This window comes from Scyliorhinus torazame, chromosome 19, assembly GCF_047496885.1.
Source record: "Scyliorhinus torazame isolate Kashiwa2021f chromosome 19, sScyTor2.1, whole genome shotgun sequence".
NCBI lineage: Eukaryota > Metazoa > Chordata > Chondrichthyes > Carcharhiniformes > Scyliorhinidae > Scyliorhinus > Scyliorhinus torazame.
Window position 1 is genome coordinate 12534020 of NC_092725.1, and position 288358 is coordinate 12822377.

Below are 288358 nucleotides of genomic sequence, written 5' to 3' on the forward strand. Positions count from 1 at the left end.
AGCTGATCATATTACTGAAGTGATGTCAGAGGTTGGGGGAGGGGGGGGGAGCTGAGCTCACTTCTGCTTTTTGAGTTTCAGTTTGAGAGAGCAGCTTGGGTGTGTCTGTGTGTTTTGCTGAGAGCAGCTGACATGTGCCTGGCTGGTTTGCTGAGAGCTGCTTGAAAGGAGAAAGCCAGTTTGAGGAGAAAACTGGGAGTATCTGTGTGTTTTGCAAAGAGTTGCAGGAAGAAAAACACAGAGCTAGTCTGTGGATGTCTGCAAATCCAAAGACTACAAGTATATTGAATGTAACCTCATGTCTGTTGTTAAAGGTGAAGTCTTCTGGATGTTTAAAGGAACATTTTGAGGGATTATTTAGTGTTGTATTATTTTTGGGGGTTATCTTTGAAGTAAGGGGTGTTAAGAGATCCAATGTTTATTTAAAAGGTTAATTTGAGTTCATGGAATAAACATTGTTTTGTTTAAAAACCCACGTGTCCATAATTGTAATCCCACACCTGGGGAACAAGCCGTGTGCTTCAAAAGCAGCAATCCATAAAAGGGGGAGGTTGGTTGAACTCCATGATACATTTTGGGGTTATGAAAACACCTCGCCCATAACACTCTCCAGTTCTGACCCTCACCCTTGCGGGTTCGCTAAGGAAAATCCCGCTTTTGCTCATGTTGAGTTTGTAGTCCGAGAAGGCGCCAAACTCTTTCAGGAGCGCGATGATTCCTCCCGCGCTGCTTTGTGGCTCCGAGATGTGGAGGAGCCGGTCATCTGCGTAGAGCGAGATTCTGTGCTCTCTGTCCCTTCTCCGGATCCCCTTCCAGTTCTTTGCTGTTCTGAGCGCAATCGCTAACGGCTCTATGTCTAACGCGAACAGCAGTGGGGACAGCGGGCATCCCTGCCTGGTGGCCCTGTGCAGCTGGGAGTACTGGGAGCTGGTGGTGTTTGTCCGTATCCTCGCCATGGGGGGTGTTATTCAGGAGCTTCACCCAGGCGGTGAATCCTGTTCCGAGCCCGAACCGCCCCAGTACCTCGATGAGGTACTTCGCCTCAACTCTGTCCAAGGCCACCTGATCACCTGAGATGTTCTCTCCCCGGATGGGGTCATGATCACGTTCAGCAGGCGCCTGATGTTCGAATTGAGCTGAAACCTAATTAACTCCACAGGGACTCCCCTTAATCCAAACAACATTCCATTAGGCCAAGTTTTTTTCACGATGGTTTAATTGCGCCCTTGGCTCTCGAAATGTAATTGAAATGAAATGAAAATGAAAATTACTTATTGTCACAAGTAGGCTTCAAGTGAAAAGCCCTTAGTCGCCACATTGCCTTTCAAACTAGGATTGCTTGAAAAACATGACGACAGCAGTCAAACACACACAAACCCAGGCTTTGAACTCTTACTGTACCAAATGCCTACAGTACAATACACCTGAAATCCCTACAGTCGTCGCAGGTCCCCTGTTTTTAACTTTGATCGTCCCCACACCTTAGAAATCAATTTTGCTTCCTGAAACCTATTGAATCCTTCAACCATTGTGTTTTTGTCAATCAGATCAACCACAAATTTCTTGATGCAAGGGAACCCCAGCTCCGTCTGTGCGATCTCTCCGCGTTATTTAGCGCATTGAGCCCCGTGAATGCTCCGGGGGAATCAACACAGTTCGTCGTGTGAGGATGAAGTCTCATCCCTGGACACCGGTGTCCGGGGCAGGGCACAGTCACGCCAGACGGGGCAGGCAGAACCTCAAATTACCCACAGTTGTAACCTCGAAAGATTGCCGGGCATGGTCCCGAGGGGAGGGGAGCGTCAGCGATGGGGACAGATTGGAGAAATTGGGGACTGTTGTTTTTGGGGAAGAGAAGGTCAGGAGGAGGATTGAGCAGAGGTGCGCAAAGTCACGAGGGGGTCTGGGACAGAGAGAAATCGATTGGCTGGAGGGTCCGTATTGAGAGGGGGACACAAACATGAGACAATGGGGGAAAGAGGCGATGGGGACAAGGGAGAAAGCTTTTCACATGGTGACTGGTCACGATCCGGAACAAGGGTGCCCGAGAAGGTGAGGTGGATGAAGGTTCAGTCAAGGCTCTCACAGAGAGAATTGGATTGTTGTTTGAGAAGGGAGATTGTGCAGGGTTACGGAGAGGAGGGATGGCGCTTGGGGCTGGTGTGTCGACTTGACAGAGGGCATGGCCAGACACGATATAACTGCCCCTCAGTTCAAATGCTCTGCTCTCTGAGCTCAATTGAAGGGGTTGCTTCCTAAGGAGCATCGCCAAAGAGGAGAGAGAGAGAGACAGACGGAAAGACGGAATGTTAAATCGCGTATTGTCACAAGTAGGCTTCAAATGAAGTTGCTGTGAAAAGCCCCCAGTCGGCACATTCCGCCGCCTGTTCGGGGAGGCTGGTACGGGAATTGAACTTGTCTTGTTCTGCATTACAAGCCAGCTGTTTAGCCCACTGTGCTAGGAGAGAGAGAGAGAAAGAGAGAGAGAGTGAGTGATTGACAGAAAGAGAGTGAGAGAAAGAGACAGAGAGAGAGTGTGTGACAGAGAGAGACAGACAGAGAGAGAGAGTGGGAGAGAGAAAGAGAGGCAGACAGAGAGACTGATAGAGAGAGAGAGAGAGACAGAGAGACAGACAGCGAGAGAGAGTGAGAACGAGAGAGGCAGACAGAGAAAAAGAGACTGAGAGAGAACGAGAACGAGAGAGAGAGAGAGAGAAGGGAAAGAAAGGTCTACAGTAAGCGAGAGAGATACAGAGAAAGAGAGACAGAGACAGAGAGAGAGAGAGAGTGAGACAAAGAGAGAAAGAGAGAGCGACACGGAAACAGAATCAGGGGATGCCAGAAAGGCCCAAATTGGAGGAGTGCAGAGATCTCAGAGGGTTGGAAGAGGATACAGAGATAGGGAGGGTTGTAGGGGCTGGAGGAGGATACAGAGATAGGGAGGGTTGTAGGGGCTGGAGGAGGATACAGAGATAGGGAGGGTTGTAGGGGCTGGAGGAGGTTACAGAGATAGGGATGATTATAAGGGCTGGAGGAGGTTACAGAGAGAGGGAGGGTTTTGGGGCTGGAGGAGGTTACAGAGATAGGGATGATTATAAGGGCTGGAGGAGGTTACAGAGAGAGGGAGGGTTTTGGGGCTGGAGGAGATTACAGAGATAGCGAGGGTTGTAGAGACTGGAGGAGGCTACAGAGATAGGGAGGGTTGTAGAGGCTGGAGAAGGTTACAGAGATAGGGAGGGCTGTAGGGACTGGAGGAGGCTACAGAGATAGGGAGGGTTGTAGAGGCTGGAGGAGGTTACAAAGAGAGGGAGGGTTGTAGGGGCTGGAGGAGGCTACAGAGATAGGGAGGGTTGTAGAGGCTGGAGGAGGTTACAAAGATAGGGAGGGTTGTAGGGGCTGGAGGAGGCTACAGAGATAGGGAGGGTTGTAGAGGCTGGAGGAGGTGACAGAGATAGGGAGGGGTGTAGGGGCTGGATGAGGTTACAGAGATAGGGAGGGTTGTAGAGGCTGGAGGAGGTTACAGAGATAGGGAGGGTTGGAGGATGTGGGAGGCGGTTATGGATAGCAAAGAGGAGTGGTGGGGGGAGGTTGGGAAAGTTCCTCCCATGCCGAGTGACAATGCCCCCCCTGCCCAATAACTCTCCCTGTGCCCAGGACCACCATGGCCCCCGCCCCCCCCCCTCCCCTCCCTGCTCTGACTGTCTCACAATGTCACAACCGCAGGGGCGTCATAATGAAACCCAGGGTGACAAAACTTCTCAGTGAGGGGGGGGGGAGAGAGGCCGATTAGAAGGGGGGGAGGGGTGAGGATCTGGAGCAAGAACGCAAATTTGTCAAAGAATAGACAGCGAATATTCCAGGAACGGATAAAAGAGGTTAGGATAAAGCCTTCACTCATTTTGATACACTGTCCTTTCCCCCTCTGGGACAATGTCACAGTGTGTTAGATACACTGTCCTTTCCCCCACTGGGACAGGGTGTCACAGTGTGTTAGATACACTGTCCTTTCCCCCTCTGGGACAATGTCACAGTGTGTTAGATACACTGTCCTTTCCCCCTCTGGGACCGGGTGTCACAGTGTGTTAGATACACTGTCCTTTCCCCCTCTGGGACCGGGTGTCACAGTGTGTTAGATACACTGTCCTTTCCCCCTCTGGGACAGTGTCACAGTGTGTTTGACACACTGTCCTTTCCCCCTCTGGGACAGTGTCACAGTGTGTTAGATACACTGTCCTTTCCCCCCGTGGGACTGGGTGTCACAGTGTGTTAGATACACTGTCCTTTCCCCCTCTGGGACAGTGTCACAGTGTGTTAGATACACTGTCCTTTCCCCCTCTGGGACAGTGTCACAGTGTGTTAGATACACTGTCCTTTCCCCCTCTGGGACAGTGTCACAGTGTGTTAGATACACTGTCCTTTCCCCCTCTGGGACCGGGTGTCACAGTGTGTTAGATACACTGTCCTTTCCCCCTCTGGGACAGTGTCACAGTGTGTTAGATACACTGTCCTTTCCCCCCGTGGGACTGGGTGTCACAGTGTGTTAGATACGCTGTCCTTTCCCCCTCTGGGACCGGGTGTCACAGTGTGTTAGATACACTGTCCTTTCCCTCTCTGGGACAGTGTCACAGTGTGTTAGATACACTGTCCTTTCTCCCTCTGGGACCGGGTGTCACAGTGTGTTAGATACACTGTCCTTTCCCCCTCTGGGACCGGGTGTCACAGTGTGTTACATACACTGTCCTTTCCCCCTCTGGGACAGTGTCACAGTGTGTTAGATACACTGTCCTTTCCTCCTCTGGGACAGTGTCACAGTGTGTTAGATACACTGTCCTTTCCCCCTTTGGGACAGTGTTACAGTGTGTTAGATACACTGTCCTTTCCCCCTCTGGGACCAGGTGTCACAGTGTGTTAGATACACTGTCCTTTCCCCCTCTGGGACCGGGTGTCACAGTGTGTTAGATACACTGTCCTTTCCCCCTCTGGGACAGTGTCACAGTGTGTTAGATACACTGTCCTTTCCCCCTCTAGGACTGTTCTATCCACACCTGGGACAGGGCGTTCCCTCAAGTACTGACCCTCTGACAGGGCAGCATTCCCTCAGTACTGACCCTCTGACAGTGCGGTTCACTCTTAGTACTGACCCTCCGACAGTGCGGCACTCCCTCAGTACTGACACTCCGACAGAGAAGTAGTCCCTCAGTACTGACCCTCTGACAGTGCAGCGCTCGCTCAGCACTGACCATCTGACAGTGTGCGGCACTCCCTCAGTACTGACCCTCTGACAATGCGGTGCTCCCTCAGTACTGACCCTCTGACAGTGCCGCACTCCCTCAGTACTGACCATCTGACAGTGCAGCACTCCCTCAGTACTGACACTCTGACAGTGCGGCACTCCCTCAGTACTGACCCTCTGACAGTGTGGCACTCCCTCAGTATTGACCCTCTGACAGTGCAGCACTCCCTCAGCACTGACCCTCTGACAGTGCGGTGCTCCCTCAGTACTGACCCTCTGACAGTGCGGCTCTCCCTCAGTACTGACCCTCTGACAGTGCAGCACTCCCTCAGTACTGACCCTCTGTCAGTGCGGTACTCCCTCAGTACTGACCCTCTGACAGTGCAGCACTCCCTCAGTACTGACCCTCTGACAGTGCGGCACTCCCTCAATACTGACCCTCTGACAGTGCAGCACTCCCTCAGTACTGACCCTCTGACAGTGCGGCGCTCCCTCAGTACTGACCCTCCGACAGTGCGGCACTCCCTCAGTACTGACCCTCTGACAGTGCGGCGCTCCCTCAGTACTGACCCTCTGACAGTGCGGCACTCCCTCAGTACTGACCCTCCGACAGTGCGGCACTCCCTCAGTACTGACCCTCTGACAGTGCAGCACTCCCTCAGTACTGACCCTCTGACAGTGCAGCACTCCCTCAGTACTGACCCTCCGACAGTGCGGCACTCCCTCAGTACTGACCCTCTGACAGTGCGGCACTCCCTCAATACTGACCCCCTGACAGTGCGGCACTCCTTCAGTACTGACCCTCTGACAGTGCAGCACTCCCTCAGTACTGACCCTCTGACAGTGCAGCACTCCCTCAGTACTGACCCTCTGACAGTGCGGCACTCCCTCAGTACTGACCCTCCGACATTATGTCGCTCTGGTATCTACTTCTCAGACGGGGGAGGAAGCGATCTTTTCCGCAGTGGGCGTCGCACTTTTATGCATTGCTTTTGCCCCAAAGTCATCCCTCAGGCCTGGGAGCCGTAACCAAACAAGGGCCTCTCTCTCACATTTGAAATATTTGAAACTGTATGTCCCCAGAAAGTGTGACGTGTTTTTAATTCTAATTGTTCTGCTTCCCTCTGTACACGCCTCAGATGTTTAAACGCATGGTTTCCGATTTCCCAGACTACAACCTCCGCCGACACCGGTCTCCAGCCGCCACGTCACGTTATGTCACACGTGACAGACTCACTGGCACGGCCTAACCCGGGAGCAGATCTCAGAGAATCGGTACAGATCGCCGGGCCCACGGACCCCCAGAGACCCGAGCTCCGGCTGGGAAACGGCGAGGAAGCCGCCAGACCCCGGTCCGATCCCCCGGCTGGGGCGACACTTCAGGCAAAGGCGCCATCCTTCGACGGATCTGCAACTGAACACACCCTGCGAATCCCAAATGAGCAGGCAGTGGCCCGGCCTCAGGGGTCCATGTGCAAGGTAACCCCTCTCTTATTGCCACTCAGCGCAGGTCAATGATTTCTACTCTCAGACTGCAGAATGCAGCAACAGGTCAATGTTCACAATCCATGCACAGACAGAGGCCTGCATTCTCACTCAGTGCTGAGGGAGTGCCGCACTGTCAGAGGGTCAGTACTGAGGGAGCGCCGCACTGTCAGAGGGTCAGTACTGAGGGAGCGCCGCACTGTCAGAGGGTCAGTACTGTGGGAGTGCTGCACTGTCAGAGGGTCAGTACTGAGGGAGCGCCGCACTGTCAGAGGGTCAGTACTGTGGGAGTGCTGCACTGTCAGAGGGTCAGTACTGAGGGAGTGCTGGACTGTCAGAGGGTCAGTACTGAGGGAGTGCTGCACTGTCAGAGGGTCAGTACTGAGGGAGTGCTGCACTGTCAGAGGGTCAGTACTGAGGGAGTGCTGCACTGTCAGAGGGTCAGTAGTGAGGGAGTGCCGCACTGTCAGAGGGTCAGTACTGAGGGAGCGCCGCACTGCCAGAGGGTCAGTACTGAGGGAGAGCCGCACTGTCAGAGGGTCAGTACTGAGGGAGTGCTGGACTGTCAGAGGGTCAGTACTGAGGGAGTGCCGCACTGTCAGAGGGTCAGTACTGAGGGAGTGCCGCACTGTCAGAGGGTCAGTACTGACTGAGCGCTGCCCTGTCAGAGGGACAGTACTGAGGGAGTGCCACACTGTCAGAGGGTCAGTACTGAGGGAGAGCCGCAATGTCAGAGGGTCAGTACTGAGGGAGTGCTACACTGTCAGAGGGTCAGTACTGAGGGACTGCTGCACTGTCAGAGGGTCAGTACTGAGGGAGTGCCGCACTGTCAGAGGGTCAGTACTGACTGAGCGCCGCCCTGTCAGAGGGTCAGTACTGAGGGAGTGCCACACTGTCAGAGGGTCAGTACTGAGGGAGTGCCGCACTGTCAGAGGGTCAGTACTGAGGGAATGCCGCACTGTGAGAGGATCAGTACTGCTGGAGTGCTGCACTGTCAGAGGGTCAGTACTGAGGGAATGCCGCACTGTCAGAGGATCAGTACTGAGGGAGTGCTGCACTGTCAGAGGGTCAGTACTGAGGGAGTGCCGCACTGTCAGAGGGTCAGTACTGAGGGAGTGCTGCACTGTCAGAGGGTCAGTACTGAGGGAGTGCCGCACTGTCAGAGGGTCAGTACTGACTGAGCGCCGCCCTGTCAGAGGGTCAGTACTGAGGGAGTGCCACACTGTCAGAGGGTCAGTACTGAGGGAGTGCCGCACTGTCAGAGGGTCAGTACTGAGGGAATGCCGCACTGTCAGAGGATCAGTACTGAGGGAGTGCTGCACTGTCAGAGGGTCAGTACTGAGGGAGTGCTGCACTATCAGAGGGTCAGTACGGAGGGAGTTTCGCATTGTCAGAGGGTCAGTACTGAGGGAGTGCTGCACTGTCAGAGGGTCAGTACTGAGGGAGTGCTGCACTGTCAGACGGTCAGTACTGAGGGAGTGCCGCACTGTCAGAGGGTCAGTACTGAGGGAGTGCTGCACTGTCAGAGGGTCAGTACTGAGGGAGAGCCGCAATGTCAGAGGGTCAGTACTGAGGGAGTGCTACACTGTCAGAGGGTCAGTACTGAGGGAGTGCCGCACTGTCAGAGGGTCAGTACTGAGGGAGTGCCGCACTGTCAGAGGGTCAGTACTGACTGAGCGCCGCCCTGTCAGAGGGTCAGTACTGAGGGAGTGCCACACTGTCAGAGGGTCAGTACTGAGGGAGTGCCGCACTGTCAGAGGGTCAGTACTGAGGGAATGCCGCACTGTGAGAGGATCAGTACTGCTCGAGTGCTGCACTGTCAGATGGTCAGTACTGAGGGAGTGCTGCACTATCAGAGGGTCAGTACGGAGGGAGTTTCGCATTGTCAGAGGGTCAGTACTGAGGGAGTGCTGCACTGTCAGAGGGTCAGTACTGAGGGAGTGCTGCACTTTCAGACGGTCAGTACTGAGGGAGTGCCGCACTGTCAGAGGGTCAGTACTGAGGGAGTGCTGCACTGTCAGAGGGTCAGTACTGAGGGAGTGCCGCACTGTCAGAGGGTCAGTACTGAGGGAGTGTCGCACTGTCAGAGGGTCAGTACTGACTGAGCGCTGCCCTGTCAGAGGGACAGTACTGAGGGAGTGCCACACTGTCAGAGGATCAGTACTGAGGGAGTGCTGGACTGTCAGAGTGTCAGTACTGAGGGAGTGCCGCACTGTCAGAGGGTCAGTACTGAGGGAGTGCCGCACTGTCAGAGGGTCAGTACTGACTGAGCGCTGCCCTGTCAGAGGGACAGTACTGAGGGAGTGCCACACTGTCAGAGGGTCAGTACTGAGGGAGAGCCGCAATGTCAGAGAGTCAGTACTGAGGGAGTGCTACACTGTCAGAGGGTCAGTACTGAGGGTGTGCCGCACTGTCAGAGGGTCAGTACTGAGGGAGTGCCGCACTGTCAGAGGGTCAGTACTGACTGAGCGCCGCCCTGTCAGAGGGTCAGTACTGAGGGAGTGCCACACTGTCAGAGGGTCAGTACTGAGGGAGTGCCGCACTGTCAGAGGGTCAGTACTGAGGGAATGCCGCACTGTGAGAGGATCAGTACTGCTGGAGTGCTGCACTGTCAGAGGATCAGTACTGAGGGAGTGCTGCACTGTCAGAGGGTCAGTACTGAGGGAGTGCCGCACTGTCAGAGGGTCAGTACTGAGGGAGTGCTGCACTGTCAGAGGGTCAGTACTGAGGGAGTGCCGCACTGTCAGAGGGTCAGTACTGACTGAGCGCCGCCCTGTCAGAGGGTCAGTACTGAGGGAGTGCCACACTGTCAGAGGGTCAGTACTGAGGGAGTGCCGCACTGTCAGAGGGTCAGTACTGAGGGAATGCCGCACTGTCAGAGGATCAGTACTGACGGAGTGCTGCACTGTCAGAGGGTCAGTACTGAGGGAGTGCCACACTGTCAGAGGGTCAGTACTGAGGGAGTGCCGCACTGTCAGAGGGTCAGTACTGAGGGAATGCCGCACTGTCAGAGGATCAGTACTGAGGGAGTGCTGCACTGTCAGAGGGTCAGTACTGAGGGAGTGCTGCACTATCAGAGGGTCAGTACGGAGGGAGTTTCGCATTGTCAGAGGGTCAGTACTGAGGGAGTGCTGCACTGTCAGACGGTCAGTACTGAGGGAGTGCCGCACTGTCAGAGGGTCAGTACTGAGGGAGTGCTGCACTGTCAGAGGGTCAGTACTGAGGGAGAGCCGCAATGTCAGAGGGTCAGTACTGAGGGAGTGCTACACTGTCAGAGGGTCAGTACTGAGGGAGTGCCGCACTGTCAGAGGGTCAGTACTGAGGGAGTGCCGCACTGTCAGAGGGTCAGTACTGACTGAGCGCCGCCCTGTCAGAGGGTCAGTACTGAGGGAGTGCCACACTGTCAGAGGGTCAGTACTGAGGGAGTGCCGCACTGTCAGAGGGTCAGTACTGAGGGAATGCCGCACTGTGAGAGGATCAGTACTGCTGGAGTGCTGCACTGTCAGAGGGTCAGTACTGAGGGAGTGCTGCACTATCAGAGGGTCAGTACGGAGGGAGTTTCGCATTGTCAGAGGGTCAGTACTGAGGGAGTGCTGCACTGTCAGAGGGTCAGTACTGAGGGAGTGCTGCACTTTCAGACGGTCAGTACTGAGGGAGTGCCGCACTGTCAGAGGGTCAGTACTGAGGGAGTGCTGCACTGTCAGAGGGTCAGTACTGAGGGAGTGCCGCACTGTCAGAGGGTCAGTACTGAGGGAGTGTCGCACTGTCAGAGGGTCAGTACTGACTGAGCGCTGCCCTGTCAGAGGGACAGTACTGAGGGAGTGCCACACTGTCAGAGGATCAGTACTGAGGGAGTGCTGGACTGTCAGAGTGTCAGTACTGAGGGAGTGCCGCACTGTCAGAGGGTCAGTACTGAGGGAGTGCCGCACTGTCAGAGGGTCAGTACTGACTGAGCGCTGCCCTGTCAGAGGGACAGTACTGAGGGAGTGCCACACTGTCAGAGGGTCAGTACTGAGGGAGAGCCGCAATGTCAGAGGGTCAGTACTGAGGGAGTGCTACACTGTCAGAGGGTCAGTACTGAGGGAGTGCCGCACTGTCAGAGGGTCAGTACTGAGGGAGTGCCGCACTGTCAGAGGGTCAGTACTGACTGAGCGCCGCCCTGTCAGAGGGTCAGTACTGAGGGAGTGCCACACTGTCAGAGGGTCAGTACTGAGGGAGTGCCGCACTGTCAGAGGGTCAGTACTGAGGGAATGCCGCACTGTGAGAGGATCAGTACTGCTGGAGTGCTGCACTGTCAGAGGATCAGTACTGAGGGAGTGCTGCACTGTCAGAGGGTCAGTACTGAGGGAGTGCCGCACTGTCAGAGGGTCAGTACTGAGGGAGTGCTGCACTGTCAGAGGGTCAGTACTGAGGGAGTGCCGCACTGTCAGAGGGTCAGTACTGACTGAGCGCCGCCCTGTCAGAGGGTCAGTACTGAGGGAGTGCCACACTGTCAGAGGGTCAGTACTGAGGGAGTGCCGCACTGTCAGAGGGTCAGTACTGAGGGAATGCCGCACTGTCAGAGGATCAGTACTGAGGGAGTGCTGCACTGTCAGAGGGTCAGTACTGAGGGAGTGCTGCACTATCAGAGGGTCAGTACGGAGGGAGTTTCGCATTGTCAGAGGGTCAGTACTGAGGGAGTGCTGCACTGTCAGAGGGTCAGTACTGAGGGAGTGCTGCACTGTCAGACGGTCAGTACTGAGGGAGTGCCGCACTGTCAGAGGGTCAGTACTGAGGGAGTGCTGCACTGTCAGAGGGTCAGTACTGAGGGAGAGCCGCAATGTCAGAGGGTCAGTACTGAGGGAGTGCTACACTGTCAGAGGGTCAGTACTGAGGGAGTGCCGCACTGTCAGAGGGTCAGTACTGAGGGAGTGCCGCACTGTCAGAGGGTCAGTACTGACTGAGCGCCGCCCTGTCAGAGGGTCAGTATTGAGGGAGTGCCACACTGTCAGAGGGTCAGTACTGAAGGAGTGCCGCACTGTCAGAGGGTCAGTACTGAGGGAATGCCGCACTGTCAGAGCATCAGTACTGAGGGAGTGCTGCACTGTCAGAGGGTCAGTACTGAGGGAGTGCTGCACTATCAGATGGTCAGTACGGAGGGAGTTTCGCACTGTCAGAGGGTCAGTACTGAGGGAGTGCTACACTGTGAGAGGGTCAGTACTGAGGGAGTGCCGCAATGTCAGAGGGTCAGTACTGAGGGAGTGCTACACTGTCAGAGGGTCAGTACTGAGGGAGTGCCGCACTGTCAGAGGGTCAGTACTGAGGGAGTGCCGCACTGTCAGAGGGTCAGTACTGACTGAGCGCCGCCCTGTCAGAGGGTCAGTACTGAGGGAGTGCCACACTGTCAGAGGGTCAGTACTGAGGGAGTGCCGCACTGTCAGAGGGTCAGTACTGAGGGAATGCCGCACTGTGAGAGGATCAGTACTGCTGGAGTGCTGCACTGTCAGAGGATCAGTACTGAGGGAGTGCTGCACTGTCAGAGGGTCAGTACTGAGGGAGTGCCGCACTGTCAGAGGGTCAGTACTGAGGGAGTGCTGCACTGTCAGAGGGTCAGTACTGAGGGAGTGCCGCACTGTCAGAGGGTCAGTACTGACTGAGCGCCGCCCTGTCAGAGGGTCAGTACTGAGGGAGTGCCACACTGTCAGAGGGTCAGTACTGAGGGAGTGCCGCACTGTCAGAGGGTCAGTACTGAGGGAATGCCGCACTGTCAGAGGATCAGTACTGAGGGAGTGCTGCACTGTCAGAGGGTCAGTACTGAGGGAGTGCTGCACTATCAGAGGGTCAGTACGGAGGGAGTTTCGCATTGTCAGAGGGTCAGTACTGAGGGAGTGCTGCACTGTCAGAGGGTCAGTACTGAGGGAGTGCTGCACTGTCAGACGGTCAGTACTGAGGGAGTGCCGCACTGTCAGAGGGTCAGTACTGAGGGAGTGCTGCACTGTCAGAGGGTCAGTACTGAGGGAGAGCCGCAATGTCAGAGGGTCAGTACTGAGGGAGTGCTACACTGTCAGAGGGTCAGTACTGAGGGAGTGCCGCACTGTCAGAGGGTCAGTACTGAGGGAGTGCCGCACTGTCAGAGGGTCAGTACTGACTGAGCGCCGCCCTGTCAGAGGGTCAGTACTGAGGGAGTGCCACACTGTCAGAGGGTCAGTACTGAGGGAGTGCCGCACTGTCAGAGGGTCAGTACTGAGGGAATGCCGCACTGTGAGAGGGTCAGTACTGAGGGAGTGCCGCACTGTCAGAGGGTCAGTACTGAGGGAATGCCGCACTGTGAGAGGATCAGTACGGCTGGAGTGCTGCACTGTCAGAGGGTCAGTACTGAGGGAGTGTCGCACTGCCAGAGGGTCAGTACTGACTGAGCGCTGCCCTGTCAGAGGGACAGTACTGAGGGAGTGCCACACTGTCAGAGGATCAGTACTGAGGGAGTGCCGTACTGTCAGAGGGTCAGTACTGAGGGAATGCCGCACTGTCAGAGGATCAGTACTGAGGGAGTGCTGCACTGTCAGAGGGTCAGTACTGAGGGAGTGCCGCACTGTCAGAGGGTCAGTACTGAGGGAGTGCTGCACTGTCCGAGGGTCAGTACTGAGGGAGTGCCGCACTGTCAGAGGGTCAGTACTGACTGAGCGCCGCCCTGTCAGAGGGTCAGTACTGAGGGAGTGCCACACTGTCAGAGGGTCAGTACTGAAGGAGTGCCGCACTGTCAGAGGGTCAGTACTGAGGGAATGCCGCACTGTCAGAGCATCAGTACTGAGGGAGTGCTGCACTGTCAGAGGGTCAGTACTGAGGGAGTGCTGCACTGTCAGAGGGTCAGTACTGAGGGAGTGCCGCAATGTCAGAGGGTCAGTACTGAGGGAGTGCTACACTGTCAGAGGGTCAGTACTGAGGGAGTGCCGCAATGTCAGAGGGTCAGTACTGAGGGAGTGCTACACTGTCAGAGGGTCAGTACTGAGGGAGTGCCGCACTGTCAGAGGGTCAGTACTGACTGAGCGCCGCCCTGTCAGAGGGTCAGTACTGAGGGAGTGCCACACTGTCAGAGGGTCAGTACTGAGGGAGTGCCGCACTGTCAGAGGGTCAGTACTGAGGGAATGCCGCACTGTCAGAGGATCAGTACTGCTGGAGTGCTGCACTGTCAGAGGGTCAGTACTGAGGGAGTGCTGCACTATCAGAGGGTCAGTACGGAGGGAGTTTCGCATCGTCAGAGGGTCAGTACTGAGGGAGTGCTGCACTGTCAGAGGGTCAGTACTGAGGGAGTGCTGCACTGTCAGACGGTCAGTACTGAGGGAGTGCCGCACTGTCAGAGGGTCAGTACTGAGGGAGTGCTGCACTGTCAGAGGGTCAGGACTGAGGGAGAGCCGCAATGTCAGAGGGTCAGTACTGAGGGAGTGCTACACTGTCAGAGGGTCAGTACTGAGGGAGTGCCGCACTGTCAGAGGGTCAGTACTGAGGGAGTGCCGCACTGTCAGAGGGTCAGTACTGACTGAGCGCTGCCCTGTCAGAGGGTCAGTACTGAGGGAGTGCCACACTGTCAGAGGGTCAGTACTGAGGGAGCGCCGCACTGTCGGAGGGTCAGTACTGAGGGAGTGCTGCACTGTCAGACGGTCAGTACTGAGGGAGTGCCGCACTGTCAGAGGGTCAGTACTGAGGCAGTGCTGCACTGTCAGAGGGTCAGTACTGAGGGAGAGCCGCAATGTCAGAGGGTCAGTACTGAGGGAGTGCTACACTGTCAGAGGGTCAGTACTGAGGGAGTGCCGCACTGTCAGAGGGTCAGTACTGAGGGAGTGCCGCACTGTCAGAGGGTCAGTACTGACTGAGCGCCGCCCTGTCAGAGGGTCAGTACTGAGGGAGTGCCACACTGTCAGAGGGTCAGTACTGAGGGAGTGCCGCACTGTCAGAGGGTCAGTACTGAGGGAATGCCGCACTGTGAGAGGATCAGTACTGCTGGAGTGCTGCACTGTCAGAGGGTCAGTACTGAGGGAGTGCTGCACTATCAGAGGGTCAGTACGGAGGGAGTTTCGCATTGTCAGAGGGTCAGTACTGAGGGAGTGCTGCACTGTCAGAGGGTCAGTACTGAGGGAGTGCTGCACTTTCAGACGGTCAGTACTGAGGGAGTGCCGCACTGTCAGAGGGTCAGTACTGAGGGAGTGCTGCACTGTCAGAGGGTCAGTACTGAGGGAGAGCCGCAATGTCAGAGGGTCAGTACTGAGGGAGTGCTACACTGTCAGAGGGTCAGTACTGAGGGAGTGCCGCACTGTCAGAGGGTCAGTACTGAGGGAGTGCCGCACTGTCAGAGGGTCAGTACTGAGGGAGTGCCGCACCGTCAGAGGGTCAGTACTGAGGGAGTGCCGCACTGCCAGAGGGTCAGTACTGAGGGAGAGCCGCACTGTCAGAGGGTCAGTACTGAGGGAGTGCTGGACTGTCAGAGGGTCAGTACTGAGGGAGTGCCGCACTGTCAGAGGGTCAGTACTGAGGGAGTGTCGCACTGTCAGAGGGTCAGTACTGACTGAGCGCTGCCCTGTCAGAGGGACAGTACTGAGGGAGTGCCACACTGTCAGAGGATCAGTACTGAGGGAGTGCCGTACTGTCAGAGGGTCAGTACTGAGGGAATGCCGCACTGTCAGAGGATCAGTACTGAGGGAGTGCTGCACTGTCAGAGGGTCAGTACTGAGGGAGTGCCGCACTGTCAGAGGGTCAGTACTGAGGGAGTGCTGCACTGTCCGAGGGTCAGTACTGAGGGAGTGCCGCACTGTCAGAGGGTCAGTACTGACTGAGCGCCGCCCTGTCAGAGGGTCAGTATTGAGGGAGTGCCACACTGTCAGAGGGTCAGTACTGAAGGAGTGCCGCACTGTCAGAGGGTCAGTACTGAGGGAATGCCGCACTGTCAGAGCATCAGTACTGAGGGAGTGCTGCACTGTCAGAGGGTCAGTACTGAGGGAGTGCTGCACTATCAGATGGTCAGTACGGAGGGAGTTTCGCACTGTCAGAGGGTCAGTACTGAGGGAGTGCTACACTGTGAGAGGGTCAGTACTGAGGGAGTGCCGCAATGTCAGAGGGTCAGTACTGAGGGAGTGCTACACTGTCAGAGGGTCAGTACTGAGGGAGTGCCGCACTGTCAGAGGGTCAGTACTGACTGAGCGCCGCCCTGTCAGAGGGTCAGTACTGAGGGAGTGCCACACTGTCAGAGGGTCAGTACTGAGGGAGTGCCGCACTGTCAGAGGGTCAGTACTGAGGGAATGCCGCACTGTCAGAGGATCAGTACTGCTGGAGTGCTGCACTGTCAGAGGGTCAGTACTGAGGGAGTGCTGCACTATCAGAGGGTCAGTACGGAGGGAGTTTCGCATTGTCAGAGGGTCAGTACTGAGGGAGTGCTGCACTGTCAGAGGGTCAGTACTGAGGGAGTGCTGCACTGTCAGACGGTCAGTACTGAGGGAGTGCCGCACTGTCAGAGGGTCAGTACTGAGGGAGTGCTGCACTGTCAGAGGGTCAGGACTGAGGGAGAGCCGCAATGTCAGAGGGTCAGTACTGAGGGAGTGCTACACTGTCAGAGGGTCAGTACTGAGGGAGTGCCGCACTGTCAGAGGGTCAGTACTGAGGGAGTGCCGCACTGTCAGAGGGTCAGTACTGACTGAGCGCTGCCCTGTCAGAGGGTCAGTACTGAGGGAGTGCCACACTGTCAGAGGGTCAGTACTGAGGGAGCGCCGCACTGTCGGAGGGTCAGTACTGAGGGAGTGCTGCACTGTCAGAGGGTCAGTACGGAGGGAGTTTCGCATTGTCAGAGGGTCAGTACTGAGGGAGCGCCGCACTGTCAGAGGGTCAGTACTGAGGGAGTGCTGCACTGTCAGAGGGTCAGTACGGAGGGAGTGTCGCATTGTCAGAGGGTCAGTACTGAGGGAGTGCTGCACTGTCAGAGGGTCAGTACTGAGGGTGTGCTGCACTGTCAGACGGTCAGTACTGAGGGAGTGCCGCACTGTCAGAGGGTCAGTACTGAGGGAGTGCTGCACTGTCAGAGGGTCAGTACTGAGGGAGAGCCGCACTGTCAGAGGGTCAGTACTGAGGGAGTGCTGCACTGTCAGAGGGTCAGTACTGAGGGAGTGCCGCACTGTCAGAGGGTCAGTACTGAGGGAGTGCCGCACTGTCAGAGGTTCAGTACTGACTGAGCGCTGCCCTGTCAGACGGTCAGTACTGAGGGAGTGCAACACTGTCAGAGGGTCAGTACTGAGGAAGTGCCGCACTGTCAGAGGGTCAGTACTGAGGGCGTGCTGCACTGTCAGAGGGTCAGTACTGAGGGAGTGCAACACTGTCAGAGGGTCAGTACTGAGGGAGTGCCGCGCTGTCAGAGGGTCAGTACTGAGGGAGTGCTGCACTGTCAGAGGGTCAGTACTGAGGGAGTGCCGCACTGTCAGAGGGTCAGTACTGAGGGAATGCCGCACTGTCAGAGGATCAGTACTTTGGGAGTGCTGCACTGTCAGAGGGTCAGTACTGAGGGAGTGCTGCACTGTCAGAGGGTCAGTACTGAGGGAGTGCCACACTGTCAGAGGGTCAGTACTGAGGGAGTGCCGCACTGTCAGAGGGTCAGTACTGAGTGAATGCCGCACTGTCAGAGGATCAGTACTGAGGGAGTGCTGCACTGTCAGAGGGTCAGTACTGAGGGAGTGCTGCACTATCAGAGGGTCAGTACTGAGGGAGTTTCGCATTGTCAGAGGGTCAGTACTGAGGGAGTGCCGCACTGTCAGAGGGTCAGTACTGAGGGAGTGCTGCACTGTCAGAGGGTCAGTACTGAGGGAGTGCTGCACTGTCAGAGGGTCAGTACTGAGGGAGTGCTGCACTATCAGAGGGTCAGTACTGAGGGAGTTTCGCATTGTCAGAGGGTCAGTACTGAGGGAGTGCCGCACTGTCAGAGGGTCAGTACTGAGGGAGTGCTGCACTGTCAGAGGGTCAGTACTGAGGGAGTGCTGCACTATCAGAGGGTCAGTATGGAGGGAGTTTCGCATTGTCAGTGGGTAGGTACTGAGGGAGTGCTGTACTGTCAGAGGGTCAGTAATGAGGGAGTGCCGTACTGACAGAGGGTCAGTACTGAGGGAGTTAAGCACTATCAGAGGGTCAGTACGGAGGGAGTTTCGCATTGTCAGAGAGTCAGTACTGAGGGCGTGCTGCACTGTCAGAGGGTCAGTACTGAGGGAGTGCTGCACTGTCAGAGGGTCAGTACTGAGGGAGCGCCGCACTGTCAGAGGGTCAGTACTGAGGGAGCGCCGCACTGTCAGAGGGTCAGTACTGAGGGAGTGCCGCACTGTCAGAGGGTCAGTACTGAGGGAGCGCCAAACTGTCAGAGGGTCAGTACTGAGGGAGTGCCGCACTGTCAGAGGGTCAGTACTGAGGGAGTGCTGCACTGTCAGAGGGTCAGTAGTGAGGGAGTGCCGCACTGTCAGAGGGTCAGTACTGAGGGAGTGCTGCACTGTCAGAGGGTCAGTACTGAGGGAGAGCCGCACTGTCAGAGGGTCAGTACTGAGGGAGTGCTGCACTGTCAGAGGGTCAGTACTGAGGGAGTGCCGCACTGTCAGAGGGTCAGTACTGAGGGAGTGCCGCACTGTCAGAGGGTCAGTACTGACTGAGCGCTGCCCTGTCAGAGGGTCAGTACTGAGGGAGTGCCGCACTGTCAGAGGGTCAGAACTGAGGGAGTGCTGCACTGTCAGGGGGTCAGTACTGAGGGAGTGCCGCACTGTCAGAGGGTCAGTACTGACTGAGCGCCGCCCTGTCAGAGGGTCAGTACTGAGGGAGTGCCACAATGTCAGAGGGTCAGTACTGAGGGAGTGCCGCACTGTCAGAGGGTCAGTACTGAGGGAATGCCGCACTGTCAGAGGATCAGTACTGAGGGAGTGCTGCACTGTCAGAGGGTCAGTACTGAGAGAGTGCTGCACTAACAGAGGGTCAGTACGGAGGGAGTTTCGGATTGTCAGAGGGTCAGTACTGAGGGAGTGCTGCACTATCAGAGGGTCAGTATGGAGGGAGTTTCGCATTGTCAGAGGGTAGGTACTGAGGGAGTGCTGCACTGACAGAGGGTCAGTACTGAGGGAGTGCCGCACTGACAGAGGGTCAGTACTGAGGGAGTGCTGCACTGTCAGAAGGTCAGTACTGAGGGAGTTACGCACTATCAGAGGGTCAGTACGGAGGGAGTTTCGAATTGTCAGAGGGTCAGTACTGAGGGCGTGCTGCACTGTCAGAGGGTCAGTACTGAGCGAGTGCTGCACTGTCAGAGGGTCAGTACTGAGGGAGCGCCGCACTGTCAGAGGGTCAGCACTGAGGGAGCGCCGCACTGTCAGAGGGTCAGTACTGAGGGAGTGCCGCACTGTCAGAGGGTCAGTACTGAGGGAGCGCCGCACTGTCAGAGGGTCAGTACTGAGGGACTGCCGCACTGTCAGAGGGTCAGTACTGAGGGAGTGCTGCACTGTCAGAGGGTCAGTAGTGAGGGAGTGCTGCACTGTCAGAGGGTCAGTACTGAGGGAGTGCCGCACTGTCAGAGGGTCAGTACTGAGGGAGTGCCGCACTGTCAGAGGGTCAGTACTGAGGGAGCGCCGCACTGTCAGAGGGTCAGTACTGAGGGAGTGCCGCACTGTCAGAGGGTCAGTACTGAGGGAGTGCTGCACTGTCAGAGGGTCAGTACTGAGGGATTGCTGCACTGTCAGAGGTTCAGTACTGAGGGAGTGCCGCACTGTCAGAGGGTCAGTACTGAGGGAGTGCTGCACTGTCAGAGGGTCAGTACTGAGGGAGTGCCGCACTGTCAGAGGGTCAGTACTAACTGAGCGCCGCCCTGTCAGAGGGTCAGTACTGAGGGAGTGCCGCACTGTCAGAGGGTCAGTACTGAGGGAGTGCCGCACTGTCAGAGGGTCAGTACTGGGGGAATGCCGCACTGTCAGAGGATCAGTACTGAGGGAGTGCTGCACTGTCAGAGGGTCAGTACTGAGGGAGTGCTGCACTATCAGAGGGTCAGTACGGAGGGAGTTTTGCATTGTCACAGGGTCAGTACTGAGGGAGTGCTGCACTATCAGAGGGTCAGTATGGAGGGAGTTTCGCATTGTCAGAGGGTAGGTACTGAGGGAGTGCTGCACTGTCAGAGGGTCAGTACTGAGGGAGTGCCGCACTGACAGAGGGTCAGTACTGAGGGAGTTACACACTATCAGAGGGTCAGTACGGAGGGAGTTTCGAATTGTCAGAGGGTCAGTACTGAGGGCGTGCTGCACTGTCAGAGGGTCAGTACTGAGGGCGTGCTGCACTGTCAGAGGGTCAGTACTGAGGGAGTGCCGCACTGTCAGAGGGTCAGTACTGAGGGAGCGCCGCACTGTCAGAGGGTCAGTACTGAGGGAGTGCCGCACTGTCAGAGGGTCAGTACTGAGGGAGTGCTGCACTGTCAGAGGTTCAGTACTGAGGGAGTGCCGCACTGTCAGAGGGTCAGTACTGAGGGAGTGCTGCACTGTCAGAGGGTCTTTACTGAGGGAGTGCTGCACTGTCAGAGGGTCAGTACTGAGGGAGTGCTGCACTGTCAGAGAGTCAGTACTGAGTGAGTTCTGCACTTTCAGAGGGTCAGTACTGAGTGAGCGTCGCACTGTCAGAGGGTCAGTACTGAGGGAGTGCCGCACTGTCAGAGGGTCTGTACTGAGGGAGTGCCGCACTGTCACAGGGTCAGTACTGAGGGAGCGCCGCACTGTCAGAGGGTCAGTACTGAGGGAGTGCTGCCCTGTCAGAGGGTCAGTACTGAGGGAGTGCTGCACTGTCAGAGGGTCAGTACTGAGGGAGTGCTGCACTGTCAGAGGGTCAGTACTGAGGGAGTGCCGCACTGTCAGAGGGTCAGTACTGACTGAGCGCCGCCCTGTCAGAGGGTCAGTACTGAGGGAATGCCGCACTGTGAGAGGATCAGTACTGCTGGAGTGCTGCACTGTCAGAGGGTCAGTACTGAGGGAGTGCTGCACTTTCAGACGGTCAGTACTGAGGGAGTGCCGCACTGTCAGAGGGTCAGTACTGAGGGAGTGCTGCACTGTCAGAGGGTCAGTACTGAGGGAGTGCCGCACTGTCAGAGGGTCAGTACTGAGGGAGTGTCGCACTGTCAGAGGGTCAGTACTGACTGAGCGCTGCCCTGTCAGAGGGACAGTACTGAGGGAGTGCCACACTGTCAGAGGATCAGTACTGAGGGAGTGCTGGACTGTCAGAGTGTCAGTACTGAGGGAGTGCCGCACTGTCAGAGGGTCAGTACTGAGGGAGTGCCGCACTGTCAGAGGGTCAGTACTGACTGAGCGCTGCCTGGTCAGAGGGACAGTACTGAGGGAGTGCCACACTGTCAGAGGGTCAGTACTGAGGGAGAGCCGCAATGTCAGAGGGTCAGTACTGAGGGAGTGCTACACTGTCAGAGGGTCAGTACTGAGGGAGTGCCGCACTGTCAGAGGGTCAGTACTGAGGGAGTGCCGCACTGTCAGAGGGTCAGTACTGACTGAGCGCCGCCCTGTCAGAGGGTCAGTACTGAGGGAGTGCCACACTGTCAGAGGGTCAGTACTGAGGGAGTGCCGCACTGTCAGAGGGTCAGTACTGAGGGAATGCCGCACTGTGAGAGGATCAGTACTGCTGGAGTGCTGCACTGTCAGAGGATCAGTACTGAGGGAGTGCTGCACTGTCAGAGGGTCAGTACTGAGGGAGTGCCGCACTGTCAGAGGGTCAGTACTGAGGGAGTGCTGCACTGTCAGAGGGTCAGTACTGAGGGAGTGCCGCACTGTCAGAGGGTCAGTACTGACTGAGCGCCGCCCTGTCAGAGGGTCAGTACTGAGGGAGTGCCACACTGTCAGAGGGTCAGTACTGAGGGAGTGCCGCACTGTCAGAGGGTCAGTACTGAGGGAATGCCGCACTGTCAGAGGATCAGTACTGACGGAGTGCTGCACTGTCAGAGGGTCAGTACTGAGGGAGTGCCACACTGTCAGAGGGTCAGTACTGAGGGAGTGCCGCACTGTCAGAGGGTCAGTACTGAGGGAATGCCGCACTGTCAGAGGATCAGTACTGAGGGAGTGCTGCACTGTCAGAGGGTCAGTACTGAGGGAGTGCTGCACTATCAGAGGGTCAGTACGGAGGGAGTTTCGCATTGTCAGAGGGTCAGTACTGAGGGAGTGCTGCACTGTCAGACGGTCAGTACTGAGGGAGTGCCGCACTGTCAGAGGGTCAGTACTGAGGGAGTGCTGCACTGTCAGAGGGTCAGTACTGAGGGAGAGCCGCAATGTCAGAGGGTCAGTACTGAGGGAGTGCTACACTGTCAGAGGGTCAGTACTGAGGGAGTGCCGCACTGTCAGAGGGTCAGTACTGGGGGAGTGCCGCACTGTCAGAGGGTCAGTACTGACTGAGCGCCGCCCTGTCAGAGGGTCAGTACTGAGGGAGTGCCACACTGTCAGAGGGTCAGTACTGAGGGAGTGCCGCACTGTCAGAGGGTCAGTACTGAGGGAATGCCGCACTGTGAGAGGATCAGTACTGCTGGAGTGCTGCACTGTCAGAGGGTCAGTACTGAGGGAGTGCTGCACTATCAGAGGGTCAGTACGGAGGGAGTTTCGCATTGTCAGAGGGTCAGTACTGAGGGAGTGCTGCACTGTCAGAGGGTCAGTACTGAGGGAGTGCTGCACTTTCAGACGGTCAGTACTGAGGGAGTGCCGCACTGTCAGAGGGTCAGTACTGAGGGAGTGCTGCACTGTCAGAGGGTCAGTACTGAGGGAGTGCCGCACTGTCAGAGGGTCAGTACTGAGGGAGTGTCGCACTGTCAGAGGGTCAGTACTGACTGAGCGCTGCCCTGTCAGAGGGACAGTACTGAGGGAGTGCCACACTGTCAGAGGATCAGTACTGAGGGAGTGCTGGACTGTCAGAGTGTCAGTACTGAGGGAGTGCCGCACTGTCAGAGGGTCAGTACTGAGGGAGTGCCGCACTGTCAGAGGGTCAGTACTGACTGAGCGCTGCCCTGTCAGAGGGACAGTACTGAGGGAGTGCCACACTGTCAGAGGGTCAGTACTGAGGGAGAGCCGCAATGTCAGAGGGTCAGTACTGAGGGAGTGCTACACTGTCAGAGGGTCAGTACTGAGGGAGTGCCGCACTGTCAGAGCGTCAGTACTGAGGGAGTGCCGCACTGTCAGAGGGTCAGTACTGACTGAGCGCCGCCCTGTCAGAGGGTCAGTACTGAGGGAGTGCCACACTGTCAGAGGGTCAGTACTGAGGGAGTGCCGCACTGTCAGAGGGTCTGTACTGAGGGAATGCCGCACTGTGAGAGGATCAGTACTGCTGGAGTGCTGCACTGTCAGAGGATCAGTACTGAGGGAGTGCTGCACTGTCAGAGGGTCAGTACTGAGGGAGTGCCGCACTGTCAGAGGGTCAGTACTGAGGGAGTGCTGCACTGTCAGAGGGTCAGTACTGAGGGAGTGCCGCACTGTCAGAGGGTCAGTACTGACTGAGCGCCGCCCTGTCAGAGGGTCAGTACTGAGGGAGTGCCACACTGTCAGAGGGTCAGTACTGAGGGAGTGCCGCACTGTCAGAGGGTCAGTACTGAGGGAATGCCGCACTGTCAGAGGATCAGTACTGAGGGAGTGCTGCACTGTCAGAGCGTCAGTACTGAGGGAGTGCTGCACTATCAGAGGGTCAGTACGGAGGGAGTTTCGCATTGTCAGAGGGTCAGTACTGAGGGAGTGCTGCACTGTCAGAGGGTCAGTACTGAGGGAGTGCTGCACTGTCAGACGGTCAGTACTGAGGGAGTGCCGCACTGTCAGAGGGTCAGTACTGAGGGAGTGCTGCACTGTCAGAGGGTCAGTACTGAGGGAGAGCCGCAATGTCAGAGGGTCAGTACTGAGGGAGTGCTACACTGTCAGAGGGTCAGTACTGAGGGAGTGCCGCACTGTCAGAGGGTCAGTACTGAGGGAGTGCCGCACTGTCAGAGGGTCAGTACTGACTGAGCGCCGCCCTGTCAGAGGGTCAGTACTGAGGGAGTGCCACACTGTCAGAGGGTCAGTACTGAGGGAGTGCCGCACTGTCAGAGGGTCAGTACTGAGGGAATGCCGCACTGTGAGAGGATCAGTACGGCTGGAGTGCTGCACTGTCAGAGGGTCAGTACTGAGGGAGTGTCGCACTGTCAGAGGGTCAGTACTGACTGAGCGCTGCCCTGTCAGAGGGACAGTACTGAGGGAGTGCCACACTGTCAGAGGATCAGTACTGAGGGAGTGCCGTACTGTCAGAGGGTCAGTACTGAGGGAATGCCGCACTGTCAGAGGATCAGTACTGAGGGAGTGCTGCACTGTCAGAGGGTCAGTACTGAGGGAGTGCCGCACTGTCAGAGGGTCAGTACTGAGGGAGTGCTGCACTGTCCGAGGGTCAGTACTGAGGGAGTGCCGCACTGTCAGAGGGTCAGTACTGACTGAGCGCCGCCCTGTCAGAGGGTCAGTACTGAGGGAGTGCCACACTGTCAGAGGGTCAGTACTGAAGGAGTGCCGCACTGTCAGAGGGTCAGTACTGAGGGAATGCCGCACTGTCAGAGCATCAGTACTGAGGGAGTGCTGCACTGTCAGAGGGTCAGTACTGAGGGAGTGCTGCACTGTCAGAGGGTCAGTACTGAGGGAGTGCCGCAATGTCAGAGGGTCAGTACTGAGGGAGTGCTACACTGTCAGAGGGTCAGTACTGAGGGAGTGCCGCAATGTCAGAGGGTCAGTACTGAGGGAGTGCTACACTGTCAGAGGGTCAGTACTGAGGGAGTGCCGCACTGTCAGAGGGTCAGTACTGACTGAGCGCCGCCCTGTCAGAGGGTCAGTACTGAGGGAGTGCCACACTGTCAGAGGGTCAGTACTGAGGGAGTGCCGCACTGTCAGAGGGTCAGTACTGAGGGAATGCCGCACTGTCAGAGGATCAGTACTGCTGGAGTGCTGCACTGTCAGAGGGTCAGTACTGAGGGAGTGCTGCACTATCAGAGGGTCAGTACGGAGGGAGTTTCGCATCGTCAGAGGGTCAGTACTGAGGGAGTGCTGCACTGTCAGAGGGTCAGTACTGAGGGAGTGCTGCACTGTCAGACGGTCAGTACTGAGGGAGTGCCGCACTGTCAGAGGGTCAGTACTGAGGGAGTGCTGCACTGTCAGAGGGTCAGGACTGAGGGAGAGCCGCAATGTCAGAGGGTCAGTACTGAGGGAGTGCTACACTGTCAGAGGGTCAGTACTGAGGGAGTGCCGCACTGTCAGAGGGTCAGTACTGAGGGAGTGCCGCACTGTCAGAGGGTCAGTACTGACTGAGCGCTGCCCTGTCAGAGGGTCAGTACTGAGGGAGTGCCACACTGTCAGAGGGTCAGTACTGAGGGAGCGCCGCACTGTCGGAGGGTCAGTACTGAGGGAGTGCTGCACTGTCAGACGGTCAGTACTGAGGGAGTGCCGCACTGTCAGAGGGTCAGTACTGAGGGAGTGCTGCACTGTCAGAGGGTCAGTACTGAGGGAGAGCCGCAATGTCAGAGGGTCAGTACTGAGGGAGTGCTACACTGTCAGAGGGTCAGTACTGAGGGAGTGCCGCACTGTCAGAGGGTCAGTACTGAGGGAGTGCCGCACTGTCAGAGGGTCAGTACTGACTGAGCGCCGCCCTGTCAGAGGGTCAGTACTGAGGGAGTGCCACACTGTCAGAGGGTCAGTACTGAGGGAGTGCCGCACTGTCAGAGGGTCAGTACTGAGGGAATGCCGCACTGTGAGAGGATCAGTACTGCTGGAGTGCTGCACTGTCAGAGGGTCAGTACTGAGGGAGTGCTGCACTATCAGAGGGTCAGTACGGAGGGAGTTTCGCATTGTCAGAGGGTCAGTACTGAGGGAGTGCTGCACTGTCAGAGGGTCAGTACTGAGGGAGTGCTGCACTTTCAGACGGTCAGTACTGAGGGAGTGCCGCACTGTCAGAGGGTCAGTACTGAGGGAGTGCTGCACTGTCAGAGGGTCAGTACTGAGGGAGAGCCGCAATGTCAGAGGGTCAGTACTGAGGGAGTGCTACACTGTCAGAGGGTCAGTACTGAGGGAGTGCCGCACTGTCAGAGGGTCAGTACTGAGGGAGTGCCGCACTGTCAGAGGGTCAGTACTGAGGGAGTGCCGCACCGTCAGAGGGTCAGTACTGAGGGAGTGCCGCACTGCCAGAGGGTCAGTACTGAGGGAGAGCCGCACTGTCAGAGGGTCAGTACTGAGGGAGTGCTGGACTGTCAGAGGGTCAGTACTGAGGGAGTGCCGCACTGTCAGAGGGTCAGTACTGAGGGAGTGTCGCACTGTCAGAGGGTCAGTACTGACTGAGCGCTGCCCTGTCAGAGGGACAGTACTGAGGGAGTGCCACACTGTCAGAGGATCAGTACTGAGGGAGTGCCGTACTGTCAGAGGGTCAGTACTGAGGGAATGCCGCACTGTCAGAGGATCAGTACTGAGGGAGTGCTGCACTGTCAGAGGGTCAGTACTGAGGGAGTGCCGCACTGTCAGAGGGTCAGTACTGAGGGAGTGCTGCACTGTCCGAGGGTCAGTACTGAGGGAGTGCCGCACTGTCAGAGGGTCAGTACTGACTGAGCGCCGCCCTGTCAGAGGGTCAGTATTGAGGGAGTGCCACACTGTCAGAGGGTCAGTACTGAAGGAGTGCCGCACTGTCAGAGGGTCAGTACTGAGGGAATGCCGCACTGTCAGAGCATCAGTACTGAGGGAGTGCTGCACTGTCAGAGGGTCAGTACTGAGGGAGTGCTGCACTATCAGATGGTCAGTACGGAGGGAGTTTCGCACTGTCAGAGGGTCAGTACTGAGGGAGTGCTACACTGTGAGAGGGTCAGTACTGAGGGAGTGCCGCAATGTCAGAGGGTCAGTACTGAGGGAGTGCTACACTGTCAGAGGGTCAGTACTGAGGGAGTGCCGCACTGTCAGAGGGTCAGTACTGACTGAGCGCCGCCCTGTCAGAGGGTCAGTACTGAGGGAGTGCCACACTGTCAGAGGGTCAGTACTGAGGGAGTGCCGCACTGTCAGAGGGTCAGTACTGAGGGAATGCCGCACTGTCAGAGGATCAGTACTGCTGGAGTGCTGCACTGTCAGAGGGTCAGTACTGAGGGAGTGCTGCACTATCAGAGGGTCAGTACGGAGGGAGTTTCGCATTGTCAGAGGGTCAGTACTGAGGGAGTGCTGCACTGTCAGAGGGTCAGTACTGAGGGAGTGCTGCACTGTCAGACGGTCAGTACTGAGGGAGTGCTGCACTATCAGAGGGTCAGTATGGAGGGAGTTTCGCATTGTCAGTGGGTAGGTACTGAGGGAGTGCTGTACTGTCAGAGGGTCAGTACTGAGGGAGTGCCGCACTGTCAGAGGGTCAGTTCTGAGTGAATGCCGCACTGTCAGAGGATCAGTACTGAGGGAGTGCTGCACTGTCAGAGGGTCAGTACTGAGGGAGTTTCGCATTGTCAGAGGGTCAGTACTGAGGGTGTGCTGCACTATCAGAGGGTCAGTATGGAGGGAGTTTCGCATTGTCAGTGGGTAGGTACTGAGGGAGTGCTGTACTGTCAGAGGGTCAGTACTGAGGGAGTGCCGTACTGACAGAGAGTCAGTACTGAGGGAGTTAAGCACTATCAGAGGGTCAGTACGGAGGGAGTTTCGCATTGTCAGAGAGTCAGTACTGAGGGCGTGCTGCACTGTCAGAGGGTCAGTACTGAGGGAGTGCTGCACTGTCAGAGGGTCAGTACTGAGGGAGCGCCGCACTGTCAGAGGGTCAGTACTGAGGGAGTGCCGCACTGTCAGAGGGTCAGTACTGAGGGAGCGCCAAACTGTCAGAGGGTCAGTACTGAGGGAGTGCCGCACTGTCAGAGGGTCAGTACTGAGGGAGTGCTGCACTTTCAGAGGGTCAGTAGTGAGGGAGTGCCGCACTGTCAGAGGGTCAGTACTGAGGGAGTGCTGCACTGTCAGAGGGTCAGTACTGAGGGAGAGCCGCACTGTCAGAGGGTCAGTACTGAGGGAGTGCTGCACTGTCAGAGGGTCAGTACTGAGGGAGTGCCGCACTGTCAGAGGGTCAGTACTGAGGGAGTGCCGCACTGTCAGAGGGTCAGTACTGACTGAGCGCTGCCCTGTCAGAGGGTCAGTACTGAGGGAGTGCCGCACTGTCAGAGGGTCAGAACTGAGGGAGTGCTGCACTGTCAGGGGGTCAGTACTGAGGGAGTGCCGCACTGTCAGAGGGTCAGTACTGACTGAGCGCCGCCCTGTCAGAGGGTCAGTACTGAGGGAGTGCCACAATGTCAGAGGGTCAGTACTGAGGGAGTGCCGCACTGTCAGAGGGTCAGTACTGAGGGAATGCCGCACTGTCAGAGGATCAGTACTGAGGGAGTGCTGCACTGTCAGAGGGTCAGTACTGAGAGAGTGCTGCACTAACAGAGGGTCAGTACGGAGGGAGTTTCGGATTGTCAGAGGGTCAGTACTGAGGGAGTGCTGCACTATCAGAGGGTCAGTATGGAGGGAGTTTCGCATTGTCAGAGGGTAGGTACTGAGGGAGTGCTGCACTGACAGAGGGTCAGTACTGAGGGAGTGCCGCACTGACAGAGGGTCAGTACTGAGGGAGTGCTGCACTGTCAGAAGGTCAGTACTGAGGGAGTTACGCACTATCAGAGGGTCAGTACGGAGGGAGTTTCGAATTGTCAGAGGGTCAGTACTGAGGGCGTGCTGCACTGTCAGAGGGTCAGTACTGAGCGAGTGCTGCACTGTCAGAGGGTCAGTACTGAGGGAGCGCCGCACTGTCAGAGGGTCAGCACTGAGGGAGCGCCGCACTGTCAGAGGGTCAGTACTGAGGGAGTGCCGCACTGTCAGAGGGTCAGTACTGAGGGAGCGCCGCACTGTCAGAGGGTCAGTACTGAGGGACTGCCGCACTGTCAGAGGGTCAGTACTGAGGGAGTGCTGCACTGTCAGAGGGTCAGTAGTGAGGGAGTGCTGCACTGTCAGAGGGTCAGTACTGAGGGAGTGCCGCACTGTCAGAGGGTCAGTACTGAGGGAGTGCCGCACTGTCAGAGGGTCAGTACTGAGGGAGCGCCGCACTGTCAGAGGGTCAGTACTGAGGGAGTGCCGCACTGTCAGAGGGTCAGTACTGAGGGAGTGCTGCACTGTCAGAGGGTCAGTACTGAGGGATTGCTGCACTGTCAGAGGTTCAGTACTGAGGGAGTGCCGCACTGTCAGAGGGTCAGTACTGAGGGAGTGCTGCACTGTCAGAGGGTCAGTACTGAGGGAGTGCCGCACTGTCAGAGGGTCAGTACTGACTGAGCGCCGCCCTGTCAGAGGGTCAGTACTGAGGGAGTGCCGCACTGTCAGAGGGTCAGTACTGAGGGAGTGCCGCACTGTCAGAGGGTCAGTACTGGGGGAATGCCGCACTGTCAGAGGATCAGTACTGAGGGAGTGCTGCACTGTCAGAGGGTCAGTACTGAGGGAGTGCTGCACTATCAGAGGGTCAGTACGGAGGGAGTTTTGCATTGTCACAGGGTCAGTACTGAGGGAGTGCTGCACTATCAGAGGGTCAGTATGGAGGGAGTTTCGCATTGTCAGAGGGTAGGTACTGAGGGAGTGCTGCACTGTCAGAGGGTCAGTACTGAGGGAGTGCCGCACTGACAGAGGGTCAGTACTGAGGGAGTTACACACTATCAGAGGGTCAGTACGGAGGGAGTTTCGAATTGTCAGAGGGTCAGTACTGAGGGCGTGCTGTACTGTCAGAGGGTCAGTACTGAGGGCGTGCTGCACTGTCAGAGGGTCAGTACTGAGGGAGTGCCGCACTGTCAGAGGGTCAGTACTGAGGGAGCGCCGCACTGTCAGAGGGTCAGTACTGAGGGAGTGCCGCACTGTCAGAGGGTCAGTACTGAGGGAGTGCTGCACTGTCAGAGGTTCAGTACTGAGGGAGTGCCGCACTGTCAGAGGGTCAGTACTGAGGGAGTGCTGCACTGTCAGAGGGTCTTTACTGAGGGAGTGCTGCACTGTCAGAGGGTCAGTACTGAGGGAGTGCTGCACTGTCAGAGAGTCAGTACTGAGTGAGTTCTGCACTTTCAGAGGGTCAGTACTGAGTGAGCGTCGCACTGTCAGAGGGTCAGTACTGAGGGAGTGCCGCACTGTCAGAGGGTCTGTACTGAGGGAGTGCCGCACTGTCACAGGGTCAGTACTGAGGGAGCGCCGCACTGTCAGAGGGTCAGTACTGAGGGAGTGCTGCCCTGTCAGAGGGTCAGTACTGAGGGAGTGCTGCACTGTCAGAGGGTCAGTACTGAGGGAGTGCTGCACTGTCAGAGGGTCAGTACTGAGGGAGTGCCGCACTGTCAGAGGGTCAGTACTGACTGAGCGCCGCCCTGTCAGAGGGTCAGTAATGAGGGAGTGCCACACTGTCAGAGGGTCAGTACTGAGGGAGTGCCGCACTGTCAGAGGGTCAGTACTGAGGGAATGCCGCACTGTCAGAGGATCAGTACTGAGGGAGTGCTGCACTGTCAGAGGGTCAGTACTGAGGGAGTGCTGCACTATCAGAGGGTCAGTACGGAGGGAGTTTCGCATTGTCAGAGGGTCAGTACTGAGGGAGTGCTGCACTGTCAGAGGGTCAGTACTGAGGGAGTGCTGCACTGTCAGGCGGTCAGTACTGAGGGAGTGCCGCACTGTCAGAGGGTCAGTACTGAGGGAGTGCTGCACTGTCAGAGGGTCAGTACTGAGGGAGAGCCGCAATGTCAGAGGGTCAGTACTGAGGGAGTGCTACACTGTCAGAGGGTCAGTACTGAGGGAGTGCCGCACTGTCAGAGGGTCAGTACTGAGGGAGTGCCGCACTGTCAGAGGGTCAGTACTGACTGAGCGCCGCCCTGTCAGAGGGTCAGTACTGAGGGAGTGCCACACTGTCAGAGGGTCAGTACTGAGGGAGTGCCGCACTGTCAGAGGGTCAATACTGAGGGAATGCCGCACTGTGAGAGGATCAGTACTGCTGGAGTGCTGCACTGTCAGAGGGTCAGTACTGAGGGAGTGCTGCACTATCAGAGGGTCAGTACGGAGGGAGTTTCGCATTGTCAGAGGGTCAGTACTGAGGGAGTGCTGCACTGTCAGAGGGTCAGTACTGAGGGAGTGCTGCACTGTCAGAGGGTCAGTACTGAGGGAGAGCCGCAATGTCAGAGGGTCAGTACTGAGGGAGTGCCGCACTGTCAGAGGGTCAGTACTGAGGGAGTGTCGCACTGTCAGAGGGTCAGTACTGACTGAGCGCTGCCCTGTCAGAGCGACAGTACTGAGGGAGTGCCACACTGTCAGAGGATCAGTACTGAGGGAGTGCCGTACTGTCAGAGGGTCAGTACTGAGGGAATGCCGCACTGTCAGAGGATCAGTACTGAGGGAGTGCTGCACTGTCAGAGGGTCAGTACTGAGGGAGTGCCGCACTGTCAGAGGGTCAGTACTGAGGGAGTGCTGCACTGTCCGAGGGTCAGTACTGAGGGAGTGCCGCACTGCCAGAGGGTCAGTACTGACTGAGCGCCGCCCTGTCAGAGGGTCAGTACTGAGGGAGTGCCACACTGTCAGAGGGTCAGTACTGAAGGAGTGCCGCACTGTCAGAGGGTCAGTACTGAGGGAATGCCGCACTGTCAGAGGATCAGTACTGAGGGGGTGCTGCACTGTCAGAGGGTCAGTACTGAGGGAGTGCTGCACTATCAGATGGTCAGTACGGAGGGAGTTTCGCACTGTCAGAGGGTCAGTACTGAGGGAGTGCTACACTGTCAGAGGGTCAGTACTGAGGGAGTGCAGCAATGTCAGAGGGTCAGTACTGAGGGAGTGCTACACTGTCAGAGGGTCAGTACTGAGGGAGTGCCGCACTGTCAGAGGGTCAGTACTGACTGAGCGCCGCCCTGTCAGAGGGTCAGTACTGAGGGAGTGCCACACTCTCAGAGGGTCAGTACTGAGGGAGTGCCGCACTGTCAGAGGATCAGTACTGCTGGAGTGCTGCACTGTCAGAGGGTCAGTACTGAGGGAGTGCTGCACTATCAGAGGGTCAGTACGGAGGGAGTTTCGCATTGTCAGAGGGTCAGTACTGAGGGAGTGCTGCACTGTCAGAGGGTCAGTACTGAGGGAGTGTCGCATTGTCAGAGGGTCAGTACTGACTGAGCGCTGCCCTGTCAGAGGGACAGTACTGAGGGAATGCCGCACTGTCAGAGGATCAGTACTGAGGGAGTGCTGCACTGTCAGAGGGTCAGTACTGAGGGAGTGCCGCACTGTCAGAGGGTCAGTACTGAGGGAGTGCTGCACTGTCCGAGGGTCAGTACTGAGGGAGTGCCGCACTGTCAGAGGGTCAGTACTGACTGAGCGCCGCCCTGTCAGAGGGTCAGTACTGAGGGAGTGCCACACTGTCAGAGGGTCAGTACTGAGGGAATGCCGCACTGTCAGAGCATCAGTACTGAGGGAGTGCTGCACTGTCAGAGGGTCAGTACTGAGGGAGTGCTGCACTATCAGATGGTCAGTACGGAGGGTGTTTCGCACTGTCAGAGGGTCAGTACTGAGGGAGTGCTACACTGTCAGAGGGTCAGTACTGAGGGAGTGCCGCAATGTCAGAGGGTCAGTACTGAGGGAGTGCTACACTGTCAGAGGGTCAGTACTGAGGGAGTGCCGCACTGTCAGAGGGTCAGTACTGACTGAGCGCCGCCCTGTCAGAGGGTCAGTACTGAGGGAGTGCCACACTGTCAGAGGGTCAGTACTGAGGGAGTGCCGCACTGTCAGAGGGTCAGTACTGAGGGAATGCCGCACTGTCAGAGGATCAGTACTGCTGGAGTGCTGCACTGTCAGAGGGTCAGTACTGAGGGAATGCCGCACTGTCAGAGGATCAGTACTGAGGGAGTGCTGCACTGTCAGAGGGTCAGTACTGAGGGAGTGCCGCACTGTCAGAGGGTCAGTACTGAGGGAGTGCTGCACTGTCCGAGGGTCAGTACTGAGGGAGTGCCGCACTGTCAGAGGGTCAGTACTGACTGAGCGCCGCCCTGTCAGAGGGTCAGTACTGAGGGAGTGCCACACTGTCAGAGGGTCAGTACTGAGGGAATGCCGCACTGTCAGAGCATCAGTACTGAGGGAGTGCTGCACTGTCAGAGGGTCAGTACTGAGGGAGTGCTGCACTATCAGATGGTCAGTACGGAGGGTGTTTCGCACTGTCAGAGGGTCAGTACTGAGGGAGTGCTACACTGTCAGAGGGTCAGTACTGAGGGAGTGCCGCAATGTCAGAGGGTCAGTACTGAGGGAGTGCTACACTGTCAGAGGGTCAGTACTGAGGGAGTGCCGCACTGTCAGAGGGTCAGTACTGACTGAGCGCCGCCCTGTCAGAGGGTCAGTACTGAGGGAGTGCCACACTGTCAGAGGGTCAGTACTGAGGGAGTGCCGCACTGTCAGAGGGTCAGTACTGAGGGAATGCCGCACTGTCAGAGGATCAGTACTGCTGGAGTGCTGCACTGTCAGAGGGTCAGTACTGAGGGAGTGCTGCACTATCAGAGGGTCAGTACGGAGGGAGTTTCGCATTGTCAGAGGGTCAGTACTGAGGGAGTGCTGCACTGTCAGATGGTCAGTACTGAGGGAGTGCTGCACTGTCAGACGGTCAGTACTGAGGGAGTGCCGCACTGTCAGAGGGTCAGTACTGAGGGAGTGCTGCACTGTCAGAGGGTCAGGGCTGAGGGAGAGCCGCAATGTCAGAGGGTCAGTACTGAGGGAGTGCTACACTGTCAGAGGGTCAGTACTGAGGGAGTGCCGCACTGTCAGAGGGTCAGTACTGAGGGAGTGCCGCACTGTCAGAGGGTCAGTACTGACTGAGCGCTGCCCTGTCAGAGGGTCAGTACTGAGGGAGTGCCACACTGTCAGAGGGTCAGTACTGAGGGAGCGCCGCACTGTCGGAGGGTCAGTACTGAGGGAGTGCTGCACTGTCAGAGGGTCAGTACGGAGGGAGTTTCGCATTGTCAGATGGTCAGTACTGAGGGAGCGCCGCACTGTCAGAGGGTCAGTACTGAGGGAGTGCTGCACTGTCAGAGGGTCAGTACGGAGGGAGTGTCGCATTGTCAGAGGGTCAGTACTGAGGGAGTGCTGCACTGTCAGAGGGTCAGTACTGAGGGTGTGCTGCACTGTCAGACGGTCAGTACTGAGGGAGTGCCGCACTGTCAGAGGGTCAGTACTGAGGGAGTGCTGCACTGTCAGAGGGTCAGTACTGAGGGAGAGCCGCACTGTCAGAGGGTCAGTACTGAGGGAGTGCTGCACTATCAGAGGGTCAGTACTGAGGGAGTGCCGCACTGTCAGAGGGTCAGTACTGAGGGAGTGCCGCACTGTCAGAGGTTCAGTACTGACTGAGCGCTGCCCTGTCAGACGGTCAGTACTGAGCGAGTGCAACACTGTCAGAGGGTCAGTACTGAGGGAGTGCCGCACTGTCAGAGGGTCAGTACTGAGGGCGTGCTGCACTGTCAGAGGGTCAGTACTGAGGGAGTGCCGCACTGTCAGAGGGTCAGTACTGAGGGAGTGCTGCACTGTCAGAGGGTCAGTACTGAGGGAGTGCCGCAATGTCAGAGGGTCAGTGCTGAGGGAGTGCTACACTGTCAGAGTGTCAGTACTGAGGGAGTGCCGCACTGTCAGAGGGTCAGTACTGACTGAGCGCCGCCCTGTCAGAGGGTCAGTACTGAGGGAGTGCCACACTGTCAGAGGGTCAGTACTGAGGGAGTGCCGCACTGTCAGAGGGTCAGTACTGAGGGAATGCCGCACTGTCAGAGGATCAGTACTGCTGGAGTGCTGCACTGTCAGAGGGTCAGTACTGAGGGAGTGCTGCACTATCAGAGGGTCAGTACGGAGGGAGTTTCGCATTGTCAGAGGGTCAGTACTGAGGGAGTGCTGCACTGTCAGAGGGTCAGGACTGAGGGAGTGCTGCACTGTCAGACGGTCAGTACTGAGGGAGTGCCGCACTGTCAGAGGGTCAGTACTGAGGGAGTGCTGCACTGTCAGAGGGTCAGGACTGAGGGAGAGCCGCAATGTCAGAGGGTCAGTACTGAGGGAGTGCTACACTGTCAGAGGGTCAGTACTGAGGGAGTGCCGCACTGTCAGAGGGTCAGTACTGAGGGAGTGCCGCACTGTCAGAGGGTCAGTACTGACTGAGCGCTGCCCTGTCAGAGGGTCAGTACTGAGGGAGTGCCACACTGTCAGAGGGTCAGTACTGAGGGAGCGCCGCACTGTCGGAGGGTCAGTACTGAGGGAGTGCTGCACTGTCAGAGGGTCAGTACGGAGGGAGTTTCGCATTGTCAGAGGGTCAGTACTGAGGGAGCGCCGCACTGTCAGAGGGTCAGTACTGAGGGAGTGCTGCACTGTCAGAGGGTCAGTACGGAGGGAGTGTCGCATTGTCAGAGGGTCAGTACTGAGGGAGTGCTGCACTGTCAGACGGTCAGTACTGAGGGAGTGCCGCACTGTCAGAGGGTCAGTACTGAGGGAGTGCTGCACTGTCAGAGGGTCAGTACTGAGGGAGAGCCGCACTGTCAGAGGGTCAGTACTGAGGGAGTGCTGCACTGTCAGAGGGTCAGTACTGAGGGAGTGCCGCACTGTCAGAGGGTCAGTACTGAGGGAGTGCCGCACTGTCAGAGGTTCAGTACTGACTGAGCGCTGCCCTGTCAGACGGTCAGTACTGAGGGAGTGCAACACTGTCAGAGGGTCAGTACTGAGGAAGTGCCGCACTGTCAGAGGGTCAGTACTGAGGGCGTGCTGCACTGTCAGAGGGTCAGTACTGAGGGAGTGCCGCACTGTCAGAGGGTCAGTACTGAGGGAGTGCTGCACTGTCAGAGGGTCAGTACTGAGGGAGTGCCGCACTGTCAGAGGGTCAGTACTGAGGGAGCGCCGCACTGTCAGAGGGTCAGTACTGAGGGAGAGCCGCACTGTCAGAGGGTCAGTACTGAGGGAGTGCTGCACTGTCAGAGGGTCAGTACTGAGGGAGTGCCGCACTGTCAGAGGGTCAGTACTGAGGGAGTGCCGCACTGTCAGAGGGTCAGTACTGAGGGAGTGCTGCACTGTCAGAGGGTCAGTACTGAGGGAGTGCCGCACTGTCAGAGGGTCAGTACTGAGGGAGCGCCGCACTGTCAGAGGGTCAGTACTGAGGGAGTGCCACACTGTCAGAGGGTCAGTACTGAGGGAGTGCCGCACTGTCAGAGGGTCAGTACTGAGTGAATGCCGCAGTGTCAGAGGATCAGTACTGAGGGAGTGCTGCACTGTCAGAGGGTCAGTACTGAGGGAGTGCTGTACTGTCAGAGGGTCAGTACTGAGGGAGTGCCGTACTGACAGAGGGTCAGTACTGAGGGAGTTAAGCACTATCAGAGGGTCAGTACGGAGGGAGTTTCGCATTGTCAGAGAGTCAGTACTGAGGGCGTGCTGCACTGTCAGAGGGTCAGTACTGAGGGAGTGCTGCACTGTCAGAGGGTCAGTACTGAGGGAGCGCCGCACTGTCAGAGGGTCAGTACTGAGGGAGCGCCGCACTGTCAGAGGGTCAGTACTGAGGGAGTGCCGCACTGTCAGAGGGTCAGTACTGAGGGAGCGCCAAACTGTCAGAGGGTCAGTACTGAGGGAGTGCCGCACTGTCAGAGGGTCAGTACTGAGGGAGTGCTGCACTGTCAGAGGGTCAGTAGTGAGGGAGTGCCGCACTGTCAGAGGGTCAGTACTGAGGGAGTGCTGCACTGTCAGAGGGTCAGTACTGAGGGAGAGCCGCACTGTCAGAGGGTCAGTACTGAGGGAGTGCTGCACTGTCAGAGGGTCAGTACTGAGGGAGTGCCGCACTGTCAGAGGGTCAGTACTGAGGGAGTGCCGCACTGTCAGAGGGTCAGTACTGACTGAGCGCTGCCCTGTCAGAGGGTCAGTACTGAGGGAGTGCCGCACTGTCAGAGGGTCAGAACTGAGGGAGTGCTGCACTGTCAGGGGGTCAGTACTGAGGGAGTGCCGCACTGTCAGAGGGTCAGTACTGACTGAGCGCCGCCCTGTCAGAGGGTCAGTACTGAGGGAGTGCCACAATGTCAGAGGGTCAGTACTGAGGGAGTGCCGCACTGTCAGAGGGTCAGTACTGAGGGAATGCCGCACTGTCAGAGGATCAGTACTGAGGGAGTGCTGCACTGTCAGAGGGTCAGTACTGAGAGAGTGCTGCACTAACAGAGGGTCAGTACGGAGGGAGTTTCGGATTGTCAGAGGGTCAGTACTGAGGGAGTGCTGCACTATCAGAGGGTCATTATGGAGGGAGTTTCGCATTGTCAGAGGGTAGGTACTGAGGGAGTGCTGCACTGACAGAGGGTCAGTACTGAGGGAGTGCCGCACTGACAGAGGGTCAGTACTGAGGGAGTGCTGCACTGTCAGAAGGTCAGTACTGAGGGAGTTACGCACTATCAGAGGGTCAGTGCGGAGGGAGTTTCGAATTGTCAGAGGGTCAGTACTGAGGGCGTGCTGCACTGTCAGAGGGTCAGTACTGAGCGAGTGCTGCACTGTCAGAGGGTCAGTACTGAGGGAGCGCCGCACTGTCAGAGGGTCAGCACTGAGGGAGCGCCGCACTGTCAGAGGGTCAGTACTGAGCGAGTGCCGCACTGTCAGAGGTTCAGTACTGACGGAGCGCCGCACTGTCAGAGGGTCAGTACTGAGGGAGTGCCGCACTGTCAGAGGGTCAGTACTGAGGGAGTGCTGCACTGTCAGAGGGTCAGTAGTGAGGGAGTGCTGCACTGTCAGAGGGTCAGTACTGAGGGAGTGCTGCACTGTCAGAGGGTCAGTAGTGAGGGAGTGCTGCACTGTCAGAGGGTCAGTACCGACGGAGTGCCGCACTGTCAGAGGGTCAGTACTGAGGGAGTGCTGCACTGTCAGAGGGTCAGTACTGAGGGATTGCTGCACTGTCAGAGGGTCAGTACTGAGGGAGTGCCGCACTGTCAGAGGGTCAGTACTGAGGGAGTGCCGCACTGTCAGAGGGTCAGTACTGAGGGAGTGCCGCACTGTCAGAGGGTCAGTACTGAGGGAGTGCTGCACTGTCAGAGGGTCAGTACTGAGGGAGTGCCGCACTGTCAGAGGGTCAGTACTGAGGGAGTGCCACACTGTCAGAGGGTCAGTACTGAAGGAGTGCTGCACTGTCAGAGGGTCAGTACTGAGGGAGTGCCGCACTGTCAGAGGGTCAGTACTGGGGGAATGCCGCACTGTCAGAGGATCAGTACTGAGGGAGTGCTGCACTGTCAGAGGGTCAGTACTGAGGGTGTGCTGCACTATCAGAGGGTCAGTACGGAGGGAGTTTTGCATTGTCACAGGGTCAGTACTGAGGGAGTGCTGCACTGTCAGAGGGTCAGTACTGAGGGAGTGCTGCACTGTCAGAGGGTCAGTACTGAGGGAGTGCTGCACTATCAGAGGGTCAGTATGGAGGGAGTTTCGCATTGTCAGAGGGTAGGTACTGAGGGAGTGCTGCACTGTCAGAGGGTCAGTACTGAGGGAGTGCCGCACTGACAGAGGGTCAGTACTGAGGGAGTTTCGAATTGTCAGAGGGTCAGTACTGAGGGCGTGCTGCACTGTCAGAGGGTCAGTACTGAGGGCGTGCTGCACTGTCAGAGGGTCAGTACTGAGGGAGTGCCGCACTGTCAGAGGGTCAGTACTGAGGGAGCGCCGCACTGTCAGAGGGTCAGTACTGAGGGAGTGCCGCACTGTCAGAGGGTCAGTACTGAGGGAGTGCTGCACTGTCAGAGGGTCAGTAGTGAGGGAGTGCTGCACTGTCAGAGGGTCAGTACCGACGGAGTGCCGCACTGTCAGAGGGTCAGTACTGAGGTAGCGTCGCACTGTCAGAGGGTCAGTACTGAGGGAGTGCCGCACTGTCAGAGGGTCAGTACTGAGGGAGTGCTGCACTGTCAGAGGGTCAGTACTGAGGTAGCGTCGCACTGTCAGAGGGTCAGTACTGAGGGAGCACCGCACTGTCGGAGGGTCAGTACTGAGGGAGTGCTGCACTGTCAGAGGGTCAGTACTGAGGCAGTGCCGCATTGTCAGAGGGTCTTTACTGAGGGAGTGCTGCACTGTCAGAGGGTCATTACTGAGGGAGTGCTGCACTGTCAGAGAGTCAGTACTGAGTGAGTTCTGCACTTTCAGAGGGTCAGTACTGAGTGAGCGTCGCACTGTCAGAGGGTCAGTACTGAGGGAGTGCCGCACTGTCAGAGGGTCTGTACTGAGGGAGTGCCGCACTGTCACAGGGTCAGTACTGAGGGAGCGCCGCACTGTCAGAGGGTCAGTACTGAGGGAGTGCTGCCCTGTCAGAGGGTCAGTACTGAGGGAGTGCTGCACTGTCAGAGGGTCAGTACTGAGGGAGTGCTGCACTGTCAGAGGGTCAGTACTGAGGGAGTGCCGCACTGTCAGAGGGTCAGTACTGACTGAGCGCCGCCCTGTCAGAGGGTCAGTACTGAGGGAGTGCCACACTGTCAGAGGGTCAGTACTGAGGGAGTGCCGCACTGTCAGAGGGTCAGTACTGAGGGAATGCCGCACTGTCAGAGGATCAGTACTGAGGGAGTGCTGCACTGTCAGAGGGTCAGTACTGAGGGAGTGCTGCACTATCAGAGGGTCAGTACGGAGGGAGTTTCGCATTGTCAGAGGGTCAGTACTGAGGGAGTGCTGCACTGTCAGAGGGTCAGTACTGAGGGAGTGCTGCACTGTCAGACGGTCAGTACTGAGGGAGTGCCGCACTGTCAGAGGGTCAGTACTGAGGGAGTGCTGCACTGTCAGAGGGTCAGTACTGAGGGAGAGCCGCAATGTCAGAGGGTCAGTACTGAGGGAGTGCTACACTGTCAGAGGGTCAGTACTGAGGGAGTGCCGCACTGTCAGAGGGTCAGTACTGAGGGAGTGCCGCACTGTCAGAGGGTCAGTACTGACTGAGCGCCGCCCTGTCAGAGGGTCAGTACTGAGGGAGTGCCACACTGTCAGAGGGTCAGTACTGAGGGAGTGCCGCACTGTCAGAGGGTCAGTACTGAGGGAATGCCGCACTGTGAGAGGATCAGTACTGCTGGAGTGCTGCACTGTCAGAGGGTCAGTACTGAGGGAGTGCTGCACTATCAGAGGGTCAGTACGGAGGGAGTTTCGCATTGTCAGAGGGTCAGTACTGAGGGAGTGCTGCACTGTCAGAGGGTCAGTACTGAGGGAGTGCTGCACTTTCAGACGGTCAGTACTGAGGGAGTGCCGCACTGTCAGAGGGTCAGTACTGAGGGAGTGCTGCACTGTCAGAGGGTCAGTACTGAGGGAGAGCCGCAATGTCAGAGGGTCAGTACTGAGGGAGTGCCGCACTGTCAGAGGGTCAGTACTGAGGGAGTGTCGCACTGTCAGAGGGTCAGTACTGACTGAGCGCTGCCCTGTCAGAGGGACAGTACTGAGGGAGTGCCACACTGTCAGAGGATCAGTACTGAGGGAGTGCCGTACTGTCAGAGGGTCAGTACTGAGGGAATGCCGCACTGTCAGAGGATCAGTACTGAGGGAGTGCTGCACTGTCAGAGGGTCAGTACTGAGGGAGTGCCGCACTGTCAGAGGGTCACTACTGAGGGAGTGCTGCACTGTCCGAGGGTCAGTACTGAGGGAGTGCCGCACTGTCAGAGGGTCAGTACTGACTGAGCGCCGCCCTGTCAGAGGGTCAGTACTGAGGGAGTGCCACACTGTCAGAGGGTCAGTACTGAAGGAGTGCCGCACTGTCAGAGGGTCAGTACTGAGGGAATGCCGCACTGTCAGAGGATCAGTACTGAGGGAGTGCTGCACTGTCAGAGGGTCAGTACTGAGGGAGTGCTGCACTATCAGATGGTCAGTACGGAGGGAGTTTCGCACTGTCAGAGGGTCAGTACTGAGGGAGTGCTACACTGTCAGAGGGTCAGTACTGAGGGAGTGCCGCAATGTCAGAGGGTCAGTACTGAGGGAGTGCTACACTGTCAGAGGGTCAGTACTGAGGGAGTGCCGCACTGTCAGAGGGTCAGTACTGACTGAGCGCCGCCCTGTCAGAGGGTCAGTACTGAGGGAGTGCCACACTCTCAGAGGGTCAGTACTGAGGGAGTGCCGCACTGTCAGAGGATCAGTACTGCTGGAGTACTGCACTGTCAGAGGGTCAGTACTGAGGGAGTGCCGCACTGTCAGAGGGTCAGTACTGAGGGAATGCCGCACTGTCAGAGGATCAGTACTGAGAGAGTGCTGCACTAACAGAGGGTCAGTACGGAGGGAGTTTCGGATTGTCAGAGGGTCAGTACTGAGGGAGTGCTGCACTATCAGAGGGTCATTATGGAGGGAGTTTCGCATTGTCAGAGGGTAGGTACTGAGGGAGTGCTGCACTGACAGAGGGTCAGTACTGAGGGAGTGCCGCACTGACAGAGGGTCAGTACTGAGGGAGTGCTGCACTGTCAGAAGGTCAGTACTGAGGGAGTTACGCACTATCAGAGGGTCAGTGCGGAGGGAGTTTCGAATTGTCAGAGGGTCAGTACTGAGGGCGTGCTGCACTGTCAGAGGGTCAGTACTGAGCGAGTGCTGCACTGTCAGAGGGTCAGTACTGAGGGAGCGCCGCACTGTCAGAGGGTCAGCACTGAGGGAGCGCCGCACTGTCAGAGGGTCAGTACTGAGCGAGTGCCGCACTGTCAGAGGTTCAGTACTGACGGAGCGCCGCACTGTCAGAGGGTCAGTACTGAGGGAGTGCCGCACTGTCAGAGGGTCAGTACTGAGGGAGTGCTGCACTGTCAGAGGGTCAGTAGTGAGGGAGTGCTGCACTGTCAGAGGGTCAGTACTGAGGGAGTGCTGCACTGTCAGAGGGTCAGTAGTGAGGGAGTGCTGCACTGTCAGAGGGTCAGTACCGACGGAGTGCCGCACTGTCAGAGGGTCAGTACTGAGGGAGTGCTGCACTGTCAGAGGGTCAGTACTGAGGGATTGCTGCACTGTCAGAGGGTCAGTACTGAGGGAGTGCCGCACTGTCAGAGGGTCAGTACTGAGGGAGTGCCGCACTGTCAGAGGGTCAGTACTGAGGGAGTGCCGCACTGTCAGAGGGTCAGTACTGAGGGAGTGCTGCACTGTCAGAGGGTCAGTACTGAGGGAGTGCCGCACTGTCAGAGGGTCAGTACTGAGGGAGTGCCACACTGTCAGAGGGTCAGTACTGAAGGAGTGCTGCACTGTCAGAGGGTCAGTACTGAGGGAGTGCCGCACTGTCAGAGGGTCAGTACTGGGGGAATGCCGCACTGTCAGAGGGTCAGTACTGAGGGCGTGCTGCACTGTCAGAGGGTCAGTACTGAGGGAGTGCCGCACTGTCAGAGGGTCAGTACTGAGGGAGTGCTGCACTGTCAGAGGGTCAGTACTGAGGGAGTGCCGCAATGTCAGAGGGTCAGTGCTGAGGGAGTGCTACACTGTCAGAGTGTCAGTACTGAGGGAGTGCCGCACTGTCAGAGGGTCAGTACTGACTGAGCGCCGCCCTGTCAGAGGGTCAGTACTGAGGGAGTGCCACACTGTCAGAGGGTCAGTACTGAGGGAGTGCCGCACTGTCAGAGGGTCAGTACTGAGGGAATGCCGCACTGTCAGAGGATCAGTACTGCTGGAGTGCTGCACTGTCAGAGGGTCAGTACTGAGGGAGTGCTGCACTATCAGAGGGTCAGTACGGAGGGAGTTTCGCATTGTCAGAGGGTCAGTACTGAGGGAGTGCTGCACTGTCAGAGGGTCAGGACTGAGGGAGTGCTGCACTGTCAGACGGTCAGTACTGAGGGAGTGCCGCACTGTCAGAGGGTCAGTACTGAGGGAGTGCTGCACTGTCAGAGGGTCAGGACTGAGGGAGAGCCGCAATGTCAGAGGGTCAGTACTGAGGGAGTGCTACACTGTCAGAGGGTCAGTACTGAGGGAGTGCCGCACTGTCAGAGGGTCAGTACTGAGGGAGTGCCGCACTGTCAGAGGGTCAGTACTGACTGAGCGCTGCCCTGTCAGAGGGTCAGTACTGAGGGAGTGCCACACTGTCAGAGGGTCAGTACTGAGGGAGCGCCGCACTGTCGGAGGGTCAGTACTGAGGGAGTGCTGCACTGTCAGAGGGTCAGTACGGAGGGAGTTTCGCATTGTCAGAGGGTCAGTACTGAGGGAGCGCCGCACTGTCAGAGGGTCAGTACTGAGGGAGTGCTGCACTGTCAGAGGGTCAGTACGGAGGGAGTGTCGCATTGTCAGAGGGTCAGTACTGAGGGAGTGCTGCACTGTCAGACGGTCAGTACTGAGGGAGTGCCGCACTGTCAGAGGGTCAGTACTGAGGGAGTGCTGCACTGTCAGAGGGTCAGTACTGAGGGAGAGCCGCACTGTCAGAGGGTCAGTACTGAGGGAGTGCTGCACTGTCAGAGGGTCAGTACTGAGGGAGTGCCGCACTGTCAGAGGGTCAGTACTGAGGGAGTGCCGCACTGTCAGAGGTTCAGTACTGACTGAGCGCTGCCCTGTCAGACGGTCAGTACTGAGGGAGTGCAACACTGTCAGAGGGTCAGTACTGAGGAAGTGCCGCACTGTCAGAGGGTCAGTACTGAGGGCGTGCTGCACTGTCAGAGGGTCAGTACTGAGGGAGTGCCGCACTGTCAGAGGGTCAGTACTGAGGGAGTGCTGCACTGTCAGAGGGTCAGTACTGAGGGAGTGCCGCACTGTCAGAGGGTCAGTACTGAGGGAGCGCCGCACTGTCAGAGGGTCAGTACTGAGGGAGAGCCGCACTGTCAGAGGGTCAGTACTGAGGGAGTGCTGCACTGTCAGAGGGTCAGTACTGAGGGAGTGCCGCACTGTCAGAGGGTCAGTACTGAGGGAGTGCCGCACTGTCAGAGGGTCAGTACTGAGGGAGTGCTGCACTGTCAGAGGGTCAGTACTGAGGGAGTGCCGCACTGTCAGAGGGTCAGTACTGAGGGAGCGCCGCACTGTCAGAGGGTCAGTACTGAGGGAGTGCCACACTGTCAGAGGGTCAGTACTGAGGGAGTGCCGCACTGTCAGAGGGTCAGTACTGAGTGAATGCCGCAGTGTCAGAGGATCAGTACTGAGGGAGTGCTGCACTGTCAGAGGGTCAGTACTGAGGGAGTGCTGTACTGTCAGAGGGTCAGTACTGAGGGAGTGCCGTACTGACAGAGGGTCAGTACTGAGGGAGTTAAGCACTATCAGAGGGTCAGTACGGAGGGAGTTTCGCATTGTCAGAGAGTCAGTACTGAGGGCGTGCTGCACTGTCAGAGGGTCAGTACTGAGGGAGTGCTGCACTGTCAGAGGGTCAGTACTGAGGGAGCGCCGCACTGTCAGAGGGTCAGTACTGAGGGAGCGCCGCACTGTCAGAGGGTCAGTACTGAGGGAGTGCCGCACTGTCAGAGGGTCAGTACTGAGGGAGCGCCAAACTGTCAGAGGGTCAGTACTGAGGGAGTGCCGCACTGTCAGAGGGTCAGTACTGAGGGAGTGCTGCACTGTCAGAGGGTCAGTAGTGAGGGAGTGCCGCACTGTCAGAGGGTCAGTACTGAGGGAGTGCTGCACTGTCAGAGGGTCAGTACTGAGGGAGAGCCGCACTGTCAGAGGGTCAGTACTGAGGGAGTGCTGCACTGTCAGAGGGTCAGTACTGAGGGAGTGCCGCACTGTCAGAGGGTCAGTACTGAGGGAGTGCCGCACTGTCAGAGGGTCAGTACTGACTGAGCGCTGCCCTGTCAGAGGGTCAGTACTGAGGGAGTGCCGCACTGTCAGAGGGTCAGAACTGAGGGAGTGCTGCACTGTCAGGGGGTCAGTACTGAGGGAGTGCCGCACTGTCAGAGGGTCAGTACTGACTGAGCGCCGCCCTGTCAGAGGGTCAGTACTGAGGGAGTGCCACAATGTCAGAGGGTCAGTACTGAGGGAGTGCCGCACTGTCAGAGGGTCAGTACTGAGGGAATGCCGCACTGTCAGAGGATCAGTACTGAGGGAGTGCTGCACTGTCAGAGGGTCAGTACTGAGAGAGTGCTGCACTAACAGAGGGTCAGTACGGAGGGAGTTTCGGATTGTCAGAGGGTCAGTACTGAGGGAGTGCTGCACTATCAGAGGGTCATTATGGAGGGAGTTTCGCATTGTCAGAGGGTAGGTACTGAGGGAGTGCTGCACTGACAGAGGGTCAGTACTGAGGGAGTGCCGCACTGACAGAGGGTCAGTACTGAGGGAGTGCTGCACTGTCAGAAGGTCAGTACTGAGGGAGTTACGCACTATCAGAGGGTCAGTGCGGAGGGAGTTTCGAATTGTCAGAGGGTCAGTACTGAGGGCGTGCTGCACTGTCAGAGGGTCAGTACTGAGCGAGTGCTGCACTGTCAGAGGGTCAGTACTGAGGGAGCGCCGCACTGTCAGAGGGTCAGCACTGAGGGAGCGCCGCACTGTCAGAGGGTCAGTACTGAGCGAGTGCCGCACTGTCAGAGGTTCAGTACTGACGGAGCGCCGCACTGTCAGAGGGTCAGTACTGAGGGAGTGCCGCACTGTCAGAGGGTCAGTACTGAGGGAGTGCTGCACTGTCAGAGGGTCAGTAGTGAGGGAGTGCTGCACTGTCAGAGGGTCAGTACTGAGGGAGTGCTGCACTGTCAGAGGGTCAGTAGTGAGGGAGTGCTGCACTGTCAGAGGGTCAGTACCGACGGAGTGCCGCACTGTCAGAGGGTCAGTACTGAGGGAGTGCTGCACTGTCAGAGGGTCAGTACTGAGGGATTGCTGCACTGTCAGAGGGTCAGTACTGAGGGAGTGCCGCACTGTCAGAGGGTCAGTACTGAGGGAGTGCCGCACTGTCAGAGGGTCAGTACTGAGGGAGTGCCGCACTGTCAGAGGGTCAGTACTGAGGGAGTGCTGCACTGTCAGAGGGTCAGTACTGAGGGAGTGCCGCACTGTCAGAGGGTCAGTACTGAGGGAGTGCCACACTGTCAGAGGGTCAGTACTGAAGGAGTGCTGCACTGTCAGAGGGTCAGTACTGAGGGAGTGCCGCACTGTCAGAGGGTCAGTACTGGGGGAATGCCGCACTGTCAGAGGATCAGTACTGAGGGAGTGCTGCACTGTCAGAGGGTCAGTACTGAGGGTGTGCTGCACTATCAGAGGGTCAGTACGGAGGGAGTTTTGCATTGTCACAGGGTCAGTACTGAGGGAGTGCTGCACTGTCAGAGGGTCAGTACTGAGGGAGTGCTGCACTGTCAGAGGGTCAGTACTGAGGGAGTGCTGCACTATCAGAGGGTCAGTATGGAGGGAGTTTCGCATTGTCAGAGGGTAGGTACTGAGGGAGTGCTGCACTGTCAGAGGGTCAGTACTGAGGGAGTGCCGCACTGACAGAGGGTCAGTACTGAGGGAGTTTCGAATTGTCAGAGGGTCAGTACTGAGGGCGTGCTGCACTGTCAGAGGGTCAGTACTGAGGGCGTGCTGCACTGTCAGAGGGTCAGTACTGAGGGAGTGCCGCACTGTCAGAGGGTCAGTACTGAGGGAGCGCCGCACTGTCAGAGGGTCAGTACTGAGGGAGTGCCGCACTGTCAGAGGGTCAGTACTGAGGGAGTGCTGCACTGTCAGAGGGTCAGTAGTGAGGGAGTGCTGCACTGTCAGAGGGTCAGTACCGACGGAGTGCCGCACTGTCAGAGGGTCAGTACTGAGGTAGCGTCGCACTGTCAGAGGGTCAGTACTGAGGGAGTGCCGCACTGTCAGAGGGTCAGTACTGAGGGAGTGCTGCACTGTCAGAGGGTCAGTACTGAGGTAGCGTCGCACTGTCAGAGGGTCAGTACTGAGGGAGCACCGCACTGTCGGAGGGTCAGTACTGAGGGAGTGCTGCACTGTCAGAGGGTCAGTACTGAGGCAGTGCCGCATTGTCAGAGGGTCTTTACTGAGGGAGTGCTGCACTGTCAGAGGGTCATTACTGAGGGAGTGCTGCACTGTCAGAGAGTCAGTACTGAGTGAGTTCTGCACTTTCAGAGGGTCAGTACTGAGTGAGCGTCGCACTGTCAGAGGGTCAGTACTGAGGGAGTGCCGCACTGTCAGAGGGTCTGTACTGAGGGAGTGCCGCACTGTCACAGGGTCAGTACTGAGGGAGCGCCGCACTGTCAGAGGGTCAGTACTGAGGGAGTGCTGCCCTGTCAGAGGGTCAGTACTGAGGGAGTGCTGCACTGTCAGAGGGTCAGTACTGAGGGAGTGCTGCACTGTCAGAGGGTCAGTACTGAGGGAGTGCCGCACTGTCAGAGGGTCAGTACTGACTGAGCGCCGCCCTGTCAGAGGGTCAGTACTGAGGGAGTGCCACACTGTCAGAGGGTCAGTACTGAGGGAGTGCCGCACTGTCAGAGGGTCAGTACTGAGGGAATGCCGCACTGTCAGAGGATCAGTACTGAGGGAGTGCTGCACTGTCAGAGGGTCAGTACTGAGGGAGTGCTGCACTATCAGAGGGTCAGTACGGAGGGAGTTTCGCATTGTCAGAGGGTCAGTACTGAGGGAGTGCTGCACTGTCAGAGGGTCAGTACTGAGGGAGTGCTGCACTGTCAGACGGTCAGTACTGAGGGAGTGCCGCACTGTCAGAGGGTCAGTACTGAGGGAGTGCTGCACTGTCAGAGGGTCAGTACTGAGGGAGAGCCGCAATGTCAGAGGGTCAGTACTGAGGGAGTGCTACACTGTCAGAGGGTCAGTACTGAGGGAGTGCCGCACTGTCAGAGGGTCAGTACTGAGGGAGTGCCGCACTGTCAGAGGGTCAGTACTGACTGAGCGCCGCCCTGTCAGAGGGTCAGTACTGAGGGAGTGCCACACTGTCAGAGGGTCAGTACTGAGGGAGTGCCGCACTGTCAGAGGGTCAGTACTGAGGGAATGCCGCACTGTGAGAGGATCAGTACTGCTGGAGTGCTGCACTGTCAGAGGGTCAGTACTGAGGGAGTGCTGCACTATCAGAGGGTCAGTACGGAGGGAGTTTCGCATTGTCAGAGGGTCAGTACTGAGGGAGTGCTGCACTGTCAGAGGGTCAGTACTGAGGGAGTGCTGCACTTTCAGACGGTCAGTACTGAGGGAGTGCCGCACTGTCAGAGGGTCAGTACTGAGGGAGTGCTGCACTGTCAGAGGGTCAGTACTGAGGGAGAGCCGCAATGTCAGAGGGTCAGTACTGAGGGAGTGCCGCACTGTCAGAGGGTCAGTACTGAGGGAGTGTCGCACTGTCAGAGGGTCAGTACTGACTGAGCGCTGCCCTGTCAGAGGGACAGTACTGAGGGAGTGCCACACTGTCAGAGGATCAGTACTGAGGGAGTGCCGTACTGTCAGAGGGTCAGTACTGAGGGAATGCCGCACTGTCAGAGGATCAGTACTGAGGGAGTGCTGCACTGTCAGAGGGTCAGTACTGAGGGAGTGCCGCACTGTCAGAGGGTCACTACTGAGGGAGTGCTGCACTGTCCGAGGGTCAGTACTGAGGGAGTGCCGCACTGTCAGAGGGTCAGTACTGACTGAGCGCCGCCCTGTCAGAGGGTCAGTACTGAGGGAGTGCCACACTGTCAGAGGGTCAGTACTGAAGGAGTGCCGCACTGTCAGAGGGTCAGTACTGAGGGAATGCCGCACTGTCAGAGGATCAGTACTGAGGGAGTGCTGCACTGTCAGAGGGTCAGTACTGAGGGAGTGCTGCACTATCAGATGGTCAGTACGGAGGGAGTTTCGCACTGTCAGAGGGTCAGTACTGAGGGAGTGCTACACTGTCAGAGGGTCAGTACTGAGGGAGTGCCGCAATGTCAGAGGGTCAGTACTGAGGGAGTGCTACACTGTCAGAGGGTCAGTACTGAGGGAGTGCCGCACTGTCAGAGGGTCAGTACTGACTGAGCGCCGCCCTGTCAGAGGGTCAGTACTGAGGGAGTGCCACACTCTCAGAGGGTCAGTACTGAGGGAGTGCCGCACTGTCAGAGGATCAGTACTGCTGGAGTACTGCACTGTCAGAGGGTCAGTACTGAGGGAGTGCCGCACTGTCAGAGGGTCAGTACTGAGGGAATGCCGCACTGTCAGAGGATCAGTACTGAGAGAGTGCTGCACTAACAGAGGGTCAGTACGGAGGGAGTTTCGGATTGTCAGAGGGTCAGTACTGAGGGAGTGCTGCACTATCAGAGGGTCATTATGGAGGGAGTTTCGCATTGTCAGAGGGTAGGTACTGAGGGAGTGCTGCACTGACAGAGGGTCAGTACTGAGGGAGTGCCGCACTGACAGAGGGTCAGTACTGAGGGAGTGCTGCACTGTCAGAAGGTCAGTACTGAGGGAGTTACGCACTATCAGAGGGTCAGTGCGGAGGGAGTTTCGAATTGTCAGAGGGTCAGTACTGAGGGCGTGCTGCACTGTCAGAGGGTCAGTACTGAGCGAGTGCTGCACTGTCAGAGGGTCAGTACTGAGGGAGCGCCGCACTGTCAGAGGGTCAGCACTGAGGGAGCGCCGCACTGTCAGAGGGTCAGTACTGAGCGAGTGCCGCACTGTCAGAGGTTCAGTACTGACGGAGCGCCGCACTGTCAGAGGGTCAGTACTGAGGGAGTGCCGCACTGTCAGAGGGTCAGTACTGAGGGAGTGCTGCACTGTCAGAGGGTCAGTAGTGAGGGAGTGCTGCACTGTCAGAGGGTCAGTACTGAGGGAGTGCTGCACTGTCAGAGGGTCAGTAGTGAGGGAGTGCTGCACTGTCAGAGGGTCAGTACCGACGGAGTGCCGCACTGTCAGAGGGTCAGTACTGAGGGAGTGCTGCACTGTCAGAGGGTCAGTACTGAGGGATTGCTGCACTGTCAGAGGGTCAGTACTGAGGGAGTGCCGCACTGTCAGAGGGTCAGTACTGAGGGAGTGCCGCACTGTCAGAGGGTCAGTACTGAGGGAGTGCCGCACTGTCAGAGGGTCAGTACTGAGGGAGTGCTGCACTGTCAGAGGGTCAGTACTGAGGGAGTGCCGCACTGTCAGAGGGTCAGTACTGAGGGAGTGCCACACTGTCAGAGGGTCAGTACTGAAGGAGTGCTGCACTGTCAGAGGGTCAGTACTGAGGGAGTGCCGCACTGTCAGAGGGTCAGTACTGGGGGAATGCCGCACTGTCAGAGGATCAGTACTGAGGGAGTGCTGCACTGTCAGAGGGTCAGTACTGAGGGTGTGCTGCACTATCAGAGGGTCAGTACGGAGGGAGTTTTGCATTGTCACAGGGTCAGTACTGAGGGAGTGCTGCACTGTCAGAGGGTCAGTACTGAGGGAGTGCTGCACTGTCAGAGGGTCAGTACTGAGGGAGTGCTGCACTATCAGAGGGTCAGTATGGAGGGAGTTTCGCATTGTCAGAGGGTAGGTACTGAGGGAGTGCTGCACTGTCAGAGGGTCAGTACTGAGGGAGTGCCGCACTGACAGAGGGTCAGTACTGAGGGAGTTTCGAATTGTCAGAGGGTCAGTACTGAGGGCGTGCTGCACTGTCAGAGGGTCAGTACTGAGGGCGTGCTGCACTGTCAGAGGGTCAGTACTGAGGGAGTGCCGCACTGTCAGAGGGTCAGTACTGAGGGAGCGCCGCACTGTCAGAGGGTCAGTACTGAGGGAGTGCCGCACTGTCAGAGGGTCAGTACTGAGGGAGTGCTGCACTGTCAGAGGGTCAGTAGTGAGGGAGTGCTGCACTGTCAGAGGGTCAGTACCGACGGAGTGCCGCACTGTCAGAGGGTCAGTACTGAGGTAGCGTCGCACTGTCAGAGGGTCAGTACTGAGGGAGTGCCGCACTGTCAGAGGGTCAGTACTGAGGGAGTGCTGCACTGTCAGAGGGTCAGTACTGAGGTAGCGTCGCACTGTCAGAGGGTCAGTACTGAGGGAGCACCGCACTGTCGGAGGGTCAGTACTGAGGGAGTGCTGCACTGTCAGAGGGTCAGTACTGAGGCAGTGCCGCATTGTCAGAGGGTCTTTACTGAGGGAGTGCTGCACTGTCAGAGGGTCATTACTGAGGGAGTGCTGCACTGTCAGAGAGTCAGTACTGAGTGAGTTCTGCACTTTCAGAGGGTCAGTACTGAGTGAGCGTCGCACTGTCAGAGGGTCAGTACTGAGGGAGTGCCGCACTGTCAGAGGGTCTGTACTGAGGGAGTGCCGCACTGTCACAGGGTCAGTACTGAGGGAGCGCCGCACTGTCAGAGGGTCAGTACTGAGGGAGTGCTGCCCTGTCAGAGGGTCAGTACTGAGGGAGTGCTGCACTGTCAGAGGGTCAGTACTGAGGGAGTGCTGCACTGTCAGAGGGTCAGTACTGAGGGAGTGCCGCACTGTCAGAGGGTCAGTACTGACTGAGCGCCGCCCTGTCAGAGGGTCAGTACTGAGGGAGTGCCACACTGTCAGAGGGTCAGTACTGAGGGAGTGCCGCACTGTCAGAGGGTCAGTACTGAGGGAATGCCGCACTGTCAGAGGATCAGTACTGAGGGAGTGCTGCACTGTCAGAGGGTCAGTACTGAGGGAGTGCTGCACTATCAGAGGGTCAGTACGGAGGGAGTTTCGCATTGTCAGAGGGTCAGTACTGAGGGAGTGCTGCACTGTCAGAGGGTCAGTACTGAGGGAGTGCTGCACTGTCAGACGGTCAGTACTGAGGGAGTGCCGCACTGTCAGAGGGTCAGTACTGAGGGAGTGCTGCACTGTCAGAGGGTCAGTACTGAGGGAGAGCCGCAATGTCAGAGGGTCAGTACTGAGGGAGTGCTACACTGTCAGAGGGTCAGTACTGAGGGAGTGCCGCACTGTCAGAGGGTCAGTACTGAGGGAGTGCCGCACTGTCAGAGGGTCAGTACTGACTGAGCGCCGCCCTGTCAGAGGGTCAGTACTGAGGGAGTGCCACACTGTCAGAGGGTCAGTACTGAGGGAGTGCCGCACTGTCAGAGGGTCAGTACTGAGGGAATGCCGCACTGTGAGAGGATCAGTACTGCTGGAGTGCTGCACTGTCAGAGGGTCAGTACTGAGGGAGTGCTGCACTATCAGAGGGTCAGTACGGAGGGAGTTTCGCATTGTCAGAGGGTCAGTACTGAGGGAGTGCTGCACTGTCAGAGGGTCAGTACTGAGGGAGTGCTGCACTTTCAGACGGTCAGTACTGAGGGAGTGCCGCACTGTCAGAGGGTCAGTACTGAGGGAGTGCTGCACTGTCAGAGGGTCAGTACTGAGGGAGAGCCGCAATGTCAGAGGGTCAGTACTGAGGGAGTGCCGCACTGTCAGAGGGTCAGTACTGAGGGAGTGTCGCACTGTCAGAGGGTCAGTACTGACTGAGCGCTGCCCTGTCAGAGGGACAGTACTGAGGGAGTGCCACACTGTCAGAGGATCAGTACTGAGGGAGTGCCGTACTGTCAGAGGGTCAGTACTGAGGGAATGCCGCACTGTCAGAGGATCAGTACTGAGGGAGTGCTGCACTGTCAGAGGGTCAGTACTGAGGGAGTGCCGCACTGTCAGAGGGTCACTACTGAGGGAGTGCTGCACTGTCCGAGGGTCAGTACTGAGGGAGTGCCGCACTGTCAGAGGGTCAGTACTGACTGAGCGCCGCCCTGTCAGAGGGTCAGTACTGAGGGAGTGCCACACTGTCAGAGGGTCAGTACTGAAGGAGTGCCGCACTGTCAGAGGGTCAGTACTGAGGGAATGCCGCACTGTCAGAGGATCAGTACTGAGGGAGTGCTGCACTGTCAGAGGGTCAGTACTGAGGGAGTGCTGCACTATCAGATGGTCAGTACGGAGGGAGTTTCGCACTGTCAGAGGGTCAGTACTGAGGGAGTGCTACACTGTCAGAGGGTCAGTACTGAGGGAGTGCCGCAATGTCAGAGGGTCAGTACTGAGGGAGTGCTACACTGTCAGAGGGTCAGTACTGAGGGAGTGCCGCACTGTCAGAGGGTCAGTACTGACTGAGCGCCGCCCTGTCAGAGGGTCAGTACTGAGGGAGTGCCACACTCTCAGAGGGTCAGTACTGAGGGAGTGCCGCACTGTCAGAGGATCAGTACTGCTGGAGTACTGCACTGTCAGAGGGTCAGTACTGAGGGAGTGCTGCACTATCAGAGGGTCAGTACGGAGGGAGTTTCGCATTGTCAGAGGGTCAGTGCTGAGGGAGTGCTGCACTGTCAGAGGGTCAGTACTGAGGGAGTGTCGCACTGTCAGAGGGTCAGTACTGACTGAGCGCTGCCCTGTCAGAGGGACAGTACTGAGGGAGTGCCACACTGTCAGAGGATCAGTACTGAGGGAGTGCCGTACTGTCAGAGGGTCAGTACTGAGGGAATGCCGCACTGTCAGAGGATCAGTACTGAGGGAGTGCTGCACTGTCAGAGGGTCAGTACTGAGGGAGTGCCGCACTGTCAGAGGGTCAGTACTGAGGGAGTGCTGCACTGTCCGAGGGTCAGTACTGAGGGAGTGCCGCACTGTCAGAGGGTCAGTACTGACTGAGCGCCGCCCTGTCAGAGGGTCAGTACTGAGGGAGTGCCACACTGTCAGAGGGTCAGTACTGAAGGAGTGCCGCACTGTCAGAGGGTCAGTACTGAGGGAATGCCGCACTGTCAGAGCATCAGTACTGAGAGAGTGCTGCACTGTCAGAGGGTCAGTACTGAGGGAGTGCTGCACTATCAGATGGTCAGTACGGAGGGAGTTTCGCACTGTCAGAGGGTCAGTACTGAGGGAGTGCTACACTGTCAGAGGGTCAGTACTGAGGGAGTGCCGCAATGTCAGAGGGTCAGTACTGAGGGAGTGCTACACTGTCAGAGGGTCAGTACTGAGGGAGTGCCGCACTGTCAGAGGGTCAGTACTGACTGAGCGCCGCCCTGTCAGAGGGTCAGTACTGAGGGAGTGCCACACTGTCAGAGGGTCAGTACTGAGGGAGTGCCGCACTGTCAGAGGGTCAGTACTGAGGGAATGCCGCACTGTCAGAGGATCAGTACTGCTGGAGTGCTGCACTGTCAGAGGGTCAGTACTGAGGGAGTGCTGCACTATCAGAGGGTCAGTACGGAGGGAGTTTCGCATTGTCAGAGGGTCAGTACTGAGGGAGTGCTGCACTGTCAGATGGTCAGTACTGAGGGAGTGCTGCACTGTCAGACGGTCAGTACTGAGGGAGTGCCGCACTGTCAGAGGGTCAGTACTGAGGGAGTTCTGCACTGTCAGAGGGTCAGGACTGAGGGAGAGCCGCAATGTCAGAGGGTCAGTACTGAGGGAGTGCTACACTGTCAGAGGGTCAGTACTGAGGGAGTGCCGCACTGTCAGAGGGTCAGTACTGAGGGAGTGCCGCACTGTCAGAGGGTCAGTACTGACTGAGCGCTGCCCTGTCAGAGGGTCAGTACTGAGTGAGTGCCACACTGTCAGAGGGTCAGTACTGAGGGAGCGCCGCACTGTCGGAGGGTCAGTACTGAGGGAGTGCTGCACTGTCAGAGGGTCAGTACGGAGGGAGTTTCGCATTGTCAGAGGGTCAGTACTGAGGGAGCGCCGCACTGTCAGAGGGTCAGTACTGAGGGAGTGCTGCACTGTCAGAGGGTCAGTACGGAGGGAGTGTCGCATTGTCAGAGGGTCAGTACTGAGGGAGTGCTGCACTGTCAGAGGGTCAGTACTGAGGGTGTGCTGCACTGTCAGACGGTCAGTACTGAGGGAGTGCCGCACTGTCAGAGGGTCAGTACTGAGGGAGTGCTGCACTGTCAGAGGGTCAGTACTGAGGGAGAGCCGCACTGTCAGAGGGTCAGTACTGAGGGAGTGCTGCACTGTCAGAGGGTCAGTACTGAGGGAGTGCCGCACTGTCAGAGGGTCAGTACTGAGGGCGTGCTGCACTGTCAGAGGGTCAGTACTGAGGGAGTGCCGCACTGTCAGAGGGTCAGTACTGAGGGAGTGCTGCACTGTCAGAGGGTCAGTACTGAGGGAGTGCCGCACTGTCAGAGGGTCAGTACTGAGGGAATGCCGCACTGTCAGAGGATCAGTACTTTGGGAGTGCTGCACTGTCAGAGGGTCAGTACTGAGGGAGTGCTGCACTGTCAGAGGGTCAGTACTGAGGGAGTGCTGCACTGTCAGAGGGTCAGTACTGAGGGAGTGCCGCACTGTCAGAGGGTCAGTACTGACTGAGCGCCGCCTTGTCAGAGGGTCAGTACTGAGGGAGTGCCACACTGTCAGAGGGTCAGTACTGAGGGAGTGCCGCACTGTCAGAGGGTCAGTACTGAGTGAATGCCGCACTGTCAGAGGATCAGTACTGAGGGAGTGCTGCACTGTCAGAGGGTCAGTACTGAGGGAGTGCTGCACTATCAGAGGGTCAGTACTGAGGGAGTTTCGCATTGTTAGAGGGTCAGTACTGAGGGAGTGCTGCACTATCAGAGGGTCAGTATGGAGGGAGTTTCGCATTGTCAGTGGGTAGGTACTGAGGGAGTGCTGTACTGTCAGAGGGTCAGTACTGAGGGAGTGCCGTACTGACAGAGGGTCAGTACTGAGGGAGTTAAGCACTATCAGAGGGTCAGTACGGAGGGAGTTTCGCATTGTCAGAGAGTCAGTACTGAGGGCGTGCTGCACTGTCAGAGGGTCAGTACTGAGGGAGTGCTGCACTGTCAGAGGGTCAGTACTGAGGGAGCGCCGCACTGTCAGAGGGTCAGTACTGAGGGAGCGCCGCACTGTCAGAGGGTCAGTACTGAGGGAGTGCCGCACTGTCAGAGGGTCAGTACTGAGGGAGCGCCAAACTGTCAGAGGGTCAGTACTGAGGGAGTGCCGCACTGTCAGAGGGTCAGTACTGAGGGAGTGCTGCACTGTCAGAGGGTCAGTAGTGAGGGAGTGCCGCACTGTCAGAGGGTCAGTACTGAGGGAGTGCTGCACTGTCAGAGGGTCAGTACTGAGGGAGAGCCGCACTGTCAGAGGGTCAGTACTGAGGGAGTGCTGCACTGTCAGAGGGTCAGTACTGAGGGAGTGCTGCACTGTCAGGGGGTCAGTACTGAGGGAGTGCCGCACTGTCAGAGGGTCAGTACTGACTGAGCGCCGCCCTGTCAGAGGGTCAGTACTGAGGGAGTGCCGCACTGTCAGAGGGTCAGAACTGAGGGAGTGCTGCACTGTCAGGGGGTCAGTACTGAGGGAGTGCCGCACTGTCAGAGGGTCAGTACTGACTGAGCGCCGCCCTGTCAGAGGGTCAGTACTGAGGGAGTGCCACAATGTCAGAGGGTCAGTACTGAGGGAGTGCCGCACTGTCAGAGGGTCAGTACTGAGGGAATGCCGCACTGTCAGAGGATCAGTACTGAGGGAGTGCTGCACTGTCAGAGGGTCAGTACTGAGAGAGTGCTGCACTATCAGAGGGTCAGTACGGAGGGAGTTTCGGATTGTCAGAGGGTCAGTACTGAAGGAGTGCTGCACTATCAGAGGGTCAGTATGGAGGGAGTTTCGCATTGTCAGAGGGTAGGTACTGAGGGAGTGCTGCACTGACAGAGGGTCAGTACTGAGGGAGTGCCGCACTGACAGAGGGTCAGTACTGAGGGAGTGCTGCACTGTCAGAAGGTCAGTACTGAGGGAGTTACGCACTATCAGAGGGTCAGTACGGAGGGAGTTTCGAATTGTCAGAGGGTCAGTACTGAGGGATTGCTGCACTGTCAGAGGGTCAGTACTGAGCGAGTGCTGCACTGTCAGAGGGTCAGTACTGAGGGAGCGCCGCACTGTCAGAGGGTCAGCACTGAGGGAGCGCCGCACTGTCAGATGGTCAGTACTGAGGGAGCGCCGCACTGTCAGAGGGTCAGTACTGAGGGAGCGCCGCACTGTCAGAGGGTCAGTACTGAGGGAGTGCCGCACTGTCAGAGGGTCAGTACTGAGGGAGTGCTGCACTGTCAGAGGGTCAGTAGTGAGGGAGTGCTGCACTGTCAGAGGGTCAGTACTGAGGGAGTGCCGCACTGTCAGAGGGTCAGTACTGAGGGAGTGCCGCACTGTCAGAGGGTCAGTACTGAGGGAGTGCTGCACTGTCAGAGGGTCAGTACCGACGGAGTGCCGCACTGTCAGAGGGTCAGTACTGAGGGAGTGCTGCACTGTCAGAGGGTCAGTACTGAGGGAGTGCTGCACTGTCAGAGGGTCAGTACTGAGGGAGTGCTGCACTGTCAGAGGGTCAGTACTGAGGCAGTGCCGCACTGTCAGAGGGTCAGTACTGAGGGAGTGCCGCACTGTCAGAGGGTCAGTACTGAGGGATTGCTGCACTGTCAGAGGTTCAGTACTGAGGGAGTGCCGCATTGTCAGAGGGTCAGTACTGAGGGAGTGCTGCACTGTCAGAGGGTCAGTACTGAGGGAGTGCCGCACTGTCAGAGGGTCAGTACTGACTGAGCGCCGCCCTGTCAGAGGGTCAGTACTGAGGGAGTGCCGCACTGTCAGAGGGTCAGTACTGAGGGAGTGCCGCACTGTCAGAGGGTCAGTACTGGGGGAATGCCGCACTGTCAGAGGATCAGTACTGAGGGAGTGCTGCACTGTCAGAGGGTCAGTACTGAGGGAGTGCTGCACTATCAGAGGGTCAGTACGGAGGGAGTTTTGCATTGTCACAGGGTCAGTACTGAGGGAGTGCTGCACTATCAGAGGGTCAGTATGGAGGGAGTTTCGCATTGTCAGAGGGTAGGTACTGAGGGAGTGCTGCACTGTCAGAGGGTCAGTACTGAGGGAGTGCCGCACTGACAGAGGGTCAGTACTGAGGGAGTTACACACTATCAGAGGGTCAGTACGGAGGGAGTTTCGAATTGTCAGAGGGTCAGTACTGAGGGAGTGCTGCACTGTCAGAGGGTCAGTACTGAGGGAGTGCTGCACTGTCAGGGGGTCAGTACTGAGGGCGTGCTGCACTGTCAGAGGGCCAGTACTGAGGGAGTGCCGCACTGTCAGAGGGTCAGTACTGAGGGAGCGCCGCACTGTCAGAGGGTCAGTACTGAGGGAGTGCCGCACTGTCAGAGGGTCAGTACTGAGGGAGTGCTGCACTGTCAGAGGGTCAGTACTGAGGGAGTGCTGCACTGTCAGAGGGTCAGTACTGAGGGAGCGCTGCACTGTCAGAGGGTCAGTACTGAGGGAGTGCTGCACTGTCAGACTGTCAGTACTGAGGGAGTGCCGCACTGTCAGAGGGTCAGTAATGAGGGAGTGCTGCACTGTCAGAGGGTCAGTACTGAGGGAGAGCCGCAATGTCAGAGGGTCAGTACTGAGGGAGTGCTACACTGTCAGAGGGTCAGTACTGAGGGAGTGCCGCACTGTCAGAGGGTCAGTACTGACTGAGCGCCGCCCTGTCAGAGGGTCAGTACTGAGGGAGTGCCACACTGTCAGAGGGTCAGTACTGAGAGAGTGCCGCACTGTCAGAGGGTCAGTACTGAGGGAATGCCGCACTGCGAGAGGATCAGTACTGCTGGTGTGCTGCACTGTCAGAGGGTCAGTACTGAGGGAGTGCTGCACTATCAGATGGTCAGTACGGAGGGAGTTTCGCACTGTCAGAGGGTCAGTACTGAGGGAGTGCTACACTGTCAGAGGGTCAGTACTGAGGGAGTGCCGCAATGTCAGAGGGTCAGTACTGAGGGAGTGCCACACTGTCAGAGGGTCAGTACTGAGGGAGTGCCGCACTGTCAGAGGGTCAGTACTGACTGAGCGCCGCCCTGTCAGAGGGTCAGTACTGAGGGAGTGCCGCACTGTCAGAGGGTCAGTACTGAGGGAGTGCCGCACTGTCAGAGGGTCAGTACTGAGGGAATGCTGCACTGTCAGAGGATCAGTACTGCTGGAGTGCTGCACTGTCAGAGGGTCAGTACTGAGGGAGTGCTGCACTATCAGAGGGTCAGTACGGAGGGAGTTTCGCATTGTCAGAGGGTCAGTACTGAGGGAGTGCTGCACTGTCAGATGGTCAGTACTGAGGGAGTGCTGCACTGTCAGACGGTCAGTACTGAGGGAGTGCCGCACTGTCAGAGGGTCAGTACTGAGGGAGTGCTGCACTGTCAGAGGGTCAGGACTGAGGGAGAGCCGCAATGTCAGAGGGTCAGTACTGAGGGAGTGCTACACTGTCAGAGGGTCAGTACTGAGGGAGTGCCGCACTGTCAGAGGGTCAGTACTGAGGGAGTGCCGCACTGTCAGAGGGTCAGTACTGACTGAGCGCTGCCCTGTCAGAGGGTCAGTACTGAGGGAGTGCCACACTGTCAGAGGGTCAGTACTGAGGGAGCGCCGCACTGTCGGAGGGTCAGTACTGAGGGAGTGCTGCACTGTCAGAGGGTCAGTACGGAGGGAGTTTCGCATTGTCAGAGGGTCAGTACTGAGGGAGCGCCGCACTGTCAGAGGGTCAGTACTGAGGGAGTGCTGCACTGTCAGAGGGTCAGTACGGAGGGAGTGTCGCATTGTCAGAGGGTCAGTACTGAGGGAGTGCTGCACTGTCAGAGGGTCAGTACTGAGGGTGTGCTGCACTGTCAGACGGTCAGTACTGAGGGAGTGCCGCACTGTCAGAGGGTCAGTACTGAGGGAGTGCTGCACTGTCAGAGGGTCAGTACTGAGGGAGAGCCGCACTGTCAGAGGGTCAGTACTGAGGGAGTGCTGCACTGTCAGAGGGTCAGTACTGAGGGAGTGCCGCACTGTCAGAGGGTCAGTACTGAGGGAGTGCCGCACTGTCAGAGGTTCAGTACTGACTGAGCGCTGCCCTGTCAGACGGTCAGTACTGAGGGAGTGCAACACTGTCAGAGGGTCAGTACTGAGGGAGTGCCGCACTGTCAGAGGGTCAGTACTGAGGGCGTGCTGCACTGTCAGAGGGTCAGTACTGAGGGAGTGCCGCACTGTCAGAGGGTCAGTACTGAGGGAGTGCTGCACTGTCAGAGGGTCAGTACTGAGGGAGTGCCGCACTGTCAGAGGGTCAGTACTGAGGGAATGCCGCACTGTCAGAGGATCAGTACTTTGGGAGTGCTGCACTGTCAGAGGGTCAGTACTGAGGGAGTGCTGCACTGTCAGAGGGTCAGTACTGAGGGAGTGCTGCACTGTCAGAGGGTCAGTACTGAGGGAGTGCCGCACTGTCAGAGGGTCAGTACTGACTGAGCGCCGCCTTGTCAGAGGGTCAGTACTGAGGGAGTGCCACACTGTCAGAGGGTCAGTACTGAGGGAGTGCCGCACTGTCAGAGGGTCAGTACTGAGTGAATGCCGCACTGTCAGAGGATCAGTACTGAGGGAGTGCTGCACTGTCAGAGGGTCAGTACTGAGGGAGTGCTGCACTATCAGAGGGTCAGTACTGAGGGAGTTTCGCATTGTCAGAGGGTCAGTACTGAGGGAGTGCTGCACTATCAGAGGGTCAGTATGGAGGGAGTTTCGCATTGTCAGTGGGTAGGTACTGAGGGAGTGCTGTACTGTCAGAGGGTCAGTACTGAGGGAGTGCCGTACTGACAGAGGGTCAGTACTGAGGGAGTTAAGCACTATCAGAGGGTCAGTACGGAGGGAGTTTCGCATTGTCAGAGAGTCAGTACTGAGGGCGTGCTGCACTGTCAGAGGGTCAGTACTGAGGGAGTGCTGCACTGTCAGAGGGTCAGTACTGAGGGAGCGCCGCACTGTCAGAGGGTCAGTACTGAGGGAGCGCCGCACTGTCAGAGGGTCAGTACTGAGGGAGTGCCGCACTGTCAGAGGGTCAGTACTGAGGGAGCGCCAAACTGTCAGAGGGTCAGTACTGAGGGAGTGCCGCACTGTCAGAGGGTCAGTACTGAGGGAGTGCTGCACTGTCAGAGGGTCAGTAGTGAGGGAGTGCCGCACTGTCAGAGGGTCAGTACTGAGGGAGTGCTGCACTGTCAGAGGGTCAGTACTGAGGGAGAGCCGCACTGTCAGAGGGTCAGTACTGAGGGAGTGCTGCACTGTCAGAGGGTCAGTACTGAGGGAGTGCCGCACTGTCAGAGGGTCAGTACTGAGGGAGTGCCGCACTGTCAGAGGGTCAGTACTGACTGAGCGCTGCCCTGTCAGAGGGTCAGTACTGAGGGAGTGCCGCACTGTCAGAGGGTCAGAACTGAGGGAGTGCTGCACTGTCAGGGGGTCAGTACTGAGGGAGTGCCGCACTGTCAGAGGGTCAGTACTGACTGAGCGCCGCCCTGTCAGAGGGTCAGTACTGAGGGAGTGCCACAATGTCAGAGGGTCAGTACTGAGGGAGTGCCGCACTGTCAGAGGGTCAGTACTGAGGGAATGCCGCACTGTCAGAGGATCAGTACTGAGGGAGTGCTGCACTGTCAGAGGGTCAGTACTGAGAGAGTGCTGCACTATCAGAGGGTCAGTACGGAGGGAGTTTCGGATTGTCAGAGGGTCAGTACTGAAGGAGTGCTGCACTATCAGAGGGTCAGTATGGAGGGAGTTTCGCATTGTCAGAGGGTAGGTACTGAGGGAGTGCTGCACTGACAGAGGGTCAGTACTGAGGGAGTGCCGCACTGACAGAGGGTCAGTACTGAGGGAGTGCTGCACTGTCAGAGGGTCAGTACTGAGGGAGAGCCGCAATGTCAGAGGGTCAGTACTGAGGGAGTGCTACACTGTCAGAGGGTCAGTACTGAGGGAGTGCCGCACTGTCAGAGGGTCAGTACTGAGGGAGTGCCGCACTGTCAGAGGGTCAGTACTGACTGAGCGCCGCCCTGTCAGAGGGTCAGTACTGAGGGAGTGCCACACTGTCAGAGGGTCAGTACTGAGAGAGTGCCGCACTGTCAGAGGGTCAGTACTGAGGGAATGCCGCACTGTGAGAGGATCAGTACTGCTGGTGTGCTGCACTGTCAGAGGGTCAGTACTGAGGGAGTGCTGCACTATCAGATGGTCAGTACGGAGGGAGTTTCGCACTGTCAGAGGGTCAGTACTGAGGGAGTGCTACACTGTCAGAGGGTCAGTACTGAGGGAGTGCCGCAATGTCAGAGGGTCAGTACTGAGGGAGTGCCACACTGTCAGAGGGTCAGTACTGAGGGAATGCCGCACTGTCAGAGGGTCAGTACTGACTGAGCGCCGCCCTGTCAGAGGGTCAGTACTGAGGGAGTGCCACACTGTCAGAGGGTCAGTACTGAGGGAGTGCCGCACTGTCAGAGGGTCAGTACTGAGGGAATGCCGCACTGTCAGAGGATCAGTACTGCTGGAGTGCTGCACTGTCAGAGGGTCAGTACTGAGGGAGTGCTGCACTATCAGAGGGTCAGTACAGAGGGAGTTTCGCATTGTCAGAGGGTCAGTACTGAGGGAGTGCTGCACTGTCAGATGGTCAGTACTGAGGGAGTGCTGCACTGTCAGACGGTCAGTACTGAGGGAGTGCCGCACTGTCAGAGGGTCAGTACTGAGGGAGTGCTGCACTGTCAGAGGGTCAGGACTGAGGGAGAGCCGCAATGTCAGAGGGTCAGTACTGAGGGAGTGCTACACTGTCAGAGGGTCAGTACTGAGGGAGTGCCGCACTGTCAGAGGGTCAGTACTGAGGGAGTGCCGCACTGTCAGAGGGTCAGTACTGACTGAGCGCTGCCCTGTCAGAGGGTCGGTACTGAGGGAGTGCCACACTGTCAGAGGGTCAGTACTGAGGGAGCGCCGCACTGTCGGAGGGTCAGTACTGAGGGAGTGCTGCACTGTCAGAGGGTCAGTACGGAGGGAGTTTCGCATTGTCAGAGGGTCAGTACTGAGGGAGCGCCGCACTGTCAGAGGGTCAGTACTGAGGGAGTGCTGCACTGTCAGAGGGTCAGTACGGAGGGAGTGTCGCATTGTCAGAGGGTCAGTACTGAGGGAGTGCTGCACTGTCAGAGTGTCAGTACTGAGGGTGTGCTGCACTGTCAGACGGTCAGTACTGAGGGAGTGCCGCACTGTCAGAGGGTCAGTACTGAGGGAGTGCTGCACTGTCAGAGGGTCAGTACTGAGGGAGAGCCGCACTGTCAGAGGGTCAGTACTGAGGGAGTGCTGCACTGTCAGAGGGTCAGTACTGAGGGAGTGCCGCACTGTCAGAGGGTCAGTACTGAGGGAGTGCCGCACTGTCAGAGGTTCAGTACTGACTGAGCGCTGCCCTGTCAGACGGTCAGTACTGAGGGAGTGCAACACTGTCAGAGGGTCAGTACTGAGGGAGTGCCGCACTGTCAGAGGGTCAGTACTGAGTGCGTGCTGCACTGTCAGAGGGTCAGTACTGAGGGAGTGCCGCACTGTCAGAGGGTCAGTACTGAGGGAGTGCTGCACTGTCAGAGGGTCAGTACTGAGGGAGTGCCGCACTGTCAGAGGGTCAGTACTGAGGGAATGCCGCACTGTCAGAGGATCAGTACTTTGGGAGTGCTGCACTGTCAGAGGGTCAGTACTGAGGGAGTGCTGCACTGTCAGAGGGTCAGTACTGAGGGAGTGCTGCACTGTCAGAGGGTCAGTACTGAGGGAGTGCCGCACTGTCAGAGGGTCAGTACTGAGTGAATGCCGCACTGTCAGAGGATCAGTACTGAGGGAGTGCTGCACTGTCAGAGGGTCAGTACTGAGGGAGTGCTGCACTATCAGAGGGTCAGTACTGAGGGAGTTTCGCATTGTCAGAGGGTCAGTACTGAGGGAGTGCTGCACTATCAGAGGGTCAGTATGGAGGGAGTTTCGCATTGTCAGTGGGTAGGTACTGAGGGAGTGCTGTACTGTCAGAGGGTCAGTACTGAGGGAGTGCCGTACTGACAGAGGGTCAGTACTGAGGGAGTTAAGCACTATCAGAGGGTCAGTACGGAGGGAGTTTCGCATTGTCAGAGAGTCAGTACTGAGGGCGTGCTGCACTGTCAGAGGGTCAGTACTGAGGGAGTGCTGCACTGTCAGAGGGTCAGTACTGAGGGAGCGCCGCACTGTCAGAGGGTCAGTACTGAGGGAGCGCCGCACTGTCAGAGGGTCAGTACTGAGGGAGTGCCGCACTGTCAGAGGGTCAGTACTGAGGGAGCGCCAAACTGTCAGAGGGTCAGTACTGAGGGAGTGCCGCACTGTCAGAGGGTCAGTACTGAGGGAGTGCTGCACTGTCAGAGGGTCAGTAGTGAGGGAGTGCCGCACTGTCAGAGGGTCAGTACTGAGGGAGTGCTGCACTGTCTGAGGGTCAGTACTGAGGGAGAGCCGCACTGTCAGAGGGTCAGTACTGAGGGAGTGCTGCACTGTCAGAGGGTCAGTACTGAGGGAGTGCCGCACTGTCAGAGGGTCAGTACTGAGGGAGTGCCGCACTGTCAGAGGGTCAGTACTGACTGAGCGCTGCCCTGTCAGAGGGTCAGTACTGAGGGAGTGCCGCACTGTCAGAGGCTCAGAACTGAGGGAGTGCTGCAGTGTCAGGGGGTCAGTACTGAGGGAGTGCCGCACTGTCAGAGCGTCAGTACTGACTGAGCGCCGCCCTGTCAGAGGGTCAGTACTGAGGGAGTGCCACAATGTCAGAGGGTCAGTACTGAGGGAGTGCCGCACTGTCAGAGGGTCAGTACTGAGGGAATGCCGCACTGTCAGAGGATCAGTACTGAGGGAGTGCTGCACTGTCAGAGGGTCAGTACTGAGAGAGTGCTGCACTATCAGAGGGTCAGTACGGAGGGAGTTTCGGATTGTCAGAGGGTCAGTACTGAAGGAGTGCTGCACTATCAGAGGGTCAGTATGGAGGGAGTTTTGCATTGTCAGAGGGTAGGTACTGAGGGAGTGCTGCACTGACAGAGGGTCAGTACTGAGGGAGTGCCGCACTGACAGAGGGTCAGTACTGAGGGAGTGCTGCACTGTCAGAAGGTCAGTACTGAGGGAGTTACGCACTATCAGAGGGTCAGTACGGAGGGAGTTTCGAATTGTCAGAGGGTCAGTACTGAGGGATTACTGCACTGTCAGAGGGTCAGTACTGAGCGAGTGCTGCACTGTCAGAGGGTCAGTACTGAGGGAGCGCCGCACTGTCAGAGGGTCAGCACTGAGGGAGCGCCGCACTGTCAGATGGTCAGTACTGAGGGAGCGCCGCACTGTCAGAGGGTCAGTACTGAGGGAGCGCCGCACTGTCAGAGGGTCAGTACTGAGGGAGTGCCGCACTGTCAGAGGGTCAGTACTGAGGGAGTGCTGCACTGTCAGAGGGTCAGTAGTGAGGGAGTGCTGCACTGTCAGAGGGTCAGTACTGAGGGAGTGCCGCACTGTCAGAGGGTCAGTACTGAGGGAGTGCCGCACTGTCAGAGGGTCAGTACTGAGGGAGTGCTGCACTGTCAGAGGGTCAGTACCGACGGAGTGCCGCACTGTCAGAGGGTCAGTACTGAGGGAGTGCTGCACTGTCAGAGGGTCAGTACTGAGGGAGTGCTGCACTGTCAGAGGGTCAGTACTGAGGGAGTGCTGCACTGTCAGAGGGTCAGTACTGAGGCAGTGCCGCACTGTCAGAGGGTCAGTACTGAGGGAGTGCCGCACTGTCAGAGGGTCAGTACTGAGGGATTGCTGCACTGTCAGAGGTTCAGTACTGAGGGAGTGCCGCACTGTCAGAGGGTCAGTACTGAGGGAGTGCTGCACTGTCAGAGGGTCAGTACTGAGGGAGTGCCGCACTGTCAGAGGGTCAGTACTGACTGAGCGCCGCCCTGTCAGAGGGTCAGTACTGAGGGAGTGCCGCACTGTCAGAGGGTCAGTACTGAGGGAGTGCCGCACTGTCAGAGGGTCAGTACTGGGGGAATGCCGCACTGTCAGAGGATCAGTACTGAGGGAGTGCTGCACTGTCAGAGGGTCAGTACTGAGGGAGTGCTGCACTATCAGAGGGTCAGTACGGAGGGAGTTTTGCATTGTCACAGGGTCAGTACTGAGGGAGTGCTGCACTATCAGAGGGTCAGTATGGAGGGAGTTTCGCATTGTCAGAGGGTAGGTACTGAGGGAGTGCTGCACTGTCAGAGGGTCAGTACTGAGGGAGTGCCGCACTGACAGAGGGTCAGTACTGAGGGAGTTACACACTATCAGAGGGTCAGTACGGAGGGAGTTTCGAATTGTCAGAGGGTCAGTACTGAGGGCGTGCTGCACTGTCAGAGGGTCAGTACTGAGGGCGTGCTGCACTGTCAGAGGGTCAGTACTGAGGGAGTGCCGCACTGTCAGAGGGTCAGTACTGAGGGAGCGCCGCACTGTCAGAGGGTCAGTACTGAGGGAGTGCCGCACTGTCAGAGGGTCAGTACTGAGGGAGTGCTGCACTGTCAGAGGGTCAGTACTGAGGGAGTGCTGCACTGTCAGAGGGTCAGTACTGAGGGAGCGCTGCACTGTCAGAGGGTCAGTACTGAGGGAGTGCTGCACTGTCAGACGGTCAGTACTGAGGGAGTGCCGCACTGTCAGAGGGTCAGTACTGAGGGAGTGCTGCACTGTCAGAGGGTCAGTACTGAGGGAGAGCCGCAATGTCAGAGGGTCAGTACTGAGGGAGTGCTACACTGTCAGAGGGTCAGTACTGAGGGAGTGCCGCACTGTCAGAGGGTCAGTACTGAGGGAGTGCCGCACTGTCAGAGGGTCAGTACTGACTGAGCGCCGCCCTGTCAGAGGGTCAGTACTGAGGGAGTGCCACACTGTCAGAGGGTCAGTACTGAGAGAGTGCCGCACTGTCCGAGGGTCAGTACTGAGGGAATGCCGCACTGTGAGAGGATCAGTACTGCTGGTGTGCTGCACTGTCAGAGGGTCAGTACTGAGGGAGTGCTGCACTATCAGAGGGTCAGTACGGAGGGAGTTTCGCATTGTCAGAGGGTCAGTACTGAGGGAGTGCTGCACTGTCAGAGGGTCAGTACTGAGGGAGTGCTGCACTTTCAGACGGTCAGTACTGAGGGAGTGCCGCACTGTCATAGGGTCAGTACTGAGGGAGTGCTGCACTGTCAGAGGGTCAGTACTGAGGGAGAGCCGCAATGTCAGAGGGTCAGTACTGAGGGAGTGCCGCACTGTCAGAGGGTCAGTACTGAGGGAGTGCTGCACTTTCAGACGGTCAGTACTGAGGGAGTGCCGCACTGTCAGAGGGTCAGTACTGAGGGAGTGCTGCACTGTCAGAGGGTCAGTACTGAGGGAGAGCCGCAATGTCAGAGGGTCAGTACTGAGGGAGTGCCGCACTGTCAGAGGGTCAGTACTGAGGGAGTGTCGCACTGTCAGAGGGTCAGTACTGACTGAGCGCTGCCCTGTCAGAGGGACAGTACTGAGGGAGTGCCACACTGTCAGAGGATCAGTACTGAGGGAGTGCCGTACTGTCAGAGGGTCAGTACTGAGGGAATGCCGCACTGTCAGAGGATCAGTACTGAGGGAGTGCTGCACTGTCAGAGGGTCAGTACTGAGGGAGTGCCGCACTGTCAGAGGGTCAGTACTGAGGGAGTGCTGCACTGTCCGAGGGTCAGTACTGAGGGAGTGCCGCACTGTCAGAGGGTCAGTACTGACTGAGCGCCGCCCTGTCAGAGGGTCAGTACTGAGGGAGTGCCACACTGTCAGAGGGTCAGTACTGAAGGAGTGCCGCACTGTCAGAGGGTCAGTACTGAGGGAATGCCGCACTGTCAGAGGATCAGTACTGAGGGAGTGCTGCACTGTCAGAGGGTCAGAACTGAGGGAGTGCGTCACTATCAGATGGTCAGTACGGAGGGAGTTTCGCACTGTCAGAGGGTCAGTACTGAGGGAGTGCTACACTGTCAGAGGGTCAGTACTGAGGGAGTGCCGCAATGTCAGAGGGTCAGTACTGAGGGAGTGCTACACTGTCAGAGGGTCAGTACTGAGGGAGTGCCGCACTGTCAGAGGGTCAGTACTGACTGAGCGCCGCCCTGTCAGAGGGTCAGTACTGAGGGAGTGCCACACTCTCAGAGGGTCAGTACTGAGGGAGTGCCGCACTGTCAGAGGATCAGTACTGCTGGAGTGCTGCACTGTCAGAGGGTCAGTACTGAGGGAGTGCTGCACTATCAGAGGGTCAGTACGGAGGGAGTTTCGCATTGTCAGAGGGTCAGTACTGAGGGAGTGCTGCACTGTCAGAGGGTCAGTACTGAGGGAGTGCTGCACTGTCAGACGGTCAGTACTGAGGGAGTGCCGCACTGTCAGAGGGCCAGTACTGAGGGAGTGCTGCACTGTCAGAGGGTCAGGACTGAGGGCGAGCCGCAATGTCAGAGGGTCAGTACTGAGGGAGTGCTACACTGTCAGAGGGTCCGTACTGAGGGAGTGCCGCACTGTCAGAGGGTCAGTACTGAGGGAGTGCCGCACTGTCAGAGGGTCAGTACTGACTGAGCGCTGCCCTGTCAGAGGGTCAGTACTGAGGGAGTGCCACACCATCAGAGGGTCAGTACTGAGGGAGCGCCGCACTGTCGGAGGGTCAGTACTGAGGGAGTGCTGCACTGTCAGAGGGTCAGTACGGAGGGAGTTTCGCATTGTCAGAGGGTCAGTACTGAGGGAGCGCCGCACTGTCAGAGGGTCAGTACTGAGGGAGTGCTGCACTGTCAGAGGGTCAGTACGGAGGGAGTGTCGCATTGTCAGAGGGTCAGTACTGAGGGAGTGCTGCACTGTCAGAGGGTCAGTACTGAGGGTGTGCTGCACTGTCAGACGGTCAGTATTGAGGGAGTGCCGCACTGTCAGAGGGTCAGTACTGAGGGAGTGCTGCACTGTCAGAGGGTCAGTACTGAGGGAGAGCCGCACTGTCAGAGGGTCAGTACTGAGGGAGTGCTGCACTGTCAGAGGGTCAGTACTGAGGGAGTGCCGCACTGTCCGAGGGTCAGTACTGAGGGAGTGCCGCACTGTCAGAGGTTCAGTACTGACTGAGCGCTGCCCTGTCAGACGGTCAGTACTGAGGGAGTGCAACACTGTCAGAGGGTCAGTACTGAGGGAGTGCCGCACTGTCAGAGGGTCAGTACTGAGGGCGTGCTGCACTGTCAGAGGGTCAGTACTGAGGGAGTGCCGCACTGTCAGAGGGTCAGTACTGAGGGAGTGCTGCACTGTCAGAGGGTCAGTACTGAGGGAGTGCCGCACTGTCAGAGGGTCAGTACTGAGGGAATGCCGCACTGTCAGAGGATCAGTACTGTGGGAGTGCTGCACTGTCAGAGGGTCAGTACTGAGGGAGTGCTGCACTGTCAGAGGGTCAGTACTGAGGGAGTGCTGCACTGTCAGAGGGTCAGTACTGAGGGAGTGCCACACTGTCAGATGGTCAGTACTGAAGGAGTGCCGCACTGTCAGAGGGTCAGTACTGAGGGAATGCCGCACTGTCAGAGGATCAGTACTGAGGGAGTGCTGCACTGTCAGAGGGTCAGTACTGAGGGAGTGCTGCACTATCAGATGGTCAGTACGGAGGGAGTTTCGCACTGTCAGAGGGTCAGTACTGAGGGAGTGCTACACTGTCAGAGGGTCAGTACTGAGGGAGTGCCGCAATGTCAGAGGGTCAGTACTGAGGGAGTGCTACACTGTCAGAGGGTCAGTACTGAGGGAGTGCCGCACTGTCAGAGGGTCAGTACTGACTGAGCGCCGCCCTGTCAGAGGGTCAGTACTGAGGGAGTGCCACACTCTCAGAGGGTCAGTACTGAGGGAGTGCCGCACTGTCAGAGGATCAGTACTGCTGGAGTGCTGCACTGTCAGAGGGTCAGTACTGAGGGAGTGCTGCACTATCAGAGGGTCAGTACGGAGGGAGTTTCGCATTGTCAGAGGGTCAGTACTGAGGGAGTGCTGCACTGTCAGAGGGTCAGTACTGAGGGAGTGCTGCACTGTCAGACGGTCAGTACTGAGGGAGTGCCGCACTGTCAGAGGGCCAGTACTGAGGGAGTGCTGCACTGTCAGAGGGTCAGGACTGAGGGAGAGCCGCAATGTCAGAGGGTCAGTACTGAGGGAGTGCTACACTGTCAGAGGGTCAGTACTGAGGGAGTGCCGCACTGTCAGAGGGTCAGTACTGAGGGAGTGCCGCACTGTCAGAGGGTCAGTACTGACTGAGCGCTGCCCTGTCAGAGGGTCAGTACTGAGGGAGTGCCACACCATCAGAGGGTCAGTACTGAGGGAGCGCCGCACTGTCGGAGGGTCAGTACTGAGGGAGTGCTGCACTGTCAGAGGGTCAGTACGGAGGGAGTTTTGCATTGTCAGAGGGTCAGTACTGAGGGAGCGCCGCACTGTCAGAGGGTCAGTACTGAGGGAGTGCTGCACTGTCAGAGGGTCAGTACGGAGGGAGTGTCGCATTGTCAGAGGGTCAGTACTGAGGGAGTGCTGCACTGTCAGAGGGTCAGTACTGAGGGTGTGCTGCACTGTCAGACGGTCAGTACTGAGGGAGTGCCGCACTGTCAGAGGGTCAGTACTGAGGGAGTGCTGCACTGTCAGAGGGTCAGTACTGAGGGAGAGCCGCACTGTCAGAGGGTCAGTACTGAGGGAGTGCTGCACTGTCAGAGGGTCAGTACTGAGGGAGTGCCGCACTGTCAGAGGGTCAGTACTGAGGGAGTGCCGCACTGTCAGAGGTTCAGTACTGACTGAGCGCTGCCCTGTCAGACGGTCAGTACTGAGGGAGTGCAACACTGTCAGAGGGTCAGTACTGAGGGAGTGCCGCACTGTCAGAGGGTCAGTACTGAGGGCGTGCTGCACTGTCAGAGGGTCAGTACTGAGGGAGTGCCGCACTGTCAGAGGGTCAGTACTGAGGGAGTGCTGCACTGTCAGAGGGTCAGTACTGAGGGAGTGCCGCACTGTCAGAGGGTCAGTACTGAGGGAATGCCGCACTGTCAGAGGATCAGTACTGTGGGAGTGCTGCACTGTCAGAGGGTCAGTACTGAGGGAGTGCTGCACTGTCAGAGGGTCAGTACTGAGGGAGTGCTGCACTGTCAGAGGGTCAGTACTGAGGGAGTGCCGCACTGTCAGAGGGTCAGTACTGACTGAGCGCCGCCTTGTCAGAGGGTCAGTAGTGAGGGAGTGCCACACTGTCAGAGGGTCAGTACTGTGGGAGTGCCGCACTGTCAGAGGGTCAGTACTGAGGGAGTGCCGCACTGTCAGAGGGTCAGTACTGAGTGAATGCCGCACTGTCAGAGGATCAGTACTGAGGGAGTGCTGCACTGTCAGAGGGTCAGTACTGAGGGAGTGCTGCACTATCAGAGGGTCAGTACTGAGGGAGTTTCGCATTGTCAGAGGGTCAGTACTGAGGGAGTGCTGCACTATCAGAGGGTCAGTATGGAGGGAGTTTTGCATTGTCAGTGGGTAGGTACTGAGGGAGTGCTGTACTGTCAGAGGGTCAGTACTGAGGGAGTGCCGTACTGACAGAGGGTCAGTACTGAGGGAGTGCCGCACTGTCAGAGGGTCAGTACTGAGGGAGTTAAGCACTATCAGACGGTCAGTACGGAGGGAGTTTCGCATTGTGAGAGAGTCAGTACTGAGGGCGTGCTGCACTGTCAGAGGGTCAGTACTGAGCGAGTGCTGCACTGTCAGAGGGTCAGTACTGAGGGAGCGCCGCACTGTCAGAGGGTCAGCACTGAGGGAGCGCCGCACTGTCAGAGGGTCAGTACTGAGGGAGTGCCGCACTGTCAGAGGGTCAGTACTGAGGGAGCGCCGCACTGTCAGAGGGTCAGTACTGAGGGAGTGCCGCACTGTCAGAGGGTCAGTACTGAGGGACTGCTGCACTGTCAGAGGGTCAGTAGTGAGGGAGCGCTGCACTGTCAGAGGGTCAGTACTGAGGGAGTGCTGCACTGTCAGAGGGTCAGTACTGAGGGAGTGCTGCACTGTCAGAGGGTCAGTACTGAGGGATTGCTGCACTGTCAGAGGTTCAGTACTGAGGGAGTGCCGCACTGTCAGAGGGTCATTACTGGGGGAGTGCTGCACTGTCAGAGGGTCAGTACTGAGGGAGTGCCGCACTGTCAGAGGGTCAGTACTGACTGAGCGCCGCCCTGTCAGAGGGTCAGTACTGAGGGAGTGCCGCACTGTCAGAGGGTCAGTACTGAGGGAGTGCCGCACTGTCAGAGGGTCAGTACTGACTGAGCGCCGCCCTGTCAGAGGGTCAGTACTGAGGGAGTGCCGCACTGTCAGAGGGTCAGTACTGAGGGAGTGCCGCACTGTCAGAGGATCAGTACTGAGGGAGTGCTGCACTATCAGAGGGTCAGTACGGAGGGAGTTTTGCATTGTCACAGGGTCAGTACTGAGGGAGTGCTGCACTATCAGAGGGTCAGTATGGAGGGAGTTTCGCATTGTCAGAGGGTAGGTACTGAGGGAGTGCTGCACTGTCAGAGGGTCAGTACTGAGGGAGTGCCGCACTGACAGAGGGTCAGTACTGAGGGAGTTACACACTATCAGAGGGTCAGTACGGAGGGAGTTTCGAATTGTCAGAGGGTCAGTACTGAGGGCGTGCTGCACTGTCAGAGGGTCAGTACTGAGGGCGTGCTGCACTGTCAGAGGGTCAGTACTGAGGGAGTGCCGCACTGTCAGAGGGTCAGTACTGAGGGAGCGCCGCACTGTCAGAGGGTCAGTACTGAGGGAGTGCCGCACTGTCAGAGGGTCAGTACTGAGGGAGTGCTGCACTGTCAGAGGGTCAGTAGTGAGGGAGTGCTGCACTGTCAGAGGGTCAGTACCGACGGAGTGCCGCACTGTCAGAGGGTCAGTACTGAGGGAGTGCCGCACTGTCAGAGGGTCAGTACTGAGGGAGTGCCGCATTGTCAGAGGGTCAGTACTGAGGGAGTGCCGCACTGTCAGAGGGTCAGTACTGAGGGAGTGCTGCACTGTCAGAGAGTCAGTACAGAGGGAGTGCTGCACTGTCAGAGGGTCAGTACTGAGGCAGTGCCGCATTGTCAGAGGGTCTTTACTGAGGGAGTGCTGCACTGTCAGAGGGTCAGTACTGAGGGAGTGCTGCACTGTCAGAGAGTCAGTACTGAGTGAGTTCTGCACTTTCAGAGGGTCAGTACTGAGTGAGCGTCGCACTGTCAGAGGGTCAGTACTGAGGGAGTGCCGCACTGTCAGAGGGTCTGTACTGAGGGAGTTCTGCACGGTCACAGGGTCAGTACTGAGGGAGCGCCGCACTGTCAGAGGGTCAGTACTGAGGGAATGCTGCCCTGTCAGAGGGTCAGTACTGAGGGAGTGCTGCACTGTCAGAGGGTCAGTACTGAGGGAGTGCTGCACTGTCAGAGGGTCAGTACTGAGGGAGTGCCGCACTGTCAGAGGGTCAGTACTGAGGGAGTGCCGCCCTGTCAGAGGGTCAGTACTGAGGGAGTGCCGCACTGTCAGAGGGTCAGTACTGAGGGAGTGCCGCACTGTCAGAGGGTCAGTACTGACTGAGCGCCGCCCTGTCAGAGGGTCAGTACTGAGGGAGTGCTACACTATCAGAGGGTCAGTACTGAGGGAGTGCCGCCCTGTCAGAGGGTCAGTACTGAGGGAGTGCCGCACTGTCAGAGGGTCAGTACTGAGGGAGTGCCGCACTGTCAGAGGGTCAGTACTGACTGAGCGCCGCCCTGTCAGAGGGTCAGTACTGAGGGAGTGCCACACTGTCAGAGGGTCAGTACTGAGGGAGTGCCGCACTGTCAGAGGGTCAGTACTGAGGGAATGCCGCACTGTCAGAGGATCAGTACTGAGGGAGTGCTGCACTGTCAGACCGTCAGTACTGAGGGAGTGCTGCACTGTCAGAGGGTCAGTACTGAGTGGGTGCTGCACTATCAGAGGGTCAGTACTGAGGGAGTGCCGCACTGTCAGAGGGTCAGTACTGAGGGAGTGCTGCACTGTCAGACGGTCAGTACTGAGGGAGTGCCGCACTGTCAGAGGGTCAGTACTGAGGGAGTGCTGCACTGTCAGAGGGTCAGTACTGAGGGAGAGCCGCAATGTCAGAGGGTCAGTACTGAGGGAGTGCTACACTGTCAGAGGGTCAGTACTGAGGGAGTGCCGCACTGTCAGAGGGTCAGTACTGAGGGAGTGCCGCACTGTCAGAGGGTCAGTACTGAGGGAGAGCCGCAATGTCAGAGGGTCAGTACTGAGGGAGTGCTACACTGTCAGAGGGTCAGTACTGAGGGAGTGCCGCACTGTCAGAGGGTCAGTACTGAGGGAGTGCCACACTGTCAGAGGGTCAGTACTGAGAGAGTGCCGCATTGTCAGAGGGTCAGTACTGAGGGAATGCCGCACTGTGAGAGGATCAGTACTGCTGGAGTGCTGCACTGTCAGAGGGTCAGTACTGAGGGAGTGCTGCTCTATCAGAGGGTCAGTACGGAGGGAGTTTCGCATTGTCAGAGGGTCAGTACTGAGGGAGTGCTGCACTGTCAGAGGGTCAGTACTGAGGGAGTGCTGCACTTTCAGACGGTCAGTACTGAGGGAGTGCCGCACTGTCAGAGGGTCAGTACTGAGGGAGTGCTGCACTGTCAGAGGGTCAGTACTGAGGGAGAGCCGCAATGTCAGAGGGTCAGTACTGAGGGAGTGCCGCACTGTCAGAGGGTCAGTACTGAGGGAGTGTCGCACTGTCAGAGGGTCAGTACTGACTGAGCGCTGCCCTGTCAGAGGGACAGTACTGAGGGAGTGCCACACTGTCAGAGGATCAGTACTGAGGGAGTGCCGTACTGTCAGAGGGTCAGTACTGAGGGAATGCCGCACTGTCAGAGGATCAGTACTGAGGGAGTGCTGCACTGTCAGAGGGTCAGTACTCAGGGAGTGCCGCACTGTCAGAGGGTCAGTACTGAGGGAGTGCTGCACTGTCCGAGGGTCAGTACTGAGGGAGTGCCGCACTGTCAGAGGGTCAGTACTGACTGAGCGCCGCCCTGTCAGAGGGTCAGTACTGAGGGAGTGCCACACTGTCAGAGGGTCAGTACTGAAGGAGTGCCGCACTGTCAGAGGGTCAGTACTGAGGGAATGCCGCACTGTCAGAGGATCAGTACTGAGGGAGTGCTGCACTGTCAGAGGGTCAGTACTGAGGGAGTGCTGCACTATCAGATGGTCAGTACGGAGGGAGTTTCGCACTGTCAGAGGGTCAGTACTGAGGGAGTGCTACACTGTCAGAGGGTCAGTACTGAGGGAGTGCCGCAATGTCAGAGGGTCAGTACTGAAGGAGTGCTACACTGTCAGAGGGTCAGTACTGAGGGAGTGCCGCACTGTCAGAGGGTCAGTACTGACTGAGCGCCGCCCTGTCAGAGGGTCAGTACTGAGGGAGTGCCACACTCTCAGAGGGTCAGTACTGAGGGAGTGCCGCACTGTCAGAGGATCAGTACTGCTGGAGTGCTGCACTGTCAGAGGGTCAGTACTGAGGGAGTGCTGCACTATCAGAGGGTCAGTACGGAGGGAGTTTCGCATTGTCAGTGGGTCAGTACTGAGGGAGTGCTGCACTGTCAGAGGGTCAGTACTGAGGGAGTGCTGCACTGTCAGACGGTCAGTACTGAGGGAGTGCCGCACTGTCAGAGGGCCAGTACTGAGGGAGTGCTGAACTGTCAGAGGGTCAGGACTGAGGGAGAGCCGCAATGTCAGAGGGTCAGTACTGAGGGAGTGCTACACTGTCAGAGGGTCAGAACTGAGGGAGTGCCGCACTGTCAGAGGGTCAGTACTGAGGGAGTGCCGCACTGTCAGAGGGTCAGTACTGACTGAGCGCTGCCCTGTCAGAGGGTCAGTACTGAGGGAGTGCCACACCATCAGAGGGTCAGTACTGAGGGAGCGCCGCACTGTCGGAGGGTCAGTACTGAGGGAGTGCTGCACTGTCAGAGGGTCAGTACGGAGGGAGTTTCGCATTGTCAGAGGGTCAGTACTGAGGGAGCGCCGCACTGTCAGAGGGTCAGTACTGAGGGAGTGCTGCACTGTCAGAGGGTCAGTACGGAGGGAGTGTCGCATTGTCAGAGGGTCAGTACTGAGGGAGTGCTGCACTGTCAGAGGGTCAGTACTGAGGGTGTGCTGCACTGTCAGAGGGTCAGTACTGAGGGAGAGCCGCACTGTCAGAGGGTCAGTACTGAGGGAGTGCTGCACTGTCAGAGGGTCAGTACTGAGGGAGTGCCGCACTGTCAGAGGGTCAGTACTGAGGGAGTGCCGCACTGTCAGAGGTTCAGTACTGACTGAGCGCTGCCCTGTCAGACGGTCAGTACTGAGGGAGTGCATCACTGTCAGAGGGTCAGTACTGAGGGAGTGCCGCACTGTCAGAGGGTCAGTACTGAGGGCGTGCTGCACTGTCAGAGGGTCAGTACTGAGGGAGTGCCGCACTGTCAGAGGGTCAGTACTGAGGGAGTGCTGCACTGTCAGAGGGTCAGTACTGAGGGAGTGCCGCACTGTCAGAGGGTCAGTACTGAGGGAATGCCGCACTGTCAGAGGATCAGTACTGTGGGAGTGCTGCACGGTCAGAGGGTCAGTGCTGAGGGAGCGCCGCACTGTCAGAGGATCAGTACTGTGGGAGTGCTGCACGGTCAGAGGGTCAGTACTGAGGGAATGCCGCACTGTCAGAGGATCAGTACTGTGGGAGTGCTGCACGGTCAGAGGGTCAGTACTGAGGGAGCGCCGCACTGTCAGAGGGTCAGTACTGAGGGAGTGCTGCACTGTCAGAGGGACAGTACTGAGGGAGTGCTGCACTGTCAGAGGGTCAGTACTGAGGGAGTGCCGCACTGTCAGAGGGTCAGTACTGACTGAGCGCCGCCTTGTCAGAGGGTCAGTACTGAGGGAGTGCCACACTGTCAGAGGGTCAGTACTGAGGGAGTGCCGCACTGTCAGAGGGTCAGTACTGAGTGAATGCCGCACTGTCAGAGGATCAGTACTGAGGGAGTGCTGCACTGTCAGAGGGTCAGTACTGAGGGAGTGCTGCACTATCAGAGGGTCAGTACTGAGGGAGTTTCGCATTGTCAGAGGGTCAGTACTGAGGGAGTGCTGCACTATCAGAGGGTCAGTATGGAGGGAGTTTTGCATTGTCAGTGGGTAGGTACTGAGGGAGTGCTGTACTGTCAGAGGGTCAGTACTGAGGGAGTGCCGTACTGACAGAGGGTCAGTACTGAGGGAGTTAAGCACTATCAGACGGTCAGTACGGAGGGAGTTTCGCATTGTGAGAGAGTCAGTACTGAGGGCGTGCTGCACTGTCAGAGGGTCAGTACTGAGGGAGTGCTGCACTGTCAGAGGGTCAGTACTGAGGGAGCGCCGCACTGTCAGAGGGTCAGTACTGAGGGAGCGCCGCACTGTCAGAGGGTCAGTACTGAGGGAGTGCCGCACTGTCAGAGGGTCAGTACTGAGGGAGCGCCAAACTGTCAGAGGGTCAGTACTGAGGGAGTGCCGCACTGTCAGAGGGTCAGTACTGAGGGAGTGCTGCACTGTCAGAGGGTCAGTAGTGAGGGAGTGCCGCACTGTCAGAGGGTCAGTACTGAGGGAGTGCTGCACTGTCAGAGGGTCAGTACTGAGGGAGAGCCGCACTGTCAGAGGGTCAGTACTGAGGGAGTGCTGCACTGTCAGAGGGTCAGTACTGAGGGAGTGCCGCACTGTCAGAGGGTCAGTACTGAGGGAGTGCCGCACTGTCAGAGGGTCAGTACTGACTGAGCGCTGCCCTGTCAGAGGGTCAGTACTGAGGGAGTGCCGCACTGTCAGAGGGTCAGAACTGAGGGAGTGCTGCACTGTCAGGGGGTCAGTACTGAGGGAGTGCCGCACTGTCAGAGGGTCAGTACTGACTGAGCGCCGCCCTGTCAGAGGGTCAGTACTGAGGGAGTGCCACAATGTCAGAGGGTCAGTACTGAGGGAGTGCCGCACTGTCAGAGGGTCAGTACTGAGGGAATGCCGCACTGTCAGAGGATCAGTACTGAGGGAGTGCTGCACTGTCAGAGGGTCAGTACTGAGAGAGTGCTGCACTATCAGAGGGTCAGTACGGAGGGAGTTTCGGATTGTCAGAGGGTCAGTACTGAGGGAGTGCTGCACTATCAGAGGGTCAGTATGGAGGGAGTTTCGCATTGTCAGAGGGTAGGTACTGAGGGAGTGCTGCACTGACAGAGGGTCAGTACTGAGGGAGTGCCGCACTGACAGAGGGTCAGTACTGAGGGAGTGCTGCACTGTCAGAAGGTCAGTACTGAGGGAGTTACGCACTATCAGAGGGTCAGTACGGAGGGAGTTTCGAATTGTCAGAGGGTCAGTACTGAGGGCGTGCTGCACTGTCAGAGGGTCAGTACTGAGCGAGTGCTGCACTGTCAGAGGGTCAGTACTGAGGGAGCGCCGCACTGTCAGAGGGTCAGTACTGAGGGAGTGCCGCACTGTCAGAGGGTCAGTACTGAGGGAGTGCTGCACTGTCAGAGGGTCAGTAGTGAGGGAGTGCTGCACTATCAGAGGGTCAGTACTGAGGGAGTGCTGCACTGTCAGAGGGTCAGCACTGAGGGAGCGCCGCACTGTCAGAGGGTCAGTACTGAGGGAGTGCCGCACTGTCAGAGGGTCAGTACTGAGGGAGTGCTGCACTGTCAGAGGGTCAGTAGTGAGGGAGTGCTGCACTATCAGAGGGTCAGTACCGACGGAGTGCCGCACTGTCAGAGGGTCAGTACTGAGGGAGTGCTGCACTGTCAGAGGGTCAGCACTGAGGGAGAGCCGCACTGTCAGAGGGTCAGTACTGAGGGAGAGCCGCACTGTCAGAGGGTCAGTACTGAGGGAGTGCCGCACTGTCAGAGGGTCAGTACTGAGGGAGTGCCGCGCTGTCAGAGGGTCAGTACTGAGGGAGTGCCGCACTGTCAGAGGGTCAGTACTGAGGGAGTGCCGCACTGTCAGAGGGTCAGTACTGAGGGATTGCTGCACTGTCAGAGGTTCAGTACTGAGGGAGTGCCGCACTGTCAGAGGGTTAGTACTGAGGGAGTGCTGCACTGTCAGAGGGTCAGTACTGAGGGAGTGCCGCACTGTCAGAGGGTCAGTACTGAGGGAGTGCCGCACTGTCAGAGGGTCAGTACTGAGGGAGTGCCGCACTGTCAGAGGGTCAGTACTGAGGGATTGCTGCACTGTCAGAGTTTCAGTACTGAGGGAGTGCCGCACTGTCAGAGGGTCAGTACTGAGGGAGTGCTGCACTGTCAGAGGGTCAGTACTGAGGGAGTGCCGCACTGTCAGAGGGTCAGTACTGACTGAGCGCCGCCCTGTCAGAGGGTCAGTACTGAGGGAGTGCCGCACTGTCAGAGGGTCAGTACTGAGGGAGTGCCGCACTGTCAGAGGGTCAGTACTGGGGGAATGCCGCACTGTCAGAGGATCAGTACTGAGGGAGTGCTGCACTGTCAGAGGGTCAGTACTGAGGGAGTGCTGCACTATCAGAGGGTCAGTACGGAGGGAGTTTTGCATTGTCACAGGGTCAGTACTGAGGGAGTGCCGCACTATCAGAGGGTCAGTACTGAGGGAGTGCTGCACTATCAGAGGGTCAGTATGGAGGGAGTTTCGCATTGTCAGAGGGTAGGTACTGAGGGAGTGCTGCACTGTCAGAGGGTCAGTACTGAGGGAGTGCCGCACTGACAGAGGGTCAGTACTGAGGGAGTTACGCACTATCAGAGGGTCAGTACGGAGGGAGTTTCGAATTGTCAGAGGGTCAGTAGTGAGGGCGTGCTGCACTGTCAGAGGGTCAGTACTGAGGGCGTGCTGCACTGTCAGAGGGTCAGTACTGAGGGAGTGCCGCACTGTCAGAGGGTCAGTACTGAGGGAGCGCCGCACTGTCAGAGGGTCAGTACTGAGGGAGTGCCGCACTGTCAGAGGGTCAGTACTGAGGGAGTGCTGCACTGTCAGAGGGTCAGTAGTGAGGGAGTGCTGCACTGTCAGAGGGTCAGTACCGACGGAGTGCCGCACTGTCAGAGGGTCAGTACTGAGGTAGCGTCGCACTGTCAGAGGGTCAGTACTGAGGGAGTGCTGCACTGTCAGAGAGTCAGTACTGAGGCAGTGCCGCATTGTCAGAGGGTCTTTACTGAGGGAGTGCTGCACTGTCAGAGGGTCAGTACTGAGTGAGTGCTGCACTTTCAGAGGGTCAGTACTGAGTGAGCGTCGCACTGTCAGAGGGTCAGTACTGAGGGAGTGCTGCACTGTCAGAGGGTCTGTACTGAGGGAGTGCCGCACTGTCAGAGGGTCTGTACTGAGTGAGTGCTGCACTTTCAGAGGGTCAGTACTGAGTGAGCGTCGCACTGTCAGAGGGTCAGTACTGAGGGAGTGCTGCACTGTCAGAGGGTCAGTACTGAGGGAGTGCCGCACTGTCAGAGGGTCTGTACTGAGGGAGTGCCGCACTGTCAGAGGGTCAGTACTGAGGGAGCGCCGCACTGTCAGAGGGTCAGTACTGAGGGAGTGCTGCCCTGTCAGAGGGTCAGTACTGAGGGAGTGCTGCACTGTCAGAGGGTCAGTACAGACGGAGTACCGCTCTGTCAGAGGGTCAGTACTGAGGGAGTGCTGCACTGTCAGAGGGTCAGTACAGACGGAGTACCGCTCTGTCACAGGGTCAATACTGAGGGAGTTCTGCACTGTTACCTCTGCACTGTCCAGGACAGGTACAGCCGGGGTTAGATACAGAGTAAAGCTCCCTTTACACTGTCTCCATCAAACACTCCAAGGACAGGTACAGACGGGGTTTGATACAGAGTAAAGCTCCCTCTACACTGTCCCCATCAAACACTCCCAGGATTGGTACAGCACGGGATTAGATACATAGTAAAGCTCCCTCTACACTGTCCCCATCAAACACTCCCAGGACAGGTACAGCACGGGGTTAGATACAGAGTAAAGCTCCCTCTACACTTCCCCATCAAACACTCCCAGAACAGGTACAGCACGGGGATAGATACAGCGTAAAGCTCCCTCTACACTGTCCCCATCAAACAGTCCCAGGACAGGTACAGCACGGAATTAGATACAGAGTAAAGCTCCCTCTGTCTCCATCAAACACTCCCAGGACAGGTACAGCATGGGGTGAGATACAGAGTAAAGCTTCCTCTAAACTGTTTCCATCAAACACTCCCAGGACAGGTTCAGCACGGGGTTAGATACAGAGTAAAGCTCCCTCTACACTGACCCCATCAAACACTCCCAGGACAGGTACAGCACATGGTTAGATACAGAGTAAAGCTCCCTTTACACTGTCTCCATCAAACACTCCCTGACAGGTACAGCACGGGGTTAGATACAGAGTAAAGCTCCCTCTAAACTGTCCCCATCAAACACTCCCAGGACAGGTACAGCACGGGGTTAGATACAGAGTAAAGCTCCCTCTACACTGTCCCCATCAAACACTCCCAGGACATGTACAGCACAGGGTTAGATACAGAGTAAAACTCCCTCTACACTGTCCCCATCAAACACTCCCAGGACAGGTAAAGCACGTGGTTAGATACAGAGTAAAGCTCCCTCTACACTGTCCCCATCAAACAGTCCCAGGACAGGTACAGCACGGGGTTAGATACAGAGTAAAGCTCCCTCTACACTGTCCCCATCAAACACTCCCAGGACAGGTACAGCACGGGGTTAGAGCGCGTGTTGCAGGCTGCCGTTCATTCTCTGACTGTCTTTCTCTTTTGCAGATAAGATGAGACAGGGGGACAGGAAGCCGGACTCGAGTAGGCCGCCGTGCAGTCGAAAGTCCTGCTTCCCCCTCACGCGTTCCTTTGTGAAGCTGCTGTGTTGCAACAACTGCCCTCCGGTAAGTCAGTCATTGCCTCGAGGCTCCTACGGGGCTGGGTTGTCTGAGGTGCCACGCCTCTGCTGGCCTGGGTCGGCGCAAGCCCCACACTAGACACAGGAAAGGCTCAGGCTTCATTTGCGGCCTAACCCCAGGTTTGTCTTTTGGTACCGGTTTGAGATCAGGCCTTCGATTGAAACTGCCTCCTCCAGGCAGCCCAGTCGCTAACTCGAACCGCTCGCCATGTGAAAAAGAGTTTTCCGCTCGTCGCTTAGGCTTCCATTTTAAAAATCATTTAAATCTGCGCCTCCGCCCCCCCCCCCCCCCCCCCCCCCCCTCACTCTCTTTCTCTCGGTTCCGATCCTCTTTCGAGCGGGTATTAATTTTCCTGATTGACTCTGCCCATCCCCATCACGATATTGAAGTTCTCGATCAAGCCTCCTCTCCCCTTCTCCTCTCCAGACGACCATAAGACACAGGAGCAGAATTAGGCCACTCGGCCCATCGAGTCTGTCCCGCCATTCAATCATGGCTGATATTTTTCTCAGCCCCATTCTCCTGCCTTCTCCCCATAACCCCCTATCCCCTTATTGATCAAGAACCTATCTATTTCTGTCTGAAAGACACTCAGTGAATTGGGCTCCACAGCCTTCTGCGGCAAAGAGTTCCACAGATTCACCGCCCTCTGGCTGAAGAAATTCCTCCTCATCTCTGTTTTAAAGGATCGTCCCTTTAGTCTGAGATGGTGTCCTCTGCTTCTAGTTTTTCCTACAAGTGGAAACATCCTCTCCACGTCCACTCTATCCAGGCCTCGCAGTGTCCTGTAAGTTTCAATGAGATCCCCCCTCATCCTTCTAAACTCCAACGAGTACAGACCCAGAGTCCTCAACCGTTCCTCATACGACAAGCTCTTCGTTCCGGGGATCATCCTTGTGCACCTCCTCTGGGCCCTTTCCAAGGCCAGCACATCCTTCCTTAGATACGGGGCCCAAAACTGCTCGCAATACTCCAAATGGGGTCTGACCAGAGCCTTATACAGCCTCAGAAGTCCATCCCTGCTCTTGTATTCCAGCCCTCTCGACGTGAATGCTAACATTGCATTTGCCTTCTTAACTGCCGACTGAACCTACACGTTAACCTTAAGAGAATTGTGAGCAAGGACTCCCAAGTCCCTTTGTGCTTCTGTGCTCCGAGGGGAACAGTCCTCAACCTCTCCGATCGAACCTCACAAATGACATTTTTCATCCCTGTAGCCATTCCTGAGATCCTCTTCTGCGATCTCTCTCCAATGTGTTCAGACCCTTCCTCTGGTGTGATGCCCAGAACGGAACACACTATTCCAGCTGATGTCTGACGTTACCCTTCAAGAGGTGGTGGGTGAGCTGCCTTCTTGAATCCTTGAGGTGTATGTACACCCACTGTGCTGTTAGGTAGGGAGTTCCAGGATGTTGCCCCAGCAACAGTGAAGGAGCGGCCGATATATTTCCCAGTCAGGGTGGTGAGTGACTTGGAGGGGAACCTCCAGGTGGGGGGGGGGGGGGGTTCGCAGGTATCTGCTGCTCTTGTCCTTCTGGATGGTAGTGGTTGTGGGTTCGGAAGGTGATGTCTGAGGAACCTCGGTGAGTTACTGCCGCGCATCTTGTAGATGGTACACACGGCTGCCGCTGGGCGTCAGTGGTGGAGGGTTTGAATGTTTGTGGAAGGGGGAGCAATCAAGCGGGAGCTGCTCTGTCCCGGATGGTGTCGAGCTTCTCAAGTGTTGTTGGGAGCCGCACTCATCCAGGCAAGTGGAGAGGGTCCCATCGCACTCCTGACTTGTGTCCTTGTAGATGGTGGACAGGCTTTGGGGGGGGGGGGGGGGAGTCAGGAGGTGGGTTTCTCTCCGCAGGATTCCCAGCCTCTGACCTGCTCTGGGAGCCACAGTGTTTATGTGGCTCGTCCAATTCAGTTTCAGCATTGATCCACATCCACCACCAATCTGCCCACCATCTGTCTTGAAGACTCTGAACGGACCAATCAACCAATCCCACACTGCTTTCTCCCCGTGATCCTGTAGATGACACCACGTTGGGTGGGAGGGTGAGCTGTGAGGAGGATGCAGAGATGCTTCAGTGTGATTTGGACAAGTTGAGCGAGTGGGTGAATTAATGGCGGATGCAGTGTAATGTGGGTAAATGCGAGGTCCACTTTGGTCACAAAAACGAGAAGGTAGACTCACAGACCGCATGGTTCGGTTGGAGCAGCAATTGGATGCACTTAGGAGCATGCAGGTGGCGGAAAGCGTCATAGATCGCAGTTCTGTAAATGTGGCCACACCCAAGGTGCAGGCAGAGAAATGGGTGACCACCAGAAAGGGCAGGCAGTCAGTGCAGGAATCCCCTGTGGTTGTCCCCCTCTCGAACAGGTATACCCCTTTGGATACTGTCGGGGGGGATAGCCTATCAGGGGAAAACAGCAGCAGCCAGAGCAGTGGCACCACGGCTGGCTCTGACGTTCAGAAGGGAGGGTCAAAGCGCAGAAGAGTAATAGTAATAGGGGACTCTATAGTCAGGGGCACAGATAGGCGCTTCTGTGGACGTGAAAGAGACTCCAGGATGGTATGTTGCCTCCCTGGTGCCAGGGTCCAGGATGTCTCCGAACGGGTAGAGGGCATCCTGAAGGGGGAGGGCAAACAGGCAGAGGTCATTGTACATATTGGTACTAACGACATAGGCAGGAAGGGGCATGAGGTCCTGCAGCAGGAGTTCAGGGAGCTAGGCAGAAAGTTAAAAGACAGGACCTCTAGGGTTGTAATCTCGGGATTACTCCCTGTGCCACGTGCCAGTGAGGCTAGAAATAGGAAGATAGAGCAGACAAATACGTGGCTAAACAGCTGGTGTAGGAGGGAGGGTTTCGGTTATCTGGACCACTGGGAGCTCTTCCGGGGCAGGTGTGACCTATATAAGAAGGACGGGTTGCATCTAAACTGGAGAGGCATAAATATCCTGGCCGCGAGGTTTGCTAGTGTCACACGGGAGGGTTTAAACTAGTATGGCAGGGGGGTGGGCACGGGAGCAATAGGTCAGAAGGTGAGAGCATTGAGGGAGAACTAGGGAATAGGGACAGTGTGGCTCTGAGGCAGAGCAGACAGGGAAAAGTTGCTGAACACAGCGGGTCTGGTGGCCTGAAGTGCATATGTTTTAATGCAAGAAGTATTACGGGTAAGGCAGATGAACTTAGAGCTTGGATTAGTACTTGGAACTATGATGTTGTTGCCATTACAGAGACCTGGTTGAGGGAAGGGCAGGATTGGCAGCTAAACGTTCCAGGATTTAGATGTTTCAGGTGGGATAGAGGGGGATGTAAAAGGGATGGCGGAGTTGCGCTACTGGTTAGGGAGAATATCACAGCTGTACTACGGGAGGACACCTCAGAGGGCAGTGAGGCTATATGGGTAGAGATCAGGAATAAGAAGGATGCAGTCACAATGTTGGGGGTATACTACAGGCCTCCCAACAGCCAGCGGGTGATAGAGGAGCAGATAGGTAGACAGATTTTGGAAAAGAGTAAAAACAACAGGGTTGTGGTGATGGGAGACTTCAACTTCCCCAATATTGACTGGGACTCACTTAGTGCCAGGGGCTTAGACGGAGCAGAGTTTGTAAGGAGCATCCAGGAGGGCTTCTTCAAACAATATGTAGACAGTCCAACTAGGGAAGGGATGGTACTGGGCCTGGTATTGGGGAATGAGCCCGGCCAGGTGGTAGAAGTTTCAGTAGGGGAGCATTTCGGGAACAGTGACCACAATTCAGTAAGTTTTAAAGTGCTGGTGGACAAGGAAAAGAGTGGTCCTAGGGTGAATGTGCTAAATTGGAGGAAGGCTAATTATAACAATATGAGGCGGGAACTGAAGAACCTAGATTGGGGGTGGATGTTTGAGGGCAAATCAACATCTGACATGTGGGAGGCTTTCAAGTGTGAGTTGAAAGGAATTCAGGACCCACATGTTCCTGTGAGGAAGAAGGATAAATACAGCAATTTTCAGGAACCTTGGATAACGAGAGATATTGTATGCCTCGTCAAAAAGAAAAAGGAGGCATTTGTCAGGGCTAAAAGGCTGGGAACAGACGAAGCCTGTGTGGAATATAAGGAAAGTAGGAAGGAACTTAAGCAAGGAGTCAGGAGGGCAAGAAGGGGTCACGAAAAGTCATTGGCAAATAGGGTTAAGGAAAATCCCAATGCTTTTTACACGTACAGAAAAAGCAAGAGGGTAGCCAGGGAAAGGGTTGGCCCACTGAAGGATAGGCAAGGGAGTCTATGTGTGGAGCCAGAGGAAATGGGCGAGGTACTAAATGAATACTTTGCATCAGTATTCACCAAAGAGAAGAAATTGGTAGATGTTGAGTCTGGAGAAGGGTGTGTAGATAGCCTGGGTCACATTGAGATCCAAAAAGACGAGGTGTTGGGCGTCTTTAAAAATATTAAGGTAGATAAGTCCCCAGGGCCTGATGGGATCTACCCCAGAATACTGAAGGAGGCTGGAGAGGAAATTGCTGAGGCCTTGACAGAAATCTTTGGATCCTCACTGTCTTCAGGTGATGTCCCGGAGGACTGGAGAATAGCCAATGTTGTTCCTCTGTTTAAGAAGGGTAGCAAGGATAATCCCGAGAACTACAGGCCGGTGAGCCTTACTTCAGTGGTAGGGAAATTACTGGAGAGAATTCTTCGAGACAGGATCTACTCCCATTTGGAAGCAAATGGACGTATTAGTGAGAGGCAGCATGGTTTTGTGAAGGGGAGGTCGTGTCTCACTAACTTGATAGAGTTTTTCGAGGAGGTCACAAAGATGATTGATGCAGGTAGGGCAGTGGATGTTGTCTATATGGACTTCAGTAAGGCCTTTGACAAGGTCCCTCATGGTAGACTAGTACAAAAGGTGAAGTCACAAGGGATCAGGGGTGAGCTGGCAAGGTGGATACAGAACTGGCTAGGTCATAGAAGGCAGAGAGTAGCAATGGGAGGATGCTTTTCTAATTGGAGGGCTGTGACCAGTGGTGTTCCACAGGGATCAGTGCTGGGGCCTTTGCTGTTTGTAGTGTATATAAATGATTTGGAGGAAAATGTAACTGGTCTGATTAGTGAGTTTGCAGATGACGCAAAGGTTGGTGGAATTGCGGATAGCGATGAGGACTGTCAGAGGATACAGCAGGATTTAGATTGTTTGGAGACGTGGGCAGAGAGATGGCAGATGGAGTTTAATCCGGACAAATGTGAGGTAATGCATTTTGGAAGGTCTAATGCAGGTAGGGAATATACAGTGAATGGTAGAACCCTCAAGAGTATTGAAAGTCAGAGAGATCTAGGAGTACAGGTCCACAGGACACTGAAAGGGGCAACACAGGTGGAGAAAGTAGTCAAGAAGGCATACGGCATGCTTGCCTTCATTGGCTGGGGCATTGAGTATAAGAATTGGCAAGTCATGTTGCAGCTGTGTAGAACCTTAGTTAGGCCACACTTGGAGTATAGTGTTCAATTCTGGTCGCCACACTACCAGAAGGATGTGGAGGTTTTAGAGAGGGTGCAGAAGAGATTTACCAGAATGTTGCCTGGTATGGAGGGCATTAGCTATGAGGAGCGGTTGAACAAACTCGGTTTGTTCTCACTGGGATGACGGAGGTTGAGGGGCGACCTGATAGAGGTCTACAAAATTATGAGGGGCATAGACAGAGTGGATAGTCAGAAGCTTTTCCCCAGGGTAGAGGGGTCAATTACTAGGGGGCATAGGTTTAAGGTGAGAGGGGCAAGGTTTAGAGTAGATGTACGAGGCAAGTTTTTTACGCAGAGGGTAGTGGGTGCCTGGAACTCGCTACCGGAGGAGGTAGTGGAAGCAGGGACGATAGTGACATTTAAAGGGCATCTTGAGAAATACATGAATAGGATGGGAATAGAAGGATACGGACCCAGGAAGTGTAGAAGATTGTAGTTTAGTCGGGCAGCATGGTCGGCACGGGCTTGGAGGGCCGAAGGGCCTGTTCCTGTGCTGTACATTTCTTTGTTCTTTGCTCTTTGTTCTATTATCTGAATGGTTGTAAATTAGGAGAGGGGGACGTGCAATGAGACCTGGGTGTCCTTGTACATCGGTCACTGAAGGTAAGCGCGCAGGTACAGCAGGCAGCGAAAAAGGCAAATGGTGTGTTGGCCTTCATACCGCGAGGGTTCGAGTACAGGAGCAGGGATATCTTGCTGCAATTGTACAGGGTCTTGGAGAGGCCACACCTGGAGTATTGTGGGCAGTTTTGGTCTCCTTCTCTGAGGAAGGATGTTCTTGCTGTAGCTGGAGAGCAGAGACGGTTGACCAGATACAGAGTAAAGCTCCCTCTACACTGTCCTCATCAAACACTCCCAGGACAGGTACAGCACAGGGTTAGATACAGAGTAAAGCTCCCTCTACACTGTCCTCATCAAACACTCCCAGGACAGGTACAGCACGGGGTTAGATACAGAGTAAAGCTCTCTCTACACTGTCCCCATCAAACACTCCCAGGTCAGGTACAGCAAGGGGTTAGATACAGAGTAAAGCTCCCTCTACACTGTCCTCATCAAACACTCCCAGGACAGGTACAGCACGGGGTTAGATACAGAGTAAAGCTCCCTCTACACTGTCCCCATCAAACACTCCCAGGACAGGTACAGCACGGGGTTAGATACAGAGTAATGCTCCCTCTACACTGTCCACATCAAACACTCCCAGGATAGATACAGCACGGGGTTAGATACAGAGTAAAGTTCCCTCTACACTGTCCCTATCAAACACTCCCAGGACAGGTACAGCACGGTGTTAGATACAGAGTAAAGTTCCCTCTACACTGTCCCTATCAAACACTCCCAGGACAGGTACAGCACTGTGTTAGATACAGAGTAAAGCTCCCTCTACACTGTCCCCATCAAACACTCCCAGGACAGGTACAGCACGGGGTTAGATACAGTGTAAAGCTCCCTCTACACTGTCCCCATCAAACACTCCCAGGACAGGTACAGCACGGGGTTAGATACAGAGTAATGCTCCCTCTACACTGTCCACATCAAACACTCCCAGGACAGGTACAGCACGGGGTTAGATACAGAGTAAAGTTCCCTCTACACTGTCCCTATCAAACACTCCCAGGACAGGTACAGCACGGGGTTAGATACAGAGTAAAGCTCCCTCTACACTGTCCCCATCAAACACTCCCAGTACAGGTACAGCACGGGGTTAGATACAGAGTAAAGCTCCCTCTACACTGTCCCCACCAAACACTCCCAGGACAGGTACAGCACGGGGTTAGACATAGAGTAAAGCTCCCTCTACACTGTCCCCATCAAACACTCCCAGGACAGGCACAGCACGGGGTTAGATACAGAGAAAAGCTCCGTCTACACTGTCCCCATCAAACACTCCCAGGACAGGTATAGCACGGGGTTAGATACAGAGTAAAGCTCCCTCTACACTGTCCCCGTCAAACACTCCCAGGACAGGTACAGCACGGGGTTAGATACAGAGTAAAGCTCCCTCTACACTGTTCCCATCAAACACTCCCAGGACAGGTACAGCACGGGGTTAGATACAGAGTAAAGCTCCCTCTACACTGTCCCCATCAAACACTCCCAGGACAGGTACAGCACGGGGTTAGATACAGAGTAAAACTCCCTCTACACTGTCCCCATCAAACACTCCCAGGACAGGTAAAGCACGGCGTTAAATACAGAGTAAAACTCCCTCTACACTGTCCCCATCAAACACTCCCAGGACAGGTACAGCACGGGGTTAGATACAGAGTAAAGCTCCCACTACACTGTCCCCATCAAACACTCCCAGGACAGGTACAGCACGGGGTTAGATACAGAGTAAAGCTCCGTCTACACTGTCCCCATCAAACACTCACAGGACAGGTACAGCACGGCGTTATATACAGAGTAAAGCTCCCTCTACACTATCCCCATCAAACACTCCCAGGACAGGTACAGCACGGGGTTAGATACAGAGTAAAGCTCTCTTTACACTGTCCCCATCAAACACTCCCAGGACAGGTACAGCACGGGGTTAGATACAGAGTAAAGCTCCGTCTACACTGTCCCCATCAAACACTCCCAGGACAGGTACAGCACGGGGTTAGATACAGAGTAAAGCTCCCTCTACACTGTCCACATCAAACACTCCCAGGACAGGTACAGCACGGGGTTAGATACAGAGTAAAGCTCCCTCTACACTGTCCCCATCAAACACTCCAGGGCAGGTACAGCACGGGGTTAGATACAGAGTAAAGCTCCGTCTACACTGTCCCCATCAAATACTCTCAGGACAGGTACAGCACGGGGCTAGATACAGAGTAAAGCTCCCACTACACTGTCCCCATCAAACACTCCAGGGCAGGTACAGCACGGGGTTAGATAGAGAGTAAAGCTCCGTCTACACTGTCCCCATCAAACACTCCCAGGACAGGTACAGCACGGGTTAGATACAGAGTAAAGCTCCCTCTACACTGTCCCCATCAAACACTCCCAGGACAGGTACAGCACGGGGTTAGATACAGAGTAAAGCTCCCTCTACACTGTCCCCATCAAACACTCCCAGGAAAGGTACAGCACGGAGTTAAATACAGAGTAAAGCTCCCTCTACACTGTCCCCATCAAACACTCCCAGGACAGGTACAGCACGGGGCTAGATACAGAGTAAAGCTCCCACTACACTGTCCCCATCAAACACTCTCAGGACAGGTACAGCATGGGGTTAGATCCAGAGTAATGCTCCCTCTACACTGTCCCTATCAAACACTCCCAGGACAGGTTCAGCACGGGGATTGATACAGAGTAAAGCTCCCTCTACACTGCCATCAAACACTCCCAGGACAGGTTCAGGACGGGGTTAGATAAAGAGTAAAACTCCCTCTACACTGTCCCCATGAAATACACCCAGGACAGGTAGAGCACGGGGTTAGATACACAGTAAAGTTCCCTCTACACTGTCCCCATCAAACACTCCCAGGACAGGTGCAGCACGGGGTTAGATACAGAGTAAAGTTCCCTCTACACTGTCCCCATCAAACACTCCCAGGACAGGTACAGCACTGGGATAGATACAGAGTAAAGTTCCCTCTACACTGTCCCCATCAAACACTCCCAGGACAGGTACAGCACGGGGTTAGATACAGAGTAAAGCTCCCCCTACTCTGTCCCCATCAAACACTCCCAGGACAGGTACAGCACGGGGTTAGATACAGAGTAAAGCTCCCTCTACACTGTCCCCATCAAACACTCCCAGGACAGGTACAGCACGGGGTTAGATACAGAGTAAAGTTCCCTCTACACTGTCCGCATCAAACACTCCCAGGACAGGTGCAGCACGGGGTTAGATACAGAGTAAAGTTCCTTCTACACTGTCCCCATCAAACACTCCCAGGACAGGTACAGCACGGGGTTAGATACAGAGTAAAGTTCCCTCTACACTGTCCCCATCAAACACTCCCAGGACAGGTACAGCACGGGGTTAGATACAGAGTAAAGCTCCCTCTACACTGTCCCCATCAAACACTCCCAGGACAGGTACAGCACGGGGTTTGATACAGTGTAAAACTCCCTCTACACTGTGCCCATCAAACACTCCCAGGACAGGTACAGCACGGGGTTAGATCCAGAGTAAAGCTCCGTCTATACTGTCCCCATCAAACACTCCGAGGACAGGTACAGCACGGGGTTAGAGACAGAGTAAAGCTCCCTCTACGCTGTCCCCATCAAATACTCCCAGGACAGGTACAGCACGGGGTTAGATACAGAGTAAAGCTCCCTCTACACTGTCCCCATCAAACACTCCCAGGACAGGAACCGCACAGGGTTAGATACAGAGTAAAGCTCCCTCTGCACTGTCCCCATCAAACACTCCCAGGACATGTACAGCACGGTTAGATACAGAGTGATTCTCCCTCTACACTGTCCCCATCAAACACTCCCAGGACAGGTACAGCACGGGGTTAGATACAGAGTAAAGCTCCCTCTACACTGTCCCCATCAAACACTCCCAGGACAGGTACAGCACGGGTTTAGATACTGAGTAAAGCTCGCTCTACACTGTCCCCATCAAACAGTCCCTGGACAGGTACAGCACGGGGCTAGATACAGAGTAAAGCTCCCACTACACTGTCCCCATCAAGCACTCCCAGGACAGGTACAGCACGGGGTTAGATACAGAGTAAAGCTCCCTCTACACTGTCCCCATCAAACACTCCCAGGACAGGTACAGCACGGGGTTAGATAGAGAGTAAAGCTCCCGCTACACTGTCCCCATTAAACACTCCCAGGACAGGTACAGCACGGGGTTAGATCCAGAGTAAAGCTCCGTCTACCCTGTCCCCATCAAACAGTCCAAGGACAGGTACAGCACGGGGTTAGATAGAGAGTAAAGCTCCCGCTACACTGTCCCCATTAAACACTCCCAGGACAGGTACAGCACGGGGTTAGATCCAGAGTAAAGCTCCGTCTACCCTGTCCACATCAAACACTCCCAGGACAGGTACAGCACGGGGTTAGATACAGAGTAAAGCTCCCGCTACACTGTCCCCATCAAACACTCCAGGGCAGGTACAGCACGGGGTTAGATACAGAGTAAAGCTCCGTCTACACTGTCCCCATCAAACACTCCCAGGACAGGTACAGCACGGGGTTAGATACAGAGTAAAGCTCCCGCTACACTGTCCCCATTAAACACTCCCAGGACAGGTACAGCACGGGGTTAGATCCAGAGTAAAGCTCCGTCTACGCTGTCCCCATCAAACACTCCCAGGACAGGTACAGCATGGGGTTAGATACAGAGAAAAGCTCCCTCTACACTGTCCACATCAAACACTCCCAGGACAGGTACAGCACGGGGTTAGATACAGAGTAAAGCTCCCTCTACACTGTCCCCATCAAACACTCCCAGGGCAGGTACAGCACGGGTTAGATACAGAGTAAAGCTCCCTCTACACTGTCCCCATCAAACACTCCCAGGACAGGTACAGCACGGGGTTAGATACAGAGTAAAGCTCCCTCTACACTGTCCCCATCAAACACTCCCAGGAAAGGTACAGCACGGAGTTAAATACAGAGTAAAGCTCCCTCTACACTGTCCCCATCAAACACTCCCAGGACAGGTACAGCACGGGGCTAGATACAGAGTAAAGCTCCCACTACACTGTCCCCATCAAACACTCTCAGGACAGGTACAGCATGGGGTTAGATCCAGAGTAAAGCTCCCTCTACACTGTCCCCATCAAACACTCCCAGGACAGGCACAGCACGGGGTTAGATACAGAGAAAAGCTCCGTCTACACTGTCCCCATCAAACACTCCCAGGACAGGTATAGCACGGGGTTAGATACAGAGTAAAGCTCCCTCTACACTGTCCCCGTCAAACACTCCCAGGACAGGTACAGCACGGGGTTAGATACAGAGTAAAGCTCCCTCTACACTGTTCCCATCAAACACTCCCAGGACAGGTACAGCACGGGGTTAGATACAGAGTAAAGCTCCCTCTACACTGTCCCCATCAAACACTCCCAGGACAGGTACAGCACGGGGTTAGATACAGAGTAAAACTCCCTCTACACTGTCCCCATCAAACACTCCCAGGACAGGTAAAGCACGGCGTTAAATACAGAGTAAAACTCCCTCTACACTGTCCCCATCAAACACTCCCAGGACAGGTACAGCACGGGGTTAGATACAGAGTAAAGCTCCCACTACACTGTCCCCATCAAACACTCCCAGGACAGGTACAGCACGGGGTTAGATACAGAGTAAAGCTCCGTCTACACTGTCCCCATCAAACACTCACAGGACAGGTACAGCACGGCGTTATATACAGAGTAAAGCTCCCTCTACACTATCCCCATCAAACACTCCCAGGACAGGTACAGCACGGGGTTAGATACAGAGTAAAGCTCTCTCTACACTGTCCCCATCAAACACTCCCAGGACAGGTACAGCACGGGGTTAGATACAGAGTAAAGCTCCGTCTACACTGTCCCCATCAAACACTCCCAGGACAGGTACAGCACGGGGTTAGATACAGAATAAAGCTCCCTCTACACTGTCCCCATCAAACACTCCAGGGCAGGTACAGCACGGGGTTAGATACAGAGTAAAGCTCCGTCTACACTGTCCCCATCAAATACTCTCAGGACAGGTACAGCACGGGGCTAGATACAGAGTAAAGCTCCCACTACACTGTCCCCATCAAACACTCCAGGGCAGGTACAGCACGGGGTTAGATAGAGAGTAAAGCTCCGTCTACACTGTCCCCATCAAACACTCCCAGGACAGGTACAGCACGGGTTAGATACAGAGTAAAGCTCCCTCTACACTGTCCCCATCAAACACTCCCAGGACAGGTACAGCACGGGGTTAGATACAGAGTAAAGCTCCCTCTACACTGTCCCCATCAAACACTCCCAGGAAAGGTACAGCACGGAGTTAAATACAGAGTAAAGCTCCCTCTACACTGTCCCCATCAAACACTCCCAGGACAGGTACAGCACGGGGCTAGATACAGAGTAAAGCTCCCACTACACTGTCCCCATCAAACACTCTCAGGACAGGTACAGCATGGGGTTAGATCCAGAGTAATGCTCCCTCTACACTGTCCCTATCAAACACTCCCAGGACAGGTTCAGCACGGGGATTGATACAGAGTAAAGCTCCCTCTACACTGCCATCAAACACTCCCAGGACAGGTTCAGGACGGGGTTAGATAAAGAGTAAAACTCCCTCTACACTGTCCCCATGAAATACACCCAGGACAGGTAGAGCACGGGGTTAGATACACAGTAAAGTTCCCTCTACACTGTCCCCATCAAACACTCCCAGGACAGGTGCAGCACGGGGTTAGATACAGAGTAAAGTTCCCTCTACACTGTCCCCATCAAACACTCCCAGGACAGGTACAGCACTGGGATAGATACAGAGTAAAGTTCCCTCTACACTGTCCCCATCAAACACTCCCAGGACAGGTACAGCACGGGGTTAGATACAGAGTAAAGCTCCCCCTACTCTGTCCCCATCAAACACTCCCAGGACAGGTACAGCACGGGGTTAGATACAGAGTAAAGCTCCCTCTACACTGTCCCCATCAAACACTCCCAGGACAGGTACAGCACGGGGTTAGATACAGAGTAAAGTTCCCTCTACACTGTCCGCATCAAACACTCCCAGGACAGGTGCAGCACGGGGTTAGATACAGAGTAAAGTTCCTTCTACACTGTCCCCATCAAACACTCCCAGGACAGGTACAGCACGGGGTTAGATACAGAGTAAAGTTCCCTCTACACTGTCCCCATCAAACACTCCCAGGACAGGTACAGCACGGGGTTAGATACAGAGTAAAGCTCCCTCTACACTGTCCCCATCAAACACTCCCAGGACAGGTACAGCACGGGGTTTGATACAGTGTAAAACTCCCTCTACACTGTGCCCATCAAACACTCCCAGGACAGGTACAGCACGGGGTTAGATCCAGAGTAAAGCTCCGTCTATACTGTCCCCATCAAACACTCCGAGGACAGGTACAGCACGGGGTTAGAGACAGAGTAAAGCTCCCTCTACGCTGTCCCCATCAAACACTCCCAGGACAGGTACAGCACGGGGTTAGATACAGAGTAAAGCTCCCTCTACACTGTCCCCATCAAACACTCCCAGGACAGGAACCGCACAGGGTTAGATACAGAGTAAAGCTCCCTCTGCACTGTCCCCATCAAACACTCCCAGGACATGTACAGCACGGTTAGATACAGAGTGATTCTCCCTCTACACTGTCCCCATCAAACACTCCCAGGACAGGTACAGCACGGGGTTAGATACAGAGTAAAGCTCCCTCTACACTGTCCCCATCAAACACTCCCAGGACAGGTACAGCACGGGTTTAGATACTGAGTAAAGCTCGCTCTACACTGTCCCCATCAAACAGTCCCTGGACAGGTACAGCACGGGGCTAGATACAGAGTAAAGCTCCCACTACACTGTCCCCATCAAGCACTCCCAGGACAGGTACAGCACGGGGTTAGATACAGAGTAAAGCTCCCTCTACACTGTCCCCATCAAACACTCCCAGGACAGGTACAGCACGGGGTTAGATAGAGAGTAAAGCTCCCGCTACACTGTCCCCATTAAACACTCCCAGGACAGGTACAGCACGGGGTTAGATCCAGAGTAAAGCTCCGTCTACCCTGTCCCCATCAAACAGTCCAAGGACAGGTACAGCACGGGGTTAGATAGAGAGTAAAGCTCCCGCTACACTGTCCCCATTAAACACTCCCAGGACAGGTACAGCACGGGGTTAGATCCAGAGTAAAGCTCCGTCTACCCTGTCCACATCAAACACTCCCAGGACAGGTACAGCACGGGGTTAGATACAGAGTAAAGCTCCCGCTACACTGTCCACATCAAACACTCCAGGGCAGGTACAGCACGGGGTTAGATACAGAGTAAAGCTCCGTCTACACTGTCCCCATCAAACACTCCCAGGACAGGTACAGCACGGGGTTAGATACAGAGTAAAGCTCCCGCTACACTGTCCCCATTAAACACTCCCAGGACAGGTACAGCACGGGGTTAGATCCAGAGTAAAGCTCCGTCTACGCTGTCCCCATCAAACACTCCCAGGACAGGTACAGCATGGGGTTAGATACAGAGAAAAGCTCCCTCTACACTGTCCACATCAAACACTCCCAGGACAGGTACAGCACGGGGTTAGATACAGAGTAAAGCTCCCTCTACACTGTCCCCATCAAACACTCCCAGGGCAGGTACAGCACGGGTTAGATACAGAGTAAAGCTTCCTCTACACTGTCCCCATCAAACACTCCCAGGACAGGTACAGCACGGGGTTAGATACAGAGTAAAGCTCCCTCTACACTGTCCCCATCAAACACTCCCAGGAAAGGTACAGCACGGAGTTAAATACAGAGTAAAGCTCCCTCTACACTGTCCCCATCAAACACTCCCAGGACAGGTACAGCACGGGGCTAGATACAGAGTAAAGCTCCCACTACACTGTCCCCATCAAACACTCTCAGGACAGGTACAGCATGGGGTTAGATCCAGAGTAATGCTCCCTCTACACTGTCCCTATCAAACACTCCCAGGACAGGTTCAGCACGGGGATTGATACAGAGTAAAGCTCCCTCTACACTGCCATCAAACACTCCCAGGACAGGTTCAGGACGGGGTTAGATGAAGAGTAAAACTCCCTCTACACTGTCCCCATGAAATACACCCAGGACAGGTAGAGCACGGGGTTAGATACACAGTAAAGTTCCCTCTACACTGTCCCCATCAAACACTCCCAGGACAGGTGCAGCACGGGGTTAGATACAGAGTAAAGTTCCCTCTACACTGTCCCCATCAAACACTCCCAGGACAGGTACAGCACTGGGATAGATACAGAGTAAAGTTCCCTCTACACTGTCCCCATCAAACACTCCCAGGACAGGTACAGCACGGGGTTAGATACAGAGTAAAGCTCCCCCTACTCTGTCCCCATCAAACACTCCCAGGACAGGTACAGCACGGGGTTAGATACAGAGTAAAGCTCCCTCTACACTGTCCCCATCAAACACTCCCAGGACAGGTAGAGCACGGGGTTAGATACAGAGTAAAGTTCCCTCTACACTGTCCGCATCAAACACTCCCAGGACAGGTGCAGCACGGGGTTAGATACAGAGTAAAGTTCCTTCTACACTGTCCCCATCAAAAACTCCCAGGACAGGTACAGCACGGGGTTCGATACAGAGTAAAGTTCCCTCTACACTGTCCCCATCAAACACTCCCAGGACAGGTACAGCACGGGGCTAGATACAGAGTAAAGCTCCCTCTACACTGTCCCCATCAAACACTCCCAGGACAGGTTCAGCACGGGGTTTGATACAGTGTAAAACTCCCTCTACACTGTGCCCATCAAACACTCCCAGGACAGGTACAGCACGGGGTTAGATCCAGAGTAAAGCTCCGTCTATACTGTCCCCATCAAACACTCCGAGGACAGGTACAGCACGGGGTTAGAGACAGAGTAAAGCTCCCTCTACGCTGTCCCCATCAAACACTACCAGGACAGGTACAGCACGGGGTTAGATACAGAGTAAAGCTCCCCCTACACTGTCCCCATCAAACACTCCCAGGACAGGAACCGCACAGGGTTAGATACAGAGTAAAGCTCCCTCTGCACTGTCCCCATCAAACACTCCCAGGACATGTACAGCACGGTTAGATACAGAGTAATTCTCCCTCTACACTGTCCCCATCAAACACTCCCAGGACAGGTACAGCACGGGGTTAGATACAGAGTAAAGCTCCCTCTACACTGTCCCCATCAAACACTCCCAGGACAGGTACAGCACGGGTTTAGATACTGAGTAAAGCTCGCTCTACACTGTCCCCATCAAACAGTCCCTGGACAGGTACAGCACGGGGCTAGATACAGAGTAAAGCTCCCACTACACTGTCCCCATCAAGCACTCCCAGGACAGGTACAGCACGGGGTTAGATACAGAGTAAAGCTCCCTCTACACTGTCCCCATCAAACACTCCCAGGACAGGTACAGCACGGGGTTAGATAGAGAGTAAAGCTCCCGCTACACTGTCCCCATTAAACACTCACAGGACAGGTACAGCACGGGGTTAGATCCAGAGTAAAGCTCCGTCTACCCTGTCCCCATCAAACACTCCAAGGACAGGTACAGCATGGGGTTAGATACAGAGTAAAGCTCCCTCTACACTGTCCACATCAAACACTCCCAGGACAGGTACAGCACGGGGTTAGATACAGAGTAAAACTCCCGCTACACTGTCCCCATCAAACACTCCAGGGCAGGTACAGCACGGGATTAGATACAGAGTAAAGCTCCGTCTACACTGTCCCCATCAAACACTCCCAGGACAGGTACAGCACGGAGTTAGATACAGAGTAAAGCTCCCTCTACACTGTCCCCATCAAACACTCCCAGGACAGGTACAGCACGGGGTTAGATACAGAGTAAAGCTCCCGCTACACTGTCCCCATTAAACACTCCCAGGACAGGTACAGCACGGGGTTAGATCCAGAGTAAAGCTCCGTCTACGCTGTCCCCATCAAACACTCCCAGGACAGGTACAGCATGGGGTTAGATACAGAGAAAAGCTCCCTCTACACTGTCCACATCAACCACTCCCAGCACAGGTACAGCACGGGGTTAGATACAGAGTAAAGCTCCCTCTACACTGTCCCCATCAAACACTCCCAGGGCAGGTACAGCACGGGGTTAGATACAGAGTAAAGCTCCGTCTACACTGTCCCCATCAAACACTCCCAGGACAGGTACAGCACGGGGTTAGATACAGAGTAAAGCTCCCGCTACACTGTCCCCATTAAACACTCCCAGGACAGGTGCAGCACGGGGTTAGATCCAGAGTAAAGTTCCCTCTACACTGTCCCTATCAAACACTCCCAGGACAGGTACAGCACGGTGTTAGATACAGAGTAAAGTTCCCTCTACACTGTCACTATCAAACACTCCCAGGACAGGTACAGCACGGTGTTAGATACAGAGTAAAGCTCCCTCTACACTGTCCCCATCAAACACTCCCAGGACAGGTACAGCACGGGGTTAGATACAGAGTAAAGTTCCCTCTACACTGTCCCCATCAAACACTCCCAGGACAGGTGCAGCACGGGGTTAGATACAGAGTAAAGTTCCCTCTACACTGTGCCCATCAAACACTCCCAGGACAGGTACAGCACGGGGTTAGATACAGAGTAAAGTTCCCTCTACACTGTCCCCATCAAACACTCCCAGGACAGGTACAGCACGGGGTTAGAGACAGAGTAAAGCTCCCTCTACGCTGTCCCCATCAAACACTCCCAGGACAGGTACAGCACGGGGTTAGATACAGAGTAAAGCTCCCTCTACACTGTCCCCATCAAACACTCCCAGGACAGGAACCGCACAGGGTTAGATACAGAGTAAAGCTCCCTCTGCACTGTCCCCATCAAACACTCCCAGGACATGTACAGCACGGTTAGATACAGAGTAATTCTCCCTCTACACTGTCCCCATCAAACACTCCCAGGACAGGTACAGCACGGGGTTAGATACAGAGTAAAGCTCCCTCTACACTGTCCCCATCAAACACTCCCAGGACAGGTACAGCACGGGTTTAGATACTGAGTAAAGCTCGCTCTACACTGTCCCCATCAAACAGTCCCTGGACAGGTACAGCACGGGGCTAGATACAGAGTAAAGCTCCCACTACACTGTCCCTATCAAGCACTCCCAGGACAGGTACAGCACGGGGTTAGATACAGAGTAAAGCTCCCTCTACACTGTCCCCATCAAACACTCCCAGGACAGGTACAGCACGGGGTTAGATAGAGAGTAAAGCTCCCGCTACACTGTCCCCATTAAACATTCCCAGGACAGGTACAGCACGGGGTTAGATCCAGAGTAAAGCTCCGTCTACCCTGTCCCCATCAAACAGTCCAAGGACAGGTACAGCACGGGGTTAGATAGAGAGTAAAGCTCCCACTACACTGTCCCCATTAAACACTCCCAGGACAGGTACAGCACGGGGTTAGATCCAGAGTAAAGCTCCGTCTACCCTGTCCACATCAAACACTCCCAGGACAGGTACAGCACGGGGTTAGATACAGAGTAAAGCTCCCGCTACACTGTCCCCATCAAACACTCCAGGGCAGGTACAGCACGGGGTTAGATACAGAGTAAAGCTCCGTCTACACTGTCCCCATCAAACACTCCCAGGACAGGTACAGCACGGGGTTAGATACAGAGTAAAGCTCACGCTACACTGTCCCCATTAAACACTCCCAGGACAGGTACAGCACGGGGTTAGATCCAGAGTAAAGCTCCGTCTACGCTGTCCCCATCAAACACTCCCAGGACAGGTACAGCATGGTGTTAGATACAGAGAAAAGCTCCCTCTACACTGTCCACATCAAACACTCCCAGGACAGGTACAGCACGGGGTTAGATACAGACTAAAGCTCCCTCTACACTGTCCCCATCAAACACTCCCAGGGCAGGTACAGCACGGGGTTAGATACAGAGTAAAGCTCCCTCTACACTGTCCCCATCAAACACTCCCAGGACAGGTACAGCACAGGGTTAGATACAGAGTAAAGCTCCCGCTACACTGTCCCCATCAAACACTCCAGGGCAGGTACAGCACGGGGTTAGATACAGAGTAAAGCTCCGTCTACACTGTCCCCATCAAACACTCCCAGGACAGGTACAGCACGGGGTTAGATACAGAGTAAAGCTCCCGCTACACTGTCCCCATTAAACACTCCCAGGACAGGTACAGCACGGGGTTAGATCCAGAGTAAAGCTCCGTCTACGCTGTCCCCATCAAACACTCCCAGGACAGGTACAGCATGGGGTTAGATACAGAGAAAAGCCCCCTCTACACTGTCCACATCAAACACTCCCAGGACAGGTACAGCACGGGGTTAGATACAGAGTAAAGCTCCCTCTACACTGTCCCCATCAAACACTCCCAGGGCAGGTACAGCACGGGGTTAGATACAGAGTAAAGCTCCCTCTACACTGTCCCCATCAAACACTCCCAGGACAGGTACAGCACGGGGTTAGATACAGAGTAAAGTTCCCTCTACACTGTCCCCATCAAACACTCCCAGGACAGGTGCAGCACGGGGTTAGATACAGAGTAAAGTTCCCTCTACACTGTCCCCATCAAACACTCCCAGGACAGGTACAGCACGGGGTTAGATACAAAGTAAAGTTCCCTCTACACTGTCCCCATCAAACACTCCCAGGACAGGTACAGCACGGGGTTAGATCCAGAGAAAAGCTCCGTCTACACTGTCCCCATCAAACACTCCGAGGACAGGTACAGCACGGGGTTAGATACAGAGTAAAGCTCCCTCTACGCTGTCCCCATCAAACACTCCCAGGACAGGTACAGCACGGGGTTAGATACAGAGTAAAGCTCCCTCTACACTGTCCCCATCAAACACTCCCAGGACAGGAACAGCACAGGGTTAGATACAGAGTAAAGCTCCCTCTGCACTGTCCCCATCAAACACTCCCAGGACATGTACAGCACGGTTAGATACAGAGTAATTCTCCCTCTACAATGTCCCCATCAAACACTCCCAGGACAGGTACGGCACGGGGTTAGATACAGAGTAAAGCTCCCTCTACACTGTCCCCATCAAACACTCCCAGGACAGGTACAGCACGAGGTTAGTTACTGAGTAAAGCTCGCTCTACACTGTCCCCATCAAACAGTCCCAGGACAGGTACAGCACGGGGTTAGATACAGAGTAAAGCTCCCACTACACTGTCCCCATCAAGCACTCCCAGGACAGGTACAGCACGGGGTTAGATACAGAGTAAAGCTCCCTCTACACTGTCCCATTCAAACACTCCCAGGACAGGTACAGCACGGGGTTAGATAGAGAGTAAAGCTCCCGCTACACTGTCCCCATTAAACACTCCCAGGACAGGTACAGCACGGGGTTAGATCCAGAGTAAAGCTCCGTCTACGCTGTCCCCATCAAACACTCCCAGGACAGGTACAGCATGGGGTTAGATACAGAGAAAAGCTCCCTCTACACTGTCCACATCAAACACTCCCAGGACAGGTACAGCACGGGGTTAGATACAGAGTAAAGCTCCCTCTACACTGTCCCCATCAAACACTCCCAGGGCAGGTACAGCACGGGGTTAGATACAGAGTAAAGCTCCGTCTACACTGTCCCCATCAAACACTCCCAGGACAGGTACAGCACGGGGTTAGATACAGAGTAAAGCTCCCGCTACACTGTCCCCATTAAACACTCCCAGGACAGGTACAGCACAGGGTTAGATCCAGAGTAAAGTTCCCTCTACACTGTCCCTATCAAACACTCCCAGGACAGGTACAGCACGGTGTTAGATACAGAGTAAATTTCCCTCTACACTGTCCCTATCAAACACTCCCAGGACAGGTACAGCACGGTGTTAGATACAGAGTAAAGCTCCCTCTACACTGTCCCCATCAAACACTCCCAGGACAGGTACAGCACGGGGTTAGATACAGAGTAAAGTTCCCTCTACACTGTCCCCATCAAACACTCCCAGGACAGGTGCAGCACGGGGTTAGATACAGAGTAAAGTTCCCTCTACACTGTGCCCATCAAACACTCCCAGGACAGGTACAGCACGGGGTTTGATACAGAGTAAAGTTCCCTCTACACTGTCCCCATCAAACACTCCCAGGACAGGTACAGCACGGGGTTAGATACAGAGTAAAGCTCCCTCTACACTGTCCCCATCAAACACTCCCAGGACAGGTACAGCACGGTGTTTGATACAGTGTAAAACTCCCTCTACACTGTCCCCATCAAACACTCCCAGGACAGGTACAGCACGGGGTTAGATCCAGAGTAAAGCTCCGTCTACACTGTCCCCATCAAACACTCCCAGGACAGGTACAGCACGGGGTTAGATACAGAGTAAAGCTCCCTCTACACTGTCCCCATCAAACACTCCCAGGACAGGTACAGCACGGGGTTAGATACAGGGTAAAGCTCCCTCTACACTGTCCCCATCAAACACTCCCAGGAAAGGAACAGCACAGGGTTAGATACAGAGTAAAGCTCCCTCTGCACTGTCCCCATCAAACACTCCCAGGACATGTACAGCACGGTTAGATACAGAGTAATTCTCCCTCTACAATGTCCCCATCAAACACTCCCAGGACAGGTACGGCACGGGGTTAGATACAGAGTAAAGCTCCCTCTACACTGTCCCATTCAAACATTCCCAGGACAGGTACAGCACGGGGTTAGATAGAGAGTAAAGCTCCCGCTACACTGTCCCCATTAAACACTCACAGGACAGGTACAGCACGGGGTTAGATCCAGAGTAAAGCTCCGTCTACCCTGTCCCCATCAAACACTCCAAGGACAGGTACAGCATGGGGTTAGATACAGAGTAAAGCTCCCTCTACACTGTCCACATCAAACACTCCCAGGACAGGTACAGCACGGGGTTAGATACAGAGTAAAACTCCCGCTACACTGTCCCCATCAAACACTCCAGGGCAGGTACAGCACGGGATTAGATACAGAGTAAAGCTCCGTCTACACTGTCCCCATCAAACACTCCCAGGACAGGTACAGCACGGAGTTAGATACAGAGTAAAGCTCCCTCTACACTGTCCCCATCAAACACTCCCAGGACAGGTACAGCACGGGGTTAGATACAGAGTAAAGCTCCCGCTACACTGTCCCCATTAAACACTCCCAGGACAGGTACAGCACGGGGTTAGATCCAGAGTAAAGCTCCGTCTACGCTGTCCCCATCAAACACTCCCAGGACAGGTACAGCATGGGGTTAGATACAGAGAAAAGCTCCCTCTACACTGTCCACATCAACCACTCCCAGCACAGGTACAGCACGGGGTTAGATACAGAGTAAAGCTCCCTCTACACTGTCCCCATCAAACACTCCCAGGGCAGGTACAGCACGGGGTTAGATACAGAGTAAAGCTCCGTCTACACTGTCCCCATCAAACACTCGCAGGACAGGTACAGCACGGGGTTAGATACAGAGTAAAGCTCCCGCTACACTGTCCCCATTAAACACTCCCAGGACAGGTGCAGCACGGGGTTAGATCCAGAGTAAAGTTCCCTCTACACTGTCCCTATCAAACACTCCCAGGACAGGTACAGCACGGTGTTAGATACAGAGTAAAGTTCCCTCTACACTGTCACTATCAAACACTCCCAGGACAGGTACAGCACGGTGTTAGATACAGAGTAAAGCTCCCTCTACACTGTCCCCATCAAACAATCCCAGGACAGGTACAGCACGGGGTTAGATACAGAGTAAAGTTCCCTCTACACTGTCCCCATCAAACACTCCCAGGACAGGGGCAGCACGGGGTTAGATACAGAGTAAAGTTCCCTCTACACTGTGCCCATCAAACACTCCCAGGACAGGTACAGCACGGGGTTAGATACAGAGTAAAGTTCCCTCTACACTGTCCCCATCAAACACTCCCAGGACAGGTACAGCACGGGGTTAGATACAGAGTAAAGCTCCCTCTACACTGTCCCCATCAAACACTCCCAGGACAGGTACAGCACGGTGTTTGATACAGTGTAAAACTCCCTCTACACTGTCCCCATCAAACACTCCCAGTACAGGTACAGCACGGGGTTAGATCCAGAGTAAAGCTCCGTCTACACTGTCCCCATCAAACACTCCCAGGACAGGTACAGCACGGCGTTAGATACAGAGTAAAGCTCCCTCTACACTGTCCCCATCAAACACTCCCAGGACAGGTACAGCACGTGGATAGATACAGAGTAAAGCTCCCTCTACACTGTCCCCATCAAACACTCCCAGGACAGGAACAGCACGGGGTTAGATACAGAGTAAAGCTCCGTCTACACTGTCCCCATCAAACACTCCCAGGACAGGTACAGCACGGGGTTAGATACAGAGTAAAGCTCCGTCTACACTGTCCCCATCAAACACTCACAGGACAGGTACAGCACGGCGTTAGATACAGAGTAAAGCTCCCTCTACACTATCCCCATCAAACACTCCCAGGACAGGTACAGCACGGGGTTAGATACAGAGTAAAGCTCTCTCTACACTGTCCCCATCAAACACTCCCAGGACAGGTACAGCACGGGGTTAGATACAGAGTAAAGCTCCGTCTACACTGTCCCCATCAAACACTCCCAGGACAGGTACAGCACGGGGTTAGATACAGAGTAAAGCTCCCTCTACACTGTCCACATCAAACACTCCCAGGACAGGTACAGCACGGGGTTAGATATAGAGTAAAGCTCCCTCTACACTGTCCCCATCAAACACTCCAGGGCAGGTACAGCACGGGGTTAGATACAGAGTAAAGCTCCGTCTACACTGTCCCCATCAAATACTCTCAGGACAGGTACAGCACGGGGCTAGATACAGAGTAAAGCTCCCACTACACTGTCCCCATCAAACACTCCAGGGCAGGTACAGCACGGGGTTAGATAGAGAGTAAAGCTCCGTCTACACTGTCCCCATCAAACACTCCCAGGACAGGTACAGCACGGGTTAGATACAGAGTAAAGCTCCCTCTACACTGTCCCCATCAAACACTCCCAGGTACAGCACGGGGTTAGATACAGAGTAAAGCTCCCTCTACACTGTCCCCATCAAACACTCCCAGGAAAGGTACAGCACGGAGTTAAATACAGAGTAAAGCTCCCTCTACACTGTCCCCATCAAATACTCTCAGGACAGGTACAGCACGGGGCTAGATACAGAGTAAATCTCCCACTACACTGTCCCCATCAAACACTCCCAGGACAGGTACAGCAAGGGGTAAGATACAGAGTAAAACTCCCTCTACACTGTCACCTTCAAACACTCCTAGGGCAGGTACAGCACGGGGTTAGATACAGAGTAAAGCTCCCTCTACACTGTCCCTATCAAACACTCTCAGGACAGGTACAGCATGGGGTTAGATCCAGAGTAATGCTCCCTCTACACTGTCCCTATCAAACACTCCCAGGACAGGTTCAGCACGGGGATTGATACAGAGTAAAGCTCCCTCTACACTGCCATCAAACACTCCCAGGACAGGTTGAGGACGGGGTTAGATACAGAGTAAAACTCCCTCTACACTGTCCCCATGAAATACACCCAGGACAGGTAGAGCACGGGGTTAGATACAGAGTAAAGTTCCCTCTACACTGTCCCCATCAAACACTCCCAGGACAGGTGCAGCACGGGGTTAGATACAGAGTAAAGTTCCCTCTACACTGTCCCCATCAAACACTCCCAGGACAGGTACAGCACGGGGATAGATACAGAGTAAATTTCCCTCTACACTGTCCCCATCAAACACTCCCAGGACAGGTACAGCACGGGGTTAGATACAGAGTAAAGCTCCCCCTACTCTGTCCCCATCAAACACTCCCAGGACAGGTACAGCACGGGGTTAGATACAGAGTAAAGCTCCCTCTACACTGTCCCCATCAAACACTCCCAGGACAGGTACAGCACGGGGTTAGATACAGAGTAAAGTTCCCTCTACACTGTCCGCATCAAACACTCCCAGGACAGGTGCAGCACGGGGTTAGATACAGAGTAAAGTTCCTTCTACACTGTCCCCATCAAACACTCCCAGGACAGGTACAGCACGGGGTTAGATACAGAGTAAAGTTCCCTCTACACTGTCCCCATCAAACACTCCCAGGACAGGTACAGCACGGGGTTAGATACAGAGTAAAGCTCCCTCTACACTGTCCCCATCAAACACTCCCAGGACAGGTACAGCACGGGGTTTGATACAGTGTAAAACTCCCTCTACACTGTGCCCATCAAACACTCCCAGGACAGGTACAGCACGGGGTTAGATCCAGAGTAAAGCTCCGTCTATACTGTCCCCATCAAACACTCCGAGGACAGGTACAGCACGGGGTTAGAGACAGAGTAAAGCTCCCTCTACGCTGTCCCCATCAAACACTCCCAGGACAGGTACAGCACGGGGTTAGATACAGAGTAAAGCTCCCTCTACAGTGTCCCCATCAAACACTCCCAGGACAGGAACCGCACAGGGTTAGATACAGAGTAAAGCTCCCTCTGCACTGTCCCCATCAAACACTCCCAGGACATGTACAGCACGGTTAGATACAGAGTAATTCTCCCTCTACACTGTCCCCATCAAACACTCCCAGGACAGGTACAGCACGGGGTTAGATACAGAGTAAAGCTCCCTCTACACTGTCCCCATCAAACACTCCCAGGACAGGTACAGCACGGGTTTAGATACTGAGTAAAGCTCGCTCTACACTGTCCCCATCAAACAGTCCCTGGACAGGTACAGCACGGGGCTAGATACAGAGTAAAGCTCCCACTACACTATCCCCATCAAACACTCCCAGGACAGGTACAGCACGGGGTTAGATACAGAGTAAAGCTCTCTCTACACTGTCCCCATCAAACACTCCCAGGACAGGTACAGCACGGGGTTAGATACAGAGTAAAGCTCCGTCTACACTGTCCCCATCAAACACTCCCAGGACAGGTACAGCACGGGGTTAGATACAGAGTAAAGCTCCCTCTACACTGTCCACATCAAACACTCCCAGGACAGGTACAGCACGGGGTTAGATATAGAGTAAAGCTCCCTCTACACTGTCCCCATCAAACACTCCAGGGCAGGTACAGCACGGGGTTAGATACAGAGTAAAGCTCCGTCTACACTGTCCCCATCAAATACTCTCAGGACAGGTACAGCACGGGGCTAGATACAGAGTAAAGCTCCCACTACACTGTCCCCATCAAACACTCCAGGGCAGGTACAGCACGGGGTTAGATAGAGAGTAAAGCTCCGTCTACACTGTCCCCATCAAACACTCCCAGGACAGGTACAGCACGGGTTAGATACAGAGTAAAGCTCCCTCTACACTGTCCCCATCAAACACTCCCAGGACAGGTACAGCACGGGGTTAGATACAGAGTAAAGCTCCCTCTACACTGTCCCCATCAAACACTCCCAGGAAAGGTACAGCACGGAGTTAAATACAGAGTAAAGCTCCCTCTCCACTGTCCCCATCAAATACTCTCAGGACAGGTACAGCACGGGGCTAGATACAGAGTAAATCTCCCACTACACTGTCCCCATCAAACACTCCCAGGACAGGTACAGCAAGGGGTAAGATACAGAGTAAAACTCCCTCTACACTGTCACCTTCAAACACTCCTAGGGCAGGTACAGCACGGGGTTAGATACAGAGTAAAGCTCCCTCTACACTGTCCCTATCAAACACTCTCAGGACAGGTACAGCATGGGGTTAGATCCAGAGTAATGCTCCCTCTACACTGTCCCTATCAAACACTCCCAGGACAGGTTCAGCACGGGGATTGATACAGAGTAAAGCTCCCTCTACACTGCCATCAAACACTCCCAGGACAGGTTGAGGACGGGGTTAGATACAGAGTAAAACTCCCTCTACACTGTCCCCATCAAACACTCCCAGGACAGGTGCAGCACGGGGTTAGATACAGAGTAAAGTTCCCTCTACACTGTCCCCATCAAACACTCCCAGGACAGGTACAGCACGGGGATAGATACAGAGTAAAGTTCCCTCTACACTGTCCCCATCAAACACTCCCAGGACAGGTACAGAACGGGGTTAGATACAGAGTAAAGCTCCCCCTACTCTGTCCCCATCAAACACTCCCAGGACAGGTACAGCACGGGGTTAGATACAGAGTAAAGCTCCCTCTACACTGTCCCCATCAAACACTCCCAGGACAGGTGCAGCACGGGGTTAGATACAGAGTAAAGTTCCCTCTACACTGTCCCCATCAAACACTCCCAGGACAGGTACAGCATGGGGATAGATACAGAGTAAAGTTCCCTCTACACTGTCCCCATCAAACACTCCCAGGACAGGTACAGCACGGGGTTAGATACAGAGTAAAGCTCCCCCTACTCTGTCCCCATCAAACACTCCCAGGACAGGTACAGCACGGGGTTAGATACAGAGTAAAGCTCCCTCTACACTGTCCCCATTAAACACTCCCAGGACAGGTACAGCACGGGGTTAGATACAGAGTAAAGTTCCCTCTACACTGTCCGCATCAAACACTCCCAGGACAGGTGCAGCACGGGGTTAGATACAGAGTAAAGTTCCTTCTACACTGTCCCCATCAAACACTCCCAGGACAGGTACAGCACGGGGTTAGATACAGAGTAAAGTTCCCTCTACACTGTCCCCATCAAACACTCCCAGGACAGGTACAGCACGGGGTTAGATACAGAGTAAAGCTCCCTCTACACTGTCCCCATCAAACACTCCCAGGACAGGTACAGCACGGGGTTTGATACAGTGTAAAACTCCCTCTACACTGTGCCCATCAAACACTCCCAGGACAGGTACAGCACGGGGTTAGATCCAGAGTAAAGCTCCGTCTATACTGTCCCCATCAAACACTCCGAGGACAGGTACAGCACGGGGTTAGAGACAGAGTAAAGCTCCCTCTACGCTGTCCCCATCAAACACTCCCAGGACAGGTACAGCACGGGGTTAGATACAGAGTAAAGCTCCCTCTACAGTGTCCCCATCAAACACTCCCAGGACAGGAACCGCACAGGGTTAGATACAGAGTAAAGCTCCCTCTGCACTGTCCCCATCAAACACTCCCAGGACATGTACAGCACGGTTAGATACAGAGTAATTCTCCCTCTACACTGTCCCCATCAAACACTCCCAGGACAGGTACAGCACGGGGTTAGAGACAGAGTAAAGCTCCCTCTACGCTGTCCCCATCAAACAGTCCCTGGACAGGTACAGCACGGGGCTAGATACAGAGTAAAGCTCCCACTACACTGTCCCCATCAAGCACTCCCAGGACAGGTACAGCACGGGGTTAGATACAGAGTAAAGCTCCCTCTACACTGTCCCCATCAAACACTCCCAGGACAGGTACAGCACGGGGTTAGATAGAGAGTAAAGCTCCCGCTACACTGTCCCCATTAAACACTCCCAGGACAGGTACAGCACGGGGTTAGATCCAGAGTAAAGCTCCGTCTACCCTGTCCCCATCAAACAGTCCAAGGACAGGTACAGCACGGGGTTAGATAGAGAGTAAAGCTCCCGCTACACTGTCCCCATTAAACACTCCCAGGACAGGTACAGCACGGGGTTAGATCCAGAGTAAAGCTCCGTCTACCCTGTCCACATCAAACACTCCCAGGACAGGTACAGCACGGGGTTAGATACAGAGTAAAGCTCCCGCTACACTGTCCCCATCAAACACTCCAGGGCAGGTACAGCACGGGGTTAGATACAGAGTAAAGCTCCGTCTACACTGTCCCCATCAAACACTCCCAGGACAGGTACAGCACGGGGTTAGATACAGAGTAAAGCTCCCGCTACACTGTCCCCATTAAACACTCCCAGGACAGGTACAGCACGGGGTTAGATCCAGAGTAAAGCTCCGTCTACGCTGTCCCCACAAACACTCCCAGGACAGGTACAGCATGGGGTTAGATACAGAGAAAAGCTCCCTCTACACTGTCCACATCAAACACTCCCAGGACAGGTACAGCACGGGGTTAGATACAGAGTAAAGCTCCCTCTACACTGTCCCCATCAAACACTCCCAGGGCAGGTACAGCACGGGGTTAGATACAGACTAAAGCTCCCTCTACACTGTCCCCATCAAACACTCCCAGGACAGGTACAGCACGGGGTTAGATACAGAGTAAAGCTCCCGCTACACTGTCCCCATCAAACACTCCAGGGCAGGTACAGCACGGGGTTAGATACAGAGTAAAGCTCCCTCTACACTGTCCCCATCAAACACTCCCAGGACAGGTACAGCACGGGGTTAGATACAGAGTAAAGCTCCCTCTACACTGTCCCCATCAAACACTCCCAGGACAGGTACAGCACGGGGTTAGATACAGAGTAAAGCTCCCTCTACACTGTCCCCATCAAACACACCCAGGACAGGTACAGCACGGGGTTAGATACAGAGTACAGTTCCCTCTACACTGTCCCCATCAAACACTCCCAGGACAGGTGCAGCACGGGGTTAGATACAGAGTAAAGTTCCCTCTACACTGTCCCCATCAAACACTCCCAGGACAGGTACAGCACGGGGTTAGATACAAAGTAAAGTTCCCTCTACACTGTCCCCATCAAACACTCCCAGGACAGGTACAGCACGGGGTTAGATCCAGAGAAAAGCTCCGTCTACACTGTCCCCATCAAACACTCCGAGGACAGGTACAGCACGGGGTTAGATACAGAGTAAAGCTCCCTCTACGCTGTCCCCATCAAACACTCCCAGGACAGGTACAGCACGGGGTTAGATACAGAGTAAAGCTCCCTCTACACTGTCCCCATCAAACACTCCCACGACAGGAACAGCACAGGGTTAGATACAGAGTAAAGCTCCCTCTGCACTGTCCCCATCAAACACTCCCAGGACATGTACAGCACGGTTAGATACAGAGTAATTCTCCCTCTACAATGTCCCCATCAAACACTCCCAGGACAGGTACGGCACGGGGTTAGATACAGAGTAAAGCTCCCTCGACACTGTCCCCATCAAACACTCCCAGGACAGGTACAGCACGAGGTTAGTTACTGTGTAAAGCTCGCTCTACACTGTCCCCATCAAACAGTCCCAGGACAGGTACAGCACGGGGTTAGATACAGAGTAAAGCTCCCACTACACTGTCCCCATCAAGCACTCCCAGGACAGGTACAGCACGGGGTTAGATACAGAGTAAAGCTCCCTCTACACTGTCCCATTCAAACACTCCCAGGACAGGTACAGCACGGGGTTAGATAGAGAGTAAAGCTCCCGCTACACTGTCCCCATTAAACACTCCCAGGACAGGTACAGCACGGGGTTAGATCCAGAGTAAAGCTCCGTCTACGCTGTCCCCATCAAACACTCCCAGGACAGGTACAGCATGGGGTTAGATACAGAGAAAAGCTCCCTCTACACTGTCCACATCAAACACTCCCAGGACAGGTACAGCACGGGGTTAGATACAGAGTAAAGCTCCCTCTACACTGTCCCCATCAAACACTCCCAGGGCAGGTACAGCACGGGGTTAGATACAGAGTAAAGCTCCGTCTACACTATCCCCATCAAACACTCCCAGGACAGGTACAGCACGGGGTTAGATACAGAGTAAAGCTCCCGCTACACTGTCCCCATTAAACACTCCCAGGACAGGTACAGCACGGGGTTAGATCCAGAGTAAAGTTCCCTCTACACTGTCCCTATCAAACACTCCCAGGACAGGTACAGCACGGTTTTAGATACAGAGTAAATTTCCCTCTACACTGTCCCGATCAAACACTCCCAGGACAGGTACAGCACGGTGTTAGATACAGAGTAAAGCTCCCTCTACACTGTCCCCATCAAACACTCCCAGGAGATGTACAGCACGGGGTTAGATACAGAGTAAAGTTCCCTCTACACTGTCCCCATCAAACACTCCCAGGACAGGTGCAACACGGGGTTAGATACAGAGTAAAGTTCCCTCTACACTGTGCCCATCAAACACTCCCAGGACAGGTACAGCACGGGGTTAGATACAGAGTAAAGTTCCCTCTACACTGTCCCCATCAAACACTCCCAGGACAGGTACAGCACGGGGTTAGATACAGAGTAAAGCTCCCTCTACACTGTCCCCATCAAACACTCCCAGGACAGGTACAGCACGGTGTTAGATCCAGAGTAAAGCTCCGTCTACACTGTCCCCATCAAACACTCCCAGGACAGGTACAGCACGGGGTTAGATACAGAGTAAAGCTCCCTCTACACTGTCCCCATCAAACACTCCCAGGACAGGTACAGCACGGGGTTAGATACAGGGTAAAGCTCCCTCTACACTGTCCCCATCAAACACTCCCAGGACAGGAACAGCACAGGGTTAGATACAGAGCAAAGCTCCCTCTGCACTGTCCCCATCAAATACTCCCAGGACATGTACAGCACGGTTAGATACAGAGTAATTCTCCCTCTACAATGTCCCCATCAAACACTCCCAGGACAGGTACGGCACGGGGTTAGATACAGAGTAAAGCTCCGTCTACACTGTCCCATTCAAACATTCCCAGGACAGGTACAGCACGGGGTTAGATAGAGAGTAAAGCTCCCGCTACACTGTCCCCATTAAACACTCCCACGACAGGTACAGCACGGGGTTAGATCCAGAGTAAAGCTCCGTCTACCCTGTCCCCATCAAACACTCCAAGGACAGGTACAGCATGGGGTTAGATACAGAGTAAAGCTCCCTCTACACTGTCCACATCAAACACTCCCAGGACAGGTACAGCACGGGGTTAGATACAGAGTAAAACTCCCGCTACACTGTCCCCATCAAACACTCCAGGGCAGGTACAGCACGGGATTAGATACAGAGTAAAGCTCCGTCTACACTGTCCCCATCAAACACTCCCAGGACAGGTACAGCACGGAGTTAGATACAGAGTAAAGCTCCCTCTACACTTTCCCCATCAAACACTCCCAGGACAGGTACAGCACGGGGTTAGATACAGAGTAAAGCTCCCGCTACACTGTCCCCATTAAACACTCCCAGGACAGGTACAGCACGGGGTTAGATCCAGAGTAAAGCTCCGTCTACGCTGTCCCCATCAAACACTCCCAGGACAGGTACAGCATGGGGTTAGATACAGAGAAAAGCTCCCTCTACACTGTCCACATCAACCACTCCCAGCACAGGTACAGCACGGGGTTAGATACAGAGTAAAGCTCCCTCTACACTGTCCGCATCAAACACTCCCAGGGCAGGTACAGCACGGGGTTAGATACAGAGTAAAGCTCCGTCTACACTGTCCCCATCAAACACTCCCAGGACAGGTACAGCACGGGTTAGATACAGAGTAAAGCTCCCTCTACACTGTCCCCATCAAACACTCCCAGGACAGGTACAGCACGGGGTTAGATACAGAGTAAAGCTCCCTCTACACTGTCCCCATCAAACACTCCCAGGACAGGTACAGCACGGGGTTAGATACAGAGTAAAGCTCCCTCTACACTGTCCCCATCAAACACACCCAGGACAGGTACAGCACGGGGTTAGATACAGAGTACAGTTCCCTCTACACTGTCCCCATCAAACACTCCCAGGACAGGTGCAGCACGGGGTTAGATACAGAGTAAAGTTCCCTCTACACTGTCCCCATCAAACACTCCCAGGACAGGTACAGCACGGGGTTAGATACAAAGTAAAGTTCCCTCTACACTGTCCCCATCAAACACTCCCAGGACAGGTACAGCACGGGGTTAGATCCAGAGAAAAGCTCCGTCTACACTGTCCCCATCAAACACTCCGAGGACAGGTACAGCACGGGGTTAGATACAGAGTAAAGCTCCCTCTACGCTGTCCCCATCAAACACTCCCAGGACAGGTACAGCACGGGGTTAGATACAGAGTAAAGCTCCCTCTACACTGTCCCCATCAAACACTCCCACGACAGGAACAGCACAGGGTTAGATACAGAGTAAAGCTCCCTCTGCACTGTCCCCATCAAACACTCCCAGGACATGTACAGCACGGTTAGATACAGAGTAATTCTCCCTCTACAATGTCCCCATCAAACACTCCCAGGACAGGTACGGCACGGGGTTAGATACAGAGTAAAGCTCCCTCGACACTGTCCCCATCAAACACTCCCAGGACAGGTACAGCACGAGGTTAGTTACTGTGTAAAGCTCGCTCTACACTGTCCCCATCAAACAGTCCCAGGACAGGTACAGCACGGGGTTAGATACAGAGTAAAGCTCCCACTACACTGTCCCCATCAAGCACTCCCAGGACAGGTACAGCACGGGGTTAGATACAGAGTAAAGCTCCCTCTACACTGTCCCATTCAAACACTCCCAGGACAGGTACAGCACGGGGTTAGATAGAGAGTAAAGCTCCCGCTACACTGTCCCCATTAAACACTCCCAGGACAGGTACAGCACGGGGTTAGATCCAGAGTAAAGCTCCGTCTACGCTGTCCCCATCAAACACTCCCAGGACAGGTACAGCATGGGGTTAGATACAGAGAAAAGCTCCCTCTACACTGTCCACATCAAACACTCCCAGGACAGGTACAGCACGGGGTTAGATACAGAGTAAAGCTCCCTCTACACTGTCCCCATCAAACACTCCCAGGGCAGGTACAGCACGGGGTTAGATACAGAGTAAAGCTCCGTCTACACTGTCCCCATCAAACACTCCCAGGACAGGTACAGCACGGGGTTAGATACAGAGTAAAGCTCCCGCTACACTGTCCCCATTAAACACTCCCAGGACAGGTACAGCACGGGGTTAGATCCAGAGTAAAGTTCCCTCTACACTGTCCCTATCAAACACTCCCAGGACAGGTACAGCACGGTTTTAGATACAGAGTAAATTTCCCTCTACACTGTCCCGATCAAACACTCCCAGGACAGGTACAGCACGGTGTTAGATACAGAGTAAAGCTCCCTCTACACTGTCCCCATCAAACACTCCCAGGAGATGTACAGCACGGGGTTAGATACAGAGTAAAGTTCCCTCTACACTGTCCCCATCAAACACTCCCAGGACAGGTGCAGCACGGGGTTAGATACAGAGTAAAGTTCCCTCTACACTGTGCCCATCAAACACTCCCAGGACAGGTACAGCACGGGGTTAGATACAGAGTAAAGTTCCCTCTACACTGTCCCCATCAAACACTCCCAGGACAGGTACAGCACGGGGTTAGATACAGAGTAAAGCTCCCTCTACACTGTCCCCATCAAACACTCCCAGGACAGGTACAGCACGGTGTTAGATCCAGAGTAAAGCTCCGTCTACACTGTCCCCATCAAACACTCCCAGGACAGGTACAGCACGGGGTTAGATACAGAGTAAAGCTCCCTCTACACTGTCCCCATCAAACACTCCCAGGACAGGTACAGCACGGGGTTAGATACAGGGTAAAGCTCCCTCTACACTGTCCCCATCAAACACTCCCAGGACAGGAACAGCACAGGGTTAGATACAGAGCAAAGCTCCCTCTGCACTGTCCCCATCAAATACTCCCAGGACATGTACAGCACGGTTAGATACAGAGTAATTCTCCCTCTACAATGTCCCCATCAAACACTCCCAGGACAGGTACGGCACGGGGTTAGATACAGAGTAAAGCTCCGTCTACACTGTCCCATTCAAACATTCCCAGGACAGGTACAGCACGGGGTTAGATAGAGAGTAAAGCTCCCGCTACACTGTCCCCATTAAACACTCCCACGACAGGTACAGCACGGGGTTAGATCCAGAGTAAAGCTCCGTCTACCCTGTCCCCATCAAACACTCCAAGGACAGGTACAGCATGGGGTTAGATACAGAGTAAAGCTCCCTCTACACTGTCCACATCAAACACTCCCAGGACAGGTACAGCACGGGGTTAGATACAGAGTAAAACTCCCGCTACACTGTCCCCATCAAACACTCCAGGGCAGGTACAGCACGGGATTAGATACAGAGTAAAGCTCCGTCTACACTGTCCCCATCAAACACTCCCAGGACAGGTACAGCACGGAGTTAGATACAGAGTAAAGCTCCCTCTACACTTTCCCCATCAAACACTCCCAGGACAGGTACAGCACGGGGTTAGATACAGAGTAAAGCTCCCGCTACACTGTCCCCATTAAACACTCCCAGGACAGGTACAGCACGGGGTTAGATCCAGAGTAAAGCTCCGTCTACGCTGTCCCCATCAAACACTCCCAGGACAGGTACAGCATGGGGTTAGATACAGAGAAAAGCTCCCTCTACACTGTCCACATCAACCACTCCCAGCACAGGTACAGCACGGGGTTAGATACAGAGTAAAGCTCCCTCTACACTGTCCGCATCAAACACTCCCAGGGCAGGTACAGCACGGGGTTAGATACAGAGTAAAGCTCCGTCTACACTGTCCCCATCAAACACTCCCAGGACAGGTACAGCACGGGTTAGATACAGAGTAAAGCTCCCTCTACACTGTCCCCATCAAACACTCCCAGGACAGGTACAGCACGGGGTTAGATACAGAGTAAAGCTCCCTCTACACTGTCCCCATCAAACACTCCCAGGAAAGGTACAGCACGGAGTTAAATACAGAGTAAAGCTCCCTCTACACTGTCCCCATCAAATAATCTCAGGACAGGTACAGCACGGGGCTAGATACAGAGTAAAGCTCCCACTACACTGTCCCCATCAAACACTCCCAGGACAGGTACAGCAAGGGGTAAGATACAGAGTAAAACTCCCTCTACACTGTCACCTTCAAACACTCCTAGGGCAGGTACAGCACGGGGTTAGATACAGAGTAAAGCTCCCTCTACACTGTCCCTATCAAACACTCTCAGGACAGGTACAGCATGGGGTTAGATCCAGAGTAATGCTCCCTCTACACTGTCCCTATCAAACACTCCCAGGACAGGTTCAGCACGGGGATTGATACAGAGTAAAGCTCCCTCTACACTGCCATCAAACACTCCCAGGACAGGTTCAGGACGGGGTTAGATACAGAGTAAAACTCCCTCTACACTGTCCCCATGAAATACACCCAGGACAGGTAGCGCACGGGGTTAGATACAGAGTAAAGTTCCCTCTACACTGTCCCCATCAAACAGTCCCAGGACAGGTGCAGCACGGGGTTAGATACAGAGTAAAGTTCCCTCTACACTGTCCCCATCAAACACTCCCAGGACAGGTACAGCACGGGGATAGATACAGAGTAAAGTTCCCTCTACACTGTCCCCATCAAACACTCCCAGGACAGGTACAGCACGGGGTTAGATACAGAGTAAAGCTCCCCCTACTCTGTCCCCATCAAACACTCCCAGGACAGGAACAGCACGGGGTTAGATACAGAGTAAAGCTCCCTCTACACTGTCCCCATCAAACACTCCCAGGACAGGTACAGCACGGGGTTAGATACAGAGTAAAGTTCCCTCTACACTGTCCGCATCAAACACTCCCAGGACAGGTGCAGCACGGGGTTAGATACAGAGTAAAGTTCCCTCTACACTGTCCCCATCAAACACTCCCAGGACAGGTACAGCACGGGGTTAGATACAGAGTAAAGTTCCCTCTACACTGTCCCCATCAAACACTCCCAGGACAGGTACAGCACGGGGTTAGATACAGAGTAAAGCTCCCTCTACACTGTCCCCATCAAACACTCCCAGGACAGGTACAGCACGGGGTTTGATACAGTGTAAAACTCCCTCTACACTGTCCCCATCAAACACTCCCAGGACAGGTACAGCACGGGGTTAGATCCAGAGTAAAGCTCCGTCTATACTGTCCCCATCAAACACTCCGAGGACAGGTACAGCATGGGGTTAGAGACAGAGTAAAGCTCCCTCTACGCTGTCCCCATCAAACACTCCCAGGACAGGTACAGCACGGGGTTAGATACAGAGTAAAGCTCCCTCTACACTGTCCCCATCAAACACTCCCAGGACAGGAACAGCACAGGGTTAGATACAGAGTAAAGCTCCCTCTGCACTGTCCCCATCAAACATTCCCAGGACATGTACAGCACGGTTAGATACAGAGTAATTCTCCCTCTACACTGTCCCCATCAAACACTCCCAGGAAAGGTACAGCACGGGGTTAGATACAGAGTAAAGCTCCCTCTACACTGTCCCCATCAAACACTCCCAGGACAGGTACAGCACGGGTTTAGATACTGAGTAAAGCTCGCTCTACACTGTCCCCATCAAACAGTCCCTGGACAGGAACAGCACGGGGCTAGATACAGAGTAAAGCTCCCACTACACTGTCCCCATCAAGCACTCCCAGGACAGGTACAGCACGGGGTTAGATACAGAGTAAAGCTCCCTCTACACTGTCCCCATCAAACACTCCCAGGACAGGTACAGCACGGGGTTAGATAGAGAGTAAAGCTCCCGCTACACTGTCCCCATTAAACACTCCCAGGACAGGTACAGCACGGGGTTAGATCCAGAGTAAAGCTCCGTCTACCCTGTCCCCATCAAACAGTCCAAGGACAGGTACAGCACGGGGTTAGATAGAGAGTAAAGCTCCCGCTACACTGTCCCCATTAAACACTCCCAGGACAGGTACAGCACGGGGTTAGATCCAGAGTAAAGCTCCGTCTACCCTGTCTACATCAAACACTCCCAGGACAGGTACAGCACGGGGTTAGATACAGAGTAAAGCTCCCGCTACACTCTCCCCATCCAGGGCAGGTACAGCACGGGGTTAGATACAGAGTAAAGCTCCGTCTACACTGTCCCCATCAAACACTCCCAGGACAGGTACATCACGGGGTTAGATACAGAGTAAAGCTCCCGCTACACTGTCCCCATTAAACACTCCCAGGACAGGTACAGCACGGGGTTAGATCCAGAGTAAAGCTCCGTCTACGCTGTCCCCATCAAACACTCCCAGGACAGGTACAGCATGGGGTTAGATACAGAGAAAAGCTCCCTCTACACTGTCCACATCAAACACTCCCAGGACAGGTACAGCACGGGGTTAGATTCAGAGTAAAGCTCCCTCTACACTGTCCCCATCAAACACTCCCAGGACAGGTACAGCACGGGTTTAGATACTGAGTAAAGCTCGCTCTACACTGTCCCCATCAAACAGTCCCTGGACAGGTACAGCATGGGGCTAGATACAGAGTAAAGCTCCCACTACACTGTCCCCATCAAGCACTCCCAGGACAGGTACAGCACTGGGTTAGATACAGAGTAAAGCTCCCTCTACACTGTCCCCATCAAACACTCCCAGGACAGGTACAGCACGGGGTTAGATAGAGAGTAAAGCTCCCGCTACACTGTCCCCATTAAACACTCCCAGGACAGGTACAGCACGGGGTTAGATCCAGAGTAAAGCTCCGTCTACCCTGTCCCCATCAAACAGTCCAAGGACAGGTACAGCACGGGGTTAGATAGAGAGTAAAGCTCCCGCTACACTGTCCCCATTAAACACTCCCAGGACAGGTACAGCACGGGGTTAGATCCAGAGTAAAGCTCCGTCTACCCTGTCTACATCAAACACTCCCAGGACAGGTACAGCACGGGGTTAGATACAGAGTAAAGCTCCCGCTACACTGTCCCCATCCAGGGAAGGTACAGCACGGGGTTAGATACAGAGTAAAGCTCCGTCTACACTGTCCCCATCAAACACTCCCAGGACAGGTACAGCACGGGGTTAGATACAGAGTAAAGCTCCCGCTACACTGTCCCCATTAAACACTCCCAGGACATGTACAGCACGGGGTTAGATCCAGAGTAAAGCTCCGTCTACGCTGTCCCCATCAAACACTCCCAGGACAGGTACAGCATGGGGTTAGATACAGAGAAAAGCTCCCTCTACACTGTCCACATCAAACACTCCCAGGACAGGTACAGCACGGGGTTAGATACAGAGTAAAGCTCCCTCTACACTGTCCCCATCAAACACTCCCAGGGCAGGTACAGCACGGGGTTAGATACAGAGTAAAGCTCCCTCTACACTGTCCCCATCAAACACTCCCAGGACAGGTACAGCACGGGTTAGATACAGAGTAAAGTTTCCTCTACACTGTCCCCATCAAACACTCCCAGGACAGGTGCAGCACGGGGTTAGATACAGAGTAAAGTTCCCTCTACACTGTCCCCATCAAACACTCCCAGGACAGGTACAGCATGGGGTTAGATACAAAGTAAAGTTCCCTCTACACTGTCCGCATCAAACACTCCCAGGACAGGTACAGCACGGGGTTAGATCCAGAGAAAAGCTCCGTCTACACTGTCCCCATCAAACACTCCCAGGACAGGAACAGCACAGGGTTAGATACAGAGTAAAGCTCCCTCTGCACTGTCCCCATCAAACACTCCCAGGACATGTACAGCACGGTTAGATACAGAGTAATTCTCCCTCTACACTGTCCCCATCAAACACTCCCAGGAAAGGTACAGCACGGGGTTAGATACAGAGTAAAGCTCCCTCTACACTGTCCCCATCAAACACTCCCAGGACAGGTACAGCACGGGTTTAGATACTGAGTAAAGCTCGCTCTACACTGTCCCCATCAAACAGTCCCTGGACAGGTACAGCACGGGGCTAGATACAGAGTAAAGCTCCCACTACACTGTCCCCATCAAGCACTCCCAGGACAGGTACAGCACGGGGTTAGATACAGAGTAAAGCTCCCTCTACACTGTCCCCATCAAACACTCCCAGGACAGGTACAGCACGGGGTTAGATAGAGAGTAAAGCTCCCGCTACACTGTCCCCATTAAACACTCCAAGGACAGGTACAGCACGGGGTTAGATCCAGAGTAAAGCTCCGTCTACCCTGTCCCCATCAAACAGTCCAAGGACAGGTACAGCACGGGGTTAGATAGAGAGTAAAGCTCCCGCTACACTGTCCCCATTAAACACTCCCAGGACAGGTACAGCACGGGGTTAGATCCAGAGTAAAAATCCGTCTACCCTGTCTACATCAAACACTCCCAGGACAGGTACAGCACGGGGTTAGATACAGAGTAAAGCTCCCGCTACACTGTCCCCATCCAGGGCAGGTACAGCACGGGGTTAGATACAGAGTAAAGCTCCGTCTACACTGTCCCCATCAAACACTCCCAGGACAGGTACAGCACGGGGTTAGATACAGAGTAAAGCTCCCGCTACACTGTCCCCATTAAACACTCCCAGGACAGGTACAGCACGGGGTTAGATCCAGAGTAAAGCTCCGTCTACGCTGTCCCCATCAAACACTCCCAGGACAGGTACAGCATGGGGTTAGATACAGAGAAAAGCTCCCTCTACACTGTCCACATCAAACACTCCCAGGACAGGTACAGCACGGGGTTAGATACAGAGTAAAGCTCCCTCTACACTGTCCCCATCAAACACTCCCAGGGCAGGTACAGCACGGGGTTAGATACAGAGTAAAGTTCCCTCTACACTGTCCCCATCAAACACTCCCAGGACAGGTACAGCACGGGGTTAGATACAAATTAAAGTTCCCTCTACACTGTCCCCATCAAACACTCCCAGGACAGGTACAGCACGGGGTTAGATCCAGAGAAAAGCTCAGTCTACACTGTCCCCATCAAACACTCCGAGGACAGGTACAGCACGGGGTTAGATACAGAGTAAAGCTCCCTCTACGCTGTCCCCATCAAACACTCCCAGGACAGGTACAGCACGGGGTTAGATACAGAGTAAAGCTCCCTCTACACTGTCCCCATCAAACACTCCCAGGACAGGAACAGCACAGGGTTAGATACAGAGTAAAGCTCCCTCTGCACTGTCCCCATCAAACACTCTCAGGACATGTACAGCACGGTTAGGTACAGAGTAATTCTCCCTCTACAATGTCCCCATCAAACACTCCCAGGACAGGTACAGCACGGGGTTAGATACAGAGTAAAGCTCCCGCTACACTGTCCCCATTAAACACTCCCAGGACAGGTACAGCACGGGGTTAGATCCAGAGTAAAGCTCCGTCTACGCTGTCCCCATCAAACACTCCCAGGACAGGTACAGCATGGGGTTAGATACAGAGAAAAGCTCCCTCTACACTGTCCACATCAAACACTCCCAGGACAAGTACAGCACGGGGTTAGATACAGAGTAAAGCTCCCTCTACACTGTCCCCATCAAACACTCCCAGGGCAGGTACAGCACGGGGTTAGATACAGAGTAAAGCTCCGTCTACACTGTCCCCATCAAACACTCCCAGGACAGGTACAGCACCGGGTTAGATACAGAGTAAAGCTCCCGCTACACTGTCCCCATTAAACACTCCCAGGACAGGTACAGCACGGGGTTAGATCCAGAGAAAAGTTCCCTCTACACTGTCCCTATCAAACACTCCCAGGACAGGTACAGCACGGTGTTAGATACAGAGTAGATTTCCCTCTACACTGTCCCTATCAAACACTCCCAGGACAGGTACAGCACGGTGTTAGATACAGAGTAAAGCTCCCTCTACACTGTCCCCATCAAACACTCCCAGGACAGGTACAGCACGGGGTTAGATACAGAGTAAAGTTCCCTCTACACTGTCCCCATCAAACACTCCCAGGACAGGTGCAGCACGGGGTTAGATACAGAGTAAAGTTCCCTCTACACTGTGCCCATCAAACACTCCCAGGACAGGTACAGCACGGGGTTAGATACAGAGTAAAGTTCCCTCTACACTGTCCCCATCAAACACTCCCAGGACAGGTACAGCACGGGGTTAGATACAGAGTAAAGCTCCCTCTACACTGTCCCCATCAAACACTCCCAGGACAGGTACAGCACGGTGTTTGATATAGTGTAAAACTCCCTCTACACTGTCCCCATCAAACACTCCCAGGACAGGTACAGCACGGGGTTAGATCCAGAGTAAAGCTCCGTCTACACTGTCCCCATCAAACACTCCCAGGACAGGTACAGCACGGGGTTAGATACAGAGTAAAGCTCCCTCTACACTGTCCCCATCAAACACTCCCAGGACAGGTACAGCACGGGGTTAGATTCAGAGTAAAGCTCCCTCTACACTGTCCCCATCAAACACTCCCAGGACAGGAACAGCACAGGGTTAGATACAGAGTAAAGCTCCCTCTGCACTGTCCCCATCAAGCACTCCCAGGACATGTACAGCACGGTTAGATACAGAGTAATTCTCCCTCTACAATGTCCCCATCAAACACTCCCAGGACAGGTACGGCACGGGGTTAGATACAGAGTAAAGCTCCCTCTACACTGTCCCATTCAAACATTCCCAGGACAGGTACAGCACGGGGTTAGATAGAGAGTAAAGCTCCCGCTACACTGTCCCCATTAAACACTCCCAGGACAGGTACAGCACGGGGTTAGATCCAGAGTAAAGCTCCGTCTACCCTGTCCCCATCAAACACTCCAAGGACAGGTACAGCATGGTGTTAGATACAGAGTAAAGCTCCCTCTACACTGTCCTCATCAAACACTCCCAGGACAGGTACAGCACGGGGTTAGATACAGAGTAAAACTCCCGCTACACTGTCCCCATCAAACACTCCAGGGCAGGTACAGCACGGGATTAGATACAGAGTAAAGCTCCGTCTACACTGTCCCCATCAAACACTCCCAGGACAGGTACAGCACGGAGTTAGATACAGAGTAAAGCTCCCACTACACTGTCCCCATCAAACACTCCCTGGACAGGTACAGCACGGGGTTAGATACAGAGTAAAGCTCCCGCTACACTGTCCCCATTAAACACTCCCAGGACAGGTACAGCACGGGGTTGGATCCAGAGTAAAGCTCCGTCTACGCTGTCCCCATCAAACACTCCCAGGACAGGTACAGCATGGGGTTAGATACAGAGAAAAGCTCCCTCTACACTGTCCACATCAACCACTCCCAGGACAGGTACAGCACGGGGTTAGATACAGAGTAAAGCTCCCTCTACACTGTCCCCATCAAACACTCCCAGGGCAGGTACAGCACGGGGTTAGATACAGAGTAAAGCTCCGTCTACACTGTCCCCATCAAACACTCCCAGGACAGGTACAGCACGGGGTTAGATACAGAGTAAAGCTCCCGCTACACTGTCCCCATTAAACACTCCCAGGACAGGTGCAGCACGGGGTTAGATCCAGAGTAAAGTTCCCTCTACACTGTCCCTATCAAACACTCCCAGGACAGGTACAGCACGGTGTTAGATACAGAGTAAAGTTCCCTCTACACTGTCCCTATCAAACACTCCCAGGACAGGTACAGCACGGTGTTAGATACAGAGTAAAGCTCCCTCTACACTGTCCCCATCAAACACTCCCAGGACAGGTACAGCACGGGGTTAGATACAGAGTAAAGTTCCCTCTACACTGTCCCCATCAAACACTCCGAGGACAGGTGCAGCACGGGGTTAGATACAGAGTAAAGTTCCCTCTACACTGTGCCCATCAAACACTCCCAGGACAGGTACAGCACGGGGTTAGATACAGAGTAAAGTTCCCTCTACACTGTCCCCATCAAACACTCCCAGGACAGGTACAGCACGGGGTTAGATACAGAGTAAAGCTCCCTCTACACTGTCCCCATCAAACACTCCCAGGACAGGTACAGCACGGTGTTTGATACAGTGTAAAACTCCCTCTACACTGTCCCCATCAAACACTCCCAGGACAGGTACAGCACGGGGTTAGATCGAGAGTAAAGCTCCGTCTACACTGTCCCCATCAAACACTCCCAGGACAGGTACAGCACGGGGTTAGATACAGAGTAAAGCTCCCTCTACACTGTCCCCATCAAACACTCCCAGGACAGGTACAGCACGGGGATAGATACAGAGTAAAGCTCCTTCTACACTGTCCCCATCAAACACTCCCAGGACAGGAACAGCACGGGGTTAGATACAGAGTAAAGCTCCCTCTGCACTGTCCCCATCAAACACTCCCAGGACATGTACAGCACGGTTAGATACAGAGTAATTCTCCCTCTACACTGTCCCCATCAAACACTCCCAGGACAGGTACAGCACGGGGTTAGATACAGAGTAAAGCTCCCTCTACACTGTCCCCATCAAACACTCCCAGGACAGGTACAGCACGGGGTTAGATACTGAGTAAAGCTCGCTCTACACTGTCCCCATCAAACAGTCCCAGGACAGGTACAGCACGGGGTTAGATACAGAGTAAAGCTCCCACTACACTGTCCCCATCAAGCACTCCCAGGACAGGTACAGCACGGGGTTAGATACAGAGTAAAGCTCCCTCTACACTGTCCCCATCAAACACTAACCAGGACAGATACAGCACGGGGTTAGATAGAGATTAAAGCTCCCGCTACACTGTCCCCATTAAACAATCCCAGGACAGGTACAGCACGGGGTTAGATACAGAGTAAAGCTCCGTCTACCCTGTCCCCATCAAACACTCCAAGGACAGGTACAGCATGGGGTTAGATACAGAGTAAAGCTCCCTCTACACTGTCCACATCAAACACTCCCAGGACAGGTACAGCACGGGGTTAGATACAGAGTAAAGCTCCCGCTACACTGTCCCCATCAAACACTCCAGGGCAGGTACAGCACGGGGTTAGATACAGAGTAAAGCTCCGTCTACACTGTCCGCATCAAACACTCCCAGTGAAGGTACAGCACGGAGTTAGATACAGAGTAAAGCTCCCTCTACACTGTCCCCATCAAACACTCCCAGGACAGGTACAGCATGGGGTTAGATACAGAGAAAAGCTCCCTCTACACTGTCCACATAAAACATTCCCATGACAGGTACAGCACGGGGATAGATACAGAGTAAAGCTCCCTCTACACTGTCCCCATCAAACACTCCCAGGGCAGGTACAGCACGGGGTTAGATACAGAGTAAAGCTCCCTCTACACTGTCCACATCAAACACTCCCAGGACAGGTACAGCACGGGGTTAGATACAGAGTAAAGCTCCCGCTACACTGTCCCCATCAAACACTCCAGGGCAGGTACAGCACGGGGTTAGATACAGAGTAAAGCTCCGTCTACACTGTCCGCATCAAACACTCCCAGTGAAGGTACAGCACGGAGTTAGATACAGAGTAAAGCTCCCGCTACACTGTCCCCATTAAACACTCCCAGGACAGGTACAGCACGGGGTTAGATCCAGAGTAAAGTTCCCTCTACACTGTCCCTATCAAACACTCCCAGGACAGGTACAGCACGGTGTTAGATACAGAGTAAAGTTCCCTCTACACTGTCCCCATCAAACACTCCCAGGACAGGTACAGCACGGGGTTAGATACTGAGTAAAGCTCGCTCTACACTGTCCCCATCAAACAGTCCCAGTACAGGTACAGCACGGGGTTAGATACAGAGTAAAGCTCCCACTACACTGTCCCCATCAAGCACTCCCAGGACAGGTACAGCACGGGGTTAGATACAGAGTAAAGCTCCCTCTACACTGTCCCCATCAAACACTCCCAGGACAGATACAGCACGGGGTTAGATAGAGAGTAAAGCTCCCGCTACACTGTCCCCATTAAACAATCCCAGGACAGGTACAGCACGGGGTTAGATACAGAGTAAAGCTCCGTCTACCCTGTCCCCATCAAACACTCCAAGGACAGGTACAGCATGGGGTTAGATACAGAGTAAAGCTCCCTCTACACTGTCCACATCAAACACTCCCAGGACAGGTACAGCACGGGGTTAGATACAGAGTAAAGCTCCCGCTACACTGTCCCCATCAAACACTCCAGGGCAGGTACAGCACGGGGTTAGATACAGAGTAAAGCTCCGTCTACACTGTCCGCATCAAACACTCCCAGTGAAGGTACAGCACGGAGTTAGATACAGAGTAAAGCTCCCTCTACACTGTCCCCATCAAACACTCCCAGGACAGGTACAGCATGGGGTTAGATACAGAGAAAAGCTCCCTCAACACTGTCCACATCAAACACTCCCAGGACAGGTACAGCACGGGGATAGATACAGAGTAAAGCTCCCTCTACACTGTCCCCATCAAACACTCCCAGGGCAGGTACAGCACGGGGTTAGATACAGAGTAAAGCTCCGTCTACACTGTCCCCATCAAACACTCCCAGGACAGGTACAGCACGGGGTTAGATACAGAGTAAAGCTCCCGCTACACTGTCCCCATTAAACACTCCCAGGACAGGTACAGCACGGGGTTAGATCCAGAGTAAAGTTCCCTCTCCACTGTCCCTATCAAACACTCCCAGGACAGGTACAGCACGGTGTTAGATACAGAGTAAAGTTCCCTCTACACTGTCCCTATCAAACACTCCCAGGACAGGTACAGCACGGTGTTAGATACAGAGTAAAGCTCCCTCTACACTGTCCCCATCAAACACTCCCAGGAAAGGTACAGCACGGGGTTAGATACAGTGTAAAGCTCCCTCTACACTGTCCCCATCAAACACTCCCAGGACAGGTACAGCACGGGGTTAGATACAGAGTAATGCTCCCTCTACACTGTCCACATCAAACACTCCCAGGACAGGTACAGCATGGGGTTAGATACAGAGTATAGTTCCCTCTACACTGTCCCTATCAAACACTCCCAGGACAGGTACAGCACGGGGTTAGATACAAAGTAAAGCTCCCTCTACACTGTCCCTATCAAACACTCTCAGGACAGGTACAGCATGGGGTTAGATCCAGAGTAATGCTCCCTCTACACTGTCCCTATCAAACACTCCCAGGACAGGTTCAGCACGGGGTTAGATACTTAGTAAAACTCACACTACACTGTCCCCATGAAATACACCCAGGACAGGTCGAGCACGGGGTTAGATACTGAGTAAAGCTCGCTCTACACTGTCCCCATCAAACAGTCCCAGGACAGGTACAGCACGGGGTTAGATACAGAGTAAAGCTCCCACAACACTGTCCCCATCAAGCACTCCCAGGACAGGTACAGCACGGGGTTAGATACAGAGTAAAGCTCCCTCTACACTGTCCCCATCAAACACTCCCAGGACAGGTACAGCACGGGGTTAGACAGAGAGTAAAGCTCCGTCTACCCTGTCCCCATCAAACACTCCAAGGACAGGTACAGCATGGGGTTAGATACAGAGTAAAGCTCCCTCTACACTGTCCCCATCAAACACTCCCAGGACAGGTACAGCACGGGGTTAGATACAGAGTAAAGCTCCCTCTACACTGTCCCCATCAAACACTCCAGGGCAGGTACAGCACGGGGTTAGATACAGAGTAAAGCTCCGTCTACACTGTCCCCATCAAACACTCTCAGGACAGGTACAGCACGGAGTTAGATACAGAGTAAAGCTCCCTCTACACTGTCCCCATCTAACACTCCCAGGACAGGTACAGCACGGGGTTAGATACAGAGTAAAGTTCCCTCTACACTGTCCCCATCAAACACTCCCAGGACAGGTACAGCACGGGGTTAGATACAGAGTAAAGTTCCCTCTACACTGTCCCCATCAAACACTCCCAGGACAGGTACAGCACGGGGTTAGATACAGAGTAAAGCTCCCTCTACTCTGTCCCCATCAAACACTCCCAGGACAGGTACAGCACGGGGTTAGATACAGAGTAAAGCTCCCTCTACACTATCCCCATCAAACACTCCCAGGACAGGTACAGCACGGGGTTAGATACAGAGTAAAGTTCCCTCTACACTGTCCCCATCAAACACTCCCAGGACAGGTACAGCACGGGGTTAGATACAGAGTAAAGTTCCCTCTACACTGTCCCCATCAAACACTCCCAGGACAGGTACAGCACGGGGTTAGATACAGAGTAAAGCTCGCTCTACACTGTCCCCATCAAACACTCCCAGGACAGGTACAGCACGGGGTTTGATGCAGTGTTAAACTCCCTCTACAGTGTCCCCATCAAACACTCCCAGGACAGGTACAGCACGGGGTTAGATCCAGAGTAAAGCTCCGTCTACGCTGTCCCCATCAAACACTCCCAGGACAGGTACAGCACGGGGTTAGATACAGTGTAAAGCTCCCTCTACACTGTCCCCATCAAACACTCCCAGGACAGGTACTGCACGGGGTTAGATACAGAGCAAAGCTCCCTCTACACTGTCCCCATCAAACACTCCCAGGACAGGAACAGCACTGGGTTAGATACAGAGTAAAGCTCCCTCTGCACTGTCCCCATCAAACATCCCAGGACATGTACAGCACGGTTAGATACAGAGTAACTCTCCCTCTACACTGTCCCCATCAAACACTCCCAGGACAGGTACAGCACGGGGTTAGATACAGAGTAAAGCTCCCTCTACACTGTCCCCATCAAACACTCCCAGGACAGGTACAGCACGGGGTAAGATACTGAGTAAAGCTCGCTCTACACTGTCCCCATCAAACAGTCCCAGGACAGGTACAGCACGGGGTTAGATACAGAGTAAAACTCCCACAACACTGTCCCCATCAAGCACTCCCAGGACAGGTACAGCACGGGGTTAGATACAGAGTAAAGCTCCGTCTACACTGTCCCCATCAAACAATCCCAGGACAGGTACAGCACGGAGTTAGATACAGAATAAACCTCCCTCTACACTGTCCCCATCTAACACTCCCAGGACAGGTACAGCACGGGGTTAGATACAGAGTAAAGCTCCCGCTACACTGTCCCCATTAAACACTCCCAGGACAGGTACAGCACGGGGTTAGATCCACAGAAAAGCTCCCTCTACACTGTCCACATCAAACACTCCCAGGACAGGTACAGCACGGGGTTAGATACAGAGTAAAGCTCCCTCTACACTGTCCCCATCAAACACTCCCAGGGCAGGTACAGCACGGGGTTAGATACAGAGTAAAGCTTCGTCTACACTGTCCCCATCAACCACTCCCAGGACAGATACAGCACGGGGTTAGATACAGAGTAAAGCTCCCGCTACACTGTCCCCATTAAACACTCCCAGGACAGGTACAGCACGGGGTTAGATCCAGAGTAAAGCTCCGTCTACGCTGTCCCCATCAAACACTCCCAGGACAGGTACAGCATGGGGTTAGATACAGAGTAAAGCTCCCTCTACACTGTCCACATCAAACACTCCCAGGACAGGTACAGCACGGGGTTAGATACAGAGGAAACCTCCCTCTACACTGTCCCCATCAAACACTCTGGGGCAGGTACAGCACGGGGTTAGATACAGAGTTAAGCTCCGTCTACACTGTCCCCATCAAACACTCCCAGGACAGGTACATCACGGGGTTAGATACAGAGTAAAGCTCCCTCTACACTGTCCCCATCAAACAGTCCCAGGACAGGTACAGCACGGGGTTAGATACAGAGTAAAGCTCCAGCTACACTGTCCCCATTAAACACTCCCAGGACAGGTACAGCACGGGGTTAGATCCAATGTAAAGCTCCGTCTGCGCTGTCCCCATCAAACACTCCCAGGACAGGTACAGCACGGGGTTAGATACAGAGTAAAGCTCCCTCTACACTGTCCCCATCAAACACTCCAGGGCAGGAACAGCACGGGGTTAGATACAGAGTAAAGCTCCGTCTACACTGTCCCCATCAAACACTCCCAGGACAGGTACAGCACGGGTTAGATACAGAGTAAAGCTCCCTCTCCACTGTCCCCATCAAACACTCCCAGGACAGGTACAGCACGGGTTTAGATACAGAGTAAAGCTCCCACTACACTGTCCCCATCAAACACTCCCAGGACAGGTACAGCAGTGGGTTAGATACAGAGTAAAGCTCCCTCTACACTGTCACCTTCAAACACTCCTAGGACAGGTACAGCACCGGGTTAGATACAGAGTAAAGTTCCCTCTACACTGTCCCTATCAAACACTCTCAGGACAGGTACAGAATGGGGTTAGATCCAGAGTAATGCTCCCTCTACACTGTCCCTATCAAACACTCCCAGGACAGGTTCAGCACGGGGATTGATACAGAGTAAAGCTCCCTCTACACTGCCATCAAACACTCCCAGGACAGGTTCAGCACGGGGTTAGATAGAGAGTAAAAATCCCTCTACACTGTCCCCATGAAATACACCCTGGACAGGTGCAGCACGGGGTTAGATACAGAGTAAAGTTCCCTCTACTGTCCCATCAAACACTCCCAGGACAGGTGCTTGCACGGGGTTAGATACAGAGTAAAGCTCCCTCCACACTGTACCCATTAAACACTCCCAGGACAGGTACAGCACGGGGTTAGATACAGAGTAAAGCTCCCTCTACAATGTCCCCATCAAACACTCCCAGGACAGGTTCAACACGGGGTTTGATACAGAGAAAAGCTCCCTCAGCACTGTCCCCATCAAACACTCCCAGGCCAGGTCGAGCACGGGGTTCGATACAGTGTAAAACTCCCTCTACACTGTCCCCATAAATACACCCAGGACAGGTACAGCACGGGGTTAGATGCAGAGTAAAGCTCCCTCTACACTGTCCCCATTAAACACTCCCAGGACAGGTACAGCACGGGGTTAGATACAGAGTAAAGCTCCCTCTACACTGTCCCCATCAAACACTCCCAGGACAGGTACAGCACGGGGTTTGATACAGTGTAAAACTCCCTCTACACTGTCCCCATCAAACACTCCCAGGACAGGTACAGCACGGGGTTAGATCCAGAGTAAAGCTCCGTCTACGCTGTCCCCATCAAACACTCCCAGGACAGGTACAGCACGGGGTTAGATACAGAGTAAAGTTCCCTCTACACTGTCCCCATCAAACACTCCCAGGACAGGTACAGCACGGGGTTAGATACAGAGTAGAGCTCCCTCTACTCTGTCCCCATCAAACACTCCCAGGACAGGTACAGCACGGGGTTAGATACAGAGTAAAGCTCCCTCTACACTGTCCCCATCAAACACTCCCAGGACAGGTACAGCACGGGGTTAGATACAGAGTAAAGCTCCCTCTACACTGTCCCCATCAAACACTCCAGGGCAGGAACAGCACGGGGTTAGATACAGAGTAAAGCTCCGTCTACACTGTCCCCATCAAACGCTCCCAGGACAGGTACAGCACGGGTCAGATACAGAGTAAAGCTCCCTCTCCACTGTCCCCATCAAACACTCCCAGGACAGGTACAGCACGGGGTTAGATACAGAGTAAAGCTCCCACTACACTGTCCCCATCAAACACTCCCAGGACAGGTACAGCACTGGGTTAGATACAGAGTAAAGCTCCCTCTACACTGTCACCTTCAAACACTCCTAGGACAGGTACAGCACCGGGTTAGATACAGAGTAAAGTTCCCTCTACACTGTCCCTATCAAACACTCTCAGGACAGGTACAGAATGGGGTTAGATCCAGAGTAATGCTCTCTCTACACTGTCCCTATCAAACACTCCCAGGACAGGTTCAGCACGGGGATTGATACAGAGTAAAGCTCCCTCTACACTGCCATCAAACACTCCCAGGACAGGTTCAGCACGGGGTTAGATAGAGAGTAAAACTCCCTCTACACTGTCCCCATGAAATACACCCAGGACAGGTGCAGCACGGGGTTAGATACAGAGTAAAGTTCCCTCTACTGTCCCATCAAACACTCCCAGGACAGGTGCTTGCACGGGGTTAGGTACAGAGTAAAGCTCCCTCCACACTGTACCCATTAAACACTCCCAGGACAGGTACAGCACGGGGTTAGATACAGAGTAAAGCTCCCTCTGCACTGTCCCCATCAAACACTCCCAGGACAGGTTCAACACGGGGTTTGATGCAGAGAAAAGCTCCCTCAGCACTGTCCCCATCAAACACTCCCAGGCCAGGTCCAGCACGGGGTTCGATACAGTGTAAAACTCCCTCTACACTGTCCCCATAAATACACCCAGGACAGTTACAGCACGGGGTTAGATGCAGGGTAAAGCTCCCTCTACACTGTCCCCATTAAACACTCCCAGGACAGGAACAGCACAGGGTTAGATACAGAGTAAAGCTCACTCTGCACTGTCCCCATCAAACACTCCCAGGACAGGTACAGCACGGGGTTAGATACAGAGTAAAGCTCCCTCTACACTGTCCCCATCAAACACTCCCAGGACAGGTACAGCACGGGGTTTGATACAGTGTAAAACTCCCGCTACACTGTCCCCATCAAACACTCCCAGGACAGGTACAGCACGGGGTTAGATCCAGAGTAAAGCTCCGTCTACGCTGTCCCCATCAAACACTCCCAGGACAGGTACAGCACGGGGTTAGATACAGAGTAAAGTTCCCTCTACACTGTCCCCATCAAACACTCCCAGGACAGGTACAGCACGGGGTTAGATACAGAGTAAAGCTCCCTCTACACTGTCCCCATCAAACACTCCCAGGACAGGTACAGCACGGGGTTAGATACAGAGTAAAGCTCCCTCTACTCTGTCCCCATCAAACACTCCCAGGACAGGTACAGCACGGGGTTAGATACAGAGTAAAGCTCCCTCTACACTGTCCCCATCAAACACTCCCAGGACAGGTACAGCACGGGGTTAGATACAGATTAAAGTTCCCTCTACACTGTCCCCATCAAACACTCCCAGGACAGGTGCAGCACGGGGTTAGATACAGAGTAAAGTTCCCTCTACACTGTCCCCATCAAACACTCCCAGGACAGGTACAGCATGGGGTTAGATACAGAGTAAAGTTCCCTCTACACTGTCCCCATCAAACACTCCCAGGACAGGTACAGCATGGGGTTAAATACAGAGTAAAGCTCCCTCTACACTGTCCCCATCAAACACACCCAGGACAGGTACAGCACGGGGTTTGATACAGTGTAAAACTCCCACTACACTGTCCCCATCAAACACTCCCAGGACAGGTACAGCACGGGCTTAGATCCAGAGTAAAGCTCCGTCTACGCTGTCCCCATCAAACACTCCCAGGACAGGTACAGCACGGGGTTAGATACAGAGTAAAGCTCCCTCTACACTGTCCCCATCAAACACTCCCAGGACAGGTACAGCACGGGGTTAGATACAGAGTAACGCTCCCTCTACACTGTCCCCATCAAACACTCCCAGGACAGGAACAGCACAGGGTTAGATACAGAGTAAAGCTCCCTCTGCACTGTCCCCATCAGACACTCCCACGACATGTACAGCACGGTTAGATACAGAGTAATTCTCCCTATACACTGTCCCCATCAAACACTCCCAGGACAGGTACAGCACGGGGTTAGATACAGAGTAAAGCTCCCTCTACACTGTCCCCATCAAACACTCCCAGGACAGGTACAGCACGGGGTTAGTTACTGAGTAAAGCTCGCTCTACACTGTCCCCATCAAACAGTCCCAGGACAGGTACAGCACGGTGTTAGATACAGAGTAAATCTCCCACAACACTGTCCCCATCAAGCACTCCCAGGACAGGTACAGCACGGGGTTAGATACAGAGTAAAGCTCCCTCTACACTGTACGCATCAAACACTCCCAGGACAGGTACAGCACGGGGTTAGATAGAGAGTAAAGCTCCCGCTACATTGTCCCCATTAAACACTCCCAGGACAGGTACAGCACGGGGTTAGATCCAGAGTAAAGCTCCGTCTACCCTGTCCCCATCAAACACTCCAAGGACAGGTACAGCATGGGGTTAGATACAGGGTAAAGCTCCCTCTACACTGTCCCCATCAAACACTCCCAGGACAGGTACAGCACGGGGTTAGATACAGAGTAAAGCTCCCTCTACACTGTCCCCATCAAACACTCCAGGGCAGGTACAGCACGGGGTTAGATACAGAGTAAAGCTCCGTCTACACTGTCCCCATCAAACACTCCCAGGACAGGTACAGCACGGAGTTAGATACAGAGTAAACCTCCCTCTACACTGTCCCCATCTAACACTCCCAGGACAGGTACAGCACGGGGTTAGATACAGAGTAAAGCTCCCGCTACACTGTCCCCATTAAACACTCCCAGGACAGGTACAGCACGGGGTTAGATCCAGAGAAAAGCTCCCTCTACACTGTCCACATCAAACACTCCCAGGACAGGTACAGCACGGGGTTAGATACAGAGTAAAGCTCCCTCTACACTGTCCCCATCAAACACTCCCAGGGCAGGTACAGCACGGGGTTAGATACAGAGTAAAGCTCCGTCTACAGTGTCCCCATCAAACACTCCCAGGACAGGTACAGCACGGGGTTAGATACAGAGTAAAGCTCCGTCTACACTGTCCCCATCAAACACTCCCAGGACAGGTACAGCACGGTGTTAGATACAGAGTAAAGCTCCCTCTACACTGTCCCCATCAAACACTCCCAGGACAGGTACAGCACGGGGTTAGATACAGAGTAAAGCTCCCGCTACACTGTGCCCATTAAACACTCCCAGGACTGGTACAGCACGGGGTTAGATCCAGAGTAAAGCTCCGTCTACGCTGTCCCCATCAAACACTCCCAGGACAGGTACAGCACGGGGTTAGATACAGAGTAAAGCTCCCTCTACACTGTCCCCATCAAACACTCCAGGGCAGGAACAGCACGGGGTTAGATACAGAGTAAAGCTCCATCTACACTGTCCCCATCAAACACTCCCAGGACAGGTACAGCACGGGTTAGATACAGAGTAAAGCTCCCTCTCCACTGTCCCCATCAAACACTCCCAGGACAGGTACAGCACGGGATTAGATACAGAGTAAAGCTCCCTCTACACTGTCCCCATCAAACACTCCCAGGACAGGTACAGCACGGGGCTAGATACAGAGTAAAGCTCCCTCTACACTGTCACCTTCAAACACTCCTCGGACAGGTACAGCACCGGGTTAGATACAGAGTAAAGTTCCCTCTACACTGTCCCTATCAAACACTCTCAGGACAGGTACAGCATGGGGTTAGATCCAGAGTAATGCTCCCTCTACACTGTCCCTATCAAACACTCCCAGGACAGGTTCAGCACGGGGATTGATACAGAGTAAAGCTCCCTCTACACTGCCATCAAACACTCCCAGAACAGGTTCAGCACGGGGTTAGATAGAGAGTAAAACTCCCTCTACACTGTCCCCATGAAATACACCCAGGACAGGTGCAGCACGGGGTTAGATACAGAGTAAAGTTCCCTCTACACTGTCCCATCAAACACTCCCAGGACAGGTGCTTGCACGGGGTTAGATACAGAGTAAAGCTCCCTCCACACTGTACCCATTAAACACTCCCAGGACAGGTACAGCACGGGGTTAGGTACAGAGTAAAGCTCCCTCTACACTGTCCCCATCAAACACTCCCAGGACAGGTTCAACACGGGGTTTGATACAGAGAAAAGCTCCCTCTGCACTGTCCCCATCAAACACTCCCAGGCCAGGTCCAGCACGGGGTTAGATACAGTGTAAAACTCCCTCTACACTGTCCCCATCAAATACACCCAGGACAGGTACAGCACGGGGTTAGATGCAGAGTAAAGCTCCCTCTACACTGTCCCCATCAAACACTCCCAGGACAGGAACAGCACAGGGTTAGATACAGAGTAAAGCTCACTCTGCACTGACCCCATCAAACACTCCCAGGACAGGTACAGCACGGTTAGATACAGAGTAAAGCTCCCTCTACACTGCCCCATCAAACACTCCCAGGACAGGTACAGCATGGGGTTAGATCCAGAGTAAAGCTCCCTCTACACTGTCCCCATCAAACACTCCCAGGACAGGTACAGCACTGGGTTAGATACAGAGTAAAGCTCCCTCTACACTGTCCCCATTAAACACTCCCAGGACAGGTACAGCACGGGGTTAGATACAGAGTAAAGCTCCCTCTACACTGTCCCCATCAAACACTCCAGGGCAGGAACAGCACGGGGTTAGATACAGAGTAAAGCTCCGTCTACACTGTCCCCATCAAACACTCCCAGGACAGGTACAGCACGGGTTAGATACAGAGTAAAGCTCCCTCTCCACTGTCCCCATCAAACACTCCCAGGACAGGTACAGCACGGGGTTAGATACAGAGTAAAGCTCCCTCTACACTGTCCCCATCAAACACTCGCAGGACAGGTACAGCACGGGGTTAGATACAGAGTAAAGCTCCCTCTACACTGTCCCCATCAAATACGCTCAGGACAGGTACAGCACGGGGCTAGATACAGAGTAAAGCTCCCTCTACACTGTCCCCATCAAACACTCCCAGGACAGGTACAGCACTGGGATAGATACAGAGTAAAGCTCCCTCTACACTGTCCCCATCAAACACTCCTCGGACAGGTACAGCACCGGGTTAGATACAGAGTAAAGTTCCCTCTACACTGTCCCTATCAAACACTCTCAGGACAGGTACAGCATGGGGTTAGATCCAGAGTAATGCTCCCACTACACTGTCCCTATCAAACACTCCCAGGACAGGTTCAGCACGGGGATTGATACAGAGTAAAGCTCCCTCTACACTGCCATCAAACACTCCCAGGACAGGTGCAGCACGGGGTTAGATACAGAGTAAAGTTCCCTCTACACTGTCCCCATCAAACACTCCCAGGACAGGTACAGCATGGGGTTAGATACAGAGTAAAGTTCCCTCTACACTGTCCCCATCAAACACTCCCAGGACAGGTACAGCACGGGGTTAGATAGCGAGTAAAGCTCCCGCTACACTGTCCCCATTAAACACTCCCAGGACAGGTACAGCACGGGGTTAGATCCAGAGTAAAGCTCCGTCTACCCTGTCCCCATCAAACACTCCAAGGATAGGTACAGCATGGGGTTAGATACAGGGTAAAGCTCCCTCTAGACTGTCCCCATCAAACACTCCCAGGACAGGTACAGCACGGGGTTAGATACAGAGTAAAGCTCCCTCTACACTGTCCCCATCAAACACTCCAGGGCAGGTACAGCACGGGGTTATATACAGAGTAAAGCTCCGTCTACACTGTCCCCATCAAACACTCCCAGGACAGGTACAGCACGGAGTTAGATACAGAGTAAACCTCCCTCTACACTGTCCCCATCTAACACTCCCAGGACAGGTACAGCACGGGGTTAGATACAGAGTAAAGCTCCCGCTACACTGTCCCCATTAAACACTCCCAGGACAGGTACAGCACGGGGTTAGATCCAGAGAAAAGCTCCCTCTACACTGTCCACATCAAACACTCCCAGGACAGGTACAGCAGGGGGTTAGATACAGAGTAAAGCTCCCTCTACACTGTCCCCATCAAACACTCCCAGGGCAGGTACAGCACGGGGTTAGATACAGAGTAAAGCTCCGTCTACACTGTCCCCATCAAACACTCCCAGGACAGGTACAGCACGGGGTTAGATACAGAGTAAAGCTCCGTCTACACTGTCCCCATCAAACACTCCCAGGAGAGGTACAGCACGGTGTTAGATACAGAGTAAAGCTCCCTCTACACTGTCCCCATCAAACACTCCCAGGACAGGTACAGCACGGGGTTAGATACAGAGTAAAGCTCCCGCTACACTGTGCCCATTAAACACTCCCAGGACTGGTACAGCACGGGGTTAGATCCAGAGTAAAGCTCCGTCTACGCTGTCCCCATCAAACACTCCCAGGACAGGTACAGCACGGGGTTAGATACAGAGTAAAGCTCCCTCTACACTGTCCCCATCAAACACTCCAGGGCAGGAACAGCACGGGGTTAGATACAGAGTAAAGCTCCATCTACACTGTCCCCATCAAACACTCCCAGGACAGGTACAGCACGGGTTAGATACAGAGTAAAGCTCCCTCTCCACTGTCCCCATCAAACACTCCCAGGACAGGTACAGCACGGGGTTAGATACAGAGTAAAGCTCCCTCTACACTGTCCCCATCAAACACTCCCAGGACAGGTACAGCACGGGGCTAGATACAGAGTAAAGCTCCCTCTACACTGTCACCTTCAAACACTCCTCGGACAGGTACAGCACCGGGTTAGATGCAGAGTAAAGTTCCCTCTACACTGTCCCTATCAAACACTCTCAGGACAGGTACAGCATGGGGTTAGATCCAGAGTAATGCTCCCTCTACACTGTCCCTATCAAACACTCCCAGGACAGGTTCAGCACGGGGATTGATACAGAGTAAAGCTCCCTCTACACTGCCATCAAACACTCCCAGAACAGGTTCAGCACGGGGTTAGATAGAGAGTAAAACTCCCTCTACACTGTCCCCATGAAATACACCCAGGACAGGTGCAGCACGGGGTTAGATACAGAGTAAAGTTCCCTCTACACTGTCCCATCAAACACTCCCAGGACAGGTGCTTGCACGGGGTTAGATACAGAGTAAAGCTCCCTCCACACTGTCCCCATCAAACACTCCCAGGACAGGTTCAACACGGGGTTTGATACAGAGAAAAGCTCCCTCTGCACTGTCCCCATCAAACACTCCCAGGCCAGGTCCAGCACGGGGTTAGATACAGTGTAAAACTCCCTCTACACTGTCCCCATCAAATACACCCAGGACAGGTACAGCACGGGGTTAGATGCAGAGTAAAGCTCCCTCTACACTGTCCCCATCAAACACTCCCAGGACAGGAACAGCACAGGGTTAGATACAGAGTAAAGCTCACTCTGCACTGACCCCATCAAACACTCCCAGGACAGGTACAGCATGGGGTTAGATCCAGAGTAAAGCTCCCTCTACACTGTCCCCATCAAACACTCCCAGGACAGGTACAGCACAGGGTTAGATACAGAGTAAAGCTCCCTCTACACTGTCCCCATTAAACACTCCCAGGGCAGGTACAGCACGGGGTTAGATACAGAGTAAAGCTCCCTCTACACTGTCCCCATCAAAGACTCCAGGGCAGGAACAGCACGGGGTTAGATACAGAGTAAAGCTCCGTCTACACTGTCCCCATCAAACACTCCCAGGACAGGTACAGCACGGGTTAGATACAGAGTAAAGCTCCCTCTCCACTGTCCCCATCAAACACTCCCAGGACAGGTACAGCACGGGGTTAGATACAGAGTAAAGCTCCCTCTACACTGTCCCCATCAAACACTCCCAGGACATGTACAGCACGGGGTTAGATACAGAGTAAAGCTCCCTCTACACTGTCCCCATCAAATACGCTCAGGACAGGTACAGCACGGGGCTAGATACAGAGTAAAGCTCCCTCTCCACTGTCACCTTCAAACACTCCTCGGACAGGTACAGCACCGGGTTAGATACAGAGTAAAGTTCCCTCTACACTGTCCCTATCAAACACTCTCAGGACAGGTACAGCATGGGGTTAGATCCAGAGTAATGCTCCCTCTACACTGTCCCTATCAAACACTCCCAGGACAGGTTCAGCACGGGGATTGATACAGAGTAAAGCTCCCTCTTCACTGCCATCAAACACTCCCAGGACAGGTTCAGCACGGGGTTAGATAGAGAGTAACACTCCCTCTACACTGTCCCCATGAAATACACCCAGGACAGGTGCAGCACGGGGTTAGATACAGAGTAAAGTTCCCTCTACACTGTCCCATCAAACACTCCCAGGACAGGTGCTTGCACGGGGTTAGATACAGAGTAAAGCTCCCTCCACACTGTACCCATTAAACACTCCCAGGACAGGTACAGCACGGGGTTAGATACAGAGTAAAGCTCCCTCTACACTGTCCCCATCAAACACTCCCAGGACAGGTACAGCACGGTTAGATACAGAGTAAAGCTCCCTCTACACTGCCCCATCAAACACTCCCAGGACAGGTACAGCATGGGGTTAGATACAGAGAAAAGCTCCCTCTACACTGTCCCCATCAAACACTCCCAGGACAGGTACAGCACGGGGTTAGATACAGAGTAAAGCTCCCTCTACACTGTCCCCATCAAACACTCCCATGATAGGTACAGCACGGGGTTCGATACAGAGTAAAGCTCCCTCTACACTGTCCCCATCAAACACTCCCAGGACAGGTACAGCACGGCGTTAAATACAGAGTAATGCCCCCTCTACACTGTCCCCATCAAATACTCTCAGGACAGGTACAGCATGGGGTAAGATACAGAGTAAAGCTCACTCTGCACTGTCCCCATCAAACACTCCCAGGACAGGTACAGCACGGTTAGATACAGAGTAAAGCTCCCTCTACACTGCCCCATCAAACACTCCCAGGATAGGTACAGCATGGGGTTATATACAGAGTAAAGCCCCCTCTACACTGTCCCCATCAAATACTCTCAGGACAGGTACAGCATGGGGTAAGATACAGAGTAAAGCTCCCGCTACACTGTCCCCATTAAACACTCCCAGGACAGGTACAGCACGGGGTTAGATCCAGAGAAAAGCTCCCTCTACACTGTCCACATCAAACACTCCCAGGACAGGTACAGCACGGGGTTAGATACAGAGTAAAGCTCCCTCTACACTGTCCCCATCAAACACTCCCAGGGCAGGTACAGCACGGGGTTAGATACAGAGTAAAGCTCCGTCTACACTGTCCCCATCAAACACTCCCAGGACAGGTACAGCACGGGGTTAGATACAGAGTAAAGCTCCCGCTACACTGTCCCCATTAAACACTCCCAGGACAGGTACAGCACGGGGTTAGATCCAGAGTAAAGCTCCGTCTACGCTGTCCCCATCAAACACTCCCAGGACAGGTACAGCATGGGGTTAGATACAGAGAAAAGCTCCCTCTACACTGTCCACATCAAACACTCCCAGGACAGGTACAGCACGGGGTTAGATACAGAGTAAACCTCCCTCTAAACTGTCCCCATCAAACACTCCAGGGCAGGTACAGCACGGGGTTAGATACAGAGTAAAGCTCCGTCTACACTGTCCCCATCAAACACTCCCAGGACAGGTACAGCACGGTGTTAGATACAGAGTAAAGCTCCCTCTACACTGTCCCCATCAAACACTCCCAGGACAGGTACAGCACGGGGTTAGATACAGAGTAAAGCACCCGCTACACTGTCCCCATTAAACACTCCCAGGACTGGTACAGCACGGGGTTAGATCCAGAGTAAGGCTCCGTCTACGCTGTCCCCATCAAACACTCCCAGGACAGGTACAGCACGGGGTTAGATACAGAGTAAAGCTCCCTCTACACTGTCCCCATCAAACACTCCAGGGCAGGAACAGCACGGGGTTAGATACAGAGTAAAGCTCCGTCTACACTTTCCCCATCAAACACTCCCAGGACAGGTACAGCACGGGTTAGATACAGAGGAAAGCTCCCTCTCCACTGTCCCCATCAAACACTCCCAGGACAGGTACAGCACGGGGTTAGATACAGAGTAAAGCTCCCTCTACACTGTCCCCATCAAATACGCTCAGGACAGGTACAGCACGGGGCTAGATACAGAGTAAAGCTCCCTCTACACTGTCACCTTCAAACACTCCTCGGACAGGAACAGCACCGGGCTAGATACAGAGTAAAGTTCCCTCTACACTGTCCCTATCAAACACTCTCAGGACAGGTACAGCATGGGGTTAGATCCAGAGTAATGCTCCCTCTACACTGTCCCTATCAAACACTCCCAGGACAGGTTCAGCACGGGGATTGATACAGAGTAAAGCTCCCTCTACACTGCCATCAAACACTCCCAGGACAGGTTCAGCACGGGGTTAGATAGAGAGTAAAACTCCCTCTACACTGTCCCCATGAAATACACCCAGGACAGGTACAGCACGTGGTTAGATGCAGAGTAAAGTTCCCTCTACACTGTCCCATCAAACACTCCCAGGACAGGTGCTTGCACGGGGTTAGATACAGAGTAAAGCTCCCTCCACACTGTACCCATTAAACACTCCCAGGACAGGTACAGCACGGGGTTAGATACAGAGTAAAGCTCCCTCTACACTGTCCCCATCAAACACTCCCAGGACAGGTTCAACACGGGGTTTGATACAGAGAAAATCTCCCTCTGCACTGTCCCCATCAAACACTCCCAGGCCAGGTCCAGCACGGGGTTAGATACAGTGTAAAACTCCCTCTACACTGTCCCCATCAAATACACCCAGGACAGGTACAGCACGGGGTTAGATGCAGAGTAAAGCTCCCTCGACACTGTCCCCATCAAACACTCCCAGGACAGGTACAGCACGGGGTTAGATACAGGGTAAAGCTCCCTCTACACTGTCCCCATCAAACACTCCCAGGACAGGTACAGCACGGGGTTAGATACAGAGTAAAGCTCCCTCTACACTGTCCCCATCAAACACTCCAGGGCAGGTACAGCACGGGGTTAGATACAGAGTAAAGCTCCGTCTACACTGTCCCCATCAAACACTCCCAGGACAGGTACAGCACGGAGTTAGATACAGAGTAAACCTCCCTCTACACTGTCCCCATCAAACACTCCAGGGCAGGTACAGCACGGGGTTAGATACAGAGTAAAGCTCCGTCTACACTGTCCCCATCAAACACTCCCAGGACAGGTACAGCACGGAGTTAGATACAGAGTAAACCTCCCTCTACACTGTCCCCATCTAACACTCCCAGGACAGGTACAGCACGGGGTTAGATACAGAGTAAAGCTCCCGCTACACTGTCCCCATTAAACACTCCCAGGACAGGTACAGCACGGGGTTAGATCCAGAGAAAAGCTCCCTCTACACTGTCCACATCAAACACTCCCAGGACAGGTACAGCACGGGGTTAGATACAGAGTAAAGCTCCCTCTACACTGTCCCCATCAAACACTCCCAGGGCAGGTACAGCACGGGGTTAGATACAGAGTAAAGCTCCGTCTACACTGTCCCCATCAAACACTCCCAGGACAGGTACAGCACGGGGTTAGATACAGAGTACAGCTCCCGCTACACTGTCCCCATTAAACACTCCCAGGACAGGTACAGCACGGGGTTAGATCCAGAGTAAAGCTCCGTCTACGCTGTCCCCATCAAACACTCCCAGGACAGGTACAGCATGGGGTTAGATACAGAGAAAAGCTCCCTCTACACTGTCCAAATCAAACACTCCCAGGACAGGTACAGCACGGGGTTAGATACAGAGTAAACCTCCCTCTAAACTGTCCCCATCAAACACTCCAGGGCAGGCACAGCACGGGGTTAGATACAGAGTAAAGCTCCGTCTACACTGTCCCCATCAAACACTCCCAGGACAGGTACAGCACGGGGTTAGATCCAGAGTAAAGCTCCGTCTACGCTGTCCCCATCAAACACTCCCAGGACAGGTACAGCACGGGGTTAGATACAGAGTAAAGCTCCCTCTACACTGTCCCCATCAAACACTCCAGGGCAGGAACAGCACGGGGTTAGATACAGAGTAAAGCTCCGTCTACACTTTCCCCATCAAACACTCCCAGGACAGGTACAGCACGGGGTTAGATACAGAGTAAAGCTCCCTCTTCACTGTCCCCATCAAACACTCCCAGGACAGGTACAGCACGGGGTTAGATACAGAGTAAAGCTCCCTCTACACTGTCCCCATCAAACACTTCCAGGACAGGTACAGCACGGGGTTAGATACAGAGTAAAGCTCCCTCTCCACTGTCCCCATCAAACACTCCCAGGACAGGTACAGCACGGCGTTAAATACAGAGTAAAGCTCCCTCTACACTGCCCCATCAAATATGCTCAGGACAGGTACAGCACGGGGCTAGATACAGAGTAAAGCTCCCTCTACACTGTCACCTTCAAACACTCCTCGGACAGGTACAGCACCGGGCTAGATACAGAGTAAAGTTCCCTCTACACTGTCCCTATCAAACACTCTCAGGACAGGTACAGCATGGGGTTAGATCCAGAGTAATGCTCCCTCTACACTGTCCCTATCAAACACTCCCAGGACAGGTTCAGCACGGGGATTGATACAGAGTAAAGCTCCCTCTACACTGCCATCAAACACTCCCAGGACAGGTTCAGCACGGGGTTAGATAGAGAGTAAAACTCCCTCTACACTGTCCCCATGAAATACACCCAGGACAGGTAGAGCACGGGGTTAGATGCAGAGTAAAGTTCCCTCTACACTGTCCCATTAAACACTCCCAGGACAGGTGCTTGCACGGGGTTAGATACAGAGTAAAGCTCCCTCCACACTGTACCCATTAAACACTCCCAGGACAGGTACAGCACGGGGTTAGATACAGAGTAAAGCTCCCTCTACACTGTCCCCATCAAACACTCCCAGGACAGGTTCAACACGGGGTTTGATACAGAGAAAAGCTCCCTCTGCACTGTCCCCATCAAACACTCCCAGGCCAGGTCCAGCACGGGGTTAGATACAGTGTAAAACTCCCTCTACACTGTCCCCATCAAATACACCCAGGACAGGTACAGCACGGGGTTAGATGCAGAGTAAAGCTCCCTCTATACTGTCCCCATCAAACACTCCCAGGACAGGAACAGCACAGGGTTAGATACAGAGTAAAGCTCACTCTGCACTGTCCCCATCAAACACTCCCAGGACAGGTACAGCACGGGGTTAGATACAGAGTAAAGCTCCCTCTACACTGTCCCCATCAAACACTCCCAGGACAGGTACAGCATGGGGTTAGATACAGAGTAAAGCTCCCTCTACACTGCCCCATCAAACACTCCCAGGACAGGTACAGCACAGGGTTAGATACAGAGTAAAGCTCACTCTGCACTGTCCCCATTAAACACTCCCAGGACAGGTACAGCACTGTGTTAGATACAGAGTAAAGCTCCCTCTGCACTGTCCCCATCAAACACTCCCAGGCCAGGTCCAGCACGGGGTTAGATACAGTGTAAAACTCCCTCTACACTGTCCCCATCAAATACACCCAGGACAGGTACAGCACGGGGTTAGATGCAGAGTAAAGCTCCCTCTAGACTGTCCCCATCAAACACTCCCAGGACAGGTACAGCACGGGGTTAGATGCAGAGTAAAGCTCCCTCTAGACTGTCCCCATCAAACACTCCCAGGACAGGTACAGCACGGATTTAGATACAGAGTAAAGCTCCCTCGACACTGTCCCCATCAAATACTCTCAGGACAGGTACAGCATGGGGTTAGATCCAGAGTAATGCTCCCTCTACACTGTCCCTATCAAACACTCCCAGGACAGGTACAGAACGGGGTTAGATACAGAGTAAATCTCCGTCTACACTGTCCCCATCAAACACTCCCAGGACAGGTACAGCATGGGGTTAGATACATAGTAAAGCTCCCTCTACACTGTCCCCATCAAACATTCCCAGGACAGGTACAGAACGGGGTTAGATACAGAGTAAATCTCCGTCTACACTGTCCCCATCAAACACTCCCAGGACAGGTACAGCACGGGGTTCGATACAGAGTAAAGCTCCCTCTACACTGTCCCCATCAAACACTCCCAGGTCAGGTACAGCACGCGGTTAGATACAGAGTAAAGCTCCCTCTACACTGTCCCCATCAAACACTCCCAGGACAGGTACAGCATGCGGCTAGACACAGAGTAAAGCTCCCTCTACACTGTCCCCATCAAACACTCTCAGGGCAGGTTCAGCACGGGGATTGATACAGAGCAAAGCTCCCTCTACACTGCCATCAAACACTCCCAGGACAGGTTCAGCACTGGTTTAGATACAGTGTAAAACTCCCTCCACATTGTCCCCATTTAATACACCCAGGACAGGTAGAGCACGGGGTTAGATACAGAGTAAATTTCCCTCTACACTGTCCCCATCAAACACTCCCAGGACAGGTGCAGCACGGGGTTATATACAGAGTAAAGTTCCCTCTACACTGTCCCATGAAACACTCCCAGGACAGGTACAGCACGGGGATAGATGCAGAGTAAAGCTCCCTCGACACTGTCCCCATCAAACACTCCCAGGACAGGAACAGCACAGGGTTAGATACAGAGTAAAGCTCACTCTGCACTGTCCCCATCAAACACTCCCAGGACAGGTACAGCACGGTTAGATACAGAGTAAAGCTCCCTCTACACTGCCCCATCAAACACACCCAGGACAGGTACAGCACGGTGTTAGATACAGAGTAAAGCTCCCTCTGCACTGTCCCCATCAAACACTCCCAGGCCAGGTCAAGCACGGGGTTAGATACAGTGTAAAACTCCCTCTACTCTGTCCCCATCAAATACACCCAGGACAGGTACAGCACGGGGTTAGATGCAGAGTAAAGCACCCTCTACACTGTCCCCATCAAACACTCCCAGGACAGGTACAGCACGGGTTAGATACAGAGTAAAGCTCCCTCTTCACTGTCCCCATCAAACACCCCCAGGACAGGTTCAGCACGGGGTTAGATACAGTGCGAAACTCCCTCTACACTGTCCCCATGAAATACACCCAGGACAGGTAGAGCACGGTGTTAGATATAGAGAAAAGCTCGCTCTACACTGTCCCCATCAAACACTCCCAGGACAGGTACAGCACGGTTAGATACAGAGTAAAGCTCCCTCTACACTGTCCCCATCAAACACTCCCAGGACAGGTACAGCATGGGGTTAGATACAGAGTAAAGCTCCCTCTACACTGTCCCCATCAAACACTCCCAGGACAGGTACAGCACGGGGTTCGATACAGAGTAAAGCTCCCTCTACACTGTCCCCATCAAACACTCCCAGGACAGGTACAGCACGGGGTTAGATACAGAGTAAAGCTCCGTCTACACTGTCCCCATCAAACACTCCCAGGACAGGTACAGCACGGGGTTAGATACAGAGTAAAGCTACCTCTACACTGCCTCATCAAACACTCCCATGACAGGTACAGCACGGGGTTAGATACAGAGTAAAGCTCCCTCTACACTGTCCCCATCAAACACTCTCAGGGCAGGTTCAGCACGGGGATTGATACAGAGCAAAGCTCCCTCTACACTGCCATCAAACACTCCCAGGACAGGTTCAGCACGGGGTTAGATACAGTGTAAAGCTCCCTCTACACTGTCCCCATCAAACACTCCCAGGACAGATACATCACCGGGTTAGATACAGAGTAAAGCTTCCTCTACACTGTCCCCATCAAACACTCCCAGGACAGGTACAGCACGGGGTTAGATATAGAGTAAAGCTCCCTCTACACTGTCCCCATCAAACACTCCCAGGACAGGTACAGCACGGGGTTAGGTATAGAGTAAAGCTCCCTCTACACTGTCCCCATCAAACACTCCCAGGACAGGTACAGCACGGGGTTAGATATAGAGTAAAGCTCGCTCTACACTGTCCCCATCACACACTCCCAGGACAGGTACAGCACGGGGTTAGATATAGAGTAAAGCTCCCTCTACACTGTCCCCATCAAACACTCCCAGGACAGGTACAGCACGGGGTTAGATATAGAGTAAAGCTCCCTCTACACTGTCCCCATCAAACACTCCCAGGACAGGTACAGCACGGGGTTAGATATAGAGTAAAGCTCCCTCTACACTGTCCCCATCAAACACTCCCAGGACAGGTTCAGCACGGGGTTAGATATAGAGGAAAGCTCGCTCTACACTGTCCCCATCAAACACTCCCAGGACAGGTACAGCACGGGGTTAGATACAGAGTAAAGCTCCCGCTACACTGTCCCCATTAAACACTCCCAGGACAGGTGCAGCACGGGTTAGATACAGAGTAAAGCTCCCTCTACACTTTCCGCATCAAACACTCCCAGGACAGGTACAGCACGGGGTTAGATACAGAGTAAAGCTCCCTCTACACTGTACCCATCAAACACTCCCAGGACAGGTACAGCATGGGGTTAGATACAGGTTAAAGCTCCCTCTACACTGTCCCCATCAAACACTCCCAGGACAGGTACAGCACGGGGTTAGATACAGAGTAAAGCTCCCTCTACACTTTCCGCATCAAACACTCCCAGGACAGGTACAGCACTGGGTTTGATACAGGTTAAAGCTCCCTCTACACTGTCCCCATCAAACACTCCCAGGACAGGTACAGCACGGGGTTAGATACAGAGTAAAGTTTCCTCCACTATTTCCTAACAGCTGGTTGTGAGTGCTCTGGTTTTGAGTAATGATTGCCACGGTGATGGTTCTGTGGGGTGTTCCCGGTGTTTCCTCCACTTTTTTCTTCACTCCAGGAATCCGATGATGCCAACGAATGTGACTCCCGGCTCTTCCACCTTGAGATGCCCTTGTCCGAGGACTGGACCCAGTACGGCCTTTTGGAACTCTATGGCCTCGCAATCCGGGAGCTGGAGGGGAACAAGTCCGTCTGCACCCAGACTCTCTCGCTTCACTCCGAAGAGGAGGAACCCGTACCTCAGCGATTCTCCGATGCACAGACCTCACCCGTCGCCCTGCGACCCGTGCAAGACGGCATCTGCCATGGTATGGGTGCTTGGGTTGAGGGTTGGGCCAGGCTGAAGGAATGCCGGAAGAGTTCATGCAGTCATAAGCTACCCCTCTGAGAATTGTGTGGAATATTGTTTGGACCACACGGGGAGCACTGTGCTCAGTTCTGGTATCCATATCCCTCGCTTAGACCACACTGGGAGCACTGTGCACAGTTCTGGTCTCCATATCCCTCGCTTAGACCACACTGGGAGCACTGTGCACAGTTCTGGTCTCCATATCCCTCGGTTAGACCACACTGGGAGGACTGTGCACAGTTCTGGTCTCCATATCCCTCGGTTAGACCACACTGGGAGCACTGTGCACAGTTCTGGTCTCCATATCCCTCAGTTAGACCACACTGGGAGCACTGTGCTCAGTTCTGGTCTCCATAACCCTCGGTTAGACCACACTGGGAGCACTGTGCACAGTTCTGGTCTCCATATACCTCAGTTAGACCACACTGGGAGCACTGTGCACAGTTCTGGTCTCCATAACCCTCAGTTAGACCACACTGGGAGCACTGTGCTCAGTTCTGGTCTCCATATCCCTCGCTTAGACCACACTGGGAGCACTGTGCTCAGTTCTGGTCTCCATATCCCTCGCTTAGACCACACTGGGAGCACTGTGCACAGTTCTGGTCTTCATATCCCTCAGTTAGACCACACTGGGAGCACTGTGCTCAGTTCTGGTCTCCATATCTCTCAGTTAGACTACACTGGGAGCACTGTGCACAGTTCTGGTCTCCATATCCCTCGCTTAGACCACACTGGGAGCACTGTGCACAGTTCTGGTCTCCATATCCCTCAGTTAGACCACACTGGGAGCACTGTGCACAGTTCTGGTCTCCATATCCCTCGGTTAGACCACACTGGGAGCACTGTGCACAGTTCTGGTCTCCATAACCCTCAGTTAGACCACACTGGGAGCACTGTGCACAGTTCTGGTCTCCATAACCCTCAGTTAGACCACACTGGGAGCACTGTGCACAGTTCTGGTCTCCAGATCCCTCGGTTAGACCACACTGGGAGCACTGTGCACAGTTCTGGACTCCATATCCCTCGGTTAGACTACACTGGGAGCACTGTGCACAGTTCTGGTATCCAGATCCCTCGGTTAGACCACACTGGGAGCACTGTGCTCAGTTCTGGACTCCATATCCCTCAGTTAGACCACACTGGGAGCACTGTGCATAGTTCTGGTATCCAGATCGCTCGGTTAGACCACACTGGGAGCACTGTGCTCAGTTCTGGACTCCATATCCCTCAGTTAGACCACACTGGGAGCACTGTGCACAGTTCTGGTCTCCATATCCCTCAGTTAGACCACACTGGGAGCACTGTGCACAGTTCTGGTCTCCAGATCCCTCGATTAGACCACATTGGGAGCACTGTGCACAGTTCTGGTCTCCATCTCCCTCGGTTAGACCACACTCGGAGAACTGTGCACAGTTCTGGTCTCCATATCCTTCGGTTAGACCACACTGGGAGCACTGTGCACAGTTCTGGTCTCCATATCCCTCGGTTAGACCACACTGGGAGAACTGTGCACAGTTCTGGTCTCCATATCCTTCGGTTAGACCGCACTGGGAGCACTGTGCACAGTTCTGGTCTCCATATCCCTCGGTTAGACCGTAATGGGAGAACTGTGCACAGTTCAGGTCTCCATATCCTTCGGTTAGACCACACTGGGAGCACTGCGCACAGTTCTGGTCTCCATATCCCTTGGTTAGACCGCACTGGGAGAACTGCACAGTTCAGGTCTCCATATCCTTCGGTTAGACCACACTGGGAGCACTGCGCACAGTTCTGTTCTCCATATCCCTCGGTTAGACCACACTGGGAGCATTGTGCACAGTTCTGGTCTCCAGATCCCTCGATTAGACCACACTGGGAGCACTGTGCACAGTTCTGGTCTCCATATCCCTCGGTTAGACTACACTGGGAGCACTGTGCACAGTTCTGGTCTCCATATCCCTCGGTTAGACCACACTGGGAGCACTGTGCTAAGTTCTGGTCTCCATATCCATCGGGTTGACCACACTGGGAGCACTGTGCTCAGTTCTGGTCTCCATATCCCTCACTTAGACAACACTGGGAACACTGTGCACAGTTCTGGTCTCCATATCCCTCGGTTAGACCACATATGGAGCACTGTGCTCAGTTCTGGTCTCCATATCCCTCAGTGAGAGAACACTGGGAGCGCTGTGCACAGTTCCGGTCTCCATATCCTTCGGTTAGTCCAGACTAGGAGCACTGCACAGAGTTCCGGTCTCCATATTCCTCGGTTAGACCACATTGCGAGCACTGTGCACAGTTCTGGTTTCCATATCCCTCGGTTAGACCACACGAGAAGCACTGTCCACAGTTATGGTCTCCATATCCCTCGTTTAGACGACACTGGGAGCACTGTGCACAGTTCTGTTCTCCATATCTCTCAGTTAGAGCACACTGGGAGCATTGCGCACAGTTCTGGTCTCCAGATCCCTCGGTTAGACCACACTGGGAGCACTGTGCTAAGTTCTGGTCTCCATATCCCTCGGTTAGACCACACTGGGAGCACTGTGCACAGTTCTGGTCTCCATATCCCTCACTTAGACAACACTGGGAACACTGTGCACAGTTCTGGTCTTCATATCCCTTGGTTAGACCAGTCTGGTAACAATGTGTACAGTTCTGGTCTCCATATCACTCGGTTAGACCACACTGGGAGCACTGTGCACAGTTCTGGTCTCCATATCCCTCAGTTAGACCACACTGCGAGCACTGTGCACAGTTCTGGTCTCCATATCCCTCCGTTAGACCACATTGGGAGCACTGTGCACAATTCTGGTTTCTATATCCCTCGGTTAGACCACACTAGAAGCACTGCACAGTTATGGTCTCCATATCCCTCGTTTAGACCACACTGGGAGCACAGAGCACAGGTCTGGTCTCCATATCCCTCGGTTAGACCACACTGGGAGAACTGTGCACAGTTCTGGTCTCCATATCCTTCGGTTAGACCACACTGGAAGCACTGCGCACAGTTCTGTTCTCCATATCCCTCAGTTAGAGCACACTGGGAGCATTGTGCACAGTTCTGGTCTCCAGATCCCTCGATTAGACCACACTGGGAGCACTGTGCTAAGTTCTGGTCTCCATATCCCTCGGTTAGACCACACTGGGAGCACTGTGCATTGTCCTGATCTCCATATCCCTCGGTTAGACCACACTGGGAGAACTGCGCACAGTTCTGGTCTCCATTTCCCTCGGTTAGACCACACTGGGAGCACTGTGCACAGTTCTGGTCTCCATAATCCTTGGTTAGACCACACTGAGAGCACTGTGCACAGTTCTGGTTTCCATATCCCTCGGTTGGACCACACTGGGAGCACTGAGCACAGTTCTGTTCTCCATATCCCTCGGTTAGACCACACTGGGAGCAGTGTGCACAGTTCTGGTCTCCATATCCCTCAGTTAGACCACACTGGGAGCACTGTGCCCAGTTCTGGTTTCCATATCCCTCGGTTAGACCACACTGGGAGCACTGTGCACAGTTCTGTTCTCCATATCCCTCGGTTAGACCACACTGGGAGCACTGTGCACAGTTCTGGTCTCCATATCTCTCGATTAGACCACACTGGGAGCACTGTGCACAGTTCTGGTCTCCATATCCCTCAGTTAGACAACACTGGGAGCACTGTGCACAGTTCTGGTCTCCATATCTCTCGATTAGATCACATTGGGGGCACTGTGTACAATTCTGGTCTCCATGTCCCTCGGTTAGAACACACTGGGAGCACTGTGCACAGTTCTGTTCTCCATATCCCTCGGTTAGACCACACTGGGAGCACTGTGTACAATTCTGGTCTCCATATCCATCGGTTAGACCACACTGGGAGCACTGTGCACAGTTCTGGTCTCCATTTCCCTCGGTTAGACAACACTGGGAGCCCTGTGCACAGTTCTGGTCTCCATACCCCTCGTTTAGACAACACTGGGAGCACTCTGCAAAGTTCTGGTCTCCATATCCGTCAGTTAGACCACACTGGAAGCACTGTGCACAGTTCTGCTCTCCATATCCCTCAGTTAGACCACACTGAGAGCACTGTGCACAGTTCTGGTCTCCATATCCATCGGTTATACCACAGTGGGAGCACTCTGCACAGTTCTGGTCTCCATATCCCTCGATTAGACCACACTGGGAGCACTGTGCTAAGTTCTGGTCTCCATATCGCTCGGTTAGACCACACTGGGAGCACTGTGCACAGTTCTGGTCTCCATATCTCTCGATTAAACCACACTGGGAGCACTGTGCACAGTTCTGGTCTCCATATCCCTCAGTTAGACCACACTGGGAGCACTGTGCTCAGTTCTGGTCTCCATATCTCTCGATTAGACCACACTGGGAGCACTGTGCACAGTTCTGGTCTCCATATCCCTCGGTTAGACAGCTCTGGGAGCACTGTGCACAGTTCTGGTCACCATATCTCTCGATTAGACCACACTGGGAGCACTGTGCATAGTTCTGGTCTCCATATCCCTCAGTTAGAGCACATTGGGGGCACTGTGTACAATTCTGGTCTACATATCCCTCGGTTAGACCACACTGGGAGCACTGTGCACAGTTCTGTTCTCCATATCCCTCGGTTAGACCACACTGGGAGCACTGTGTACAATTCTGTTCTCCATATCCCTCGGTTAGACCACACTGGGAGCACTCTGCACAGTTCTGGTCACCATATCCCTCCGTTAGACAACACTGGGAGCACTGTGCACAGTTCTGGTCTCCATATCCCTCAGTTAGACCACACTGGGGGAGCACTGTGCTCAGTTCTGGTTTCCATATCCCTCGGTTAGACCACACTGGGAGCTCTGTGCACAGTTCTGGTCTCCATATCCCTCGGTTAGACCACACTGGGAGCACTGTGCACAGTTCTGGTCTCCATATCCCCCAGTTAGTGCACACTGGGAGCACTGTGCACAGTTCTGGTCTCCATATCTCTCGATTAGACCACACTGGGTGCACTGTGCACAGTTCTGGTCTCCATATCACTCAGTTAGACCACACTGGGGGCACTGTGTACAATTCTGGTCTCCATATCCCTCGGTTAGACCACACTGGGAGCACTGTGCACAGTTCTTTTATCCATATCCCTCGGTTAGACCACACTGGGAGCACTGTGTACAATTCTGGTCTCCATATCCCTCGGTTAGACCACACTGGGAGCACTGTGCACAGTTGTGGTCTCCATTTCCCTCCGTTAGACCACACTGGGAGCACTGTGTACAATTCTGGTCTCCACATCCCTCGGTTAGACCACACTGGGAGCACTGTGTACAATTCTGTTCTCCATATCCCTCGGTTAGATCACACTGGGAGCACTCTGCACAGTTCTGGTCTCCATATCCCTCAGTTAGACCACACTGGAAGCATTGTGCACAGTTCTGCTCTCCATATTCCTCAGTTAGACCACACAGAGAGCACTGTGCACAGTTCTGGTCTCCATATCCCTCGGTTAGACCACACTGGGAGAACTGTGCACAGTTCTGGTCTCCATATCCTTCGGTTAGACCACACTGGGAGCACTGCGCACAGTTCTGTTCTCCATAGCCCTCAGTTAGAGCACACTGGGAGTATTGTGCACAGTTCTGGTCTCCAGATCCCTCGATTAGACCACACTGGGAGCACTGTGCACAGTTCTGGTCTCCATATCCCTCGGTTAGACCACACTGGGAGCACTGTGCATAGTCCTGATCTCCATATCCCTCGGTTAGACCACACTGGGAGCACTGCGCACAGTTCTGGTCTCTATTTCCCTCGGTTAAACCACACTGGGAGCACTGTGCACAGTTCTGGTCTCCATAATCCTCGGTTGGACTACACTGGGAGCACTGTGCACAGTTCTGGTCTCCATATCCCTCAATTAGACCACACTGGGAGCACTGTGCACAGTTCTGGTCTCCATATACCTCAGTTAGACCACACTGGGAGCAATGTGCACAGTTCTGGTTTCCATATCCCTCGGTTGGACCACACTGGGAGCACTGAGCACAGTTCTGTTCTCCATATCTCTCGATTAGACCACACTGGGAGCACTGTGCACAGTTCTGGTCTCCATATCCCTCAGTTAGACCACATTGGGGGCACTGTGTACAATTCTGGTCTCCATGTCCCTCGGTTAGAACACACTGGGAGCACTGTGCACAGTTCTGTTCTCCATATCCCTCGGTTAGACCACACTGGGAGCACTGTGTACAATTCTGGTCTCCATATCCCTCGGTTAGACCACACTGGGAGCACTGTGCACAGTTCTGGTCTCCATTTCCCTCGGTTAGACAACACTGGGAGCACTCTGCACAGTTCTGGTCTCCATATCCCTCAGTTAGACCACACTGGAAGCACTGTGCACAGTTCTGCTCTCCATATCCCTCAGTTAGACCACACTGGGAGCACTGTGCACAGTTCTGGTCTCCATATCCATCGGTTATACCACAGTGGGAGCACTCTGCACAGTTCTGGTCTCCATATCCCTCGATTAGACCACACAGGGAGCACTGTGCTAAGTTCCGGTCTCCATATCGCTCGGTTAGACCACACTGGGAGCACTGTGCACAGTTCTGGTCTCCATATCTCTCGATTAGACCACACTGGGAGCACTGTGCACAGGTCTGGTCTCCATATCCCTCAGTTAGACCACACTGGGAGCACTGTGCACAGTTCTGGTCTCCATATCTCTCGATTAGACCACACTGCGAGCACTGTGCACAGTTCTGGTCTCCATATCCCTCGGTTAGACAACTCTGGGAGCACTGTGCAAAGTTCTGGTCTCCATATCTCTCGATAAGACCACACTGGGAGCACTGTGCATAGTTCTGATCTCCATATCCCTCAGTTAGAGCACATTGGAGGCACTGTGTACAATTCTGGTCTCCATATCCCTCGGTTAGACCACACTGGGAGCACTGTGCACAGTTCTGTTCTCCATATCCCTCGGTTAGACCACACTGGGAGCACTGTGTACAATTCTGTTCTCCATATCCCTCGGTTAGACCACACTGGGAGCACTCTGCACAGTCCTGGTCTCCATATCCCTCAGTTAGACCACACTGGGGGAGCACTGTGCACAGTTCTGGTTTCCATATCCCTCGGTTAGACCACACTGGGAGCTCTGTGCACAGTTCTGGTCTCCATATCCCTCGGTTTGACCACACTGGGAGCACTGTGCACAGTTCTGGTCTCCATATCCCCCAGTTAGTGCACACTGGGAGCACTGTGCACAGTTCTGGTCTCCATATCTCTCGATTAGACCACACTGGGTGCACTGTGCACAGTTCTGGTCTCCATATCACTCAGTTATCCACATTGGGGGCACTGTGTACAATTCTGGTCTCCATATCCCTCGGTTAGACCACACTGGGAGCACTGTGCACAGTTCTGTTCTCCATATCCCTCGGTTAGACCACACTGGGAGCACTCTGCACAGTTCTGGTCTCCATATCCCTCAGTTAGACCACACTGGAAGCACTGTCCACAGTGCTGCTCTCCATATCCCTCGGTTAGACCACACTGGGATCACTGTGCACAGTTCTGGTCTCCATATCCCTCGGTTATACCACACTGGGAGAACTCTGCACAGTTCTGGTCCCCATAACCCTCAGTTAGACCACACTGGGAGCACTGTGCACAGTTCTGGTCTCCATAACCCTCAGTTAGACCACACTGGGAGCACTGTGCTCAGTTCTGGTCTCCATATCCCTCGCTTAGACCACACTGGGAGCACTGTGCACAGTTCTAGTCTCCATATCCCTCAGTTAGACCACACTGGGAGCACTGTGCACAGTTCTGGTCTTCATATCCCTCAGTTAGACCACACTGGGAGCACTGTGCCCAGTTCTGGTCTCCATATCTCTCAGTTAGACTACACTGGGAGCACTGTGCACAGTTCTGGTCTCCATATCCCTCGCTTAGACCACACTGGGAGCACTGTGCACAGTTCTGGTCTCCATATCCCTCAGTTAGACCAGACTGGGAGCACTGTGCACAGTTCTGGTCTCCATAACCCTCAGTTAGACCACACTGGGAGCACTGTGCACAGTTCTGGTCTCCAGATCCCTCGGTTAGACCACACTGGGAGCACTGTGCACAGTTCTGGACTCCATATCCCTCGGTTAGACTACACTGGGAGCACTGTGCACAGTTCTGGTATCCAGATCCCTCGGTTAGACCACACTGGGAGCACTGTGCTCAGTTCTGGACTCCATATCCCTCAGTTAGACCACACTGGGAGCACTGTGCATAGTTCTGGTATCCAGATCGCTCGGTTAGACCACACTGGGAGCACTGTGCACAGTTCTGGTCTCCATATCCCTCAGTTAGACCACACTGGGAGCACTGTGCACAGTTCTGGTCTCCAGATCCCTCGATTAGACCACATTGGGAGCACTGTGCACAGTTCTGGTCTCCATATCCCTCGGTTAGACCACACTCGGAGAACTGTGCACAGTTCTGGTCTCCATATCCTTCGGTTAGACCACACTGGGAGCACTGTGCACAGTTCTGGTCTCCATATCCCTCGGTTAGACCACACTGGGAGAACTGTGCACAGTTCTGGTCTCCATATCCTTCGGTTAGACCGCACTGGGAGCACTGTGCACAGTTCTGGTCTCCATATCCCTCGGTTAGACCGTAATGGGAGAACTGTGCACAGTTCAGGTCTCCATATCCTTCGGTTAGACCACACTGGGAGCACTGCGCACAGTTCTGGTCTCCATATCCCTTGGTTAGACCGCACTGGGAGAACTGCACAGTTCAGGTCTCCATATCCTTCGGTTAGACCACACTGGGAGCACTGCGCACAGTTCTGTTCTCCATATCCCTCGGTTAGACCACACTGGGAGCATTGTGCACAGTTCTGGTCTCCAGATCCCTCGATTAGACCACACTGGGAGCACTGTGCTAAGTTCTGGTCTCCATATCCATCGGGTAGACCACACTGGGAGCACTGTGCACAGTTCTGGTCTCCATATCCCTCACTTAGACAACACTGGGAACACTGTGCACAGTTCTGGTCTCCATATCCCTCGGTTAGACCACATATGGAGCACTGTGCTCAGTTCTGGTCTCCATATCCCTCAGTGAGAGAACACTGGGAGCGCTGTGCACAGTTCCGGTCTCCATATCCTTCGGTTAGTCCAGACTAGGAGCACTGCACAGAGTTCCGGTCTCCATATTCCTCGGTTAGACCACATTGCGAGCACTGTGCACAGTTCTGGTTTCCATATCCCTCGGTTAGACCACACGAGAAGCACTGTCCACAGTTATGGTCTCCATATCCCTCGTTTAGACGACACTGGGAGCACTGTGCACAGTTTTGTTCTCCATATCCCTCAGTTAGACCACACTGGGAGCACTGTGCACAGTTCTGTTCTCCATATCTCTCAGTTAGAGCACACTGGGAGCATTGCGCACAGTTCTGGTCTCCAGATCCCTCGTTTGGACGACACTGGGAGCACTGTGCACAGTTCTGTTCTCCATATCCCTCAGTTAGACCACACTGGGAGCACTGTGCACAGTTCTGTTCTCCATATCTCTCAGTTAGAGCACACTGGGAGCATTGCGCACAGTTCTGGTCTCCAGATCCCTTGGTTAGACCACACTGGGAGCACTGTGCTAAGTTCTGGTCTCCATATCCCTCGGTTAGACCACACTGGGAGCACTGTGCACAGTTCTGGTCTTCATATCCCTTGGTTAGACCAGTCTGGTAACAATGTGTACAGTTCTGGTCTCCATATCACTCGGTTAGACCACACTGGGAGCACTGTGCACAGTTCTGGTCTCCATATCCCTCAGTTAGACCACACTGGGAGCACTGTGCACAGTTCTGGTCTCCATATCCCTCGTTTAGACGACACTGGGAGCACTGTGTACAGTTCTGGTCTCCATATCCCTCGGTTAGACCACATTGGGAGCACTGTGCACAATTCTGGTTTCTATATCCCTCGGTTAGACCACACTAGAAGCACTGCACAGTTATGGTCTCCATATCCCTCGTTTATACCACACTGGGAGCACTGTGCACAGTTCTGGTCTCCATATCCCTCACTTAGACAACACTGGGAACACTGTGCACAGTTCTGGTCTTCATATCCCTTGGTTAGACCAGTCTGGTAACAATGTGTACAGTTCTGGTCTCCATATCACTCGGTTAGACCACACTGGGAGCACTGTGCACAGTTCTGGTCTCCATATCCCTCAGTTAGACCACACTGGGAGCACTGTGCACAGTTCTGGTCTCCATATCCCTCGTTTAGACGACACTGGGAGCACTGTGTACAGTTCTGGTCTCCATATCCCTCGGTTAGACCACATTGGGAGCACTGTGCACAATTCTGGTTTCTATATCCCTCGGTTAGACCACACTAGAAGCACTGCACAGTTATGGTCTCCATATCCCTCGTTTATACCACACTGGGAGCACAGAGCACAGGTCTGGTCTCCATATCCCTCGGTTAGACCACACTGGGAGAACTGTGCACAGTTCTGGTCTCCATATCCTTCGGTTAGACCACACTGGGAGCACTGCGCACAGTTCTGTTCTCCATATCCCTCAGTTAGAGCACACTGGGAGCATTGTGCACAGTTCTGGTCTCCAGATCCCTCGATTAGACCACACTGGGAGCACTGTGCTAAGTTCTGGTCTCCATATCCCTCGGTTAGACCACACTGGGAGCACTGTGCATAGTCCTGATCTCCATATCCCTCGGTTAGACCACACTGGGAGAACTGCGCACAGTTCTGGTCTCCATTTCTCTCGGTTAGACCACACTGGGAGCACTGTGCACAGTTCTGGTCTCCATAATCCTTGGTTAGACCACACTGAGAGCACTGTGCACAGTTCTGGTTTCCATATCCCTCGGTTGGACCACACTGGTAGCACTGAGCACAGTTCTGTTCTCCATATCCCTCGGTTAGACCACACTGGGAGCAGTGTGCACAGTTCTGGTCTCCATATCCCTCAGTTAGACCACACTGGGAGCACTGTGCCCAGTTCTGGTTTCCATATCCCTCGGTTAGACCACACTGGGAGCACTGTGCACAGTTCTGTTCTCCATATCCCTCGGTTAGACCACACCGGGAGCACTGTGCACAGTTCTGGTCTCCATATCTCTCGATTAGACCACACTGGGAGCCCTGTGCACAGTTCTGGTCTCCATATCCCTCAGTTAGACAACACTGGGAGCACTGTGCACAGTTCTGGTCTCCATATCTCTCGATTAGACCACATTGGGGGCACTGTGTACAATTCTGGTCTCCATATCCCTCAGTTAGACCACACTGGGAGCACTGTGCACAGTTCTGGTCTCCATATCCATCGGTTATACCACAGTGGGAGCACTCTGCACAGTTCTGGTCTCCATATCCCTCGATTAGACCACACTGGGAGCACTGTGCTAAGTTCTGGTCTCCATATCGCTCGGTTAGACCACACTGGGAGCACTGTGCACAGTTCTGGTCTCCATATCTCTCGATTAAACCACACTGGGAGCACTGTGCACAGTTCTGGTCTCCATATCCCTCAGTTAGACCACACTGGGAGCACTGTGCACAGTTCTGGTCTCCATATCTCTCGATTAGACCACACTGGGAGCACTGTGCACAGTTCTGGTCTCCATATCCCTCGGTTAGACAACTCTGGGAGCACTGTGCACAGTTCTGGTCACCATATCTCTCGATTAGACCACACTGGGAGCACTGTGCATAGTTCTGGTCTCCATATCCCTCAGTTAGAGCACATTGGGGGCACTGTGTACAATTCTGGTCTCCATATCCCTCGGTTAGACCACACTGGGAGCACTGTGTACAATTCTGTTCTCCATATCCCTCGGTTAGACCACTCTGGGAGCACTCTGCACAGTTCTGGTCTCCATATCCCTCCGTTAGACGACACTGGGAGCACTGTGCACAGTTCTGGTCTCCATATCCCTCAGTTAGACCACACTGGGGGAGCACTGTGCTCAGTTCTGGTTTCCATATCCCTCGGTTAGACCACACTGGGAGCTCTGTGCACAGTTCTGGTCTCCATATCCCTCGGTTAGACCACACTGGGAGCACTGTGCACAGTTCTGGTCTCCATATCCCCCAGTTAGTGCACACTGGGAGCACTGTGCACAGTTCTGGTCTCCATATCTCTTGATTAGACCACACTGGGTGCACTGTGCACAGTTCTGGTCTCCATATCACTCAGTTAGACCACACTGGGGGCACTGTGTACAATTCTGGTCTCCATATCCCTCGGTTAGACCACACTGGGAGCACTGTGCACAGTTCTTTTATCCATATCCCTCGGTTAGACCACACTGGGAGCACTGTGTACAATTCTGGTCTCCATATCCCTCGGTTAGACCACACTGGGAGCACTGTGCACAGTTGTGGTCTCCATTTCCCTCCGTTAGACCACACTGGGAGCACTGTGTACAATTCTGGTCTCCATATCCCTCATATCCCTCAGTTAGACCACACTGGGAGCACTGTGCACAGTTCTGGTCTCCATATCTCTCGATTAGACCACACTGGGAGCACTGTGTACAGTTCTGGTCTCCATATCCCTCGGTTAGACCACACTGGGAGCACTGTGTACAGTTCTGGTCTCCATATCCCTCGGTTAGACCACACTGGGAGCACTGTGCACAGTTCTGGTCTCCATATCTCTCGATTAGACCACACTGGGAGCACTGTGCACAGGTCTGGTCTCCATATCCCTCAGTTAGACCACACTGGGAGCACTGTGCACAGTTCTGGTCTCCATATCTCTCGATTAGACCACACTGGGAGCACTGTGCACAGTTCTGGTCTCCATATCCCTCGGTTAGACAACTCTGGGAGCATTGTGCACAGTTCTGGTCTCCATATCTCTCGATTAGACCACACTGGGAGCACTGTGCATAGTTCTGATCTCCATATCCCTCAGTTAGAGCACATTGGAGGCACTGTGTACAATTCTGGTCTCCATATCCCTCGGTTAGACCACACTGGGAGCACTGTGCACAGTTCTGTTCTCCATATCCCTCGGTTAGACCACACTGGGAGCACTGTGTACAATTCTGTTCTCCATATCCCTCGGTTAGACCACACTGGGAGCACTCTGCACAGTCCTGGTCTCCATATCCCTCAGTTAGACCACACTGGGGGAGCACTGTGCACAGTTCTGGTTTCCATATCCCTCGGTTAGACCACACTGGGAGCTCTGTGCACAGTTCTGGTCTCCATATCCCTCGGTTTGACCACACTGGGAGCACTGTGCACAGTTCTGGTCTCCATATCCCTCAGTTAGACCACACTGGAAGCACTGTCCACAGTTCTGCTCTCCATATCCCTCGGTTAGACCACACTGGGATCACTGTGCACAGTTCTGTTCTCCATAACCCTCGGTTATACCACACTGGGAGAACTCTGCACAGTTCTGGTCCCCATAACCCTCAGTTAGACCACACTGGGAGCACTGTGCACAGTTCTGGTCTCCATAACCCTCAGTTAGACCACACTGGGAGCACTGTGCTCAGTTCTGGTCTCCATATCCCTCGCTTAGACCACACTGGGAGCACTGTGCACAGTTCTGGTCTCCATATCCCTCAGTTAGACCACACTGGGAGCACTGTGCACAGTTCTGGTCTTCATATCCCTCAGTTAGACCACACTGGGAGCACTGTGCTCAGTTCTGGTCTCCATATCTCTCAGTTAGACTACACTGGGAGCACTGTGCACAGTTCTGGTCTCCATATCCCTCGCTTAGACCACACTGGGAGCACTGTGCACAGTTCTGGTCTCCATATCCCTCAGTTAGACCAGACAGGGAGCACTGTGCACAGTTCTGGTCTCCATAACCCTCAGTTAGACCACACTGGGAGCACTGTGCACAGTTCTGGTCTCCAGATCCCTCGGTTAGACCACACTGGGAGCACTGTGCACAGTTCTGGACTCCATATCCCTCGGTTAGACTACACTGGGAGCGCTGTGCACAGTTCTGGTATCCAGATCCCTCGGTTAGACCACACTGGGAGCACTGTGCTCAGTTCTGGACTCCATATCCCTCAGTTAGACCACACTGGGAGCACTGTGCATAGTTCTGGTATCCAGATCGCTCGGTTAGACCACACTGGGAGCACTGTGCACAGTTCTGGTCTCCATATCCCTCAGTTAGACCACACTGGGAGCACTGTGCACAGTTCTGGTCTCCAGATCCCTCGATTAGACCACATTGGGAGCACTGTGCACAGTTCTGGTCTCCATATCCCTCGGTTAGACCACACTCGGAGAACTGTGCACAGTTCTGGTCTCCATATCCTTCGGTTAGACCACACTGGGAGCACTGTGCACAGTTCTGGTCTCCATATCCCTCGGTTAGACCACACTGGGAGAACTGTGCACAGTTCTGGTCTCCATATCCTTCGGTTAGACCGCACTGGGAGCACTGTGCACAGTTCTGGTCTCCATATCCCTCGGTTAGACCGTAATGGGAGAACTGTGCACAGTTCAGGTCTCCATATCCTTCGGTTAGACCACACTGGGAGCACTGCGCACAGTTCTGGTCTCCATATCCCTTGGTTAGACCGCACTGGGAGAACTGCACAGTTCAGGTCTCCATATCCTTCGGTTAGACCACACTGGGAGCACTGCGCACAGTTCTGTTCTCCATATCCCTCGGTTAGACCACACTGGGAGCATTGTGCACAGTTCTGGTCTCCAGATCCCTCGATTAGACCACACTGGGAGCACTGTGCTAAGTTCTGGTCTCCATATCCATCGGGTAGACCACACTGGGAGCACTGTGCACAGTTCTGGTCTCCATATCCCTCACTTAGACAACACTGGGAACACTGTGCACAGTTCTGGTCTCCATATCCCTCGGTTAGACCACATATGGAGCACTGTGCTCAGTTCTGGTCTCCATATCCCTCAGTGAGAGAACACTGGGAGCGCTGTGCACAGTTCCGGTCTCCATATCCTTCGGTTAGTCCAGACTAGGAGCACTGCACAGAGTTCCGGTCTCCATATTCCTCGGTTAGACCACATTGCGAGCACTGTGCACAGTTCTGGTTTCCATATCCCTCGGTTAGACCACACGAGAAGCACTGTCCACAGTTATGGTCTCCATATCCCTCGTTTAGACGACACTGGGAGCACTGTGCACAGTTTTGTTCTCCATATCCCTCAGTTAGACCACACTGTGAGCACTGTGCACAGTTCTGGTCTCCATATCTCTCGATTAGACCACATTGGGGGCACTGTGTACAATTCTGGTCTCCATGTCCCTCGGTTAGAACACACTGGGAGCACTGTGCACAGTTCTGTTCTCCATATCCCTCGGTTAGACCACACTGGGAGCACTGTGTACAATTCTGGTCTCCATATCCATCGGTTAGACCACACTGGGAGCAATGTGCACAGTTCTGGTCTCCATTTCCCTCGGTTAGACAACACTGGGAGCCCTGTGCACAGTTCTGGTCTCCATACCCCTCGGTTAGACAACACTGGGAGCACTCTGCAAAGTTCTGGTCTCCATATCCGTCAGTTAGACCACACTGGAAGCACTGTGCACAGTTCTGCTCTCCATATCCCTCAGTTGGACCACACTGGGAGCACTCTGCACAGTTCTGGTCTCCATATCCCTCGATTAGACCACACTGGGAGCACTGTGCTAAGTTCTGGTCTCCATATCGCTCGGTTAGACCACACTGGGAGCACTGTGCACAGTTCTGGTCTCCATATCTCTCGATTAAACCACACTGGGAGCACTGTGCACAGTTCTGGTCTCCATATCCCTCAGTTAGACCACACTGGGAGCACTGTGCACAGTTCTGGTCTCCATATCTCTCGATTAGACCACACTGGGAGCACTGTGCACAGTTCTGGTCTCCATATCCCTCGCTTAGACCACACTGGGAGCACTGTGCACAGTTCTGGTCTCCATATCCCTCAGTTAGACCAGACTGGGAGCACTGTGCACAGTTCTGGTCTCCATAACCCTCAGTTAGACCACACTGGGAGCACTGTGCACAGTTCTGGTCTCCAGATCCCTCGGTTAGACCACACTGGGAGCACTGTGCACAGTTCTGGACTCCATATCCCTCGGTTAGACTACACTGGGAGCACTGTGCACAGTTCTGGTATCCAGATCCCTCGGTTAGACCACACTGGGAGCACTGTGCTCAGTTCTGGACTCCATATCCCTCAGTTAGACCACACTGGGAGCACTGTGCATAGTTCTGGTATCCAGATCGCTCGGTTAGACCACACTGGGAGCACTGTGCACAGTTCTGGTCTCCATATCCCTCAGTTAGACCACACTGGGAGCACTGTGCACAGTTCTGGTCTCCAGGTCCCTCGATTAGACCACATTGGGAGCACTGTGCACAGTTCTGGTCTCCATATCCCTCGCTTAGACCACACTCGGAGAACTGTGCACAGTTCTGGTCTCCATATCCTTCGGTTAGACCACACTGGGAGCACTGTGCACAGTTCTGGTCTCCATATCCCTCGGTTAGACCACACTGGGAGAACTGTGCACAGTTCTGGTCTCCATATCCTTCGGTTAGACCGCACTGGGAGCACTGTGCACAGTTCTGGTCTCCATATCCCTCGGTTAGACCGTAATGGGAGAACTGTGCACAGTTCAGGTCTCCATATCCTTCGGTTAGACCACACTGGGAGCACTGCGCACAGTTCTGGTCTCCATATCCCTTGGTTAGACCGCACTGGGAGAACTGCACAGTTCAGGTCTCCATATCCTTCGGTTAGACCACACTGGGAGCACTGCGCACAGTTCTGTTCTCCATATCCCTCGGTTAGACCACACTGGGAGCATTGTGCACAGTTCTGGTCTCCAGATCCCTCGATTAGACCACACTGGGAGCACTGTGCTAAGTTCTGGTCTCCATATCCATCGGGTAGACCACACTGGGAGCACTGTGCACAGTTCTGGTCTCCATATCCCTCACTTAGACAACACTGGGAACACTGTGCACAGTTCTGGTCTCCATATCCCTCGGTTAGACCACATATGGAGCACTGTGCTCAGTTCTGGTCTCCATATCCCTCAGTGAGAGAACACTGGGAGCGCTGTGCACAGTTCCGGTCTCCATATCCTTCGGTTAGTCCAGACTAGGAGCACTGCACAGAGTTCCGGTCTCCATATTCCTCGGTTAGACCACATTGCGAGCACTGTGCACAGTTCTGGTTTCCATATCCCTCGGTTAGACCACACGAGAAGCACTGTCCACAGTTATGGTCTCCATATCCCTCGTTTAGACGACACTGGGAGCACTGTGCACAGTTCTGTTCTCCATATCCCTCAGTTAGACCACACTGGGAGCACTGTGCACAGTTCTGTTCTCCATATCCCTCAGTTAGACCACACTGGGAGCACTGTGCACAGTTCTGGTCTCCAGATCCCTCGGTTAGACCACACTGGGAGCACTGTGCTAAGTTCTGGTCTCCATATCCCTCGGTTAGACCACACTGGGAGCACTGTGCACAGTTCTGGTCTCCATATCCCTCACTTAGACAACACTGGGAACACTGTGCACAGTTCTGGTCTTCATATCCCTTGGTTAGACCAGTCTGGTAACAATGTGTACAGTTCTGGTCTGCATATCACTCGGTTAGACCACACTGGGAGCACTGTGCACAGTTCTGGTCTCCATATCCCTCAGTTAGACCACACTGGGAGCACTGTGCACAGTTCTGGTCTCCATATCCCTCGTTTAGACGACACTGGGAGCACTGTGTACAGTTCTGGTCTCCATATCCCTCGGTTAGACCACATTGGGAGCACTGTGCACAATTCTGGTTTCTATATCCCTCGGTTAGACCACACTAGAAGCACTGCACAGTTATGGTCTCCATATCCCTCGTTTAGACCACACTGGGAGCACAGAGCACAGGTCTGGTCTCCATATCCCTCGGTTAGACCACACTGGGAGAACTGTGCACAGTTCTGGTCTCCATATCCTTCGGTTAGACCACACTGGGAGCACTGCGCACAGTTCTGTACTCCATATCCCTCAGTTAGAGCACACTGGGAGCATTGTGCACAGTTCTGGTCTCCAGATCCCTCGATTAGACCACACTGGGAGCACTGTGCAAAGTTCTGGTCTCCATATCCCTCGGTTAGACCACACTGGGAGCACTGTGCATAGTCCTGATCTCCATATCCCTCGGTTAGACCACACTGGGAGAACTGCGCACAGTTCTGGTCTCCATTTCTCTCGGTTAGACCACACTGGGAGCAATGTGCACAGTTCTGGTCTCCATATCCCTCGGTTAGACCACACTGGGAGAACTGCGCACAGTTCTGGTCTCCATTTCTCTCGGTTAGACCACACTGAGAGCACTGTGCACAGTTCTGATTTCCATATCCCTCGGTTGGACCACACTGGGAGCACTGAGCACAGTTCTGTTCTCCATATCCCTCGGTTAGACCACACTGGGAGCAGTGTGCACAGTTCTGGTCTCCATATCCCTCAGTTAGACCACACTGGGAGCACTGTGCCCAGTTCTGGTTTCCATATCCCTCGGTTAGACCACACTGGGAGCACTGTGCACAGTTCTGTTCTCCATATCCCTCGGTTAGACCACACTGGGAGCACTGTGCACAGTTCTGGTCTCCATATCTCTCGATTAGACCACACTGGGAGCACTGTGCACAGTTCTGGTCTCCATATCCCTCAGTTAGACAACACTGGGAGCACTGTGCACAGTTCTGGTCTCCATATCTCTCGATTAGACCACATTGGGGGCACTGTGTACAATTCTGGTCTCCATGTCCCTCGGTTAGAACACACTGGGAGCACTGTGCACAGTTCTGTTCTCCATATCCCTCGGTTAGACCACACTGGGAGCACTGTGTACAATTCTGGTCTCCATATCCATCGGTTAGACCACACTGGGAGCACTGTGCACAGTTCTGGTCTCCATTTCCCTCGGTTAGACAACACTGGGAGCCCTGTGCACAGTTCTGGTCTCCATACCCCTCGGTGAGACAACACTGGGAGCACTCTGCAAAGTTCTGGTCTCCATATCCGTCAGTTAGACCACACTGGAAGCACTGTGCACAGTTCTGCTCTCCATATCCCTCAGTTAGACCACACTGGGAGCACTGTGCACAGTTCTGGTCTCCATATCCATCGGTTATACCACAGTGGGAGCACTCTGCACAGTTCTGGTCTCCATATCCCTCGATTAGACCACACTGGGAGCACTGTGCTAAGTTCTGGTCTCCATATCGCTCGGTTAGACCACACTGGGAGCACTGTGCACAGTTCTGGTCTCCATATCTCTCGATTAAACCACACTGGGAGCACTGTGCACAGTTCTGGTCTCCATATCCCTCAGTTAGACCACACTGGGAGCACTGTGCACAGTTCTGGTCTCCATATCTCTCGATTAGACCACACTGGGAGCACTGTGCACAGTTCTGGTCTCCATATCCCTCGGTTAGACAACTCTGGGAGCACTGTGCACAGTTCTGGTCACCATATCTCTCGATTAGACCACACTGGGAGCACTGTGCATAGTTCTGGTCTTCATATCCCTCAGTTAGAGCACATTGGGGGCACTGTGTACAATTCTGGTCTCCATATCCCTCGGTTAGACCACACTGGGAGCACTGTGCACAGTTCTGTTCTCCATATCCCTCGGTTAGACCACACTGGGAGCACTGTGTACAATTCTGTTCTCCATATCCCTCGGTTAGACCACTCTGGGAGCACTCTGCACAGTTCTGGTCTCCATATCCCTCCGTTAGACGACACTGGGAGCACTGTGCACAGTTCTGGTCTCCATATCCCTCAGTTAGACCACACTGGGGGAGCACTGTGCTCAGTTCTGGTTTCCATATCCCTCGGTTAGACCACACTGGGAGCTCTGTGCACAGTTCTGGTCTCCATATCCCTCGGTTAGACCACACTGGGAGCACTGTGCACAGTTCTGGTCTCCATATCCCCCAGTTAGTGCACACTGGGAGCACTGTGCACAGTTCTGGTCTCCATATCTCTCGATTAGACCACACTGGGTGCACTGTGCACAGTTTTGGTCTCCATATCACTCAGTTAGACCACACTGGGGGCACTGTGTACAATTCTGGTCTCCATATCCCTCGGTTAGACCACACTGGGAGCACTGTGCACAGTTCTTTTATCCATATCCCTCGGTTAGACCACACTGGGAGCACTGTGTACAATTCTGGTCTCCATATCCCTCGGTTAGACCACACTGGGAGCACTGTGCACAGTTGTGGTCTCCATTTCCCTCCGTTAGACCACACTGGGAGCACTGTGTACAATTCTGGTCTCCATATCCCTCGGTTAGACCACACTGGGAGCACTGTGTACAATTCTGTTCTCCATATCCCTCGGTTAGATCACACTGGGAGCACTCTGCACAGTTCTGGTCTCCATATCCCTCAGTTAGACCACACTGGAAGCATTGTGCACAGTTCTGCTCTCCATATTCCTCAGTTAGACCACACTGAGAGCACTGTGCACAGTTCTGGTCTCCATATCCCTCGGTTAGACCACACTGGGAGAACTGTGCACAGTTCTGGTCTCCATATCCTTCGGTTAGACCACACTGGGAGCACTGTGCACAGTTCTGTTCTCCATAGCCCTCAGTTAGAGCACACTGGGAGCATTGTGCACAGTTCTGGTCTCCAGATCCCTCGATTAGACCACACTGGGAGCACTGTGCTAAGTTCTGGTCTCCATATCCCTCGGTTAGACCACACTGGGAGCACTGTGCATAGTCCTGATCTCCATATCCCTCGGTTAGACCACACTGGAAGCACTGCGCACAGTTCTGGTCTCTATTTCCCTCGGTTAAACCACACTGGGAGCACTGTGCACAGTTCTGGTCTCCATAATCCTCGGTTAGACTACACTGGGAGCACTGTGCACAGTTCTGGTCTCCATATCCCTCAGTTAGACCACACTGGGAGCACTGTGCACAGTTCTGGTCTCCATATACCTCAGTTAGACCACACTGGGAGCAATGTGCACAGTTCTGGTTTCCATATCCCTCGGTTGGACCACACTGGGAGCACTGAGCACAGTTCTGTTCTCCATATCCCTCGGTTAGACCACACTGGGAGCAGTGTGCACAGTTCTGGTCTCCATATCCCTCAGTTAGACCACACTGGGAGCACTGTGCACAGTTCTGGTCTCCATATCTCTCGATTAGACCACACTGGGAGCACTGTGCACAGTTCTGGTCTCCATATCCCTCAGTTAGACCACATTGGGGGCACTGTGTACAATTCTGGTCTCCATGTCCCTCGGTTAGAACACACTGGGAGCACTGTGCACAGTTCTGTTCTCCATATATCTCGGTTAGACCACACTGGGAGCACTGTGTACAATTCTGGTCTCCATATCCCTCGGTTAGACCACACTGGGAGCACTGTGCACAGTTCTGGTCTCCATTTCCCTCGGTTAGACAACACTGGGAGCACTCTGCACAGTTCTGGTCTCCATATCCCTCAGTTAGACCACACTGGAAGCACTGTGCACAGTTCTGCTCTCCATATCCCTCAGTTAGACCACACTGGGAGCACTGTGCACAGTTCTGGTCTCCAAATCCTTCGGTTATACCACAGTGGGAGCACTCTGCACAGTTCTGGTCTCCATATCCCTCGATTAGACCACACAGGGAGCACTGTGCTAAGTTCTGGTCTCCATATCGCTCGGTTAGACCACACTGGGAGCACTGTGCACAGTTCTGGTCTCCATATCTCTCGATTAGACCACACTGGGAGCACTGTGCACAGGTCTGGTCTCCATATCCCTCAGTTAGACCACACTGGGAGCACTGTGCACAGTTCTGGTCTCCATATCTCTCGATTAGACCACACTGGGAGCACTGTGCACAGTTCTGGTCTCCATATCCCTCGGTTAGACAACTCTGGGAGCACTGTGCACAGTTCTGGTCTCCATATCTCTCGATTAGACCACACTGGGAGCACTGTGCATAGTTCTGACCTCCATATCCCTCAGTTAGAGCACATTGGAGGCACTGTGTACAATTCTGGTCTCCATATCCCTCGGTTAGACCACACTGGGAGCACTGTGCACAGTTCTGTTCTCCATATCCCTCGGTTAGACCACACTGGGAGCACTGTGTACAATTCTGTTCTCCATATCCCTCGGTTAGACCACACTGGGAGCACTCTGCACAGTCCTGGTCTCCATATCCCTCAGTTAGACCACACTGGGGGAGCACTGTGCACAGTTCTGGTTTCCATATCCCTCGGTTAGACCACACTGGGAGCTCTGTGCACAGTTCTGGTCTCCATATCCCTCGGTTTGACCACACTGGGAGCACTGTGCACAGTTCTGGTCTCCATATCCCCCAGTTAGTGCACACTGGGAGCACTGTGCACAGTTCTGGTCTCCATATCTCTCGATTAGACCACACTGGGTGCACTGTGCACAGTTCTGGTCTCCATATCACTCAGTTATCCACATTGGGGGCACTGTGTACAATTCTGGTCTCCATATCCCTCGGTTAGACCACACTGGGAGCACTGTGCACAGTTCTGTTCTCCATATCCCTCGGTTAGACCACACTGGGAGCACTGTGTACAATTCTGGTCTCCATATCCCTCGGTTAGACCAAACTGGGAGCATTGTTCACAGTTCTGGTCTCCATTTCCCTCGGTTAGACCACACTGGGAGCACTGTGTACAATTCTGGTCTCCATATCCCTCGGTTAGACCACACTGGGAGCACTGTGTACAATTCTGTTCTCCATATCCCTCGGTTAGATCACACTGGGAGCACTCTGCACAGTTCTGGTCTCCATATCCCTCAGTTAGACCACACTGGAAGCACTGTCCACAGTTCTGCTCTCCATATCCCTCAGTTAGACCACACTGAGAGCACTGTGCACAGTTCTGGTCTCCATATCCCTCGGTTATACCACACTGGGAGAACTCTGCACAGTTCTGGTCCCCATAACCCTCAGTTAGACCACACTGGGAGCACTGTGCACAGTTCTGGTCTCCATATCCCTCAGTCAGACCACACTGGGAGCACTGTGCACAGTTCTGTTCTCCATATCCTTCTTTTAGAGCACACTGGGAGCACTGTGCACAGTTCTGGTCTCCATATCCCTCAGTCAGACCACACTGGGAGCACTGTGCACAGTTCTGGTTTCCACATCCCTCGGTTAGACCACACTGGGAGCACTGTGCACAGTTCTGGACTCCATATCCCTCAGTTAGAGAACACTGGGAGCGCTGTGCACAGTTCTGGTCTCCATATCCCTCAGTTAGACCACACTGGGAGCACTGTGCACAGTTCTGGACTCCATATCCCTCAGTTAGAGAACACTGGGAGCACTCTGTACAGTTCCGGTCTCCATATCCTCCGGTTAGACCAGACTGGGAGCACTGCACAAAGTTCCGGTCTCCATATCCCTCGGTTAGACCACACTGGGAGCACTGTGCACAGTTCTGGTCTCCATATCCCTCAGTTAGACCACATTGGGAGCACTGTGCACAGTTCTGGATTCCATATCCCTCAGTTAGACCACACTGGGAGCACTGTGCACAGTTCTGGTCTCCATATCCCTGTTAGACCACATTGGGGGCACTGTGTACAATTCTGTTCTCCATATCATTCAGTTAGACCACACTGGGAGCACTGTGCACAGTTCTGGTTTCCATATCCCTCAGTTAGACCACACTGGGAGCACTGTGCACTGTTCTGGTCTCGATATCCCTCAGTTAGAGCACACTGGGAGCACTGTGCACAGTTCTGTTCTCCATATCCCTCGGTTACACAACACTGGAAGCACTGTGCACAGTTCTGGTCTCGAAATCCCTCGGTTAGACCACACTGGGAGCACTGTGCACAGTTCTGTTCTCCATATCCCTCGGTTACACAACACTGGGAGCACTGTGCACAGTTCTGATCTCCATATCTCTCGATTAGACCACACTGGGAGCACTGTGTACAGTTCTAGTCTCCATATCCCCCAGTGAGACCACACTGGGGGCACTGTGTACAATTCTGGTCTCCATATCCCTCAGTTAGACCACACTGGGAGCACTGTGCACAGTTCTGGTCTCCATATCCCTGTTAGACCACATTGGGGGCACTGTGTACAATTCTGTTCTCCATATCATTCAGTTAGACCACACTGGGAGCACTGTGCACAGTTCTGGTTTCCATATCCCTCGGTTAGACCACACTGGGAGCACTGTGCACAGTTCTGTTCTCCATATCCCTCGGTTAGACCACACTGGGGGCACTGTGCACAGTTCTGGTCTCCATATCTCTCGATTAGACCACACTGGGAGCACTGTGCACAGTTCTGGTCTCCATATCCCTCAGTTAGACCACAATGGAAGCACTGTGCACAGTTCTGCTCTCCATATCCCTCAGTTAGACCACACTGGGAGCACTGTGCACAGTTCTGGTCTCCATATCCCTGTTAGACCACATTGGGGGCACTGTGTACAATTCTGTTCTCCATATCATTCAGTTAGACCACACTGGGAGCACTGCGCACAGTTCTGGTCTCTATTTCCCTCGGTTAAACCACACTGGGAGCACTGTGCACAGTTCTGGTCTCCATAATCCTCGGTTAGACTACACTGGGAGCACTGTGCACAGTTCTGGTCTCCATATCCCTCAGTTAGACCACACTGGGAGCACTGTGCACAGTTCTCGTCTCCATATACCTCAGTTAGACCACACTGGGAGCACTGTGCACAGTTCTGGTTTCCATATCCCTCGGTTGGACCACACTGGGAGCACTGAGCACAGTTCTGTTCTCCATATCCCTCGGTTAGACCACACTGGGAGCAGTGTGCACAGTTCTGGTCTCCATATCCCTCAGTTAGACCACACTGGGAGCACTGTGCACAGTTCTGGTCTCCATATCTCTCGATTAGACCACACTGGGAGCACTGTGCACAGTTCTGGTCTCCATATCCCTCAGTTAGACCACATTGGGGGCACTGTGTACAATTCTGGTCTCCATATCCCTCGGTTAGACCACACTGGGAGCACTGTGCACAGTTGTGGTCTCCATTTCCCTCGGTTAGACAACACTGGGAGCCCTGTGCACAGTTCTGGTCTCCATACCCCTCGGTTAGACAACACTGGGAGCACTCTGCACAGTTCTGGTCTCCATATCCCTCAGTTAGACCACACTGGAAGCACTGTGCACAGTTCTGCTCTCCATATCCCTCAGTTAGACCACACTGGGAGCACTGTGCACAGTTCTGGTCTCCATATCCATCGGTTATACCACAGTGGGAGCACTCTGCACAGTTCTGGTCTCCATATCCCTCGATTAGACCACACAGGGAGCACTGTGCTAAGTTCTGGTCTCCATATCGCTCGGTTAGACCACACTGGGAGCACTGTGCACAGTTCTGGTCTCCATACCTCTCGATTAGACCACACTGGGAGCACTGTGCACAGGTCTGGTCTCCATATCCCTCATTTAGACCACACTGGGAGCACTGTGCACAGTTCTGGTCTCCATATCTCTCGATTAGACCACACTGGGAGCACTGTGCACAGTTCTGGTCTCCATATCCCTCGGTTAGACAACTCTGGGAGCACTGTGCACAGTTCTGGTCTCCATATCTCTCGATTAGACCACACTGGGAGCACTGTGCATAGTTCTGATCTCCATATCCCTCAGTTAGAGCACATTGGAGGCACTGTGTACAATTCTGGTCTCCATATCCCTTGGTTAGACCACACTGGGAGCACTGTGCACAGTTCTGTTCTCCATATCCCTCGGTTAGACCACACTGGGAGCACTGTGTACAATTCTGTTCTCCATATCCCTCGGTTAGACCACACTGGGAGCACTCTGCACAGTCCTGGTCTCCATATCCCTCAGTTAGACCACACTGGGGGAGCACTGTGCACAGTTCTGGTTTCCATATCCCTCGGTTAGACCACACTGGGAGCTCTGTGCACAGTTCTGGTCTCCATATCCCTCGGTTTGACCACACTGGGAGCACTGTGCACAGTTCTGGTCTCCATATCCCCCAGTTAATGCACACTGGGAGCACTGTGCACAGTTCTGGCCTCCATATCTCTGGATTAGACCACACTGGGTGCACTGTGCACAGTTCTGGTCTCCATATCACTCAGTTATGCACATTGGGGACACTGTGTACAATTCTGTTCTCCATATCCCTCGGTTAGATCACACTGGGAGCACTCTGCACAGTTCTGGTCTCCATATCCCTCAGTTAGACCACACTGGAAGCACTGTCCACAGTTCTGCTCTCCATATCCCTCAGTTAGACCACACTGAGAGCACTGTGCACAGTTCTGGTCTCCATATCCCTCGGTTATACCACACTGGGAGAACTCTGCACAGTTCTGGTCCCCATAACCCTCAGTTAGACCACACTGGGAGCACTGTGCACAGTTCTGGTCTCCATATCCCTCAGTCAGACCACACTGGGAGCACTGTGCCCAGTTCTGTTCTCCATATCCCTCAGTTAGACCACACTGGGAGCACTGTGCACAGTTCTGTTCTCCATATCCTTCTTTTAGAGCACACTGGGAGCACTGTGCACAGTTCTGGTCTTCATATCCCTCAGTCAGACCACACTGGGAGCACTGTGCACAGTTCTGGTTTCCACATCCCTCGGTTAGACCACACTGGGAGCACTGTGCTCAGTTCTGGTCTCCATATCCCTCAGTTAGACCACACTGGGAGCACTGTGCGCAGTTCTGGTCTCCAGATCCCTCAATTAGACCACACTGGGAGCACTGTGCTAAGTTCTGGTCTCCATATCTCTCGGTTAGACCACACTGGGAGCACTGTGCACAGTTCTGGTCTCCATATCCCTCGGTTAGACCACATTGGTAGCACTGTGCGCAGTTCTGGACTCCATATCCCTCAGTTAGAGAACACTGGGAGCGCTGTGCACAGTTCTGGACTCCATATCCCTCAGTTAGAGAACACTGGGAGCACTCTGTACAGTTCCGGTCTCCATATCCTCCGGTTAGACCAGACTGGGAGCACTGTGCACAGTTCTGGTCTCCATGTCCCTCGGTTAGACCACACTGGGAGCACTGTGCACAGTTCTGGTCTCCATATCCCTCAGTCAGACCACATTGGGAGCACTGTGCACAGTTCTGGATTCCATATCCCTCAGTTAGTCCACACTGGGAGCACTGTGCACAGTTCAGGTCTCGATATCCCTCAGTTAGACCACACTGGGAGCACTGTGCACTGTTCTGGTCTCGATATCCCTCAGTTAGAGCACACTGGAAGCACTGTGCACAGTTCTGGTCTCGAAATCCCTCGGTTAGACCACACTGGGAGCACTGTGCACAGTTCTGTTCTCCATATCCCTCGGTTACACAACACTGGGAGCACTGTGCACAGTTCTGATCTCCATATCTCTCGATTAGACCACACTGGGAGCACTGTGTACAGTTCTAGTCTCCATATCCCCCAGTGAGACCACACTGGGGGCACTGTGTACAATTCTGGTCTCCATATCCCTCAGTTAGACCACACTGGGAGCACTGTGCACAGTTCTGGTCTCCATATCCCTATTAGACCACATTGGGGGCACTGTGTACAATTCTGTTCTCCATATCATTCAGTTAGACCACACTGGGAGCACTGTGCACAGTTCTGGTTTCCATATCCCTCGGTTAGACCACACTGGGAGCACTGTGCACAGTTCCGGTCTCCATATCCCTCGGTTAGACCACACTGGGGGCACTGTGCACAGTTCTGGTCTCCATATCTCTCGATTAGACCACACTGGGAGCACTGTGCACAGTTCTGGTCTCCATATCCCTCCGTTAGACAACACTGGGAGCACTGTGCACAGTTCTGCTCTCCATATCTCTCGATTAGACCACACTGGGAGCACTGTGCACAGTTCTGGTCTCCATATCCATCGGTTATACCACAGTGGGAGCACTCTGCACAGTTCTGGTCTCCATATCCCTCGATTAGACCACACAGGGAGCACTGTGCTAAGTTCTGGTCTCCATATCGCTCGGTTAGACCACACTGGGAGCACTGTGCACAGTTCTGGTCTCCATATCTCTCGATTAGACCACACTGGGAGCACTGTGCACAGGTCTGGTCTCCATATCCCTCAGTTAGACCACACTGGGAGCACTGTGCACAGTTCTGGTCTCCATATCCCACGGTTAGACAACTCTGGGAGCACTGTGCACAGTTCTGGTCTCCATATCTCTCGATTAGACCACACTGGGAGCACTGTGCATAGTTCTGATCTCCATATCCCTCAGTTAGAGCACATTGGAGGCACTGTGTACAATTCTGGTCTCCATATCCCTCGGTTAGACCACACTGGGAGCACTGTGCACAGTTCTGTTCTCCATGTCCCTCGGTTAGACCACACTGGGAGCACTGTGTACAATTCTGTTCTCCATATCCCTCGGTTAGACCACACTGGGAGCACTCTGCACAGTCCTGGTCTCCATATCCCTCAGTTAGACCACACTGGGGGCTCTGTGCACAGTTCTGGTCTCCATATCCCTGGGTTCGACCACACTGGGAGCACTGTGCACAGTTCTGGTCTCCATATCCACCAGTTAGTGCACACTGGGAGCACTGTGCACAGTTCTGGTCTCCATATCTCTCGATTAGACCACACTGGGTGCACTGTGCACAGTTCTGGTCTCCATATCACTCAGTTATCCACATTGGGGGCACTGTGTACAATTCTGGTCTCCATATCCCTCGGTTAGACCACACTGGGAGCACTGTGCACAGTTCTGTTCTCCATATCCCTCGGTTAGACCACACTGGTAGCACTGTGTACAATTCTGGTCTCCATATCCCTCGGTTAGACCACACTGGGAGCACTGTTCACAGTTCTGGTCTCCATTTCCCTCGGTTAGACCACACTGGGAGCACTGTGTACAATTCTGGTCTCCATATCCCTCGGTTAGACCACACTGGGAGCACTGTGTACAATTCTGTTCTCCATATCCCTCGGTTAGATCACACTGGGAGCACTCTGCACAGTTCTGGTCTCCATATCCCTCAGTTAGACCACACTGGAAGCACTGTCCACAGTTCTGCTCTCCATATCCCTCAGTTAGACCACACTGAGAGCACTGTGCACAGTTCTGGTCTCCATATCCCTCGGTTATACCACACTGGGAGAACTCTGCACAGTTCTGGTCCCCATAACCCTCAGTTAGACCACACTGGGAGCACTGTGCACAGTTCTGGTCTCCATATCCCTCAGTCAGACCACACTGGGAGCACTGTGCACAGTTCTGGTTTCCACATCCCTCGGTTAGACCACACTGGGAGCACTGTGCTCAGTTCTGGTCTCCATATCCCTCAGTTAGACCACACTGGGAGCACTGTGCACAGTTCTGTTCTCCATATCCTTCTTTTAGAGCACACTGGGAGCACTGTGCGCAGTTCTGGTCTCCAGATCCCTCAATTAGACCACACTGGGAGCACTGTGCTAAGTTCTGGTCTCCATATCTCTCGGTTAGACCACACTGGGAGCACTGTGCACAGTTCTGGTCTCCATATCCCTCGGTTAGACAACATTGGTAGCACTGTGCACAGTTCTGGACTCCATATCCCTCAGTTAGAGAACACTGGGAGCGCTGTGCACAGTTCTGGTCTCCATATCCCTCAGTTAGACCACACTGGGAGCACTGTGCACAGTTCTGGACACCATATCCCTCAGTTAGAGAACACTGGGAGCACTCTGTACAGTTCCGGTCTCCATATCCTTGGGTTAGACCAGACTGGGAGCACTGCACAAAGTTCCGGTCTCCATATCCCTCGGTTAGACCACACTGGGAGCACTGTGCACAGTTCTGGTCTCCATATCCCTCAGTTAGAACACATTGGGAGCACTGTGCACAGTTCTGGATTCCATATCCCTCAGTTAGTCCACACTGGGAGCACTGTGCACAGTTCAGGTCTCGATATCCCTCAGTTAGACCACACTGGGAGCACTGTGCACTGTTCTGGTCTCGATATCCCTCAGTTAGAGCACACTGGAAGCACTGTGCACAGTTCTGGTCTCGAAATCCCTCGGTTAGACCACACTGGGAGCACTGTGCACAGTTCTGTTCTCCATATCCCTCGGTTACACAACACTGGGAGCACTGTGCACAGTTCTGGTCTCCATATCTCTCGATTAGACCACACTGGGAGCACTGTGTACAGTTCTAGTCTCCATATCCCCCAGTGAGACCACACTGGGGGCACTGTGTACAATTCTGGTCTCCATATCCCTCAGTTAGACCACACTGGGAGCACTGTGCACAGTTCTGGTCTCCATATCCCTGTTAGACCACATTGGGGGCACTGTGTACAATTCTGTTCTCCATATCATTCAGTTAGACCACACTGGGAGCACTGTGCACAGTTCTGGTTTCCAAATCCCTCGGTTAGACCACACTGGGAGCACTGTGCACAGTTCTGTTCTCCATATCCCTCGGTTAGACCACACTGGGGGCACTGTGCACAGTTCTGGTCTCCATATCTCTCGATTAGACCACACTGGGAGCACTGTGCACAGTTCTGGTCTCCATATCCCTCCGTTAGACAACACTGGGAGCACTGTGCACAGTTCTGCTCTCCATATCTCTCGATTAGACCACACTGGGAGCACTGTGCACAGTTCTGGTCTCCATATCCCTCAGTTAGACCACATTGGGGGCACGGTGCACAGTTCTGGTCTCCATATCCCTCAGTTAGACCACAAAGGGGGCACGGTGCACAGTTCTGGTCTCCATATCCCTCAGTTAGACCACACTGGGAGCACTGTGCACAGTTCTGGTCTCCATATCCCTCAGTTAGACCACACTGGGAGCACTGTGCACAGTTCTGGTCTCCATATCCCTCGGTTACACAACACTGGGAGCACTGTGCACAGTTCTGGTCTCCATATCTCTCGATTAGACCACACTGGGAGCACTGTGTACAATTCTGGTCTCCATATCCCTCGGTTAGAACACACTGGGTGCACTGTGCACAGTTCTGTTCTCCATATCTCTCGATTAGACTACTCTGACAGCACTGTGCACAGTCTTGGTCTCCGTATCTCTCGATTTGACCACACTGGGAGCACTGTGCACTGTTCTGGTCTCCATATCCCTCGGTTAGACCACACTGGTAGCACTGTGCACAGTTCTGGTCTCCATATCCCTCAGTTAGACCACACTGGGAGCACTGTGCACAGTTCTGTTCTCCATATTTATCGATTAGACCACACTGGGAGCACTGTGCACATTTCTGGTCTCCATATCTCTCGATTCGACCACACTGGGAGCACTGTGCACAGTTCTGGTTTCCATATCTCTCAGTTAGACCACACTGGGAGCACTGTGCACAGTTCTGGTTTCCATATCCCTCGGTTAGACCACACTGGGAGCACTGTGCACAGTTCCGGTCTCCATATCTCTAGATTCGACCACACTGGGAGCACTGTGCACAGTTCTGGACTCCATATCCCTCAGTTAGACCACACTGGGAGCATTGTGCACAGTTCTGGTTTCCATATCCCTCGGTTAGACCACACTGGGAGCACTGTGCACAGTTCTGGTCTCCATATCTCTCAGTTAGACCACACTGGGAGCACTGTGAACAGTTCTGGTCTCCATATCTCTCGATTCGACCACACTGTGAGCACTGTGCACAGTTCTGGTTTCCATATCCCTCGGTTAGACCACACTGGGAGCACTGTGCACAGTTCTGGTTTCCATATCCCTCGGTTAGACCACACTGGGAGCACTGTGCACAGTTCTGGTCTCCATATCTCTCGATTCGACCACACTGGGAGCACTGTGCACAGTTCTGGTCTCCATATCCCTCAGTTAGACCACACTGGGAGCACTGTGCACAGTTCTGGTTCCAATATCCATCGGTTAGACCACACTGGGAGCACTGTGCACAGTTCTGCTCTCCATATCCCTCAGTTAAACCACACTGGGAGAACTGTGCACAGTTTGGTTCTCCATATCCCCCAGTTAGTGCACACTGGGCGCACTGTGCTAAGTTCTGGTCTCCATATCCCTCGGTTAGACCACACTGGGAGCACTGTGCACAGTTCTGGTTTCCATATCCCTCGGTTAGACCACACTGGACGCACTGAGCACCATTCTGTTCTCCATATCACTCGGTTAGACCACACTGGGAGCACTGTGCAGAGTTCTAGTTTCCATATCCCTCGGTTAGACCACACTGGGAGCATTGTGCACAGTTCTGTTCTCCATATCCCTCGGTTAGACCACACTAGGGGCACTGTGCACAGTTCTGCTCTCCATATCTCTCGATTAGACCACACTGGGAGCACTGTGCACAGTTCTGGTCTCCATATCCCTCAGTTAGACCACATTGGGGGCACTGTGTACAATTCTGGTCTCCATATCCCTTGGTTAGACCACACTGGGAGCACTGTGCACAGTTCTGTTCTCCATATCTCTCGATTAGACCACACTGGGAGCACTGTGCACAGTTCTGGTCTCCATATCCCTCAGTTAGACAACACTGGGAGCACTGTGCACAGTTCTGGTCTCCATATCTCTCGATTTGACCATTCTGGGAGCACTGTGCACAGTTCTGGTCTCCATATCCCTCAGTTAGACCACATTGGGGGCACTGTGTACAGTTCTGGTCTCCATATCCCTCGGTTAGACCACACTGGGAGCACTGTGTACAATTCTGGTCTCCATATCCCTCGGTTAGACCACACTGGGAGCACTGTGTACAATTCTGTTCTCCATATCCCTCGGTTAGGCCACACTGGGAGCACTGTGTACAATTCTGTTCTCCATATCCCTCGGTTAGGCCTCACTGGGAGCACTCTGCACAGTTCTGATCTCCATATCCCTCAGTTAGACCACACTGGAAGCACTGTGCACTGTTCTGCTCTCCAGAGCCCTCAGTTAGACCACACTGGGAGCACTGTGCACAGTTCTGATCTCTATATCCCTCGGTTATACCACACTGGGAGAACTCTGCACAGTTCTGGTCTCCATAACCCTCAGTTAGACCACACTGGGAGCACTGTGTACAATTCTGGTCTCCATATCCCTCAGTTAGACCACACTGGGAGCACTGTGCACAGTTCTGGTCTCCATATCCCTGTTAGACCACATTGGGGGCACTGTGTACAATTCTGTTCTCCATATCCCTCAGTTAGACCACACTGGGAGCACTGTGCACAGTTCTGGTTTCCATATCCCTCGGTTAGACCACACTGGGAGCACTGTGCACAGTTCTGTTCTCCATATTCCTCGGTTAGACCACACGGGGGCACTGTGCACAGTTCTGGTCTCCATATCTCTCGATTAGACCACACTGGGAGCACTGTGCACAGTTCTGGTCTCCATATCCCTCCGTTAGACAACACTGGGAGCACTGTGCACAGTTCTGCTCTCCATATCTCTCGATTAGACCACACTGGGAGCACTGTGCACAGTTCTGGTCTCCATATCCCTCGGTTAGAACACACTGGGCGCACTGTGCACAGTTCTGTTCTCCATATCTCTCGATTAGACTACTCTGACAGCACTGTGCACAGTCTTGGTCTCCGTATCTCTCGATTTGACCACACTGGGAGCACTGTGCACTGTTCTGGTCTCCATATCCCTCGGTTAGACCACACTGGGAGCACTGTGCACAGTTCTGTTCTCCATATCCCTCAGTTAGACCACACTGGGAGCACTGTGCACAGTTCTGTTCTCCATATTTATCGATTAGACCACACTGGGAGCACTGTGCACATTTCTGGTCTCCATATCTCTCGATTCGACCACACTGGGAGCACTGTGCACAGTTCTGGTTTCCATATCCCTCGGTTAGACCACACTGGGAGCACTGTGCACAGTTCCGGTCTCCATATCTCTAGATTCAACCACACTGGGAGCACTGTGCACAGTTTTGGACTCCATATCCCTCAGTTAGACCACACTGGGAGCATTGTGCACAGTTCTGGTTTCCATATCCCTCGGTTAGACCACACTGGGAGCACTGTGCACAGTTTGGTCTCCATATCTCTCAGTTAGACCACACTGGGAGCACTGTGAACAGTTCTGGTCTCCATATCTCTCGATTCGACCACACTGAGCACTGTGCACAGTTCTGGTTTCCATATCCCTCGGTTAGACCACACTGGGAGCACTGTGCACAGTTCTGGTTTCCATATCCCTCGGTTAGACCACACTGGGAGCACTGTGCACAGTTCTGGTCTCCATATCTCTCGATTCGACCACACTGGGAGCACTGTGCACAGTTCTGGTCTCCATATCCCTCAGTTAGACCACACTGGGCGCACAGTGCACAGTTCTGGTTTCCATATCCCTTGGTTAGACCACACTGGGAGCACTGTGTACAGTTCTGCTCTCCATATCCCTCGGTTAGACCACACTGGGAGAACTGTGCACAGTTCTGTTCTCCATATCCCCCAGTGAGTGCACACTGGGCGCACTGTGCTAAGTTCTGGTCTCCATATCCCTCGGTTAGACCACACTGGGAGCACTGTGCACAGTTCTGGTTTCCATATCCCTCGGTTAGACCACACTGGACGCACTGAGCACCATTCTGTTCTCCATATCCCTCGGTTAGACCACACTGGGAGCACTGTGCACAGTTCTGGTCTCCATATCGCTCGGTTAGACCACACTGGGAGCACTGTGCACAGACCTGGTCTCCGTATCCCTCAGTTAGACCACACTGGGAGCACTGTGCACAGTTCTGGTCTCCATATCTCTCGATTAGACCACACTGGGAGCACTCTGCACAGTTCTGGTCTCCATATCCCTCAGTTAGACCACATTGGGGGCACTGTGTACAATTCTGGTCTCCATATCCCTTGGTTAGACCACACTGGGAGCACTGTGCACAGTTCTGTTCTCCATATCTCTCGATTAGACCACACTGGGGGCACTGTGCACAGTTCTGGTCTCCATATCCCTCAGTTAGACAACACTGGGAGCACTGTGCACAGTTCTGGTCTCCATATCTCTCGATTTGACCATTCTGGGAGCACTGTGCACAGTTCTGGTCTCCATATCCCTCAGTTAGACCACATTGGGGGCACTGTGTACAGTTCTGGTCTCCATATCCCTCGGTTAGACCACACTGGGAGCACTGTGTACAATTCTGTTCTCCATATCCCTCGGTTAGGCCACACTGGGAGCACTGTGTACAATTCTGTTCTCCATATCCCTCGGTTAGGCCTCACTGGGAGCACTCTGCACAGTTCTGATCTCCATATCCCTCAGTTAGACCACACTGGAAGCACTGTGCACAGTTCTGCTCTCCAGAGCCCTCAGTTAGACCACACTGGGAGCACTGTGCACAGTTCTGATCTCTATATCCCTCGGTTATACCACACTGGGAGAACTCTGCACAGTTCTGGTCTCCATAACCCTCAGTTAGACCACACTGGGAGCACTGTGTACAATTCTGGTCTCCATATCCCTCAGTTAGACCACACTGGGAGCACTGTGCACAGTTCTGGTCTCCATATCCCTGTTAGACCACATTGGGGGCACTGTGTACAATTCTGTTCTCCATATCCCTCAGTTAGACCACACTGGGAGCACTGTGCACAGTTCTGGTTTCCATATCCCTCGGTTAGACCACACTGGGAGCACTGTGCACAGTTCTGTTCTCCATATCCCTCGGTTAGACCACACTGGGGGCACTGTGCACAGTTCTGGTCTCCATATCTCTCGATTAGACCACACTGGGAGCACTGAGCACAGTTCTGGTCTCCATACCCCTCCGTTAGACAACACTGGGAGCACTGTGCACAGTTCTGCTCTCCATATCCCTCGATTAGACCACACTGGGAGCACTGTGCACAGTTCTGGTCTCCATATCCCTCTGTTAGACCACATTGGGGGCACTGTGTACAATTCTGGTCTCCATATCCCTCGGTTAGAACACACTGGGCGCACTGTGCACAGTTCTGTTCTCCATATCTCTCGATTAGACTACTCTGACAGCACTGTGCACAGTCTTGGTCTCCGTATCTCTCGATTTGACCACACTGGGAGCACTGTGCACTGTTCTGGTCTCCATATCCCTCGGTTAGACCACACTGGGAGCACTGTGCACAGTTCTGTTCTCCATATCCCTCAGTTAGACCACACTGGGAGCACTGTGCACAGTTCTGTTCTACATATTTATCGATTAGACCACACTGGGAGCACTGTGCACATTTCTGGTCTCCATATCTCTCGATTCGACCACACTGGGAGCACTGTGCACAGTTCTGGTTTCCATATCTCTCAGTTAGACCACACTGGGAGCACTGTGCACAGTTCTGGTTTCCATATCCCTCGGTTAGACCACACTGGGAGCACTGTGCACAGTTCCGGTCTCCATATCTCTAGATTCGACCACACTGGGAGCACTGTGCACAGTTTTGGACTCCATATCCATCAGTTAGACCACACTGGGAGCATTGTGCACAGTTCTGGTTTCCATATCCCTCGGTTAGACCACACTGGGAGCACTGTGCACAGTTTGGTCTCCATATCGCTCAGTTAGACCACACTGGGAGCACTGTGAACAGTTCTGGTCTCCATATCTCTCGATTCGACCACACTGAGCCCTGTGCACAGTTCTGGTTTCCATATCCCTCGGTTAGACCACACTGGGAGCACTGTGCACAGTTCTGGTTTCCATATCCCTCGGTTAGACCACACTGGGAGCACTGTGCACAGTTCTGGTCTCCATATCTCTCGATTCGACCACACTGGGAGCACTGTGCACAGTTCTGGTCTCCATATCCCTCAGTTGGACCACACTGGGAGCACTGTGCACAGTTCTGGTTTCCATATCCCTCGGTTAGACCACACTGGGAGAACTGTGCACAGTTCTGTTCTCCATATCCCCCAGTGAGTGCACACTGGGCGCACTGTGCTAAGTTCTGGTCTCCATATCCCTCGGTTAGACCACACTGGGAGCACTGTGCACAGTTCTGGTTTCCATATCCCTCGGTTAGACCACACTGGACGCACTGAGCACCATTCTGTTCTCCATATCCCTCGGTTAGACCACACTGGGAGCACTGTGCACAGTTCTGGTCTCCATATCCCTCAGTTAGACCACACTGGGAGCACTGTGCAGAGTTCTAGTTTCCATATCCCTCGGTTAGACACACACTGGGCGCACTGTGCACAGTTCTGCTCTCCATATCCCTCGGTTAGACCACACTAGGGGCACTGTGCACAGTTCTGGTCTGCATATCTCTCGATTAGACCACACTGGGAGCACTGTGCACAGTTCTGGTCTCCATATCCCTCAGTTAGACCACATTGGGGGCACTGTGTACAATTCTGGTCTCCATATCCCTTGGTTAGACCACACTGGGAGCACTGTGCACAGTTCTGTTCTCCATATCTCTCGATTAGACCACACTGGGAGCACTGTGCACAGTTCTGATCTCCATATCCCTCAGTTAGACAACACTGGGAGCACTGTGCACAGTTCTGGTCTCCATATCTCTCGATTTGACCATTCTGGGAGCACTGTGCACAGTTCTGGTCTCCATATCCCTCAGTTAGACCACATTGGGGGCACTGTGTACAGTTCTGGTCTCCATATCCCTCGGTTAGACCACACTGGGAGCACTGTGTACAATTCTGGTCTCCATATCCCTCGGTTAGACCACACTGGGAGCACTGTGTACAATTCTGTTCTCCATATCCCTCGGTTAGGCCACACTGGGAGCACTGTGTACAATTCTGTTCTCCATATCCCTCGGTTAGGCCTCACTGGGAGCACTCTGCACAGTTCTGATCTCCATATCCCTCAGTTAGACCACACTGGAAGCACTGTGCACAGTTCTGCTCTCCAGAGCCCTCATTTAGACCACACTGGGAGCACTGTGCACAGTTCTGATCTCTATATCCCTCGGTTATACCACACTGGGAGAACTCTGCACAGTTCTGGTCTCCATAACCCTCAGTTAGACCACACTGGGAGCACTGTGTACAATTCTGGTCTCCATATCCCTCAGTTAGACCACACTGGGAGCACTGTGCACAGTTCTGGTCTCCATATCCCTGTTAGACCACATTGGGGGCACTGTGTACAGTTCTGGTTTCCATATCCCTCGGTTAGACCACACTGGGAGCACTGTGCACAGTTCTGTTCTCCATATCCCTCGGTTAGACCACACTGGGGGCACTGTGCACAGTTCTGGTCTCCATATCTCTCGATTAGACCACACTGGGAGCACTGTGCACAGTTCTGGTCTCCATACCCCTCCGTTAGACAACACTGGGAGCACTGTGCATAGTTCTGCTCTCCATATCTCTCGATTAGACCACACTGGGAGCACTGTGCACAGTTCTGGTCTCCATATCCCTCAGTTCGACCACATTGGGGGCACTGTGTACAATTCTGGTCTCTATATTCCTCGGTTAGAACACACTGGGAGCACTGTGCACAGTTCTGTTCTCCATATCCCTCGATTAGACCACTCTAACAGCACTGTGCACTGTCTTGGTCTCCATATCTCTCGATTAGACCACACTGGGAGCACTGTGTACAATTCTGTTCTCCATATCCCTCGGTTAGACCTCACTGGGAGCACTCTGCACAGTTCTGATCTCCATATCCCTCAGTTAGACCACACTGGAATCACTGTGCACAGTTCTGCTCTCCAGAGCCCTCAGTTAGACCACACTGGGAGCACTGTGCACAGTTCTGATCTCTATATCCCTCGGTTATACCACACTGGGAGAACTCTGCACAGTTCTGGTCTCCATAACCCTCAGTTAGACCACACTGGGAGCACTGTGCACAGTTCTGGTCTCCATATCCCTCAGTTAGACCACACTGGGAGCACTGTGCACAGTTCTGGTCTCCATATCCCTCAGTTAGACCACACTGGGAGCACTGTGCACAGTTCTGTTCTCCATATCCCTCATTTAGAGCACACTGGGAGCACTGTGCGCAGTTCTGGTCTCCAGGTCCCTCGATTAGACCACACTGGGAGCACTGTGCACAGTTCTGGTCTCCATATCCCTCGGTTAGACCACACTGGGAGCACTGTGCACAGTTCTGGTCTCCATATCCCTCGGTTGGACCACATTGGGAGCACTGCGCGCAGTTCTGGACTCCATATCCCTCAGTTAGAGAACACTGGGAGCGCTGTGCACAGTTCCGGTCTCCATATCCCTCGGTGAGACCACACTGTGAGCACTGTGCACAGTTCAGGTCTCGATATCCCTCAGTTGGACCATACTGGGAGCACTGTGTACAGTTCTCGTCCCAATATCCCTCAGTTAGACCACACTGGAAGCACTGTGCACAGTTCTGGTCTCGATATCCCTCAGTTAGAGCACACTGGAAGCACTGTGCACAGTTCTGGTCTCGAAATCCCTCGGTTAGACCACACTGTGAGCACTGTGCACCGTTCTGGTCTCCATATCCCTCAGTTAGACCACACTGGGAGCACTGTGCACAGTTCTGGTCTCCATATCCCTCGGTTAGACCACACTGGGAGCACTGTGCACAGTTCTGGTCTCCATATCCCTCAGTTAGACCACATTGGGGGCACTTTGTACAATTCTGTTCTCCATATCCCTCAGTTAGACCACACTGGGAGCACTGTGCACAGTTCTGGTTTCCATATCCCTCGGTTAGACCACACTGGGAGCACTGTGCACAGTTCTGTTCTCCATATCCCTCGGTTAGACCACACTGGGGGCACTGTGCACAGTTCTGGTCTCCATATCTCTCGATTAGACCACACTGGGAGCACTGTGCACAGTTCTGGTCTCCATATCCCTCCGTTAGACAACACTGGGAGCACTGTGCACAATTCTGCTCTCCATATCTCTCGATTAGACCACACTGGGAGCACTGTGCACTGTTCTGGTCTCCATATCCCTCAGTTCGACCACATTGGGGGCACTGTGTACAATTCTGGTCTCCATATTCCTCGGTTAGAACACACTGGGAGCACTGTGCACAGTTCTGTTCTCCATATCCCTCGATTAGACCACTCTGACAGCACTGTGCACAGTCTTGGTCTCCATATCTCTCGATTCGACCACACTGGGAGCACTGTGCACAGTTCTGGTCTCCATATCCCTCAGTTAGACCACACTGGGAGCACTGTGCACAGTTCTGGTTTCCATATCCCTCGGTTAGACCACACTGGGAGCACTGTGCACAGTTCTGCTCTCCATATCCCTCGGTTAGACCACACTGGGAGAACTGTGCACAGTTTTGTTCTCCATATCCCCCAGTTAGTGCACACTTGGCGCACTGTGCTAAGTTCTGGTCTCCATATCCCTCGGTTAGACCACACTGGGAGCACTGAGCACAGTTCTGGTCTCCATATCCCTCAGTTAGACCACACTGGGAGCACTGTGCAGAGTTCTAGTTTCCATATCCCTCGGTTAGACCACACTGGGAGCACTGTGCACAGTTTTGTTCTCCATATCCCCCAGTTAGTGCACACTGGGCGCACTGTGCACAGTTCTGGTCTCCATATCCCTCGGTTAGACCACACTAGGGGCACTGTGCACAGTTCTGCTCTCCATATCTCTCGATTAGACCACACTGGGAGCACTGTGCACAGTTCTCGTCTCCATATCCCTCAGTTTGACCACATTGGGGGCACTGTGTACAGTTCTGGTCTCCATATCCCTCGGTTAGACCACACTGGGAGCACTGTGTACAATTCTGGTCTCCATATCCCTCGGTTAGACCACACTGGGAGCACTGTGTACAATTCTGTTCTCCATATCCCTCGGTTAGGCCACACTGGGAGCACTGTGCACAGTTCTGGTCTCCATATCTCTCGATTAGACCACACTGGGAGCACTGTGCACAGTTCTGGTCTCCATATCCCTCCGTTAGACAACACTGGGATCACTGTGCACAGTTCTGATCTCCATATCCCTCAGTTAGACCACAGTGGAAGCACTGTGCACAGTTCTGGTCTCCATATCCCTCAGTTAGACCACACTGGGAGCACTGTGCACAGTTCTGGTCTCCATATCCCTGTTAGACCACATTGGGGGCACTGTGTACAATTCTGTTCTCCATATCCCTCAGTTAGACCACACTGGGAGCACTGTGCACAGTTCTGGTCTCCATATCCCTCGGTTAGACCATACTGGGAGCACTGTGCACAGTTCTGTTCTCCATATTCCTCGGTTAGACCACACTGGGGGCACTGTGCACAGTTCTGGTCTCCATATCTCTCGATTAGACCACACTGGGAGCACTGTGCACAGTTCTGGTCTCCATATCCCTCCGTTAGACAACACTGGGATCACTGTGCACAGTTCTGCTCTCCATATCTCTCGATTAGACCACACTGGGAGCACTGTGCACAGTTCTGCTCTCCATATCTCTCGATTAGACCACACTGGGAGCACTGTGCACAGTTCTGGTCTCCATATCCCTCATTTAGACCACATTGGGGGCACTGTGTACAATTCTGGTCTCCATATCCCTCGGTTAGACCACACTGGGCGCACTGTGCACAGTTCTGTTCTCCATATCTCTCGATTAGTCTACTCTGACAGCACTGTGCACAGTCTTGGTCTCCGTATCTCTCGATTTGACCACACTGGGAGCACTGTGCACTGTTCTGGTCTCCATATCCCTCGGTTAGACCACACTGGGAGCACTGAGCACAGTTCTGTTCTCCATGTCCCTCAGTTAGACCACACTGGGAGCACTGTGCACAGTTCTGTTCTCCATATTTATCGATTAGACCACACTGGGAGCATTGTGCACATTTCTGGTCTCCATATCTCTCGATTCGACCACACTGGGAGCACTGTGCACAGTTCTGGTTTCCATATCTCTCAGTTAGACCACACTGGGAGCACTGTGCACAGTTCTGGTTTCCATATCCATCGGTTAGACCACACTGGGAGCACTGTGCACAGTTCCGGTCTCCATATCTCTAGATTCGACCACACTGGGAGCACTGTGCACAGTTTGGGACTCCATATCCCTCAGTTAGACCACACTGGGAGCATTGTGCACAGTTCTGGTTTCCATATCCCTCGGTTAGACCACACTGGGAGCACTGTGCACAGTTTGGTCTCCATATCTCTCAGTTAGACCACACTGGGAGCACTGTGCACTGTTCTGGTCTCCATATCCCTCGGTTAGACCACACTGGGAGCACTGTGCACAGTTCTGTTCTCCATATCCCTCAGTTAGACCACACTGGGAGCACTGTGCACAGTTCTGTTCTCCATATTTATCGATTAGACCACACTGGGAGCACTGTGCACATTTCTGGTCTCCATATCTCTCGATTCGACCACACTGGGAGCACTGTGCACAGTTCTGGTTTCCATATCTCTCAGTTAGACCATACTGGGAGCACTGTGCACAGTTCTGGTTTCCATATCCCTCGGTTAGACCACACTGGGAGCACTGTGCACAGTTCCGGTCTCCATATCTCTAGATTCGACCACACTGGGAGCACTGTGCACAGTTTTGGACTCCATATCCCTCGGTTAGACCACACTGGGAGCACTGTGCACAGTTCCGGTCTCCATATCTCTAGATTCGACCACACTGGGAGCACGGTGCACAGTTCTGGTTTCCTTATCCCTCGGTTAGACCACACTGGGAGCACTGTGCACAGTTTGGTCTCCATATCTCTCAGTTAGACCACACTGGGAGCACTGTGAACAGTTCTGGTCTCCATATCTCTCGATTCGACCACACTGAGCACTGTGCACAGTTCTGGTTTCCATATCCCTCGGTTAGACCACGCTGGGAGCACTGTGCACAGTTCTGGTTTCCATATCCCTCGGTTAGACCACACTGGGAGCACTGTGCACAGTTCTGGTCTCCATATCTCTCGATTCGACCACACTGGGAGCACTGTGCACAGTTCTGGTCTCCATATCCCTCAGTTAGACCACACTGGGAGCACTGTGCACAGTTCTGGTTTCCATATCCCTCGGTTAGACCACACTGGGAGCACTGTGCACAGTTCTGCTCTCCATATCCCTCGGTTAGACCACACTGGGAGCACGGTGCACAGTTCTGGTTTCCATATCCCTCAGTTAGACCACACTGGGAGCACTGTGCACAGTTCTGGTTTCCATATCCCTCGGTTAGACCACACTGGACGCACTGAGCACCATTCTGTTCTCCATATCCCTCGGTTAGACCACACTGGGAGCACTGTGCACAGTTCTGGTCTCCATATCCCTCGGTTAGACCACACTGGGAGCACTGTGCACAGTTCTGGTCTCCATATCTCTCAGTTAGACCACACTAGGGGCACTGTGCACAGTTCTGTTCTCCATATCCCTCGGTTAGACCACACTAGGGGCACTGTGCACAGCTCTGGTCTCCATATCTCTCGATTAGACCACACTGGGAGCACTGTGCACAGTTCTGGTCTCCATATCCCTCCGTTAGACAACACTGGGAGCACTGTGCACAGTTCTGCTCTCCATATCTCTCGATTAGACCACACTGGGAGCACTGTGCACAGTTCTGGTCTCCATATCCCTCAGTTCGACCACATTGGGGGCTCTGTGTACAATTCTGGTCTCCATATTCCTCGGTTAGAACACACTGGGAGCACTGTGCACAGTTCTGTTCTCCATATCCCTCGATTAGACCACTCTGACAGCACTGTGCACAGTCTTGGTCTCCATATCTCTCGATTCGACCACACTGGGAGCACTGTGCACAGTTCTGGTCTCCATATCCCTCAGTTAGACCACATTGGGGGCACTGTGTACAATTCTGGTCTCCATATCCCTTGGTTAGACCACACTGGGAGCACTGTGCACAGTTCTGTTCTCCATATCTCTCGATTAGACCACACTGGGAGCACTGTGCACAGTTCTGATCTCCATATCCCTCAGTTAGACAACACTGGGAGAACTGTGCACAGTTCTGGTCTCCATATCTCTCGATTTGACCATTCTGGGAGCACTGTGCACAGTTCTGGTCTCCATATCCCTCAGTTAGACCACATTGGGGGCACTGTGTACAGTTCTGGTCTCCATATCCCTCGGTTAGACCACACTGGGAGCACTGTGTACAATTCTGGTCTCCATATCCCTCGGTTAGACCACACTGGGAGCACTGTGTACAATTCTGTTCTCCATATCCCTCGGTTAGGCCACACTGGGAGCACTGTGTACAATTCTGTTCTCCATATCCCTCGGTTAGGCCTCACTGGGAGCACTCTGCACAGTTCTGATCTCAATATCCCTCAGTTAGACCACACTGTAAGCACTGTGCACAGTTCTGCTCTCCAGAGCCCTCAGTTAGACCACACTGGGAGCACTGTGCACAGTTCTGATCTCTATATCCCTCGGTTATACCACACTGGGAGAACTCTGCACAGTTCTGGTCTCCATAACCCTCAGTTAGACCACACTGGGAGCACTGTGCACTGTTCTGGTCTCCATATCCCTCGGTTAGACCACACTGGGAGCACTGTGCACAGTTCTGTTCTCCATATCCCTCAGTTAGACCACACTGGGAGCACTGTGCACAGTTCTGTTCTCCATATTTATCGATTAGACCACACTGGGAGCACTGTGCACATTTCTGGTCTCCATATCTCTCGATTCGACCACACTGGGAGCACTGTGCACAGTTCTGGTTTCCATATCTCTCAGTTAGACCATACTGGGAGCACTGTGCACAGTTCTGGTTTCCATATCCCTCGGTTAGACCACACTGGGAGCACTGTGCACAGTTCCGGTCTCCATATCTCTAGATTCGACCACACTGGGAGCACTGTGCACAGTTTTGGACTCCATATCCCTCGGTTAGACCACACTGGGAGCACTGTGCACAGTTCCGGTCTCCATATCTCTAGATTCGACCACACTGGGAGCACGGTGCACAGTTCTGGTTTCCATATCCCTCGGTTAGACCACACTGGGAGCACTGTGCACAGTTTGGTCTCCATATCTCTCAGTTAGACCACACTGGGAGCACTGTGAACAGTTCTGGTCTCCATATCTCTCGATTCGACCACACTGAGCACTGTGCACAGTTCTGGTTTCCATATCCCTCGGTTAGACCACGCTGGGAGCACTGTGCACAGTTCTGGTTTCCATATCCCTCGGTTAGACCACACTGGGAGCACTGTGCACAGTTCTGGTCTCCATATCTCTCGATTCGACCACACTGGGAGCACTGTGCACAGTTCTGGTCTCCATATCCCTCAGTTAGACCACACTGGGAGCACTGTGCACAGTTCTGGTTTCCATATCCCTCGGTTAGACCACACTGGGAGCACTGTGCACAGTTCTGCTCTCCATATCCCTCGGTTAGACCACACTGGGAGCACGGTGCACAGTTCTGGTTTCCATATCCCTCAGTTAGACCACACTGGGAGCACTGTGCACAGTTCTGGTTTCCATATCCCTCGGTTAGACCACACTGGACGCACTGAGCACCATTCTGTTCTCCATATCCCTCGGTTAGACCACACTGGGAGCACTGTGCACAGTTCTGGTCTCCATATCCCTCGGTTAGACCACACTGGGAGCACTGTGCACAGTTCTGGTCTCCATATCTCTCAGTTAGACCACACTAGGGGCACTGTGCACAGTTCTGTTCTCCATATCCCTCGGTTAGACCACACTAGGGGCACTGTGCACAGCTCTGGTCTCCATATCTCTCGATTAGACCACACTGGGAGCACTGTGCACAGTTCTGGTCTCCATATCCCTCCGTTAGACAACACTGGGAGCACTGTGCACAGTTCTGCTCTCCATATCTCTCGATTAGACCACACTGGGAGCACTGTGCACAGTTCTGGTCTCCATATCCCTCAGTTCGACCACATTGGGGGCTCTGTGTACAATTCTGGTCTCCATATTCCTCGGTTAGAACACACTGGGAGCACTGTGCACAGTTCTGTTCTCCATATCCCTCGATTAGACCACTCTGACAGCACTGTGCACAGTCTTGGTCTCCATATCTCTCGATTCGACCACACTGGGAGCACTGTGCACAGTTCTGGTCTCCATATCCCTCAGTTAGACCACATTGGGGGCACTGTGTACAATTCTGGTCTCCATATCCCTTGGTTAGACCACACTGGGAGCACTGTGCACAGTTCTGTTCTCCATATCTCTCGATTAGACCACACTGGGAGCACTGTGCACAGTTCTGATCTCCATATCCCTCAGTTAGACAACACTGGGAGAACTGTGCACAGTTCTGGTCTCCATATCTCTCGATTTGACCATTCTGGGAGCACTGTGCACAGTTCTGGTCTCCATATCCCTCAGTTAGACCACATTGGGGGCACTGTGTACAGTTCTGGTCTCCATATCCCTCGGTTAGACCACACTGGGAGCACTGTGTACAATTCTGGTCTCCATATCCCTCGGTTAGACCACACTGGGAGCACTGTGTACAATTCTGTTCTCCATATCCCTCGGTTAGGCCACACTGGGAGCACTGTGTACAATTCTGTTCTCCATATCCCTCGGTTAGGCCTCACTGGGAGCACTCTGCACAGTTCTGATCTCAATATCCCTCAGTTAGACCACACTGTAAGCACTGTGCACAGTTCTGCTCTCCAGAGCCCTCAGTTAGACCACACTGGGAGCACTGTGCACAGTTCTGATCTCTATATCCCTCGGTTATACCACACTGGGAGAACTCTGCACAGTTCTGGTCTCCATAACCCTCAGTTAGACCACACTGGGAGCACTGTGTACAATTCTGGTCTCCATATCCCTCAGTTAGACCACACTGGGAGCACTGTGCACAGTTCTGGTCTCCATATCCCTGTTAGACCACATTGGGGGCACTGTGTACAATTCTGTTCTCCATATCCCTCAGTTAGACCACACTGGGAGCACTGTGCAGAGTTCTGGTTTCCATATCCCTCGGTTAGACCACACTGGGAGCACTGTGCACAGTTCTGTTCTCCATATCTCTCGGTTAGACCACACTGGGGGCACTGTGCACAGTTCTGGTCTCCATATCTCTCGATTAGACCACACTGGGAGCACTGTGCACAGTTCTGGTCTCCATACCCCTCCGTTAGACAACACTGGGAGCACTGTGCACAGTTCTGCTCTCCATATCTCTCGATTAGACCACACTGGGAGCTCTGTGCACAGTTCTGGTCTCCATATCCCTCAGTTCGACCACACTGGGAGCACTGTGTACAATTCTGTTCTCCATATCCCTCAGTTAGACCACACTGGAAGCACTGTGCATAGTTCTGCTCTCCAGACCCCTCAGTTAGACCACACTGGGAGCACTGTGCACAGTTCTGATCTCTATATCCCTCGGTTATACCACACTGGGAGAACTCTGCACAGTTCTGGTCTCCATAACCCTCAGTTAGACCACACTGGGAGCACTGTGCACAGTTCTGGTCTCCATATCCCTCAGTTAGACCACACTGGGAGCACTGTGCACAGTTCTGGTCTCCATATCCCTCAGTTAGACCACACTGGGAGAACTGTGCACAGTTCTGTTCTCCATATCCCTCATTTAGAGCACACTGGGAGCACTGTGCGCAGTTCTGGTCTCCATATCCCTCGGTTGGACCACATTGGGAGCACTGCGCACAGTTCTGGACTCCATATCCCTCAGTTAGAGAACACTGGGAGCGCTGTGCACAGTTCCGGTCTCCATATCCTCCGGTTAGACCAGACTGGGAGCACTGCACACAGTTCCGGTCTCCATATCCCTCGGTTAGACCACACTGTGAGCACTGTGCACAGTTCAGGTCTCGATATCCCTCAGTTGGACCATACTGGGAGCACTGTGCACAGTTCTCGTCCCAATATCCCTCAGTTAGACCACACTGGAAGCACTGTGCACAGTTCTGGTCTCGATATCCCTCAGTTAGAGCACACTGGAAGCACTGTGCACAGTTCTGGTCTCGAAATCCCTCGGTTAGACCACACTGTGAGCACTGTGCACCGTTCTGGTCTCCATATCCCTCAGTTAGACCACACTGGGAGCACTGTGCACAGTTCTGGTCTCCATATCCCTCGGTTAGACCACACTGGGAGCACTGTGCACAGTTCTGGTCTCCATATCCCTCAGTTAGACCACATTGGGGGCACTTTGTACAATTCTGTTCTCCATATCCCTCAGTTAGACCACACTGGGAGCACTGTGCACAGTTCTGGTTTCCATATCCCTCGGTTAGACCACACTGGGAGCACTGTGCACAGTTCTGTTCTCCATATCCCTCGGTTAGACCACACTGGGGGCACTGTGCACAGTTCTGGTCTCCATATCTCTCGATTAGACCACAGTGACAGCACTGTGCACAGTCTTGGTCTCCATATCCCTCCGTTAGACAACACTGGGAGCACTGTGCACTGTTCTGGTCTCCATATCCCTCGGTTAGACCACACTGGGAGCACTGTGCACAGTTCTGTTCTCCATATCCCTCAGTTAGACCACACTGGGAGCACTGTCTACAGTTCTGGTCTCCATATCCCTCAGTTAGACCACACTCGGAGCACTGTGAACAGTTCTGGTCTCCACATCCCTCAGTTAGAGCACACTGGTAGCTGGGGGATTGAGGGATACGGGGAGAAGGTGGGGAGGTGGGGGATTGGGGGATACGGAGAGAAGGTGTGTAGGTCGGGGATAAAGGGATACGGGGAGATGGTGGGTAGGTGGGGGATTGAGGGATACGGGGAGAATATGGGTAGGTGGGGATTGAGGGAAATGGGGAGATGGTGGGTAGGTGGGGGATTGAGGGATACGGAGAGAATGTGGGTAGGTGGGGATTGAGGGATATGGGGAGAAGGTGGGTAGGTGGGGAATTGAGGGATACAGGAAGAAGGTGGGTAGGTGGGGGAGTGAGGGATACGGGGAGAATGTGGGTAGGTGGGGGATTGAGGGATGCGGGACGAAGGTGAGTAGGTGGGGGATTGAGGGATACGGGGAGAAGGTGGGTAGGTGGGGATTGAGGGATACGGGGAGACGGTGGGTAGGTGGGGATTGAGGGAGACAGGGAGAAGGTGGGTAGGTGGGGATTGAGGGAGACAGGGATAAGGCGGGTAGGTGGGGATTGATGGATACGGAGAGACGCTGGTTAGGTGGGGTATTGAGGGATACAGGAAGGACGTGGATAGTTGGGGGATTGAGGGATATGGGGAGAAGGTGGGTAGGTGGGGGATTGAGTGAAACGGGGACAATTTGGGTAGATGGGGATTGAGGGATACGAAGAGAAGGTGGGTAGGTGGGGGATGAGGGATACGGGGAGAAGGTGGGTAGGTGGGGGATTGAGGGATACGGGGAGAAGGTGGGTAGGTGGGGGATGAGGGATACGGGGAGAAGGTGGTTAGGTGGGGGATTGAGGGATACGGGAATAGGTGGGTCGGTGGGGATTGAGGGATATGCGAAGAAGGTGGGGAGGTGGGGATTGAGGGATACGGGGAGAAGGTGGGTACGTGGGGGATTGAGGGAGACGGGGAGAAGGTGGATAGGTGGGGGATTGAGGGATACGGGGAGAAGGTGGTTAGATGAGGGATTGAGGGATACGGGGAGAAGGTGGGTACGTGGGGCATTGAGGGATACGGGGAGAAGGTGGATAGATGGGGGATTGAGGGATACGGGGAGAAGGTGGGTAGGTGGGGGATTCAGGGACACGGGGAGAAGGTGGGTAGGTGAGGGATTGAGGGATACGGGGAGAAGGTGGGTACGTGGGGCATTGAGGGATACGGGGAGGCGGTGGGTAGGTGGGGGATTGAGGGATACGGGGAGAAGGCGGGTAGGTGGGGGATTGAGGGATACGGGGAGGAGGTGGATAGGTGGGGGATTGAGGGACACGGGGAGAAGGCGGGTACGTGGGGCATTGACATGAGGTTGAATGCTGTGAAGGGTGCAGGTGGATAGATATCTGGAGGTATTACTGAGTTGCCTGATGTTATCTATCTTGCCCCTAGATGCAGACCTGGCAGACCCCAAATTCAATCTCTTCGAATCCATCGCGAAGGAAGTCCGGTCTCCGAGCCCCAAGCCATCGAATCTCCCTGGTTCCCTCCTCCGACCATCGTCTGCCGCTGACGTAGGCCAGGCCCCCTTCTGCCCGCTCCTCGGTCTGCTACCCCTTCCTCAGCCCGCAGCTCCATGTGTACGCACCACCACCATTGAATTGAAAGCCCTTCGGCCGGATTTGCGGAGCCTGACGCTGACACTGACCACCATGCAGCAGGAGAAAGGCCTGGCCTGGCCCTTGACCCGGGCAATCCCGATTCCCAGGTACCCCCTGCGGACTAGCTGCCTTCCCTCCGGGGAAACCCACCGCACGACAGTGCCATGGCCCGAGGAGGACCCCCGCGGAGCTCCCGATGATCGAGGCCTGCGGCCTAGTCAAGAAGCCTCACCCAAGTGCGCGGTGCTTTGCAGCACCCCCAGGACCCTCTCGCCTCCCAGCACCAACTCAGCCCCCAGCCCCCAATGTGGAGCCCCCTCGGAGACACCCTCGTGCTGCTCGGCGGACCTCAAGAGGCCGGCGTCCGACATTTCTTCCCTCGGTCTGGCCCAGTTACTGGATTTGCCTCGGAGCAGGGTGGAGTCGCCTGGAGACGAGAGGGACTCCCCCTCGTTTCCTCACCCCGATGGCAGCCCCTTGGAGGTGCCTGCATGCGTGCCGCCTCACTCCCCCTCTCCCTCGTGCCCCTCCTCCTCCTACCACTCCTCAAGCCTGAGCAGCAGGCCTGAGAGCGACCTCCCTCGCCCCCGACCGCCGAGGGCCTTCGACTCCCTCCGCTGGCCCCTCGATTGGGACCTGCCACTCGCTCTGGGGGGGGAGGGGGAGGAGGAGGAGGAGGAGGGGAGGAGGAAGAGGGCTGTTCTGGAACCTTCCCGGGTCACAATGGCAGCAGGCCGGTGCGTCGCCAGGGCGACGGGTACAGCAGCAGCAGCTCTGAAAGGCGGGGACCCGCTTGCCGTGAGGCAGCTGGAGGAGCCTTTGGAGCCGGCGGAGGAGGAGGAGGAGGCAGAGGAAGAAGCTTCTGGAAGCACAACGTCGGCAGGAAGTGAGGAACGGGGCAGCCACGCAGAAGAAAGCACGTCACTGTCTCCGGCGACCGCCGACTCCCAGCAGTCCCGGAACCCGGTCTCCCAGGCAACGGCGGCTCCGGTGTCGGACGGGAATCTACCAACCCTTGGCGGAGACTCAGACCTGGGTCCGGAGGACGGACAGGGGGAGGACGGCGGAGACATCAGCCTTGTTGAGGTCACCTCGAGGGAATCGGACATGTCCTCGCAGCCCGCGCTCTCCAACTCCAGCCCGGCAGCCTACTCCCGCGACTGCTACCAAACCGAGGAGGAGGAGGAGGAGGAGGATGAGGAGGACGAGGAGGAGGAAGAGGAGGACGAGGAGGAGAGCGTCGCGAGTGCGGACGAGAAGGAAAAGGGGAGGCGCCAGGTCCACAGTCCGGGAGGCGAGCCCCAGGCCTCGGGCCCGCTCGGCCTACCCCGGGCCCGGGGCGACGCAGTCAAGGCCGACCAGCTCCCGCCCACCCCGCGGCACCGCGCACTACTCGATCCCACCGCCCTGAGCCGCGTCAACACCTCCCTCTGGGTCTTCGAGCACTTCCAGGCCCTGGCCCACCGCCCGGGCCTGCTGCTGCTCCACGCCGGCGACGCAGGCAAGAGCCAGCTGCGGGCCACCCCCCCCGCTGCCCCTCCCGCTCCCCGTCCCCACCCCGGCGACCGGCCGCCCCCCACCGGCCCCCCCCGGGGCGAGCCGCCCGGCCGGGCCCGCGCCCGCCGGCCCTGCCCCACTCGGCCTGCCGGCTCGCCCTCGCCCTGGGCGGCAGGACTCTCAGCCATCCTGCAACCGGAGCCCGAGGAACAGGCCCTGATTGATCTCCTCTCGGCCTCGCCCGCCCTGGCCTCCGCCGACAGCTCGCCCGCCAGCCTGCGACTTGCGGTGCCCGACGCCCGCCTGGTCTGGGTGCCAGCATCCGACTGCGAGTTCTGGGCCCTCTTCTACTTCTCGGGCCTGGAGGCCGCCCGCCAGCTACTCCGCAAACGCTGGTGGGAGTGGCGCAAGATGAAGAAATAGGAACCCGTGCTATTCGGCAGGGGGGGGCAGGCTGGGGCGGTGGGAGGGGGTGGGGGGGGCGGGAGGTGGGGGGAGGGCTGTAGATTCTCAGGTTGGCCGCGGAGGAGGATGTGGGTGGGTGTGCGGGCAAGGGGGGGGCGGCTGTGGAAAACCAATCACCCCATCGGGCCCCCTCCCCCGCCGCAGCGCACCCACCCCTCCCCTCGCAACGCCACAGCTGAGGTCGGATCTGGAGTGACGATTAAAAAACGTTTCTTTTCCACTGACTCATTTTGCATTGAATCCCGGAAACTCGGCCTCGCCCCCCACACATAATCCTGGAATCTCGCCCGCTCCGCCCACTGCACTGCTCCCCCCCGCCCCCCTCAGGCAGCGGAATCCCCATAACCCCGACTAAACCGTACATCACTGGACACTAAGGGAAAATTGATCATGGCCAATCCACCTAACCTGCACATCCCTGGACAGTCAGGGAAAATTGATCATGGCCAATCCACCTAACCTGTACATCCCTGGACACTAAGGGACAATTGATCATGGCCAATCCACCTAACCTGTACATCCCTGGACACTAAGGGACAATTGATGATGGCCAATCCACCTAACCTGTACATCCCTGGACACTAAGGGATAATTGATCATGGCCAATCCACCTAATCTGTACATCCCTGGACACGAAGGGACAATTAATCATGGCCAAACCACCTAATCTGTACATCCCTGGACACTAAGGGACAATTGATGATGGCCAATCCACCTAACCTGTACATCCCTGGACACTAAGGGACAATTGATCATGGCCAATCCACCTAACCTGTATATCCCTGGACACTAAGGGACAATTGATCATGGCTAATCCACCTAACCTGTACACCCCTGGACACTAATGGACAATTGATCATGGCTAATCCACCTAACCTGTACATCCCTGGACACTAAGGGACAATTGATCATGGCTAATCCACCTAACCTGTACACCCCTGGACACTAATGGACAATTGATCATGGCCAATCCACCTGACCTGTACATACCTGGACACTAAGGGACAATTGATCATGGCCAATCCACCTGACCTGTACATCCCTGGACACTAAGGGACAATTGATCATGGCTAATCCACCTAACCTGTACATCCCTGGACACTAAGGGACAATTGATGATGGCCAATCCACCTAACCTGTACATCGCTGGACACTAATGGACAATTGATCATGGCCAATCCACCTAACCTGTACATCCCTGGACACTAAGGGACAATTGATCATGGCCAATCCACCTAACCTGTACATCGCTGGACACTAATGGACAATTGATCATGGCCAATCCACCTAACCTGTACATCCCTGGACACTAAGGGATAATTGATCATGGCCAATCCACCTAACCTGTACATCCCTGGACACTAAGGGACAATTAATCATGGCCAAACCACCTAATCTGTACATCCCTGGACACTAAGGGACAATTGATCATGGCTAATCCACCTAACCCGTACATCCCTGGACACTAAGGGACAATTGATCATGGCCAATCCACCTAACCGGTACATCACTGGACACTAAGGGACAATTGATCATGGTCAATCCACCTAACCTGTACATCCCTGGACACTAAGAGACAATTGATCATGGCCAATCCACCTAACCTGTACATCCCTGGACAGTAAGGGCAAATTGATCATGGCCAATCCTCCTAACCTGTACATCCCTGGACACTAAGAGAAAATTGAACATGGACAATCCACCTAACCTGTACATCCCTGGACACTAAGGGACAATTGATCATGGCCAATCCACCTAACCTGCACATCCCTGGACACTAAGGGACAATTAATCATGGCCAATCCACCTAACCTGTACATCCCTGGACACTAAGGGACAATTGATCATGGACAATCCACCTAACCCGTACATCCCTGGACACTAAGGGACAATTGATCATGGCCAATCCACCTAACCTGCACATCCCTGGACACTAAGGGCAAATTGATCATGGCCAATCCACCTAACCTGTACATCCCTGGACACTAAGGGACAATTGATCATGGCCAATCCACCTAACCTGCACATCCCTGGACACTAAGGGACAATTGATCATGGCCAATCCACCTACCCTGTACATCCCTGGACACTAAGGGACAATTGATGATGGCCAATCCACCTAACCTGTACATCGCTGGACGCAAAGGGACAATTGATCATGGCCAATACACCTAAACTGTACATCCCTGGACACTAAGGGACAATTGATCATGGCCAATCCACCTACCCTGTACATCCCTGGACAATAAGGGACAATTGATCATGGCCAATCCACCTAACCTGCACATCCCTGGACACTAAGGGACAATTGATCATGGCCAATCCACCTACCCTGTACATCCCTGGACACTAAGGGACAATTGATCATGGCCAAACCACCTAACCTGTACATCCCTGGACACGAAGAGACAATTGATCATGGCCAATCCATCTAACCTGTACATCCCTAGACTCTAAGGGACAATTGATCATGGTCAAACAACCTAAACTGTACGTCCCTGGACACAAAGGGACAATTGATCATGGCCAATCCATCTAACCTGTACTTCCCGAGACTCTAAGGGACAATTGATCATGGTCCATCAACCTAAACTGTACGTCCCTGGACACTAAGGGACAATTGAACATGGCCAATCCACCTAACCTGTACATCCCTGGACACTAAGGGACAATTGATCATGGCCAATCCACCTAACCTGTACATCCCTGGACACTAAGGGACAATTGATGATGGCCAATCCACCTAACCTGTACATCGCTGGACAGTGAGGGACAATTGATCATGGCCAATCCACCTAACCTGTACATCCCTGGACACTAAGGGACAATTGATCATGGCCAATCCATCTAACCTGTACTTCCCGAGACTCTAAGGGACAATTGATCATGGTCCATCAACCTAAACTGTACATCCCTGGACACTAAGGGATAATTGATCATGGCCAATCCAACTGACCAACACACCACTGGACACTAAGGGAAAATTGATCCTGGCCAATCCACCTAACCTGTACATCCCTGGACACTGAGCGACAATTGATCATGGCCAATCCACCTAACCTGTACATCCCTGGACACTAAGGGACAATTGATCATGGTCAATCCACCTAATCCGAACACCCCTGGACACTAAGGGACAATTGATCATGGCCAATCCACCTAACCTGTGCATCCCTGGACTCTAAGGGACAATTGATCATGGCCAATCCACCTAACCTCTACATCCCTGGACACTAAGGGACAATTAATCATGGCCAATCCACCTAACCTGCACATCCCTGGACAATAAGGGACAATTGATCATGGCCAATCCACCTAACCTGTACATCCCTGGACACTAAGGGTCAATTGATCATGGCCAATCCACATAACCTGCACATTCCTGGACACTAAGGGACAATTGATCATGGCCAATCCACCTAACCTGTACATCCCTGGTCATAAGGGACAATTGATCATGACCAAACCGCCTAACCTGTACATCCCTGGACACTAAGGGACAATTGATCATGGCCAATCCACCAAACCTGTACATCCCTGGACACTAAGGGCCAATTGATCATGGCCAATCCACATAACCTGCACATCCCTGGACACTAAGGGACAATTGATCATGGCCAATCCACCTAACCTCTACATCCCTGGACACTAAGGGACAATTGATCATGGCCAAACCGCCTAACCTGTACATCCCTGGACACTAAGGGACAATTGATCATGGCCAATCCACCAAACCTGTACATCCCTGGACACTAAGGGACAATTGATCATGGCCAATCCACGTAACCTGTACATCCCTGGACACTAAGGGACAATTGATCATGGCCAATCCACCTAACCTGTACATCCCTGGACACTAAGGGACAATTGATCATGGCCAATCCACCTAACCTGTACATCCCGGGACAGTAAGGGACAATTGATCATGGTCAATCAACCTAAACTGTACTTCCCTGGACACTAAGGGACAATTGATCATGGTCAATCCATCTAACCTGTACATCCCTGGACACTAAGAGACAATTGATCATGGCCAATCCACCTAACCTGCACATCCCTGGACACTAAGGGACAATTGATCATGGCCAATCCACCTAACCTGTACATCCCGGGACACTAAGAGAAAATTGAACATGGCCAATCCACCTAACCTGTACATCCCTGGACACTAAGGGACAATTGATAAAGGCCAATCCACCTAACCTGTACATCCCTGGACACTAAGGGACAATTGATCATGGCCAATCCTCCTAACCTGTACATCCCTGGACACTAAGAGAAAATTGAACATGGCCAATCCACCTAACCTGTACATCCCTGGACACTAAGGGACAATTGATAAAGGCCAATCCACCTAACCGTACATCCCTGGACACTAAGGGACAATTGATAAAGGCCCATCCACCTAACCTGTACATCCCTGGACACTAAGGGACAATTGATCATGGCCAATCTACCTAACCTGTACATCCCTGGACACAAAGGGACAATTGATCATGGCCAATCCACCTAACCTGTACATCGCTGGACACTAAGGGACAATTGATCATGGCCAATCCACCTAACCTGTATATCCCTGGACACTAAGGGACAATTGATCATGGCGAATCCACCTAACCTGTACATCCCTGGACACTAAGGGAAAATTGATCCTGGCCAATCCACCTAACCTGTACATTCCTGGACACTAAGGGACAATTGATCATGGCCAATCCACCTAACCTGTACATCGCTGGACACTAAGGGACAATTGATCATGGCCAATCCACCTAACCGTTACATCCCTGAACACGAAGGGACAATTGATCATGGTCAATCAACCTAAACTGTACGTCCCTGGACACTAAGGGACAATTGATCATGGCCAATCCACCTAACCTGTACATCCCTGGACACTAAGGGACAATTGATCATGGCCAATCCAACTGACCTACACATCACTGGACACTAAGGGATAATTGATCCTGGCCAATCCACCTAACCTGTACATCCCTGGACACTGAGCGACAATTGATCATGGCCAATCCACCTAACCTGTACGTCCCTGGACACTAAGGGACAATTGATCATGGTCAATCCACCTAATCCGCACATCCCTGGACACTAAGGGACAATTGATGATGGCCAATCCACCAAACCTGTACATCGCTGGACATAAAGGACAATTGATCATGGCCAATACACCTAAACTGTACATCCCTGGACACTAAGGGACAATTGATCATGGCCAATCCACCTACCCTGTACATCCCTGGACAGTAAGGGACAATTGATGATTGCCAATCCACCGAACCTGTACATCGCTGGACAGTCGGGGACAATTGATCATGGCCAATCCACCTACCCTGTATATCCCTGGACACTAAGGGACAATTCATCATGGCCAATCCACCTAACCTGTACATCCCTGGACACTAAGGGACAATTGATCATGGCCAATCCACCTAACCTGTACATCCCTGGACACTAAGGGATAATTGATCATGGCCAATCCACCTAACCTGTACATCCCTGGACACTGAGCGACAATTGATCATGGCCAATCCACCTAACCTGTACATCCCTGGACACTAAGGGACAATTGATCATGGTCAATCCACCTAATCCGCACATCCCTGGACACTAAGGGACAATTGATCATGGCCAATACACCTAAACTGTACATCGCTGGACACAAAAGGACAATTGATCATGGCCAACCCAACTGACCTACACATCACTGGACACTAAGGGATAATTGATCCTGGCCAATCCACCTAACCTGTACATCCCTGGACACTGAGCGACAATTGATCATGGCCAATCCACCTAACCTGTACATCCCTGGACACTAAGGGACAATTGATCATGGTCAATCCACCTAATCCGCACATCCCTGGACACTAAGGGACAATTGATGATGGCCAATCCACCAAACCTGTACATCGCTGGACACTAAAGGACAATTGATAATGGCCAATACACCTAAACTGTACATCCCTGGACACTAAGGGACAATTGATCATGGCAAATCCACCTACCCTGTACATCCCTGGACACTAAGGGACAATTGATGATGGCCAATCCACCGAACCTGTACATCGCTGGACAGTAAGGGACAATTGATCATTTCCAATCCACCTACCCTGTATATCCCTGGACACTAAGGGACAATTCATCATGGCCAATCCACCTAACCTGTACATCCCTGGACACTAAGAGACAATTGATCATGGCCAATCCATCTAAACTGTACATCCCTAGACTCTAAGGGACAATTGATCATGGTCAATCAACCTAAAGTGTACTTGCCTGGACACTAAGGGACAATTGATCATGGCCAATCCACCTAACCTGTACATCCCTGGACACTAAGGGACAATTGATCCTGGCCAATCCACCTAACCTGTACATCCCTGGACACTAAGGGACAATTGAAGATGGCCAATCCACCTAACCTGTACATCGCTGGACAGCAAGGGTCAATTGATCATGGCCAATCCACCTACCCTGTACATCCCTGAACACTAAGGGACAATTGATCATGGCCAATCCACCTAACCTGTACATCCCTGGACACTAAGGGACAATTGATTCTGGCAAATCCACCTAACCTGCACATCCCTGGACACTAAGGGACAATTGATCATGGCCAATCCAACTGACCAACACATCACTGGACAGTAAGGGACAATTGATCATGGCCAATCCACCTAACCTGTACATCCCTGGACACTAAGAGACAATTGATCATGGCCAATCCACCTAACCTGTACATCCCTGGACACTAAGAGACAATTGATCATGGCCAATCCACCTAACCTGTACATCCCTGGACACTAAGGGACAATTGATCACGGCCAATCCACCTAACCTGTACATCCCTGGACACTAAGGGACAATTGATCCTGGCCAATCTACCTAACCTGTACATCCCTGGACACTAAGAGACAATTGATCATGGCCAATCCACCTAACCTGTGCATCCCTGGACACTAAGGGACAATTGATCATGGCCAATCCACCTAACCTGTCCATCCCTGGACACTAAGGGACAATTGATTCTGGCCGATCCACCAAACCTGTACATCGCTGGACACTAAAGGACAATTGATCATGGCCAATACACCTAAACTGTACATCCCTGGACACTAAGGGACAATTGATCATGGCCAATCCACCTACCTTGTACATCCCTGGACACTAAGGACAATTGATGATGGCCAATCCACCTAACCTGTACATCCCTGGACACTAAGGGACAATTGATCCTGGCCAATCCACCTAACCTGTACATCCCTGGACACTAAGGGACAATTGATGATGGCCAATCCACCTAACCTGTACATCGCTGGACAGCAAGGGACAATTGTTCATGGCCAAACCACCTACCCTGTACATCCCTGAACACTAAGGGACAATTGATCATGGCCAATCCACCTAACCTGTACATCCCTGGACACTAAGAGACAATTGATCATGGCCAATCCATCTAACCTGTACTTCCCTAGACTCTAAGGGACAATTGATCATGGTCCATCAACCTAAACTGTATGTCCCTGGACACTAAGGGACAATTGATCATGGCCAATCTACCTAACCTGTACATCCCTGGACACTAAGGGACAATTGATTCTGGCCAATCCACCTAACCTGCACATCCCTGGACACTAAGGGAAAATTGATCCTGGCCAATCCACCTAACCTGTACATCCCTGGACACTGAGCGACAATTGATCATGGCCAATCCACCTAACCTCTACATCCCTGGACACTAAGGGACAATTGATCATGTTCAATCCACCTAATCCGAACATCCCTGGACACTAAGGGACAATTGATCATGGCCAATCCACCTAACCTGTACATCCCTGGACTCTAAGGGACAATTGATCATGGCCAATCCACCTAACCTGTACATCCCTGGACACTAAGGGACAATTGATCATGGCCAATCCACCTAACCTGTACATCCCTGGACACTAAGGGACAATTGATCATGGCCAATCCAACTGACCTACACATCACTGGACACTAAGGGATAATTGATCATGGCCAATCCACCTAACCTGTACATCCCTGGACACTGAGCGACAATTGATCATGGCCAATCCACCTAACCTGTACATCCCTGGACACTAAGGGACAATTGATCATGGTCAATCCACCTAATCCGCACATCCCTGGACACTAAGGGACAATTGATCATGGCCAATACACCTAAACTGTACATCGCTGGACACAAAAGGACAATTGATCATGGCCAACCCAACTGACCTACACATCACTGGACACTAAGGGATAATTGATCCTGGCCAATCCACCTAACCTGTACATCTCTGGACACTGAGCGACAATTGATCATGGCCAATCCACCTAACCTGTACATCCCTGGACACTAAGGGACAATTGATCATGGTCAATCCACCTAATCCGCACATCCCTGGACACTAAGGGACAATTGATGATGGCCAATCCACCAAACCTGTACATCGCTGGACACTAAAGGACAATTGATCATGGCCAATACACCTAAACTGTACATCCCTGGACACTAAGGGACAATTGATCATGGCCAATCCACCTACCCTGTACATCCCTGGACACTAAGGGACAATTGATGATGGCCAATCCACCGAACCTGTACATCGCTGGACAGTAAGGGACAATTGATCATTTCCAATCCACCTACCCTGTATATCCCTGGACACTAAGGGACAATTCATCATGGCCAATCCACCTAACCTGTACATCCCTGGACACTAAGAGACAATTGATCATGGCCAATCCATCTAACCTGTACATCCCTAGACTCTAAGGGACAATTGATCATGGTCAATCAACCTAAACTGTACGTCCCTGGACACTAAGGGACAATTGATCATGGCCAATCCACCTAACCTGTACATCCCTGGACACTAAGGGACAATTGATCCTGGCCAATCCACCTAACCTGTACATCCCTGGACACTAAGGGACAATTGATGATGGCCAATCCACCTAACCTGTACATCGCTGGACACTAAGGGACAATTGATCATGGCCAATCCACCTACCCTGTACATCCCTGAACACTAAGGGACAATTGATCATGGCCAATCCACCTAACCTGTACATCCCTGGACACTAAGAGACAATTGATCATGGCCAATCCATCTAACCTGTACTTCCCTAGACTCTAAGGGACAATTGATCATGGCCAATCCACCTAACCTGTACATCCCTGGACACTAAGGGACAATTGATTCTGGCCAATCCACCTAACCTGCACATCCCTGGACACTAAGGGACAATTGATCATGGCCAATCCAACTGACCAACACATCACTGGACAGTAAGGGACAATTGATCATGGCCAATCCACCTACCCTGTACATCCCGGGACACTAAGGGACAATTGATCATGGCCAATCCACCTAACCTGTACATCCCTGGACACTAAGAGACAATTGATCATGGCCAATCCATCTAACCTGTACATCCCTAGACTCTAAGGGACAATTGATCATGGTCAATCAACCTAAACTGTACGTCCCTGGACACTAAGGGACAATTGATCATGGTCAATCCACCTAACCTGTACATCCCTGGACACTAAGGGACAATTGATCCTGGCCAATCCACCTAACCTGTACATCCCTGGACACTAAGAGACAATTGATCATGGCCAATCCACCTAACCTGTGCATCCCTGGACACTAAGGGACAATTGATCATGGCCAATCCACCTAACCTGTCCATCCCTGGACACTAAGGGACAATTGATTCTGGCCGATCCACCAAACCTGTACATCGCTGGACACTAAAGGACAATTGATCATGGCCAATACACCTAAACTGTACATCCCTGGACACTAAGGGACAATTGATCATGGCCAATCCACCTACCCTGTACATCCCTGGACACTAAGGACAATTGATGATGGCCAATCCACCTAACCTGTACATCCCTGGACACTAAGGGACAATTGATCCTGGCCAATCCACCTAACCTGTACATCCCTGGACACTAAGGGACAATTGATGATGGCCAATCCACCTAACCTGTACATCGCTGGACAGCAAGGGACAATTGTTCATGGCCAAACCACCTACCCTGTACATCCCTGAACACTAAGGGACAATTGATCATGGCCAATCCACCTAACCTGTACATCCCTGGACACTAAGAGACAATTGATCATGGCCAATCCATCTAACCTGTACTTCCCTAGACTCTAAGGGACAATTGATCATGGTCCATCAACCTAAACTGTATGTCCCTGGACACTAAGGGACAATTGATCATGGCCAATCTACCTAACCTGTACATCCCTGGACACTAAGGGACAATTGATTCTGGCCAATCCACCTAACCTGCACATCCCTGGACACTAAGGGAAAATTGATCCTGGCCAATCCACCTAACCTGTACATCCCTGGACACTGAGCGACAATTGATCATGGCCAATCCACCTAACCTGTACATCCCTGGACACTAAGGGACAATTGATCATGTTCAATCTACCTAATCCGAACATCCCTGGACACTAAGGGACAATTGATCATGGCCAATCCACCTAACCTGTACATCCCTGGACTCTAAGGGACAATTGATCATGGCCAATCCACCTAACCTGTACATCCCTGGACACTAAGGGACAATTGATCATGGCTAATCCACCTAACCTGCACATCCCTGGACAATAAGGGACAATTGAGCATGGCCAATCCACCTACCCTGTACATCCCTGGACACTAAGAGACAATTGATCATGGCCAATCCATCTAACCTGTACTTCCCTAGACTCTAAGGGACAATTGATCATGGTCCATCAACCTAAACTGTATGTCCCTGGACACTAAGGGACAATTGATCATGGCCAATCTACCTAACCTGTACATCCCTGGACACTGAGGGACAATTGATTCTGGCCAAACCACCTAACCTGCACATCCCTGGACACTAAGGGAAAATTGATCCTGGCCAATCCACCTAACCTGTACATCCCTGGACACTGAGCGACAATTGATCATGGCCAATCCACCTAACCTGTACATCCCTGGACACTAAGGGACAATTGATCATGTTCAATCCACCTAATCCGAACATCCCTGGACACTAAGGGACAATTGATCATGGCCAATCCACCTAACCTGTACATCCCTGGACTCTAAGGGACAATTGATCATGGCCAATCCACCTAACCTGTACATCCCTGGACACTAAGGGACAATTGATCATGGCTAATCCACCTAACCTGCACATCCCTGGACAATAAGGGACAATTGATCATGGCCAATCCACCTAACCTGTACATCCCTGGACACTAAGGGACAATTGATCATGGCCAATCCACATAACCTGCACATCCCTGGACACTAAGGGCAAATTGATCATGGCCAATCCACCTAACCTGTACATCGCTGGTCATCAGGGACAATTGATCATGACCAAACCGCCTAACCTGTACATCCCTGGACACTAAGGGACAATTGATCATGGCCAATCCACCTAACCTGTACATCCCTGGACACTAAGGGCCAATTGATCATGGCCAATCCACATAACCTGCACATCCCTGGACACTAAGGGACAATTGATCATGGCCAATCCACCTAACCTGTACATCCCTGGACACTAAGGGACAATTGATCATGGCCAATCCACCTAACCTGTACATCCCTGGACACTAAGGGACAATTGATCATGGCCAATCCACCTAACCTGTACATCCCTGGACACTAAGGGACAATTGATCATGGCCAATCCACCTAACCTGTACATCCCTGGACACTAAGGGACAATTGATCATGGCCAATCCACCTAACCTGTACATTCCTGGACACTAAGGGACAATTGATCATGGTCAATCAACCGAAAGTGTACTTCCCTGGACACTAACGGACAATTGATCATGGTCAATCCACCTAACCTGTACATCCCTGGAACTAAGAGACAATTGATCATGGCCAATCCACCTAACCTGTACATCCCTGGACACTAAGGGACAATTGATCATGGTCAATCCACCTAACCTGTACATCCCTGGACACTAAGAGAAAATTGAACATGGCCAATCCACCTAACCTGTACATCCCTGGACACTAAGGGACAATTGATGAAGGCCAATCCACCTAACCGCACATCCTTGGGCACTAAGGGACAATTGATAAAGGCCAATCCACCTAAACTGTACATCCCTGGACACTAAGGGACAATTGATCATGGCCAATCCACCTAACCTGTACATCGCTGCACACTAAGGGACAATTGATCATGGCCAATCCACCTAACCTGTACATCCCTGGACACTAAGTGAAAATTGATCCTGGCCAATCCACCTAACCTGTACATTACTGGAAACTAAGGGACAATTGATCATGGCCAATCCACCTAACCTGTACATCGCTGGACACTAAGGGACAATTGATCATGGCCAATCCACCTAACCGTTACATCCCTGGACACTAAGGGACAATTGATCATGGCCAATCCACCTAACCTGTACATCGCTGGACACTAAGGGACAATTGATCATGGCCAATCCACCTAACCTGTACATCCCTGGACACTAAGGGACAATTGATCGTCTCCAATCAGCCTAACCTGTACATCCCTGGACACTAAGGGACAATTGATCATGGCTAATCCACCTAACCTGCACATCCCTGGACATTACGGGACAATTGATCATGGCTAATCCACCGAACCTGCACATCCCTGGACACAAAGGGACAATTGATCATGGCCAATCCACCTAACCTGTACATCCCTGGACACTAAGGGACAATTGAACATGGCCAATCCACCTAACCTGCACATCCCTGGACACTAAGGGACAATTGATCATGGCCAATCCACCTGACCTGTACATTCCTGGACACTAAGGGACAATTGATCATGGCCAATCCACCTAACCTGTACATCCCTGGACACTAAGGGACAATTGATCATGGCCAATCCAACTGACCTACACATCACTGCACACTAAGGGAAAATTGATCCTGGCCAATCCACCTAACCTGTACATCCCTGGACACTGAGCGACAATTGATCATGGCCAATCCACCTAACCTGTACATCCCTGGACACTAAGGGACAATTGATGATGGCCAATCCACCTAACCGCACATCCTTGGGCACTAAGGGACAATTGATAAAGGCCAATCCACCTAAACTGTACATCCCTGGACACTAAGGGACAATTGATCATGGCCAATCCACCTAACCTGTACATCCCTGGACACTAAGGGACAATTGTTCATGGCCAATCCACCTAACCTGAACATCGCTGCACACTAAGGGACAATTGATCATGGCCAATCCACCTAACCTGTACATCCCTGGACACTAAGGGACAATTGATCATGGCCAATCCACCTAACCTGTACATCCCTGGACACTAAGTGAAAATTGATCCTGGCCAATCCACCTAACCTGTACATTACTGGAAACTAAGGGACAATTGATCATGGCCAATCCACCTAACCTGTACATCGCTGGACACTAAGGGACAATTGATCATGGCCAATCCACCTAACCGTTACATCCCTGGACACTAAGGGACAATTGATCATGGCCAATCCACCTAACCTGTACATCGCTGGACACTAAGGGACAATTGATCATGGCCAATCCACCTAACCTGTACATCCCTGGACACTAAGGGACAATTGATCGTCTCCAATCAGCCTAACCTGTACATCCCTGGACACTAAGGGACAATTGATCATGGCTAATCCACCTAACCTGCACATCCCTGGACATTACGGGACAATTGATCATGGCTAATCCACCGAACCTGCACATCCCTGGACACAAAGGGACAATTGATCATGGCCAATCCACCTAACCTGTACATCCCTGGACACTAAGGGACAATTGAACATGGCCAATCCACCTAACCTGCACATCCCTGGACACTAAGGGACAATTGATCATGGCCAATCCACCTAACCTGTACATCCCTGGACAATAAGTGACAATTAATCATGGCCAATCCACCTGACCTGTACATTCCTGGACACTAAGGGACAATTGATCATGGCCAATCCACCTAACCTGTACATCCCTGGACACTAAGGGACAATTGATCATGGCCAATCCAACTGACCTACACATCACTGCACACTAAGGGAAAATTGATCCTGGCCAATCCACCTAACCTGTACAACCCTGGACACTGAGCGACAATTGATCATGGCCAATCCACCTAACCTGTACATCCCTGGACACTAAGGGACAATTGATCATGGTCAATCCACGTAATCCGCACATCCCTGGACACTAAGGGGCAATTGATCACGGCCAATCCACCTAACCTGTACATCCCTGGACACTAAGGGACAATTGATCATGGCCAATGCACCTAACCTGTACATCCCAGGACACTAAGGGACAATTGATCATGGCCAATCCACCTAACCTGCACATCACTGGACACTAAGGGACAATTGATCATGGCCAATCCACCTAACCTGCACATCCATGGACACTAAGGGACAATTGATCATGGCCAATCCACATAACCTACACATCTCTGGACACTAAGGGACAATTTATTATGGCCAATCCACCTAACCTGTACATCCCTGGACACTAAGGGACAATTGATCATGGCCAAACCGCCTAACCTGTACATACCTGGACACTAAGGGACAATTGATCATGGCCTATCCACCTAACCTCTACATCCCTGGACACTAAGGGACAATTGATCATGGCCAATCCACATAACCTGCACATCCCTGGACACTAAGGGTCAATTGATCATGCCCAATCCACCTAACCTGTACATCCCTGGACACTAAGGGTCAATTGATCATGGCCAAACCGCCTAACCTGTACATCCCTGGACGCTAAGGGACAATTGATCATTGCCAAACCGCCTAACCTGTACATCCCTGGACGCTAAGGGACAATTGATCATTGCCAATCCACCTAAACTGTACTTCCCTGGACACTAAGGGACAATTGATCATGGCCAATCCACCTAACCTGTACATCCCTGGACACTAAGGGACAATTGATCATGGACAATCCACCTAACCTGTACATCCCTGGACACTAAGGGACAATTGATCATGGTCAATCAACCTAAAGTGTACTTCCCTGGACACTAAGAGACAATTGATCATGGCCAATCCACCTAACCTGCACATCCCTGGACACTAAGGGACAATTGATCATGGCCAATCCACCTAACCTGTACATACCTGGACACTAAGGGACAATTGATCATGGCCAATCCACCTAACCTGTACATCCCTGGACACTAAGGGACAATTGATCATGGCCAATCCTCCTAACCTGTACATCCCTGGACACTAAGAGAAAATTGAACATGGCCAATCCACCTAACCTGTACATCCCTGGACATTAAGGGACAATTGATGAAGGCCAATCCACCTAACCGTACATCCTTGGGCACTAAGGGACAATTGATAAAGGCCAATCCACCTAAACTGTACATCCCTGGACACTAAGGGACAATTGATCATGGCCAATCCACCTAACCTGTACATCCCTGGACACTAAGGGACAATTGATCATGGCCAATCCACATAACCTGCACATCTCTGGACACTAAGGGACAATTTATTATGGCCAATCCACCTAACCTGTACATCCCTGGACACTAAGGGACAATTGATCATGGCCAAACCGCCTAACCTGTACATACCTGGACACTAAGGGACAATTGATCATGGCCTATCCACCTAACCTGTACATCCCTGGACACTAAGGGACAATTGATCATGGCCAATCCACATAACCTGCAAATCCCTGGACACTAAGGGTCAATTGATCATGGCCAATCCACCTAACCTGTACATCCCTGGACACTAAGGGACAATTGATCATGGCCAAACCGCCTAACCTGTACATCCCTGGACGCTAAGGGACAATTGATCATGGCCAATCCACCTAACCTGTACATCCCTGGACACTAAGGGACAATTGGTCATGGCCAATCCACCTAACCTGTACATCCCTGGACACTAAGTGACAATTGATTATGGCCAATCCACCTAACCTGTACATCCCTGGACACTAAGGGACAATTGATCATGGTCAATCAACCTAAAGTGTACTTCCCTGGACACTAAGGGACAATTGATCATGGCCAATCCACCTAACCTGTACATCCCTGGACACTAAGGGACAATTGATCATGGCCAATCCACCTAACCTGTACATCCCTGGACAGTAAGGTCAAATTGATCATGGCCAATCCTCCTAACCTGTACATCCCTGGACACTAAGAGAAAATTGAACATGGCCAATCCACCTAACCTGTACATCCCTGGACACTAAGGGACAATTGATGAAGGCCAATCCACCTAACCGTACATCCTTGGGCACTAAGGGACAATTGATAAAGGCCAATCCACCTAAACTGTACATCCCTGGACACTCAGGGACAATTGATCATGGCCAATCCACCTAACCTGCACATCCATGGACACTAAGGGACAATTGATCATGGCCAATCCACCTAACCTGCACATCCATGGACACTAAGGGACAATTGATCATGGCCAATCCACATAACCTGCACATCTCTGGACACTAAGGGACAATTTATTATGGCCAATCCACCTAACCTGTACATCCCTGGACACTAAGGGACAATTGATCATGGCCAAACCGCCTAACCTGTACATACCTGGACACTAAGGGACAATTGATCATGGCCTATCCACCTAACCTGTACATCCCTGGACACTAAGGGACAATTGATCATGGCCAATCCACATAACCTGCACATCCCTGGACACTAAGCGTCAATTGATCATGGCCAATCCACCTAACCTGTACATCCCTGGACACTAAGGGACAATTGATCATGGCCAAACCGCCTAACCTGTACATCCCTGGACGCTAAGGGACAATTGATCATGGCCAATCGACCTAACCTGTACATCCCTGGACACTAAGGGACAATTGGTCATGGCCAATCCACCTAACCTGTACATCCCTGGACACTAAGGGACAATTGATCATGGCCAATCCACCTAACCTGTACATCCCTGGACACTAAGGGACAATTGATCATGGTCAATCAACCGAAAGTGTCCTTCCCTGGACACTAAGGGACAATTGATCATGGTCAATCCACCTAACCTGTACATCCCTGGACACTAAGAGACAATTGATCATGGCCAATCCACCTAACCTGTACATCCCTGGACACTAAGGGACAATTGATCATGGCCAATCCACCTAACCTGTACATCCCTGGACAGTAAGGTCAAATTGATCATGGCCAATCCTCCTAACCTGTACATCCCTGGACACTAAGAGAAAATTGAACATGGCCAATCCACCTAACCTGTACATCCCTGGACACTAAGGGACAATTGATGAAGGCCAATCCACCTAACCGTACATCCTTGGGCACTAAGGGACAATTGATAAAGGCCAATCCACCTAAACTGTACATCCCTGGGCACTAAGGGACAATTGATCATGGCCAATCCACCTAACCTGCACATCCATGGACACTAAGGGACAATTGATCATGGCCAATCCACCTAACCTGCACATCCATGGACACTAAGGGACAATTGATCATGGCCAATCCACCTAACCTGCACATCCATGGACACTAAGGGACAATTGATCATGGCCAATCCACCTAACCTGCACATCCATGGACACTAAGGGACAATTGATCATGGCCAATCCACCTAACCCGTACATCCCTGGACACTAAGGGACAATTGATCATGGCCAAACCGCCTAACCTGTACATCCCTGGACACTAAGGGACAATTGATCATGGCCTATCCACCTAACCTGTACATCCCTGGACACTAAGGGACAATTGATCATGGCCAATCCACATAACCTGCACATCCCTGGACACTAAGGGTCAATTGATCATGGCCAATCCACCTAACCTGTACATCCCTGGACACTAAGGGACAATTGTTCATGGCCAAACCGCCTAACCTGTACATCCCTGGACGCTAAGGGACAATTGATCATGGCCAATCCACCTAACCTGTACATCCCTGGACACTAAGGGACAATTGGTCATGGCCAATCCACCTAACCTGTACATCCCTGGACACTAAGGGACAATTGATCATGGCCAATCCACCTAACCTGTACATCCCTGGACACTAAGGGACAATTGATCATGGTCAATCAACCTAAAGTGTACTTGCCTGGACACTAAGGGACAATTGGTCATGGCCAATCCACCTAACCTGTACATCCCTGGACAGTAAGGTCAAATTGATCATGGCCAATCCTCCTAACCTGTACATCCCTGGACACTAAGAGAAAATTGAACATGGCCAATCCACCTAACCTGTACATCCCTGGACACTAAGTGACAATTGATGAAGGCCAATCCACCTAACCGTACATCCTTGGGCACTAAGGGACAATTGATAAAGGCCAATCCACCTAAACTGTACATCCCTGGACACTAAGGGACAATTGATCATGGCCAATCCACCTAACCTGTACATCCCTGGACACTGAGGGGCAATTGATCATGGCCAATCCACCTAACCTGTACATCCCTGGACACTAAGGGACAATTGATCATGGCCAATCCACCTAACCTGTACATCCCTGGACACTAAGGGACAATTGATCATGGCCAATCCACCTAACCTGTACATCGCTGGACACTCAGGGACAATTGATCATGGCCAATCCACCTAACCTGTACATTCCTGGACACTAAGGGACAATTGATCATGGCCAATCCACCTAACCTGTACATCGCTGGACACTCAGGGACAATTGATCATGGCCAATCCACCTAACCGTTACATCCCTGGACACTAAGGGACAATTGATCATGGCCAATCCACCTAACCTGTACATCGCTGGACACTAAGGGACAATTGATCAAGGCCAATCTACCTAACCTGTACATCCCTGGACACTAAGGGACAATTGATCATCTCCAATCAGCCTAACCTGTACATCCCTGGACACTAAGGGACAATTGATCATGGCTAATCTACCTAACCCGTACATCCCTGGACACTAAGGGACAATTGATCATGGTCAATCCACCTATGCTGTACATCCCTGGACACTAACGGAAAATTGATCATGGCCAATCCACCTAACCTGTACATCCCTGGACACTCAGGTATAATTGATCATTGCCAATCCACCTAACCTGTACATCCCTGGACACTAAGGGCAAATTGATCATGGCCAATCCACCTAACCTGTACATCCCTGGACACTAAGAGACAATTGATCATGGCCAATCAACCTAACCTGTACATCCCTGGACACTAAGGGACAATTGAACATGGCCAATCCACCTAACCTGCACATCCCTGGACACTAAGGGAAAATTGATCATGGCCAATCCATCGAACCTGTACATCCCTGGACAAAAAGTGACAATTAATCATGGCCAATCCACCTGACCTGGACATTCCTGGACACTAAGGGACAATTGATCATGGCCAATCCACCTAACCGGACATCCCTGGACACTAAGGGACAATTGATCATGGCCAATCCACCTACCCTCTACATCCCTGGACACTAAGGGACAATTGATGATGGCCAAGCCACCTAACCTGTACATCCCTGGACACTAAGTGACAATTGATCATGGCCAATCCACCTAACCTGTACATCCCTGGACACTAAGGGCAAATTGATCATGGCCAATCCTCCTAATCTCTACATCCCTGGACACGAAGGGACAATTAATCATGGCCAAACCACCTAATCTGTACATCCCTGGACACTAAGGGACAATTGATCAAGGCCAATCCACCTAACCTGTACATCCCTGGACACTAAGGGACAATTGATCATGACCAATCCACCTAACCTGTACATCCCTGGACACTAAGGGACAATTGATAATGGCCAATCCACCTAACCGTACATCCCTGGACACTAAGGGACAATTGATCATGACCAATCCACCTAACCTGTACATCCCTGGACACTAAGGGACAATTGATCATGGCCAATCCACCTAACCTGTACATCCCTGGACACTAAGGGACAATTGATCATGACCAATCCACCTAACCTGTACATCCCTGGACACTAAGGGACAATTGATCATGGCCAAACCGCCTAACCTGTACATACCTGGACACTAAGGGACAATTGATCATGGCCTATCCACCTAACCTGTACATCCCTGGACACTAAGGGACAATTGATCATGGCCAATCCACATAACCTGCACATCCCTGGACACTAAGGGTCAATTGATCAAGGCCAATCCACCTAACCTGTACATCCCTGGACACTAAGGGACAATTGTTCATGGCCAAACCGCCTAACCTGTACATCCCTGGACGCTAAGGGACAATTGATCATGGCCAATCCACCTAACCTGTACATCCCTGGACACTAAGGGACAATTGGTCATGGCCAATCCACCTAACCTGTACATCCCTGGACACTAAGGGACAATTGATCATGGCCAATCCACCTAACCTGTACATCCCTGGACACTAAGGAACAATTGATCATGGTCAATCAACCTAAAGTGTACTTCCCTGGACACTAAGGGACAATTGATCATGGTCAATCCACCTATCCTGTACATTCCTGGACACTAAGAGACAATTGATCATGGCCAATCCACCTAACCTGTACATCCCTGGACACTAAGGGACAATTGATCATGGCCAATCCACCTAACCTGTACATCCCTGGACAGTAAGGTCAAATTGATCATGGCCAATCCTCCTAACCTGTACATCCCTGGACACTAAGAGAAAATTGAACATGGCCAATCCACCTAACCTGTACATCCCTGGACACTAAGTGACAATTGATGAAGGCCAATCCACCTAACCGTACATCCTTGGGCACTAAGGGACAATTGATAAAGGCCAATCCACCTAAACTGTACATCCCTGGACACTAAGGGACAATTGATCATGGCCAATCCACCTAACCTGTACATCCCTGGACACTAAGGGACAATTGATCATGGCCAATCCACCTAACCCGTACATCCCTGGACACTAAGGGACAATTGATCATGGCCAATCCACCTAACCTGTACATCCCTGGACACTAAGGGACAATTGATCATGGCCAATCCACCTAACCTGTACATCCCTGGACACTAATGAAAAATTGATCCTGGCCAATCCACCTAACCGGTACATCGCTGGACACTAATGGAAAATTGATCCTGGCCAATCCACCTAACCTGTACATTCCTGGACACTAAGGGACAATTGATCATGGCCAATCCACCTAACCTGTACATCGCTGGACACTCAGGGACAATTGATCATGGCCAATCCACCTAACCGTTACATCCCTGGACACTAAGGGACAATTGATCATGGCCAATCCACCTAACCTGTACATCCCTGGACACTAAGGGCAAATTGATCATGGCCAATCCACCTAACCGTTACATCCCTGGACACTACGGGACAATTGATCATGGCCAATCCACCGAACCTGCACATCCCTGGACACTTAGGGACAATTGATCATGGCCAATCCACCTAACCTGTACATCCCTGGACACTAAGGGACAATTGAACATGGCCAATCCACCTAACCTGCACATCCCTGGACACTAAGGGAAAATTGATCATGGCCAATCCACCGAACCTGTACATCCCTGGACAAAAAGTGACAATTAATCATGGCCAATCCACCTGACCTGGACATTCCTGGACACTAAGGGACAATTGATCATGGCCAATCCACCTAACCGGACATCCCTAAACACTAAGGGACAATTGATCATGGCCAATCCACCTACCCTCTACATCCCTGGACACTAAGGGACAATTGATGATGGCCAAGCCACCTAACCTGTACATCCCTGGACACTAAGTGACAATTGATCATGGCCAATCCACCTAACCTGTACATCCCTGGACACTAAGGGCAAATTGATCATGGCCAATCCACCTAATCTGTACATCCCTGGACACGAAGGGACAATTAATCATGGCCAAACCACCTAATCTGTACATCCCTGGACACTAAGGGACAATTGATCAAGGCCAATCCACCTAACCTGTACATCCCTGGACACTAAGGGACAATTGATCGTCTCCAATCAGCCTAACCTGTACATCCCTGGACACTAAGGGACAATTGATCATGGCTAATCTACCTAACCCGTACATCCCTGGACACTAAGGGACAATTGATCATGGTCAATCCACCTATGCTGTACATCCCTGGACACTAACGGAAAATTGATCATGGCCAATCCACCTAACATGTACATCCCTGGACAATAAGGGCAAATTGATCATGGCCAATCCACCTAACCTGTACATCCCTGGACACAAACAGACAATTGATCATGGCCAAACCACCTAATCTGTACATCCCTGGACACTAAGGGACAATTGATCATGGCTAATCCACCTAACCCGTACATCCCTGGACACTAAGGGACAATTGATGATGGTCAATCCACCTATGCTGTACATCCCTGGACACTAAGGGAAAATTGATCATGGCCAATCCATCTAACCTGTACATCCCTGGACACGAAGTGCGAATTGATCATGGCCAATCCACCTAACCTGTACATCCCTGGACACAAACAGACAATTGATCATGGCCAAACCACCTAATCTGTACATCCCTGGACACTAAGGGACAATTGATCATGGCTAATCCACCTAACCCGTACATCCCTGGACACTAAGGGACAATTGATGATGGTCAATCCACCTATGCTGTACATCCCTGGACACTAAGGGAAAATTGATCATGGCCAATCCATCTAACCTGTACATCCCTGGACACGAAGTGCGAATTGATCATGGCCAATCCACCTAACCTGTACATCCCTGGAAACGAAGGGATAATTGATCAAGGCCAATCCACCTAACCTGTACATCCCTGGACACTAAGGGACAATTGATCATGGCCAATCCACCTAACCGGAACATCCCTGAACACTAAGGGACAAATGATCATGGCCAATCCACCTACCCTGTACATCCCTGGACACTAACGGAAAATTGATCATGGCCAATCCACCTAACATGTACATCCCTGGACAATAAGGGCAAATTGATCATGGCCAATCCACCTAACCTGTACATCCCTGGACACAAACAGACAATTGATCATGGCCAAACCACCTAATCTGTACATCCCTGGACACTAAGGGACAATTGATCATGGCTAATCCACCTAACCCGTACATCCCTGGACACTAAGGGACAATTGATGATGGTCAATCCACCTATGCTGTACATCCCTGGACACTAAGGGACAATTGATCATGGCTAATCCACCTAACCTGTACATCCCTGGACACAAACAGACAATTGATCATGGCCAAACCACCTAATCTGTACATCCCTGGACACTAAGGGACAATTGATCATGGCTCATCCACCTCACCCGTACATCCCTGGACACTAAGGGACAATTGATGATGGTCAATCCACCTATGCTGTACATCCCTGGACACTAAGGGAAAATTGATCATGGCCAATCCATCTAACCTGTACATCCCTGGACACGAAGTGCGAATTGATCATGGCCAATCCACCTAACCTGTACATCCCTGGAAACGAAGGGATAATTGATCATGGCCAATCCACCTAACCTGTACATCCCTGGACACTAAGGGCAAATTGATCATGGCCAATCCACTTGACCTGTACATCCCTGGACACTAAGGGACAATTGATCATGGCCAATTCACCTAACCTGCACATCCCTGGACACAAAGGGACAATTGATCGTGGCCAATCCTCCTAACCTGTACATCCCTGGACACTAAGGGACAATTGATCATGGCCAATCCACCTAACCTGTACATCCCTCGACACTAAGGGACAATTGATCATGGCCAATCCACCTAACCTGTACATCCCTGGACACTAAGGGACAATTGATCATGGCCAATCCACCAAACTGTACATCCCTGGACACTAAGGGACAATTGATCATGGCCAATCCACCTAACCTGCACATCACTGGACACTAAGGGCAAATTGATCATGGCCAATCCACCTAACCTGCACATCCCTGGACACTAAGGGACAATTGATCATGGCCAATCCACCTAACCTGCACATCCCTGGACACGAAGGGGCAATTAATCATGGCCAAAACACCTAATCTGTACATCCCTGGACACTAAGGGACAATTGAACATGGCCAATCCACCTAACCTGTGCATCCCTGGACACTAAGGGACAATTGATCATGGCCAATCCACCTTACCGTACATCCCTGTACACTAAGGGACAATTGATCGTGGCCAATCCACCTAACCTGCACATCACTGGACACTAAGGGCAAATTGATCATGGCCAATCCACCTAACCTGCACATCCCTGGAAACTAAGGGACAATTAATCATGGCCAATCCACCTAACCTGCACATCCCTGGACACGGAGGGACAATTAATCATGGCCAAACCACCTAATCTGTACATCCCTGGACACTAAGGGACAATTGAACATGGCCAATCCACCTAACCTGTACATCCCTGGACTCTAAGGGACAATTGATAAAGGCCAATCCAACTAACCGTACATCCCTGGACACTAAGGGACAATTGATAAAGGCTAATCCACCTAACCTGTACATCCCTGGATACTAAGGGACAATTGATCATGGCCAATCCACCTAACCTGTACATCCCTGGACACTAAGGAACAATTGATCATGGCCAATCCACCTAACCTGTACATGGCTGGACACTAAGGGACAATTGATCATGGCCAATCCACTTAACCTGTACATCCCTGGACACTAAGGGACAATTGATCATGGCCAATCCACCTAACCTGTACATCGCTGGACACTAAGGGACAATTGATCATGGCCAATCCACCTAACATATACATCCCTGGACACTAAGGGACAATTGATCATGGCCAATCTACCTAACCTGTACATCCCTGGGCACGAAGGGATAATTGATCATGGCCAATCCACCTAACCTGTAAATCCCTGGACACTAAGGGCAAATTGGTCATGGCCAATCCACCTAACCTGTACATCCCTGGACTCTAGGGGACAATTGATCATGGCCAATCCACCTAACCTGTACATCCCTGGACACTAAGGGCAAATTGGTCATGGCCAATCCACCTAACCTGTACATCCCTGGACACTAAGGGACAATTGATCATGGCCAATCCACCTAACCTGTACATCCCTGGACACTAAGGGACAATTAATCATGGCCAATCCACCTAACCTGTACATCCCTGGACACTAAGGGACAATTAATCATGGCCAATCCACCCAACCTGTACATCCCTGGACACTAAGGGACAATTGATCATGGCCAATCCACCTAACCTGCACATCCCTGGACACTAAGGGACAATTGATCGTCTCCAATCAGCCTAACCTGTACATCCCTGGACACTAAGGGACAATTGATCATGGCTAATCTACCTAACCCGTACATCCCTGGACACTAAGGACAATTGATCATGGTCAATCCACCTATGCTGTACATCCCTGGACACTAACGGAAAATTGATCATGGCCAATCTACCTAACCTGTACATCCCTGGACACTCAGGTATAATTGATCATTGCCAATCCACCTAACCTGTACATCCCTGGACACTAAGGGACAATTGATCATGGCCAATCCACCTAACCTGTACATCCCTGGACACTAAGGGACAATTGATCATGGCCAATCAACCTAACCTGCACATCCCTGGACACTACGGGACAATTGATCATGGCCAATCCACCGAACCTGCACATCCCTGGACACTAAGGGACAATTGATGATGGTCAATCCAACTATGCTGTACATCCCTGGACACTAAGGGAAAATTGATCATGGCCAATCCATCTAACCTGTACATCCCTGGACACGAAGTGCGAATTGATCATGGCCAATCCACCTAACCTGTACATCCCTGGAAACGAAGGGATAATTGATCATGGCCAATCCACCTAACCTGTACATCCCTGGACACTAAGGGCAAATTGATCATGGCCAATCCACTTGACCTGTACATCCCTGGACACTAAGGGACAATTGATCATGGCCAATTCACCGAACCTGCACATCCCTGGACACAAAGGGACAATTGATCGTGGCCAATCCTCCTAACCTGTACATCCCTGGACACTAAGGGACAATTGATCATGGCCAATCCACCTAACCTGTACATCCCTCGACACTAAGGGACAATTGATCATGGCCAATCCACCTAACCTGTACATCCCTGGACACTAAGGGACAATTGATCATGGCCAATCCACCAAACTGTACATCCCTGGACACTAAGGGACAATTGATCATGGCCAATCCACCTAACCTGCACATCACTGGACACTAAGGGCAAATTGATCATGGCCAATCCACCTAACCTGCACATCCCTGGACACTAAGGGACAATTGATCATGGCCAATCCACCTAACCTGCACATCCCTGGACACGAAGGGGCAATTAATCATGGCCAAACCACCTAATCTGTACATCCCTGGACACTAAGGGACAATTGAACATGGCCAATCCACCTAACCTGTGCATCCCTGGACACTAAGGGACAATTGATCATGGCCAATCCACCTAACCGTACATCCCTGGACACTAAGGGACAATTGATCATGGCCAATCCACCTAACCTGCACATCACTGGACACTAAGGGCAAATTGATAATGGCCAATCCACCTAACCTGCACATCCCTGGAAACTAAGGGACAATTAATCATGGCCAATCCACCTAACCTGCACATCCCTGGACACGGAGGGACAATTAATCATGGCCAAACCACCTAATCTGTACATCCCTGGACACTAAGGGACAATTGAACATGGCCAATCCACCTAACCTGTACATCCCTGGACTCTAAGGGACAATTGATAAAGGCCAATCCAACTAACCGTACATCCCTGGACACTAAGGGACAATTGATAAAGGCTAATCCACCTAACCTGTACATCCCTGGATACTAAGGGACAATTGATCATGGCCAATCCACCTAACCTGTACATCCCTGGACACTAAGGAACAATTGATCATGGCCAATCCACCTAACCTGTACATGGCTGGACACTAAGGGACAATTGATCATGGCCAATCCACCTAACCTGTACATCCCTGGACACTAAGGGACAATTGATCATGGCCAATCCACCTAACCTGTACATCGCTGGACACTAAGGGACAATTGATCATGGCCAATCCACCTAACATATACATCCCTGGACACTAAGGGACAATTGATCATGGCCAATCTACCTAACCTGTACATCCCTGGGCACGAAGGGATAATTGATCATGGCCAATCCACCTAACCTGTAAATCCCTGGACACTAAGGGCAAATTGGTCATGGCCAATCCACCTAACCTGTACATCCCTGGACTCTAGGGGACAATTGATCATGGCCAATCCACCTAACCTGTACATCCCTGGACACTAAGGGCAAATTGGTCATGGCCAATCCACCTAACCTGTACATCCCTGGACACTAAGGGACAATTGATCATGGCCAATGCACCTAACCTGTACATCCCTGGACACTAAGGGACAATTAATCATGGCCAATCCACCTAACCTGTACATCCCTGGACACTAAGGGACAATTAATCATGGCCAATCCACCCAACCTGTACATCCCTGGACACTAAGGGACAATTGATCATGGCCAATCCACCCAACCTGCACATCCCTGGACACTAAGGGACAATTGATCGTCTCCAATCAGCCTAACCTGTACATCCCTGGACACTACGGGACAATTGATCATGGCCAATCCACCGAACCTGCACATCCCTGGACACTAAGGGACAATTGATCATGGCCAATCCACCTAACCTGTACATCCCTGGACTCTAAGGGACAATTGAACATGGCCAATCCACCTAACCTGCACATCCCTGGACACTAAGGGAAAATTGATCATGGCCAATCCACCTAACCTGTACATCCCTGGACAAAAAGTGACAATTAATCATGGCCAATCCACCTGACCTGGACATTCCTGGACACTAAGGGACAATTGATCATGGCCAATCCACCTAACCGGACATCCCTGGACACTAAGGGACAATTGATCATGGCCAATCCACCTACCCTCTACATCCCTGGACACTAAGGGACAATTGATGATGGCCAAGCCACCTAACCTGTACATCCCTGGACACTAAGTGACAATTGATCATGGCCAATCCACCTAACCTGTACATCCCTGGACACTAAGGGCAAATTGATCATGGCCAATCCACCTAATCTGTACATCCCTGGACACGAAGGGACAATTAATCATGGCCAAACCACCTAATCTGTACATCCCTGGACACTAAGGGACAATTGATCATGGCTAATCCACCTAACCCGTACATCCCTGGACACTAAGGGACAATTGATGATGGTCAATCCACCTATGCTGTACATCCCTGGACACTAATGGAAAATTGATCATCGCTAATCCACCTAACCTGTACATCCCTGGACACGAAGGGATAATTGATCATAGCCAATCCACCTAACCTGTGCATCCCTGGACAAAAAGGGATAATTGATCATGGCCAATCCACCTAACCTGTACATCGCTGGACACTCAGGGACAATTGATCATGGCCAATCCACCTAACCGTTACATCCCTGGACACTAGGGGACAATTGATCATGGCCAATCCACCTAACCTGTACATCCCTGGACACTAAGGGACAATTAATCATGGCCAATCCACCTAACCTGTACATCCCTGGACACTAAGGGACAATTAATCATGGCCAATCCACCTAACCTGCACATCCCTGGACACTAAGGGACAATTGATCGTCTCCAATCAGCCTAACCTGTACATCCCTGGACACTAAGGGACAATTGATCATGGCTAATCTACCTAACCCGTACATCCCTGGACACTAAGGGACAATTGATCATGATCAATCCACCTATGCTGTACATCCCTGGACACTAACGGAAAATTGATCATGGCCAATCCACCTAACCAGTACATCCCTGGACACTCAGGTATAATTGATCATTGCCAATCCACCTAACCTGTACATCCCTGGACACTAAGGGCAAATTGATCATGGCCAATCCACCTAACCTGTACATCCCTGGACACTAAGGGACAATTGATCATGGCCAATCCACCTAACCTGTACATCCCTGGACACTAAGGGACAATTGATCATGGCCAATCAACCTAACCTGCACATCCCTGGACACTACGGGACAATTGATCATGGCCAATCCACCATCCTGTACATCCCTGGACACTAAGGGACAATTGAACATGGCCAATCCACCTAACCTGCACATCCCTGGACACTAAGGGAAAATTGATCATGGCCAATCCACCTAACCTGTACATCCCTGGACAAAAAGTGACAATTAATCATGGCCAATCCACCTGACCTGGACATTCCTGGACACTAAGGGACAATTGATCATGGCCAATCCACCTAACCGGACATCCCTGGACACTAAGGGACAATTGATCATGGCCAATCCACCTACCCTCTACATCCCTGGACACTAAGGGACAATTGATGATGGCCAAGCCACCTAACCTGTACATCCCTGGACACTAAGTGACAATTGATCATGGCCAATCCACCTAACCTGTACATCCCTGGACACTAAGGGCAAATTGATCATGGCCAATCCACCTAATCTGTACATCCCTGGACACGAAGGGACAATTAATCATGGCCAAACCACCTAATCTGTACATCCCTGGACACTAAGGGACAATTGATCATGGCTAATCCACCTAACCCGTACATCCCTGGACACTAAGGGACAATTGATGATGGTCAATCCACCTATGCTGTACATCTCTGGACATTAAGGGAAAATTGATCATCGCTAATCCACCTAACCTGTACATCCCTGGACACGAAGGGATAATTGATCATAGCCAATCCACCTAACCTGTACATCCCTGGACAAAAAGGGATAATTGATCATGGCCAATCCACCTAACCTGTACATCGCTGGACACTCAGGGACAATTGATCATGGCCAATCCACCTAACCGTTACATCCCTGGACACTAAGGGACAATTGATCATGGCCAATCCACCTAACCTGTACATCGCTGGACTCTAAGGGACAATTGATCAAGGCCAATCCACCTAACCTGTACATCCCTGGACACTAAGGGATAATTGATCATGGCCAATCCACCTAACCTGTACATCCCTGGACACTAAGGGACAATTGATCGTCTCCAATCAGCCTAACCTGTACATCCCTGGACACTAAGGGACAATTGATCATGGCTAATCTACCTAACCCGTACATCCCTGGACACTAAGGGACAATTGATCATGGTCAATCCACCTATGCTGTACATCCCTGGACACTAACGGAAAATTGATCATGGCCAATCCACCTAACCTGTACATCCCTGGACACTCAGGTATAATTGATCATTGCCAATCCACCTAACCTGTACATCCCTGGACACTAAGGGCAAATTGATCATGGCCAATCCACCTAACCTGTACATCCCTGGACACTAAGGGACAATTGATCATGGCCAATCCACATAACCTGTACATCCCTGGACACTAAGAGCAAATTGATCATGGCCAATCCACCTAATCTGTACATCCCTGGACACGAAGGGACAATTAATCATGGCCAAACCACCTAATCTGTACATCCCTGGACACTAAGGGACAATTGATCATGGCTAATCCACCTAACCCGTACATCCCTGGACACTAAGGGACAATTGATGATGGTCAATCCACCTATGCTGTACATCTCTGGACATTAAGGGAAAATTGATCATCGCTAATCCACCTAACCTGTACATCCCTGGACACGAAGGGATAATTGATCATAGCCAATCCACCTAACCTGTACATCCCTGGACAAAAAGGGATAATTGATCATGGCCAATCCACCTAACCTGTACATCGCTGGACACTCAGGGACAATTGATCATGGCTAATCCACCTAACCGTTACATCCCTGGACACTAAGGGACAATTGATCATGGCCAATCCACCTAACCTGTACATCGCTGGACTCTAAGGGACAATTGATCAAGGCCAATCCACCTAACCTGTACATCCCTGGACACTAAGGGATAATTGATCATGGCCAATCCACCTAACCTGTACATCCCTGGACACTAAGGGACAATTGATCGTCTCCAATCAGCCTAACCTCTACATCCCTGGACACTAAGGGACAATTGATCATGGCTAATCTACCTAACCCGTACATCCCTGGACACTAAGGGACAATTGATCATGGTCAATCCACCTATGCTGTACATCCCTGGACACTAACGGAAAATTGATCATGGCCAATCCACCTAACCTGTACATCCCTGGACACTCAGGTATAATTGATCATTGCCAATCCACCTAACCTGTACATCCCTGGACACTAAGGGCAAATTGATCATGGCCAATCCACCTAACCTGTACATCCCTGGACACTAAGGGACAATTGATCATGGCCAATCCACATAACCTGTACATCCCTGGACACTAAGGGACAATTAATCATGGCCAATCCACCTGACCTGTACATTCCTGGACACTAAGGGACAATTGATCATGGCCAATCCACCTAACCTGTACATCCCTGGACACTAAGGGACAATTGATGATGGCCAAGCCACCTAACCTGTACATCCCTGGACACTAAGGGACAATTGATCATGGCCAATCCACCTAACATGTACATCCCTGGACAATAAGGGCAAATTGATCATGGCCAATCCACCTAACCTGTACATCCCTGGACACAAACAGACAATTGATCATGGCCAAACCACCTAATCTGTACATCCCTGGACACTAAGGGACAATTGATCACGGCTAATCCACCTAACCCGTACATCCCTGGACACTAAGGGACAATTGATGATGGTCAATCCACCTATGCTGTACATCCCTGGACACTAAGGGAAAATTGATCATGGCCAATCCATCTAACCTGTACATCCCTGGACACGAAGTGCGAATTGATCATGGCCAATCCACCTAACCTGTACATCCCTGGAAACGAAGGGATAATTGATCATGGCCAATCCACCTAACCTGTACATCCCTGGACACTAAGGGCAAATTGATCGTGGCCAATTCACCTAACCTGCACATCCCTGGACACAAAGGGACAATTGATCGTGGCCAATCCTCCTAACCTGTACATCCCTGGACACTAAGGGACAATTGATCATGGCCAATCCACCTAACCTGTACATCCCTCGACACTAAGGGACAATTGATCATGGCCAATCCACCTAACCTGTACATCCCTGGACACTAAGGGACAATTGATCATGGCCAATCCACCAAACTGTACATCCCTGGACACTAAGGGACAATTGATCATGGCCAATCCACCTAACCTGCACATCACTGGACACTAAGGGCAAATTGATCATGGCCAATCCACCTAACCTGCACATCCCTGGACACTAAGGGACAATTGATCATGGCCAATCCACCTAACCTGCACATCCCTGGACACGAAGGGGCAATTAATCATGGCCAAACCACCTAATCTGTACATCCCTGGACACTAAGGGACAATTGAACATGGCCAATCCACCTAACCTGTGCATCCCTGGACACTAAGGGACAATTGATCATGGCCAATCCACCTAACCGTACATCCCTGGACACTAAGGGACAATTGATCATGGCCAATCCACCTAACCTGTACATCCCTGGACACTGAGGGACAATTGATCATGGCCAATCCACCTAACCTGCACATCACTGGACACTAAGGGCAAATTGATCATGGCCAATCCACCTAACCTGCACATCCCTGGAAACTAAGGGACAATTAATCATGGCCAATCCACCTAACCTGCACATCCCTGGACACGGAGGGACAATTAATCATGGCCAAACCACCTAATCTGTACATCCCTGGACACTAAGGGACAATTGAACATGGCCAATCCACCTAACCTGTACATCCCTGGACACTAAGGGACAATTGATAAAGGCCAATCCAACTAACCGTACATCCCTGGACACTAAGGGACAATTGATAAAGGCCAATCCACCTAACCTGTACATCCCTGGATACTAAGGGACAATTGATCATGGCCAATCCACCTAACCTGTACATCCCTGGACACTAAGGAACAATTGATCATGGCCAATCCACCTAACCTGTACATGGCTGGACACTAAGGGACAATTGATCATGGCCAATCCACCTAACCTGTACATCCCTGGACACTAAGGGACAATTGATCATGGCCAATCCACCTAACCTGTACATCGCTGGACACCAAGGGACAATTGATCATGGCCAATCCACCTAACATATACATCCCTGGACACTAAGGGACAATTGATCATGGCCAATCTACCTAACCTGTACATCCCTGGGCACGAAGGGATAATTGATCATGGCCAATCCACCTAACCTGTAAATCCCTGGACACTAAGGGCAAATTGGTCATGGCCAATCCACCTAGCCTGTACATCCCTGGACTCTAGGGGACAATTGGTCATGGCCAATCCACCTAACCTGTACATCCCTGGACACTAAGGGACAATTAATCATGGCCAATCCACCTAACCTGTACATCCCTGGACACTAAGGGACAATTAATCATGGCCAATCCACCTAACCTGTACATCCCTGGACACTAAGGGACAATTGATCATGGCCAATCCACCTAACCTGCACATCCCTGGACACTAAGGGCAAATTGATCATGGCCAATCCACCTAATCCGCACATCCCTGGACACTAAGGGACAATTGATCATGGCCAATCCACCTAACCTGCTCATCCCTGGACACTAAGGGACAATTGATCATGGCCAATCCACCTAACCTGTACATCCCTGGACACTAAGGGACAATTGATCATGGCCAATCCACCTAACCTGCTCATCCCTGGACACTAAGGGACAATTGATCATGGCCAATCCACCTAACCTGTACATCCCTGGACACTAAGGGACAATTGATCATGGCCAATCCACCTAACCTGTACATCCCTGGACACTAAGGGACAATTGATCAGGGCCAATCCACCAAACCCGTACATCCCTGGACAGTAACGGACAATTGATCATGGCCAATCCACCTAACCTGTACATCCCTGGACACTAAGGCACAATTGATCATGGCCAATCCACCTAACCTGTACATCCCTGGACACTAAGGGACAATTGATCATGGCCAATACACCTAACCTGTACATCCCTGGACACTAAGGCACAATTGATCATGGCCAATCCACCTAACCAGTACATCCCTGGACACTAAGGGACAATTGATCAGGGCCAATCCTCCAAACCCGTACATCCCTGGACAGTAACGGACAATTGATCATGGCCAATCCACCTAACCTGTACATCCCTGGACACTAAGGCACAATTGATCATGGCCAATCCACCTAACCTGTACATCCCTGGACACTAAGGGACAATTGATCATGGCCAATCCACCTAACCTGTACATCCCTGAACACTAAGGGACAATTGACCGTGGCCAATCCATCTAACCTGTACATCCCTGGACACTGAGGGATAATTGATCATGGCCAATCCACCTAACCTTCACATCCCTGGAGACTAAGGGACAATTGATCATGGCCAATCCACCTAACCTGTACATCCCTGGACACTAAGGGACAATTGAATCATGGCCAATCCACCTAACCTGTACATCTCTGGACACTAAGCGACAATTGATCATGGCCAATCCACCTAACCTGTACATCGCTGGACACTAAGGGACAATTGATCATGGCCAATCCACCTAACCTGTACATCCCTGGACACTAAGGGACAATTGATCATGGCCAATCCACCTAACCTGTACATCCCTGGACACTAAGGGAAAATTGATCCTGGCCAATCCACCTAACCTGTACATTCCTGGACACTAAGGGACAATTGATCATGGCCAATCCACCTAACCTGAACATCGCTGGACACTAAGGGACAATTGATCATGGCCAATCCACCTAACCGTTACATCCCTGGACTCTAAGGGACAATTGATCATGGCCAATCCACCTAACCTGTACATCGCTGGACACTAAGGGACAATTCATCATGGCCAATCCACCTAACCTGTACATCCCTGGACACTAAGGGACAATTGATCGTCTCCAATCAGCCTAACCTGTACATCCCTGGACACTAAGGGACAATTGATCATGGCTGATCCACCTAACCCGTACATCCCTGGTCACTAAGGGACAATTGATCATGGTCAATCCACCTATGCTGTACATCCCTGGACACGAAGGGAATATTGATCATGGCCAATCCACCTAACCTGTACATCCCTGGACACTCATGGATAATTGATCATTGCCAATCCACCTAACCTGTACATCCCTGGACACTAAGGGCAAATTGATCATGGCCAATCCACCTAACCTGTACATCCCTGGACACTAAGGGACAATTGATCATGGCCAATCCACCTAACCTGCACATCCCTGGACACTACGGGACAATTGATCATGGCCAATCCACCTAACCTGCACATCCCTGGACACTAAGCGACAATTGATCATGGCCAATCCACCTAACCTGTACATCCCTGGACACTAAGGGACAATTGATCATGGCCAATCCACCTAACCTGTACATCCCTGGGCACTAAGGGACAATTGATCATGGCCAATCCACCTAACCTGTACATCCCTGGACACTAAGGGACAATTGAACATGGCCAATCCACCTAACATGCACATTACTGGACACTAAGGACCAATTGATCATGGCCAATCCACATAACCTGCACATCCCTGGAAACTAAGGGACAATTGATCATGGCCAATCCACCGAACCTGTACATCCCTGGACACGAAGAGCGAATTGATCATGGCCAATCCACCTAACCTGTACATCCCTGGACACGAAGGGATAATTGATCATGGCCAATCCACCTAACCTGCACATCCCTGGACACTAAGGGCAAATTGATCATGGCCAATCCACCTGACCTGTACATCCCTGGACACTAAGGGACAATTGATCATGGCCAATCCACCTAACCTGTACATCCCTGGACACTAAGGGACAATTGATCATGGCCAATCCTCCTAACCTGTACATCCGTGGACACTAAGGGACAATTGATCATGGCCAATTCATCTAACCTGCACATCCCTGGACACAAAGGGACAATTGATCGTGGCCAATCCTCCTAACCTGTACATCCGTGGACACTAAGGGACAATTGATCATGGCCAATCCACCTAACCTGTACATCCCTCGACACTAAGGGACAATTGATCATGGCCAATCCACCTAACCTGTACATCCCTGGACACTAAGGGACAATTGATCATGGCCAATCCACCAAACTGTACATCCCTGGACACTAAGGGACAATTGATCATGGCCAATCCACCTAACCTGCACATCACTGGACACTAAGGGCAAATTGATCATGGCCAATCCACCTAACCTGCACATCCCTGGACACTAAGGGACAATTGATCATGGCCAATCCACCTAACCTGCACATCCCTGGACACGAAGGGGCAATTAATCATGGCCAATCCACCTAACCTGTACATCCCTGGACACTAAGGGACAATTGATCATGGCCAATCCACCTAACCTGTACATCCCTGGACACTAAGGGACAATTGATCATGGCCAAACCACCTAATCTGTACATCCCTGGACACTAAGGGCCAATTGAACATGGCCAATCCACCTAACCTGTACATCCCTGGACACTAAGGGACAATTGATCATGGCAAATCCACCTAACCGTACATCCCTGGACACTAAGGGACAATTGATCATGGCCAATCCACCTAACCGTACATCCCTGGACACTAAGGGACAATTGATCATGGCCAATCCACCTAACCTGTACATCACTGGACACTAAGGGCAAATTGATCATGGCTAATCCATCTAACCTGCACATCCCTGGACACTAAGGGACAATTAATCATGGCCAATCCACCTAACCTGCACATCCCTGGACACGAAGGGACAATTAATCATGGCCAAACCACCTAATCTGTACATCCCTGGACACGAAGGGACAATTGAACATGGCCAATCCACCTAACCTGTACAGGCCTGGACACTAAGGGACAATTGATCATGGCCAATCCACCTAACCTGTACATCGCTGGACACTAAGGGACAATTGATCATGGCCAATCCACCTAACCTGTACATCCCTGGACACTAAGGGACAATTGATCATGGCCAATCCACCTAACCTGTACATCCCTGGACACTAAGGGACAATTGATCATGGCCAATCCACCTAACCTGTACATCGCTGGACACTAAGGGACAATTGATCATGGTCAATCCACCTATGCTGTACATCCCTGGACACAAAGAGAATATTGATCATGGCCAATCCACCTAACCTGTACATCCCTGGACACTCAGGGATAATTGAATATTGCCAATCCACCTAACCTGTACATCCCTGGACACGAAGAGCGAATTGATCATGGCCAATCCACCTAACCTGTACATCCCTGGACACGAAGGGATAATTGATCATGGCCAATCCACCTAACCTGTACATCCCTGGACACTAAGGGCAAATTGATCATGGCCAATCCACCTGACCTGTACATCCCTGGACACTAAGGGACAATTGATCATGGCCAATCCACCTAACCTGTACATCCCTGGACACTAAGGGACAATTGATCATGGCCAATCCTCCTAACCTGTACATCCGTGGACACTAAGGGACAATTGATCATGGCCAATTCATCTAACCTGCACATCCCTGGACACAAAGGGACAATTGATCGTGGCCAATCCTCCTAACCTGTACATCCGTGGACACTAAGGGACAATTGATCATGGCCAATCCACCTAACCTGTACATCCCTCGACACTAAGGGACAATTGATCATGGCCAATCCACCTAACCTGTACATCCCTGGACACTAAGGGACAATTGATCATGGCCAATCCACCAAACTGTACATCCCTGGACACTAAGGGACAATTGATCATGGCCAATCCACCTAACCTGCACATCACTGGACACTAAGGGCAAATTGATCATGGCCAATCCACCTAACCTGCACATCCCTGGACACTAAGGGACAATTGATCATGGCCAATCCACCTAACCTGCACATCCCTGGACACGAAGGGGCAATTAATCATGGCCAATCCACCTAACCTGTACATCCCTGGACACTAAGGGACAATTGATCATGGCCAATCCACCTAACCTGTACATCCCTGGACACTAAGGGACAATTGATCATGGCCAAACCACCTAATCTGTACATCCCTGGACACTAAGGGCCAATTGAACATGGCCAATCCACCTAACCTGTACATCCCTGGACACTAAGGGACAATTGATCATGGCAAATCCACCTAACCGTACATCCCTGGACACTAAGGGACAATTGATCATGGCCAATCCACCTAACCGTACATCCCTGGACACTAAGGGACAATTGATCATGGCCAATCCACCTAACCTGTACATCACTGGACACTAAGGGCAAATTGATCATGGCTAATCCATCTAACCTGCACATCCCTGGACACTAAGGGACAATTAATCATGGCCAATCCACCTAACCTGCACATCCCTGGACACGAAGGGACAATTAATCATGGCCAAACCACCTAATCTGTACATCCCTGGACACGAAGGGACAATTGAACATGGCCAATCCACCTAACCTGTACAGGCCTGGACACTAAGGGACAATTGATCATGGCCAATCCACCTAACCTGTACATCGCTGGACACTAAGGGACAATTGATCATGGCCAATCCACCTAACCTGTACATCCCTGGACACTAAGGGACAATTGATCATGGCCAATCCACCTAACCTGTACATCCCTGGACACTAAGGGACAATTGATCATGGCCAATCCACCTAACCTGTACATCGCTGGACACTAAGGGACAATTGATCATGGCCAATCCACCTAACCTGTACATCCCTGGACACTAAGGGACAATTGATCATGGCCAATCCACCTAACCTGTACATCGCTGGACACTAAGGGACAATTGATCATGGCCAATCCACCTAACATATACATCCCTGGACACTAAGGGACAATTGATCATGGCCAATCTACCTAACCTGTAAATCCCTGGACACTAAGGGCAAATTGGTCATGGCCAATCCACCTAACCTGTACATCCCTGGACACTAAGGGATAATTGATCATGGCCAATCCACCTAACCTGTACATCCCTGGACACTAAGGGACAATTGATCATGGCCAATCCACCTAACCTGTACATCCCTGGACACTAATGGACAATTAATCATGGCCAATCCACCTAACCTGTACATCCCTGGACACTAATTGACAATTGATCATGGCGAATCCACCTAACCTGCACATCCCTGGACACTAAGGGCAAATTGATCATGGCCAATCCACCTAATCCGCACATCCCTGGACACTAAGGGACAATTGTTCATGGCCAATCCACCTAACCTGCTCATCCCTGGACACTAAGGGACAATTGATCATGGCCAATCCACCTAACCTGTACATCCCTGGACACTAAGGGACAATTGATCATGGCCAATCCACCTAACCTGCTCATCCCTGGACACTAAGGGACAATTGATCATGGCCAATCCACCTAACCTGTACATCCCTGGACACTAAGGGACAATTGATCATGGCCAATCCACCTAACCTGTACATCCCTGGACACTAAGGGACAATTGATCAGGGCCAATCCACCAAACCCGTACATCCCTGGACAGTAACGGACAATTGATCATGGCCAATCCACCTAACCTGTACATCCCTGGACACTAAGGCACAATTGATCATGGCCAATCCACCTAACCTGTACATCCCTGGACACTAAGGGACAATTGATCATGGCCAATACACCTAACCTGTACATCCCTGGACACTAAGGGACAATTGATCAGGGCCAATCCTCCAAACCCGTACATCCCTGGACAGTAACGGACAATTGATCATGGCCAATCCACCTAACCTGTACATCCCTGGACACTAAGGCACAATTGATCATGGCCAATCCACCTAACCTGTACATCCCTGGACACTAAGGGACAATTGATCATGGCCAATCCACCTAACCTGTACATCCCTGAACAATAAGGGACAATTGACCGTGGCCAATCCATCTAACCTGTACATCCCTGGACACTGAGGGATAATTGATCATGGCCAATCTACCTAACCTGCACAACCCTGGACATTAAGGGACAATTAATCATGGCCAATCCACCTAACCTGTACATCCCTGGACACTAAGGGACAATTGATCATGGCCAATCCACCTAACCTGTACATCTCTGGACACTAAGCGACAATTGATCATGGCCAATCCATCTAACCAGTACATCGCTGGACACTAAGGGACAATTGATCATGGCCAATCCACCTAACCTGTACATCCCTGGACACTAAGGGACAATTGATCATGGCCAATCCACCTAACCTGTACATCCCTGGACACTAAGGGAAAATTGATCCTGGCCAATCCACCTAACCTGTACATTCCTGGACACTAAGGGACAATTGATCATGGCCAATCCACCTAACCTCTACATCGCTGGACACTAAGGGACAATTGATCATGGCCAATCCACCTAACCGTTACATCCCTGGACACTAAGGGACAATTGATCATGGCTGATCCACCTAACCCGTACATCCCTGGACACTAAGGGACAATTGATCATGGTCAATCCACCTATGCTGTACATCCCTGGACACAAAGGGAATATTGATCATGGCCAATCCACCTAACCTGTACATCCCTGGACACTCAGGGATAATTGAATATTGCCAATCCACCTAACCTGTACATCCCTGGACACTAAGGGACAATTGATCATGGCCAATCCACCTAACCTGTACATCCCTGGACACTAAGGGACAATTGATCATGGCCAATCCACCGAACCTGTACATCCCTGGACACTAAGGGACAATTGATCATGGCCAATCCACCTAACCTGTACATCCCTGGACACTAAGGGACAATTGATCATGGCCAATCCATCTAACCTGTACATCCCTGGACACTAAGGGACAATTGATCATGGCCAATCCTCCTAACCTGCACATCCCTGGACACTACGGGACAATTGATCATGGCCAATCCACCTAACCTGCACATCCCTGGACACTAAGCGACAATTGATCATGGCCAATCCACCTAACCTGTACATCCCTGGACACTAAGGGACAATTGAACATGGCCAATCCACCTAACCTGCACATCACTGGACACTAAGGGCCAATTGATCATGGCCAATCCACATAACCTGCACATCCCTGGACACTAAGGGACAATTGATCATGGCCAATCCACCGAACCTGTACATCCCTGGACACTAAGGGACAATTCATCATGGCCAATCCACCTGACTTGTACATTCCTGGACACTAAGGGACAATTGATCATGGCCAATCCACCTAACCGTACATTCCTGGACACTAAGGGACAATTGATCATGGCCAATCCACCTAACCGTACATCCCTGGACGCTACGGGACAATTGATCATGGCCAATCCACCTACCCTGTACATCCCTGGACACTAAGGGACAATTGATGATGGCCAAGCCACCTAACCTGTACATCCCTGGACACTAAGGGACAATTGATGATGGCCAATCCACCTAATCTGTACATCCCTGGACACGGAGGGACAATTAATCATGGCCAAACCACCTGATCTGTACATCCCTGGACACTAAGGGACAATTGATCATGGCTAATCCACCGAACCCGTACATCCCTGGACACTAAGGGACAATTGATGATGGTCAATCCACCTATGCTGTACATCTCTGGACACTAAGGGAAAATTGATCATGGCCAATCCACCTAACCTGTACATCCCTGGACACGAAGGGATAATTGATCATGGCCAATCCACCTAACCTGTACATCCCTGGACACGAAGGGATAATTGATCATGGCCAATCCCCCTAACCTGTACATCCCTGGACACTAAGGGCAAATTGATAATGGCCAATCCACCTAACCTGTACATCCCTGGACACTAAGGGACAATTGATCATGGCCAATCCACCTAACCTGCACATCCCTGGATGCTAAGGGACAATTGATCGTGGCCAATCCTCCTAACCTGTACATCCCTGGACACTAAGGGACAATTGATCATGGCCAATCCACCTAACCTGTACATCCCTGGACACTAAGGGACAATTGATCATGGCCAATCCAACTAACCTTTAGATCCCTGGACACTAAGGGACAATTGATCATGGCCAATCCACCTAACCTGCACATCACTGGACACTAAGGGCAAATTGATCATGGCCAATCCACCTAATCCGCACATCCCTGGACACTATGGGACAATTGATCATGGCCAATCCACCTAACCTGCACATCCCTGGACACTAATGGACAATTGATCATGGCCAATCCACCTAACCTGTACATCCCTGGACACTAAGGGACAATTGATCATGGCCAATCCACCAAACCCGTTCATACCTGGACACTAACGGACAATTGATCATGGCCAATCCACCTAACCTGTTCATCGCTGGACAGTAAGGGACAATTGATCATGGCCAATCCACCTAACCTGTACATCCCTGGATACTAAGGGACAATTGATCATGGCCAATCCACCTAACCTGTACATCCCTGGACACTAAGGGCAAATTGATCATGGCCAATCCACCTAACCTGTACATCCCTGGACACTGAGGGACAATTGATCATGGCCAATCCACCTACCCTGTACATCCCTGGACACTAAGGGACAATTGATCATGGCCAATACACCTAACCTGTACATCGCTGGACACTAAGGGACAATTGATCATGGCCAATCCACCTAACCTGTACATCCCTGGACACTAAGGGACAATTGACCGTGGCCAATCCATCTAACCTGTTCATCCCTGGACACTGAGGGATAATTGATCATGGCCAGTCCACCTAACCTGTACATCACTGGACACTAAGGGATAATTGATCATGGCCAATCCACCTAACCTGTACATCCCTGGACACTAAGGGATAATTGATCATGGCCAATCCACCTAACCTGTACATCCCTGGACACTAAGGGACAATTGATCATGGCCAATCCACCTAACCTGCACATCCCTGGACACTTGGGGACAATTGATCATGACCAATCCACCTAACCTGCACATCCCTGGACACGAAGGGACAATTGATCAGGGCCAATCCACCTAACCTGCACATCTCTGGACACTAAGGGACAATTGATCATGGCCAGTCCACCTAACCTATACATCCCTGGACACTAAGGGACAATTGATCATGGCCAATCCACCTAACCTGCACATCCCTGGACACTTGGGGACAATTGATCATGGCCAATCCACCTAACCTGCACATCCCAGGACATTAAGGGACAATTGATCATGGCCAATCCACCTAACTTGTACATCCCTGGACACTAAGGGCAAATTGATCATGGCTAATCCGCCTAACCTTTACATCGCTGGACACTAAGGGACAATTGATCATGGTCAATCCACCTAACCTGCACATCCCTGGACACTAAGGGACAATTGATTATGGCCAATCCACCGAACCTGTACATCCCTGGATACTAAGGGACAATTGATCATGGCCAATCCACCTAACCTGCACATCCCTGGACACTAAGAGACAATTGATCATGGCCAATACACCTAACCTGTACATCGCTGGACACTAAGGGACAATTGATCATGGCCAATCCACCTAACCTGTACATCCCTGGACACTGAGGGATAATTGATCATGGCCAATCCACCTAACCTGTACATCCCTGGACACTAAGGGACAATTGATCATGGCCAATCCACCTAACCTGTACATCCCTGGACACAAAGGGACAATTGATCATGGCCAATCCAACTAACCTACACATCACCGGACACTAATTGAAAATTGATCCTGGCCAATCCACCTAACCAGTACATCCCTGGACACTAAGGGATAATTGATCATGGCCAATCCACCGAACCTGTACATCGCTGGACACTAATGGACAATTGATCCTGGCCAATCCACCTAATCTGTACACACCTGGACACGAAGGGACAATTAATCATGGCCAAACCACCTAATCTGTACATCCCTGGACACTAAGGGACAATTGATGATGGCTAATCCACCTAACCCGTACATCCGTGGACACGAAGGGATAATTGATCCTGGCCAATCCACCTAACCTGTACATCCCTGGACAGTAAGGGACAATTGATCATGGCTAATCCACCTAACCTGTACATCTGTGGACACTAAGGGACAATTGATCCTGGCCAATCCACCTAAATTGTGCATCCCTGAACACTAAGGGACAATTGATCATGGCCAATCCACCTAACCTGTACATCACGGGACACGAAGGGACAATTAATCATGGCCAAACCACCTAATCTGTACATACCTGGACAGTAAGGGAAAATTGATCATGGCCAATCCACCTAATCTACACATCCCTCGACACTAAGGGACAATTGATCATGGCCAATCCACCTAACCTGCACATCCCTGGACACTAAGGGACAATTGATCATGGCAAATCCACCTAACCTGCACATCCCTGGACACTAAGGGACAATTGATCATGGCCAATCCACCTAACCTGCACATCCCTGGACACTAAGGGACAATTGATCATGGCCAATCCACCTAACCTGCACATCCCTGGACACTAAGGGACAATTGATCATGGCCAATCCACCTAACCTGTACATCCCTGGACACTAAGGGACAATTGATCATGGCCAATCCACCTAACATGTACATCCCTGGACACTAAGGGACAATTGATCATGGCCAATCCACCTAACCTGCACATCCCTGGACACTTGGGGACAATTGATCATGGCCAATCCACCTAACCTGTACATCCCTGGACATTAAGGGACAATTGATCATGGCCAATCCACCTAACCTGTACATCCCTGGACACTAAGGGACAATTGATGATGGCCAATCCACCTAACCTGTACATCGCTGGACACTAAGGGACAATTGATCATGGCCAATCCACCTAGCCTGCACATCCATGGACACTAAGGGACAATTGATCATGGCCAATCCACCTAACCTGTACATCCCTGGACACTAAGGGACAATTGATCATGGCCAATCCACCTAACCTGCACATCCCTGGACACTTGGGGACAATTGATCATGACCAATCCACCTATCCTGCACATCCCTGGACACTAAGGGACAATTGATCAGGGCCAATCCACCTAACCTGCACATCCCTGGACACTAAGGGACAATTGATCATGGCCAGTCCACCTAACCTATACATCCCTTGACACTAAGGGACAATTGATCATGGCCAATCCACCTAACCTGCACATCCCTGGACACTTGGGGACAATTGATCATGGCCAATCCACCTAACCTGCACATCCCTGGACACTAAGGGACAATTGATCATGGCCAATCCACCTAACTTGTACATCCCTGGACACTAAGGTCAAATTGATCATGGCTAATCCGCCTAACCTGTACATCGCTGGACACTAAAGGACAATTGATCATTGTCAATCCACCTAACCTGCACATCCCTGGACACTAAGGGACAATTGATTATGGCCAATCCACCGAACCTGTACATCCCTGGACAGTAAGGGACAATTGATCATGGCCAATCCACCTAAGCTACACATCACTGGACACTAAGGGACAATTGATCATGGCCAATCCACCGAACCTGCACATCCCAAGACACTAAGGGACAATTGATCATGGCCAATCCACGTAACCTGTACATTCCTGGACACTTGGGGACAATTGATCATGGCCAATCCACCTAACCTGTACATCCCTGGACACTAAGGGACAATTGATCATGGCCAATCCACCTAAGCTACACATCACTGGACACTAAGGGAATATTGATCCTGGCCAATCCTCCTAACCTGTACATCCCTGGACACTAAAGGACAATTAATCATGGCCAATCCACCTAACCTTTACATCCCTGGACAGTAAGGGACAATTGATCATGGCCAATCCACCTAACCTGTGCATCCCTGGACACTACGAGTAAATTGACCATGGCCAATCCACCTAACCTGTATATCGCTGGACAGTAAGGGGCAATTCATCATGGCCAATCCACCTAACCTGTACATCCCTGGACACTAAGGGACAATTGATCATGGCCAATCCACCTAACCTGTGCATCCCTGGACACTAAGGGACAATTGATCATGGCCAATCCACATAACATGCACATCCCTGGACACTAAGGGACAATTGATCATGGCCAATCCACCTAACCCGTACCTCCCTGGACACTAAGGGACAATTGATCATGGCCAATCCACCTAACCTGTACATCCCTGGACACTAAGGGACAATTGATCATGGCCAATCCACATAACATGTACATCCCTGGACACTAAGGGACAATTGATCATGGCCAATCCACCTAACCCGTACATCCCTGGACACTAAGGGACAATTGATCATGGCCAATCCACCTAACCCGTACATCCCTGGACACTAAGGGACAATTGATCATGGCCAATCCACCTAACCTGCACATCCCTGGACACTAAGGGACAATTGATCATGGCCAATCCACCTAACCTGCACATCCCTGGACACTAAGGGACAATTGATCATGGCCAATCCACCTAACCTGTACATCCCTGGACACTAAGGGACAATTGATCATGGCCAATCCACCTAACCTGCACATCCCTGGACACTTGGGGACAATTGATCATGACCAATCCACCTATCCTGCACATCCCTGGACACTAAGGGACAATTGATCAGGGCCAATCCACCTAACCTGCACATCCCTGGACACTAAGGGACAATTGATCATGGCCAGTCCACCTAACCTATACATCCCTGGACACTAAGGGACAATTGATCATGGCCAATCCACTTAACCTGCACATCCCTGGACACTTGGGGACAATTGATCATGGCCAATCCACCTAACCTGCACATCCCTGGACACTAAGGGACAATTGATCATGGCCAATCCACCTAACTTGTACATCCCTGGACACGAAGGGCAAATTGATCATGGCTAATCCGCCTAACCTGTACATCGCTGGACACTAAGGGACAATTGATCATGGCCAATCCACCTAACCTGCACATCCCTGGACACTAAGGGACAATTGATTATGGCCAATCCACCGAACCTGTACATCCCTGGACAGTAAGGGACAATTGATCATGGCCAATCCACCTAAGCTACACATCACTGGACACTAAGGGACAATTGATCATGGCCAATCCACCTAACCTGTACATCCCTGGACACTAAGGGACAATTGATCATGGCCAATCCACCGAACCTGTACATCCCTGGACACTAAGGGACAATTGATCATGGCCAATCCACCTAACCTGCACATCCCTGGACACTTGGGGACAATTGATCATGACCAATCCACCTATCCTGCACATCCCTGGACACTAAGGGACAATTGATCAGGGCCAATCCACCTAACCTGCACATCCTTGGACACTAAGGGACAATTGATCATGGCCAGTCCACCTAACCTATACATCCCTGGACACTAAGGGACAATTGATCATGGCCAATCCACTTAACCTGCACATCCCTGGACACTTGGGGACAATTGATCATGGCCAATCCACCTAACCTGCACATCCCTGGACACGAAGGGACAATTGATCATGGCCAATCCACCTAACCTGTACATCCCTGGACACTAAGGGACAATTGATCATGGCCAATCCAACTAACCTTTAGATCCCTGGACACTAAGGGACAATTGATCATGGCCAATCCACCTAACCTGCACATCACTGGACACTAAGGGCGAATTGATCATGGCCAATCCACCTAATCCGCACATCCCTGGACACTATGGGACAATTGATCATGGCCAATCCACCTAACCTGCACATCCCTGGACACTAATGGACAATTGATCATGGCCAATCCACCTAACCTGTACATCCCTGGACACTAAGGGACAATTGATCATGGCCAATCCACCAAACCCGTTCATACCTGGACAGTAAGGGACAATTGATCATGGCCAATCCACCTAACCTGTTCATCGCTGGACAGTAAGGGACAATTGATCATGGCCAATCCACCTAACCTGTACATCCCTGGATACTAAGGGACAATTGATCATGGCCAATCCACCTAACCTGTACATCCCTGGACACTAAGGGCAAATTGATCATGGCCAATCCACCTAACCTGTACATCCCTGGACACTGAGGGACAATTGATCATGGCCAATCCACCTACCCTGTACATCCCTGGACACTAAGGGACAATTGATCATGGCCAATACACCTAACCTGTACATCGCTGGACACTAAGGGACAATTGATCATGGCTAATCCACCTACCCTGTACATCCCTGGACACTAAGGGACAATTGATCATGGCCAATCCACCTAACCTGTACATCCCTGGACACTAAGGGACAATTGATCATGGCCAATCCACCTAACCTGTACATCCCTGGACACTAAGGGACAATTGACCGTGGCCAATCCATCTAACCTGTACATCCCTGGACACTGAGGGATAATTGATCATGGCCAGTCCACCTAACCTGTACATCACTGGACACTAAGGGATAATTGATCATGGCCAATCCACCTAACCTGTACATCCCTGGACACTAAGGGATAATTGATCATGGCCAATCCACCTAACCTGTACATCCCTGGACACTAAGGGACAATTGATCATGGCCAATCCACCTAACCTGCACATCCCTGGACACTTGGGGACAATTGATCATGACCAATCCACCTAACCTGCACATCCCTGGACACGAAGGGACAATTGATCAGGGCCAATCCACCTAACCTGCACATCCCTGGACACTAAGGGACAATTGATCATGGCCAGTCCACCTAACCTATACATCCCTGGACACTAAGGGACAATTGATCATGGCCAATCCACCTAACCTGCACATCCCTGGACACTTGGGGACAATTGATCATGGCCAATCCACCTAACCTGCACATCCCAGGACATTAATGGACAATTGATCATGGCTAATCCGCCTAACCTTTACATCGCTGGACACTAAGGGACAATTGATCATGGTCAATCCACCTAACCTGCACATCCCTGGACACTAAGGGACAATTGATCATGGCCAATCCACCTAACTTGTACATCCCTGGACACTAAGGGCAAATTGATCATGGCTAATCCGCCTAACCTTTACATCGCTGGACACTAAGGGACAATTGATCATGGTCAATCCACCTAACCTGCACATCCCTGGACACTAAGGGACAATTGATTATGGCCAATCCACCGAACCTGTACATCCCTGGATACTAAGGGACAATTGATCATGGCCAATCCACCTAACCTGCACATCCCTGGACACTAAGGGACAATTGATCATGGCCAATACACCTAACCTGTACATCGCTGGACACTAAGGGACAATTGATCATGGCCAATCCACCTAACCTGTACATCCCTGGACACTGAGGGATAATTGATCATGGCCAATCCACCTAACCTGTACATCCCTGGACACTAAGGTACAATTGATCATGGCCAATCCACCTAACCTGTACATCCCTGGACACAAAGGGACAATTGATCATGGCCAATCCAACTAACCTACACATCACCGGACACTAATTGAAAATTGATCCTGGCCAATCCACCTAACCAGTACATCCCTGGACACTAAGGGATAATTGATCATGGCCAATCCACCGAACCTGTACATCGCTGGACACTAATGGACAATTGATCCTGGCCAATCCACCTAATCTGTACACCCCTGGACATGAAGGGACAATTAATCATGGCCAAACCACCTAATCTGTACATCCCTGGACACTAAGGGACAATTGATGATGGCTAATCCACCTAACCCGTACATCCGTGGACACGAAGGGATAATTGATCCTGGCCAATCCACCTAACCTGTACATCCCTGGACAGTAAGGGACAATTGATCATGGCTAATCCACCTAACCTGTACATCTGTGGACACTAAGGGACAATTGATCCTGGCCAATCCACCTAAATTGTGCATCCCTGAACACTAAGGGACAAGTGATCATGGCCAATCCACCTAACCTGTACATCACGGGACACGAAGGGACAATTAATCATGGCCAAACCACCTAATCTGTACATCCCTGGACAGTAAGGGAAAATTGATCATGGCCAATCCACCTAATCTACACATCCCTGGACACTAAGGGACAATTGATCATGGCCAATCCACCTAACCTGCACATCCCTGGACACTAAGGGACAATTGATCATGGCCAATCCACCTAACCTGCACATCCCTGGACACTAAGGGACAATTGATCATGGCCAATCCACCTAACCTGCACATCCCTGGACACTAAGGGACAATTGATCATGGCCAATCCACCTAACCTGCACATCCCTGGACACTAAGGGACAATTGATCATGGCCAATCCACCTAACCTGTACATCCCTGGACACTAAGGGACAATTGATCATGGCCAATCCACCTAACCTGTACATCCCTGGACACTAAGGGACAATTGATCATGGCCAATCCACCTAACCTGCACATCCCTGGACACTTGGGGACAATTGATCATGGCCAATCCACCTAACCTGTACATCCCTGGACATTAAGGGACAATTGATCATGGCCAATCCACCTAACCTGTACATCCCTGGACACTAAGGGACAATTGATGATGGCCAATCCACCTAACCTGTACATCGCTGGACACTAAGGGACAATTGATCATGGCCAATCCACCTAGCCTGCACATCCATGGACACTAAGGGACAATTGATCATGGCCAATCCACCTAACCTGTACATCCCTGGACACTAAGGGACAATTGATCATGGCCAATCCACCTAACCTGCACATCCCTGGACACTTGGGGACAATTGATCATGACCAATCCACCTATCCTGCACATCCCTGGACACTAAGGGACAATTGATCAGGGCCAATCCACCTAACCTGCACATCCCTGGACACTAAGGGACAATTGATCATGGCCAGTCCACCTAACCTATACATCCCTTGACACTAAGGGACAATTGATCATGGCCAATCCACCTAACCTGCACATCCCTGGACACTTGGGGACAATTGATCATGGCCAATCCACCTAACCTGCACATCCCTGGACACTAAGGGACAATTGATCATGGCCAATCCACCTAACTTGTACATCCCTGGACACTAAGGTCAAATTGATCATGGCTAATCCGCCTAACCTGTACATTGCTGGACACTAAAGGACAATTGATCATTGTCAATCCACCTAACCTGCACATCCCTGGACACTAAGGGACAATTGATTATGGCCAATCCACCGAACCTGTACATCCCTGGACAGTAAGGGACAATTGATCATGGCCAATCCACCTAAGCTACACATCACTGGACACTAAGGGACAATTGATCATGGCCAATCCACCGAACCTGCACATCCCTGGACACTAAGGGACAATTGATCATGGCCAATCCACGTAACCTGTACATTCCTGGACACTTGGGGACAATTGATCATGGCCAATCCACCTAACCTGTACATCCCTGGACACTAAGGGACAATTGATCATGGCCAATCCACCTAAGCTACACATCACTGGACACTAAGGGAATATTGATCCTGGCCAATCCTCCTAACCTGTACATCCCTGGACACTAAAGGACAATTAATCATGGCCAATCCACCTAACCTTTACATCCCTGGACAGTAAGGGACAATTGATCATGGCCAATCCACCTAACCTGTGCATCCCTGGACACTACGAGTAAATTGACCATGGCCAATCCACCTAACCTGTACATCGCTGGACAGTAAGGGGCAATTCATCATGGCCAATCCACCTAACCTGTACATCCCTGGACACTAAGGGACAATTGATCATGGCCAATCCACCTAACCTGTACATCCCTGGACACTAAGGGACAATTGATCATGGCCAATCCACATAACATGCACATCCCTGGACACTAAGGGACAATTGATCATGGCCAATCCACCTAACCCGTACCTCCCTGGACACTAAGGGACAATTGATCATGGCCAATCCACCTAACCTGTACATCCCTGGACACTAAGGGACAATTGATCATGGCCAATCCACATAACATGTACATCCCTGGACACTAAGGGACAATTGATCATGGCCAATCCACCTAACCCGTACATCCCTGGACACTAAGGGACAATTGATCATGGCCAATCCACCTAACCCGTACATCCCTGGACACTAAGGGACAATTGATCATGGCCAATCCACCTAACCTGCACATCCCTGGACACTAAGGGACAATTGATCATGGCCAATCCACCTAACCTGTACATCGCTGGACACTAAGGGACAATTGATCATGGCCAATCCACCTAACCTGCACATCCATGGACACTAAGGGACAATTGATCATGGCCAATCCACCTAACCTGTACATCCCTGGACACTAAGGGACAATTGATCATGGCCAATCCACCTAACCTGCACATCCCTGGACACTTGGGGACAATTGATCATGACCAATCCACCTATCCTGCACATCCCTGGACACTAAGGGACAATTGATCAGGGCCAATCCACCTAACCTGCACATCCCTGGACACTAAGGGACAATTGATCATGGCCAGTCCACCTAACCTATACATCCCTGGACACTAAGGGACAATTGATCATGGCCAATCCACTTAACCTGTACATCCCTGGACACTTGGGGACAATTGATCATGGCCAATCCACCTAACCTGCACATCCCTGGACACTAAGGGACAATTGATCATGGCCAATCCACCTAACTTGTACATCCCTGGACACGAAGGGCAAATTGATCATGGCTAATCCGCCTAACCTGTACATCGCTGGACACTAAGGGACAATTGATCATGGCCAATCCACCTAACCTGCACATCCCTGGACACTAAGGGACAATTGATTATGGCCAATCCACCGAACCTGTACATCCCTGGACAGTAAGGGACAATTGATCATGGCCAATCCACCTAAGCTACACATCACTGGACACTAAGGGACAATTGATCATGGCCAATCCACCTAACCTGTACATCCCTGGACACTAAGGGACAATTGATCATGGCCAATCCACCTAACCTGTACATCCCTGGACACTAAGGGACAATTGATCATGGCCAATCCACCTAACCTGCACATCCCTGGACACTTGGGGACAATTGATCATGACCAATCCACCTATCCTGCACATCCCTGGACACTAAGGGACAATTGATCAGGGCCAATCCACCTAACCTGCACATCCCTGGACACTAAGGGACAATTGATCATGGCCAGTCCACCTAACCTATACATCCCTGGACACTAAGGGACAATTGATCATGGCCAATCCACTTAACCTGCACATCCCTGGACACTTGGGGACAATTGATCATGGCCAATCCACCTAACCTGCACATCCCTGGACACGAAGGGACAATTGATCATGGCCAATCCACCTAACTTGTACATCCCTGGACACGAAGGGCAAATTGATCATGGCTAATCCGACTAACCTGTACATCGCTGGACACTAAGGGACAATTGATCATAGTCAATCCACCTAACCTGCACATCCCTGGACACTAAGGGACAATTGATTATGGCCAATCCACCGAACCTGTACATCCCTGGACAGTAAGGGACAATTGATCATGGCCAATCCACCTAACCTGTACATCCCTGTACACTAAGGGACAATTGATCATGGCCAATCCACCTAACCTGCACATCCCTGGACACTAAGGGACAATTGATCATGGCCAATCCACGTAACCTGTACATTCCTGGACACTTGGGGACAATTGATCATGGCCAATCCACCTAACCTGTACATCCCTGGACACTAAGGGACAATTGACCATGGCCAATCCACCTAAGCTACACATCACTGGACACTAAGGGAATATTGATCCTGGCCAATCCTCCTAACCTGTACATCCCTGGACACTAAACGACAATTAATCATGGCCAATCCACCTAACCTTTACATCCCTGGACAGTAAGGGACAATTGATCATGGCCAATCCTCCTAACCTGTACATCCCTGGACACTAAGGGACAATTAATCATGGCCAATCCACCTAACCTTTACATCCCTGGACAGTAAGGGACAATTAATCATGGCCAATCCACCTAACCTTTACATCCCTGGACAGTAAGGGACAATTGATCATGGCCAATCCACCTAACCTGTACATCCCTGGACACTAAGGGACAATTGACCATGGCCAATCCACCTAACCTGTACATCGCTGGACAGTAAGGGGCAATTCATCATGGCCAATCCACCTAACCTGTACATCCCTGGACACTAAGGGACAATTGATCATGGCCAATTCACCTAACCTGTACATCCGTGGACACTAAGGGACAATTGATCATGGCCAATCCACATAACATGCACATCCCTGGACACTAAGGGACAATTGATCATGGCCAATCCACCTAACCCGTACCTCCCTGGACACTAAGGGACAATTGATCATGGCCAATCCACCTAACCTGTACATCCCTGGACACTAAGGGACAATTGATCATGGCCAATCCACCTAACCTGTACAACCCTGGACACTAAGGGACAATTGATCATGGCCAATCCACATAACATGTACATCCCTGGACACTAAGGGACAATTGATCATGGCCAATCCACCTAACCCGTACATCCCTGGACACTAAGGGACAATTGATCATGGCCAATCCACCTAACCCGTACATCCCTGGACACTAAGGGACAATTGATCATGGCCAATCCACCTAACCTGCACATCCCTGGACACTAAGGGACAATTGATCCTGGCCAATCCACCTAACCTGTACATCCCTGGACACTAAGGGACAATTGATCATGGCCTATCCACCTAACCTGTACATCGCTGGACACTAAGGGACAATTGATCATGGCCAATCCACCTAACCTGCACATCCATGGACACTAAGGGACAATTGATCATGGCCAATCCACCTAACCTGTACATCCCTGGACACTAAGGGACAATTGATCATGGCCAATCCACCTAACCTGCACATCCCTGGACACTTGGGGACAATTGATCATGACCAATCCACCTATCCTGCACATCCCTGGACACTAAGGGACAATTGATCAGGGCCAATCCACCTAACCTGCACATCCCTGGACACTAAGGGACAATTGATCATGGCCAGTCCACCTAACCTATACATGCCTGGACACTAAGGGACAATTGAACATGGCCAATCCACTTAACCTGCACATCCCTGGACACTTGGGGACAATTGATCATGGCCAATCCACCTAACCTGTACATCCCTGGACACTAAGGGACAATTAATCATGGCCAATCCACCTAACCTGTACATCCCTGGACACTAAGGGACAATTGATCATGGCCAATCCACCTAACCTGCACATCCCTGGACACTAAGGGACAATTGATCATGGCCAATCCACCTAACATGTACATCCCTGGACTGTAAGGGACAATTGATCATGGCCAATCCATCTAACCTGTACATCCCTGGACAGTAAGGGACAATTGATCATGGCCAATCCACCTAACCTGTACATCCCTGGACACTAAGGGACAATTGATCATGGCCAATCCACCTAACCTGTCCATCCCTGGACAGTAAGGGACAATTGATCATGGCCAATCCACCTAACCTACAAATCACTGGACACTAAGGGAAAATTGATCCTGGCCAATCCACCTAACCTGTACATCCCTGGACACTAAGGGACAATTGATCATGGCCAATCCACCTAACCTACAAATCACTGGACACTAAGGGAAAATTGATCCTGGCCAATCCACCTAACATGTACATCCCTGGACACTAAGGGACAATTGATCATGGCCAATCCACCTAACCTGTACATCCCTGGACACTAAGGGATAATTGATCATGGCCAACCCACCTACCCTGTACATCCTTAGACACTAAGGGATAATTGATCATGGCCAACCCACCTACCCTGTACATCCCTGGACACTAAGGGACAATTGATCAGGGCCAATCCACCTAACCTGCACATCCCTGGACACTAATGGCAAAGTGATCATGGCCAATCCACCTAATCTGTACATCCCTGGACACGAAGGGACAATTGATGATGTCCAATCCACCTATCCTGTACATCCCTGGACACTATGGGACAATTGATCATGGCCAATCCGCCAACCTGTACATCCCTGGACACTGTGGGACAATTGATCATGGCCAATCCACCTAACCTGTACATCCCTGGACACTAAGGGATAATTGATCATGGCCAATCCACCTAACCTGTACATCCCTGGACACTAATGGCAAAGTGATCATGGCCAATCCACCTAATCTGTACATCCCTCGACACTAAGGGACAATTAATCGTCGCCAATCCACCTAATCTGTACATCCCTGGAAACTAAGGGACAATTGATCATGGCCAATCCACCTAACCCGTACATCCCTGGACACTAAGGGACAATTGATCATGGCCAATCCACCTAACCTGTATATCGCTGGACAATAAGGGACAATTGATCATGGCCAATCCACATAACCTGTACATCCCTGGACACTAAGGGACAATTAATCGTGGCCAATCCACCTAATCTGTACATCCCTGGACACTAAGGGACAATTGATCATGGCCAATCCACCTAAACCGTACATCCCTGGACATTAAGGGACAATTGATCATGGCTAATCCACCTAATCTGTACATCCCTGGACACTAAGGGACAATTAATCGTGGCCAATCCACCTAATCTGTACATCCCTGGACACTAAGGGACAATTGATCATGGCCAATCCACCTAACCTGTACATCCCTGGACACTAAGGGACATTTGATCATGGTCAATCCACCTAACCTGTACATCGCTGCACACTAAGGGATAATTGATGATGGCCAATCCACCTAACCTGTACATCCCTGGACACTAAGGGACATTTGATCATGGCCAATCCACCTAACCTGTACATCGCTGGACAGTAAGGGGCAATTCATCATGGCCAATCCACCTAACCTGTACATCCCTGGACACTAAGGGACAATTGATCATGGCCAATTCACCTAACCTGTACATCCGTGGACACTAAGGGACAATTGATCATGGCCAATCCACATAACATGCACATCCCTGGACACTAAGGGACAATTGATCATGGCCAATCCACCTAACCCGTACCTCCCTGGACGCTAAGGGACAATTGATCATGGCCAATCCACCTAACCTGTACATCCCTGGACACTAAGGGACAATTGATCATGGCCAATCCACCTAACCTGTACAACCCTGGACACTAAGGGACAATTGATCATGGCCAATCCACATAACATGTACATCCCTGGACACTAAGGGACAATTGATCATGGCCAATCCACCTAACCCGTACATCCCTGGACACTAAGGGACAATTGATCATGGCTAATCCACCTAACCCGTACATCCCTGGACACTAAGGGACAATTGATCATGGCCAATCCACCTAACCTGCACATCCCTGGACACTAAGGGACAATTGATCCTGGCCAATCCACCTAACCTGTACATCCCTGGACACTAAGGGACAATTGATCATGGCCTATCCACCTAACCTGTACATCGCTGGACACTAAGGGACAATTGATCATGGCCAATCCACCTAACCTGCACATCCATGGACACTAAGGGACAATTGATCATGGCCAATCCACCTAACCTGTACATCCCTGGACACTAAGGGACAATTGATCATGGCCAATCCACCTAACCTGCACATCCCTGGACACTTGGGGACAATTGATCATGACCAATCCACCTATCCTGCACATCCCTGGACACTAAGGGACAATTGATCAGGGCCAATCCACCTAACCTGCACATCCCTGGACAGTAAGGGACAATTGATCATGGCCAGTCCACCTAACCTATACATGCCTGGACACTAAGGGACAATTGAACATGGCCAATCCACTTAACCTGCACATCCCTGGACACTTGGGGACAATTGATCATGGCCAATCCACCTAACCTGTACATCCCTGGACACTAAGGGACAATTAATCATGGCCAATCCACCTAACCTGTACATCCCTGGACACTAAGGGACAATTGATCATGGCCAATCCACCTAACCTGCACATCCCTGGACACTAAGGGACAATTGATCATGGCCAATCCACCTAACATGTACATCCCTGGACTGTAAGGGACAATTGATCATGGCCAATCCATCTAACCTGTACATCCCTGGACAGTAAGGGACAATTGATCATGGCCAATCCACCTAACCTGTACATCCCTGGACACTAAGGGACAATTGATCATGGCCAATCCACCTAACCTGTCCATCCCTGGACAGTAAGGGACAATTGATCATGGCCAATCCACCTAACCTACAAATCACTGGACACTAAGGGAAAATTGATCCTGGCCAATCCACCTAACCTGTACATCCCTGGACACTAAGGGACAATTGATCATGGCCAATCCACCTAACCTACAAATCACTGGACACTAAGGGAAAATTGATCCTGGCCAATCCACCTAACATGTACATCCCTGGACACTAAGGGACAATTGATCAGGGCCAATCCACCTAACCTGTACATCCCTGGACACTAAGGGATAATTGATCATGGCCAACCCACCTACCCTGTACATCCTTAGACACTAAGGGATAATTGATCATGGCCAACCCACCTACCCTGTACATCCCTGGACACTAAGGGACAATTGATCATGGCCAATCCACCTAACCTGCACATCCCTGGACACTAATGGCAAAGTGATCATGGCCAATCCACCTAATCTGTACATCCCTGGACACGAAGGGACAATTGATGATGTCCAATCCACCTATCCTGTACATCCCTGGACACTATGGGACAATTGATCATGGCCAATCCGCCAACCTGTACATCCCTGGACACTGTGGGACAATTGATCATGGCCAATCCACCTAACCTGTACATCCCTGGACACTAAGGGATAATTGATCATGGCCAATCCACCTAACCTGTACATCCCTGGACACTAATGGCAAAGTGATCATGGCCAATCCACCTAATCTGTACATCCCTCGACACTAAGGGACAATTAATCGTAGCCAATCCACCTAATCTGTACATCCCTGGAAACTAAGGGACAATTGATCATGGCCAATCCACCTAACCCGTACATCCCTGGACACTAAGGGACAATTGATCATGGCCAATCCACCTAACCTGTATATCGCTGGACAATAAGGGACAATTGATCATGGCCAATCCACATAACCTGTACATCCCTGGACACTAAGGGACAATTAATCGTGGCCAATCCACCTAATCTGTACATCCCTGGACACTAAGGGACAATTGATCATGGCCAATCCACCTAAACCGTACATCCCTGGACATTAAGGGACAATTGATCATGGCTAATCCACCTAATCTGTACATCCCTGGACACTAAGGGACAATTAATCGTGGCCAATCCACCTAATCTGTACATCCCTGGACACTAAGGGACAATTGATCATGGCCAATCCACCTAACCTGTACATCCCTGGACACTAAGGGACATTTGATCATGGTCAATCCACCTAACCTGTACATCGCTGCACACTAAGGGATAATTGATGATGGCCAATCCACCTAACCTGTACATCCCTGGACACTAAGGGACATTTGATCATGGTCAATCCACCTAACCTGTACATCGCTGCACACTAAGGGATAATTGATGATGGCCAATCCACCTAACCTGTACATCCCTGGACACTAAGGGCAAATTGATCATGGCCAATCCACCTAACCTGTACATCCCTGGACACTAAGGGATAATTGATCATGGCCAATCCACCTAACCCGTACATCCCTGGACACTAAGGGACAAGTGATCATGGCCGATCCACCTAACCTGTACATCCCTGGACACTAAGGGACAATTGATCATGGCCAATCCACCTAACCTGCACATCCCTGGACACTAAGGGACAATTGATCATGGCCAATCCACCTAACCTGTACATCCCTGGACACTAAGGGACAAGTGATCATGGCCAATCCACCTAACCTGCACATCCCTGGACACTAAGGGACAATTGATCATGGCCAATCCACCTAACCTGTACATCCCTGGACACTAAGGGGCAATTGACCATGGCCAATCCACCTAGCCTGTACATCCCTGGACACTAAGGGACAATTGATCATGGCCAATCCAACTAAACTGTACATCCCTGGACACTAAGGGACAATTGATCATGGCCAATCCACCTAACCTGTTCATCCCTGGACACTGAGGGACAATTGATCATCGCCAATCCACCTACCCTGTACATCCCTGGACACTAAGGGGCAATTGACCATGGCCAATCCACCTAGCCTGTACATCCCTGGACACTAAGGGACAATTGATCATGGCCAATCCAACTAAACTGTACATCCCTGGACACTAAGGGACAATTGATCATGGCCAATCCACCTACCCTGTACATCCCTGGACACTAAGGGACAATTGATCATGGCCAATCCACCTAACCTGCACATCCCTGGACACTTGAGGACAATTGATCATGACCAATCCACCTAACCTGCACATCCCTGGACACTAAGGGACAATTGATCATGTCCAATCCACCTAACCTGCACATCCCTGGACACTAAGGGACAATTGATCATGGCCAATCCACCTAACCTGCACATCCCTGGACACTAAGGGACAATTGATCATGGCCAATCCACCTAACCTGTACATCCCTGGACACTAAGGGACAATTGATGATGGCCAATCCACCTAACCTGTACATTGCTGGACACTAAGGGACAATTGATCATGGCCAATCCACCTAACCTGTACATCCCTGGACACTAATGGCAAAGTGATCATGGCCAATCCACCTAATCTGTACATCCCTGGACACTAAGGGACAATTGATCATGGCCAATCCACCTAACCTGTACATCCCTGGACACTAAGGGACATTTGATCATGGTCAATCCACCTAACCTGTACATCGCTGCACACTAAGGGATAATTGATGATGGCCAATCCACCTAACCTGTACATCCCTGGACACTAAGGGACATTTGATCATGGTCAATCCACCTAACCTGTACATCGCTGCACACTAAGGGATAATTGATGATGGCCAATCCACCTAACCTGTACATCCCTGGACACTAAGGGCAAATTGATCATGGCCAATCCACCTAACCTGTACATCCCTGGACACTAAGGGATAATTGATCATGGCCAATCCACCTAACCCGTACATCCCTGGACACTAAGGGACAAGTGATCATGGCCGATCCACCTAACCTGTACATCCCTGGACACTAAGGGACAATTGATCATGGCCAATCCACCTAACCTGTACATCCCTGGACACTAAGGGACAAGTGATCATGGCCAATCCACCTAACCTGCACATCCCTGGACACTAAGGGACAATTGATCATGGCCAATCCACCTAACCTGTACATCCCTGGACACTAAGGGGCAATTGACCATGGCCAATCCACCTAGCCTGTACATCCCTGGACACTAAGGGACAATTGATCATGGCCAATCCAACTAAACTGTACATCCCTGGACACTAAGGGACAATTGATCATGGCCAATCCACCTAACCTGTTCATCCCTGGACACTGAGGGACAATTGATCATCGCCAATCCACCTACCCTGTACATCCCTGGACACTAAGGGGCAATTGACCATGGCCAATCCACCTAGCCTGTACATCCCTGGACACTAAGGGACAATTGATCATGGCCAATCCAACTAAACTGTACATCCCTGGACACTAAGGGACAATTGATCATGGCCAATCCACCTACCCTGTACATCCCTGGACACTAAGGGACAATTGATCATGGCCAATCCACCTAACCTGCACATCCCTGGACACTTGAGGACAATTGATCATGACCAATCCACCTAACCTGCACATCCCTGGACACTAAGGGACAATTGATCATGTCCAATCCACCTAACCTGCACATCCCTGGACACTAAGGGACAATTGATCATGGCCAATCCACCTAACCTGCACATCCCTGGACACTAAGGGACAATTGATCATGGCCAATCCACCTAACCTGTACATCCCTGGACACTAAGGGACAATTGATGATGGCCAATCCACCTAACCTGTACATTGCTGGACACTAAGGGACAATTGATCATGGCCAATCCACCTAACCTGTACATCCCTGGACACTAATGGCAAAGTGATCATGGCCAATCCACCTAATCTGTACATCCCTCGACACTAAGGGACAATTAATCGTAGCCAATCCACCTAATCTGTACATCCCTGGAAACTAAGGGACAATTGATCATGGCCAATCAACCTAACCCGTACATCCCTGGACACGAAGGGACAATTGATCATGGCCAATCCACCTAACCTGTATATCGCTGGACAATAAGGGACAATTGATCATGGCCAATCCACATAACCTGTACATCCCTGGACACTAAGGGACAATTAATCGTGGCCAATCCACCTAATCTGTACATCCCTGGACACTAAGGGACAATTGATCATGGCCAATCCACCTAAACCGTACATCCCTGGACATTAAGGGACAATTGATCATGGCCAATCCACCTAATCTGTACATCCCTGGACACTAAGGGACAATTAATCGTGGCCAATCCACCTAATCTGTACATCCCTGGACACTAAGGGACAATTGATCATGGCAAATCCACCGAACCCGTACATCACTGGACACTAAGGGACATTTGATCATGGTCAATCCACCTAACCTGTACATCGCTGCACACTAAGGGATAATTGATGATGGCCAATCCACCTAACCTGTACATCCCTGGACACTAAGGGCAAATTGATCATGGCCAATCCACCTAACCTGTACATCCCTGGACACTGAGGGATAATTGATCATGGCCAATCCACCTAACCCGTACATCCCTGGACACTAAGGGACAATTGATCATGGTAAATCCACCTAACCTGTACATCCCTGGACACTAAGGGACAAGTGATCATGGCCAATCAACCTGACCTGTACATCCCTGGACACTGAGGGACAATTGATCATGGTCAATGCACCTAACATGTACATCCCTGGACACAAAGGGACAATTGATCATGGTCAATCCACCTTACCTGTACATCCCTGGACACTAAGGGACAATTGATCATGGCCAATCCACCTAACCTGTACATCCCTGGACACTAAGGGGCAATTGACCATGGCCAATCCACCTAGCCTGTACATCCCTGGACACTAAGGGACAATTGATCATAGCCAATCCACCTAAACTGTACATCCCTGGACACTAAGGGACAATTGATCATGGCCAATCCACCTAACCTGTTCATCCCTGGACACTGAGGGACAATTGATCATCGCCAATCCACCTACCCTGCACATCCCTGGACACTAAGGGACAATTGATCATGGCCAATCCACCTAACCTGCACATCCCTGGACACTTGGGGACAATTGATCATGACCAATCCACCTAACCTGCACATCCCTGGACACTAAGGGACAATTGATCATGGCCAATCCACCTAACCTGCACATCCCTGGACACGAAGGGACCATTGATCATGGCCAATCCACCTAACCTGCACATCCCTGGACACTAAGGGACAATTAATCAAGGCCAATCCACCTAACCTGTACATCCCTGGACACTAAGGGACAATTGATGATGGCCAATCGACCTAACCTGTACATCGCTGGACACTAAGGGACAATTGATCATGGCCAATCCACCTAACCTGTACATCCCTGGACACTAAGGGAAAATTGATCATGGCCAATCCACCTAACCTGCACATCCCTGGACACTAAGGGACAATAGATCATGGCCAATCCACCTAACCTGCACATCCCTGGACACTAAGGGACAATTGATCATGGCCAATCCACCTAACCTATACATCCCTGGACACTAAGGGACAATTAATCATGGCCAATCCACCTAACCTGCACTTCCCTGGACACTTGGGGACAATTGATCATGGCCAATCCACATCCCTGGACACTAATGTCAAATTGATCATGGCCAATCCACCTAATCTGTACATCCCTAGACACTAAGGGACAATTAATCGTGGCCAATCCACCTAATCTGTACATCCCTGGACACTAAGGGACAATTGATCATGGCCAATCCACCTAACCCGTACATCCCTGGACACTAAAAATTGATCATGGCCAATCCACCTAATCTGTACATCCCTAGACACTAAGGGACAATTAATCATGGCAAATCCACCTAACCTGTACATCCCTGGACACTTAGGGACAATTGATCATGGCCAATCCACCTAACCTGTACATCCCTGGACACTAAGGGACAATTGTTCATGGCCAGTCCACCTAACCTTTACATCCCTGGACACTAAGGGACAATTGTTCATGGCCAATCCACCTAACCTGTACATCCCTGGAGACTAAGGGACAATTGATCATGGCCAATCCACCTAACCTGTACATCCCTGGACACTAAGGGACAATTGATCATGGCCAATCCACCTAACCTGTACATCCCTGGACACAAAGGGACAATTGATCATGGTCAATCCACCTAACCAGTACTACCCTGGACACTAAGGGACAATTGATGATGGCCAATCCGCCTAACCCGGACATCCCTGGACACTAAGGGACAATTGATCATGGCCAATCCACATAACCTGGACATCCCTAGACACTAAGGGACAATTGATCATGGCCAATCCACCTAACCTGTACATACCTGGACACTAAGGGACAATTGATCATGGCCAATCCACCTAACCTGTACAGGCCTGGACACTAAGGGACAATTGATCATGGCCAATCCACCTAACCCGGACATCCCTGGACACTAAGGGACAATTGATCATGGCCAATCCACATAACCTGGACATCCCTAGACACTAAGGGACAATTGATCATGGCCAATCCACCTAACCTGTACATACCTGGACACTAAGGGACAATTGATCATGGCCAATCCACCTAATCTGTACATCCCTGGCACTAAGGGACAATTGATCATGGCCAATCCACCTAACCTGTACATCCCTGGACACTAAGGGATAATTGATCATGGCCAATCCACCGAACCTGTACTTCCCTGGACACTAAGGGATAATTGATGATGGCCAATCCAGCTAACCTGTACATCCCTGGACACTAAGGGACAATTGATGATGGCCAATCCGCCTAACCTGTACATGCCTGGACACTAAGGGATAATTGATCATGGCCAATCCACCTAACCGGTACATCCCTGGACACTAAGGGATAATTGATCATGGCCAATCCAGCTAACCTGTACATCCCTGGACACTAAGGGACAATTGATGATGGCCAATCCGCCTAACCTGTACATGCCTGGACACTAAGGGATAATTGATCATGGCCAATCCACCGAACCTGTACTTCCCTGGACACTAAGGGATAATTGATGATGGCCAATCCGCCTAACCTGTACATGCCTGGACACTGAGGGATAATTGATCATGGCCAATCCACCTAACCTGTACATCGCTGGACAATAAGGGACAATTGATCATGGCCAATCCAGCTAACCTGTACATCCCTGGACACTAAGGGACAATTGTTAATGGCCAATCCACCTAACCTGTACATCCCTGGACACTAAGGGACAATTGATCATGGCCAATCCACCTAACCTGTACATCCCTGGACACTAAGGGACAATTGATCATGGCCAATCCACCTAACCTGTACATCCCTGGACACTAAGGGACAATTGATCATGGCCAATCCACCTAACCTGTACATCCCTGGACACTAAGGGGCAAATGAACATGGCCAATCCACCTAACCTGTACATCACTGGACACTAAGGGACAATTGATCATGGCCAATCCACCTAACCTGTACATCCCTAGACACTAAGGGACAATTGATCATGGTTAATCCACCTAACCTGTACAACCCTGGACACTAAGGGACAATTGATGATGGCCAATCCGCCTAACCTGTACAGGCCTGGACACTAAGGGACAATTGATCATGGTCAATCCACCTAACCTGTACATCCCTGGACAGTAAGGGACAATTGATCAGGGCCAATCCACCTACCCTGTACATCCCTGGACACTGAGGGACAATTGATCATGGCCAATCCATCTAACCTGTACATCCCTGGACAGTAAGGGACAATTGATCATGGCCAATCCACCTAACCTGTACATCCCTGGACACTAAGGGACAATTGATCATGGCCAATCCACCTAACCTGTCCATCCCTGGACAGTAAGGGACAATTGATCATGGCCAATCCACCTAACCTGTACATCGCTGGACACTAAGGGACAATTGATCATGGCCAATCCACCTAACCTACAAATCACTGGACACTAAGGGAAAATTGATCCTGGCCAATCCACCTAACATGTACATCCCTGGACACTAAGGGACAATTGATCATGGCCAATCCACCTAACCTGTACATCCCTGGACACTAAGGGATAATTGATCATGGCCAACCCACCTACCCTGTACATCCTTAGACACTAAGGGATAATTGATCATGGCCAACCCACCTACCCTGTACATCCCTGGACACTAAGGGACAATTGATCATGGCCAATCCACCTAACCTGCACATCCCTGGACACTAATGGCAAAGTGATCATGGCCAATCCACCTAATCTGTACATCCCTGGACACGAAGGGACAATTGATGATGTCCAATCCACCTATCCTGTACATCCCTGGACACTATGGGACAATTGATCATGGCCAATCCGCCAACCTGTACATCCCTGGACACTGTGGGACAATTGATCATGGCCAATCCACCTAACCTGTACATCCCTGGACACTAAGGGATAATTGATCATGGCCAATCCACCTAACCTGTACATCCCTGGACACTAATGGCAAAGTGATCATGGCCAATCCACCTAATCTGTACATCCCTCGACACTAAGGGACAATTAATCGTAGCCAATCCACCTAATCTGTACATCCCTGGAAACTAAGGGACAATTGATCATGGCTAATCCACCTAACCCGTACATCCCTGGACACTAAGGGACAATTGATCATGGCCAATCCACCTAACCTGTATATCGCTGGACAATAAGGGACAATTGATCATGGCCAATCCACATAACCTGTACATCCCTGGACACTAAGGGACAATTAATCGGGGCCAATCCACCTAATCTGTACATCCCTGGACACTAAGGGACAATTGATCATGGCCAATCCACCTAAACCGTACATCCCTGGACATTAAGGGACAATTGATCATGGCTAATCCACCTAATCTGTACATCCCTGGACACTAAGGGACAATTAATCGTGGCCAATCCACCTAATCTGTACATCCCTGGACACTAAGGGACAATTGATCATGGCCAATCCACCTAACCTGTACATCCCTGGACACTAAGGGACATTTGATCATGGTCAATCCACCTAACCTGTACATCGCTGCACACTAAGGGATAATTGATGATGGCCAATCCACCTAACCTGTACATCCCTGGACACTAAGGGACATTTGATCATGGTCAATCCACCTAACCTGTACATCGCTGCACACTAAGGGATAATTGATGATGGCCAATCCACCTAACCTGTACATCCCTGGACACTAAGGGCAAATTGATCATGGCCAATCCACCTAACCTGTACATCCCTGGACACTAAGGGATAATTGATCATGGCCAATCCACCTAACCCGTACATCCCTGGACACTAAGGGACAAGTGATCATGGCCGATCCACCTAATCTGTACATCCCTGGACACTAAGGGACAATTGATCATGGCCAATCCACCTAACCTGCACATCCCTGGACACTAAGGGACAATTGATCATGGCCAATCCACCTAACCTGTACATCCATGGACACTAAGGGACAAGTGATCATGGCCAATCCACCTAACCTGCACATCCCTGGACACTAAGGGACAATTGATCATGGCCAATCCACCTAACCTGTACATCCCTGGACACTAAGGGGCAATTGACCATGGCCAATCCACCTAGCCTGTACATCCCTGGACACTAAGGGACAATTGATCATGGCCAATCCAACTAAACTGTACATCCCTGGACACTAAGGGACAATTGATCATGGCCAATCCACCTAACCTGTTCATCCCTGGACACTGAGGGACAATTGATCATCGCCAATCCACCTACCCTGTACATCCCTGGACACTAAGGGGCAATTGACCATGGCCAATCCACCTAGCCTGTACATCCCTGGACACTAAGGGACAATTGATCATGGCCAATCCAACTAAACTGTACATCCCTGGACACTAAGGGACAATTGATCATGGCCAATCCACCTAACCTGTTCATCCCTGGACACTGAGGGACAATTGATCATCGCCAATCCACCTACCCTGTACATCCCTGGACACTAAGGGACAATTGATCATGGCCAATCCACCTAACCTGCACATCCCTGGACACTTGAGGACAATTGATCATGACCAATCCACCTAACCTGCACATCCCTGGACACTAAGGGACAATTGATCATGTCCAATCCACCTAACCTGCACATCCCTGGACACTAAGGGACAATTGATCATGGCCAATCCACCTAACCTGTACATCCCTGGACACTAAGGGACAATTGATGATGGCCAATCCACCTAACCTGTACAATGCTGGACACTAAGGGACAATTGATCATGGCCAATCCACCTAACCTGTACATCCCTGGACACTAATGGCAAAGTGATCATGGCCAATCCATCTAATCTGTACATCCCTCGACACTAAGGGACAATTAATCGTAGCCAATCCACCTAATCTGTACATCCCTGGAAACTAAGGGACAATTGATCATGGCCAATCAACCTAACCCGTACATCCCTGGACACTAAGGGACAATTGATCATGGCCAATCCACCTAACCTGTATATCGCTGGACAATAAGGGACAATTGATCATGGCCAATCCACATAACCTGTACATCCCTGGACACTAAGGGACAATTAATCGTGGCCAATCCACCTAATCTGTACATCCCTGGACACTAAGGGACAATTGATCATGGCCAATCCACCTAAACCGTACATCCCTGGACATTAAGGGACAATTGATCATGGCCAATCCACCTAATCTGTACATCCCTGGACACTAAGGGACAATTAATCGTGGTCAATCCACCTAATCTGTACATCCCTGGACACTAAGGGACAATTGATCATGGCAAATCCACCGAACCCGTACATCACTGGACACTAAGGGACATTTGATCATGGTCAATCCACCTAACCTGTACATCGCTGCACACTAAGGGATGATTGATGATGGCCAATCCACCTAACCTGTACATCCCTGGACACTAAGGGCAAATTGATCATGGCCAATCCACCTAACCTGTACATCCCTCGACACTGAGGGATAATTGATCATGGCCAATCCACCTAACCCGTACATCCCTGGACACTAAGGGACAATTGATCATGGTAAATCCACCTAACCTGTACATCCCTGGACACTAAGGGACAAGTGATCATGGCCAATCAACCTGACCTGTACATCCCTGGACACTGAGGGACAATTGATCATGGTCAATGCACCTAACATGTACATCCCTGGACACAAAGGGACAATTGATCATGGTCAATCCACCTTACCTGTACATCCCTGGACACTAAGGGACAATTGATCATGGCCAATCCACCTAACCTGTACATCCCTGGACACTAAGGGGCAATTGACCATGGCCAATCCACCTAGCCTGTACATCCCTGGACACTAAGGGACAATTGATCATGGCCAATCCACCTAAACTGTACATCCCTGGACACTAAGGGACAATTGATCATGGCCAATCCACCTAACCTGTTCATCCCTGGACACTGAGGGACAATTGATTATCGCCAATCCACCTACCCTGCACATCCCTGGACACTAAGGGACAATTGATCATGGCCAATCCACCTAACCTGCACATCCCTGGACACTTGGGGACAATTGATCATGACCAATCCACCTAACCTGCACATCCCTGGACACTAAGGGACAATTGATCATGGCCAATCCACCTAACCTGCACATCCCTGGACACGAAGGGACAATTGATCATGGCCAATCCACCTAACCTGCACATCCCTGGACACTAAGGGACAATTAATCATGGCCAATCCACCTAACCTGTACATCCCTGGACACTAAGGGACAATTGATGATGGCCAATCGACCTAACCTGTACATCGCTGGACACTAAGGGACAATTGATCATGGCCAATCCACCTAACCTGTACATCCCTGGACACTAAGGGAAAATTGATCATGGCCAATCCACCTAACCTGCACATCCCTGGACACTAAGGGACAATAGATCATGGCCAATCCACCTAACCTGCACATCCCTGGACACTAAAGGACAATTGATCATGGCCAATCCACCTAACCTATACATCCCTGGACACTAAGGGACAATTAATCATGGCCAATCCACCTAACCTGCACGTCCCTGGACACTTGGGGACAATTGATCATGGCCAATCCACATCCCTGGACACTAATGTCAAATTGATCATGGCCAATCCACCTAATCTGTACATCCCTAGACACTAAGGGACAATTAATCGTGGCCAATCCACCTAATCTGTACATCCCTGGACACTAAGGGACAATTGATCATGGCCAATCCACCTAACCCGTACATCCCTGGACACTAAAAATTGATCATGGCCAATCCACCTAATCTGTACATCCCTAGACACTAAGGGACAATTAATCATGGCAAATCCACCTAACCTGTACATCCCTGGACACTTAGGGACAATTGATCATGGCCAATCCACCTAACCTGTACATCCCTGGACACTAAGGGACAATTGTTCATGGCCAGTCCACCTAACCTTTACATCCCTGGACACTAAGGGACAATTGTTCATGGCCAATCCACCTAACCTGTACATCCCTGGAGACTAAGGGACAATTGATCATGGCCAATCCACCTAACCTGTACATCCCTGGACACTAAGGGACAATTGATCATGGCCAATCCACCTAACCTGTACATCCCTGGACACAAAGGGACAATTGATCATGGTCAATCCACCTAACCAGTACTACCCTGGACACTAAGGGACAATTGATGATGGCCAATCCGCCTAACCCGGACATCCCTGGACACTAAGGGACAATTGATCATGGTCAATCCACATAACCTGGACATCCCTAGACACTAAGGGACAATTGATCATGGCCAATCCACCTAACCTGTACATACCTGGACACTAAGGGACAATTGATCATGGCCAATCCACCTAACCTGTACAGGCCTGGACACTAAGGGACAATTGATCATGGCCAATCCACCTAACCCGGACATCCCTGGACACTAAGGGACAATTGATCATGGCCAATCCACATAACCTGGACATCCCTAGACACTAAGGGACAATTGATCATGGCCAATCCACCTAACCTGTACATACCTGGACACTAAGGGACAATTGATCATGGCCAATCCACCTAATCTGTACATCCCTGGCACTAAGGGACAATTGATCATGGCCAATCCACCTAACCTGTACATCCCTGGACACTAAGGGATAATTGATCATGGCCAATCCACCGAACCTGTACTTCCCTGGACACTAAGGGATAATTGATGATGGCCAATCCAGCTAACCTGTACATCCCTGGACACTAAGGGACAATTGATGATGGCCAATCCGCCTAACCTGTACATGCCTGGACACTAAGGGATAATTGATCATGGCCAATCCACATAACCTGTACATCCCTGGACACTAAGGGATAATTGATCATGGCCAATCCAGCTAACCTGTACATCCCTGGACACTAAGGGACAATTGATGATGGCCAATCCACCTAACCTGTACATCCCTGGACACTAAGGGACAATTGATCATGGCCAATCCACCTAACCTGTACATCCCTGGACACTAAGGGACAATTGATCATGGCCAATCCACCTAACCTGTACATCCCTGGACACTAAGGGACAATTGATCATGGCCAATCCACCTAACCTGTACATCCCTGGACACTAAGGGGCAAATGAACATGGCCAATCCACCTAACCTGTACATCACTGGACACTAAGGGACAATTGATCATGGCCAATCCACCTAACCTGTACATCCCTAGACACTAAGGGACAATTGATCATGGTTAATCCACCTAACCTGTACAACCCTGGACACTAAGGGACAATTGATGATGGCCAATCCGCCTAACCTGTACAGGCCTGGACACTAAGGGACAATTGATCATGGTCAATCCACCTAACCTGTACATCCCTGGACAGTAAGGGACAATTGATCAGGGCCAATCCACCTACCCTGTACATCCCTGGACACTGAGGGACAATTGATCATGGCCAATCCACCTACCCTGTACATCCCTGGACACTAAGGGACAATTGATCATGGCCAATCCACCTACCCTGTACATCCCTGGACACTAAGGGACAATTGGTCATGGCCAATCCACCTAACCTGTACGTCCCTGGACACTAAGGGACAATTGATCATGGCCAATCCACCTAACCTACACATCACTGGCCACTAAGGGAAAATTGATCCTGGCCAATCCACCTAACCTGTACATCCCTGGACACTGAGGGACAATTGATCATGGTCAATCAACCTAAACTGTACGTCCCTGGACACTGAGGGATAATTGATCATGGCCAATCCACCTACCCTGTACATCCCTGGAGACTAAGGGACAATTGATCCTGGCCAATCCACCTACCCTGTATATCCCTGGACACTAAGGGAGAATTGATCCTGGCCAATCCACCTAACCTGTACATCCCTGGACACTAAGGGACAATTGATCATGGCCAATCCACCTAACCTGTACAGGCCTGGACACTAAGGGACAATTGATGATGGCCAATCGACCTAACCTGTACATCCCTGGACACTAAGGGACAATTGATCATGGCCAATCCGCCTAACCTGTACATCCCTGGACACTAATGGCAAATTGATCATGGCGAACCCACCTAACATGTACATCCCTGGACACTAAGGGACCATTAATCATGGCCAATCCACCTAACCTGCACAACCCTGGAAACTAATGGCAAATTGATCATGGCCAATCCACCTAATCTGTACATCCCTAGACACTAAGGGACAATTGATCATGGCCAATCCACCTAATCTGTACATCCCTCGACACTCAGGGACAATTAATCGTGGCCAATCCACCTAATCTGTACATCCCTGGACACTAAGGGACAATTGATCATGGCCAATCCACCTAACCCGTACATCCCTGGACACTAAGTGACAATTGATCAGGGTCAATCCACCTAACCTGTACATCCTTGGACACTAAGGGACAATTGATCATGGCCAATCCACCTAATCTGTACATCCCTAGACACTGAGGGACAATTAATCATGGCCAATCCACCTAACCTGTACATCACTGGACACTAAGGGACAATTGATCATGGCCAATCCACCTAACCCGTACATCCCTCGACCCTAAGGGACAATTGATCATGGCTAATCCACCGAAACTGTACATCCCTCGACACTAAGGGACAATTAATCATGGCCAATCCACCTAATCTGTACATCCCTGGACACTAAGGGACAATTGATCATGGCCAATCCACCTAACCCGTACATCCCTGGACTCTAAGGGACAATTGATCGTGGCCAATCCACCTAACCTGTACATCCCTGGACACTGAGGGACAATTGATCAGGGCCAACCCGCCTAACCTGTACATCCCTGGACACTACGGGACAATTGATCATGGCCAATCCACCTAACCTGTACATCCCTGGACACTAAGGGACAATTGATCATGGCCAATCCACCTAACCCGTACATCCCTGGAAACTAAGGGACAATTGATCATGGCCAATCCACCTAACCTGTACATCCCTGGACAGAAAGGGACAATTGATCATGGTCAATCCACCTAACCTGTACATCCCTGGACACTAAGGGACAATTGATCATGGCTAATCCACCTAACCTGTACATCGCTGGACACTAAGGGACAATTGATCATGGCCAATCCGCCTAACCTGTACAGGCCTGGACACTAAGGGACAATTGATCATGGCCAATCCACCTAACCTGTACATCCCTGGACACTAAGGGATAATTGATCATGGCCAATCCACCTAACCTGTACATCCCTGGACAATAAGGGACAATTGATCATGGCCAATCCACCTAATCTGTACATCCCTGGACACTAAGGGACAATTTGGCGGGAAGGATCAAGGAATACCCAAAAGCTTTCTATAGGTATGTCAGGAATAAGCGAATGACTAGGGAAAGAGTAGGACCAGTCAAGGACAGGGATGGGAAATTGTGTGTGAAGTCTGAAGAGATAGGCAAGATACTAAATGAAAATTTTTCGTCAGTATTCACTCAGGAAAAAGATAATGTTGTGGAGGAGAATGCTGAGCCCCAGGCTAATAGAATAGATGGCATTGAGGTACGTAGGGAAGAGGTGTTGGCAATTCTGGACAGGCTGATAATAGATAAGTCCCCGGGACCTGATGGGATTTATCCTAGGATTCTCTGGGAGGCCAGGGAAGAGATTGCTGGACCTTTGGCTTTGATTTTTATGTCATCATTGGCTACAGGAATAGTGCCAGAGGACTGGAGGACAGCAAATGTGGTCCCTTTGTTCAAAAAGGGGAGCAGAGACAACCCCGGCAACTATAGACCGGTGAGCCTCACGTCTGTAGTGGGTAAAGTCTTGGAGGGGATTATAAGAGACAAGATTTATAATCATCTAGATAGGAATAATATGATCAGGGATAGTCAGCATGGCTTTGTGAAGGGTAGGTCATGCCTCACAAACCTTATTGAGTTCTTTGAGAAGGTGACTGAACAGGTAGACGAGGGTAGAGCAGTTGATGTGGTGTATATGGATTTCAGCAAAACGTTTGATAAGGTTCCCCACGGCAGGCTATTGCAAAAAATACGGAGGCTGGGGATTGAGGGTGAATTAGAGATGTGGATCAGAAATTGGCTAGCTGAAAGAAGACAGAGGGTGGTGGTTGATGGGAAATGTTCAGAATGGAGTACAGTCACAAGTCGAGTACCACAAGGATCTGTTCTGGGGCCGTTGCTGTTTGTCATTTTTATCAATGACCTAGAGGAAGGCGCAGAAGGGTGGGTGAGTAAATTTGCAGACGATACTAAAGTCGGTGGTGTTGTCGATAGTGTGGAAGGATGTAGCAGGTTACAGAGGGATATAGATAAGCTGCAGAGCTGGGCTGAGAGGTGGCAAATGGAGTTTAATGTAGAGAAGTGTGAGGTGATTCACTTTGGAAGGAATAACAGGAATGCGGAATATTTGGCTAATGGTAAAGTTCTTGAAAGTGTGGATGAGCAGAGGGATCTAGGTGTCCATGTACATAGATCCCTGAAAGTTGCCACCCAGGTTGATAGGGTTGTGAAGAAGGCCTATGGAGTGTTGGCCTTTATTGGTAGAGGGATTGAGTTCCGGAGTCGGGAGGTCATGTTGCAGCTGTACAGAACTCTGGTACGGCCGCATTTGGAGTATTGCGTACAGTTCTGGTCACCGCATTATAGGAAGGACGTGGAGGCTTTGGAGCGGGTGCAGAGGAGATTTACCAGGATGTTGCCTGGTAAGGAGGGAAAATCTTATGAGGAAAGGCTGATGGACTTGAGGTTGTTTTCGTTGGAGAGAAGAAGGTTAAGAGGAGACTTAATAGAGGCATACAAAATGATCAGGGGGTTGGATAGGGTGGACAGTGAGAGCCTTCTCCCGCGGATGGATACGGCTGGCACGAGGGGACATAACTTTAAACTGAGGGGTAATAGATATAGGACAGAGGTCAGAGGTAGGTTCTTTACGCAAAGAGTAGTGAGGCCGTGGAATGCCCCACCTGCTACAGTAGTGAACTCGCCAACATTGAGGGCATTTAAAAGATTATTGGATAAACATATGGATGATAATGGCATAGTGTAGGTTAGATGGCTTTTGTTTCGGTGCAACATCGTGGGCCGAAGGGCCTGTACTGCGCTGTATTGTTCTATGTTCTATGTTCTAATTGATGATGGCCAATCCACCTAACCTGTACATCCGTGGACAATAAGGGACAATTGATGATGGCCAATCCGCCTAACCTGTACATCGCTGGACACTAAGGGACAATTGATCATGGCCAATCCACCTAACCTGTACATCCCTGGACAATAAGGGACAATTGATCATGGCCAAACCGCCTAACCTGTACATCCCTGGACAATAAGGGACAATTGATCATGGCCAATCCACCTAACCTGTACATCCCTGGACACTAAGGGATAATTGATCATGGCCAATCCACCAAACCTGTACATCGCTGGACACTAACGGAAAATTGATCCTGGCCAATCCACCTAACCTGTACATCCCTGGACACTAAGGGACAATTGATCATGGCCAATCCACCTAACCTGTACATCCCTGGACACTAAGGGACAATTGATGATGGCCAATCCACCTAAACTGTACATCCCTGGACACTAATGACAAATTGATCATGGCCAATCCACCTAATCTGTACATCCCTAGACACTAAGGGACAATTAATCATGGCCAATCGAACTAATCTGTACATCCCTGGACACTAAGGGACAATTGATCATGGCCAATCCACCTAACCCGTACATCACTGGACACTAAGGGACAATTGATCATGGCCAATCCACCTAACCTGTACATCGCTGGACAGTAAGGGACAATTGATCATGGCCAATCCACCTAACCTGTACATCCCTGGATACTAAGGGACAATTGATCATGGCCAATCCACCTACCCTGTACATCCCTGGACACTGAGGGACAATTGATCATGGTCAATCCACCTAACCTGCACATCCCTGGACACTAAGGGACAATTGATCATGGCCAATCCACCTAACCTGTACATCCCTGGACACTAAGGGACAATTGATCATGGCCAATCCACCTAACCCGTACATCCCTGGACACTAAGGGACAATTGATCAGGGCCAATCCACCTAACCTGTACATCCCTGGACACTAAGGGATAATTGATCATGGCCAATCCACCTAACCTGTACATCCCTGGACATGAAGGGACAATTGATGATGGCCAATCCACCTAACCTGTACATCCCTGGACACTAAGGGACAATTGATCATGGCCAATCCACCTAACCTGTACATCCCTGGACACTAAGGGACAATTGATCATGGCCAATCCACCTAACCCGTACATCCCTGGACACTAAGGGACAATTGATCATGGCCAATCCGCCTAACCTGTACATCGCTGGACAGTAAGGGACAATTGATGATGGTCAATCCACCTAACCTGTACATCCCTAGACACTAAGGGGCAATTGATCATGGCCAATCCACCTAACCTGTACATCCCTGGACACTAAGGGACAATTGATCATGGCCGATCCACCTACCCTGTACATCCCTGGACACTAAGGGACAATTGATCATGGCCAATCCACCTTCCCTGTACATCCCTGGACACTAAGGGACAATTGATGATGGCCAATCGACCTAACCTGTACATCCCTGGACACTAAGGGACAATTGATGATGGCCAATCGACCTAACCTGTACATCCCTGGACACTAAGGGACAATTGATCATGGCCAATCCACTTAACCTGTACATCCCTGGACACTAAGGGACAATTGATCACGGTCAATCCACCTAACCTGTACATCCCTGGACACTAAGGGACAATTAATCATGGCCAATCCACCTCCCCTGTACATCCCTGGACACTAAGGGACAATTAATCATGGCCAAACCACCTAATCTGTACATCCCTGGACACTAAGGGACAATTAATCATGGCCAAACCACCTAACCTGTGCATCCCTGGACACTAAGGGACAATTGATCATGGCCAATCCACCTAACCTGCACATCCCTGGACACTAAGGGACAATTGATCATGGCTAATCCACCTAACCTGTACATCCCTGGACACTAAGGGACAATTGATCATGGCCAATCCACCTAACCTGTACATCCCTGGACACTAAGGGACAATTGATCATGGCCAATCCACCTAACCTGCACATCCCTGGACACTAAGGGACAATTGATCATGGCCAATCCACCTAACCTGTACATCCCTGGACTCTGAGGGACAATTGATCATGGCCAATCCACCTAACCTGTACATCCCTGGACACTAAGGGATAATTGATCATGGCCAATCCACCTAACCTGTACATCCCTGGACACTAAAGGACAATTGATCATGGCCAATCCACCTAACCCGTACATCCCTGGACACTAAGGGACAATTGATCATGGCCAATCCACCTAACCTGCACATCCCTGGACACTAAGGGATAATTGATCATGGCCAATCCACCTAACCTGTACATCCCTGGACACTAAAGGACAATTGATCATGGCCAATCCACCTAACCCGTACATCCCTGGACACTAAAGGACAATTGATCATGGCTAATCCACCTAACCTGCACATCCCTGGACACTAAGGGACAATTGATCATGGCCAATCCACCTAACCTGTACATCCCTGGACACTAAGGGACAATTGATCATGGTCAATCCACCTAACCCGTACATCCCTGGACACTAAAGGACAATTGATCATGGCCAATCCACCTAACCTGTACATCCCTGGACACTAAGGGATAATTGATCATGGCCAATCCACCTAACCTGTACATCACTGGACACTAAGGGACAATTGACCATGGCCAATCCACCTAACCCGTACATCCCTGGACACTAAGGGATAATTGATCATGGCCAATCCACCTAACCTGTACATCCCTGGACACTAAAGGACAATTGATCATGGCCAATCCACCTAACCTGTACATCACTGGACACTAAGGGATAATTGATCATGGCAGTACGATTCACCTTATCTCTCGCTCATAGATATGTTCTCAGTCCGGTTGAATGAAGGTAAAGCAATGTTTATTTCTTTAAGAACACATTTTGGTGTATTCACATGAAATTAACTGGAAAGACTTTTTCCTGCGTGCGTTTAAGTGTCTTTGAGACACCAATGAGTGAAATCAATAACTTCAAGATAAAGGTGACTCTAGGTCTACAAAGTTAAAAGTCATTTCAACAGAAGGCCTTAAAAGTAATTTCTACGAATGCTTCAAGGATTTTGTGACTGCTAAAGCTCATCTCTCTAATCAGTTAAATGGATCACATTATTAAGGGAATCCTTATCTGGGTTTAGCCCCTTACTTAGTTTCATTGCTTCCAATTCTCAGCTGAGACCGCCCCACCCCCCCTTGATTCATTCAGGAACCGTCAGTCACTTAACAGGCGATTGGTTAATTCGACATTAATTAATGACTCAAAATTTCATGACCTTTCCACGGCTCTTGTCCCACGTTGAAACTCACTGCGTCACGCCTGGTCTCAGCAACACCCCCCACATTCCGACCCACGGAAACTATAACTTGTCCAAGGCTCTCACAATGTGTCCTCGTTCGAGTGTCTGCAATCCCACCGGCCTTTGCGGGGCGCATTGACTCACACCGGCCCCCTGGCCCCGTCAGGCTCCATTTTACACTTCCCATTCTGATTTTCGAATCGCTCCAAGACTGTCTGTCTCCAAGCCAGCCCTCATTCAATCTCTGTAATCTATCCCAGTCACTACAACCCTTCCTATCTCTGTAACCTCCTCTAGCTCATACAACCCTCCCTATCTCTGTAACCTCCTCCAGCCCCGACAACCCTCCCTATCTCTGTAACCTCCTCCAGCCCTTACAACCCTCCCTATCTCTGTAACCTCCTCCAGCCCCGACAACCCTCCCTATCTCTGTAACCTCCTCCAGCCCCTACAACCCTCCCTATCTCTGTAACCTCCTCCAGCCCCTACAACCCTCCCTATCTCAGTAACCTCCTCCAGCCCCTACAACCCTCCCTATCTCTGTAACCTCACCCAACCTCTACAACCCTCCCTATCTCTGTAACCTCCTCCAGCCCCTACAACCCTCCCTATCTCTATAACCTCCTCCAGCTCCTACAACCCTCCCTATCTCAGTAACCTCCTCCAGCTCCTACAAACCTCCCTATCTCTGTAACCTCACCCAACCTCTACAACCCTCCCTATCTCTGTAACCTCCTCCAGCCCCTACAACCCTCCCTATCTCAGTAACCTCCTCCAGCTCCTACAAACCTCCCTATCTCTGTAACCTCACCCAACCTCTACAACCCTCCCTATCTCTGTAACCTCCTCCAGCCCCTACAACCCTCCCTATCTCAGTAACCTCCTCCAGCCCCTACAACCCTCCCTATCTCTGTAACCTCACCCAACCTCTACAACCCTCCCTATCTCTGTAACCTCCTCCAGCCCCTACAACCCTCCCTATCTCTGTAACCTCCTCCAGCTCCTACAACCCTCCCTATCTCTGTAACCTCCTCCAGCCCCTACAACCCTCCCTATCTCTGTAACCTCCTCCAGCCCCTACAACCCTCCCTATCTCTGTAACCTCCTCCAGCCCCTCCAACCCTCCCTATCTCTGTAACCTCCTCCAGACCCTACAACCTTCCGTGTCATGATATACAGACAGGCAGCTAATGGACACAGAAAACAGGACATGACCAATGAGCAGGGAGGACACTCAGGGGTGGTACCTCACTATAAAAGGCACTCGGCACTCACACTCCGCCTCTTTCCACTGATGAACATCTACAGAGTGAGTCAGGGTGTATGTACAGTATCACACCTCCAGCACTTGGCTAAGAGCTAGTCTGGTTCAGTCAGACAGAGTAACCACACTCAGGTTAGCAGAGAGTCGAACTCATAGAGAACTGTGCTAACTGTGCTACTGTTCCAATAAATCAGATTGAACTAACTTCAAGGTCTGGAGTATCCTTTGGTTAAAGCTGCATCCAGTTGCAGCCTGTGTTACCCCAGAGTACATAACACGACACTCCCTATCTCTGTAACCTCCTCCAGTCCCTACAACACTCCCTATCTCTGTAACCTCCTCCAGCCCGTCCAGCCCTCCCTATCTCTGTAACCTCCTCCAGCCCCTACAACCCTCCCTATCTCTGTAACCTCCTCCAGCTCCTACAACTCTCCCTATCCCTGTAGACTTCTCCAGCCCTACAACCCTCCCTATCTCTGTAACCTCCAGTCCCTACAACCCTCCCTATCTCTGTAACCTCCTCCAGTCCCTACAACTTTCCCGATCTCTGTAACCTCCTCCAGTCCCTACAACCCTCCCTACCACTGTAACCACCCTCAGTCCCCAGAACCCTCCCTATTTCTGTAACCTCCTACAGTCCTTACAGCCCTCCCTATCTCTGTAACTTCCCCCAGCCCCTACAACCCTCCCTGTCTCTGTAACCTCCTCCAGCCACTACAACCCTCCCGATCTCTGTAACCTCCTCCATCCCCTGCAACCCTCCCTATCTCTGTAACCTCCTCCAGCCCCTACAACTCTCCCTATCTCTGTAACCTCCTCCAGACCCTACAACTCTCCCTATCTCTGTAACCTCCTCCAGCCCCTACATCTCTCCCTATCTCTGTAACCTCCTCCAGCCCCTACAACCCTCCCGATCTTTGTAACCTCCTCCATCCCCCAATGACCCTCTCTTTCTCTATCTCTATTTGTCTCTCTTTTACTGTTCCCCTCTCTGTCTCTGTCCCCTTCTCTCTGTCTCCCTATCTCACTATCTCCTTCTTGCTCTCAATACCTCGTTCTCTTGGTACCTCTGCCTCTCTCTTTCTCTGTCTCTTTCACTTATGCTGCCTTTCTCTCTGTAGCTCTGTCTCTGTGTGTGTCTCTTTCTATCCCTCTCTCCTTCTATCTGTCTCACCCGCTCTAACTCCTGCTCTCTCTGTCCCTCCGTCACGCTCTCTCTGTCTCATTCTGTCTCTCTCTGTCTATCTCTCTGACCCTCGCTCTATCTCTCTCCTGCTCCCTCTCTCTGATTGTGTCTTTCTCACTCGATCTCTCTCTGTCCCTCTATCCATGTTTCAGCACTCTCACTCACTCTCTGTCCTTCTCGCTCTTTCTCTCTCTGTCTGCCTCTCTTTCATTCTCTCCCTCTCTCTCTGTCCCTCTCTCTGTCTCTCTCTCTCTCTGTCTCTCTGTCTTTCTCTCTCTCTGTCTCTGTCTGTGTCTTTCTCTGTCTCTGTCTCTCTCTCTCTCTGTCTCTCTCTGTGTCTATCTCTCTCTGTCTCTCTCTGTCTCTCTCTCTCTGTCTCTCTCTGTCTCTCCCCGTCTGCCTCTCTCTCTCTCTGTCTCTCTCTGTCTCTCTCTCTCTCTCTGTCTCTCTCTGTCTCTCTCTGTCTCTCTCTGTCTCTCTCTGTCTGTCTCTGTCTATCTCTCTCGCACTCTGTTGCTCTCTCCCTCTCACTGTCTCTCTCTCCATCTCTCCCTCCATCTGTCTATCTCTTTATCTCTATCTTTCGCTCAGTCTCTCTCTCTCTCTCCCTCTTTATTTCTCTCTCTGTCTCTCTCTGTCACCCTCTGTCCCTCTCTCTCTCCCTCTGTCCCTCTCTCGGTCTCTCTCTCTCCCTCTGTCCCTCACGCTCCCTCTGTCCCTCTCTCTGTCAGTCTCTCTCCCTCTGTACCTCTCTCTGTCTCTCTCTCTCTCCCTCTGTCCCTCTCTCTGTCTCTCTCCCTCTGTCCCTCTCTCTGCTTCTGTATCTTTCACTCTGTTCTCTCTCCGACTCTCTCTTGCTGTCTGTATTTCTCTCTCCCTCTGTGCCTCCCTCCCTCTCTCTGTGTCCCTCTCCGTCTGCCTCTCTCTCTTTCTCGCCCTCTCTCTAAGTTTCTCTATATCTCTCTCTGTCTCTCCATTCCATCTCTCCCTCTCTATATGTCTCTCTTGCTCTGTATCTCTCTCTGTCTCTCTCTCTCTCTCTCTGTCCACTCTGTATTTTTCTCACTGTTGCTGTCTTTCTCTTCCTTCGTCTTGCTCTCTCTCTCTCTCTCCCTCTCTGTGTCTCTCTCTCTGTCTGTGTCTCACTCTGTCTCTCTGTCTGTCCCTCTCTGTCTCTCTATCTCTGTCACTGTTGTCATGATATGCAGACATGCAGATAATGATACACAGACAGGCAGCTAATGAACACAGTGAACAGGACATGACCAATGAGCAGGCAGAACACTCAGGGGTGGGATCTGAGTATAAAAGACACGAGGCACTCACACTCCACCTCTTTCCACTGATGAACATCTACAGAGTGAGTCAGGGTGTATGTACAGTATCACACCTCCAGCACGTGGCTCAGAGTCTAGTCTGGTTCAGTCAGACAGAGTAACCACACTTAGGTTAGCAGAGAGTCGAACTCACAGAGAACTGTGCTAACTGTGCTACTGGTTCAATAAATCAGATTGAACTAACTTCAAGGTCTGGAGTATCTTTTGGTCAAAGCTGCATCCAGTTGCAGCCTGTGTTATCCCAGAGTACATAACACAACAGCTGCCTCTGTCTCACTTTTTCTCTCTCTCGGTCCTGCTCTTTCTCTCTCTATCCATCTATCTCACTCTCATTCTGTCTCTCACTGTTGTTGTCTCTGTCTCTCTATCTTGCTCACTGTCTCTCTTGCTCTCTCTGTCTATTTCTGTCTCTCTTGGTCTCGCTCTCGGTTTCTCTCTCGGTCTTTCTCTCGGTCTATCTCTCTGTCTCCCTCTCTTGTGCTGATGTGCATCAATGTAAATGCATGTAGGCTAGCTAGACACTAGAGGGAGCACCAGAAACATCACACACACACACACTAAACCAATAGATCAGTTAGATAGGACACGACCAATGGACATTCACGATACACACGGAGGTGACACAACCACAGGGGGGCATTACACCAACCCATATATAAAGGACACCACACACATGATCTGCCTCTTTCCAGTGGAGACAGTCAGTGAGAACAGACACAGGGTTGATTCAATATTACACCCACCACGTGGATTGCAGCAACTGGTTAGTCCGTCTGGGTAGCTACAGTAGGATTAGCAGTAGTGTCGAACCCGAGTAATAGAAGTGTAAATAGTTTAATAAACATGTTGAAGTTATCTCCACGTCTGAACCTTCCTTTGCCAAGTGCACCACAAGGAAGCCGCTTATGTTTCACCTACAACATAACTAATCACCTCTGTCCCCTCTCTTTGCCTGTCTGTCTCTCTCTCTCTCACTCATTCTCTCTTTCTATCTCCCTCTCACTCTTTTTCTTTGTCTATCTTTCTCACTCTCTCTCTGTCTCACTCTCTGTCTTGTCTCTGTCTCTCTGTTTATATCTCACTACCTCCTCATATCTACCTGTCTCTCTCTCTCTCTCCCTGTCTCTCTCTCTGTGTCTCCCTCTCACTTTCTCTCTTTGTCTCTCTCTCTCACTCTCTCTCTGTCTCACTCTGTCTTGTCTCTCTGTCTCTCTGTTTATATCTCACTATCTCCTCATATCTACCTGTCTCTCTCTTTCTCTCTGTGTCTCCCTCTCACTTTCTCTCTTTGTCTCTCTCTCTCACTCTCTCTCTCTCTGTCTCACTCTCTGTCTTGTCTCTCTCAGTTTATATCTTACTGTCACCTCATATCTATCTTCCTGTCTCTCTCTGTCTCTCTCTGTCTCCCTCTCTCACTCTCTGTCTTGTCTCTCTCAGTTTACATCTCACTGTCTCCTGATATCTACCTTCCTGTCTCTCTCTCTGTCCTCTCTCACTTTGTCTCTTTCTCTGTCTCTCTCTCTCTCAGTCCCTCTGTCCCCTCTCTCTATCCCTCTGGGTGAAGAAATTGCTCCTCATCTCTGTCCTAAATGGTCTATCCCGTATCAAATACACCACAGGAACAGGCCCTTCGGCCCTCCAAGCCTGTACCAGTCACGATACCAAACTTGGCCAAATCCTTCAGCCCTTCCTTGTGCCGTATCCCTCTATACCCGTCCTATCCATGTGTTTGTCAAGATGCCTTTTGAACATCGTTAATGTATCTGCTTCCACAACCTCCCCTGGCAACGCGTTCCAGGCACTCCCCACCCTCTGTGTAAAAACCCTGCCTCGCACATCTCCTCTAGATTTTGCCCCACGGACCTTAAACCTGTGCCCCCTGGTGACTGGCCCCTTCACCCTGGGAAAGAGTGTCTGTCCATCCACTCTATCCATGTAGGCTAGCTACATTTCCTTCAGCCCCTCATAATCTTGTAGACCTCCATCAGCTCACCCCTCAACCTCCGTCTTTCTAATGAAAACAGTGCGAGTCTATTCAGCCTCTCCGCGTAGCTAACACCCTCCAGACCAGGCAACATCCTGGGAAACCTCCTCTGCACCCTCCCCAAAGCCTCCACATCCTTCCGGTAGTGCGGCGACTAGAATTGTGCGCAATATTCCGAGTGCGGCCTTCCCAAGGTTCTGTACAACTGCGGCATGACTTGTCAGTTTTTATATTCGATGCCCCGTCCAATGAAGGCGAGCATTCCGCCTGCTTTCTTGACCACCTTGTCCACTTGTGTTGCCACCTTCAAAGATCTGTGGACCTGCACGCTCAGATCTCTCTGACTTTCTGTATTCCTCAGAGTTTTGCCATTCACGGTATATTTCCCCTCTGTTAGACCTACCAAACCGCATCACCTCTCATTTCTCCGGATTAAACTCCATTTGCCATTTCTCTGCCCAAGTCTCCAACCTATCTCTGTCCTGCTGTATACTCGGACAGTCCTCAGCACTATCTGCCACTCCACCAACCTCAGCGTCATCCGCAAACTTACTAATCAGACCGGCAACATTTCCCTCCATCGTTTATGTACAAACAACAGAGGTCCCAGCACCGATCCCTGTGGAACACCGCTAGTCACGACCTTCTATTCAGAAAAACACCCTTCTACTGCTACCCTCTCTGCTTTCTGTGACCGAGCCAGTTCTGTATCCATCTAACCACCTCACCTCTGATCCCGTGTGACTTCACCTTTTGTACCAGTCTGCCATGAGGCACCTTGTCAAAGGCTTCACTGAAGTCCATGTAAACAACATCCACCGCCCTCCCCTCATCAATCACCTTTGTCACCTCCTCAGAAAACTCGATCAAGTTAGTGAGGCACCACTTCCCCTTCACAAAACCATGCCGTCTATCACTAGTGAGTCCATTTGTTTCCAAATGGGTATAAATCCTGTCCCTGAGAATTCTCTCCAATAATTTACCTACTACCGACGTGAGGCTCACCGGCCTATAGTTATCCCTGCTACCTTTCTTAAACAGCGGTACCACATTAGCTATTCTCCAGTCCTCTGGGATCTCACCTGTAGCCAATGAGGAGACAAAGATGTCAGTCAAGGCCCCAGCAATTTTCTCCCTTGCTTCCCTCAGTATTCTGGGGTAAATCCCATCTGGCCCAGGAGACTTATCTACTTTAATATATTTTAAAAGACCCAATACCTCCTCCTTGTTCATGTCAACATGACCCAGACTATCCTCACGCCCTACCCAAGGATCATCTTCCACAAAGTCCTTTTCTTCAGTGAATACTGATGCAAAGTATTCATTTAGTACCTCGCCCATTTCCTCTGGCTCGACACATAGATAGTCTGTCCTTAAATGGTCCAATCCTTTCCCAGGCCACCCTCTTGCTTTTTACAGATGAAGAACATGGTTAAAAGCTGTATCCTCAGTCTGTGATCTCCACCATCAGGGACATCCTTCCTGTAACTACGCTGTCCAATCCTGCTACAGTTTTATAGGTTTGTATGAGATTCCCCCTCCCAACCCCATTCATCATAACTCCAGCCAGTACATTCCTAACTGATTCAATCTCTCCTCATACGTCATCTCAGGAATCAGTCTGGTAAACATTCGCTGCACTCCCGCTAGTGCAAGAACTCTGTCTCTCTGATGCTGTCTCTGTCTGTCTCTCTCTCACCACCTCGTAATCTCTGTCAATGTCTCTCTCTCTGTCCTTCTCTCTCACTCTGTCTCTCTCTCTCTCTCTCCGTCTTTCTCTCTCTCTGTCTCTATATCTATCTCTAACACTCTTTCCGTCTCCCTCTCTCTCTCCCCTCTCTGTCTCTGTCTGTATCTCTCTGTCACACTTGTTTTCTCTCTCTCTCTCTGCCTCTCTCCCCTTACCTGTCTCTGTCAGTCATCCTGTTTGTCTCTCTCTCCTTCCCTGTCTGTCTCACTGTCTCTGTCCCATTAGCTGTCTCTCTCCATCACTCTCTGTCTCTCGCTCTCTCTCTATCTCGACCTCTCACTGCCTCTGATGTTTGGCATTACCCTCTTTCTATTTCTTTCTCTCTCTCTTCCATCTCTCTCTCTCTGTCTCTCTCTCCCTCTGTCTCTCTCTCTGTCTCTCTCTCTCTGTCACTCTCTCCCTCTCTCTCTGTCTCTCTCACTGTCTCTCTCTCTGTTTGGTATTACCCTCTCTCTATTTCTTTATCTCTCTCTCTTCCATCTCACCCTCTGTCTCTCTCTCTCCCTGTCTCTCTCTCCCTCGCTCACTCTCTCTGTCTCTCTGTCTGCCTCTCTCTGTTTCCCTCTCTCTATGTCTTTCACTATCTCTCTCTGTTTCTCTGTCT

The 288358-nt window shown here is 52.3% G+C and overlaps 1 protein-coding gene across 1 annotated transcript; it reads left to right on the forward strand.

Annotated features, from left to right (window-relative positions):
- The first annotated feature begins 3818 nt into the window (after positions 1-3818).
- Positions 3819-201092, forward strand: LOC140395854 (uncharacterized). The gene is made up of 5 exons (XM_072483944.1): positions 3819-3875; positions 6373-6712; positions 80835-80953; positions 148751-149000; positions 198920-201092. The coding sequence occupies exons 3-5, from the start codon at positions 80840-80842 to the stop codon at positions 201046-201048; spliced, it is 2493 nt and encodes an 830-aa protein (XP_072340045.1). The 5' UTR covers positions 3819-3875; positions 6373-6712; positions 80835-80839; the 3' UTR covers positions 201049-201092.
- Positions 201093-288358: the final 87266 nt, after the last annotated feature.

Bases quoted from the DNA above. Each gene is read 5' to 3' on its own strand.
- LOC140395854 (XM_072483944.1), top strand. From the start codon at position 80,840: ATGAGACAGGGGGACAGGAAGCCGGACTCGAGTAGGCCGCCGTGCAGT. The intron at 80,954-148,750 runs GTAAGTCAGTCA...TCTTCACTCCAG, and splicing joins GTTGCAACAACTGCCCTCCG to GAATCCGATGATGCCAACGA. The intron at 149,001-198,919 runs GTATGGGTGCTT...TCTTGCCCCTAG, and splicing joins GCAAGACGGCATCTGCCATG to ATGCAGACCTGGCAGACCCC.